The sequence below is a fragment of the Durio zibethinus genome, chromosome 26, assembly GCF_047325235.1.
Source record: "Durio zibethinus cultivar Kanyao isolate XHJ-2024 chromosome 26, ASM4732523v1, whole genome shotgun sequence".
Taxonomy (NCBI): Eukaryota; Viridiplantae; Streptophyta; class Magnoliopsida; order Malvales; family Malvaceae; genus Durio; species Durio zibethinus.
The window spans coordinates 18571365-18801294 of NC_143187.1; the positions used below are offsets into that span (position 1 = coordinate 18571365).

The 229930-nt window shown below is 30.2% G+C and overlaps 21 protein-coding genes and 2 pseudogenes across 31 annotated transcripts; 13 read left to right on the forward strand and 10 right to left on the reverse strand.

Annotated features, from left to right (window-relative positions):
* Positions 1-2241: 2241 nt before the first annotated feature.
* LOC111275384 (chitinase-like protein 1) lies at positions 2242-4542 on the reverse strand. Its single transcript, XM_022860746.2, has 3 exons — positions 4103-4542; positions 3690-3849; positions 2242-2938 (listed from the first exon to the last, which is right to left on the reverse strand). Exons 1-3 carry the CDS (start codon positions 4491-4493, stop codon positions 2518-2520), a joined length of 972 nt encoding a protein of 323 aa, XP_022716481.2. The 5' UTR covers positions 4494-4542; the 3' UTR covers positions 2242-2517.
* A 2840-nt stretch (positions 4543-7382) lies between these two features.
* On the reverse strand, positions 7383-10711 carry HERK2 (hercules receptor kinase 2). The gene has a single exon (XM_022860747.2). The coding sequence runs from the start codon at positions 10126-10128 to the stop codon at positions 7567-7569; it is 2562 nt and encodes an 853-aa protein (XP_022716482.2). The 5' UTR covers positions 10129-10711; the 3' UTR covers positions 7383-7566.
* A 4392-nt stretch (positions 10712-15103) lies between these two features.
* Positions 15104-20823, forward strand: VPS2.2 (SNF7 family protein). Its single transcript, XM_022858901.2, has 10 exons — positions 15104-15345; positions 15481-15525; positions 16064-16149; positions 17051-17155; positions 17245-17316; positions 17557-17628; positions 17959-18039; positions 18149-18184; positions 18294-18361; positions 20615-20823. Exons 1-10 carry the CDS (start codon positions 15309-15311, stop codon positions 20673-20675), a joined length of 663 nt encoding a protein of 220 aa, XP_022714636.2. The 5' UTR covers positions 15104-15308; the 3' UTR covers positions 20676-20823.
* A 3317-nt stretch (positions 20824-24140) lies between these two features.
* LSD1 (LSD1 zinc finger family protein) lies at positions 24141-32193 on the forward strand. 3 transcript variants are annotated; one of them, XM_089754920.1, is made up of 8 exons: positions 24141-24410; positions 24495-24566; positions 25265-25378; positions 29232-29342; positions 30173-30333; positions 31277-31357; positions 31501-31554; positions 31914-32193. In XM_089754920.1, the coding sequence occupies exons 3-8, from the start codon at positions 25267-25269 to the stop codon at positions 31953-31955; spliced, it is 561 nt and encodes a 186-aa protein (XP_089611046.1). In that variant the 5' UTR covers positions 24141-24410; positions 24495-24566; positions 25265-25266; the 3' UTR covers positions 31956-32193. The 3 variants fall into 3 exon arrangements, with proteins under 3 accessions (XP_089611046.1, XP_089611048.1, XP_089611047.1); XM_089754922.1 differs by having other exon boundaries at positions 24156-24410; positions 30221-30333; XM_089754921.1 differs by lacking the exon at positions 24141-24410 and having other exon boundaries at positions 24553-24693.
* Positions 32194-32517: 324 nt separating this feature from the next.
* Positions 32518-34701, forward strand: LOC111274100 (CASP-like protein 1B2). The gene is made up of 3 exons (XM_022858752.2): positions 32518-33226; positions 33314-33437; positions 34248-34701. Exons 1-3 carry the CDS (start codon positions 32997-32999, stop codon positions 34488-34490), a joined length of 597 nt encoding a protein of 198 aa, XP_022714487.1. The 5' UTR covers positions 32518-32996; the 3' UTR covers positions 34491-34701.
* Positions 34702-36891: 2190 nt separating this feature from the next.
* On the forward strand, positions 36892-46023 carry LOC111275386 (lysine-specific demethylase JMJ18-like). 2 transcript variants are annotated; one of them, XM_022860748.2, is made up of 11 exons: positions 36892-37453; positions 38605-38676; positions 39148-39225; positions 39343-39849; positions 39945-40169; positions 41315-41476; positions 42275-42643; positions 42782-43883; positions 43983-44086; positions 44350-44547; positions 45382-46023. In XM_022860748.2, exons 1-11 carry the CDS (start codon positions 37412-37414, stop codon positions 45721-45723), a joined length of 3201 nt encoding a protein of 1066 aa, XP_022716483.2. In that variant the 5' UTR covers positions 36892-37411; the 3' UTR covers positions 45724-46023. The 2 variants fall into 2 exon arrangements, with proteins under 2 accessions (XP_022716483.2, XP_089611880.1); XM_089755754.1 differs by having other exon boundaries at positions 37177-37453; positions 39148-39244.
* Positions 46024-46264: 241 nt separating this feature from the next.
* LOC111275387 (uncharacterized) lies at positions 46265-47080 on the reverse strand (annotated as a pseudogene).
* A 419-nt stretch (positions 47081-47499) lies between these two features.
* On the forward strand, positions 47500-50224 carry LOC111275389 (uncharacterized protein At4g14342). The gene is made up of 4 exons (XM_022860750.2): positions 47500-47641; positions 47746-47831; positions 47937-48060; positions 49810-50224. Exons 1-4 carry the CDS (start codon positions 47636-47638, stop codon positions 49855-49857), a joined length of 264 nt encoding a protein of 87 aa, XP_022716485.1. The 5' UTR covers positions 47500-47635; the 3' UTR covers positions 49858-50224.
* Positions 50225-50237: 13 nt separating this feature from the next.
* Positions 50238-57152, reverse strand: GSNAP (gamma-soluble NSF attachment protein). Of its 3 annotated transcripts, none has more exons than XM_089755756.1 (9): positions 57093-57152; positions 56791-56858; positions 56600-56684; positions 56220-56378; positions 54906-55043; positions 54274-54352; positions 53210-53289; positions 52182-52285; positions 50238-50615 (listed from the first exon to the last, which is right to left on the reverse strand). In XM_089755756.1, the coding sequence occupies exons 1-9, from the start codon at positions 57137-57139 to the stop codon at positions 50581-50583; spliced, it is 795 nt and encodes a 264-aa protein (XP_089611882.1). In that variant the 5' UTR covers positions 57140-57152; the 3' UTR covers positions 50238-50580. The 3 variants fall into 3 exon arrangements, with proteins under 3 accessions (XP_089611882.1, XP_022716484.2, XP_089611881.1); XM_022860749.2 differs by having other exon boundaries at positions 52156-52285; XM_089755755.1 differs by having other exon boundaries at positions 50549-50683; positions 52156-52285.
* Positions 57153-58522: 1370 nt separating this feature from the next.
* LOC111275390 (Tetratricopeptide repeat (TPR)-like superfamily protein) lies at positions 58523-61327 on the reverse strand. Its single transcript, XM_022860751.2, has one exon. The coding sequence runs from the start codon at positions 61240-61242 to the stop codon at positions 59575-59577; it is 1668 nt and encodes a 555-aa protein (XP_022716486.2). The 5' UTR covers positions 61243-61327; the 3' UTR covers positions 58523-59574.
* Positions 61328-66644: 5317 nt separating this feature from the next.
* Positions 66645-72851, reverse strand: ASHH3 (histone-lysine N-methyltransferase ASHH3). The gene is made up of 14 exons (XM_022860754.2): positions 72780-72851; positions 72451-72512; positions 71103-71232; positions 70728-70836; positions 69747-69846; positions 69264-69342; positions 69010-69181; positions 68842-68922; positions 68490-68664; positions 68252-68270; positions 68074-68164; positions 67287-67335; positions 67130-67213; positions 66645-66986 (listed from the first exon to the last, which is right to left on the reverse strand). The coding sequence occupies exons 2-13, from the start codon at positions 72466-72468 to the stop codon at positions 67142-67144; spliced, it is 1095 nt and encodes a 364-aa protein (XP_022716489.2). The 5' UTR covers positions 72469-72512; positions 72780-72851; the 3' UTR covers positions 66645-66986; positions 67130-67141.
* Positions 72852-77294: 4443 nt separating this feature from the next.
* On the forward strand, positions 77295-90599 carry LOC111275393 (uncharacterized). 2 transcript variants are annotated; one of them, XM_022860758.2, is made up of 7 exons: positions 77295-77589; positions 77681-77898; positions 78288-78951; positions 79241-79583; positions 81416-81507; positions 88570-88764; positions 89649-90599. In XM_022860758.2, the coding sequence occupies exons 1-7, from the start codon at positions 77419-77421 to the stop codon at positions 90261-90263; spliced, it is 2298 nt and encodes a 765-aa protein (XP_022716493.2). In that variant the 5' UTR covers positions 77295-77418; the 3' UTR covers positions 90264-90599. The 2 variants fall into 2 exon arrangements, with proteins under 2 accessions (XP_022716493.2, XP_089611967.1); XM_089755841.1 differs by lacking the exons at positions 79241-79583; positions 81416-81507 and having other exon boundaries at positions 77296-77589; positions 89649-90462.
* Positions 90600-91563: 964 nt separating this feature from the next.
* Positions 91564-104262, reverse strand: LOC111275392 (Subtilase family protein). The gene is made up of 10 exons (XM_022860756.2): positions 103698-104262; positions 102881-103034; positions 102183-102580; positions 101089-101184; positions 98012-98084; positions 94456-94738; positions 93251-93582; positions 92747-93017; positions 92379-92660; positions 91564-92186 (listed from the first exon to the last, which is right to left on the reverse strand). The coding sequence occupies exons 1-10, from the start codon at positions 103928-103930 to the stop codon at positions 91759-91761; spliced, it is 2550 nt and encodes an 849-aa protein (XP_022716491.2). The 5' UTR covers positions 103931-104262; the 3' UTR covers positions 91564-91758.
* A 6500-nt stretch (positions 104263-110762) lies between these two features.
* Positions 110763-118248, forward strand: LOC111274101 (NagB/RpiA/CoA transferase-like superfamily protein). Of its 2 annotated transcripts, none has more exons than XM_089755804.1 (9): positions 110763-110998; positions 111078-111205; positions 111757-111826; positions 112197-112275; positions 112541-112593; positions 112704-112760; positions 113927-114044; positions 114125-114191; positions 117852-118248. In XM_089755804.1, the coding sequence occupies exons 1-9, from the start codon at positions 110837-110839 to the stop codon at positions 117928-117930; spliced, it is 813 nt and encodes a 270-aa protein (XP_089611930.1). In that variant the 5' UTR covers positions 110763-110836; the 3' UTR covers positions 117931-118248. The 2 variants fall into 2 exon arrangements, with proteins under 2 accessions (XP_089611930.1, XP_022714488.2); XM_022858753.2 differs by having other exon boundaries at positions 110764-110998; positions 112197-112301; positions 112498-112593.
* A 10795-nt stretch (positions 118249-129043) lies between these two features.
* On the forward strand, positions 129044-130140 carry LOC111274329 (triose phosphate/phosphate translocator, chloroplastic-like). The gene is made up of 5 exons (XM_089755173.1): positions 129044-129202; positions 129369-129444; positions 129557-129669; positions 129819-129917; positions 130024-130140. The coding sequence occupies exons 1-5, from the start codon at positions 129044-129046 to the stop codon at positions 130138-130140; spliced, it is 564 nt and encodes a 187-aa protein (XP_089611299.1).
* A 3110-nt stretch (positions 130141-133250) lies between these two features.
* LOC111274103 (beta-amyrin 28-monooxygenase-like) lies at positions 133251-135440 on the forward strand. Its single transcript, XM_022858754.2, has 3 exons — positions 133251-134496; positions 134608-134795; positions 134881-135440. The coding sequence occupies exons 1-3, from the start codon at positions 133557-133559 to the stop codon at positions 135175-135177; spliced, it is 1425 nt and encodes a 474-aa protein (XP_022714489.2). The 5' UTR covers positions 133251-133556; the 3' UTR covers positions 135178-135440.
* A 3418-nt stretch (positions 135441-138858) lies between these two features.
* Positions 138859-142600, reverse strand: LOC111275394 (uncharacterized). 2 transcript variants are annotated; one of them, XR_002688352.2, is made up of 3 exons: positions 141553-142600; positions 139100-139194; positions 138859-139026 (listed from the first exon to the last, which is right to left on the reverse strand). XR_002688352.2 is itself a non-coding variant. In XM_022860760.2 (2 exons), exon 1 carries the CDS (start codon positions 142394-142396, stop codon positions 141566-141568), a length of 831 nt encoding a protein of 276 aa, XP_022716495.2. In that variant the 5' UTR covers positions 142397-142599; the 3' UTR covers positions 138859-139026; positions 141553-141565. The 2 variants fall into 2 exon arrangements, 1 of the variants encoding a protein (XP_022716495.2); XM_022860760.2 differs by lacking the exon at positions 139100-139194 and having other exon boundaries at positions 141553-142599.
* A 509-nt stretch (positions 142601-143109) lies between these two features.
* LOC111275395 (coatomer subunit epsilon-1-like) lies at positions 143110-148677 on the forward strand. Its single transcript, XM_022860761.2, has 7 exons — positions 143110-143368; positions 143464-143553; positions 143709-143860; positions 145881-146016; positions 146098-146253; positions 146652-146731; positions 148344-148677. Exons 1-7 carry the CDS (start codon positions 143204-143206, stop codon positions 148435-148437), a joined length of 873 nt encoding a protein of 290 aa, XP_022716496.1. The 5' UTR covers positions 143110-143203; the 3' UTR covers positions 148438-148677.
* Positions 148678-149308: 631 nt separating this feature from the next.
* On the reverse strand, positions 149309-155867 carry LOC111275396 (UDP-arabinose 4-epimerase 1-like). 2 transcript variants are annotated; one of them, XM_022860762.2, is made up of 10 exons: positions 155656-155867; positions 154617-154792; positions 154099-154223; positions 153364-153477; positions 153153-153260; positions 152960-153051; positions 151894-152035; positions 151653-151747; positions 150956-151085; positions 149309-149934 (listed from the first exon to the last, which is right to left on the reverse strand). In XM_022860762.2, exons 2-10 carry the CDS (start codon positions 154675-154677, stop codon positions 149560-149562), a joined length of 1242 nt encoding a protein of 413 aa, XP_022716497.2. In that variant the 5' UTR covers positions 154678-154792; positions 155656-155867; the 3' UTR covers positions 149309-149559. The 2 variants fall into 2 exon arrangements, with proteins under 2 accessions (XP_022716497.2, XP_089611098.1); XM_089754972.1 differs by lacking the exon at positions 155656-155867 and adding an exon at positions 155444-155468.
* Positions 155868-179511: 23644 nt separating this feature from the next.
* LOC111274330 (peptidyl-prolyl cis-trans isomerase CYP40-like) lies at positions 179512-180714 on the forward strand (annotated as a pseudogene).
* Positions 180715-194136: 13422 nt separating this feature from the next.
* On the forward strand, positions 194137-199468 carry LOC111274104 (protein CHUP1, chloroplastic-like). Its single transcript, XM_022858755.2, has 7 exons — positions 194137-195282; positions 195606-196541; positions 196845-196976; positions 197292-197473; positions 197579-197690; positions 198242-198385; positions 198782-199468. The coding sequence occupies exons 1-7, from the start codon at positions 194503-194505 to the stop codon at positions 198860-198862; spliced, it is 2367 nt and encodes a 788-aa protein (XP_022714490.2). The 5' UTR covers positions 194137-194502; the 3' UTR covers positions 198863-199468.
* Positions 199469-202129: 2661 nt separating this feature from the next.
* LOC111275398 (protein LIGHT-DEPENDENT SHORT HYPOCOTYLS 5-like) lies at positions 202130-203159 on the forward strand. The gene has a single exon (XM_022860767.2). It carries the CDS (start codon positions 202369-202371, stop codon positions 202984-202986), a length of 618 nt encoding a protein of 205 aa, XP_022716502.1. The 5' UTR covers positions 202130-202368; the 3' UTR covers positions 202987-203159.
* A 2944-nt stretch (positions 203160-206103) lies between these two features.
* LOC111275397 (Tetratricopeptide repeat (TPR)-like superfamily protein) lies at positions 206104-211952 on the reverse strand. Of its 2 annotated transcripts, none has more exons than XM_022860766.2 (3): positions 209224-211952; positions 207324-207365; positions 206104-206480 (listed from the first exon to the last, which is right to left on the reverse strand). In XM_022860766.2, the coding sequence occupies exon 1, from the start codon at positions 211814-211816 to the stop codon at positions 209309-209311; it is 2508 nt and encodes an 835-aa protein (XP_022716501.2). In that variant the 5' UTR covers positions 211817-211952; the 3' UTR covers positions 206104-206480; positions 207324-207365; positions 209224-209308. The 2 variants fall into 2 exon arrangements, with proteins under 2 accessions (XP_022716501.2, XP_022716499.2); XM_022860764.2 differs by having other exon boundaries at positions 207324-207449; positions 209224-211938.
* Positions 211953-229930: the final 17978 nt, after the last annotated feature.

The following is a 229930-nucleotide window of genomic DNA, read 5'->3' on the forward strand; positions in this document are numbered from 1 at the left end:
ATTAGGTCACAGATTTACATATCAACCCTAACCTTGTTACTTTGAGCTGAGACTACTTTGGCCTAATACCTTCACTTTACTAATATAAATAACCCCTCCTAAGTAGTATCATGTTACTTGAAATTTTTATATTTTGCTTTCAATTTATCTGTCCTTCTTACTCTTTTCCCGAACACTAACTTAAATGTGACTTTTGTTATTAACTGACAGATCAATATTAACAAATATCAATATGTAACTTCAATTTTTTATTTATATATATATATTTATAAATAAATAAATTTTCTATTGTTATACACATGAGTACACATGGAATAACCTTTGCCCCCAAGAGAAGTGGCAACCATTTTTTACAGAGGTGAGCTTTTGGCTAAAAAATGGATCGAACCCTTCGCCTAGGGGATCAATTGGGTCAAAAAGAGGATCTATCCTTTCTTTTGGGTGATTGATCCCATCTGTCCCATTTTGCCCAAAATCGTTTTTGTTTCATTTATTAAGTTTTCTTTTGGTTCAAAAGCATTTTAAACAAGACAAAAAGCTAAAAAAATGTTCAATTTCATATTAAAACAACTTGGTTCATGTTAAGCAAATTTTGTTTGTCATTTCAAAATACATTGATCAATTTAAGGCTAATGTTACGAAATATCGAATTACATAAATACGTCAAAACAAAATCCAAGTGTCTTGTATCCTCAGCCTCTATCATTATATAACTTAATCAACACTATTCCATTTTATTTACTTCAAAAATAGATAATATGCAAAAAAAAAAACTATTAGTAAGTATTAATATCTCTAAATAATATTAATGAATAGTTAAAAATAAAAAAAAGGCAACAATGTAAACAAAAAAAAACTAAAATTTAATAATCATTTAAGTTTTTATTTTCATTTTTTGCTATCAATTAATCTTTCAAACATCTGTTTTTACTAATTGAACCACTGTAAGAGGAAAAATGATTAATTGTTTTCATCCAATTCAAAGCTTAATTGAGTGAAAATAGATATTTAAGAATTCAATTGGATGAAAATAAATGTTTAATGATTCAACTGATTTGAAATATAATATTCAATTGAAATAAAACGTCAGTAATTTAAATGATTATTAAATTTTTATTTAAACATTTTTTATCCTTTTGCCAAATAAAAATCACTATCAACATATAAACAAACAACATTAAAAAAAAATTCAACAAAAAAAGTAACATTAAAAAGGAAAAAAAAAAGCACAAAAGTATTAAGTATATAGTAATAGAATCAATTGTAGTACTTCTTATAATAATCACAATTAATGGATTAAAGCAAGTAAAGAATGAATAATGAATTGATAAATTGTCAATATATACAAGCATGGATATTGAGAAACTTTTGAACCGACGGAAATGATCATTATTGTTTACTCTATTTATAATTTTTCATTTTGAATATTATTATAATAATTATCTAATTTAAAAATAAAAAATATATAATTTCATTAAATGACTTTCTTAAAAATGATAATAAATAAATAAATAATTTAAACTTAACATTGAATTGCTTTATCTTTAGAGTTTTAATTTTTCTTTAACTTTAAAATGTAAAAATAATTTATATTTATTTGATATATTTTGCACATGAAACAAAGTTTACATGTTAATACAAATTTCGATTAATATGTATTTTATTAACTTTGATTATTTATACAATATTATTAGGGGTACTGTATAATCCAAGAGACAAAATAAACATTTTGTCTCAAAGTATAAGTCATCGATAATTCTATAAATGCAACCCAAGTCAACGTGTCAAGCAAACCTAAATTCTCAAACTCCATCACCTCAGCCAGCTTGTTACTTTCCAATTGGGTCACAGATTGCCAACTAAGCTTGACGCGACATATCTTGCTACTCGGAGTTGAGACTATTTTGGCCCAAAACCTTTACCGTACTAGTATAAATGACCCCTCCCGAGTACTATCATATTACTTGAAATTTTTATATTTGGCTTTCAATTTAGCTTTCCTTCTTACTCTTTTCCCGAACACTAACTTAAATGTGACTTTTGATATTAACAGACAGAGCAACATCAACAAATATCAATATGTAACTGTAAGTTTTAATTTATATATATATATATATATTTATAAATAAATAAGTTTTCCGCTGAAGTTAGGTTGAATAAATCAGGAGTATTCGAGTGCAAGAAAGGGAAGAATAAAATTCCAAGAAGAAAGAATACAGAATGCAGAATAATTTAAAGACATTGAATAAAACGGTGGTTCAATACATTATATCATTATCATCATGAGTACACAATAACAAATATATCAAATTCCACACAGGACAGCAATGACAAAGAACAGCAACAGCAAATCAACGTATATATAACTATATAATCATGCAGTGGATGGGCCACTTTCACACCGACACAGAAAATGATTTTACAACGGTTTAATTGCCCGACTCTCTTATTAATAATTCTTCCTTGACAAGTGCAGTATAACAATAAGATTGGCTAACTAATAGAATACACAAAAGCTCAAGAAGAAGATGCAGCATTTGGAGCAGGGGTTGGGTTGAATGCAACCTGCTCAGCACAAGTGAGCTCATCATGTGGCCCTGCCTGTTCTCGTGCAATACCAATCAGGTCAAGGTAATACAGGTAATGGGAGACAATCGTGTTCATGGGATCAATATCACCCTGCCCACAAGTAAAATCTCCATAAAGAACGTTCATGGTGGTGCCAAAAGTAGGACCCCGCTTGGCCAAAGTATCATTCTTAGTTGGTTTCCAGTTGCCGACGAAAATGTCATGCGCTGAAGGTTGTGACTTTTTGATTGGGGTCATCCACCTCCAAATGGCAGCCTGGAATGCAATAGTGGCGTTCTGCTCTACATACTCGGGATGGTTCAACAGATCGGCTTTGATACCTTCCCCAGTAGCTCCATAGTTGAAGTTCCTGATGAAACAGCCATCCGTCAAGAGTCAGGACCAATTAATACAGCTATAAATCATCTCCACGACCTAGGGCAAACATGTAACAAGAGCACATTCAACCAGGTGAAAACCAAACGGGACATACCAACCCAATACATGGAATGAAATACCAGTTCTGCATCCATTCTTCTCCCTCTCTTATTTGGAATACATCCCACTTTCTATTGTTCGACAATCAAACATCAAACTATATGAAACAATTAAATTGAACTTTTTTCTTGAAGGGACATACATGTATTCCTCTTATTTGTCTTTCTTGTCCATCGAGATGGATGGCCAAGGAACAATGATGAATAAACTTTGTAGATATGAAATTTTGCCGAGACATACTTATCTCTTTTTGTATTAGGCAAGAGAAAGCACACAAGGAAACTGCAAATTCATTGTTATATATATATATATATATATATATATATATATATAGCCAACATGTGTCCCAGAAAAATGCAGGTAAATATAAAGGCAGTAAGCAGTGGAACAGCAGCACATAGATCATACCAACAACAAAAGGTTCAGATGTACTTGAACAGACACTTTGCTATGAATCATTTAATCAGAATAGTTGCTTGAAGAGACAATTTAAAACTTTATCAGTCACAAAAATAAACAACACAGAAATTCTTTACATTAGCAAATACATGATACATGATAAAGTGCATATGGAAAAGGTCGAATAAATGTTTTAATCATAACTAGAACAGTAGTGTACATACCAGTAAATTGGCAAGGCACCACGGCCATAGTATTGAGCTCCAGGAGCACAGGGAAATATGTATTTGTAGGACTCATCACAGTAATCCTGGCTAGGGCTCATTTCTCTGTTATAGCAAAGGCCCCAAGCCAAGGGTCCTCCTGTTGCCACTCCATATCCACCTGAAATCGTTTGCCACCATTTCAACTACTAATTAACATCTAATTACTACCAAATCTTTAGTCCCATTCAACTAAATCATGTAACACAAACAGACAGATCTAACTAAGGATCCAGCCATAAAACGCACCCTCCAGAGGGGTAGGAGCCCTCCAATCGGGCTCAAAAACGGACCCTTAGCCCAGATAGCACAGCAACAACAAAACCCAGTATCTGAACAATTTAAAAAAAAAAAAAAAAAAACTCAAAACTCACAAGATGTCTTGGCACCGACATGGGCAAGAAAAGCAGCTACCTCCTTCATCTGCATAAGCTTACCACCGGTTGTTCCGAAACCCAGAGGCTCATAAATAGCGGCAGCCAAAATGAAAGACTTGTAATCCCAGAACCCCACGGCATGAGCCACAGGCGAATTCCTCTTAGAAAACAGGTCCTCAAATTGATAAACCTGGAAGACATCTGAAATGGTATGGTTGCAACAATAGATCGACCAGTAACTACATTCCCATCCCTGCATACACATTTTCTTGCCCTTCACAGTCTTCACTTGAATCTTCTTGTCATCATCTGCATCAGCCATTAGAGCAAGATTGGCAACCAAACCCACAGTAAAAATCAAAGAAATGGCCCTGTTTAAGGCAGCCATTATCGCCCTTTGCCCTGGAGATGAGGGTTTTTGCTGATTTTGTTTGTGTGGAAGGCAAAAAGGAGGGTGAGTTCGTTTAAGAGGGGAAGAAATGAAAAGGAAAGCGTTAGATGCAGGGTCTTTTTCAGGGTCGTCTAAACTAGTGGTGTGGAGTGTGCTTAAATGGCGAACATGTTTGGGATGATCCAACGGTGGATGATGGATTGACGGGGAAATAGGTGTTCGAGGTTTACGCAATACCAGGCTGGATTTTAGGGGAAAGCATCTTCACCAAATGTTCCACCGACAAACTACGGGAATAAATAAATAATAAAAATAAAAATATATATAGCTGGAGATTATTTGGAAAATTATCCGTGCTCATCAATGGATGAAATTAAACTGCAAATACACGTGTCGACTTCTTATTGGATACAAACGAAGGTGAGGAACTCGTTTTCATAAAAGTCAGCGATCCCGAATCAACATGATGCATCATCGAGAGAGATGAAAGAAAAAGAAAGAGCAGCAACATCGTTAAAAGCCTAAAGCTGTGTAAATTTTCTATTTTATTTTTTCATTTTAAAATTTAATTTTTCTTTCTTTCTCTATCATTTTAAAATTCATACAATTAAATTAATAAAATGTTAAACATTCGATGCTTCCTTCATAATAATAATAATATCTTGAATAACCTTTGCACTTTTCTTTTGGTTGCTAGGTTAAAATCTTAATAATTATTTTTATCACATTTTTTTAAGATAGAAGACATGTACTCGATTTTGCATTGAACGATCAGTGAGATTATTGATGTCATAAAAAGTGAAAATAATGGTGGAGATACGATTGATTATAATAATGATAAAATTAAAATTAATAATAAAATATATATTTAAACGTAAAATTAATAAAATTAAAAATTGATTCGAAATTATAATATTTAATTTAAATTAAATTAATTTTTTTATTTAATTTAGATCAAATTTAGAATTAAATGTATATATTAAATTTAAATCAAATTTTAAATAAAAATATGAAAAATTGAGAAAAATTAAATTAGATCAAATTAATTATATATTTTTATTAGTTTTTATATATTTTAAATTTTTATAAAATAAAATAATTATTTTATATATAAATTTATTTAAATATATTAAAAATATTATTAAAATAATATATACAAAATTTAAATTTTAAAAAACAGTAAATCAAATTAATAGAATTCGATTCGGATCAAATCGATTTAAAAAAAAATCAATTCAAATTCATATCAAATTTTTAAAATTTATAATACTATACATTAACACCAAAGCAAATCTAATCCAATCTAAATCTTTATCATCCCTAAGCGGTGATAATAAGATAAATTATAGTGATAAGATAAAATGATCGATAATGGTATACGAATAAAAGTAATAAATAATTTAAAATTTATAATAAAATTTATTTATATATTAATTTATTATATAATAAAAAATTGAAATAAAATTCATTTATTTATTATTTTATTGTATAATAATAAAATTTATTTCTTAATTATTATATAATGATAAAAAAATAAAAAATAAGTTAAAACATTTTGGAGTTTTATGCAAGAGTTGAGGGATAAAATTGAAAAAAAAAAAATTTTGATGGTGCCAGCAGCCACTGAACAAAAAGGTCTCATGACCAATGCCACCGACAGCACCTCGCTGGAGATCCATTTAGATCTCAACTGACCAATCGGCAAAAAAATTATTCAAGTCCGATTACATCTAATCAGAGGCTGAATGCCAATATCAAATTCAATTGTAATTACACTGTGGCTTTCTTTCTACTAATCTTAGTTGATTTTAAACACTTTTGTTAATGGGATCGATACCTATTGTCGTATCCAACAATATTGCTTGTTTGTTTAAGTTCTTAATTTTTTCTTTTTTTTTTTTTTGTGGTTTGCTTTTATGAATAGAAATGTTCTAGTTATGTTCTTATTGACCAACATTTGTGTGGATTTTGCAATTTTTATTCCCCTTGACCCTTATGTAGGTACTTCCAATTTTTTTCTCCATCAGCCATGTCATATATATATATATATAAATATATATATATATATATGTATAGAGGTCACTGCTTTTCAATAGTCTTTCATGAACTCATTGCTGCTGTTGTAGTCTTGTTTATATCACCTCCTCCAGTTATATTACATCCTCACCTTTCCATGGTTCTTTATAATTACCATGGTTCGAGTAATTAAATCTTGACTGTAAGTTATGGTGTAATAAAGGGAATGGGTTTACTTTTAGAGTGTCACACCAAATTATAGTTAATTTTGAGCATGATAGGGTAGTGCATGTTGCATGTCTAGCTTGTATGTGGATGTTGTCATTTGTGAAGATGCAAGAAGACAATCTTCTGGTATAATGTTTGTTTATGATGCATGTAACCTTGGTCAAAACAAACTTCATGGCCACAAACTGTAGTAGCCTTCCTGCATACTCTATTGATATCCCACTGGAGGATTTCATTTTCTTGAACATTGATCATGGATTAATTTTTAATCCATCCGACTGGGATCTTTGATTTCAGCCTCACATGATGCAGTTTCAGCTTGGGAATGTTGGGGGGGGGGGGGGGGGTGTTTACTTTTGTTTCAGGAATAGGCATGAATTTGATGAAGTTGCTGAGGACTGAGGATGTCATGCTTAATATACTGAGCAGTTTCTCCATTTGAAGCTGTGAAGCAGCTTTTGATGTAGCATTGCTAACAAATTTGATCCTTGATCTCAAAGCTTTTCAATGCATGTTTGATACCTGCAGCATAGTGATTTAATACCATGTTGAATTGAATTGACCTTTTTGTTATTTGGTTTTTGTTTTTTTACAAAAAAAAATAAATAAAAGGTAAATAGCCATGTGCACATGACAAAAGTATAAGCAATTAAACATTATCATGATTTTCTCATATTACTGCATGGTTAACAGGGATCATACACCAGGAAACTTCAAGTTTGGCCCAGTAGGAAACTTAAAGTTTAATACAACAAAAATAAAAGAATTTTCAGCTAGTATTATAATAAAGGAATACAATTACTAGCTCATTACTCTTCAATGGTCATCAGGCCAGCTCACCATGAGACCCAACAGCTATAGCTTCTGGTTTGGACGCCCCTAAACCAGAATTTCCATCAAACTGCAGCCTATTTTCGGCTTCTCTCTCTTCCAGATCCCCCAAGGCCTGACTGCTTGAAAAGGAATTGTCCATAGTGTTGGCTCGCATCCATGCTTGATGAAGTTGCAAGACGTACTCCAAGTGCCACAAAACTTCCCCCATAGTAGGCCGGTTCTTCCCCTCATCTGCAAGACATTTTTCTGCTATCTCTCCAAACTTCTCCATTGAACCTGGAGAATATTTTCCCCTGAGATGTGGGTCAATAATAGTTTCAAGAGACCTTTGTCTCTGCCACCTCATTGCCCACTCTGCAAGATTTATCTGGTCTTTGGGCAAGCTAGGATTTATTACAGCACGAGCACAAACAACTTCAAACAACACCACTCCAAAAGAGTAGACATCAGACTTCTCAGTCAACTGCTGCCTGCGAAAATACTCGGGGTCAAGATATCCGAAGCTCCCTTTTACTGCTGTACTAACATGGGTATGGTCCAGAGAAGGACCGGTTTTTGACAGCCCAAAATCTGACATTTTTGCCACAAAATTTTCATCCAACAAAATGTTGGTTGTTTTAACATCCCTGTGGATAATTCCCCGCTCGGCTCCTGTGTGCAGGTAGTGCAGTCCCCGGGCAGCACCAATGCATGCTCCTAGTCGCTGCTTCCAAGTCAAAGGTGGGACGTCATTTCCAAATAGATGACTTCTAAGAGTCCCATTTGCCATGTATTCATAGACCAAGATCATCTCATTTTGTTCATCACAGAATCCAATCAAGGAGACCAAGTGCCTATGTCTAAGCTTTGAAAGCATCTCAATCTCAGTATGAAATTCAGCAAGCCCTTGCTCAGATTGTGGATTTGCCCGCTTTATTGCTGCAAGGGTGCCATCTTCAATCTCCCCTTTGAATACCTTACCAAAGCCCCCTACACCAATCACTAAACTTTCATCAAAATTATTCGTTGCTGCTCGAATCTCTGCAAGTGTAAATTGCTTGCCAACTCCAGTGGAGGCCATAGATCCATTTGGATGTTGAAGTCTAGACGATGCCTTGGCATTGGCAGAAATGGATCCATGGAGGAATAATGGTCGCCACCCAGGAGGGTTGCTTTTCATGTCAGCTAATTCTTTTCCTTGGTTTTTGCAGAAACAAAATACAATGGTAACAGCAACAACAAGAATGACAATAGTGGCTACACCTGCACCAATTCCCAACCAAAGAACCCAAGATCTTGAAGTGTGAGATGAACTCCCAGATGAATCATATCTCTGCACGTGGGCAAGATTTCCATTCCGGCTAAGCTTGAAAATCTCCAGTCCGTTCAAGAGAGCATCAGTGCCTGAAGCAACAGCTGCTGTGTCAGGACCGAGTTGAATCCAAAGGATGTTTATTTTGGAAGAAACTGCATCAAAGTAATCCTGATGACAAGCCTTATTCATTCCACCTGCCTTCACGAAAACGTCATAATTATTTGCTGCAGTCCGGTTATTTATGTAGATTCTGAAAATCCTCTGGCTTGGCCTATCATAAACCAGCTCACAGAAGTGTAAGCGGATTAAGTAATCAAAATCAGGATCTACTTCAAACCTCCATGACATATTGAACCTTTTCTCCAAGACTTCGGTGTTGGACATGCTTCGAGCTGTTTCATACACAAGAAGAGGAGCCACTGAAGAAGCATTTGCAGAAGCATAGGTAATATTAGAAGTGTTGTATGTTTCAGAACCTGCATTTGCTGTGATCATATAGCCAGAATCCACATCCCATGTTCTCCAATAATCCGAATCCTTACTGGGATTAATCTCAGGACCCCCAACATTCAACCTATACATAGTTTCAATTCCCCTTCCACTTAGATTCAGATTTACATCATTTCCACCCACTTTACTGACTGAATCTGCAAAAAGCTGATCAGTCATAGGGACCAGCTCTATGGCGTTAATGAAACCAAATGATCCCTTTGAGGGGGTGAACTCAATCACAAGCCTACCCGAATTGATAGCTAAAATATACTCTTTAACCAAGTAGAACAAGCTGGAATTGCTTCCTGAACTTTGGATGTACAAATTCTTGCGTGCTATCTCACCAGCAACATTAAATTGTGCTAATAGTTTCAGACCATTTGCGACAACATCAAAAGAAGATTCATTTACATTGTGATCCTCAAAGGAGAAGGGACAGAAATGAAGCCTCAAGAAATAGTTTCCCTGGACTCCATTAAACGTGTAATTCAATTCATCACTGAAAAGGCTGGCAGATTTATAGAGTGGCTCAAAGATTGAATCACCACTAAATGTAGAAGTAGTGGAAACAACAGCAGCAGAACTGAGGGTGAGATTATTACCAGGAGTGAAGTCACCAACCCATTTTCTACCATCCACATTAACACTAGAATTTGTACCACAATCGATCAGAAAAGACTTTGACTGACCTTCTCCACTTCTGAAAAGAGCAGATAATACAACAAAAAGGAGCAAAGACAAGAACTCCCAGCCTTGAACATTACCCATTATCACACTCCCTCAATAAACTAAAGCCTTTTCAAATAAGATGAATAAACCAATGCTAACAAAGAAGTATATGACAGAAATTAGTTTGAATTTCCAAGAAATGCATCAAAGCTTGTCCCTTTTTCATCAAGCCTTAATACAAGAAGGAATTCATTAATAAAATGGAAAACAAATAGTTGAGATTTATATCTCAGCAACTTCAACAACATGCATTTCCCTTTTGGAGCAAAAACATCAATTTACCTCACTGGATCCAATCTGGGTATTTGAGTTTTCCCCTTGGGAAACCCTACAAAGCATAAAAACCAGCCTGAAACTTTCCCTTGAAACACTTTTTGGCCAACTGCAAAAGAAGTAATCTTGCAGATCTACACTAAGTTGAGCTGAAAGGGTGACAATGGAATGTGATTGGTAGAAGATACAAATCAGGTGAGCAGGAGGACTAAGACAGAATTCCAGGAGAAAAAGAAAAGAAAAGAAAAGAAAAGAAAAATAATGATAAGGTTATCTGAATAAGAAAGTAGAACATGGGGTGTTTGCTGGAAACAGATTGGAAAAGTTCACTTCATCTCACCTTTGTCTGTTGCATGTTTTGAACAGAGCCAAGAATCTGACATAATTAAATCAGCAGTTTTATTATTCTATTAATTAAAAATCAATGACAATCTTTTGTAACTGTTGTTGTAGCAAAAGGTGTCAATGTCCTTTTTTTTTTTTTTTTCACCCTACAAGATTTAAAAAGAAAAATTATTTGATTCATGTGTCAAACACGGCGAGAAATGTCTCACTTTTTTAATTTTATAAAAAAATTAATATAATAATACATATCTTAAATATGGTTAATGATTCAAATAAATAATTCATACAAAAATTTAATTTTTATTTATTTATATTGATTTATTAAGTTTAATAAATGATTATAAATAATATTTTTAAATTTTTAAAAAATTAATATCTAAAAGTTAATTTTTTTAAAAAAATTATTTATTAATAAATTGATATTATATAATTTATTGATAATATATAAAATTTATAAATTAATAATAAATTAAATATAAATTAAAAAATATATAATATTTAATTAAGTTGTTCAATATATGATACTTTGTTCAAAGTTGAGATCGGATTGGAATTTCTCAAATTTTTTTATTATAAAAAAATTGTAGTTGGTTGATTAGAAGTGATAAAATATTTAGAGAAATATTCAGTGAAATTAATAAAATAATACATAAAAGTATAATAAAAAATTAAAAAATAATTTTAAAAAAATATATTGGGTGACAGCAGAGATGGGTGTTAAGATGAGTTAAAAGGAGAGTAGGGCAGTTCACATGCATTTGTCTGCTATGGCCTACGGGGGATGATGACCACTGCAAAGCAAATGCAAACGCAGCAGCGAGCAGTTTATTCGTTTTCAGAATTCCAAATCTGTCCCTCATTTTTCTTCTTGCAAAAGCTGTACGGCTTGTCTTTACCTCCTTCCGTACCTCATTGTATTTGTACTCTCCTTTGCCCTTTCGGCTTGGGTTTTGTACTCTTAAATCATTTTATTAGTTTATAATTCCTACTCACAAATTCACCACAATTCATTTTTCTTATTTTTCCCTATTCACCATACATTAATAAAAATATTTTTAAAATATAAAAATATTTTTAAAATATAAAAATATTTTATTAAGTAAATGACTTAATTAAAAGATAAATCATATTAAATTATTTATCTTATGAAATGGTTTTTTAAAAATACGATATTGGACTTAAAGAAAAGTAGTTGATTGCTATTGATATGAATTAATTGTTTTGACAAATAAAAATTAAGCTTCATTTTTTTTTATGCCTTGTTTTTGTCTTTTTTATTATTTATTTGTTTTATTGGTTATTTTAGTTTTTTTATTTAAATATTTTCAAACAATATCATTATAATTATTTAATAAATCATTTATATAATTACTAAAATAAAAAGATAAAAAAATTTAATTGTAAAACATTATTATTAATTTTTAATAAATTTATTATTTATTATAAAAATTAATTCATAAATATAAAAAATATACTAAAAATTTTATTATATAAATTTTTATCTAATATCCTTAATGATCATTTTTTTTCTTACTAAACTTCACTTCATCACTATCGTTGCATTTGCATCAAAATATATATCACACTATTAATTTTAATTTTATTGTTACAATAACTAATATTACTTTCTATAATTGATTTTAACTTCATCGAAATTAATTTTATTGTTTATTTAAATAGACCCTAAGAGTAACTTTCACCCTTATCACTAAATTTTATCAAAAATCCGGTTTTGGTTACTAAATGTTAATTTGTTTTAATTAGACCACTGAATTTTGTTAGCTACATCAAATTTAGTCATCTTAATAGATTTGATAAAAAAATTAACTAAAAAATGATGCGTCTATCATATACTTGAAGATTGTTTTTAAGTAATAAAGTAAATATTAAGCATTCAAGAACATTGATGTTTTAGAGCTAGATAAGAATCTTTTGTTGAATTTTGTTCTTTTTATTTGTGTTTAAAAAAATATTGATGTGGTATGTATTATTGCAGTAGCTTACGTGACTATCATGTCATTTTTATAGTAATTTTTTAGATGAAATTTGTTGATGTGATTTAATTTGGTATAGTTTACAAAATTCAGTGATTTTATTAAGATAAATTAAAATTTTATGATTCAAATGAAATTTTGATCAAAATTTAATGATTAATGATGAAATTTACTCTGCTCATTAGTAGTATATATTTTTAAATAAAAAAATTTATTAACTAAACGTAATTTTTTTTATATTCCCAAATATTGTATTTTACTATCATGCAATTTATTTTTAAATATACAATAAATAAAATGAAAATTTTAAAATCTTTTTAATATTTTTGTCTAACTTAAAATTTTTAAAATGCCTCAACAGTTAAAATGAGATCATAAAAAATTAATAAAATTATATTATTTAAGTTAAAAACCTTTAAAGAATATATTCACAATATTTTTTTTCAAAAATAATAAAATTGAATTTTTAAGGAATTCAATTTCAAAATTTTATTAAGTTCTAACAATTTTTAATATAAAAATAAAGATAATTGTTAAAAAATCTAAAACTAATACGATATTCAATATGGGTGTTACACTAAAAATATGAAAATACATTTAATTAGTAAAAAACTCACCTACCTGAATATTATAAACAAATAACTCGTAATTTAATTATAAATTATAATATTTTAATCTGTGTTTAAGACTCAAATCGTTCTCTTATCATAAACGCTGAGACAAATTGATCACTTGATTCTTACAAAATTATTGATGGGATTGGGATTGGGAGTCGGGCACATGGTTGCCTGTCGACCAACTGACATGCGAACTGTCTTGAATTAGACTTATAATTGATGAAGGTCCAATTTCAAATCTAAATCCAATCCAACCACTTACGTTTAGCACGTAGGAACTCTCTCAATTTAAAATATATAATATAAGATAAAAATAATATAAAAAAATATTTATGAATTAAATTTTTAATAAAAATAAAAATTATATTTCATATTTTGTATGTTAATATAAATTATAATATATAATTTTTGTATAAAATATAATGCGTATAAATGAATTATAAATATTTTAATATAAATATAAAAATTAACAAATTTTTTTTATAACACTTAATAACATAATTTTATAAAAATCTAATTAATTGAATTTAATAAATTATTTAATATTTCATCATTTTGTTGATACATCTGTTACTATCATTTAAAGTATTCTCCAAATCTATTATCATTCATCAAGAACATCCAATTTGATGACATTTATCATCAATTGATTAAATGTTTAATATTTTTTTTTATTAATTAAAAATAAAAAAAAAAATTCAGAATAAAAAAAAAAGTTAGAAGCTTATAGACAAGAAACTTTGATTCAGTTCTTAAAATAGTTCATCCAATTGCAATTCAACTTAATATAAGATTTTTAATTTTTATATCGGAGTTGACCTAAAACATGTATGTATTATTTATATTTGATCTGAAATTAATTTAATATAATATTTATAAAAAAAATTATTTTAAAATATTTATTATATTTTAATTATGTGCAAGATAATATTTTTATTAAATTAATATATTTAATTAAAATATTAAATAATATTTTAATTTAATATAATATTCATAAGTCGAATTTTATATAAAAGATGAAACTAAATACGTAATGTATTTAGGAGTGGCAAGTAATTGCAACGTGCTTTAGTTGTTTCTAGGATTAAGGTCCATTTTTGTATCGAACTCACAAATTCTTCTAACTTAGAACTTCAAAATGGGCATGTCTACTTGTAAATTTAAAGTCAACTTATGCCAAAAGTTTTTATATTTTAGGGTTTTGTAATTCATGCAAAGTTAATTTTTATATTATTTTAATTTTACAATTTTAACTTAATCATTAAATTTTTATCGTTAAAAATATTGATTTGATAATTAATTTAATGATATAAATATTAATTTTGTTAATATAACATTGATTTATTGATATAATAAATTAGATAAATAAAATTAATTATTAAATTATGTAAATATTTTTGTAAATTTATAAAATTTTTGAAAGCTTTTAAATTCATAAATTACCTCCGATCATATACTTTACGTTTAAATATTAAATCTTAATCAATCATGTTATGTTAATTCTTGTGGCCAACCCATCTAGAGGGATTGAAATAGCAAGATCAGGTTAAGGAAAAGCAATCTCCACCAAGAAACCCAAGTTTTCCCCTTAATGGGTGTACAAGGGCTGCGAAGCAATTTAATAGAAATTAATTAAATAAATTTATTTAAAAATATTTTTGAATAAAAAATATTGTGCAAGTGAAATTTCTTGGGTGCAAATAGAAGCTAAAAAGGGCCTTGTAACGGCTAGTTTGCGGTGCGATGTCACTATAAACCGTACCGTTGAATGAATAAAAGAGCCGCAGCGGTAGCACGCTCCTCGAGGCCGAGGCCCTTTCACGCGCTCACACACTCCCACACTCCCACTCTCTTTTTCTTTCTGCTGCTCTCGATCCAAAGGGTTTTGGGGATTTCCTCAGAAGTAAGAAGAAGAATAAGAAGCTGCCTGTCTTCTGTTTTTTTTTTTTTTTTTTTTTTTTTGTTTCTGAAGGAAAAACCAGTAAGTCTCATGATGAACATCTTCAAGAAGAAAACATCCCCCAAAGGTACATTTCATCGCTTGCACTTTCTATCCAAATTCTGTTTCACTGTTTTTTTCTCTGAATCTATGTTTACACTGAATGCATTGCTTTTGTTTTCTTTTTTTTTTTTAATTTTTAATTTTTTTTTGTATTTTCCAGATGCTTTGCGGACAAGCAAGAGAGAAATGGCCGTTGCAACCCGAGGTGTGTTTGGTTTTTTTTTTCTTCTATACTTCATATTCAAAAATGCTTTGCCAAAAATGAAATGCTTAGATATTATACTAGATAGATCTGGCGATTCGTGTATTGGTATTGTGTAAAATATTGAAATTCGTGTATTTTCACCGTGTTTTACAAGAAAATTGCTAGTCACATTCGTGTTGAAAATCTGAAATACATTTTTTTAGTTTATTAAATCTAAATATAGTTATTGTTAAAAACTTAAGCCGTGTCATCTTTGTATCCTATTTACGTATCGTGTTTGTATTGTGTCACAATGTTGTATTTTAGATTGCCAGGTCTAACACTCAAGCTCGATCATTCTTCCTCCATTGAAACTGAAATTCATTATGTTGTATTGCTAGGGAATTCCAAAATACAATCCTATGTTTATTTTGATGTTTCAAACTGTCATGTCTGGCTTTTCCTTTGTTCTCCTTGTATTCAGCTAGAGTTGAAAATAATGGTCATGTTTGTTTAATCTAGATTGCTGTAATACTTTTTTGTTTCTTTTTTATTTCAGGCATTGAACGTGAGATTTCATCTCTTCAGCTGGAGGAAAAGAAATTGGTGGCAGAGATCAAGAAGACGGCCAAAACTGGCAATGAGGCAAGTTTAATACTGGTTTCAAAGAAATGTGCTTGTGATATTTTTCAAGCCATAAGCTATAATTTAGTTCAAAAATGAAATAAGTTTAAATGGTGAAGTATCGATGACATTAATCAACCTGTGAAGTCTTTTGAACTAGGCCATTTTAATGTTGGTAATTAGGTATTTTTATCGTAAAGCATGACGATTGTTCCTACCTAGAAGATGTGCTGATTGTCAATGTGAGGCATAGTCTCAAGATGACACATTTCAGTTTCTTGGTATGATGGAGTTGCACATGCTACAGTTTGATAAGCAACGCATAAGATCACTGACTTATTCTGGGATTTGAAAATTTAGAGTATTGAGGCTCAAGTTTCGGGCATAAACCCATTTAGTGTGTGCGTGTGTGTGTGTGTGTCTGTGGTGTGTAACTAGTCCAGGTGGCATTATGTTATCAAACTCTGTCATTTGCTATGTAACGGGTGCATGTGTTAATATTAGCATCTTTTGGGGCTGAAACATTTTGCATGAGTTAAGACCACACAAGTTGCATAACCGGGCTTAAAGTTTTTATCTTGGGCCCTTTCTGTTTGAGGAATTGTTATCATCTTTAACCTTTTTGATATAAACAAGTCGTAGATGATTAGATAAAAAGTATGCAGATTTTGAATTGCCTTTCCTCTGTATTTGAGTTGTCTATCTTGACCATTCTGGATGTGGAATAAATGCACACCTCGTCACTACTGGCAGCAGAACTTTAAATCTTACCATTGTGTAATGACAAATCATGAGAGCATCCATAAACACATTGCTGTATTTATCAAGAACTTTGCCACTGGAGTTTGCTGGACTGATTCCATTAATTCTCTAAACTCTCAGTTTCTTTTTTTGTATTTAATTTCGTGTATGCGTTTCTTAGGCTGCTACTAGAATTTTAGCTCGCCAACTTGTACGACTGCGGCAACAAATAACTAATTTGCAGGGGAGTCGTGCGCAAATCAGAGGTGTAGCAACTCATACACAGGTTGAGTTTCAGTAATAAATAATTAGTTGTTGAGATGATTAAACTTTGTATCACTATTAATTCAAATATTTCATTTTATATGTTCACAGGCATTATATGCCAGTACCTCAATATCCACAGGAATGAAAGGTGCAACTAAGGCAATGGTGGCAATGAACAAGGTATGCATTTTAAGCTTTGCACTAGAAAACGTTATACATTGTTGTTATTTATCAACTGTGAAGTCCTTATGGAATTGGAAATAAGGAATCAATGATCTGCTTGGCAAAGAAGATATATACTGGAAACCATTATATTTGCATGTTTCGTTCTAGAATATGGTTCACTGCCGCTGCTTCTTCTTATTCCTCAGAGTTAGATGGTTCTCATATTTGATCATTGCATTTTCTGTCCTTTTGCAGCAAATGGCTCCTGCAAAGCAAGCAAAAGTAATAAGAGAATTCCAAAAGCAGTCAGCACAAATGGACATGACGGTAATACTAGTTTTCTTGGAATATTTATACTTTTAAGTTTAGATTTTCTCCACATACAATCTTCAGCCTTGAGAGTTATAATACCTGGTAATTGTACCTAGAAAGTGATGCAATGTAGACCAAACATAATCAAGTCTCCTGAATACGGCACTGATTTCTAACAATTAGAGCTTGGATGCATGTCTTGTTTCATATTGAAATCTTTGCATGAGAAACTTAGAGCTTGGATCCACTTTTGTGAGAGTGATATTTTCTCTTTGTTGTTGGTGTCTGGTATGTCCTGTAATAAAAGTTCTTGTAATAATGGTTGTTTTCTTGTTCTTTTTGCAGATAGAGATGATGTCAGAAGCTATTGATGAAACTTTAGATAAAGATGAGGCTGAAGAGGAAACAGAGGAGCTCACCAACCAGGTGAGATAATTTATTTTTTGACAGTTTTTTTTTTATTTCATTTTAGTTTTATTGGCATAGTTCCTATTGATTTTCCCCTACAATTCTAATTTTTATAGTTGATTATCAGGTGCTTGATGAGATTGGTGTGGATATTGCTTCTCAGGTTGGATTCTTGAAATTGATCTTTTCAAAAAATTTTGATGATATGTTTCATTTTTCTGATTGCAAGAATATGTGCATAAATGCTTAATCTTATCCCATTCTTTGAACAGTTATCTTCAGCTCCAAAGGGTCGGATTGCATCCAGGAATGCTGCTCCTGCACCCGAGGTTAATGCTAGGTATGTATGACTTTTCTTGAGCAAAATCTTCATAATTCTATTATATTTAAAAATATTTTGTTATGCATTAAAATATGCTATAGTAGATTTGCATCTGTTAACCAAGTGCAAAAAAGTAGCACCGTATATTCCATATTTTAGACTCCCACTAGCACCAAAAAAAAAAAAAAACCTCCCCAATTGCCATCTCTTTCTTTTGATCTCTTCTTGTTTACTTTACCCCTTGCTCTTTTAGGTTCACTACCACTATGAAAGTGTTTATGGTGTTAGATTCTTAAGTAAATGGCATTAATGCCTTTTGGTTGTGCTATTATGCCTGTCAGCGTGTGGAAGCCCTAACCTAACACTAAATGACAAAAACTTCAAAACCATATCACAGAATTAAATGCAAGAACAAAAGGGAATTAGACTGCTAAATGTATTTGCTTATTGTGAAACCCAATACCAAAAATGAAAGTTAGGGCAGATTACTTGAACTGCTAAAGAAGCATTTTCTGAAACTCTTTGTAGAACTGTTTATAAAACTAATCGTAAACAGGAAAGATAGACTGATTTAATTTTAAGCAAAATACAATGAGCCATCATTTGAGGAGCAAGCTATACTTATGAGAAACTTTTGAAGAAAATACAGAATTAATTTCTGTAGATATTCAAATAAAACTCTCATCTTCTTTTGACTACAAAGTATATAGTTATACCAAATTAATACAAACCATACTTGTACACCAATTCATACCCAGGCTATAAACTGAAGGCTTAGTAGAAGGGCAAAAAATTAAAAGCAAGACATCAAACATCTCTCTTGCAAGTTTAAAAACAAGATGTGGGCATACCAATCCAAAACAACCAACAGCCTGTATAATAGAGCCCTGCTCATGTCCCTGGATTAAAAAACATAGCCCATCACTGCAGATGAGTTAGAGCACTTCCTTTTATTATCCTAAGTGACCAATCAAAGAACAAGCACATGCTCACAATCACTAAAATCACTTAGGTAGCTTCAAATCCTCATTTTTGGTAAAATAGATGTGTAGACTACAGGCTCTGGAACATTAAGCACGATTACCATGTTGATTACATGTCAATTGCCAAGAGCATGTGAAAACATTTGCTAAAAATGTAATGCCACAACTCCTTTTAGAATGGCAGCAAATCACAGGAAACAAAAACTGTAAGTGGTGTAAATGTAATTTACCCTTGTTTTTGAATCATTTTTTCTTGCATTTGAGGGCAACATCTTTTTATTGAAATGCGTCTCCTAACTGTTTTATCCACAAACTTGCTGCTGGCCTAACAAATTTGAAGCCAGATTATTTTAACAGATTGTGTCAATTGTAACTTTTCGCTAGTGCTATTAAAATTGTTTTTTATATTATGTGTAATACTCCAAAGGCTGATGATAGTGTACTTCAACATGTATGTTTATTGCATAGAAGTCAGTTGTTGAAAATCAGACATTACATAAACTAAAGTAGTCTGTACCATCAAGATAGCAATTGTGTTGGTGACATGGGGCTACTGTAGCATACTGATGTCACTGGCGGATCCAGAATTTTTGAGTGTCCACTTATAGTACATAAAAAATTGCTTATGGATTTACTAATTTTGTGGATGAAAAGCGTGTCTAGGGAGAAATTTTGGGATGTCTAAGAAAAATTTTCCTTCAAATTTTAATATTTACAATTTTGGGGTGTCCAGGACAAAATTTTGGGGATATCCAGGGAAAATTTCTCTTCGAATTTTCTTATTTTACAATTTTTTTGGGGGTGTTCATGGACACCCTAGTATAAAGGGTGGATTTGCCCGACTGATGTAGTTTGTTTGATTTATTTTCTTAAAAGAAAAATGAATAATGGATAAATTCTAAGAGTAGAGGGTTGTTTGATGAGATTTTCTATCGTATAATTTATATGTTTAATCATCTTATAATAATTGCTATAGGTAGTTGTAGTCCTGTGTCATTGATTAGGCGTTCATTTAGCAGCATAGTGGAGGGACTCACACTGCATCACAGCTGCATTTTATGATTGGACCCAACGACATCACGGCACGACTAGAGAGTCTCTTCCACCACGCTGTCAAATGAACCCTAGGTTTGGTGGAGTAAATAAGAAGTAGATGATTCTCCTCTTGTTCTCCAAAGCGGTGTACGCTGAGAGGAGAGAAATTATAAGCATGCAGTAGGAAGATGAATGCAAAACAAAGATGTCTAACTCTATCAAAGCTTTGACAAATCTACTTTGCTATATGCAGGTCTGAATCGACGGATGTTGATGAACTCGAAAAAAGGTTGGCATCTCTTCGCCGAATTTGATGGAAAAGGCATGGCAATTAAGTTGCTTGAAAAATCAGTTGTCTGTGTAAATTTTATGAAGTACAAAGCAAATCATATCCACGATGAACAGAGCTGGAATAATAAGATTGTTATATCTGTTCTAATCACCTCAATAACTTCCTTTGGATATTTTATGTAAAGTAGTTTAGAAATTGGGAGGCCTCGAGCACACATCCAATGCTAGCAAGCAACAGGGTCTCGAGCACCAACCTTTCAGTAACTCATATGGGGCAAGCAGTCCTGTTTTTGATTAGAATATCTCATTATGACACGGTGAGAACCTAGTACTTTGCACGTATTTATAAATAATTGAAAATTAATAAAACTATTGTTATATCGAATAATAATTTTTTAAAAATTAATAATAATATATTTATACATATAAAATTTAACAAAGTAATATTTTTCTTTTAAGTGTTTGGGGTCTCACTTTTTGTTTGATATAACAAAATATGTATATATTTTCTATTTATGTAATTCTTTTATTTAATAAATAAATTGATTATATATTTTTTATATTTTCCTAATTGATTATATATTTTATTATTTATATTTTTATGTGATTAATTGTAATAAATTAATTTGAAAAACTTTAAAATAAAAAAATAAATACTAAATACATAATGAGGAGGTCAAGTCGAAGCCCTATAAATAAGATATATCCATCAAGTCATTGTAATTGGACAAAAAAAAAGCGAGGAAAAAGAAAAAGCAAGGGCATTATGGAGAAAAAGGGCTGAGATGAGAAAGCAAAATTTTCACGTAAGGGAAGTATCTAAGGCTAAACAGAGCTTCAATACAATTAAAAAGCATCCAATCACCATCGAAATGTATGCCAAAATGCATCACCGACATGTTTGAGAATCTTAATCGCACCTCATGGAGGCCGTTAAATATCTAAATGGGGCTTTAGTAGTGGTATAATTGATTATGTGTGAGTTGATATAATATTAAATTTGAGTTTAAGTTTGATTTTAAATTTGAATTTTAAATTTGATTTGAATTTAATCGAATTTTATTTTTTTAGTTCGAATTCGATTCGAGATAAAAATTAAATAATTTAAATTTATTTAATTATGATTGATTAATATATAAAAATAAATTTAATTTTTACATTCGATAAAAAATTAATTATTTATATTTAAATTTAAATTCAAGATATTTTATCAATTAAAATAATTAAAATATATTAAAATATAAAAATTTAATTAGATTTATGAGTTATTTGAATTAAATATAAAAATATTTAAATTCAATTTAATCGATAAATCGAATTATTCAAGTTTGAATTCAACTTAATAATAATCAAATCAAATTTAAATTTTATTTAAATAAAATTTAAATAATTTATTAATATTAATATATTATTTATACCTCTAAATTTAGGGCACTAACAATTATTCAATAATACCCATACTCTGACCAAATTCCCCTGCCGGCAAACAATCGTTCGACGTTGTTACAATGGCTTGTCTTTTAGTTAGATTTTTTAAATATCCCTATCTCACGCCAAGCGCTACTCCAAAGGAGTAGACAGTATAATTCAATTTCACGTAAGACAGAAAATAAAATATTTTTGAACATATAAGTATCGACATTACACATTTCGATAAATCAATAATATAAAAATAAATAATGATCACGTAATAAATGATGTCCGATCTAACTCTTAACTATCTAAGTCTAAGCCAGATATTCTAATAAGGATAGATAAGATAAATCAATCAATTATTTAATAAGGTATCAAAGTAAAGTATAAGATTAGAGTTTTCCTAAGTCAAAGCTCTTCAAAAAAGAATAAGCAGAATAACAGCTTTGATGAAAATGTTACATCAAACGCTTTAAAAAAATAGATAAAATATTTCAATTTCATATCAGATAAAAAAAAATTATTGAACTTATATGTATTGACATTATACACTTCAATAAACCAATTTACAGCTACACAGGGCCATGTTTTTCTCTTCTAAATGTTTTGTAGTCCAACAAGCATTTTATGTTGAGAAATTTAATTATTTAGTTTTCGTTTAGATTTCATTATATTTTTATGTGATTAAATTGACCGTACTATTAATTAAATTTAAATACGAATTTTAACAAAATTTATTCAATATAAATTTTTTATTAAAATTTTTTAATTTTAATTATAATAATAGCAATTATTATTTTTAATTTTATCGTAATTAAGGTCAAATAGAGCCTTAACCATAAATGAACCACGATTTCGTTTTAGTCTTCGCTGCCATCTGTAGCTTAACCTGAATCCAAGCCATTACCAGGCATGCCCATCTTTTATTGGGTTTATTTCATCACATTAAAGCCGAGACTAGTTGTCTGCTAGCTTAGAAACCAGCAAGGGCCAGCCCAACGGGCATAAATCTAACAGTTTTGGCAACTCTCATTTATAAATACTTTAGTGGATATATTTGATTTTTGTTTATTTATATTTATTTATTAAATTTAATATATAGTTTTAAATAATAATTTAATATTTATTTATTAAATAAATTGAATTTAAATAAAAATTTATTTAATTTATGTTTACGAATAAAGTTATTTAAAATTTATTTGTTTAGAGTTTATTTATTTTTAAATTTATAATTATATATATGTTTAAATTTATTAAATTATAATTTATTTATTATTTATAAATATATTTACTTTTATATATTCATAAATATTCATTTAATATTTATGAATAAATTAATTTAATTTAAACGAATAAAATATAAATATTTTATTTTTGGAACGAATCGATAATAAATGTAACAAATAATTTTTTATCAAAAATTAAATATAAATAAGTTTAAAAATAAATAAATAAATCACAAATATATAGTTATTTAATCATAATCAACTCATTCACACCCTTAAGTTTTAATATCAATTTCATCTCATTTACAGCAAGGATCCATGTCAGCCGTCGTTGCGGACTTTAACCATTCTAAAAATCCTCCCCAACAACAATCTAATCAAATACTCAGATATACAAAGACTTTTGCTTTTCCGTACGGTTGGAACCTAAAAATGTTTTGAGGTTAATTTTGAGAATAAAACAAACAAAAAGACTTTGTCAACAATTAAAAAAAATAGGGTTAAAATAACCACAAAACCTTAAAATTTATCATTTTATTTAAATAAAATCTTATTTTTATTAAATCTAAATAAATTTTTAATTTTTAATTTATATCAAAATAAACTATTAACATAAATTAATCTATCATTTAAAACTAAAACTTATTTAAATATAAATAAAAAATAAAAAAATATAGTTTATTTTAAAAAATAGAAAAATTCGAGAATTTTTTAAATATTTTAATTAAAAGAGGGTAACAATGTAAAATTGTATAAAACAAAAAAGAAGTTTGCGTCATGCACAGGGGGTTTGATTTTGAATGATTCTGAGAAATTAGTTTCCTAATCGGCCAAATGCTAACGACATTTTTTCTCAGAAGCCAAATTTCAACGAAATCTCCTCTCAGCTATCCAAACACCCGTAAACTTTATTTATATATATATATATAAAAAAAACAACCATATTTATTTATAAAAAGAAAAAAAAAAACTCGGTTTTCTGTTTTGACCCAAAGTCCACGTAATCAAAGGATTCGTGATTTACGCAGATCTCATCGTATTTGTAAAATCGCAGCATATAATTTTCCTTTTAATAACATTGTTTTTTTTCTTACACTCAAATTCTCCGCCTTCTTCAAGGTAAAATTAATTTCCTTTTTGTTATTTTTTTAAAAAAAATTTCCTCTTAATTACGGTTAATTTTGTTTGAAATTTGTTTGATAGGAACTTGAAGTCTCAATTCGATTGATCCTCAAAGAGTTGGAATCGGTACCTTGTTGAAGGAGGGGAAATCGGGTACTTATATTGAATCTTTCTTCTATATCTATGTTCGTGAATTGTATTCTTATGTGATAAGAAGATTCATGTCCTCTTTGTGAAGTTGATTTCAAATAACAATTAGGGGATGATCGTCTATCCGTGTGTAAGTTTTCTTATCTAGGGATTTGATTGAAAATAAAGGGATTTTAGAAAAGAGGACCTGTTAATTGTGATGGGTTGTTGCTAAATATCTTATCAGAAGGACAAAATAAAAAAAAAAAGAAAACATTGTTTTAAGGGAAAAAGTGGTTAAAGAAAAGACTTTGCACCAGGTTGTACTATTCCGTTTTAATGATTTTTCTTTCTCAAATTTGGAATTTCGGATTCTTAATTTCGGTTGTTTAATTTTTAATGTTAAAGCAAATGATTTCAGTTTATCTAATTTGTACTTTGACTGAATCTTGCACCTTCTTTCAGTCAGATTTTTATTACTATTAGATTCTTTTTCACTTGTAATTTTGATAAGTTTGAATGTTACGATGGATATTGACCTCTAGAGGACCTGTTGTTTCTTAGAGATTGACTGAATTGGGTTAATGGAGGACATTTTACATTTTACTAACATCTGCTTTGTATTGAATATCAAAACCAGTATTACTGATTGTAAATAGATATTAATGTTATAATGAGGTTTTGGAAAATTATCTTTACATGGTTCTTTTCAATGATTGCAGATATGCAGAGCCAGCTTGTCTGTAGTGGGTGTAGGAGCATTCTTCTTTATCCTAGAGGGTCTACAAATGTTTGCTGTGCATTATGCAATACAATTACACAAGTCCCTCCTCCTGGTACACTACTTTTCTCATTATTATTAATTGCAAATATAAGACCATCCATTAGTTTTCTGTAGTTATGAACGGTTGCTAGTTTTCAGTATCATCAACATGATTATTGTTAGTTGAAGCTTTAAAGATATCTACTTCATACAATTGGTAAATTTTTCATATGTTCTTAGTGGCCTTATCTATGATCTATTAGGGGCATCATAAACTACTTCTTATAAGAAAGTATACCTGGGCCTAGTGTCATCCTTTTTACTGTTTAATCTTTGACCTAATGGATTCCTATGCATTAAGCTTTGCCTTCTTGAACTGCCCCCCCACAAACTACCTGTACTTGCTCTTCTTTCCTTTTTTATATAGATTTTTATTTATTTATATAGGGTATTATTATCCTATAGATATGTAGATTCTTGATTTTGTTATACAGATTTATTATTTTATTATATCGAATAGGCATATAAACAACTTTTGTCAGTAATTCCATTTCATTTCTATTATATGCTATATCATTTATATTCTATATATAAATAAAACAAGGACTCTAAAGAGATATCTCAAATAAAAAAAAAAGAAGAAAGAATATCGCTTTGATTAGGCTCAAAAGGACTTTTTTGTTTCCTGTTTCCACGGACCGGCCTGGGCTCATTTTTTCATTTTCAACTCAAATAAATCATTTTTTCTATGAGTCTGCAATTTGACTTGTTGTAACAAAAGAATCTTGTTATTGGATTGAATCAACAATCAGAAGCAAGAAGAAGTACTATTTCCGTTCCTATGATATAGAATACAAATATCATTTCGATTCTTTCTTTTCTTCCTCTTTCTTTTTATTTACATTTATTTTACTAGAATAACTAGAATAAATAATAATAATAAAAGAAAACTTATCCTGACCATGGATTATCAAATCATCCCAATGTTGAGAGTAACTCAATCACAAAGCATACTTCTTAACCTCAATATTATTCTCAGAAGTCTTCTGATCCTGGTACTCCATGCATTGATGATTCAGTTCTAGAGCCTCAATAGCATGAATCATGGGCACTGCAAGAAAATCCTAGTATTTCAATCCCATTAATGCTCCAAAGAGAGAGCAAAAGGAGCAGACCTTTTCCCCTAGATTTATCTGCCTTAGTCTTTCTTGATTTGGTTTTGCTGCAGTATCATTTCCTGGCTTGCCTAAATATTGATCATTGGTTTTATTAAAAAATGTGAGCCTAAATGCTGAAATGAGCATTGAATTGAGTGGTACAACTGATTGAGCTGGTTTTTTTGTCCTTATGTTGGATTTAGTCTGTCGTTATCTACACATGGCAGATATGTTACAAGTTTGCTTGAATGCTATTTATTAATGTAGTAAACCACAAGCATCATCTTTACTTTTGTGCTGCTTGAGATCATTTTGCCCATCTTGTTAGTTGACATATGTTTGGTATTGTCATCAATCTGTATGTTTGGAAACTGAGAATGCCTCAATACTCTTGTTCACTCTCCCACAGCCTATAAAATTTCAGAGTCCTACAATTCCTGATTTTTCCTTTGTTCATGAACTATTGTACAATTCCTGCCTTGATTTTCCAGGACTTCTTGTATATCTCTTATCACTTAATGTGTTAGGATGCACACATTTAATCAAGATCTTAAATTGTTAAGGTATCGTTTAGCTATTACTTTTGCTTTTCTTTTTTTTTTTTTTTTGAACCAGAGAAAGGAAAAAACATATCTTGAAGAAATAAATACTATGTAATTTTTTAGATAACAAAATGCATGATTATAGATTTATATAGACTAGAAATGTTCAAATGGTGTTACATTTTAGTCTTTTTAAAATTTTGATCAATTATGATTTGGCTTTTAACCTGTTGCTTTTGCTTTACAACAACTTTTTAGAAAGCTAAGCCAAAAGCAAATAGAAGAATGGAAGTTGCAAAAGCAAAGCAATTACCAAAAGATGCATAAGTTTTTCCTTTGCAAAACATTTAATATCTGTGATTGCATTGGCTGCCCAAGTTGCTAACTCATTAGAAATTTCAAATCTCAATACCATATTAAACAACAAGCTAACGTGCAATATACCTCAGCTTGGTATAATTGAGTAATCTGACTTGTTACCTTTTGAAGTGAATTGTTGGCTCAACTAAGCTCAATTAAACTTGATAATAAAACATAGTGAAATCAAACTCATGACAATTTGCTATTGAGAACTTACTGCTATTTGTTTAGAGATTTTGATGTTTTATTCTTTGCTGATTGTTGAATATGTTTTAAAGACACAGGTTGTTTTATTGTAGTTTCTTGCTTTTATGGTTACTTCTTAACTTGAACTTGATTATGTATAAGCTGGATATCATCTGAGTTCATATATATGAGAACTTCAAACAAATCTCAAACAATTTTTATGGTCCCTAAACCATGCTCCATTGGAACTGTTGGAAGTATGACCCCATCTTGGCCAGCTGCTTAAATCTACCATTCAAATTGGCTTGATTGTAGCCTGCCTCTATCAAGGTTGTTACCTACAATCTTTACACATCTTGGCAACATTAACTTTCCTTTTTCTGATACTTGAACATCAATGTGAAACTGAATTTTGGACCATAATATCTAAAGGTTTGGTTATGAGAACTCCTTGACAAGAATAGTGATGGCTTTCATTAATTGCAGGGGGTGATAACCTGCCAATTAGAGTGCTAGTACTCTAGGTACTATTTTTTTTTATTCTTTTAATAGACATCTGATTGCTATGCCGCTACTGTATATTTAGATTAAGTTTCTTTTTTCGTTTTCATTTTTTTGAGAGATTAAAGAGAATTTTATTATAGGATCCAAAATCCATCATTTCAAAGTCAACCAAAACACCTAAATGAACAAATTCCCAAAATGAGCACCCAACAATACAAAGAAGTGAAAAACAGGTGCTGAAACATCAAAGAATATTAAGAAACATTTTGACAAACACCTGTAGAGCAAAGCAAACCAGCCAACTGAAATGAGCATAAGAAATGCAAATTAAAGCCTGAAGTTGACACCACAAGTTCAACCCACAAGTTTAACGCCGAATTATAGTACAAATAACAACATCGAGCTTCCTCCCACCACAATCATCCAGCCAAACATTTAAAGCATTCTCCTGAAACCATCAACATAGCATCAAGCAATAAACTATCAACACCTAGCTACAAAATTTTGAGATCAGGCCCTATTTTGCTAAGATGTCAGCCAAGGAATTAACCTCCCTGGGGATTTTGGAGAATTGCACAAATTTAATTTTCATTGACCTTAATGGTGTTCTAAGCAGGCTTGAGTTGCCAAGGTACTCTATCACCATTCCTTCCCCAAGATAATGCATTTGAGGAGTAACTTTCCACCATCAAAGAAACCGTGCTAGCCCATTGAGAATTGGAGAAAAGCGATCAATCCTCTGCAATAGCTAAGAATTCAGCAGTGTTGGAATCGTAACTCCCCTAGACTTAGAGAATAAACCTTTGATAATACCCTTATCATCTCTAAGAGCTCCACTGATTCCGGCTGATCCTGGTTGCCCTTTAATAAAACCATCAACATTGGATTTGAAGAAACATTAGGTGATCACTCAATAGAATGAGCTTTCTTGTAGTGTTTTTTTGAGAGAAGTAAGACAAGCATTGTTGACTTGTGCTTTGAAACTATTTAGTAATGCTAATAGTGGTGGTGTTGTTATAAAAAATGTTCCATGGAAACAAGAGACTTAATTTAAGGAGAAGGAAACATTAATGTAGGGTGCCAAGTAGCATTCCTCTTATTTAGATATGTAAATATGTTAAGCATATGATAAGAATCTTATGGCTTGATAACCCAAATTTGCAAATTAACCCTGCAGGGATGGAAATGGCTCAACTCATATGTGGAGGTTGTAGAACATTGCTAATGTATACACGTGGAGCTACAAGTGTAAGATGCTCTTGCTGTCACACCATTAACCTTGCACCAGGTATAATATAATTATTTTGTGCATGTGATGTAAATTTGTGGTTATGATGTTTGGAATGCAGAATTTTGTAATTAAAGAAGAATGGAAAATCATTTTTGGGCTTTGAGGAATATTTATTGCTTGTGGATTGAATATTTGTTTCTTAACTGTAAACTGTAAACAAGTTTAAGGAGTGTGGTTCATTTTTCTCAAAATAAAATAAAATAAAATAAAAGATAGTGTGGTTCTGTTTGCTGATTGTATTTTGTTTTCAAGCATCACAATGCCTTCCTCGTGGATGCCTTTTGTTACCAATGTATTCTTCATTTTCATCTTCTGTTAGTAGCAGTCTGAGCTACTTTGAGTCGTTAAAGATATTAGTATTCTTTCTAAACTTTGTCTGCCATGTGGATAATGGCTGTTCTGATCAAATTAAGAACACTTGTTTTTCATTTTCTAGCATGCACTTGCAGTTTTTTGTGACTGTGGATCTTCATTTTTCAAGTTGGAGCATGCACTTTCAGTCTGTGTGTTTGTGGTTGTCAATCAGAACTTTGTTTGCAGCAATTTAAGCAATTTCAGTAACTAATTAAGTCTTGAAGTTTTAAGTATTTGCTCAACCAGTTCTCCTTTGTTGATGAAAATACTAGGTGTTTTTTTTTTTCCTGAAGTTATATACTCTTATATGAAATTTGGGAGTAAGTACGAACCATACAGTATTTTCTTCTTTGGTTCCTCTTTCAACTTTTTAACCCCCTTGCATTTCCAGGTTGCCTCGTAGCACTATTAGTAGTTTATTCTATTTGTTGCTTCATTTTTTCATTCTCTCACTTTCAATTACATGTCACCAGTTTGTTTACTGAATTTTTTCTTTCTTGGATCTCATGATCGTGAAAAAGCATCCAACCAGATTGCTCACATCAATTGCGGGCACTGCCGTACCACATTAATGTATCCATATGGAGCTCCATCAGTCAAATGTGCTGTCTGTCAATATGTTACTAATGTTGGTGTAAGTATGATTGAAGTGATACAACTTTTCCTTAGTGCATCTATCATTAACATTTGAATATATATATATATATATATATATATATATTATATAAGAATTTGCAGAGAATTAGAGATTTACATATATTTTACAAGAGGCTAAAAGAGGGTTATATTAATTCATAATCTGCTTGATAGTAATAGTTCTTTCTCTTTGCATCTTGTGGCTTTTTTTTTTTTCCCTGATTTACAAATTCATATGATACAAGTTTTGGTTTTGTCAAAATCTTTAAATTTTTTAGCAATATTTCTGTATTTGTTTGGTCTATTTCTGAATGTCTCCATTTTTGGGTTTCTGTGCGGTTGCTGCAAGCTCTTTGCTGTACTGAGGTACAAGACATAATCATTTTTTGTTTCATCTGTCTATGCCTTTTCTTTCTCTCTCTCAAAGAATCCAACTTCAGGGCAGTACTTCTCAAACTTGGTCTTACTGTCCATCTCAACTAAGTAGAAATTGGTAGATTCAGGCCAGGACTAGTTTTAGTGGAAATAGGATCAGGTCCCTTTCCTGAAGCTTTGGGCAAGTAAGGGTGTTGAATCTCTTAGGCTGATTCAGGAATGGATAGGGCAATTTTTGTGGGTGCCTTTCATTGCCATCCTATTAATGGCCATTTACTTCTCAAATATGCAAAATTTTTACAAGCAAGATTTTAAACATATTCGTATTTCCATGATATCAAATGCCCCTTATCTACTCTCAGAAAGCTGTCTTTGCTATGTTTTCCCTCTGGAGTGAATTAAAAATATTTAACCAGAAGGATAAATGCTTATTCTCTGCTTCTATCCGTGCAATAAATATTTTTTGAGCTCCAATGTGTGAGATACAGTGTATGGATTTCTGTCTAGAGAAACCCTATTTGGAGATTTACCTATTCCTCGCTCTGTATTTCTCATCTATCTTTCAGATGGGCAATGTTAGGGTTCCACATCCTTTAAACAGACCTAATGGGATGTCTGCCGCAGGGACTATGCCATCTACTTCAACAGTAAGTTCTTGAAGTTTGTTATTGTTTTTTTATTATGAGAAAATGTAGATGGTTTTGAGTTATCAACTGTTTTTTTTTTTTGGCCACCGAGTTATTAATTGTTTATTGAATCTAACCTTTTCAATTCAATGCTGTATTCTCAGAGCCAAACAGTTGTCGTTGAGAACCCCATGTCTGTTGATGAGAGTGGCAAATTGGTAAATATAGTTTTAACTGCATGAAACAGTTACTCTACATCAGTATATGTCTTTTTCATTCAAATCGCATCACGTAATTGCATTAACGAAAAAAGTTAACCATTTATTACAAATCACATGCGTAAATCTATCACAATATATGATCACTATTTAATTATTTCATGTGATTCGTAAAAAATGTTAACTTTTTCCTAATAACATGATTATGTGGCATAATTTGAATGGAAGAAACATATGCTGATATGGAGTAACAGTTTTATACAATCTTTTCGAGTCTTGATTATATGCGTTTTTCATTTTCCTGAGCTTTTACATGTAAAAGTGGAAAAAAGGGTGCTGATAAAATTATGATATTGCAGGTGAGCAATGTCGTGGTTGGCATAACGACCGACAAAAAATGAATGATGCAATGAGAATTTTGGGTTTGATTGCTCTTTTATCTGATAAGAAACATTGCCATGGTTGCCAGGAAATTGGTTGTGTATATTGTGTTGAAAATGGAAACCAGTAACATTTATTCAAGGAACTGTGTGTCCATGTCCATGTCCATGATGAGGCAGTGAAAATGTGTTATGTACATTTTGTGCATGAGAGAGATGGAATTCCGACAGTAAAATAATGCATTTATGTTTGTTCTTATATTATGTCAGGTTTAGTTTTAATTTTATATATATATATATATTTTTTTTTAATTTTAATTAATTATAGCTAGTAAATCTTTTTTTTTTTTTTTTGAAATATATAACTAGGACATCTCCCATTTACCAGAGGTACCAATATTTTATTTTTAAAAATATAAATCAATAAACTTTGTGTTTAATAAAATTTAAAACAATTATTTTAAGTTATAAATATTTACAAAGGTAATAACTATTTTCTTGTTTTTTTTTTCTTTTCCCTTTATAGGTCGTTTTATTTTTTAGGTCGGTAAAAAAACATCTTTCATATTTTATATTCCATTTTTATTACTATAATATAGATTGGTAGGATTAAATTACTTTTGTGGGTCAGTTATTTAACATCTAATACTTTCAAATAATTTAATAATTATTAAAAAATAAAATATTCTTATCAATCAAATCGAGCCAGAGTTCAAAAATTTTATCTAAATTCAAATTCCATTCAAACCTTTAATTAATAAAATGCATAATTATACATCATAATTACCAATTATATTGATCCAATAGCCAACGTCTCTTCAACAAACCATTTATCTTGCCACATAAGGAAGGTTCAAAATTTTCAGAACCACCAACACCTAAATTGTTTAAAATGGTTAAGCGGATGGTTAGACCAGCCAAGGAATTCGTCTGACCTAAATTTGCTTAATTGTTGGACTCAACATCGCACTACTTTTCCTTTATAAATTATGACTGAACCTGGCAATCAACTTCAACAACCTCTAGCTCTTTATCATCTCTTCTCTTGTATCCCATTCCCATATGGCTCTTCAAAGTGGAGAGAAACCCATGTTCACTGGCTACATTTCATCCAAGCCAAACAGTAGTTGGACCTTGCTGGGGCTGAGACTTGTGGCCTTTCTTGCCACAGCTGCTGCAACTCTTGTGATGCTACTCAACAAACAAACCAAAACTTTTGTGGTTGCCACCATTGGAACTACCCCTGTCAATGTTACTCTCACAGCCAAGTTTCACCACACCCCTGCATTTGTGTAAGCGACCTGTTTATCGTTTTCGTTCTATATATATACTGTGTTTTTCTTTTTCCATTTCCATGGCTTATATGCATATATGTACAGGTTTTTTGTTATAGCAAATGGAGTGGCCAGCATCCATAACTTGGTGATGATAATGGTGGATTTGTTGGGAAGCAAGTTGGATTACAAGGATTTACGCTTTGCCATGATTGCTATTTTAGACATGGTACGTATATGTTAACAAATACTATTACTTTTGCTTTATTACTTTTGACCACTTGATGATTTTTGTTTTTTTTTAATCCTACAATGATCTCATTATAAATCAGTAAATAGGTAAGAAACAATAAAAACATTCACATACAAAGGCTTTGCATGTAAAATGCTACAATAATGTACATTTAATCTTAAACTGAACTTTTGATGATCTTAAATTGGGTTATCTTAATAATATATGTTTGCTTATCTTTTTTTAAAAAAATATTTAATTTCATGATTTTATTAAAAGTATTAGTCAAAGATGAGCTATTCTAAAAAAAAAAAAAAGATACAATGGACAAGCATAACGAGACAGAGAAAGTATAAATAAAAGTTCTTGGTCTTCGAAAAATAAAATACAAAAAGATATATAATCGGCAAAAGGATAAAAAAAATATTTTAATTAAAATTTAATAATCATTTAAGTTTTTTTTTTTTGCAATAAATTAAATTCTCAAATATCTATTTTTATCAATTGAACCTTTGTTAGAAGAAAAAAATAATTAATTGTTTCTGTTCCATCAAAGATTTAATTAAGTGAAAATAAATGTATAAGAGTTTAATTGGATAAAAATAAATGTTTAAAGATTCAATTCATTGAAAATACAAAATTTAAAGCTCAATTGGTTGTAATAAAATATGAAAATTTTAAATAAATATTGAATTTTTATTTAAAAACTTTTTAAATTTTTATATAATTTATATGAAAGAAAAAAAAATAAGTAAAAAGGAATATTGTAAACGAAGCTTTAACTAATTTGTGTGATGGGCATGGCAGGTAAACGTGGCATTGGTATCTGGTGGAGCCACTGCGGCGGCATTCATGGCGGAGCTGGGGAAGAATGGTAATTCCCATGCGAGATGGGACAAGATTTGTGATAAATTTGGGAAATTTTGTGACCAGGGCGGTGGAGCTCTCATTGCTTCATTCATTGCTCTTGCTCTCATGCTTCTCATTTCTGTCATGTCCATTATTAAACTTCTCAATTCTCATAAGTCTCACTCTGTTCTTCCTAACTAACCCTAATTCTCAGCCTTTTGCAATATCTTCCTTCCTATTACTACTGTGCCTTCTTTTTTCTTTCAACTGTATGTCCAAGTATTTAGCTTTAATTGTCCTTGTTGAGCCGAGTTGCTTTTTCTTTTTTTGTTATTTAATTTTTCAAAAATTTCTGTTTCCTTATTTAGCTTTGAAAAATATCATTAACCGATGTTTATAACTATTGTTAATGTTTTGATCACTAACATTTTTTTCTCACTTAATCGCCAAAATATAACATATATTTTAATAATTTATCATTTTACACTATTATAATTAAAGATGTAATTATGTCAAATCGAGTTGATATAATAAACTGTTCAAGTTTGATATGGATTCAAAATTTGTTATTTGAAATTTAATTCAAATTCAATCGAATTTTAATTTTTAAATTCAACTCGAGATAAAAATTCAGTTCGATTTTTATATTTAATTTCAAACTTAATTATATATTTAAACTTAAATTTGAATTGAAATATATATATAACAAAAAATGATAATTTTTAATTAAAATAATAAAAATATATTAAAATTTGAAAACTCAATTAGATTTGAAAATTATTTGAATCAAATATTAGGATGTTCAAACTCGATTTATTTAATAAGTTGAGCTGTTCGAGTTCGACTTGACAATGATCAAATTAAATTCGAATTTTATTCGAATCGAACCTGAATAATTTAAAAATATTAATGTATCATTTATACTTTTAACTATAACTAAATCTGTTCATGAATAAGTTATTTTATTTATAAGTTTGACTTGATATTTTTAATTTGATTTTGGGGTATTAAATTATTAATAAAAATACATTAGTTTGAATGCCAATGCATTGAAACTATGATATTAACTATCAATTACTGAATTTAATACAAAACTACCTAAAGCACTTGTTAACAAAATTTATATATAAATACAATCATAATAAGAGATAATATTTTTATTAAAATTATATTTGTGTCGTGACAGTAATTTAGTGGTTCATTTTCAACATCTACTCATGCATTGACAAGAACCATTTTTGTAATTGCCACAATAATTATATGTGATTCAAGGAAGGTAAAACAACTAATAGACAAAACTGATTATAGTAATTACATTTTTGTGTAAAATAATTATTCATTTGCCTTTTGAAACTAGTAAATCAGAAATTCAATTTTTTTTCAATATATATAGAAGACATTCAAAATTTAAAATTAGAATTTATTTGATAATCTAAAAGAAATTTAAATGTTGAAAATGTAAGCACTAAATTCTTTGTTCTAAAAAGATTAAGTAATGAATTTATAGGGTAAAAATAAAATATTAAATAGATTTTTATTATGATTTTCTTAAAATAGATTTATGATTTAATAAGTATTTTACAGCCATAATATACGTTAAAAAGCAAAGATGATATTGTTAAAAAATGGAAGAAAATAAGGCTAATTAATGTAATAAAATTATAGAATTTTTCTTAAATAAGATGACCGAAAGCATTAAAATTTCAATGATAATTTTTTTCAATATGTTTGATAATTTATTTTGAAAAGCACTTATATAAAAGATTTTTACCAAAAAAAAAAAAAGTTATCCGTACATATCTTTCAATCAATATAGTTCAGGAAAAAAATTTGCCATTTCATTACATTAACTTTGGCACATTTATAATTAAGTCCACGGATTTCACGATTTTACATAAAATATGATCATAGATTGAAAATATGAAAAAAATTATAAATATTAAAATTATTAATATACTTTTAAAAAAATAATTACATAAATTAATTACGTTAAATTTCATAATTTCACTTTAATTTTGTCTAAATACTAAAATTTTATCACATCGGTAAAAAAAAAAAAGTAATAAGCAGAAGGTATAGGTGAAAAGACTATTTTTAAAAGATAATAATAATAGTAATAATATTATAAAAAATAGCATTTGTTTGCAGATAACAATAAAGTAATGTAACAATGAAGTGTACGAGACGGCAGGATACTTGTTAGTTGGATTTAATCAGGTTTAGTTTGATTTATTTTTTTTAATGTTATATAATATTATAAAATTTTAAAATTTGATTTGATTTTTAATATGAATCTATTTGAATTGAATTTTATAATTGATTTAATTTTATTTATTAATTTATTATATATTATTTTAATATAAAATGTTAATATAAAATTATTATTTTATTTTATAAAAATTTAAAAAATATAAAAAGTAATAAAAATATATTATTTTATTTTATTTTTAATTAAATATATATTTAAGTTTTAAATTTAATTCGAATTAAATAAAAAAATTTAATCCAAATCAATATGATAATTTTTAATTTTTTTTTTCTTAAAGACTAATTGTTGGTTGGCTGGTTAGTTTAGTTGTTCACCGGTTTCCGTTAATACTGTGTGCGTTTTGCTTTACGCGGTTTTTATTCTACTTTTTACCCTTCTCTCTCTCTCTCTCTCTCTCTCTCTCAATATTTCTTAATAATTTATTAATTTGTCTCGCTTTTTTATGGTAACGAACCCTTTTTATGTGTTATAATATTTAAAATAAATTATCTTCCTTTATTTTCTTTTCCCATAACCTCTTTAAAACGGTTTACTAAGTCAAATATAAAAGAGATTTTTTTACTTAATATTCTAATTGATTCTGGAAATTTAAAGGAAATTGTGTTAGAAAGGGAAACCAACAGAGAAATTATTTTTCTCTGAATATTTTGAAAACCAAAAGAAACCCTTGTTTCTGGAATTGTTTTCAGAGTTGTGGTGGAATTGGGGAAAAGCAATTAATGCTATATATGTTTCATATTTAAATAACCTAAAAAACCACCAACTCTTTCTTCGAATTGCTAGGGTAGAATAATTTTAGAACAGTTTTTTTAATTACTTATTTAATTTTCATAATTTTTTGCTTTCCAATTGAATGGAACAGTTGAAAATAGCAGCAGATTCTCATATGAAACAGGTTAGATTTTCTCTCTGTTTCTTTCTCCATATATTGGATTCCTTGTTTTACAAATGTGCAGATCTGTTTACCACAATATGCATCTTCAGCATGCCAATTGTATCTGATTGTTTCTTTCTCTATATATATTTTTGCTTTTTCCTGATATTGTTGAGGTAATTTTTTGAATGTTTATAGGCATTATGGTGTTCTTGGTTTAGAAAGTTTTGATATTTGATCATCCAATTATGTCATTATGATCAATGTTGGTTAAGGTTTTTTCTTTTTGTTTATGCTGCAAACGGAGGGAATTGATATAACAAAATCTGTTCATATTCCAGAACCCTAGGAAAGCATCACTCTTGAGATTTTACGTTGTCAATTAACTATCGTCTCTGTTTTGATTCTTATTAATTTCTTTGTTAGATGGAATTATGTCTGCCTGGATTTGTGTCTACTATTGTTGTGATTGATATATAATGGATTCGGGTTTCTAATCCTTTGGAGTGTACAGAGTATAAGAGACAGTAGTATAAGTTATTCAGAAAAACCTATTCATGAATGAGCACAGGAATAAATCACAAGTTGCTAGCGACAATGGCTACTACTTCCTATAGTACAAGGAAAGGCCAAAGATCAAAATGTTAGAGAACAGATGGTGGATAGGATACTATGTCCATATCAGGAAACTCTTTAGGGAACTTTTGTCAGAATCCTTCTTAACTTGTTTGAAAGCAACTTTTCGCAACTGTCTGTGATCAACATATTTTCAGTACCTAGTGCTGAGTATGAGAATTAAAGAGGGGTAAAACTGTGTCATTATCCATTTTTCTTTATCTTCTATGTATTGGTTGATGCTGTATGGTTTTTGTATAGACTGAGGGACTTATACTAAGACTGTGCTTGTTCATGTTAATATGTATATCTTCCCTGATTTCAGATAAATGCATGTATATTTGTATGTATATTTGTATTCATTTGAATTTGAATATATATATATATATATATATATAGATATAGATATAGATATAGATATAGATATATTGTTGAAATGGGTCATCTTATGTCAATTGCAGTGCAATATATCATTATTTATGTGCTTAATATCAGAATGCCTGGTTCAGGCTAACAAGCATAAAATATATGAATTTCTAACAAAAGATGATTTGCAGGATTATTCATCACAACTTTCCAAGAAAAAAGATAATAATATTGAGTCCTCAGGCAGTCCTCAAAATCGAATGGTAAGTTAATGCAGTTTTGAGTAGACTCAATGTGATTGATGGGCTACAAATAACTCTTTGTGCAGACGTATACGTTGTACTCCTTGTATTAGCTTGGCCATAAATGACTTTTCTGTTTTTTTTTTTTTTTCCTTGGGTTAAGAGGTAATGTCTCAAAGCAGGCATTTTGAATCCCAGGAGAGTCTAGGTTTTCTGCATGGATTTTGATAGCATTGATTTGAAATTTTAGGTGTCCCTATGTGTAATTCAAAAGCTAGTGGGGGAAATTTTTCTCATGATACCTGAAATAAGCAGTTATAAATGTTCTGGCAGAAGTTTTAAGACTCATTTTGAAACCAGAAACATATTTATCTTATTTACAGTGTTCTACACTGGGCTACATTGTTTAATGTGTAACCATCTGAAAATCATCTAGCTTTATCCTCCTAAATTCTGTTGCTTTATGAATGAGATCATTGTTGGCATGTTTAGGTGTCAGCAAGATGGGATCCAGATGAAGCATGCAGGCCTACCATTGATGATGCTCCAGTGTTTTATCCAACTGTTGAGGTAATCTTCTCTTTTAAGGGTAAAGATCTGATGTCAACTTTTTCTTTTTCTTTTATTGTTTTCTCAATATTTCTTTCTGATAACACTACTTAGAATTCGTGATGTTCCATTTATTAGGAGTTTAAAGACACACTTGCCTACATAGAAACTATTCGTGCAGAAGCTGAATCATTTGGAATATGTCGGATCGTTCCGCCACCTTCTTGGACTCCACCTTGTCCTCTTAAAGAGAAAGATATATGGGAACATGCTAAATTTTTAACACGAATTCAACAAGTTGACTTACTTCAAAATAGGGAGCCAATGAGAAAGAAAAGTAGAAGCCGGAAACGGAAACGGAGGAGGCATTCAAGAATGGGAGCTGCTAGAAGACGTGCCAATTCTAGTTCAGAATCTATTGTTGCTTCTGAGATCGATGAGAAGTTTGGCTTCAATTCAGGACCAGACTTCACTCTTGAAGAATTTCAGAGACTTGCAGATGAATTTAAGGAAATGTACTTTCGAAGGGACTGTGATGAGGATTTAAAGCCTGGTGTTGTTGAATATAGGAAATGGGAACCGTCTTGGGAGGATATTGAAGGTGAGTACTGGAGGATAGTTGAGCAGCCAACAGATGAGGTTGAGGTATGGATCTTGGTCATCTACTTGCTCCTCTATTTATAGATTTCATTCATGGAAGTCTCTGTCTACTTATGCTGGAGTTTGCTTTCTTATTGCAGGTATATTATGGTGCTGACTTAGAAACAGGAAAATTTGGCAGTGGGTTTCCTAAGGCATCATCTATGTTAACTGGAAATGATGCAGATAAATATGCAATGTCAGGTTGGAACCTAAATAATTTCCCGCGCCTACAAGGTTCAGTGTTATCTTTTGAAGGATGTGATATATCTGGAGTTCTAGTTCCATGGCTCTATGTGGGGATGTGCTTCTCATCATTTTGTTGGGTAAGACATAAAAACTGCTCTTAGAGTTCATCTTAGATCACTTGATTAAAATTACTTAGGATATTTTTGTTTTTCAATGATAAATGATATAGGTATACAGCAATGTCCCACACTTCTTTTTAGAAAATGTACAAAATGGTTCTCATACATTCTGCTAGGTTTGAATTTGTCTGGCAGTATGGTGCCCTATGGTTGTAGGATGGTCTATGGTTGCTGAAGTGCAAAGAGCATTAAATTTTTACACCTTTTGCAATGCAATAATATACTGGAAACATGCTTACTACCTTGTGAATTTTATGAAATATTCAACATGAATTATGCTTTCTACCCTTCCCATCTGAGCTAACATAAAATTTACTCGTTGCACCAAAAAGAGCTATGATGTCAAATTTTAAATAAAATGATAAAATTGCCTGCATTATTTTAAATATATTGATCTCAGTTCACCTATAGGAAAAGCGTGTTAGATGAAGATCCTAGCCTTGACTTGATGCTCTTATCTATTCTATACCTTTTGAAGGTAAATACAAGAATAATTTTATCATTTTATTAAAAATCTAATATCATAACCTCCTGTATTAACCTGTGCAAGTTATAGTTAGCTATTTTAAATATTTATTCTTTCAGTAAGTGTTAGATGTCTTTCAATTTCTATATTATTAGTAATTTTGAAGATAGAAGTATTTATAGGACTTGTTTTTACTGTTTGAATGAGAATAGTAATACATACACACTTGCAATGAGGATTCCAATTGTATCTTTTATTTGACAGTTAATAGAACTCCTGTCTTAGTGGCTTAGTGTTGTCTAATCCTCTCAGGATTAGGGACTAAATCTGGGAGGAATGTTTGTAAAGTTTTGAATAAGTATTCTTAGAAGATTTCTTTCTATTTTAAGAAGGTTCATCTAGGCTTTCTTGCTTTTCATAACTCTTTGTGTTTCAGGTCTGAAATTTGGAATATTATTCTGTTGTTATAAACATGCAAATGATAGGTTTTATTGAAGAATTATTGTATATGTAAAAAGAAATGGTAGGAGAAGAGTAAAAAGTGGCTACTTATGTTTGATAAGTTGAATGGTGATGGTGATTCATGCCAAATTTTTTCTTTCCTTTTCTCATTTTTACTGTATTATGGTTCAAGCAGCATGTTGAGGACCACCATCTGTATTCACTAAACTATATGCACTGGGGTGATCCAAAGATATGGTATGGAGTGCCTGGAAACCATGCTACCTCTTTGGAGGCTGCAATGAGAAAGCATCTGCCTGATTTGTTTGAAGAACAACCAGACTTACTTCATGAATTGGTGAGAAATATATTTGTTTTACTTCTTTTCTTTTTTTTTAAAGATTTTGTTGGACTGCAAAATACATTGTCACCCTTTCTTTGGCATATTTAATGCACTTTTTCAATGCTTCTTGGAGCCATGTTTGTTTTCTTATTGGGTAGATGATATAGAACAGGTATTCTTAAATCAAAATTCCAATTCCTCAAACAGCTTCTTTTCATCCTGCATCAGTAGACATTTGTACATTTTACTAAATGAATAATGGTAAAGTTTTAATAGTGTTGGACACCTGAACATGCACTCTGGTGTCTACCAATCTCAATAGGTCATAGATGTAGAAGTATTGGACACCTGGGCTGCAAGGCATCAAGGTATCTAAGAAAGAGGATTGGGATAAAAAGAAGGGCATCTAGGTTGCTTTATCAGCAGGCAGTTTATGTTTTGTATGATTGTTATTCTTATTCATAGCCAAAACTGTTAGTTTCCCTAATGAGATTGTTAAATTGTACCTTTGTATGTAATTCCAGAAGGTCAGGTTGCATTGGTACCTGCTGATATTCATAGATAGTCATCATCCAGTTTGTTTAACCAAAGCATGTACTGAACAGAACCCCATTAAATCATCTCTACTTGAAATTTCTGAACAAATACTTGTGAAACTATATTTTAATATCTTCAACTCTTTTTTTCTTTCGTTTCATTTATTTTTTTCCTAGATTTTGCGTCTGTTCCTTGTCATTCCCTCATCTTACATCTATTTTTTTATGTTTCATCATCGTATAACATGCATGATGTTTATGGTTCATCTTTGGGCAGGTTACTCAACTATCTCCTTCAGTTCTAAAAGCTGAGGGTGTACCAGTCTATCGAGCTGTACAACATTCTGGGGAGTTTGTTCTTACCTTTCCAAGGGCATATCACTCTGGATTCAATTGTGGCTTCAACTGTGCAGAGGCAGTGAATGTTGCTCCTGTTGATTGGCTAGAACATGGTCAACATGCAGTGGAGCTCTATAGTGAGCAACATCGGAAGACATCACTGTCCCATGACAAGCTGCTTTTAGGATCAGCTCGGCAAGCCATCCAAGCTCTCAGGGAGTTATTCATTCTTGGAAGAGAAACTCCAGGAAATTTGAGATGGAAACATGTCTGTGGGAAGGACGGAATGCTTACAAAGGCTGTTAGGGTAGACTTTCTCTCTCTCTCTGATAAAAGAAAGAAATCTTATATTTTAACTTATTTAAATACATATTCGCATGATAAGTGAAAAACTAACTTATGCCCTTATTTGTACTAATATATGTAAAATTATCGCTGTTAACAGATGAGAGTGCAGATGGAGGAGGAAAGAGTAAATTGCCTTCCTCCTCATTTACCCTTACAAAAGATGGAAAAGGACTTTGATTTGGAACGTGAGAGGGAATGTTTCTTTTGTTTCTATGACTTGCATCTTTCTGCCTGCAGCTGCAAATGCTCTCCTGAACGATTTGCATGTCTGAAACATGTAAAGAATTTCTGCTCATGCCAAGATGAAGGCAGATTTGTCCTCCTTCGCTACACCATTGATGAATTGCAAATGCTAATCAAAGCCCTGGAGGGAGGATTAGATGCTGTTAAAGTTTGGGAATCCAAAGATCTTGGATTGGTTTCTGTTAATAATTGTGATGCTCATGGGTCTAAGTTAGTTCTGGACAATGAGCTATTAAAAACTGAGCCTTCTCAACTAAGGGAAAGTTTGTATTGTTCGCCGAGAATGGAAGAAAAGGTGGATATTAATACTTCATCTTGTTCATGTGGTCATGTTTCTTCAGAAGTATTGCCATCAGAGTGCCAGCATGGGACTGAATTAAAAGCTTCTCATGTCACCCTAGATAGTCATAACAATGCCTTAAATGTTGGAGTTCTTGTCATGGAAAACAGAGTGAACTTGGAGCAGGATGCCTACATTGACTTGAATCTTGATATTATATCCAATTATCCTGCAAGCAAGTCACTGTATGCTTCTGATAACCCTAACAACAACAGTGTCACTGATGTTAGGGCGTTTTTACCCTTTTTTAAGCGAGAGAAAATTTGTGGCTTTGATGAAGTAAGAGAACCTTTTCTAAAGAGACTAAGAAGTGATTCTAGCTCCTCAGTTTCTCAAGAATCTCCCAACAAGGATCACCTTTCAATTTCAAGGGTTCATCAGGATTCTGATGGCTTTGATGACAAGAAATTGTTTGGTGCTGAACTTCAGTTTCCATATATCCATTCAGGACAGTCTAATACTTTGTTGAATATAGAAACTATCAACAGCTCAGATATAGATGCATCTATTGCAGACCAAGCTGATCCATTGTTAAATTCTTCTGTTGAACCTTTAAATTTTGGATCGGTCATGTTTGGAAAACTATGGTGCAGCAGGCAGGCCATCTTCCCAAAAGGTACATGATAATGGAATTTGATTCAAGTTTTTACTATTTAATTCACAGTCTCTTTCTTTGCCGGTAGAAGGATTTTGCATTCATGCTTGACTTTTACAGGATTTAAAAGCCGTGTGAAGTACTTTAGTGTGCTCAACCCAGCAGAGATTTCTAGCTACATATCAGAAGTCTTAGATGCTGGGCTCCTTGGACCTCTATTTAAGGTGAGATTACCTCTTGTTTGTCTACTTTGGGGATAAAGATTTAGTTGTAAAACTCCAGTAATCAATCAAGGGGGACAGAAGCCAAAAAGGAAAAAACAAAAAAGGAAAGGCAAATGGACAAAAGAAAAAAAATAAAACCCGAGAGAGAGAGAGCAGAGTAATAGTTGACACAAAAGTTTACAAGACACCAAGATTAGTCAATGAAGATTTCTCACTGAGTTAGCGTGCATGTAGAACCTTACATCTGTTATTGTATATTTCAGGTTACTTTAGAAGGCTGCCCCACTGTAACATTCTCAAATGTGTCAGTGGAGAAATGCTGGGAAATGGTGTTGCAGCAATTAAATCAAGAAATTCTGAGGAGGAGCAACCTAGGGGAAAGGGGGCTGCTTCCTTTGCAGTCTCTGCAGAGCATCAATGGACTTGAAAAGTTTGGATTTCTTTCACCACCCATAATTCAGGTATAGATGCCTTTGTAAGGTTAATCTGATTAGTTTGGCTGGTAGTTTTCATAAAATCAATTGAACAAGTTTTCAGATGCTTTCTGCGTAATACATCTGAAATGGAATCTATCTTGCGGCAGCAGTCTGCAATTGATAATGCATTGGTTGCAAGATAGCTGCCCTATTTCTGTTCTAAGCTACTGACAAAGTTTCTACCACAGTTCAACTTATTGAAATGTTTCAATTTTGTCAGTTAAGCAAACGACCTGATATCCTATTGTGCATATCAGACTAAAATGTCTTAGCTAAAAATATGATCCTGATGGTTCTTATCATGATACTGGAATATGGCTTAGCAAATATGATGATGTGATGAACGGAAATGTCATTTATTAATCCTTAGTAAACATGTATTCTACCACACCACTTCCACATTATTTTTAATTCACAACAATTTATCAAAGCCTTTTGATTTCATTAAACTGTTATTACTTGATGTCAACTGGTAGCTATATTATTTTGGCCAGTGATGCAAAATTCCTTCTGAACCCTAGAATTTAATGTAGCTATAATTATACGCACAACAAACTTGATCAAGTAGCACTAGGAGAGTATTATGGCTTTCTCTCTCAAAAAATAAATAAATAAAACAAGCAATCATTCAAACACAGGAAAGACCAGGGACAGATGGTGGGGAAATTTTGCATAGAGCATACATTCATGCAAGCATCAATTTGTCTAAATAAACAAGCATAATGACACATAACTTTATGTGTCACTGTTTTTCTTGTCAATTTTAGTCCTGATATCTGAATTCAGTTATATATTTCTTAATAAATTGCTCTCCTGCAGGCTATTGAAGCTCTTGATCCAAATCATCAGTGTTTGGAGTACTGGAATCACAAGACTACTAGCGATAACAATGAAGTTAAAAAATCTGCATTTAGATTGAGTTGCTCTGTAGGGGAAGCAAATGCAAAAGTTTTTGGTGTTGATTTGACAAAGCACAACCAGGAGGATCCAAGTTACAGTTCAGTTGAAGAGGTACAGGTAATTCTAAGAAGACTGTTCGAGAAGGCAAGCCCTGAAGAGTTGAAAATAATGCAAAGGATTCTCTGCAGCGATGCACAAAGTGCTGAATGGAGAGTGGCATATGAAATATTGACAGAGGAGATCCGTAAAACATGTAGATAAATTGAACATGGTGGACATGAGCAACCTTTAGAAAATAAGGGTGAAAAAGGAATTGACCAGTTCCGGTAGTTGATTCTTATTGGGACTAGTTTTTTAGCTTGATTTTTGGACTTTCAGGCTGATTCTTTAAACAAATCCATAAGAGGGAGAAACAGGTTCCATATGCCTAAGTCAGGCGCAACCATTGCCATTGGCAATGTCCCCCATTGTTATTGCCACTAACTTATCATAGACAAGGCCTCTTTGTACCTTGCAAAATTTTGCTAACTTTACTGAAATAAATGTTTTTTTAGTTGTAAATCGTATTTAGCTCATCAGTTATTATTATTATTTTTGACTATTATCATATGTGATATGATGATTGATCATGGAGAAGATTGATAAGAGAAACATTGCACAGGATTGAAGAGCTGGAGTCGATGCGTGACTGTGACAGTGACAATAAACAGATTGAATGTCGTGTTGTTTTTTCCTTGTACTCACTGAAATTTTGCTTGTTATTCTGCAATGTTGATTATTATTCATTCACAGGTCACAAAAACCATATCATCTCAATTCCCAGCTGGCAGCACCCCAAAAAGAGACCCAAACCCAAAAGAATGATAAGATCTGAAGCTAAGAGTTGTTTGATATCTAACAGTGATCAAAACTCGGAGGCCAAGAGGATTCCTATGAATCTTGATGGCCCAAACCAACATCACCAAGGTCCACAGTGTAGTTGAGGAGCGGCAACGCCGTGGACAGCAATGGCGGATGTGAGGTAAAGATCATGGTAGGAAAGCTGAGAAGCGTCGAGAGTGAAGTCGGAGAGGCAAGTGTTGGTTATGAGGATGTATTTGAAAGGAAGTAAAGTTGGTAAGCGAGAAAAAGGCTTGAAAAGGGTTGAGTTGTGAGAAAGTGAGGCATTGTGGGACAATGTGGTAAGGCACGAATAAAGGGTCAAAGGCGGCGGTGGCGATGGTGGAGGAAGTTGGGGGTGGGTCTGGAAATGGGAAGAGAGCATGATCGGAAGGGACAGAAAGGGTAGGTGAAAGTGGAAGGATGAGGAGGTCAGAGTTGGAAAGCATGTTTGTCCAGCTGTTGAAGTCCCCAGCTCCAATGAGAGCGTCGATTATGTTTTTAAGTTGATGCAGCGGAGATGGTGGTGGTGGTATTGGCGGAAGAGGCAGGTGATGCTTGGCAGCAATAGAGGAAATGGGAATGAGAAGGAGGAAGATGAGAGAGTATTTAGTCATGACTGATGAGAAAAAATAGAGTTTGGCATTGGGTTTTAGGAGAACATCAGTCGATTAACTAACTCCTTCACTGCTAACAAACTCTTCCCGCCAATGTCTGTGTGGCACTATAGTAGTTTAGAGATAACAAATTAATTAATTTTATTATAAAAAAATTTAAAAAAAATAGGTGTGAAAGAGAAAAAAATGTAAATAAAATTTTTTTAATACAATACAATACAATACATTGTTTTGTTTTATTTTTTGGAATTAGTGTTTATAACGTACATACATTTTCTCTAGTCTAGTATTAATATAACATATTTAGGATACAAAATGATTGGAATAATTTTTGGACTTGAATTATTTAGAGTAGGGATATTTTTTTAAGTTTAAGATGTTAATTTTGAAAGTTATATTGACTTGAATTTGAACAAATTATTGAGATTAAGTAAGATGTTATCAATGGTAATTTAAAATCACATATTTGTTAATTTAATTTCTAAAATCAAGTTTAAGATATATAGATTTTACTTACTCCAGTCGGATCGGGTCGGGTGGTGTAGGGTATCCAATTATTTAAGATAGGAAACTCTTCGCTTTTACTTTCACTCTGGACCGAGCCAAGGCCAAACCAATCCAGGGTAGGAATTCGTCTCTCATATCTTACTTTCTGTTCTCAAGAGCTTTGAGAGAATATGCAGGTAAGTCAAAACCCTAATTTAATTTCTTGCTTCATTTGAATATCCAATCAAAACCCTAATTCCCCAGCCCTAAATCCTAAAATGTTTGTGATAAATGTTTTCAGGCAAGCGATAGGTTTAACATCAATTCCCAGCTCGAACATCTCCAAGCCAAATACGTTGGAACTGGCCATGCTGATCTGAATAGATTGTCAGTTTCTAATCTTTTTTCCTTGTAATTTCTCCTTTTTAACAAAAAAAAAAAAAAGAAATTTTACCGACAAATATATGTTTCCTTCGTTGAATTTGAATGCAGTGAATGGGCGGTGAATATTCAACGCGATAGCTACGCATCTTATATAGGACATTACCCAATGTTAGCTTACTTTGCTGTGGCTGAAAATGAATCCATTGGAAGAGAGCGCTACAACTTCATGCAGGTAAACCATATTCTTTCTTTTTGTTGGGCATTTTTGGGTTTATGAGAGATAACTGTTTATTTCGTTGTCTGGCACTTGTATTTGTGTGGTATTTGGACAAAATTTTCTGGGTTTGGAATTTCACTAAATGGAGTTATGGTTTTTTTTTTTTTTCTTGGGATTTGACTATGCTGTTATTGGTTTTTAAAATGGTAGCTTTGTGTTGCAAAAAAGTCTAGAACTGGCAATCTAAAACATGACATGAACACCATACGAAAATAGGACTCGAAGATGACATGGCTTAAAATTTTAGCAAAAACTATACATAGGTTTAACAAAACCAAAAAGATATATTTTATGTTTTCGTGTTGAAACGTAATTTTTGTGTAGAACATGGTACGATTACACAAATTTGAATGTTTTACATAATACGAATACACGGATCGTTAGATTTACAAAAGACCAATAGCTTTTACTACTTAAAAAAGAGTTATTTGGTTTAATATGTAAGTGCTGCAACAATAGGAGTATCCAAAGGTTTGCCTTACATGGAAATAAATTATAGGACTTCATTTATGTTGTTGCGTGCAAATAGTTGCGATAGTGTTTTGTTTAGCTAGTTCTATTTCTACCCTTTGGGGGTATGATTAGAGGAGATTGCAGACACATCTTGCAATGCAAGTGGACACCACATTGCTCTTCACAAGTTACCCTTACAAACGAACACTATGAGGTACACACTATGCAATAAATGGGGCCCCTTGAAGCATTCTGGACGTCTTAATGGCTGTTATGAGTGGTATGGTATCCACCTTGCATTCATCAAATATGCTGAATGGTCAGTCCCTTTTGGGACATTGGTCCTGGTCTCCTGATCATTTCCTATTAGTTGTGGGAATGCTTCTGATTTATATAGTCTTTTACTAATGATGAACTAAAACTCAACATTTTGGCTGGCTAAAAGAGTTCATTCCATTTCTTATGTTTAGTGGTGTATATCTAAATATTTAGTTTCTTGTGATAAATGTCATTAGTTGGATTCATTTTGTTGCTGTTATTTCTCTCAAATTGCTAAGCATTTTCGAATCCCTGAAGTGAAATAGATCCAGAGTAGCAGAAAGGATAATTAGCTTAAAAAATCCCTCATGTACTCCTCTCTTCTGGAGTTCTCAGCTATTTTTTTCTTCTATTTCCTCTTGCTTTTGTTTTCATTTGCTTTCTAAACCAATTTAGCTGTAGATCTAGTTGTTTATGCTTCTATATGCTTTATTTTTCTCTGTTTCACTGCTTTAAGTGTGTCTGTGTGTGTAATTCTTTTTATCCAGACTGTATACTCCTACGCATATGTGATTTTATCAATATGAAGAAACCCCTGACTTAAGTCTTTAGGAGGAGTTAGAATTTTCTATCAAGCAATCATTGTTATTTAAAAGCCATTGGAGGAGTCAATTTATGGATAGCTGTCTTACAAATGCCACAAAGATTTCAGGAGCATTTGAACAACTAAAACTCAAACATAACAAACAGTATGAGAGTAAAGTTATCTCCCTCTCTATTAATTTGTGTCTGTGTGCAAAGGATCGCTACTTCTCCAATCTCCATAAGAAGTTATTTTAAGATATGAACTTTTTTTTTTTTTTCTTGATGTGATAGATGACTATTGAATTGTTAAGGTCACATGGTGTGGATGTCTTGGCAGTCTTGTTTTTCTTATTCTGATGGCTTAAACTTTTAGTTTAAGGTATAATTGTTTCTGATCTTTATGTACAGAAAATGCTTCTGCCTTGTGGTCTACCACCAGAAAGAGAAGACGATTAAAATCTGCTGGTTGGGCCGTGGAGTGAAATTTTAGGAAGTCCAAGCTCTTCCAAGCTTTTCCTATCAGGCTGGAGAGTTTCTGGGCCTTTTTTCTTTTTCCTTTTTGTTTCCTTCAATTTGATTGCTGTGTCCTAGGTCTGAATTCCTGAGTGGGTGAAGAAATGAAGCTTTTATGTGCGCGTGTGTGCGTGCAGTAATTATTACTGACAAGTCTCTTGTAGCTGTTTACCTGAGTCTTGTATTGCTTATAAAAACACATTTCTCCTTTAACAAACTGGTGTGATGGCCTGTTTTCTACAAGACAAATATGGGACGAGAAGCAACAAGGCATTGCAAAATATTCATCTGATTCCAATTTGGAGTTTAATTGAGTCGGTTCATACAGTCAATTGCAGCTCCTTCCTTTATTTTCGGGCTATAGCCTCATATGAACAAAAGAAATATTCATCTGATTCTTGGATGTGAACTTGTTAGACAAGAATCGATCCGATCATATCAAGCAACTGCTTACAAGATGAACACCATTTAAGTTGGTAAAACACGACGACTTAAGCAAAATAAAACCAAAGATGTTTCTATGTAATTACACAAAAGGATTGTATGTGCACACAAACACCCAATATGCAGACGATGAGACAAACGTTAAGGTAAATTCAAGTGAGATCATTTTCATCCAGTGCTTCTTCCTCATCTTTAGTGGCATCAGCCTTAAACACACTTACATCACCAGTAGGCAACTTCCTTGCAAGCTTTATGATCTGCGGCAACCAATATCATTTCAGTCAAAATTCTGCAATTGAATCAGCTGCAATTCCTGCCTCATTGACTATGTCCACTTTGTAAGATTAACATTAAATGTAAATGGATGATTCAAAAGCAACCAATTTTGTCAAAAGATATGTAGGAATGATACAACTTGAAATTAGAAGTATGGTGATAAATTTGTTTCAAAATTAAAAGTATAGAAATGGCCTCAATCCGGTGCAACACCCAATGCTCTTTCTTTAATGCCTTCTTCCCTCCTAGCCCGTGACCAATTCAATAGAAGATAATATGCAGAATGAAAAACATATTCTCATATCTAGTTTGAAAACCATAAGATAAATGATAAGCAAAGGAGATGCGGCAATTATTAGAGGGTAAGAACGAAGTTTGGAGCATGCCACCATCCTATGCATCCCACCATCCTATGCATCCCACCATCCCATTCCACATTCTAGAAAATGAAATTTGTTGTTGTTTTTTTTTTTTTTTCTAATAATATGCAAAAGTTCCATAGGAAAATGCCAATAGATATGCAACTGGAGTACATGGTTAGGATACAATAGAAGCACCAAGAAAATAGGTGTATGCCAAGCTTGACAGAGGATCTAGCTATCACTTAGCCTTTTTCTGGGGAATAAAGGATTAAAGTGACAGTTTATAACCAAAAAAAAAAAAAACAATTCTTCTAACTTCAATAATATTTTCCATTTTCCTAGCATGCTTCAGTTAATGATCTCAGATTTTCAATCGCTTGTCTAGAGGTTCTACATGCGTGTAATACATATAACTGTGGCCCTGATGTGAGTGCACGTGTTTTAAATTTTGAATTGCTTTATTCCCATCATATTAGTTCTTCAGAACCCTCTTAACCACAATGGAAAGATTTTACTTTGCAAAGAACTCATGGTGGAGGAAAAATGTTCAGCTGGGAGTTTATCCATCTTCCTTGCATAAAAGAACAATTAAAATGCAGACATGTGAGCTGAGACACAAAGACATGTTGAGTCCAATGGCAGACTGCCATGTCTAGGTAAAAGTTAATGCCTATATTCTAGGATAGATATATTGGAAGAATGGGAAAGTCAATCAGAATCTGATAGCATGAGACACATCACGAAGAACCTCTTAGGGTGCATGAAGAACACAATGATGTCAAAAAGAAGAAAAAAAATTGAACGAAAGGAACAACAGGACTGTTTGCAACCGCTTTAACTGCATTGCATTTCTATTGCTAAAAGAGTTGGGCAAAATAAAATCCAACAGTCACCCAAAAGCACATCTAGTTCATTTACAATAATGCCAAAGTTGCAAATGTTACTGAATCTTGGCACCTGAAATTTTAAGTATCACCTACGACTGCACAGAGTTAGGCCTGTTAGAACTAGTCATGGTTGCATAAGTCAAACCTATCTTAGATATGGGATCAACTGTAGCATTCAGGAGATGGAATGTCCTAACAATATCATTCACATTGTTATAAGAGAAGCACATGCATTTCCAAAAACAAAGGTGCAAACAGTCAAAAAGATTTACCACATTGTCAAGATTGGAAATAGTACTTGACTGAGCCACACGTTTGATTTCTTCTACATCACCTTCTGTGTAAGCAGAAAGAAGTTTACTAGCACAGCGGTTCTGATCACTTCTTAAGAAAGCATCAATTCTGAAAAGGTCCAAAGACAATACTAATTTAGATCACCTTTTCTTAACAAAAAAATCAAAAATATACAGTATAAAGATAGACCCCCCAAAAATCACGAAAAGTATTGGTGATTTCTAGATGCCTTCTGCTACAGCATTAATCTTAAGGAATATGTAACAGGTTTTTCATTGCATAGTGGGGGACAAAACATCTGCATTAAAACCATCCGGGTAGAAATATATTATCAAAAAAAAGGGGGGAGAAAAAATTGTTGTGAGTTCACAAATAAAAATCCAACAACAAGTTGACATCTGATTAGAGAAGCATTAGTTTCACTATTGTCGTTCCATTGCTTTACTTCTTTCCCATCCAAACCATACATGAATCAAAACACTGAATGACATCCATGAAGAAAACAAAGAGAGAGAGAATCTGCACCACCACAATTTGGTAATAGTAAATACAAAAGTTTCCTAGGTCATCAGCTTAAAGTTAATTACTACTTGGTTCCAAATGTTTTTTTTCACTTCAGGGGGAAGGAAACAACTGTTTAACAAAAAGGGGCAATTTATAATTCAATTAGGTTGCAGGGCAGAGAATTGATGATAGTGGTAGATGCATTTCATTAACGTATAGGTGAGATACATGTTGAGAAAAATCTGAGATAGAAAACAAATACCCAACATGCTTTTAAGATAATTTTATCTTAGGTGTTGAAGATATTATGGCAAGGTTGTTTTCACTTACTGGGAATCACTTTTACTTGCAACGCCTCATATGATAATGATGAGTGATATATCAATCAAAAGATTGTTGTGCTAATAAGATCAGCTACTTGAGAGCAATTAATCAAATCATAAAATTAGTATATATATGAGTACAGAATACTAAAAATACATTGATACATAGTGGGCCAAAAGGTAGCTGAGAGAGAACTGCACTTACTGAGAACAGTCATTGTAGCACTTTTCTGCTTGCTTTAAGTCATGAGCATAAAGATACACAATAATTGCACTAAGATAGGCCTGAAATTAAATATATATATATATATAAGTTAATATATTGCTATCAACAAAGCTTCCTTTCAAAAGAAAAAAAAAAAAGCCACTGCAAAACAAGTAAAAAGAACAATAGTCACATCTGCATAGAGGATTGAAAGAAAGTGAGATCTATTAAACCACATGGTACCCAGATCTGTAATGCCTCACGGGACTAAGGTTTTTTCACACAAATATGAAGGTACAGTTTTTTTAGAGGAAGCACATTAGAAAGTAACCCAAAAAAATAAAAAGAAAAGGTAAGTGTGCCCTACATACAACTTAATTGAAGAAAGTAGGAAGCACTATGTTAGGTTATGATTTTGCCCCAGGATGTAAGTTTCACAGTACTTAAAATCTGATTAAGAAGTCAGCTCATTGGTGAAACAACTATCACTTTATACAGACAAATAGATGTTATGCCAAATCTTCAAGAATCAACCAAAAATTATTGGGAAATGCGATTTAGAAAGCATTTTCTTAATCGGCATTCCAAGTCAAACATAGACATTCAATTTGAGACAGAGAGTATGTTTTAAATGGTTTAGCTATATAGCATTAAAAAATTTTATTTAATTCTGAATTTCATACAAAGCTGTGGCCCTCCAAACTAAAAATCCTGCCTTTGTCCTTGCAAAGAAGTTAAAAAGGAAAACATAAAAATATTGTTTTATCTCCTATCAGTTACAATACGGAAGAGAGAAATAATTGGGCTCAAGAAATATTCTGAATAAAGTACCAAGATGTGTAATTGAACTAAACTGCAAGTTAATGAAGTCATATAAAGCATTTTAACACTGCAGACTCCTAAAGGCATACATGGATGTAGAGAAGAGTCAGCAAATATTAGGTGCATAATACTTCTTAGGGAAAATTTAACAGCTGAATGCAAAACAAAGAGAAAGGAATGACATATGAAAGGATATCTAGTAATACATGCAAATAATTTGGGTGCAAAATATGAAGTCGCACCTTGCATTGACTATTTCTAGCATTGCACTTGTCAGCTGCTAAGCCCAATCTCAGAAGGAAAGTTGCAGCATCCGTGTACCTGAGTATAAAAAACCATAAGAATATTCGTACAAGGTTTGCTTAGATATACAACAAGGTAATTGCTTATGAACAAATTTTCCAAATTAACAGGCACTCCGACACATATGGTTATGAGTCCAGGGCATGCTGCCAGTGGCAAACACGGACAGTGGCTGGCCAAAACAAAAGACAGAGGAAATCCTGCAATTACACAGGCCAAAAATTGGCTTGACAAATAATAACATCATATTCACAAGCACCAGTCTATTCAACCTGAATTCCCTAGTTCCGGAGGTGGACAAAGCCACATAAATGCATTTAAAAATCCTTTAACAATAAAAATATGTATTTAACTATGAATTAATGACCATAAGCTTGCAAAAACAAAATCTATGGTCCAGTTTTCGTTCTTTTTCCTCTTTTATTTTAAGAAACAGCAGTACTCTAATTTTAAGAATATATTAGAGCATATGATGTACAATAGTCACTTTTATTCGATCAATTGTATAAATAAGGATTTAACATAAGCATTATTTTGTATCTCAATATATTAAGAAGAAACAAAACCTTACTTCTCAAGTTTTACATAGATACTAGTAGCAGCACGATATAGATCAAAGGCCATTTGTTCCTTATCGTCTTCTTCGAGAATAACACAAGCATCAGTATACAGTTGAATGGCATCATCAGGCAAAGCATCCTCCAAAGCACTACAAAAGAACAAATACTAAAAGAATTAAAATATAAATTGTGATTGCCATACGGGATGTGGCAGGTAAGCTATATTGATGCATGAGAAAGAAAGACAAAACAGTAAAAAAGGTTTCATGAAGTAATAATTAATTACAGCAGTTAATTTACAACTATTGAGCAGAAAGGCACTCGGAAATAAATAGACATATAACACAAACAAAAACCATTCACATCCCTGCATGAATGTACATTGGCATTGGGAATCGATCTAATTCAAGTTATTGATAAGAGTAACAAATCTGTGTATCTCCATTCCCTCTCTCCATCTTAACAATAAAGACCAGGTTTTATAAACTTGAAAAGAGAAATAGGAGTGAAACTTAAGTCTTTGCTGGAATCTTTGAATTTGAAAATTCAGAAAATTCCACATCCATGATTTTTCGGCTATGTTTCTTCAAAAGCAAATCTCATAAAGACAATTAAATGATTGGATACAACAATTTGTTTAAATTCTTTGATTTTCAATTGAGACACCCAAAAAGAAATTTTAAAGTTTCCTCTTTGCTTTCTCTTGAACTCTTCTTGTTTGGTGATTTTCAATGTTGAGACTCAAAATGAATGCTACCATTTCCTATTTATTTCCATTTTCAGGGCACTGAGCCCTGTTAATCTTAAAACCCAATTTCTGTCAACATACTCTAGTGCCTATCTTATAAATAGTTTTTTCTTAAAAATAAATTTAAAAAAAAAAAGAACAAATCCAGTTTTGCTGCAGAATTCTCATTAACTTGCTTTTTGGTTCGTAAACCTCAACAATGGCATTAATGCCATAATAACCTAGAAAAAACTAAAGATTCAATTATATTACTTACAATAAGCAAGAAAATATCATGAAATAATCCTTACAAAGTAGTTCTAACTATTAATTACTAGTATTTGACAGCCCATTCAAATCAAATAGCATTTCATATTTTGATAATGTGGCACTAAACGAGATCAAGCAAAAAACTTAATGGAACAATTCAACTTTGATTGAACGTAAAAAACATTATGTAAAGCTCCCATGTACATAACAATCAATGTACCTAAGCAAGAGTACTATTTATAATGGAAAAACCTCAACTGGAAATAGCAAAGTTGAAATGATGTAAAATCAGAATTCCGACAATAAAAGGTTTAAGCAACGTCCTTACCGGGCACCCTTGGCAAGTGAATCAGATGCAGGTTGTGGTCTGTTACATTGCATATACAGTTCAGATGCCCTTCTATAAAAGTCAATAACTTCAGTCCAGTTGCGTAGCTCCTTTGCTAGAGCAGCGGCAGACTCCATGTGCTTAGCAGCATCCCAAGGACTGATTTGCTTATAAAGGACGAGACAAGTGAGAAATATTTACATTTTTTTAGTACATGTGCAGATCCATTAGGGCTTGGGATACAAAAGGGGGCGAAAACCATCTCTTATCCCATTCCCATCCCAAGATTCTAACTTAAAACCTCCAAGATTTGAACCTAAAATAGAAAGAATAGCAAAAAATTGGATAATGAAACAGTTAAGGAAACAAATTAAGGATACGAGGATTGCATCTCTTGTCCTTTGGAAGCTTTTTCGAATGCCAACTTTGCATTTTCGTAATCTCTTGCAACTCGAAACCCATTGGCTACAAGTGGCATGAGCATCAACAAAGAAAGCCCACATAAACATGGCATTTACAGATTGAATTGCACATTTTAGATAAAAATCTTAAGGGGTTGAATGAATAATACCAGCTTGTTCATACAAAAGAGTAGCACTTTTCCAATCAGTACTCCACCTTGTGAGACTTAGCTTTGTTCTACATATAGACAAAGTCAAAAACAGTAACAAACATTTCTCAATTCAAGTCGGGTCATCCTGATTAATTCATTTTGCTTTTTTTTTTTTTCCATCAAATCGATTCGATAAATTAACACTAAAAGGGATTGCATCGGATATATTTTTAAAAAAAAGGGAAAAGTTCAAATCTAAGAATCTTAGGTTGAGTAAATTACAACAGTGAGAAAGAAAGAGAGAGAGAGAGGAGGCTTACAGCTTGTCGGCTTTGGAGATGAGCTTGTTGGGATCGGAAGAAGACATTGCGTCTGTGAATGGGTTTGATTGGACTTGTTTTTACGATTTATGCCGTTGCTGGTGGCGGATCAAATTAAACGGGTAAATTGTAAGGATAGCACTAACCTTTTAATAAATATCATTTGGGTCCTTATCCTTTTACTCACGCCAATTTTATAGTTCTTAGGTCTAGTTTATTTACGTATGCAATAAAAAAACGCTTATTGGTAAGTGAAAAAAGATTCAAACCTTTGCTTTAGAGACCTAACGAATGATAACAACGTCAGGCAAGGGTGTATGGACCACAATGGGAGTATGAGGGAATTTTATTTAATATATATTAAATAAATTTAATTGGCACCAAAACTAAAATTTTTAACTATTTATTATTTTCTTCATCAATCTAATTTTATGTGCTACAATTTAGTAGAAGTTAAAATCTAATTTGTATTTGTTTATTTATTATTATTTATCAATTAATTTTATTATAAACTCTTAAAAATTAAAATCAACAGGCTTCTCGTAGGTGTCAAGTCCAAATTATGTAAATTTAGGGGCATTTGACATTGTTGTCAATTTTGTGTTTTTATGATTTATGTTTTAAAATTTTTTTTTAATTTTTAAGTTATTGAATTTGAAAATATTTTCGGATAAAATATTTTTATTACAAAAATTTGTTGAATTTATGAGAGAAAATTATTAAAAGTTTTAAATTTAAAAATAGCACGGATTTGAATATTTTATTAGAAAATCATTCGATTTTCAAATCTTAAAATTGAGATTGTAACCGACTGGATAACCATTGTCTTTGAAATAACACTGCTAAAAATGTTTTCAAAATGTTGGAGATATTATTTTGGTGTTTTCAATAATTTTTAAAACCTCGTGTAAATGATTGATTTATTTACACGGTTCCAAATTATTTTCATATCCTGGTCGTCTTTGTAACCAAAAATAAATAATAATATCATAAATTTATGAAAATAGATAAATAGTTAAATTATGTCATAAATTATACACAAGTAAAAACTAAAACTTTACATTTTAGTATGAACAAAATTTTCAGATTTTTCCTATAATAATTTTTTAACAAAAGAATTTTTTAAACAATCAAATCATAAATTTGTTTGTAGCACCAACAAATCCAAAATATAAAAATAATAAGCTATTAAATAATGAGCTAAATTCGATTAAAATTTTTATTTATATTGTAATTTTATTATTAATGTAAAAATAATTATATATTAAATGCGTACCTTAATTAAAAATTTAAAATAATTTTTTAAAATCATTAATTTAGATTTTTAAAAAATAAAAAAAAATCCATACATCCCCAAAACTTTTAACTAAATTTAAATAATAAAAATTGAAAACTATTGCATGCTAAATTTTTTGTTTAACATCTATTAGTATAAATCTAACAAGACATTTTCGTATATGTAGGTATCTAATTACATATCAAGTTTATTATTTAAAGAAATTTTACAAAGTAGTATAAGAGTCAGAAGTCAAGACACAAAACTTTGTAATCTGTTATTAGGTTCAAAGTAGAACTCTCGTGCAATAAGTGAACAACAACCATGCTATTGGGCACACTGCACATATGTAAATGGCAACACACTCTTTTTCTTGCCTATAAAAAACCTCATTACTTTTAACTAATTCTACATCTCCAGATTAACACAACAATGGCTTTCTCACGTCATCTCCTCCATATCCTCATCATTCTTTCTCCTTTCCTTCTTCTATGCTCAGCATCTCGCAAATTGCCAAAAGAGCCATCAACAATACAATTTGCACCTGGTTCACCCTCACAATCTTTCCAACCCAGTTTTCCAGGCAACATAAAAACACTGGAAACAGCTGGCGATTCAGTGCTACCAAAATTCCCATTTTTTCAAGACCCAATGCTGCCTCTTCCTGCTCGTCCTATTGGCAGTACTAACTTAACACCAATTTTTCCCTTTCCTAGCTTGCCTTCTCTTCCCGAATTTCCTCCTTTTCCCTTCATCCCCACCACGCCTTTTTCTTCTCCACTAACTCCAACACCTCCAACCATACTCCAAGCTCCCCCAAGAGAGGTTGAGCAGCAGCAGAACCCCTAAATCTCGCATGCAATTATATTAATGTCTCTTTGATCAAATAAATTTCTTTCACATCTGAACATTTAGCTATGTAGGACTACGTGCGTGTATTCTCCTACTAAAGAAGCATACTTTAGTGGAATCTCCTTTCTCTAAAATTGTACTGGCTCAAAAATAAATAAATTTCTTAATTTGTGTTTGAATTAACGGTTGAGCATCCCTATATATTAATCTACAAGTGTGGCAATCATGTATCTATTGCGCTTCCATATATGCCTATATATATAGTTCCATTAAATTAAAAGTTTCTTCAATTTACCTTACAAGTAAGCTGCCATGTTGAATTGATAATAAGAGATTCGACTAGTTATTTAATACTTATGTGTTTCCACTTTCAATCCAGCTAAGCGCTGGAAATTTTCTTACTCTCGTTCCCGCTATATCATCTCTTAACTTCTGTACAGCATCCCACCTGCCATGAACAGCATATATGTTAGAAAGCATGACTCTGTAAGTACTTTTTTTTGGTTCATTTTCCACTAGTTGCTGGGATATAGCTTCTGCCAACTTAGAATTTCCATGAGTGTCACAGCATGATAGCAACGCTCCCCAGATGCCACAGTCAACTGGCTTGGGCAAACACAAGATAAAATTATACGCCTCTTCCAACTCTCCAGCCATACCAAGAAGCTTTACCATGTAAACATAATGCTCTGTTGTAGGTTGAATAGAAAACTCATATATCATCCTCCTGAAAATTTCCCAACCATCATCGAAGAGGCCAGCATGGCAACAAGCAGAAAGGAGGGCAGAGAAGGTCGATTCATCAGGTTCTAGGCTGATCACTAGCATCTCATCAAACATCTTGAATGCCTGGTAAGTAAGTCCATTCAATCCAAGACCCGAAATAAGAGAATTGTAAGATATTATACTTCTTTCCGGCATAATCTCAAAAACTCGGATCCCCAAGCTCACTATTCCACACTTAGAATACATGTCTATCAGAGCAGAAGAAACCATGACATTCGAGTCAAATCCATGTCGAACAACATAACCATGTATCTCACTACCAAACCTTGCATTTGCCGATTGAGCAGTAGCTGCCAGTACAGCAGAGATCAGAATGGGATCAGCTCTTTTACCCTTCTCCATGTTCAGTTTCCTGAAGTAGAACAATGCCTTATCATAATCCCCACATTGAGAATATCCGGTTATCAAAGAAGACCATGCAACTAAATCAGGTTGAAGCAAACTACTAAACACTATATTTGCCGAATCCATGCACTTAAACGTCGAATACAAGCTTACAAGTGAACTTCCCACATGAACAGAACAATCAAAACCACTTTTCAAACAAAAACCATGAATCCCTTGACCAACACTTAACAAGCCCGAATCCACTAACCCTGATATTAGCGCAACCAAAGTATACCCATCTGGCTGCTGACCCATATGCCTCATCCAACTAAACAACATTAACCCTTTATTAGAAAGGCCACGATTTCCATACCCCGAAACCATAGAATTCCACAAAACCAAATCCTTCTCAGGAATCCTATAGAAAAGCTTGCTTGCTTCATCAACAAGGCAGAGCTTTGAATACCCAGTCACAAGTGCACTACCACAGAAGGAATCCAATCCTAACCCAGAGAGAATAACTCTTGTATGTACAATTCTTATCCCATCCAAATCAAAGTTCTCGTAGCAGGCACGTATTACGCAGGCGTACGTGAAGTTATCGGGTTTCGTTTTCGTTCCGAGCATCTTATTGAACAATGACAAGGCGTCGTTGAAGTTGTGGGCTTGAGCATAAGCTCGAATAATGGAATTCCAAAGGAAAACGCTTCTTTGAGGCGTTTCGTCGAACAATTTACGAGCGGAGCAAAGGTCATGATTGAGCGCGTAAAACCTGAGGATTTTGGTGGCGAAAAATGGGTCAAGGGAGAGATGGGTTTTGGAGATTAAAGCGTGGAGTTGTTTGGTCTTAAGAATTGTTTGATGAGGCTTCGAAAGCTCTGATAGAAGTGAATGGACTTGAAAGACCATTGTTTCTTACTTCTTGGCTTTCTATATTTTTCCATGTGGATAAGGTTGCCGCATGCATGGATAAGTAACCCAAAATAAGAGAGAATTACTTCATATTTCCAAATTTTAGAAAGTAATATCTTCATTTATATAAATCTTTTACTTAAAAAAAAAAATTTAATACAACGGTTAAAATAATTTTAAAGAGAAAATTGCAACAAATAATGATAAATATTTTTTATTTGTTTCAGTTATAATAATAAATATTTAATAAAAATAAAATACTAATAATTTTTACAATTATATAAAAAATAAAATTACTTCTTACCCTCAATTTTGTTAGTAAACTACAATGCTACCCCTGCTTCTCCTAGGATTTTTTTTTTAATTTAAAATTTTTTCTTTTTCAATTTTTAGATTTTTACAATTTAAAGAAAAAAATTTTGAAAATCTTATATTTAAAATTTTTTATATGACTGTTTGGGTTAATTGGTTGTAGTTAAAATTTTTTTTAATTTATTAAAAAATCTCAAATCCAATGTCTTTATTTTTTTTTAAGAGACATTTTTTTATAAAATATATAATTAAATTCTAGATATGGTAATTTTTTTAAAAAATTTTGTTATTTTGCAGTGAGTTTTTTAATTGATTTTTGTGTAAGTTATTTTTTCGATTGATTATTGTTTTAATTACATTTTTATTTCCAAATATGGGACTGAGATTTAATGCAATGCTTACTGTTAAGATTTTTTATGCTTATTTTTTTTATTATTTAGGTGTTTGGTTCAATTAATTTTGCAAAACATAAAAAGCTTTGTAATTGCCAATGTCACTTCTTCCCGGCTCTACTTCCCTTCTATTTTTTATTTTGTTTATAATTATAATTAAGTAAATAAAAAATAAATATTTTCAAAAAAAAATTAAATTTTAAAAATACCACATGGCAAATAAAGATTTTTGAAATTTTTTAAAAATAAAATTTAAATTAAAAAATTTTTGACATGTGACAAGCAAAGGGCGTACCACATTCCCTATAGCATGTCATTATACTATATCTCAAGGAATAGTTTTAATATATAATTATAATTATAATTAAATAAATAAAATATTTTAAAAACTTAAAAAAAAAAATTAAAAATGCCATATGGTGGGAAAAAAACTCACATGTCAACATACTAACAATTAACAATGTAAAAGGTTTTTTGAAATTTTTTTGAAAAAATTTTAAATGTTTTTAAAAAATAGCGAATATTTTTTCTTTATTTTTTTAAAATTTCTTTACTTTTTCCATTTTTCATTTATTGTTTATTAATGATCATTTCTGTAAAACAATAAAGAAAATAAAGGTGCTCACGTAATATTTTTATTTTTTTATTTTTTATATTTTTAATTAAATTAATTTTATAATAAAATAAAATATTTAATAAAAATAATAAAATAATTAATATCCGATTGATTTTTATCTACCTCAATTCGATATAAGCATTTTTTATAAAAAATTGATTTCGAATCAATTTGATTAGCTTTTTTAATAAAAATTGAGAACGGATCAAAAAGAATTTTAATCCTCTACTCCAAGTCACCATGAAATATGTATAAAATATATACTTTATTATTTAAACTTAGTATTAAATGGATCCCACATATAAAAATTAAAAAAAAATTATTTTTTATAGTTTATATTTTATGAGAATAAAAGAGCAGTTTAAGTATTGAAGTTCACCTCCATTTTAGTTTTTATTTTTTACTTTTTTTTAAATTAGGTAAAATTAAAATAAAAACGATGAATAAGAATGGCAAAACAAAATTTTTAACTCAAACAAAAAAATAGGACCCACTTTACACCGAATTTTTAAACTTTTTTTAGGGATAAAAATACTATATTTATAAATAATTAAGATGTAATATATACATTAATTCATCTGTCATATAAATTCTGCTTATTTTTATTTTTGTTTCTTCCTCATTGAAGGTGTTAATGTGACATCTTTGTTTTTGCAATTTTTTATATATTTTTTTAAATAAATTTGTTGAAAATTTGATTGAGATGTTCATATGACAACTTAATTTAGTTTCTTTTTTATTTCGTTATTTTATTTTTTTTAATTACATAAATTTTGTAACAAAAAAAATCGAGAGATAAACAAAATAATTTGTATCAATGGGTTTTAATCTAACTCAATCCATAACGAACATTTTTTCTTTTTTTTGTTTTTAAATTTTTTTTCATTTATTATTTTCTTAATTAGACTATTTTTGTTAAATAATATTGTTTTCTTTTTTTCATTTATTATTTTTTAAGTGGATCATTTCTGTAAAACAATCATATTAATAGAAGTACCCACAAAGTATTTTCCTTTTTTTTTAGTATTTATTTATTTATTTATTAGTTAAATTTTATAATAAAATGAGATGATTAATAAAAATGATAAAACAATTAGTTTTGGATAAATTTATATTTGTCTTAAATCAATATGAGCGATTTTATAAAAAAATGATATCAGATCAATTCAAATCTATGTTTTAATAAAAATTTGAGATGAATCAAAAACAGATTTAATCCTCTATTCTAAGCTACTTTGCAGTATATTTAAAGTATATATTTTATTTTTTATTTAATTTTATTTTTATATATATTCATAATTTTTTTATTTAATGCTTGATATTAAGTGAGTCTTCATTAAAAAAAATTAAAAAATTATTTTTGTAATTTATATTTTGTAAAAAAAAAAAAGTTAATTTAAGTATCCAAGTTCACCTCCGTTATGATTTTTTAACTTTTTCTTTCGATCTAGATAAAATTTAAAACAATAATAAATAAAAATAACAAAACAAAAAATTTTGATTTGCGACGACGCACAGACACTTCACCTAATAGTCATGAAATTTCATTTTAATTAGACGAAATTATAATAATTAGGTGCTGTGGTTTCGATTCAGGTGGATTAATTGATTGAATTTGACGTCATTTTTATTGATTTTTAGAATAATTAAAATAAATTATATTATATTCAATTTTAAAACTACCACTGATTAAAGATTTAGATTTAGTTTAACGTTGTTGTTGCAGATAAAAAAATTCAGTTTGAAAAGTATTATAACAAATTGTAAAAAATTATAATTTAAGAATTGATGTAAAAAATTATGATTTGGAATTCCTAAGTATATATTACTATAAAAATGTAAAATATTTAAAAAACATAACCTTGAAAAAAATTAAATTATTTTTATTAAAATAAATAATTAAGTGAATATTTAATATTTTATTTTAAAATTATAAATTTCAAATCTTAACTCGTAAATTAGAGATGTAAATGATATATCAATATTTATAAATTACTTAGATCGATTAAAATAAAATTTAAATTCAGTTCGATTATTATCGAATCGAGCTAGAATTCGAGTAATTTGATTTGTCGATTGAGTCAAATTTAAGTATTTTTATAACTGATTTTAATAGCTCATGAATTTAATCGAATTTTTATATTTTAATTATTTTAATTAATAAAATATCTTGAATTCGATCATAAATAATTATATTTTTATCAAATATAAAAATTAAATTTATTTTTACATATTAATAAAATCTAATTAATCGAACTTGAATAATTCGATTTCTATTTCAAATTAAACTCGAATAAAAAAAATAAAATTTGATTAAATTTAAATCAATTTTTGAATCTCAAATTTAATATTATATGGATTCAAACCCAACCAATTACATCTCTACTCACAACTTTATCTATCTTCCGAATAGCTTTTGTGCAATTATATCTTTCAATTAACTTTGTGTTAGCTCATTAACTTATTAACTCACTTTTAGCTGTAAAAAATGCTTTAAAAATAAACATAATATCTTTAGAAATAGAAATGTAAGTGTAAAATTGCTTTTGCGTCAAAAAATTGCTTTTAACGTGAACATAAATAACGTGTTTAAAATTATTTTGCATTCAAAAGCTTTGTTTTGAAACACAGTTATAATGTTAAACAGGCCTTAATCTCGTAATCGTAGGCCCATGAAGAAGAGACAGGCAGATCCATACATGTCAAGCTGCTAATCCATATTTTGTAGTTTGTAGTCTTAAAACAGCAATGGATTAACATCTGAAACAGCAATTATTGGTAAATTGCAGAATTTTAAAAAAAGAAAAAGGATTGGACTCAAATAAAGATCTAGATTGCATCAACTGCCAACACAACAGTTTGATTCATGTGTTTCACTAGGAAACACTTGATTAAAGAGTTACAAGCCAAGCTAGCAGTCATATATAACTAATCATGGAGGGGGAGGTGTAGCAGAAAGGAAATCAGGGAAGGGAGGAAAACGGAAAGGAGGCAATGGCGGAAGGCTTGGTGTTGGAAATGGGAATGGAGGGAACTGCGGAAGCGGAGGTGCAAATGGCATGTATGGCGGCGATGGAAAGGGAAATGGAAAAGGAAAAGGTGGCAAGTTTTTCATCTCCCCCAAGTTGGTATTTGCTTCTTGTTTCTTTGCCACCACCACTTCCACTTTTCCATTTCCAAGCTGGCGAGGTCGAGCTGCATCACCCTGGATGACCACAATAATCAGAACCAGGCCTAAAAACAACACTCTTCCACAGGTTTTACTGGCCATCTTCACTACTACTGCTACCATGGGAGGCATGCATGCATATATATAGGAAATTGGCAATATTGGATTGAATGAAAGGTGTGGTCCCTCCTCTTGATGGTCGTGCCAGTCAGTCATAAGAAGGGTTATAGGGAGAGCGAAGTTGGCAGTGTTTCAGATTTCGTTTTTTAGTGTGCTTAATTAATTAGTGCAAGAGAATAAATCATCAAAGAAGAAACAAAAAGGAAAAGGATTGAAATGAGTGCCATGATCTGTAAATATGGAATAAAGAGATAAAGTAAACGTAAATGGTGTAAAATTAGACATTTGTGTAACATGCATGGCATGGCAATTGCCACTTCAGTCTAGATATTTGGGGAGCATCATTAGCTTTGCCTGCTGCTTAATCACATTCCAATCCTTTACGCATTCCAACTTGTCAAGAAAAAATTTGAATAAAATTTAATTGATTGTATAATTATTTTAAAAGATATTAAGTATTTCATTTAAAACTAATTAATTATAAATGAAGGAAATTAACTTAAATATATATAAAAGAAGTATGAAATGGTTATGTCATGTTAATATATGTCACTTTAATTCAAATCAGATCATATAATTATATTATTAAAAAAATTAATTATTTATTATAATAAATAATTAATGAATCTATTGAAATAAAGATTTATCATTTAATTTATAGATATTTAAAAAAATATATGATCCCAAACGTAGCAAGGCAAATTCTCCAGTTGATAATTAAAGTAGGGCAAAGGGCATTAATCAGCCAATTAGGGAGACATAATGGCCGTAATTGGTTGACAAATGTCAATGGGTTCATAGTATAATTTCACAAAGGTATTTTATTGACATAGAAAAGAATAGGAAACTACATTTGATACAACATCCATCCTCAACCTTCTCAACCATGTGCAAGTGTCGAGGGCCTAGGCTCAAGCTCTAGCCTGTCCTGACTTGGACTCAAGCATGATAGAACAGTTAAAAGAGCACTGATAGGCTTTTATCCGACTGAATGCAGAAAAAAGAAAGAAAAACAACATAATAGAGAGACCTCTTGCAAGGATGGGCATTGCTCTAAAACACAGCCGCCAAAGCTGGGCATTTTCATGGCCAATTAGGCTTTCCGCCACCATTATCTTCTTAACAATAGTACCTGTGAGACAATCGAGACGCATGAACTGTAAGAGGATGCACCTTTAAGGCTTTAACTTACAACAATTGATGAGGGCTAAAAGAGATATATCCAAGTTTTGATCTTAATTCATGTATATATCATCAATTTGCAAAAGTACTTACCCGTAATTGACCTTACAAAGTTACAAGCTCCCAATCCTCTTTCGACATATCAAGAAATTCAACGACACCATCTTCAAACATGACCTGCAACAATATACAAGCACTTGCATATGATCATGATACTTTAAAAAAACGAGCACGGAAAAGAATTTCTTACCAAGTGCTTCTTCGAATACTTGTCAAATTGTTTAATAATCCCAAAGGACCTGAAAATTTTGAGTCGGAATAATAAAATTTATAACAATGTGTACAAACAGGAGCTATCAGGATCAGGAACTACAACACTTAACAAAAAACAAAAGAAAACAATAAAACGCAACAAAAGTAATTCAGCCAAAATGAATTCATGATACAGTCAAAGAAGCAATTAAAAAAACTTAGCCAACTTAAGAACACTTTCAACGAGTCCTTGTTCCACAACCTTATTACCATCATAGAGGAGCAAAATATAAAGGAAAAGAACAGAACTACTGAATTTTGTTTTTAATCAACATACAACACTAACAAGAGACTATCTCAGAATCATGAAGAACTAGTCCAGGTAATCTAGAACACTGTGAAACACTCTTGTTGCATGTTATGTGGAGAACCATGACAACAAAAAGGTAGGAAATCAAATTGATAATGCACTGAGTAAATAATTAATATAACTAAACGAAAATAAGGGGAAAATGTTAACATTTTACTTTAAAAAAAAAAAGAAAGTGTTATTTCTTAAAAAATAAAAGAAAGCGAGGACAAACACATCCTATAAGAATCAAACAACCAAAATCCTCCAAAAATGAAGTTAAGCATATTTGACTTTCATCATTATATCATCATTTATTCAAAAAAGAAATCTTTCATAAGTAGCTGTCACATAAATAACTACAACAACAACAACATACTAAGCCTTATATCTCATACTCTAAACATTTGATAAAAAAGAGATCTTTAATATGTACCTGTCATTCATTGGACGAGATATTTTTATTACTTCACCAATGCAGCACCGCAAGCATATCTGTCGTCGCTTATGAGCATGCCGAGAAGTTCCTGAAATTAAGTGCCAGCTTCAAACATTTGATTGACTTGAATACAAAGTATTTACTATAAAAACAGGATAAATGACAATTCACTTACCAACCGGTAGACCTCCATTCTGGTTAATCCAATAAAAAATAGAACAATTAGTTCAAATTTTTGCCAAAATCCACAGTATGCAAATGATACACAAATAAGTAAGAAATCAGTGATTTTAACCATCTAGAACCAAAATGCAAATGATAAAATTAAATTATAACCACAAAGTATATAGAAAAGGCATGTTTGAAACATATCTTGCATTCTTGATAGTGTCAAACAGCCTCTTATTACATACATCTTTTCCAAATAACACAGCCTTCAATGTAGGAGAGGATACTGCCACCTGGCATGCTACTAGCTTTAGTGCAGCATCTGATGACATCTTTGGCTTGCTAGGTTTGACCCCCAGTTTTTGCCTGCAGCCAGCCGCACCACAGTGACAATCTTGATCTGCACCAAATTGGACAAACCTGCTAAATTTGTTAGATTGTACTTAGACTACAAGTTTCAAAGGAACCAATGCCAGCGGCTTCAGCATTTAATATGGCAAAGGATCAATTGAGAACATCAGGTTTTATTATCAGTACAGAACACAGGCCACAAACATAATTTTTTGTATATTTGGAGAGTCAAGCAAGTACTCATACTGATAATCATAAGTCAGATGCTCGCCCTTTTTTATATCCCGCATTGCAAATATGCCAATCCTTGTTTCACCATCAATTATCCTAAGAAAGGTAAAATAAACAAAATCTGTAAGATTATAATATCACCTAATATCAACACAAGTCCAGTAACAAGGGTAGGTAGAGAACCATTTTTGCATCTCAGTATTGGGGCAGCAACTATGGTTTATATATCTGGATTTGTTCCCCTTGTATGTGGCATCAATTACCATATCACGATTGATTTCACATAAGTAGAAGTTGGTTTCTCCACGATGCTTCATGTTCCAAAGCCTCTCCTCACATGTCTTGTCATCAATAACTACATTGACAAAAGACTACTCAAAAGGATAATACATAAAATAGGGATAACAACTTCAGTGGAAAGGGCATAAGTTATGTACCTTCCCCCACATATTCTATTACGAACTCTCCATGCTTAATATCTTCATCTGTCACAATGCCCGCCCCACATTTCTCGGTCTACAAGTATTGCCTCGTTTAACTTCACATTTCAAAGTGTAAATACAACTAACAATAATGGAGAGTGACTGGTCTCCAACAAAATGCACAGTTTGTCTTTAGGCACATGGACACAAGATTTTTTACTAAAAGTTTCATGTCAACAAATCTGTCTAATAAATGATTATTTGCAACCTTAGCAATTATTTGCAAGACATCAATGCTAGGCTCACAGTTCCTTTCTACTTTCTTAACTAAATGGTCTCTCATGCATATTTCTACAGATCCTAAAGGGTTTCAATCCTTGCAATAAAGAAAGGAATATTACTTCCTTTTAGACAATGGAAAGAATCCTTGTCCGATAAAAACTTCAACATAACACACAGATTTAATCAAGATAATATAAAAAATTCAAACAACTATACCTGAACTAATTTCAATTTTTTGATAGGTCGGTGTTGGAATGGCTTATTGAGGCATGAACTCCCACAGCTGCAGCCTGAGGAGCAACTAGACAATAGCATCCTGCATGAAGCAATGAAATCACGTACACAACTCCATAATGCTTGTAAAGAGTAAGCAGATATGCCAAAATAAAATGCATAATGCATAATGAATTACCAAACGGCATGTAGTCTTCCCACCTAATATTCTATTTGATTTGGCAAATTCAATTCGTTTATCTAAAGCTCCAATTAGCATATTAATAGTGACCATGATAGTGAAGGTAACCATGACATCATTTTTTCAGAAAATAATAGTTTTAACAGAATTGACTGGGTATTTTCTCAGTTTCTTTTTTTCTTTTTCGCTCTTGATCCTCTCGATCCTTTGCCAATACAGCAGATTAGGTTGATGTCCATAACGACCACAAAGCGAAAAAAGAGTTATCTACATACTACATATTTATAAGAACCATAAAGTTTCAAACTGCTCTCCCATGGAAGCTGTCACCAAAAAAATGTCATCATCACTTCCCAAACTCTATCTAACTGCTGCGAAAAGTTCCTGCAACCTTGACCATAGCCACTGTCCCTAGTTTATACCATAATGATAACCCTAAGCAGAAATTTTCCCCTAACTTAACCTACCAAAAATCCATAAAGCCAGATTTCACAAACCTCACACATGCTATAATGTAAAGAAAGGTATATAAGGAAAAGATAACATCATCTTCTAATGCCAAATTTTTTTCCATAACTTTGTTATGCTGACTTGGGGTTCTAGTCCAACTATAACAAACCATTTAAGGCTCAAAATAAAATTCACTTCAATAAAATTCCGATAAATCAAAGTAACATGTGACCAGCCCAAAAAAGAATGAAACATGTTCTCTAAAATCCAAAAAAATTATCACTTATAATGTAGAGCAACCACGAATTGTGATCAATCAAGACAAATCTTACCCACAGTGGCAATCTCTGCCGCACACAGAAGAACCTGGTGATGAAGTGCAAGAACAAAAAATGCCATCATCCTCAAGACGCCTTTTAATCTTCTTTGTGAGATATATGTCTTAATTTGTTAAACAAACAAAATCAAAAGCATATGGACATTAATACTTGAGAGGCAAATCAAATCTCTTAGTAAACAAAATGGAAAGTACAAGATAAAAGGAATGAGGGTATTCTTAAACCACGAATGGAAAAGCAATTAAATATTATAATGATTGGATTCCTAAGCATATATGAAACTGAATGCCATCTTGGTAAAATAGGCCATTCAATGATCAAACATGAAATATGGATTACAACAATTACAAAGTTATGTGAAAAGGATACTGCGCCTTATTAAGGTGTAGGATGTAGGCTTCCACTTATTAAACCAATCTGGCAGCTCAAAATCAACTGGATTTCCAATTTGCTTCATCAACTTACCGAATGCATAGCCAATGTGACTGCAATCAGAACTCTGATAAACAGGGAAAATCCAATAAGAAACTCATTTCATCTTGAAAAAAAAAATCTAAACAATATAATAGCCGAAAACCAGATCACACACTTTCATGATGTTTTATCAAAAAAAAAAACCCTAAGCTAAAATTAAATTATCATCCAATCCCTTATCCTTTTATTGCAATCAATTAAGCCCTCAAATATCTATTTTCATCTGATAGAGCCCTTGATTGGACAGAACTTGATCAGGTGGGTGACATGCCATTAACCAATTTTTGTCCAATCAAGGGGTCAATTTAGTAAAAATAGATGCTCAAGGCCTAGCTGTGCACTGGTTAGGAGAATTGAGTCTCTAGATCTAGCAGAGATCAAAATATCTAGAGGTAGACCACGAAAGATATTGATGCAAGTAATAAAAAAACGATATGATAGTTAAGGAATTAGATGAAAAGGTGGTTGTTGATAGAAATGAGTGGCGCAAGAGGATTCAAACTACAACCTAATTTGATTATCTTATTTGGTTTTTCATACAGCCGACCCTAGAATATGGGATATAAGGCTTAGTGTGTTGTTGTTATTGTTGTAGATGTTCAAGGGCTCAATTGAGTGGAAATAGATGTTCTAGGGCTCCATTGATTGCAATGAGACAAAAGGGGCTTGGATGATGATTTAATTTTAGTTCAGAGGCCTTTTTAAAGTTAAGTCTTACATAAAGATATGGCCATCCAACCTAAATGTGAAAATTAGTGTTTTAATAGGTATAAGTATAACTTCGCACAACAAAAGGTAAGAGAAAAACCAAATTAAATTACAGTGCTTCGAAATCCAACAGAAAATTAGATATAACAGTAGAAAAGGTACAGAATCACAACATACTGACTATGTTAAACACAAGAAAAGATAAGAATCAAACATCATAACTGTATTATAATACAAACTGGTAAGTTTTTTTTTTTTTCTTTCAACAATACAACCTGATAAGTTATTCTTGAAAATAACAAGAAAAAGCAAAAATTTTCCTGAGAAAGGAAATCCGAAGAAAATGTAAAATGTGAAGATGCTAAAAATCAAAATAAAAATCAGAAACAGAAGAGCGAAAAGACGTAGAGGAAAAATTGAATGAGAAACATGTCAGACATCATAAGAATCTCATATACAAGAATAATAATTTTAAAAAAAAAAAGAAGAAGCAAAAGTAGTAGAATCCATGCGAGCCATAGCAGGTAAGGCAAACCTTTTTTGTAGCAGGCATGGCCTCAAGTATCTTAACCACAAAGGATATCTGACAACAAATGCCTACACAACCAAGATGAGAAGTCAGTACTCAATGGCAGAACAAAGTTGAAAAAACAAATGCTAAGATTTTACAATTCCCAAAACAGTTGGTCTGCAAAAAAAAGAGTAGATGTTTGGGCTTCTAAAAGAACAAATCAAAGTATAACCATAAGGCAATATAAATTGGACTCTCCGCCATAGATAAGATGAAAAGAAACAGGACAGAAGAAGGAAGAAGAAGAGGTAAAGGAAGAGGTGAAATCGGTAGCGAGAGCAGAGAGTACTCACCTGAAGAGAAGGAGAAAAGAAATTACAAAAATGAAGGACGGAGAGACAGATCTTCAGATGATTTAGTATCACAGTTGCTACAGACTCTAAAGCGCCGTCGTTTTGGCTTTTAGGGGCATACAGGAGTAGTATTTGTTAGGATAGCGTGTACATTCGTACTACTGCCGATTATCCCATAAGATTTTAATCTTAGGGACTTTTAAATGCCTTTTTTTTTACATTGCTTTTTATTTTTTATAAACAAAATTATTTACAATATTTTTTATAAAATTTCAAATAATCATTACTTTTAAAAAATTATAATACTTTTTAAAAATACATTTTCGAAAGTCAAAACAGTACTTCTTTTAAAAGTGGATGCGTGAAATTTTATAAAAAATTATAAAAAAAATTTATTAGAATTATTTATAAATAAGTGTAATAAAAAATTATTATTAAAAATCATAAATTTAAAAATTAATAAAAAATTAATTTTATCATTTTGATTTTAAAAAATAAAATTTGATGAGATTTTAATTAAATATTTTATTTCTTAATATTATAAAATATTATTAAATAATTATCAAATTTGATCAATTTATAAATATTGAATCTCCTTAAAATTGTATAAGTAATACTAATGAATACTATATAATTTTATTAAAAATTTAATATGTTAATTATAAAAATTTATCGTGATAAATAGATGAAGAGATTTATTTAAAAAGTTCAATTTAATTAACATTATTATAAAATTTTAATAATGGATAAAAAAATATTTATTAAAAAATGATAAATTTAAAATTTATAAAAAATTATATTTATTATTTTATCTTTAATTTAATTAAGATCTCATAAGATATTATTCTTTTTCTAGGATAAAAATAATAAAAATAACTTTTTTATTAATTTTAAAATTATTATTTTTTAGTAATAAATTTTTATTACACTGATTTATAAATAATTTTAATAATTTTTTTTGTAATTTTTTAATAAAATTTTACTTTTAACACTTTCAAAAATGTTATAACACATCTCAAAAATAAGATATCGAAAAGTGTTATGATTTTTTAAAAATATATTTTTAAAATTTATACTAAAACTTGTGAAAATAAGGAATTTAATTAATTTTACTTATAAAATATATATATATATATAGAGGGTGTATAGATAAAAAATAAAAGTGCATTTAGAAGTCCCTTTAATCTTTATCGTTAAAAACAAGTATTTTCTTATATTAAGTTTAAAATATTTATTTTCAAATTGATATATTTTTAAACGTATTTCGGTAATAAAAATACCTTAAGTCATTTAAGGATCATATCATTTTTTAAAAGAAAAATAATTTCAATATGTTTTTTTTTAATCAACTCTACCCATATTTGAAAAATATAAAAGTTCTTAATAAAATTTTAAGCAAAATCTTGATAAACAATTAAACATTAACGCTAAATCAATATGGCCCTTTTATAACTATATGAAAACCTAAGTAAGAAATGCAAGAAACATGTTTTGCCCATTTACTCATGTCAACATTCCATGGGGCATTCAAACATCCACGTCTAGTTACCACGTTATCTTTACTGAAGGAACTGGTTTGTCTTTGTCGAAGAGAGGACTCGCCTAACATTTCAATGACGTTTCATCAAGTCATCATTACTCGCCTAACATTTCAATGATCAGGTTATCATTTTAAAACTAAATATTTAACTTACAATCAGTGATGACAACGGATCAAATTGATGAATTTTTATTTATTTCGAATTTAATCTGATTTTAAATATATAAAATTTAAATTTAATTTAATCTGATAAATTTTTTATTATTTTTATATTTAAATTCGATTCGATTTGATATTATGTTAAATCGTATCAGATCGATCTGAAATTAATAAAATATTATTTTTAATATAAATATAAAATTAAATATATATATATATAAATAAATAATTAAAAAAATAATTTTTTTATGTATATCGAGTCGAGTTTACCTAAAATCCGACTTCAAATTTTTTTATACCACCCGACTCCATCCGATACTCGATTAAAAAAAAAAAACGATTATAAAAGATCGAATCGAGTCAGAATCCGTCGATTTTAAATTTTTTTTATTTTTTTTACCTTCAATTTATCTAAAATTATTATATGCTATCTATGTATGTTTAAAATTATTAAATATAACTCACAATCACTCATGTGATGTGAATTTTTATTGAACTTTACTTATATTTTTAATCAATTATCAATTATCTTAATTAAAATATTATCTTTTATTTCATACTTAATGCAAGGAAGAAGTTCAAATACTTAAAAGGCAAAACACAATTGAGCGCATATCGAAGAACTCACCCTGACCCCGTGTTTTTTGGCTATAGGTTCAAACCGTCTTACTTTCAATAACATTTCACCAGCTTTTTCTAACTAAGAGACCAAAAATGTTACGAGCAAAACATATTAAAATTCGATTCCAACAACAAGGTGAAAGCTTTCGTTTTCAATCTTAGCCACTTTCTACTTTGATTTGTGTTTTTTTATTGAATTTGTATTCAATAAAACACAAAAAGCTAGTCTTGATTATTACAAAATGTTTTTTATATAAAAAAAAACATTTGTAATAATCAAATGTGGAGGCTGGATAATGAAAAAGAAGAAAAACTCTCATCAGAATCATTCTATATTAAAAAAAAAAAAAGAAAATTGCACATTAGGGAGAGAATCAAGAAAGCAATATATAAATCTAGGAAAAAAAGAAAAAAGCAAAACCGTTGGATCAAGAATTTTGGGGAGGGAGAATGAAGTTGTAGAACAAAATTCAAGAGATTTTTCTTTGTGGAAGACAAATGAGATAAGAGTTGGGTGATATCATATTTTCACTAGCATCCAGGTTATGCTAGTAAAAAAAAAAAAAATTTAAATTAATTGACGTATCATTAAAATTAATATTTAAAAATTCAAAAAAAATTTGATGTATAATTTCTTTTTAACCAAATATGTAATAGGATAAAGCGTTCAAGAGTAAATTAAAAACACAAAAAAATAAAATTTAAAAATATTTTAATTTTGAAAATAAAATTATAAATTACCTTTGCATAGAAAAAAACTCGTTAAAAAACACATTTAATTAGGCAGAAAAATAAATAATTAAATATGTATAAAATTATTTAAGAAAACAAAAGAATCATTTTTAAATATAGAAATGATTTAGGATAATAACGAATGAATACTAATCCAAAAAAAGAATAGTAAAATTTAAAAATAAATTTTTTATTTTATTTTAATTTTTCAGATTTTATAATTTACTATTAAATAATTTACAAGTTTGAAAATAAAAACAATTACGATACTATCTGCATCATTCACAAAATAACAAGTGAAGCAAATTTATTAAATACTAAGTTTAAATATTTTTTATTTTTTAATCTTGTTATTATCACGTTATGTCATATATTCAACAAAAAAGTTATTGCTTTTGAAAAATATTAAAAAAATTATATAAATAATGGAGAATAGTGAGATAAAGAAATTATTTATATTTTTTAAAATAAAAAAATTGATTCCAAACATAGTGAAATCATTTAATAATAATCATTACTTTTTTATTTACTGATTATATTAAAAAAATACACATTTATCAAACATTTAAAAATATTACAAAAGCATCAAGAATATTCTTTAATGATAACAAAAATTATATATTTTTAAATATATAATTTTAGATCTCATCGCATAATGCTATATTTTTTAGTTATATAATAATATTTAGATTATGACGTGAAATAAAAAAAAATGTGAAAAATTAAAAAAATGGTGAAAAAGAAGGTGATAGAAAGAAGTTATCTGAGTATAAAAATGTTGGGAAGCTTTTTTAATTGAATGTATGGATAATTTTAAAAATAAAATTAATTTTAAATTTTAAATTCTCATATTTTTATCTTTTATTTTATATATTTATTATGTTATTTTGCTTAATTGACCATAATAAAAAGTAAGGATGGTAATTTATTTCGTCTCCGGCAAATTTAAATTCAATCTAATCTCTTAAAATTAATTGTTTTTTATTTTTAAATCAAATTTTGAGTCATATCAAATAATAATAAAAAAAATATCAAAATCAAGATTTAGAAAAATTAATTTTGACCCAACTCAAGATATATATATATAATTATTTTTAATTAATTAATTATATATATTTATATAATTTTATATTTATATTAAAAATATTTTATATTTAAAAATAATATTTTATTAATTTTAAATCAGATTAAATATAATTTTATATAATATTAAATCGAATTAAATTTAAATATAAAAAATAAAAAATTATTAAATTAAATTAAATTTAAATATTATAAATATAAAGTTAGGTCAAATTAAAAAAGAATAAAAATTTATCTTGATACGCCTTGATGTTGTCCTGAAAAGTCTATGTCAAGTCTGTTATGTACTTTAATTAAGAATGAAAATAAGAATAAAGTAAGAAATAAAAAAGCAAATTCCTCTTAAAATTATTTTTTATTATTATTATTTTATTATTATATTCTTAAAACCAGTTACCGCGTAAGAAAGAAAGAATAAATAGTGTAGAAGAGTTGAATCAAATCAAAGAAGGATAGATAGTGTGAAGAGAAGAGTTGAATCAAATCAAAGAAGGATAGGATAGGATGTTGAGTGTGTTCGTTGTTGGGTTGATTGTTGGGGTCTTAGCAGTTTTGAGTGTGGAAATGGTTGGACTGTTGTTTGTGTTGAATCGATTGAACCGGAAGATCAAACGAGATTCTCAATCTCATGCAGCTGCCCAGAATCCTCGACTCGATTTTGCTTATAACAAGCAGGTATCTATGCCCCCATCCCATCCCTTGTCTTTGCTATGATTTTTTTTTTTTTTTTGTCTTTGCTGAGATTTTAACTATGACCCTGTCTTAGGGGATTGTTTGGGTTGTTGAATCGGAAAAACTTCCAGCCAGAGAGCAGAAGAGAAAGAAGGACATGCCGTTGGACGTTTATCCTGCTCGAAAACATGCCAAAATCCAAGACAACAAGCTAATTTTGACCACCCATTCTGATGCTTCCCGCGCCACTATCCCCCTCAAGGGCTGCGTCATTGAGGCTGTTTCCGCTACTAACTTACCCTCAAGAAAATGGTAATGTGCCCTTCCCTTTATTAGTGTCCATGTATTTGCACTTCAATCTCAAGGCCTCCATAGGGAGTATTTCAACCTACTTGGACCAACTGAAACCGACTGAATTCAGTTTGGTTTCCATATTTGCTGGTTAAATAAAGCTGTTTGGTCAGTTAATTTGGTCGGTTTTCGGTTTCATGGCTATCCATAATATCCCATCCCATCCTTTTGCTTTAGGTTGCAAGGTCAAGTATTAGGTTTCAAATGGAATTCTTTTCAAAACTTACTGAACCTCATTTCATATACCATACCTGTATGATATGATATTACTTAATCAGTCTATCTAGTTATGCACCTTCAAAATATTTGGCTTTGCTTCATTCCTGTGCCTTGTATTAATGGTTTGACAGGGCCAAGAGATTTCCAATAAAAGTGGAAAGCAAGACTTCACTGATCTACAATGGAAGTAAAATCATTTACCTTTATCTCGAGACTTCCTGGGAGAAGGAGTCATGGTGCAACGCTCTTCGTCTTGCTTCATGTGAGGACAAAGAAAAGCTGAAATGGTTCACCAAGTTGAATGTAGACTTCCAAGCTTACCTGGCTTCTTTAAATACCGGATATCCATCATTTATGAAACCCTCATTAGGTTTTGGTGCTGAGCCAATCGATAAGGGAAGTAGCTTTGACGGATCTTCATCGAAAGTTAGATTATTATGGAAAAAGATTTCCAGAAAGGCTTTAAAGCCTGGTATAGAAAATAAGGGAATTTTAACAAATCAATCTGCCCGTGAAGAGAGAAAAACTTGTGAGAAACGACATCCATTCCAAGATTCAGTGACTAACAAGGTGCCTAACAGTTTGACTGAAGAAAATATGGCATGTCCATTACCACAAGGTTTTCCTCAAACAGCAAGTCAAAGCTGTACTTCTGTTGCTTCTGATGCTGATTCTGAACAAGACAGGCTTAATTTCGATGAAGGAACACTCTGCTGGAACTTGTTAATTTCTCGAATCTTTTTTGATATCAAAGGCAATGCTGGGTTGAAAAATTCCATTAAGACACGAATTCAGGTTGGACAGTTACCAAAATCAGAGTTGGTGTTTTTCTATTTTTTTGTGCATAGTATTGCCTCTTCATGTTTATTGTTGGTTCATTAGTTGCATTTAGTGAGTTACTGTGTACTATTACAAAATTTTGGTTGTCAATGTAGACTACATTTCTCTTGTATGTACTATTACTGCATCAATGTTTTGATTCAGATGCTCAATGGCCATTGTGCATTCTACTTTTTCATGTAATGAGTTCTTCCGAAAAAGTATTTGAAGATAGTTCTGATCATTTTATGATTTGATATAACAGAGAACATTGTCCAATATGAGGACCCCTAGTTACATAGGTGAAGTCATTTGTACTGATGTAGACATTGGGAATCTCCCACCTTATATCCATGCAATGAGGCTTCTTGCCACGGACATGAATGAGGTATGGGCATTCGAAGTTGATGCTGAATATTCTGGTGGAATTCTGTTAGATGTTGAGACAAGACTTGAAGTTCAAGACTTAGATTTTCAAGAAGGCATAGTAGATACAAATTCAGGATCAAATTCTGTTGAGAATATGTCTTCAGACCTTCTTGAAGGCTTTGAGCATTTTGGAAAGCGTTTGAATCTTCCTGAAGAGGATGAGGTCAACCCTAAAGTTGGTTAGTATGATAATGATATTGAATTTTATGCACTTACCCATCAACATGGCTCAAAAGATTTGTGTGATGCATAAATGTGGTTTGTTAATTGTTTATTCTGAAGTAATTGTCAAAAAACGTGGATTTCTATTTGTGTTCAAAGCACCACATTGGTGAAGATCAAAAGTAACACCCTCTGTAGCAACTTATAAATCACAACTTTAAGAAATTCCTGGATGGAAGGCCTTGCTGACTCCAAATCTCTGTCCTGGTGTTGTCATCTGTTGGTGTCTTACCATAAATGAAGCCCCTGAGTATAGGAGGTTTTACATAGAGAAGCAGGTGGTATGTGTATGAGATACCTATTCCCAATTGTTTATGACACATATCTTGAAATCTGTTTGTTTAAGGTTTCCCACATTAGCCTAGTGGTCAGCTTTGTCATTTGAGATCCTGTAAACCATGAAAGAGTTATGCATAGGGGAATTAGCCATAATTAATTGATTTGAGGAATTTTCCCCTAGAAAGATTTATGCCTCAATTCAAAGCTGAGATGAGAATGATATAGGACAGCTTCGAGGGTAGGGAGTAGGAGGCTAGTGTTTGTAATTGTATTAACTCTTGAAATTCTTAAGAAAAACTGGAAAAATTGATAAAATTCTTAAGCTTCATATCTAGGGTTCTTTGATTGCATCACACAAACAATAAGAAAGGAAACCTAAGCATCACATCTGCGGTTCCTTAGGAGTCACCTAAGGTTGATTGCATCATACAGTCAAAATAGCAATAATGCTTAAAAAATCTTCAAAATAATCGATCTTCCAAAAGAAAAGGTCCTATTTATATAGGCTTCCACCCACCCTAATGCTAAATAACTAGAACTCCTATTCCTAGTTGGACTTTAAAGAAGATACTAAGATTCCAAATAGAAAATTAACAAACTTAACTAAAAAACAAAACCCTGTAGGATAAGGCAAACCAAAACTAAACTGTAATATTAATGTAATATAACCCTAGATCTATAAAATACTACAATTAAGTGTCATAAATACAACCAAGGAACAAAATAAAATCAAGCCTCATAAATACCACCAATGAACAAAATAAAATCTTATGTAAGTTAATCCCTAAATTCTTCTTTGCATTTTTTGTCAGAGATTTTTTTTCCGAAGTCTGTCTTTATGGTTCCATTACCGCAGTCTAAAGCTATATTGCACCTCATGGTTTTGATTTTGTTTGATTTAAAATAATGCTTATGGAGTACTTATGGTTGGTACTTGGCTTAAGTCACTATCTCCCTATCTGACATGGAAAGAGAGTTAAAGAAAGAAATAATAGGAGAGAAATGAAGTGATTCTTAGTGGAAATTATCTCGCTCTAATTGTTTGTATTGTACCTGAAGAGAGAAATGAGACGATTTTACAATAATAGAATTTTATACCTTGTTTTGTTGATGAGCTTTAGGGATGTATTTGTAAAATTAAACTAAATTGTATTAGTTAGTTTTCTTTGTCTTCTAATCTATCTATGTTTTATAGATCTAAAAAGTGGGTTCGGAGAGGAATGTATGACTAACATTTTCGCTCCTCTTTTCACTCTTTCCACTCATCAGTTTTCTACCAACCCTAATGATTTAAACATTTCAGTTTGTTTCCCTCCAGTTTTCTTTATTCAAAGATGATACAGTTTTACTATGTGGGCTTCTCTTTCTAATGCACCACTTTCTGTAGCTTCACCTAGTTCGACTAAGTATAATTCTAAATTGATCCTCTGCTTCTCTGTTGCTTTCTGTTAATCTGGCTAGCATAAATGATGCTATTGTATCTTTTGATTTAACTCTCTTCGGGTTTCAGATGGTCTGAAAGGCTCAAAAGCTACATCGACAACAAGTTATGTGTCTCGATGGAAATCTGTTCTAAATTCCATAGCCAAACAGGTTTCCCAGGTTTGTGTATAATCTCTTTATACATATAGGTGTTTCTGCTTATAGGAACTCATAAAAATGGCATTCAAGGGTTATGATGAAATTTATGTAATCAAAGAAGAAACTTTTGAATGCTAATGTAAACTGAACACTCCCATCCCCTCTTTATAGTTTCTCTAAAATTAGATAGTTTAAGATCCTGCAAATTGAAGAATAGGGATTTTATAGCTGCCAATCGAAAATTCTTTCAACTTGGTTTTTGATGATCTAGAGGGAACCCTTATTTTACTTTTGAATTGAATGTAGAATTAGGTAACTATCATTTCTGCATTTAATACTATCTTATTGAAAATAGAGCAAGGCATTTGAATGTTAGTTTGTTCGCAAAGGATACTTTAATAAAAAGAATCCCACAAAAATGAAAATGTTGAAATTCATGTATGCACCATAACAAGTGATAAGAGAAGTGATTCAGTGATAAAAAGGTCCAACTAGCACCACTGATGAAGGTAGTTTTATAATTGCAGAAGAATTACATTAACATCAATTTAAACTGAAACTATTTTACCACCAAATATAGAGTGGTCTAGGAGCCTGCAAGTTGAAAAACTTTATAGTTGTTGCACAAAATGTCTCTTAAACTGGTTGGTATTAGAATATCCTAGAAAACTATAGATACATGTTATGAAGCATAGACATGGCTATTCCTTCCACATATTTGTGTCATATCTATGTCCAACATGGATATGCCCTACATAGCCGTACGTGTTTTTGAAGAAATCTCTAGAATAAAACTATTTTATTCTTCTATATATTTCTTATTACAATGCTAGAATTGCATAAAAAATATATAGGCTAAAGGTTGGATATTCTCAGCCTTAAAACCCAAGATTTTCATGCATTAAAACAACTAATCAAATAAGTAATTATTCTCTACACATAATAGGGAAATATGTAATGGATTTGATGTAATTACCCAAATCACTTCTTATTATAAAAATAACAAACTTAACTAAAATAGATAAAGTCAACTAATCAAGTAATAATGAAAATTAGATTTTCACACTCCCACTCAAGCTGGGTGGTAGATGTCAATCATGTCCAACCTAGACTTCAGATTCTCGAAGTTGTTTCGAGAGAGAGCCTTAGTGAGTATGTCTGTAGTTTGGAGGCATGTGGGAGTATAAACTAATCCAACAATTCCTTGCTCTATCCTCTCTTTGATGAAGTGATGATCAATCTCCACATGTTTAGTCTTATCATGATGAACATGATTCTTTGCTATACTTATGGCAGCTTTGTTGTTGCAGAATATCTTCATGGATTCTTCTGCAAAGACCTTTAACTCCTCTAGCAACCTTTTAAGCCAAATTCCCTCACATATGCCATTAGACATAACTCTAAACTCAGCTTTTGCGCTACTTCTAGCCAGCACAGATTGCTTCTTGCTTCGCCAAGTAACCAAATTTCCCCACACATAAGTACAATATCCTGTAGTAGAGCTTCGGTCGATAATGAATCCAGCCCAATCGGTAGAAGTGTAAATTTCAACATTTCTGCCTAATGTCTTCTTAAAAAATAACCTTTTGTCAGGACTCTTCTTTAGGTACTATAAGATTTGATACACAGCCCTCAAGTGCTCCTCAAATAGGTTGTTCATGAATCTGCTTACCATGCTAGCTGAAAAACCGATATCTGGTCTTGTATGAGAAAGGTAGATGAGTTTCCCAACAAGTCTTTGATATCTGCCTTTATCTGTTGGTGGACTTCTCTGTTGGTGGACTTCCTTCTTCCATTCCTACCTTATTCATTGTGTCCATAGCGGTGTCAACAGGTTTGCATCCAAGCATTCCAGTTTCCTTTAGTAAGTCTAGGACATACTTACGTTGTGAAAGAGATATGCCATTCCTTGAGTGAGCTACCTCCATGCCAAGAAAATATTTAAGGTGTCCTAAATCTTTGATTTCAAATTCTTTGGCTAGGAGGTTTTTTAGGTTGCTAATTTCTTCCACATAGTCTCCAGTAAGAATAATGTCATCCACATAGACAATAAGAGTGGCTATTTTTCCTTCAGGTGAATGTTTGGCAAACATGGTATAATTGGTCTGGCATTGTGAAAAACCATACTTTTTTACCACTTTTGTTAGTCTATCAAACCATGCACATGGGGATTGTTTGAGACTATATAAAGACTTTTGAAGCTTACATACCTTGTCAGAATTATCCTGGTTTTTGAATCCTAGAGGGATTTTCGTGTAAACTTCTTCTTCTAGGTCGCCATTAAGAAATGCATTTTTGACATCTAGTCGGTGGAGTGGCCAATCTAGATTTGCTGCCAATGATAATAACACCCATATTGAATTAAGTTTAGCAACTGGAGCAAATGTTTCCTCATAGTCAACACCATAAGATTGAGTAAATCCTTTTGCAATGAGGCGAGCTTTGAATCTGTTAATACTTCCATTTTCATTGTGCTTGACTAAAAAAATCCATGTGCACCCAATTGGATTTTTCCCTTTGGGTAATTATGAAATCTCCCATGTTTTGTTCTTTTCTAGGGCCTTGATTTCTTCCAAAACAGCCATCTTTCATTTTGGTTGCATGAGTGCTTCATGAATATTATTGGGAATCTGCATATTGTTTAGTGTGGTAACAAAGGTTGATAACTGGGTGATAAACCTTCATAAGAAACCACATTACAAATTGGGTGTTGAGTACATGATCTCACTCCTTTCCTTAGAGCAATCGGTTGATCAATATCATCAAAGATTCAATTGAATCAGATTCAGTAAGAGTGTTACCTGTGTTGGTTTCAAGTATCTTTGGAATCGGTTTAGATTCTTGGTTTTGCGTTGAAGGTGTACATTCTCCTATATCCTTCTGAGTTTTTTGTCTTCTTGAATAGACAATCAATTCTTTGTTCGTTTTCCCTTGTGTGGTCTTCAGGCTTGGAGGATCTGGTTAGATGTTTTGGACTTGAAAGGGAGTTGGAGGATTTGGTTTGATGTTTTGGACGTGAAAGGGAGTTTGGGAAGTGTTTGATGGTCTGGTAATAGAATCTACCCAAAGTTGATATTCCTATGATTGGATTCTCCCCCTGAATGGCAGTTTTGGGAAAGTAAGGTTAATTTTCAAAAAAGGTAACATTAATGGAATGGTAGAATTTCTTTGTTACTAGTGAGTAACACTATATCCTTTTTGATTTGGGGAGTATCCGAGAAATATGCATTTGATGGATTTGGGATCTAATTTGCTTTGGTTTTGTTGGTTGGTAAGAACAAATGTAGTGCATCGAAACACTTTAATGGGAACAGACAAGATGATTTGAAGGTGAGGATAGGAACTAAGAAGGGATTGGTAAGGGCTTTGAAATTTCAAGACTCGAGAAGGCATTCTGTTTATAAGATATGTAGCAATAAGAACAGCCTCACCTTAAAAATGCTTAGGTACATGGGTAGCCATCATGAGGGATCCATCATGAGGGATCTTGCAACTTCCAACAAATGTTGATTTTTTCTTTTAGCAACCCCACTCTGTTGAGTGTCAACACATGAGCGTTGATAAATTATACCATGCTTCATTAGATATGATCCAAGAGTTGAATTGTAGTATTCTCTCCCATTGTCAGTTCTTAACACTTGGATTTGGTTTTGAATTGAGTTTGGATCATATTGTTAAAGTTTTGGAATAACTGGCCCATTTTTTATTTTTCCTTCATAAGGAGTACCCAAGTCACCATAGTGTGATCATCAATAAATGTGACAAACCATCTGGAGCCAATAATATTATCTACTCTGGAAGGACCCCAAATGTCACTGTGCATCATTGAAAAATGATGGGATGGTTTGTAGGGCTGATTAGTATATGTGGTACGAGTATGTTTGGATAGTTGGTAGACTTCACACTGAAAGTTGTTAGGATTTTGATTGAATAATGAGGGAAACAACTTTTTGAGGTACAAAAAATTTGGATAACCTAACTGATAATGCCACAACATAATAGTATTATCTTTATTATTACTGAAGGATGAAGCAACACAAAAGTTCTTTTGATATTGCCTTTCAAAATCATTAGCTCTTAGGATATATGGTCCTGCACACATCTTAGCATTGCTAATCATCTTCTCCGAATCCAAATCCTGAAATTCACACATATTTGGAAGAAATTTAGTAACACTTAAAATCTCTTGTAAGTTTGCTTATAAACATTGCAACTTAGATTTGGGACAAATAGAATAGAATCAAGTGTTATCTCTTTGGAAATAATAACAGAACTTGTACTGGTTACTTTTGAAAGTGACCCATCAGCAATTTGAACTGTGAAGTTTTCATGACATGGGTTGTATTTACTAAATACAGAGGCATCTCCAATCATAAGGTTTGAAGCTTCTAAATCCACAATCCATGAATTTGATTTCTCTAGTTTTACACTCAAGGCACTTAGAAAATTACCTTTTTGTGCTAAAGAACTTGTTCGAATAGGAGTGGTAATGTTTTGCAGTGATTAAAAAACACTAGCTCCAAGGTTAAAGGTAATATCCGACTCTACGCTCTCCTTTTCGCTGGCCATGTTGGACTCCGAGTGAAAATTTTCAGAAATTCAAATTATGCTCTTATACCATGAAGAAATCTCTAAAATAATACTATTTTATTCTTCTATATTTTTCTTATTACAATGCTAGAATTGCATAAAAAATATATAGGCTAAAGATCGAATATTCTTAGCCTTAAAACCCAAGATTTTTATGCATTAAAACAGCTAATCAAATGAGTAATTTAATCTCTACACATAATAGGAAAATATCTAAGAGATTTGTTGTAATTATCCAAATCACTTCTTATTTTAAAAATAAGAGACTTAACTGAAATAGATAAAGTCAACTAATCAAGTAATAATGAAGATTAGATTTTCACAGTTTTATACTTCCCAATACATCGAAAACATTAAAAAAAATAAATTAGTTATTTCAGACACAATGTGGGTACAGCAGTCAAGTCCCAAAATTGAAGGAGAGACAGAAGAAAAGAGGTAGAAAAGAATACAACAATTCAATCTTCCTTTGGGTTGAGTGATGTTGTTCTACATGGCTCAGATTCAAATTAGAGGTGAAAAGCTGGATGGAAGATTATGTGATAGAATGAATGGAAGGAGATGCAGCAGCTGCTGAAGAATACGGATTTGAAGGAGATGCCACTGTTGTTGAAGAAGATGGAGTTGAAGGAGATGCAGCGTTGCTGCTTTGGAGAAGAAGAATAGAAAATGAGTTAATATAGATAGGGCTCAAATGGGCTTTTGGGTGAAAGGTTTTAGAACTTATGGGGTTAAAATTTCAAGCATATAAAACAATTGGGCTAGATGAATTTAAAGTATATCCAACACAATTAATAATTATATTTACATGATGATAAAAGTATCTTAAGAATTTATGATAAAAATGCTATAATCAATATTTTATATGTTTGAGAGATTAAATCATATTGTCTATATTTATATAAAAAATTAATATAAAACCCATCTTAAATATTTTCTAATGAATACTTAATTAAATTATACACATATATTAAATTTATATTTTGTTGTCGTATACTGTTCTGCATGTCCTAATTTTTCAAAAGTTGTAATGTTACTGTATCCATATCATGTCGTACCCATGTCTCATGTCTGTATTTGTATTTCCTAGGTTAAATGTGTTAATTAAGTGTAATATTAGGAAGCATTGACATGGACACTGGACACAAATACTACATGATACGGACAAGGCGACATGTCAAATTTTCAAAGAGTATGATACAACATGACAAGATTTAGCAAGATTCGTCAAAGACCTAAAAGGATACTCTGAATTATCAGGAAGGAAAAAAGAGATCATGAAATGATATAAAACAACCATAAGGTAGTTTAGTTGAACATCATCTGGTTTAGAAATGGGAAAAGGGAATCAAATACTCCCTCTATCCCATAAAAGTTTGTCACATGTTGACTTTGGGATGATCAAATTGTTTCAACTTTGACCTCTATTATGTTAAATACTTTAATTAAATTTATAAAATATATATCTGAAAACTAGATCATTCAAAGTTTTTAGAATTTTATTGCATATTTTTATCATTTGTAAATATAAAAATAAAAATGGGTCAAAGTTTAAAATCTTTTACCAAAGAAAGTTGACATATGACAAGTTTTTTCTGACAGAGGGAGTAAATAGTTAGTTCAGTTTGATTGAGAAATATCAGTAATAAGAAGAATACAATTATAGAATGTGTAATTGTTATATTGTTGGATGGATCAAACATGTTGCTGGATTTGGAGGACAGGGCGGCTGAAATGTTGCTGGCAGCAGTTAGTGTATGTGCTTTTGGATTAGCTTTCAGGCGCCATGATTATTTCCAGCTGATTTTGTAGGAAACCAGCATTTATGATTTGGGAATGGTTAAAAAAATGTAATATTATGGGGCAGTTTATGTTGCTGTGAATTATAATTGTAGGGCAATAGCGGGATTTGATGTGGAAGTTTGTGATTCTAGTGTTTCTGATCAACGACAAGAAGGGTTAATGTCTTGCAATAGTAGTAATTTAAGGTTCTGGTGCTGACTGGTCAGCTGCAGAAAATCATATGAAATAAGAGAAAGAAGATGAGTAAACCATTACAAGATAGCAAACTTAACCAAATACTCATATTTCAATTGGACATTCTTGAATTTGTGGACAAATTTAAAAACTTGGACCATGCAGATCAGGAAGCAAGCAAATGACATTTTCTGGAGTAATAACATGATTCATTTGTTGTTGTAGAGGCCTCTGATTCGGCCCCTTGATCCCAACGGGATGGTTCATATATTATTAATGTGCTGATTTGTCATGCCTTTATGTACTTAACAAACTTAGCTGATACATACACTAACTTAATCACAGGTATGGATTTTTGGATGACTAGTAAAGTATGTAAACAGAAAACTGCTGCTGTATGGATGTTTGATCATGTTATAATGAGTTCTGTATATTATTATTAATGTATCACTATTAAAATTTATTCCATAAATTTTTCTTTTATGTGGTTGAACTAATTGATATTTCAATATGGAGGTGCCTTTGTCTTTGTCGATAAGGGTTGTATCCCTTCGAGGAACACTGCAGTTATTTATAAAGCCACCTCCTTCTGATCAGTTATGGTTTGGCTTCACATCCATGCCTGATATAGAGTTTGACCTTGAGTCTTCTGTTGGGGAACAAAAGATTACTAGTGGACACCTTGCTTTTTTCTTGATCAGTCGGTTTAAGGTATGAATATCATTTCTTACATGGTGATAAATTGATTGACAAGAAACTATTTTTTATTATTTCATTTTATTCCTTAGATTGCTTAACGAAAATTTCCATGTGGAAGAGTAAAAAAGGTGTTTTGGAGGAAAAAAGAAAAAAAAAAAAGTGTTTTGAAAGAGAAGAGGAAGTTATGTGATTATTGATTAAAAAAAGTGGTTATTTTTCTTCCTTTTTTTGCAAGTGCATGTGAAACAAAAAAAAAAAAAAAGGTGAAAAGACAAGTGTCCCCAGTTTTATATTTATTATTGTAGTTTTATTTACTGAGTTGGTGCCAATTAACTTGTAATACCAAACTAAGTAATTGACATTATATATTAGTATAATAAAAATTCCCTCCGCCACCACCCCTACCTTAGCAAGAAAAAAGAAAGGCTTATGATCTCACTGCCTTTACTAATATACCTCGTGTTCCCAAGTGTTTTAAAGAAGAAAAGTTTTAAAACCTTTTTACTGAATTTTATCCAACTTTTTTCTTTCTCCTTTTACCCTGATACAAACTGTGTTCAATAAATAGGAAAATCTTGGAGTATTTTGTTTTACCACATTTCCATTTGTTAGAGTGTTTGCTGCACATTATATCCTTTTGGGACCGCTGGTCATTTTTTATTATTATTATTTACATAGACATTTTGGAATCTTGAGATTGAAGATGTCATGGTTCTTGATTGTGCATATGATTAAATTTGTCAACAGACAAGCCTTTCAATCTCTGGGCATTGCCCCAAGCTATAAAAATCATATAATGAGCTATTTGTAACAATTTTCATTGCTGGACTGATTATTGATGCAATGAAAGAAAACAGCCAAGTAGGCTTTGGCTGATGCTTCCATCATTTGCGCAGGCTGCAATTAGGGAAACTATGGTGCTTCCAAACCGTGAAAGTGCATGCATTCCTTGGATGTTAGCAGAAAAAGATGATTGGGTCCCAAGGAAAGTTGCTCCATTTATATGGCTTAATCAAGAAGCAGTTTCTGATAATAACATTGTGCGTGAAGCTCTAAGTCATCAAGTAAGTGACTCAAAAGCAAAGGAAAATGGTAGGAAATCCTCAAGTTCTCATCAGGAAAGCAAGCATCTAAAGCCGAAGGTGGATTCCTTTCAGCCACCAATCATTGAGTCTGTAGCCATGCCCTCATCAAGCGCTGTGATTTCTTCTTCTATCGGGAGTAAGTCATCGCAAGATCTAAGAACTCCCCTTCTCACAACTGATGAACCACATGACACAAGCCAGCAGAATAGAGAGGAAACTTCAGGCTCTCAGTCATTATCTAGGGCTTTGACAGAGTTTGGAAGGCCGAGTGACGTAGTTGATGAGAATGATCCAAGGCCAAAGAAGATGGGGAGGAGGGCAAGGATGCTTGATTTGGGGAAGAAAATGGGAGAGAAACTTGAAGAGAAGAGGCGTCACATTGAAGAAAAGAGTAGGCATATTGTTGAGAAGATGAGAGGACCTTGAGACAACTGAAACAGAAACTACCAGCTAAAATTCACTAGGTATTCTTGATACTTTCATTCATTTTCTGCCTAAAACGCCCTGAATGTCAACGTGAAAAAAGAATAGTATTACTGGAGGATGGATGAGCTTTATTTGGATATTAGTTAACTCATTCAACTACTTCTGTTCATCAAATACAAAAAACTATATTTGGTTCTGACATGTTATCTCATCATCCACAAGGGTATACATTATTACATATGTAAATGTGTAGAAAATTGAAGGCATCTTTGGCTTCAGCTAGACATATCATCATGTATATCTTTAAACTACGAAATTGTTTATTTTTCCTCGAAATCATAGGAGTCTCCCTGCCTAATCCCCTTGAATATGCTTTGTTTCCAATTTTAGGGAGAGAAATATCAGAAAAGAAAGCAAAGAGACCCATACAATGTTTAGTGAAGTATATTTTGCCATCTTTGGTTAATATAGTTGCTGCATTTATAGAACATTAAGGGGCTGATGTTTAGTAAACTTGGACAGGCTGAGCTTTTGTGTTGCCAGAAATTGTACCAATCTTGGTGCCATTTGAAGTATAGAAAGAAATATACTATTTTTTGTACTAACATTTCCTAGTGTTCAGTTCCCTCTTTGCTTTCTCTTTCTTCTTCAATCAACATTTAAATTTATTTTTATTATTATTATTATTATTTGATTTCTAAATAATAAATAACAATCATGGATCACATCACTTGATAATTTTAAATATAACATGATACAAAAATGATATAAAAAAAGACACAAAAACAATACAAATTAAAATTTTAACAAAAATTATGAATTTGATAAAAATATAAAAATATATTTTTTATTCATTTTATCTGCACAAATTTAATACGATAATTTTATATATTTTATATTCGATTTAATATGACACAATTGGATACAAATACATGAATTGTAGGTAATAAAAAGGCAAAATTGGAGATAAAATTTCAGCCCTTTTTTATTTTCCTTCCAACTCTGTCCTTTTTTTTCCTTTTTCCTTGGTGCAGCATGGATTTTCTGTTCATACAAAGCACAGGCTAAAATCATGGCTTACCCGATTATCTGTTAACGCTAAAACACATGAATCAACTACACTAGAAATGATCATGGAACATGTTATTAACTTCATATTTATATCAATTTGGTACAAAAACATGCTTCCGATTTAATAATCAGCTTTAAAACACACACACAAACACGGTTAATAGAAATGAAACTATGATACAAGTTAAAGAAGTGGTAAAAGGAAAACAGAGAAGCACAAAACGATATGTGATGGGCAAAATGAACCACTACAGTCTAAAAATTATTCAATCAATTGGGGTATGTCATGATTACAAATGATTTGCATTTACAGGAAAATGAATGAATAAATTGGTTAAAAGTATGGAAGCTGAAGAAGAAGAATGCAAAAAGACAGACTATCAAACACAGCAAGAGAAGGAGAAAAGCACTATTTTGTCAATCCTCAGATATTAGTCGTATTGTAGGAAAATTTTACAATGACTGATAATGGAATGTTGAGGTTATGACCTTGGCTTCCAAAAAGTCCAATTCTCCCAAAGCTGGCGTCAGAGTTGTTCATTGTTGCATTAAAGATTATAGTCAACACCTGCTTCTCTCCCATGCCAATAAAGAAGTGAGTTGGAGTGACCTTCACTGAAACCCCATAAGGAGCACTCCAACCCACTCTATATGTTTCTTTGCCAGCAATGTTAGTCACCGATCTTTCAACTGTTTTAGACTGGTTCAGTCTTGCAATGGTGATCGATGGTAGGTTCAGGTTAGCAGCACTAATTGTAGAATTATAGACCCAACAGTTTTGACCAGTGTAATTCAAGACCACAGGAGCGGAACCATTAATGCCACAAAGAAAGGACATATAATCATCATAAGCTGCAACAAGCATGTATATGAGGTTACAATGAGATGCACATGAATATTCATCTAAGAGTAGTGAGACCTTAAACATCCTTCTGTTAGCAATTTGATAATGAAAAATCATCTTTCTTGCAAAAGATGAAACATATACACCTAGTGCAGAATGGCTTATAAAAAGTTTTATATTCTAAAATTAGAATGACTTACTGGAATCCAAGATCAGACCCGGATCAAGAGCTGAAGTTGCATTCACAAAACCACTGCCCATGTCAAATGGTGTTGCTGGAGACTGGTTTAGATCAGGATTAGTATAAGCACGCTGGGCCATTATAGGGCCACCATTCTTGTCATAAAGAGAAGCAGTTGTAGAAAGTGCAGAAGCAATGGCTGCAGGACTGAAATAAGGAAACTTTTGCTTTATCAGTGCAGCAAGCCCAGCAATATGAGGAGCAGCCATGCTTGTTCCAGACATCATCGCAAAGCTTTCACCTAAGAGGTTAAGTTAATTGTTTAAGAACTTTGCAGCTTACATTGAATTGTAATTAAGTTATCTATTATTTCTTTGTCTAATATACCTTGGAATTCAACTGAGTCTGTGCCAAGAGAACTCCAGGCAGCCCATATCAAGTTTCCAGGAGCAACCAAGTTCGGTTTCATTATGTCCGCATCATCTAGAAAACTGTCTTCTGGATCTGGTCCTCTGGCAGAATAATACATAACCTTTGGAGCAGAAATGCTGTAGTTTGCTTTCAGTCCACCTGAAATGCTTGCAACTGCCCCAAATCTAACTATTTTCCTTGAAAGTCCATCTCTCACCAAAGAAGAATTGTAATATTGGAGTAAAATCTGTTTAGCATAATCATAATAAATTAGTAATTTCTCCTTTTGTGTGTGTGTGTATAAGAGAAAGAGAGAGAGAGCATACTCTGAATTCCAATAAAGGTCATAACTTATCAGATGTTTTAGAAAGAACTATATAATTTTCCCACTATATGACATTAAAAACAAAGAAACAAGACATTAAGGAATAACAAAAATAATTCACGTATGCCTTCATGAAAAAATATGCAGAATTGCACCTTGGAATCATCTGGGGATGGAATTATGATGCCAGGCATTTCCAATGGTGTGGGATTAAGCTGAAAACCAATTACAAAAGGATCCATGTAGAACACAACTCCAGCTGCACTAAGGTTTTTTGCAGTTTGTATGGCCTGCTTGATTGTGGAAAGTCCAAGCACAAATCGTATTGAATAGCTACAGATTAACAGGTTTCCTTGGATAAGTTCCTCATTGAAGTTACTGGAGTCTTGGCATTCGCCCACGTACATATCATCAGCAAGTGTTGTGTCATTGCATAGAGCATGAATTGCAGAAATCAGTGTATACATTTTATCTGTCTCTGTCCCCCCTGCTCCCCCCCCACCCCCCACCCAAAACAAAAAAAGAAAAGAAAAGAAAGTATGACGTATCCAATTTAGTAACAATAGAGGTAATTGTATGCATCAATTGTATAGATATAAAGTTTTGGTACATGAGGATCAAACTGCTAATTATAAATTTAAGGAGTGACAACAATCAGTCAATGAGAGAGATTCAATGCAGTCAACAATCAGGCATGTTAACTTTCAAGCTGATCTGATATCTGTGTCACATCAGTCAAGAACACTACAATTTACAGTATATATTTATCTAGTGAAATTTTTATGATATCAACAAAACAGTTTAAGATATTTTCAATTCATTTGGGATCTGGAATGCATTTTCCATATGATTAGGTTATAAATCTTTGACTTGTATTAACAAATATAAATTGTATAACAAGGAATGAAAAGGTGTAAACAAACTGTCAATTTGAACAGCTCAAAAATATTTCCCTAATTTCCTTTCTTCGGTTTCAATTTTGAAAGCAAACACTCTAAATAGCTTACCTTCTAATATTTCTCATTGTTTTATAGTTGTATCTTGCATTGCTCAAGCATGGATTTGTTGTAATCTTTATATTCAGGTTGTGTTTCTCCAACCATTAGCAATAGGTTTTAGGTTCTATATCTCGACAACTATTTCACATACTAATTAGTTGGATAAGGTTGGACCACAATTTTGCTCACTCAAATAGCAGACCCAGCTCATTCAAACTAAAATTTGGTTGAAAATTTTTGATCCAATACTTTTTTCTTTCTTTGCCAATTTGTTAAAGCATGCATAACAAATCAAAAACCTGTAATCCATCACATAATCTCAAATGGATAAAGAAGGCAATAGATTTGAAAGGTAAACTTACGTGCAAGTCCAACTCCAGGGATAGTTGCATTGTTTCCAAGGATAATAGAGTTAGCATATGCTCTGTTATGAGAGGCAGCACCAACAGTGAAGATCCATGGACTGAAAGAAGACATGCTCTTAGGTGATGGTCCGGTGTTGCCAGCAGCTTGCACAACAAAAATACCAGCCTTTACAGCTGATAGCAATGCCATGTCAATGGGATTGAAAAATGTTGCAATACCAGGTGGACGCCTGTTGGGAGTTATTGATAAGCTTATTATGTCAACCCCATCTTGAGCTGCCTGCAAATGTATGATGAACAGGAAACTGATTATAGACACCAAATCAATGGTTGCAAGGAAAGGAACAATGCCATCTCCATGCTTAATTCTTACAAATAAACAAATATATTTCCACATTAGTCAAAAGAAAATCTTGTCCTGGAAGATTTCTTATTTCAAATTGAAGTTATGTGGTCTAAAAAAAGGATACACGGTAACAAAACTAGCAATCATTTTTGCCAAGGGAATTCTCAATAACCAGAGGGTCTAAGAAAATTCTCATGTTTGCCTAGGGATTCATGCAATGCTATAACAATGCCATAGCCAGAAACTTGTTATGGCAATAGTGCTGGAGGAAGTTAAAATGTTAGGAAAATTATATTTTTCACCATAAAAAAGCAAATCCCTTGTATTATCTCTACCAAATATTACTTAAGCAAACTGTATATTAGCAGTTTTACAACATGAATTTTACCACTTTATTGCAAAAAATGTCCCTTAAAATCAATACAACATAGAGTGTTTAAATAGAAAGCTATTACAGTTATTTAAGTATTGAAATAAAAAAAATTTTGAATATTCATTAACCTCCAAAAAGTAGCTCCTGTTTAGTCGAAGGCCCAATAAGTCTTCAAATGTAACAAAAAGAAGAGAGAGAGAGAGAGAGAGAGAGAGAAAAAATAGGAAAGTGAAGTTACCAAGATGGATGAAGATTCAACACATTGGAAAACATGTAAATTACAGACAAAATTATAGTGGCACAAAAGGTAGTTGTTTTTATTGAACAAAAATATGGTGTAAAGAAGCAAAAACTGAATAAGAGAAACTTTCATTTATCCCCTTCATTCATGATAAATAATAACAAAAGGGCTTCTTTCAAAACGAAGCCACGTCAATTTGAGGCAAATGTTAAAAAAAGAGGCCCCTTACTATAACTCAGCAAAGCACTTAATAAGTTAATGCAAATATTATTCAGGTATAAATAAATATATATTTAACATTTATGTTTATGGTTCAATTATTATATTGCATATATCAAAACAAAACCAGCAACCACAACCAATTGTTTAGGATCCCGTCTTTACCCATAGGTAATAAAACAACCATAAACAACATATTTCAGTTATAACCTCCTGAGTCCTGTCAACCATTCCGATTAACATCCCTTGAGCAGACCACCTTAAACCCCTTAACCACCATGTTCTATCATGGTTAATCTGAACTTCTATTTGTTTTGACGGTAAAACTTAAGGTGCCATTGCCAAGGTTAATACCTTAGTTTTCAAAGCCACAACAACTAATTTCAACAAATCCTCTATGCTTATGGAAAAGGGAAAAAAGGCTCACGCATACTTTCACTAGTATTCTTATTACAATCATTGGAATGTTGAATACCATTTGAGTATTTAGTATTATATGTATGCATAGCTAACTTGAATAACCTAGCAATGGAACCAATAACCCAAAAGAAATTTAGTTGCCATTTGGCAATCCAATTTTTTGTTTTATGTTTTCTATTTTTAAAATTTTTGTTTTAAAAATAGTTGAATGCAAAGAAATTTTTGCAAAATTTTAGGTAAAAAAAGGCTATGTGGTTGAAGGCTTGAAGCACAAGAGTAGAGATTAAATTTTAAGTTTTATCATTTTTGTTCCCCAAAAGAAATCCCTCTAAATTTTCATTTTCAAATTAAAAAGGGTTCATGCACGAGTATTTTACACCTAACAGAACCTAAATACAGGAAATGTGTTTCAAAATTAAGACAAACTTTCCCATTTCCATCTATTTGGGAAACTTTGCTTTTGTTTTTGGTTTTTGGAAATAAAGGCACCTTACAAAAACATGTCTTCTATAGTCATTTCAAAGAAAAGAATTGCCAAATGACCCTTAGGTAACTTGGGATAAATGAGAATATCTAATATTGAGGAAATAAATGTTAATCAGAATAATAGTTGAGTTCAAATTATTTTAGGTTCCCCACTAACAAGGCACCATATTGCTTTTTTTTTTAAATGATAGTGGATTGAAAATAGCCCTTTTAGTTCTTTTATTCTAATAAAAGAGCAGATATGCTCCTTTCAATACAACAACTCCTATGTTACACCTATAAAAGAGAAAGATCATCATATATAAGGCTGCAATGTAACAGATTGCGGAAACCCTATTAGTTTATTAGAGGTTGAAGCTGAAAATGAGTTTAAAAAGAAAAAAAATACCCATTCATGATTGCTGACCATATCTGGAGGTTGCATGTATTTTTTTGATCAGGTTTTTGGAAGCGGGAAGAAATGTACAGAACAATTTTTTGAATGCCTCTTCTTACTTTTTTGTTTCCTTTTTGTGACTTAAAATTCACAAGTTCAAGTAAAAAAAAAAAGCCTCATCAAAAGGCAGGGATTTGGCTGCATCTAACTCTCCCCAAGCCCCACAAAGCAAGAGCCTAGTCCAATGGACCTCCAAATTTATAGATTTTTAGTTATATTAATTAAGTAAAATTATCAACTGGAATACCGTTACAGAAATGTGATGCTGCAATTCATAAATGTCTGATTCAAATATAATTTAAACTCCCATCTCTCAATAACCAAAGACCAAGTTCTATTAATGTAAGACGATAATTGATTGGCCTTACTTAGTTTCAGATGGGGATCTCAATTGAAAGGGAACGGGATTATGTTTAACCGAGTTCAATAATTGTGACTTCCCTAGATGAGGGAGTTGGGTTCTTCATGATTTTGGTGGAAGTAGAAGGAGAAAAGGAGAAACAAAACCAAGTGCTCTTCTCTTGGTTGTTTCAGATGAGAGATACGAGTACAAAACTAACATGAAAAAGTCCAGTTGCCAGAAAGCCTTAAATAGAGCTTAAACACTACCTATTGATGTAGTTTTTGACATTTGGCAAAGTCCTGATTAAGGCTCATCTTTCCTTAGAGAAGGTGAGCTGAAAGATTCTGATTATTTTAAAAGGTAAATTTTAAAAGAAAAAAAAAAAGAGGGGGAGCATTAGTGAGCAAAACTTATGCAGGCTACCACTCAACACTTTCCCACTAGTTATAATATTTCTACCGAAACTTTTTTTCCCTCAGAATGTAATATTTAGAGTTCCAAAATAATCAGGGTCCATGGCTCCCAAGGCAAAGCACTTTGCAACTTTGGTTGGTCCAAAGAAGTGAGGGAAGCCTCGATTTTTACTCTTGCCAATAAGTTAGAAGACAGCACCTGGGTAAGTTATTGCCTTGCATGCAGTCATGCGACATGAATTTATTTGAGGAATGGCAACCCAAACTACGACATACCTGGTCTATGGCAGCAACTACATCAGCAGCAAATCCTCCAAAGCTCTTATATAAAGCCTTGTAAACAGCAATACTGGAAAATACGACCACACATTAACATAATCAAATAGAAATGAGTGTCTGTATGGAAAGAGTACATATTATCATATGAATTATATATATGCACGTAGATTTATCTGCATCTGTTGCACATATGCAAGTTAAAATATGCGACATCGTACATGCTAATAGAAACAGGTGTCTATGCATAATAGCATATCTGCATGTACCGGTACATATATTTATACATTTACAGACACACACACAGTAAAATACAGGCATAATTAATAAAGCCAAACAGATAGGTTATTGAGCTTGTTAGCCGTATGTGTATATATCTTTATGTTCACAAAACCACAAGAATGCCCATGCACACACAATAAATATATATATATATATATATGGCCAGAATATGAGCTTCTTACAGATTAATATACCATTTCTTATTCTCTTCCCTACAAATTCTTTGGTAGTTAAGAGTCCTAATGAGAAGTGAGGTTTGACAAATTAACTGTTTTCAGACAAACAATTATATCTATTTTTTAGCATTCCTTAGTCACATAAACTAGAAGAGATATGACTATTAGAAAGACTCAGATATGAGTTAAAGCAGACAAAAAAGAGAGTCCAATGCACCATATAGCAAAATCTGGCTCAGAAAATTCTGCTGGAATCATGTCCAAGACTCATCAGCCAAACTGAATGCATGGTCATAGTGAAATGACAAGGGAATTTATTCAATTTGTTAAATAATAGTTCTATGACAACTGCAAATGAGTCATACTCCGCATGTAACTTTCTAAAAACCTGCACCAAGCCCACAGAAACGAGGAAGCCTTCACAAGATAAAGGGCTACTTTTAACATAACCCTTGCTGAAAATATCAATATGCTCCCAATATAACTATCATTTGCAGACATGAGGACTAAGCCAAATACTTGGGTGGGGGATGCATCAGCAATGAATGTGAAAAAAGTATATTATTAATTTCATTTCTCTTCCACATTCATTTTTTATAACTTTTTTAACATCTTTAAGAATTACATGTCAGTTGTCACACAAACCTCCTGCAAAAAACTTACTACTCGGCATAGGTCAAAAATCACCCCATTATGCAATTTATAGAACAGCTACCCTTGCATTTGGTGCATGAGGCATGCCGCTTAAAAATGTCAAAATAAAAGGTTGATGTTGCGCCAGAAACTTGAGTGGAAGGGCCAAAAGTTTAATGTGAGATATAAATATACTGAATTAATTTCACTTTTCTTCAACATTCCAAATTGTTATTGATCTTTGCTTTATTTTTTAACCATTTTTAACAGTCACATGTCAGTTGTCACACAGGTATCTGCATAAAACTTTCTCCTCACCATAGGTCTAAATCATCCTGTAATGCAATATAGAACAGACACCTTTGCATTTGGTGCATGAGGCATGCCACTTGAAAATATCAAAATAGAAGGTTGGCTGTGCCAGATACTTGGGTGTAAGGCAGCACCAAAAGTTTAATATAAAATATAAATATACATTAACAGATCTCATCATGCTAGGCCCAATACCAGCAATCCAAACAAACATTCCTACCACGTGGACAAACACATAAGGGGCAACAAACATCAAGAATAACAAGCAACATAACTTAACTGGACTCTAATCCATGTCGGAGAGAATCAATAGCAGAAAACTAGAGAACTACCAATGTGGTAGTCTCCTACGGATTTGTATTAAACTATTAAACACAGGCAAACTAAGGAACTTGACGTTGCCCTTAGGCTAACTACCTCTTGGCCAAACACTAACTAGCTAATAATATCATCACCACTTGTAGGATAATAACTATCTTTTTGTTCATTTGTCTTCTTTCATAATAATCAAAGGCTATTTGAATCTCTAAGATAAGACGAAACAGGAGGCTCATTTCACAAAGTTACATAAGACTTCAACTTCAGATATTTCTCATTTACCATTTTAAGTACCACAAGTACCTTATACATCCTCATAGTAGTAGGATTATATCTATATACTTTTCGTTCACCCTTTTTAATAATAACCTAAGCTTAGTTTACCCTATAAAGATTGCTATTTAAGAGAAAGAGGTGGCCCATTTGACAAAATTATATGAGACTCGAACTTCAGAGATTTTTTACATAAGACCCTTGACCACTTAAATTTGAACATTTTCCTTAACATATTCAACACCTAAGAAAACCTCACTCGATTAAGAATTTCACAACTAAAAGTTTAACAGATTTAAACGTGACATGGTAGAAATAGATAATGCTCTTAAAACTGCTTCCACATAATTTGTAACTATCAAAATGTCTATGACCCTAGGCACAAATCTGATAGTGCTGGCCATTCCATAATGCAAACAGTTTTGGAGAAGTGTGTTGCCTGCAACTTTCTCTTATGGCTGTTGAATGTAAACATCTTAAATCATAGTCATTCAGGATAATAGTTAAAACTTCCAAGATATTCAAAGAGGGAAATGAGACTGAAGAGTGCAAAATTACACAGCCTCAAACTGCCTTAGCACAGAGCAATACACACAAGGGCAAGAAAGCATTTAACAACCATTTCAAGGTTTTCCTGGATTGTAAGAAGAAAAGATTTTCAGATTCTCAGAGAGTTAACAGCATCTTGAAATAAGTGTAGGATTCAATATTTGCTGTGATAAGGGTTTATGCTTACAGGGAGCTCTGGATTAGAAAGATACCAGAAAGAACTAGAAGTTAGATTTCTTCACGCTTAAGATGCAGATATACATATGCTCTAGACTAGTCTCATCCTGGAGAGAATTCTTAACTATAATGCTCAATAGCAAGAATCAAGGCGCCTTTGTATAAGTTGTGTGCATAAAACCTTTTTCTTTTCCTAATTGCCACTAGAAGTCATTCTATCAGCTAGTACTTTAGTTTGGTTTAGCATTGGTTAGGATGAAAGTTCAAGATGATAAGCTTTGAGCTACATTTGTTTCTGCAAAGAAGTTTCATAGATATAAAGAGAATAGTAACTAAGATTCAGTTTCAGAAACTTACTGTGAACGGGGAGCCATCCCACTAGCATTTCCGAAGTGGTGCCCTGCTACCACCACTGGAATCCCATGGTTTCCTGCAGCAACAGAAGCTGTGTGCCTGCATTAATATTATTTTCATTAGCAACATTAGAAGATTGAGTCAAGACCAATAAAATCAGGTCACCTCGTAAACAGGTGACCAGAATTATTGCAGATCATTCACCATTGACAATTTTGTGGTGTTTTTCAATAACATAAGCCCACATTTCGAACATCTAGTGAAAAGAAGGTTGTCTATAGTATTCAACAATTATTCAAGAAATTTGACAATCATCTATGAGATTTCAACATTGAGCAATTTGCTTTACAGTATTATATTTTGGAAACAACAAAGAGACTTTATTGCCTCGGAAAAGACAATATGACATTTTTTAAAACCAATGGCACTAAGAAGACAACGTGTGCAAAGTACTACCCTTAAATATCTAGGAAGAAAACAAAAGAGAAACAAATGTCACTATAACACAAATATAGGCTCGTGGGATTACTATCAGCATTGTCCACATGGGAGTAAGGAGCAAAGAAAATCAGGTTTGACCACAGGATACATTCAAAGTTAGCTCCTCCAACACAAAAGAGAAGGATGGTCAAACATGTTTATCAGTAGCATATAGAGCCTACTATGTCTTGAGGCATTGGAGAGAATGTCAGGGAATCACGAGCACAACCACAAGAAACCTCATTAAAAGAGTCAATCTGAAATGTGAGTGCTTGAAAGTTAGAATCAAAAGGGGAAAAAAAAAAAGTAAACTAGCATTATTAAAGTAAAACAGCCATTCAACAAATTCTTTTCTAACTTTTTTCTAATTACTTTCATAATAGCAATCTTTGGCATGGCTGTAAGAAGAATCATTATTTATTCAGATCTATATTTCTAAAATAAATTTTCTCTTAAGTCCATCCCAATGTTAACTTTCTATCTAAGATAAGTAGTTAAACCTTTTACTTATCTCCCTTGCAATCTAAAAGCAATTTGCATTACTCACAAAAGAAAAAAGAACTCGAAGTAATACTAACTCAACAATGATCCATAAAAAATGCAAAATATTCACTCACGTGCCATGGCCATCACCGTCAAATGGTGATGCATAGTCCTGAGACGAATTAAATATTCCTCTTGTTATAGCAGATGCTGCAAAATGGCGTGCTCCAACAAGCTTCCTATTGCAAGAGCCGGAAGGAAAGTCCCGAGTCACCTCACAAATGCCAGAAAAATGGGCTGGAACTGGGTATGAATGCTCTGATACATCATCAGCAAAGCTGGGATGAGTTGGATCAATACCAGTATCAACAAACCCAATTACAATTCCCTCTCCAGCAGTTTCATATCCACCTTCCAAGGACCATGCCCCCTTTGGTAGACCCAAGAACTGTGGAGTATAGGTGGTTGCAGTTCTAACAGAGAAATCCAATACAACATTTGCAACTTCTCCTCTCCTTGAAAGCTTGTCCGCCTTTGAAATAGCAGAATACAACTAATTAAGAGCATTCTTCCTATATTATAAGAAAATTTTCAAAAAAGAAATTAAAAGTTTCTGCGCATTTGAGACACTAACAGCCTAAATGATATGCAAAACTACACAAAAGCCAAAAGAGTAGAAGTCAAACGTAGTTTATGTATTTAGAAAGTATAAATAAAATATTATACTGTAATGATATAAAATCAAAAACGCATTTAGCAGCACAATGATGATGATAACATGACAAAATGATGGATAATTATGAGGAAAGTTTATTGATGTCTGATGATATACCTGTTCAGAGGTGACAAGCACAGCAAAGCCATTAATCAAGTAGTGGTAACTATACAACTTCAGATATTTCTCCCCCCTCAAGGCTATCCTTAACAAAGAATCATGAACTCGAGAAATATAGGAACTAGACATTGAATGAGATCTTGAATTATTCCTAAATATAGAAAGAATACATTCCAAAGAAAGAATTAGTCAACTCTTTAAACTTTACATCAAACAACATAAAAAGGCTTCAAGAAGAACCAAGAGCTACATGGGACATTAGAGAAGTTAAAAAAGGGGACACCAAAAACAATAATAAAAAATTAGCAACCTATGGACAAATTATTGGATATTTATGAATGTCAAGCGTCAACATGGTGAAGCTGAAGCCTTCCCCCATTTTTTTTTTCAGAGAATGTATGTCTGAAAAAGAAATTTTCAAGTACAAATAATAGTCATGAGAGAGGGAAGGTTCCATTTAAACCAAAAGGTATGGAAAATTTTTTCTTTTGCTACTGATAATATGACCCAAAAGTACAAAATTTTGGTATGGGAAAACTAAAGACACTGCATACGTAGCTTTGACAATTCCCCAACAGCCAATTCCACCTTAAGCCCCACAGAAAGAACAGGAGGCCCAATTATTGTTTAAAGAATATTTAAAAATCAACACTCCAGAACAAAAGTTAGGACCCAGATTTACAGTAAATAATTGTTAAAACACCAAGTACCAGAATACAAACAAAAGAATAAATCACAGTTATTTTCAGAAGAAACAAAAAAGTTGCTGGCAACAACGGCTTTGTTCTACTGACTGAAGGGTAAGATTTCATGCCTTGGTTTGTTAAGCCTGTTTAATCTCCCTGAAGTAGAAGCATGATTGAACCCATGATGACTCTGCCTTGTTAGTTCTTCCTCAAAGTAATGAGCAGCAGGAGATTGCTTAAGAGTGACAATGTACACAGCTGTACTTGTATCTGAATCCGAATCCTCCTGACTCAGAGTGTTCACAAACAACCCAAAACAAAGTGGCAGCAGTAAACACACCCAACAAATGTTCCCCATCATTTCTGAAAACAAAACCCAGATTTAAACCAAGCAGACCTTCACTATGCAACAAGAAGCAGAAAGGTCAGTAACCCAAGAACAAGAGGGTCATTTGTGCGGCGGTGGGTGGGCACTAGTTGGGTAAGGAAGGCTTTGTAGTGGAGAAGAAGAGTGAATAAAAGCTACCCTTTTTGAGGAATGTGGTGGGAAGCCATTAATTAAGGAAAAGCAGTGAGTTCCATGTAAGGGTAGTGGAATGAGTGAGTCTGACAGAGCTCTTTTCCTTGTTTTGTATTGAGAAAGAAAAAGAAGGGCTTTGTTTTTGAAGGCCTTTTGAGCTTTGAGGGAGAGATAGTGGAATTATGTTATAAAAATAACATAAGAAGGGATTGGAGTACTGAGAGAATCTGTAACTTTTCTCGGGTGCCGTGCTTTTTCGTTTTTTCGAACGTTTTATTATTATTATTAGATTACAAAAAATATGAACGTTTGTCTTCCTTTGTTTTTCTAAATTTTCGACTCTGCCTTGGGCTTTTTCCTGTCTTTTACTGTTAAATTTTTTTTTTTTTAATTTCATTCTCAGTTCTCTCCTTTTTTTAATCAAACATGTATTAAAAAAATTACTACTATTATGCTGATTCACAGTAACTAAAATTTGACCAATTGACAGCGTCGGCTAAATTGTCATTTGGTCAAATTTCATCCACATTCTCTTAGTTTTTATTTTGATTTCACTTTAATACTTAACTTTTTAATTGTTTTATTGAAGTATTTAATTTTAAAATTATTTAATTTTGATTCTTTTATCAAATAATTTTGTTACCATTCAAGCAATTTTTATGTTCTAACTTATCCTTAGCAATTAGCATGCCATGTTAACATATTTCGCAATTGTTAATGAAAAATGTATGGAAATAATGATAAGCATCATCGATGATAAAAATAAGATCGTAGACCAACTATGCAATATTAGTCTTGAAAATTTTGGATTGTGAGCCAATCTGTCATCCTCTAGGACCATGCATCATCCATACAAGATTTATTACGTCCCAGAATCTATTCTAAGTTTTAAAATTTTTTTAAAATATAATTAAAATAATTAATATTTAATATCATAAATAAAAAATAATCACTTAATATAAATTTATGAATTCACATTAAAAAAATTATTTAATACACTAACAATTAAATTTTTTAACTTTATAAATGATGTTAAGATGATGACATATATTTTATTTTTTTAATTTATTTTTAAAAATATATAAGAGACATGTATTATCATCTTAATTTTATTTGTAAAATTAAAAAATTTTACTGTTAGTGTATCAAATGATTATCCCATTCACATTATTACAATTCATATCAAAATTAAAATTTACAAAGCACAAACCACAAATACCCACATGATTATAAAGAAAAAATCTTCAAGCTAAAATATTATAATGTGCATTGTTTTCACCTGCAATAAGAAAAGATAAATTAATAAAAAAGCAATAGGATTCAATTTTTAAATAATAAGATCATTAAAATGATTATATTTATTTGAACTCTAATTATCAAATTTATATTTCAAATAAATATTATCTTTATCACTTATTATATCCATTTTAAATTTTAAAAAATTAATTTAAAAATTATCTTTTTAATCTTAATTGCCATTAAAGAATTCATTTGCAAATTTAAGACTACAAATGTAATGTGTTATACATCATTTTTTTATTTTTCAATAAAATTTTTCAAGGTATATTCTATTACTTTTTTTTTTATAACTTTTTTTCAAGACATATTTTATTATTATTATAGTTTTATTCTTATGAAAAATAATATTTTTTAATTTATTTTTTCTTCTTTCACATATTTTCTAACATTTTTCATATTTTGTATAATAATTTAATTAAAAATACTAAAGTGAAATTATGTTAATACATTTTTATTATTTAATTAATTATTAAGTAATATGTATTTTTATTTTTTAAAGAAATACATAATTTATTTTTATTTGATGTAATTTTACAGGTATCTAAATATTATTATAAACAAAAATATTAAAAATATATATAATATTTTTTTTTGCTGTTTTCCTAAAGTTTATTTTTAATAACAAGTAAATATATAAATTTTATATATACTATGAGTTTTAAATATTTAAATATAATTTTGAAAATAGACTAATATATATATTTTATATTAAATAAATAAAATTATTTCGTACATCGGACTAATTATAATATAATGATTTTATATTTTTATATGTATTTAGAATTTACATGCTTACATCAATTTAAATAGTGGTCCAATGATCCGATCTTTTGATCCAAAATGGTGTGTGCAACTACTTAGAATTGTGGATTACTCTAATAGTGTCGATTGGATTTAAAAAATTAAAATCATAAATCACCTATTAATCTCTACACCACCTTAAAATCAAATCAAAAACCATTGTTTTAGAGCAATTCACGAGTGATCTTAGATCATTACTCACCTTTATAACAAAAAATATCAATATAAAATTATTTTAAAAGATCAAAAATCCAAAAGGAACAATCAAGAAATTAAGAACTTAAGTAAAAAATAAATTAAAAAAACACTTATGAAATTTATTCCCGAGAGTAATTAATTTTACGTAACATGTTAAATCTTGATTTATGATCAAACTTACAAATGATAGGTTATGAATGATTAAAATAATAATTTTTGCATATTAAGATATAAACCAATATGATCATTTAATCACCTTTTGAAATACTTGTATAATGATTAGGGATTTTAAGTTATATTTTTTTATAAACTTGTGAGGTTTACAAATCATATACGTTTATTGTACACGTCCAAATAAAACTAGGCATTCTTTAAACCTGCTCATAGCTAGTGTTTTTTTTTTAATAAAAATTTTAAATAGTGTCAAAAAAATAAAATAATTGAATTAACTTTGTTAAAATATAATTATATATTACAATTGAATGGTACTTACATTTTTTTATATATAGATAATATTATGATATAAATAATACATTAATATTTATAAGTTATTTGATTTCAATTTAGATAAAATTTGAATTTAGCTCAATTATTATCAAATCGAGTTTGAGCTCCAACTCAAACAGTTCGATTTATTGAATAAGTCGAATTTGAGTATTTTAATTTGAATAATTTACGAATTTAATATAACTTTTAAATTTTAATATATTTATATTATTTTAATTAAAAAATTATTGTTTTACTCTTATATATATTAATTCGAGTTCAAATACAAATTCAAACACATAATTGAGTTTGAAATTAAATGTGAGAATCAAACTCGAAATTAAATACGAGAATCGAGTTCATTTTATTAAACGAGCCTAATCAAACGAGTTTGAGTAATTTTATTTTTATTTTGAGTTGAGCTTAAACTTAAAAATTAAAACTCAATCAAACTCAAATTAAGTTTCAAATAGTAAATTTTTAATTAAACTCGAATTTGAATTTATCACTGTATCGATTTAATTTGACTTGATTATATTTTTAAGTAATACGTAATTAAAAAATTAAATTGTTATAAAATATAGTTATAAAAACATTTATTATGATGGTATTTAGGAAAAGATTATATAATTGACACTCAATAAATTTTTGAATGTGTTAAATAATGATATTATTTTTAATAATAATTTTGAAAAAATTACAAAAAATACTAATAGTAATCTTTACAAGAAATTTATTTTTATCTATAAAATTATTTTGAAAAATAAAATCCTTTGATAATAAAAAAATAATTTTTTTTGGTTGTTTGCCCTTTTTTTTTCTTTTAATTCCTGAATTGACAAGAGAGCAATCATTTAGCATGCCAACCCTAAAAATTAGGGAATCTGATCGAAGCTTTAAAGAGGAAAGAAACAATAATTTGATGGGTAGGTTTTGTCGCTGAAAAAATAAGTAAAGAAACGAGGAGAGAAAATGTTGGCCACCAACAAAAAGAAAAGAAAAAAAAAAAAAAGAAAAGTCAAATCAAATGGGGGCGAGGCATGAATGTGGCATGAAAACGATGGGCATGCCATGGGTCACCACCCACTCAACGCATTTTCCTTGTGCTGTGTCCATTTCTTCCTTTCCTTTCCAACGTTCCAATTTTGTTAGCCCCTTTGTCTTTTACTTTAACCCGTGATCATCATAACGGAAAAAATAATATATATTGAGAGAGAGAAAGTTTTTGTTGGAGTGCGACGATGGGGTTGTCTTCAATCTTTATCTTTAAAGCAACAAAAGTTGCTGCATGCTGCTACATGTTTTATTAGGAATCTAATGTTTCAACTATCATGGATGTCTTCCCATCTCTTTATATACTCGCATCCAATTCATAAAATTAAAAATTTATTTTAATATAAATTAAATGTTAAAAATTTCTTTGGATATAACAAAAATATAAAAATTTATTTAAACAAAATAATAAAATTTAAAAATTTTTAATTATATTAACTTAAAAAATAAATTATTATTGCTAGAAATCAAATTTCGATTTTGAATTATATATGAATTGATTTAAATATATATAAATCGATAAAAATATACGAATTTAAATAAATTATTTGTTGAGATTATTATATTAAGGATTAATTTAATATTGTACTTGTAATTGAAATAAATTTGAGTTAAGGAAATGTGTTTAAAAAAATATGATGAGATAATAAAACTCAATTAATAATTATAAATAGTTGGGATAGTCTTATGAGCTTATTCAATGTAAAATATCAGTCGTTGTACAACATTAATTTTTTGTTTCACAGTCAAACGGCTCCCATAAATGGTATTGACTTTTGAGGTAATAAACTATAAATTCATGAATGTTTATTTCTTATAGTTAGTTGGCCTATCGGCAATTTTACCATTCCGGATCATTCGTTCAAAATTTATTTATTTATTTTTTAATTTGATTTAGGTTATTGATATAAAATCGGTTGAAAATTTATAAATATTAAAATTTAAATTTTAAATTTATTAGGTATCATTTTAAAAGTTATAATTTAAGCCATATTTTTTTGTTGGCTTATTTTTTATTAATATTTTTTTTCTTCTCTCAAGCATCAATCGAATTTATTAATATAGATTCAATTTTTTTTAAAAATTTTTGACCAAAACATGAAAAGAAAAAGGAAATTGATATCATAGATTATATAAAACATATGAAAAATGTTTGGTTAGTTATGATGTAAAGCTTTATGGAAAGAATAAAGGGAGGGGATATGATAATGTTTAGTGAAAAGCAACGGGCGAAAGCATGATAGCACCATTATCCAATGTTGGGACCATTTATGAATATATTATATAGTCGTTGAGACTCGAAAGTTGATAGCATCATATTTTCGGTGTCAAAAGAGGCTGATTCCCATTATCATGATCATCACCACCACTTTCTCTTTCATTCCATTATCCATGTGCGTGCCTTTCTAATCTGTTGACCCTTTTTAACATAACTAGCATTGCCCGGCCCTTTGAACCGGTTGTAGCCAAGGGTTGCTTGTTGTCACGGGCCTTTGATGAAATTGTTTGTACCAAATGTTGGCCTGATGGGTCTTGGAACCTACTGGGCATTATCCAGCACTGTACCAAATGGGCTATGCGGAGCTCAACCTAAGCAGTAATAGGAGATCACACATTATTGAATGGGCTAAATGCATATTGGTCCCTGAACTTTATACTTTCTATCACATTGATACCTAAAGAATTAAAAGAATCACATTGAACATTTTCAATAGGAAGGGATTATCCATATTGTTGGTTTGGTGCATTCTAAAGGTGTATTATCCATAGGATAAAATAGACTTTCTTTTAGAGTGTAAGTCAGTTGTCAATTAAGGATAATTTTATTATTTTGATTAAATTAATATGTTTGATTAATTTAAAATTTTAAATTTTACGTTAGTTTGATTATTTCAATTAATCATTATTTGATACATTAAAATACTAATTTATCACTCTCAATAAAATTGTTAATTATCAATTTAGCTTGAGCCTACATGTCATTTTATAATCCTCTTGTATCGAGCTTGAGCCATTTAGACCTAAAGTATCCCATTACATAAGTATAAGTATCCATTTCTAAGTATCTCTTAACTAAGTGCAACTCTAGCTTCCGTATTTTCCGTCTACATTTTTTTCTTCTTCCTACTTATTGATGGAGCACTTACTTAAGTTTAAAGTACAAGTATCAAAACAATTTTCAAGCTTTGCCTTTTGACTTATCACCCTTTCTTATACTTTCAAAATTCTATCCCATGCAAACAATTGGACACCATTAAATATCAACAAAAAAAATAGGTCCTAACTTAGATTCATAATTCCTCCAACATTTCAAAAATATCCAAATAAGGCCATGTGAAATAGTATCTTTCATGGAGAAAAGCAATTACATTAAATAAGTGAAAAAGTAGGTTAAAAGAAAAACTAAATCTACTTATATGGATTAAAAAATAAATAAATCCAAATATCCAACAAAATATATATATAAAAAAAAAAGAATCCACAAATTTTCTAGTAAAAGGTTATTCATAACTATACTAGTTAACTTTTCATTTCAATTATTGCTAATTTTGTTTGGGACATCTAAAAATAAAAGAGACATATACCAATATTTTGTATAAGTATTAAGTTGTTTTAGGGATGTTCTTTGTCTCGTTAACCTCAATAGCCATGGTGACAATGGGCAATTAAAAGTCATTGGCTTGTCACTTCTTTTATATTTGATGCCAATAACAGAAACATAAAATTATAAGGCAAAATATTCCTTCCATTAAATATAAAATCATATATATTTTTCTAATTATGGAATTTTTTATAAAAAATTCCATAATTTTTTATTTTAAATTTTTATTGGAGAGAGTCTAAGGCAAAGGAAAAAAAAAAGAGGTGCATCCATTTGAAACCAGAAGCATTGAGATAAGAAAGAAAAGAATGGCATCAGCTTCAGCAGCAATTCTTCCTTATTTCCCTTTAACTTTGAAGCCCAATCCGAGACTGTTTACAAGGGAAAGGAAAACCAACTTTCAACCATCAACTGCAACTGCTTGCTCCCTTTCAGAGGCTTCCCCTCTGTTCCGAGCAGCCAAGCTCACTGTACGCTTCATTCATTCTCTTCTTTTTTCTTTCACTTGCATTTCCCTTTTAACATAACTTGCATAACTGGTAATGCTAGGTTGATTCGTTTGTAAAAAGTGGAATGGTTATTGGACTGGGGTCTGGTCAAACTTCAGCCATGGCCATTCAGTATTTGGGTCAGCAACTTCGTGCACGTGCATTCAAACACATTGTAGGGATACCCACGTGAGTTTTCATTTTCTCATCTCACCTCACTGATGGGTTTTCTCTTTTCTCTTCTCTTTACTGTTCTCTCAAAAGGCTCCATGAGATATTGTGCTACTCTTCTTTTCTATTTTCATCGTTTGGTGATTCTCTATGTTCTCACTTGGCCTTGATAATTAGTATCATCGGCTTTTCTGCTCTAATCGTATTTAATTTCGTTTTCAAGAGAACCAAATTTGTATTGCTTGCTCCTCTACTGTTGCAACTACACTCGGTGATTCGTGTATTTGTATCTGTAAAATATTAAAATTCATGTATTAATATTGTACTTTACACGAAAATTACATGTCATAATTCGTGTCCATATGAAAACATGAAATAAATTTTTTTGGTTTTATTAAACCTATATATAGTTATTGCTAAAATGTTAAGCGGTATCACTTTGGTGTCCTCTTTTCGTATCATGTTTGTGTCATGTCACCATGTTGTGTTTTAGATTATCAAGTCTAGTTGCAGCCTCTTTTTTGGTTTGTTATTTGTTAATACGTGTAAGTTGCTCTGGATTTGTGCAGGTCTGAAGTGAGTGCAAGTGAGGCAGCAAAGGCAGGAATTCCATTAGGAGAGTTTGAAAACAGTTCTCAAGTGGGTCATTACTCAACTGATGAATTTACATTAATTGGGTTTTGACTGTTGCTTTTTTTAGTTCTGCTTGAATGCTTTAATTTTGTTGAACCAACAAAAACCCTTGATCAAGCATTTTCTTGTGAATTTATTCAAGCAAAATCTGCACTAGACTGCAAAGTTTCTTCGTTGTTGCTGGATCACTAGGCATTTACAAGTTCAAAAGGAAATAACAAATTGCCATTAGGAACTACCGTAAGATTATTTTTTTCATAACTTCTATAAATTTGCCTCCAGCCTTTAGACTTTCATGGTTCTGAATTCAATAATAGCATGATATGCTTCTAAGTTCAAACTGTAATATGATAAGACAAAGAGTTGTTTTTTGCAGATTGATTTTGCATTTGATGATGTTGACATAATAGAGGAAAGAACACTAATTTCAGTCATTGGACGCCGAAGATTTCAAGGTGAGGAGTCCATAATCCAAGAGAAGGTGAGTCAAGTTTTATTGTCTGTCCTATTTCCATGGCTCTCTAGGCAGAGCCCTAGTGTGGAAGTTTATCCGAAGACATGTAAGAACTCATGATTTTTGATAGAATTATTGCTCTGAATTTATACAATCTAAAATTAATTGAATTCTATTTCAGTTACTTCACTCTGAAACACCTACTGCTAACTTTCACTTGCAGTTGGTACTAAGCATGGCTGATCAGCTTGTATTCATGGTTACAGAAAATCAGTATAAATGTGGTCTGGAGGGTTCTATTCCTGTTCTAGTTGAATCAGTAAGTAAATAAATTCATCTCCTTGCTTCTGTTGAAAATATGTGAAACCACTCTAATAAACCAAGGAAGGAAGAAAAGGATGAACAGATTAACATTTGTATATTTTTCAGCTCAACTGGATGGACACTGCTGAAAAGATTGATGACCTATTTTTAGGTGATGCAGAGGTATGATATATATATATATATATATATATGTTCATGTGGCTTAGTTCCTTGTAAGTACAATATATATATATATATATATGTATATGTTCATGTGGCTTAGTTCTTTGTAAGTACAAGCTACTTTGTTTTTCCTGATCCATGAGGTTTATGCAACTCATCTTCTACCATTTGCTTTGTACTTAATGTGGTTTTGTTATTTTCCTTCGCCAAAAGAAAGAATAGTTCTAAAGACCATGAGAATCTGATGTTCATGAAGAAATTTTGTTATCTCTAAGTTGATTGATATTAGATGCTGGGAAGGATATGCAAGCCTGCTCAATAAGTATAAATGTTCTCAAAATTGTTTATCTTGCTTAAGGTTTTTTCTTTTGTTTAAGAATTGACTTTTTGGAGGCTAGTTCAGATCATGACGGGATTAAGAGGGCTTAGAAGTCATTCACATTCTTGAGTCAGCTTTACTTGGGACTTCCTTTGACCTAGTGATTAAGGATTATTTGCTACAGTTATAGATACACTGTAGTAAGCACGGGCTCCTGAGTCTTTTTTATATTCTATTTTGTGCTGTATGGTAGGTTCTAATGGTCCAAGTTTCTAGGTTAAAGAGATGACGAGTATATATTCATCTTTGTTGTCATTAGTCCTGCTTTCCTGTTTCTGGAAAGGTTTGTATCAAGAATATGATTAATTAGGCAGCCCTCAGCTTTATTCTGTAGGATATCTTTCTATTTTTTCTAATATTTTTTTTGCTTATTTTCCTTGAAAGTATCAGATTGTCATAGACAATATGTTCTTTAATCTGGCATCCTAAGTTTTGCCCTCATTAGAATTTTAAACCTTTCAGAGAACATTCATAATACTGTAACAGTGATAAATTCAAGATCTTTCATCAATAGAGCATCCTATTCCCAATCATTAGCCTCAGTAAAAGAAACAAAATAAAATTTTTTAAAACTATCATCCAATGGCCTTTTAAAATTTTTCCTAATACATACTACTTGCTAGTGTACTACATACTACTTTCTAGTGTACTAAGTAGTTTCCTTAGCATTGTGCTTTTATAATTGTAATTAGGATGCAGGATATCTAATGAGCTATTCATTTGGTAAATTTTATTAAACTGTAAGTCCTTTTCTACTCTAATGATTTGCTTCCTTTGCTTTGTGAAGGTATGGAGGAGACCAACAATAGGACAAGCAGATCCACTTGGAGGTGACTTTCCATTAGTCACTAGAGAAGGTCATAATATTCTTGATGTCATCTTTACATCTCCTATAGCCAGTCTTGGTAGGTTTGAGAGTCATCATGTTTTAACGAAAATAACAACTCGGAAACTCTTTTTATGACCTACATAAATTTACTTGTAGCCGAAGTTGCTGAAAGCCTTGAAAAGATTGATGGGGTTGTAGATCATGGAGTTGTCTCCAAATTTCCGTGAGTTCCATTTTTCCCTTGTGAACTCTCTTTTCTTGCACAGATAGGATTGAGCTGTTGTTTGATTTTTTGGAGAGGAAACATGAATCTCTCACATGACACGCAGAAAGCAAATCTTGATGATTTTATTATTATTATTATTATTATTATTATTATTATTATCTTACAAGTGTTTGAGTTGGAAGATATGTGATTTTGGCATGAATGGATATTGAATCATTTTACTGTTTTATCCCAATTATGTTTATTGCAGCTATTTAGCTAGTTGAATACAATGGAACACACGAGTTGAAATTCTATCCACATGATGGGGTAGTCCAGGAATTTTTCATAGGATCCTCAGTTTATCTATTGGATAATCAAAATATTGTTGAGAGTTCCGATATGGTGGGTTTGGATTTAGACACATGTTAAAGGGAATTATTTGTTAACTTGTACTTGGAATATTTGTTTACCTTCCACATTAATAGAGGTGATAAAGCTAACTCAACCCAATATGCCTTTAAAATAAGTCAATGACCTGAACCTAACAACCCAAATACAAATATGTAAAACTTGAAATGACAAATGGCCAGATCAAACCAAACTCGAAGGAACCCAAAACCTAGAATAACCTCTCTGCCTTTTGAATCAAATATGGACCTGGCCAATGAGAAAGGTATTTTAGTCTTTAATCAAAATTCATAGTTCATTAAACAATTTTTTATGATCTAAAACTGAATCAAACTAGTACAACTTGTTAAACACAATATGAACTTGATGCACCTAGTAATTCAATATTGAGTATTTTTACCCCACTTTAAATTTTAATTAATTATCAGGTGGTAATTATAAATAGCTAATATCATACAAAAAGTAGGTTTGTCTAGCAACTATAAATTTGCATGAATGAGCATAGTCATTTCAATTTGACAGATGTGAATATGTTTATAATTGACATCGGTAGATATGTTGTTTTTGTGAGAGGTGTGGTGGGTACAAGATAGAGAAACAAAATAGAAGGAAATGCCTTCAAGGCTTGCTGCAAATTGCAAATACTACTTTTCTTTGAACTTATTTTGCTCCCACCAACTACAGTATACAAGAGGGTTAGATTGAATAGTCTTGGGATACAATGAATCCTTGTTTGATAACATCTTGCACTTGTGAGATCAAACCACTAAACACTTTTGATGAGAGGCAGAAATATCTTTCCTAGTCCCTGTTTTCTACAATAAACCGTGTCTAAGAGACTTTTTCTTAATTTGAGAATGAGAAGAAAAGAATTAAATAGGTTCTAATATGTTCAAGTCTTTCAGAGTTTACTAAAATAATTTTTTATATCTCTATTTATAAAGATCAAACTCAAGAGTTGTAACTCTTCAGTTGATTGATGAAACCAGATTGTCTTTTCATTGAGTTCATAACTTTGGGAACTCAATAGGTGTGATTTGCAAACTTTTGCAAGTGAAAGAATGCCTTATGAAAAGGTTTGAAATGAAACTAAACATTACAGTAATGCTATCAAAAATTTGTACTATGACATTAGAATGCCCTCTCACACAAGTCTAATTCCTTTTTGTAATTTTTGTCCCAAAGCTCATTTTCAGGCATGGCATTCCAATACCATTGGTTGGGCATCCTAATGCCTCATTTCTAGGCATGGCATTCGAATGCCATTGATTGGTCAATGCCATAGTGTAAAGTTGAAACATAAGCTATTTTTCACATGATATTCTAATCCCCATGCATGGGCATTTGAATGCCTTATATTGGAAGCTTCTCCAATTGATTTTTCATGTCTTAAATCAATTTCCTTGGTTTGGAACTTTTATCAAAGCTATTGTATAGCTTCTCAATAGCTTGTTTCTCATTCTTTTGATTAATACATCATGTTTAATCAATTAACATTCATACTTTCACTATATTTTAAAAATATTCCAACATGTTTACCATAGACAGCTTTCTGAGAGAGGAAAAGATTGTATTGAGTGGAATTTGAAAGTCTCATCCTGTTGTAAAAGAGGGCAGGTGATCATTATAGTGATTTTAAGTGTCATGTCCAGTATCCAATATAATAGGTAAAGCACAGAAGTTGTAATCAAACAAGGTAGCTTGTTCTCTATTCAAGTTATTTAAACTCCCAGTCATTTTTAGTATGAAGTCATTAGGTTTCAGGCTATTGAAATTTCTGTTTTAGTTCAATTATTTTTAGTTTCTAGCAAAATAATCATGGATATGGCTCCAACCCACCTTTATTCGTGTTGTATCCATGTTGGATGCCTATGTGCATTCAACAAGCTGTATGTGTTTAATGGCACCAGATATGCCAGAAAAAGGTAAGAACTGAAATTGTTATTTCACATACAGCACGGATACGTGATGGGTATGGGATTTAGTTTGTGGTGAAGGGCCAAAAATTTCTTGTCACTGGTGGTGAATAGACATAATGTTCTTGTGGCCATTAAGTGTCAGAAGAGAAGAGAGAAACATTGAGAATAACACAATCTTCCCTTGCTTTAGGCATGATCTATGTTGGTGAGACTTGGACTACTACAAGTGAAAATTTGGACGGTAGATGAAGCCATCAAAGGAATAGATGGTGCAGCTGCTGCTTTGCTTAACCAGCCCTGAAGAAAAAGAAAATAAGTTTAAAAGTGGATGGCACTAGGACATACAATTGGGTTGGGTAAAGTGGCCTATGTTTGGATGCTGTTAATGTAATATTTACATTAACAGATGGTTTCAAACCTTATTGGATAAAAACTTTTAAGCATATAAAGATTATATAATATGTACTTCATAGTGAAGTTACCTTTATGACAAAAAAGAAAATTTGCACCTGATTTGTTTATGCAAAATTAAAATTATAATATATATATATATATATATATTCTAATTGTTGTATCCATTTTTAAACATCACCATATGTCCACGACCAAAGCTGACCTCAGATAATGGGATATAAGTCTTAGTTTGTTGTTGTTGTTGTTATTGTTGTTTTGTATCATATGTTCATGACCAACATATCAGATCTTATCCATAATCTGTTGTCTGTATCTGTGCTTCCTAGATGGGGAGCCAACATTAGAGCCACAATCCCAAGAGTGACTAATCCTCCTTCTGCAAAGTCAATCCTATGATTTTAGCCTTAGGGTTGATTAATTCCTTATTTATTTAAAGTTAGACCTCTCTAATTTCTCTTGTACCTGAGTACGTAGATAAATGTTTCTTGCAGCACGTATCAGGGAAAGCCCTTCACTCAAACTGTCTTCATTTTTCATTGAAACTTATTGAACTGAGATAACTTTACTTTGCGTGTTGTCAGTCTAATCAAATTAAGCTAAAGTTAACTACCATAGCACTAAACGAAATTTAAAAGTCAGAGATATGGATGAGAATGAGATAAACCTGGGTGCTCATAATCTCTATTCTTCTTTATGATAAATATGCAGTTGTCTATGCTTTCTACTCAAATCAAGCCACTATTAGTTGTTGTATATCCCCCCATCCAGACAAAACAAATACATGCAAACGCGCACGTGCGCGCGCGCGCACACACACACACACACACACATATATATACACTTACCCAATAATATTTCACTGATTTGGTGTATTTCCCTTATTAATTATTATATCATGTTTAATCTAACCTCTTCCTGATATGATGGACAACAGATGCAAAGCAATTGTTGCTTCTGAAAGTGGATTGTCAATTGTTGATAATATTCCAACAAATGCAGTTGGGGGAGTTTAATCAAGCAAGCTTGCTGCATGTACCATTGCAGCTCTATGGTATACTTCTTTCATGTTGGCTTCAGATTGATATTATAAAATAGGGACATTTCTTAAGATATGAACATTATAAATCGAATGTTGGTATATAAAATTCTCTTACTACTGAGAGAGATCATTGAGGTTTTCACTCAATATCTGTAGCCTTTTGTCTGTCTGTCCATAATCAAACTTGTAACTCAAGTCACGCATTACCATCTTGGGGATGTTATGATGTAAAAACTACCATGTATGCTTGATGTTGTACTTTATATCAGATACTTAATTGTTTCCTTTGTAATTTAAACAGGCTTATTCAGTGCAGGAGTTTTAAATTCTTTCTGTAAGAGATTGATTTGGTACAGTTTGAGCACTTGTACAGTTGTCTGCATGGTCAATGCTTTTTGTTGTATTTTCTTTTTGGTATTTGAAGTTTTTAGTGATTGATCTCTGATTATTGAAATTAAGAGTTCAATATTTTATCAATAGATCATATGACTGTTGCCTGTTGACAGTACTTCTGACTGTATTTTCCTTCCGCAATATCCAAGTATTAGGATTTGAACGTCTTATTTGTTAGGTTTCTGGGAAAGAATCCACTCTATTCCCTAAACAACATTGGTGAATATGCAGTAAACTCTCAGAAAATACATGGATTTTGCTTTTGGGTGAAAAGAAAATTATATTCGAGGAATGAGTCAATGAAGTGCAGCAGGCGCAATCACTTTTAAATGAAGACAATGTCATGTTATATAAGTCATTTATTTTCTATCTCGAAATTTTTCAATCTAAAATTTTCCATAAAATATCACATTTTAAGAATAATTATATGAATTAATTAAGTTAAGTTTTGAATTTAACTCAAAAAAATTTAGAAATAATTAAAGGAGACCAATGAATGAATGACTTTTATTATAGTGCAAAAATCACAAAACTAGGGTTGGTAGCCTAGCCCGTAACTGACGGGTTTCGATCCGATCTGACCTCATAGGATCGGATTTTTATTTTTTGAAAATCGAGTTTCGAGTTGAGTTGGGTCATATATTATTAAGAAAAAGTAAAGTTCGGGTTTTAGGCAAATCGACTTGATCCGACCCGATATTATATAAAAAATTATTTTTTAATTATTTTTTTAATTTTTAATATATATATATATTTAAAAAATAATATTTTATTAATTTCGGATCGAGTTGGATCGGGTACGGGTTATACAATATCGGGTCGGGTTCAGGTATAAAAAAAAAATTTCTTGGGTCAGGTTGGGTTTAGAACGAGCAAAAATCTGTCCCGACCCGACCTATTACCAACCTTACACAAAACACCTTATTTGAATGATTAAAAAACAAACCAAAAAAGTAATGCATAAAATTGGTGAGAATTTTGGAAGAGAAACGACCAAGCTTTTGCCATGCTAAGTGTCTATAAAATCATCTTTCCTTGCACTTTCATGAGATGCTTTTGTGCTTAAATCTTTCATAAAAAATGAAAACGAAATGATCAACAAAAACACGACCAGTTTCTCGTAGTTTAGAAGCAAAAATTAAATTGTTTTTCATAGAAATAATTTTTCAATAAATAATAATAATAATAATAAAATGAAACTGATAATTGTATAAAAAGAATGGTCCTTGTCAATATCTTCTAATGCATATGAGATACTTATAATGCTAATTATCTATAAAAATTCTAAAATTTTTACAACTCTATAATTATCTACAACATTATTTGTAGAGACACTAAAAATTCTAAAATTTTTACGATTCTATAATTATCTACGACACTGTTTGTAGAGATACTTATATTTATTAACCTTTTACATATTCACCTTTCTATTGATCATATTATGTAAATAGAGCTTAATATATAAATTTTATTTAAATTTTTTTCAAATAAAAGTAATTTAAAATTAATGGAAACTAGAGATGTCTTGAATCGAATAACTTTATAAGCTACTATCAAAATACTAATCAGTAGTTTCATAAGAGCTAGAAAACCAAGCTAGAAATGAAAAAATTGGTAGGTTGGAGTGATCCGACATGCTATAATGCCTAGCACCATATTGTAGAGTGTCAGACTAAAGCAGCACGATTAAAATACATATTATGTTGGCATGCCTCAAATTTTCAAAATAGATGGTTTAGCATGGCATAAAGCCTATAAATTTTAAAGTGCTTGATCATGCTGTGTTGGGCCTAACATGATGGGTTATTGCCATTTTTAATGGTGTGGTGTTTGTAGTTTAGAATGTGGTGTATCTTACATTGAGTAGAAATATCATTTATATATGATTTAAAAGAGATTACTTATGTTATTTAAATAATTGAGCTAAGTGTTGGAGTGGACCAAGTCATTTGGACTTGCTAGGAGTTTTTTTAATGGATCAGACAATTTTAAAAGTAAAAAAAAAAAAACACTTGGGCACTTGAGACATTTGCGCTTGTTTGGTAAATAGATTTAATTTTTAATCTTTTGACTTTTTTTATTTCAAAATATTACTAATTCTAAATAAACATGTTTGAACAGAAAAAACATGATTGTTTAAATAAAGTTTATTTAAATAAGAAAACATTACTATGCAGAATGTCATGACTTTTTGAATTTGTTTAATTGGTGACTGTTCATTTGTTATAAATAGATCTTTCTACCGGATCAATTTCACTACTTCTAATTTAAAGAGTTTTTGAGGCTTTGTTGTATCCTATAAGTATAATTGCCTTTAACATAGTATTTTTCATGCCTCAAAGCCATATTTTCTTCTTTCATATTATTTTTGTTTTCTTATATTTTTTAATAATTTAAAGGCCATTATGGATACTACATCTATTGTTATCCTTACTGCTACTATGAATTTGGAATCAAGTATGAAGGTTCATTTTCAAAATCAAGATGTAATTAGACTTGATCGTTTTAATTGATCAAACTACACTAGGTGGAAAGACCAAATGGTTTTTCTGTTGAGTGTATTAAAGATGTTTTATGTACTTGATCCAAATTTGGAACCAATTCCAAAACCAACTTCTAAAGATTCTGACGATGTTAAGGCAATAAAAAGCAAACATTAAGAAGATGAACTAGTCTGTTAAGGTTATATTTTGAATTCATTATCTGATCGTCTATATAACCTATACAAAAATATGAAAACACCAAAAGAGATATGGACTACTCTTGAACACAAATACATGAACGAAAAAAAAGATACAAATAAGTTTCTGGCTTTGAAATACTTTGAATTTTCAATAACTGATGACAAACCAATCATGAATCAAGTGCACAAGTTGCAAATTCTGGTTTCTAAGTTAAGTGAGCTAAAAATTAAAGTTCTTAATTCACTTCAAGTTAGAGCTATTTTGTTAAAACTTCTTCCTTCTTGGAATGGATATAAAAAGAAAGTTTTACATTTAATAGATACTTTCACTACTGAAGAATTTTAGACTCACATACAGATTGAAACGAAAAATTATGCAAGAGATGCACTCTTTTTTAACAGTTCCAATGTGAATTTTATAAGTGGACAAAATTTTAAAAAAACTCACAAGTCTTCTAGTAAATTTCAAAATAATTTTAAAGTCAAGAAAAATGGATTTAAGAAATCCAAATTTAACAAGAATAAAATGTATTTCTATTATGGAAAGAAAGAACATTTGATTAAAGATTGCATATTTAAAAATGCTGAGATTAAGATTGGTTATAGTTTTGAAAACAAGGCAAATCTAGTTGAGCAAGAAATTAATGAACTTATTGCAATGGTGACTGACATGCAAATTGGAATGATCATCAAGGTTCATATGGCTATTGTAAATAAATCATTTGATTGGTGGCTAGATTCTGGTGCAACAATTCATCTTTGCAAAAACAAAGAGTAGTTCAAAACCTATGAGGAATGCAAGAGACTAGAAAACATCCTTATAGGAAATCATGTTCCTACCAAAGTGATTGGAAAAGGAACAGTTGAATTGAAATTCACCTTAAGACATAAACTAACTTTACTTAATATTCATGTTCTTGAGATTAGAAAGAACCTTGTATTTGTAAATCTATTATGTAAGAAAGGCTTTAAGATTATACTAACGTCTGATAAAGTTATAGTGTTCAAAAATGGTGTATTCATTGAAAAAAGATATTCCAATGATGGTATGTTTAAACTAAATATGGATGAAATAAATAATGTTTCTATTTATGTTGTTGAGCATTCTTCTTCTTTATGGCATGCTAGATTAGGACATTTAAATTATCAATATATGAATCATATGACTAAGCATTGTTATATAACATATTAGAAAAATCATGACATTAAATGTGAAATCTATGTCAAAGCAAAAATGACTAAAAAACCTTTTCCTAAAGCTGAAAGAAATACATGATTGTTAGAACTTGTACATTTTGGTATTTGTGACTTAAATGGTTTATTGATAAGGGAAGGAAAAATGTATTTTATAACATTTATAGATGATAGTTCTAGTTATACTTTTGTATATCTAATGAGAACAAAAAATGAAGCTTTTGATAAATTTAAATAATATAAATAAATTGTTGAAAATCAAAAGGAAAAGAAAATCAAAATTCTTCTAACTGATCGGGGTGACAAATATTTTTCAGATTCATTTCTCTTTTTTGTAAAGATAATGAAAATTTTGATCAAAAGATAGCCCTTTATGCACTTTAACAAAATAGTTGAGCCGAAAGGAAAAATAGAACCTTAGTTGATATGGTAAATAGTATATTATTAAATACTAAATTACCTCTAAATCTTTGATGAGAAGCACTTTTAATAGCATACCATACGAATAATAGAATTCTTTCAAAGAAATTCTTGAAGACACCACATGAACTTCAGAATCATTGCAGAAAACCAAATTTAGATTATTTTAAAGTGTGGGGTTATATTACCTTTTATAAAATACATAATCCTCATAAAATAAAATTAAGATCTAGAGGTATTAAAAGTATTTTTGTCGGTTATGCATAGAATTCAAAAGCATATAGACTTTTTGGTTTAAATACTAATGTTATTGTGGAATCTATTCATATAGAATTTTTTGAAAGTAAATTTATATGTGATACTAAAATTGATATGGAGAAACAAATTAAAATGATTTCTATGACTAGAAATAAAAAAAAAAAAAAGAAAGTAATGACTCTATTGAACTTATAAGGAGAAAAGAACTAGAAAAGAGAACATTTTACCTTTTGATTTTATTTCTCCAAATTTTATAGTTTCATAGTAAAAGGAAATAAAACCAAAGTGCTTAATAAAACACCAATTATACTAAATATAGATGAAGACCTTAAAATATTTAATGAAGCTATGACTTCAAGAGATGTTACTTTTTGGAAAGAGGCTATTAATGATGAAATAGACTCACTTATGTCCAATAATACATGGGTCTTGATCGATTTACCTTCAAGTTCTAAACCTATAGAATGTAAATGGGTGTTTAGAAAGAAATATAATACAGATGGTTTTGTACAAACCTTTAAAATAAGATTAGTTGCAAAAGGTTTTAAACAAAAAGAAGGCATAGATTATTTTGATACATATGCTCTAGTTGCTAGAATAACATCCATTTGAGTTCTTATAGCTTTGACTTCCATTTATAAATTATATGTGCATCAAATGGATGTTAAGATAATCTTTTTAAATGGTAACTTAAAGGAAAAAGTATACATGAAACAATCAGAAGGTTTTATTCTTCCACGTAATGAGAATAAAGTTTGTAAATTAATTAAGTCATTTTATGGGCTAAAGCAAGCTTCTAACAATGGCATGAAAAGTTTGTTTCAACCATAGTAGCCAATGATTTTAAACATAATGGAATGAATAAGTGTTTTTACTCAAAATTTACTAAAGAATATAGAGTTATAATATGTCTCTATATGAATGATATGCTAATTTTTAGTCCTGATATGATTGGCATAAATGAAACCAAAAGGTATCTGATTTCTAATTTCAAAATGAAAGATTTGAATGAAGTTGATACCATTTTAGGAATTAAAGTTAAGAGATATAACAAGGGTTTCATACTTAATCAAAGTTATTATATTGAGAAACTACTTAATAAATTTAAATATCTTAATATAAAAGAAGCTAATACTCCATATGATACAAGTATAAAACTAACAAAAAATCAAGGTTATGTAATTGCACAACTTGAATATGCTAGTGCTATTGGAAGTGCTATGTATGCTATGCATTATACTAGGTCAGACATAACTTTTACTATTTGTAAGTTATCAAGATATACAAGTAAGCCTAGTATAAGTAATTGGAAAGCCATAGGAAGAGTTTTAGGTTATCTTAAAAGAACTAAAGATTTAGGCTTATTTTATTTCAAATTTTTAACTATTTTGGAAGGCTATTCAGATGCAAGTTAGATCACTAGTATAAGTTGCATTTCAAATTTACTTCAGGATGGATGTTTACCTTTGGAGGTGGTGTAATTAATTGGGCATCCAAGAAACAAACTTGCATTTCACATTTAACTATAGAATCTAAATTTATGGCTTTAACTACGGCAAGCAAGAAAGCTGAATGGGTAAGAAATTTATTAATGGATATAGAGTTGTGGCCATAACTAATGACAACTATTTCCTTGTATTGTGATAGTGATGCTACTATGTCTAGAGCTTACAGTGAAATTCATAATGAAAAATCTAAACATATTAGTCTAAGACATGATTATATCAAAGAATTGATAAAAAATGTGATGATTATCATAATATATGTTAAATTTGCTAACAACTTAGCAGATTCGCTTACCAAGGTGCTACCTAAAAATTTGATAAAAAGTACGAATGGGTTTAAAATTCCTTTTAGACACCAATAATAAGAACCTAACTTTGAATTAGTAACCTCTAATTGCAAAGTTTAGTAGGTAACAAGAAGTTATTGTTATGTGTCTGTAAACACTAGTCAACCTATTCTAAATATTTGAAATACTAGTGTAAGCCGTTACATAAATAGATGATGAAATTGAACTCTTAATAGAGTTTATAATTAAATGTCTATAGCAATAGAGACATAAACAAGAAACTCCATCTATATAAATATAGAAGCGGTGCCGCTTCAACAAGAAAATTAAAAACTTTCTTGCTAATGTTTATGAATGGCCATAATAGTATTAAAGCGATTATAAACCTCTGACATAATAGTAAATAAATATTATGTGTATTATATCTTCAATTTTAATACTAAGAGTTGAGGTTCAATCTGTGGACACTATCAACTTAGTTAAAATTCTAAGGTATATATGCTAATTGAAGGTTTAAATCGAAATATATTTTATTGTATTCATAATATTTATTTGTGTAAAATATCAAAGATTAAGCACCAATATTCCAAACTAGTAGAGGATTATTGGTAGTTTAGAATGTGGTGTATCTCACATTGAGTAGAAATATCATTTATATGTGGTTTAAAAGAGATTACTTATGTTATTTAAGTAATTGAGTTAAGTGTTAGAGTGGGTCAAGTCTTTTGGGCTTGCTAGGAGTTTTCTTACTAGGTCAGATAATTTTAAAAGTCAAAAGATAAGCATTTAGACACTTGGATAGGCTCGTTTGACAAATGGATTTAATTTTTAAATATTTAATTTTTTTTATTTTAGAATATTGTTAATTATGAATAAACATATTTGAATAGAGAAAACATGACTGTTAAATAAAGCTTATTTAAACAAGAAAACATGACTATACAAAATGTCATGACTTTTTAAATTGGCTTGATTGGTAATTGTTCATTTGTTATAAATAGATTTTTTTGCCTGATCAATTTTGTTACTTCTGATTTAGAGAGTTTTTAAGGTTTTGTTGTATCATGTAGGTATAATTGTCTTTAAGATAGTGTTCTTCAGGCCTTAAAGCCATATTTTCTTCTTGTATATTATTTTTGTTTTCTTAAATTTTCTAACATGTGGACTATTGAGGTGAGTAAGAAGGATAATATTGGATAGTAAATAAATATATATTTGTTATTATTTGATTCGTTTACATCGGATTCAAATAGTTACAAATGAATAATTAGTAGATTCAAATAGAAGATTTACTGTTTGTGATAAATTCAGATTGAATATGGGTAGTATTTTTAGTATCCAATATTTAATCCATTTAAGCTTTAATAAATAATCCAACCTCATATACTGAAAATTTCAACAATTTATACATCATACTTCACTAATGTAACTGTGGTTCAATGTTGACTATTTGCAACGTACTATTTACGATAGTAACTCAAACACAAACAAAAATAAAGTAAACAATATATTCATGTCTTCATGTGTCTTATATTAGAATATTGCTATCATTTCAGACTATATAATTCAGCACGTTTTAGTGCCTAAACGACATTGATTTCTTAACTTTTCTCTGATACAATTAAGCAACCACCATGGAGCTTTCTTTAGTCATTTTACTTGCTCATATTATTCTTATACTTGTTGTTGCCATCTTTGCAGTCAAACTTAGACCCAGATTAAATGGTGCAAAAGACCTTCTACTAGAGAGCTTGGGAAGGCCTATAATGGGTGAAACCCTTGAATTCCTAGGAGCTTGGGATGACCTTCCATTAAAATAATGCTTGATGTTATACTTTATATCAAATACTTTATTGTTTTCTTTGTAATTTAAACATGTTTATTTAGTGTAGGAGTTTTAAATTCTTTCTATAAGAGATTGATTTGGTACAATTGAGCACTTCTTGTACAATTATTTGCATGGTCCCTACTTTTTGTTATATATATTTTTTTGGTATTTGAAGTTTTTAGTGATTGATTTTTGATTATTGAAATTAAGAATCTAATACTTTATCAATAGATTATATGATTGTTGCCTGTTGGTAATGCTTCTTGTTGTATTTTCCTTCAACAATATCCAAGTATTAGGATTTGAACGTCTTGTTTGTTAGGCTTTTAGGAAAGAATATGCTTATCCATGTAAACAACATTGGTGAATATACAGTAAACTCTAAATATATATATATATATATATATATATAGATTTTGCTCTAAATCACCTTTTAAAAGTAACTATATGAACTAATTAAATTAAATTTTGAATTTGATTAAAGAAAATTTAGAAATAGTTAACGTAGATCGATAAATAAATGACTTTTATTATAGTGCAAAAATCACAAAACGTCTTATTTGAATGATTAAAAGACAAACCAAAAGACTAATGCATAAAATTGGTAAGAATTTTGGAAGAGAGATGACCAAACTTTTGCCATACTAAGTGTCTATAGAATCATCTTTCCTCACACTTTTATGAAAATGCTTCTGTACTTAAATCCTTAATAAAAAATGAAAACAAAAAGATCAACAAAAACATGGCTAGTTTTGCATAGTTTAAAAGCAAAAATTAAATTGTTTTTCATAGAACTAATTTTTCAGTAAATAATCTATAATCTATAACTATATATTAAAGCTGTCCCCTTAAGATGAGATGGGACAACTAAGCAATGTAATTTAATTCAATTGAGGGTTAGATTTTGGAAAGAACTTATGAAATTAAGGGTTAATTTGGGAAAAAGCTTTTTTAGAAGCTTTTCTATTGAAGCATACAAAGCAATGGTATCTCTTTTGTTGAATGAATCACCAGCAGTAATTGTAAATTTTAAAACTTATCAATTACCCTCATCAATCTGCCATTATTAATTTCTTCAATCTTTATTTAGGAGTGATGATTTTTTTTTATTTTTTTATTTTTTTTTCATTGAATTTTCAAACTAAAACATATTAATTGTTTTTTTGTTTATTATTTGTTGGGAAGTAGTCACCAAAAAGCTAATGATTCTATAAGAAGCACTATATTTTTTTTCAATGAAAATTTTAGAGGTTTAACTAATTGCTTTTTTTTTTTTCAATGGATTTGCATAGTTTTTGTTTTCCTATTTTTTGTGGTGTTTTATCTAATGTTTTTACCTGGTTCAGTAATGTACAAATCTCAAGATTCCTTTTCGGATGATAAAGATTTTGTATTTGGAGAATTAAAGTACTTGAAAAGATGGGTGGGTTGGATTTTGGTGAAGATATTAGATTGGAATGGAAATCAATCCATGTTTTGGGTATAAAAGTGATTTTTTGGCTCTTTGAGTTGTGTTTGCTTTGTTTGCTTTCATTTTCTCTTATTTTTTCACAAAAAAAAAAGATAGAAACTTAGATGTACAAAACTTTGGCTTTGACAATCGTATTTTATCTTTCTTCTTTGTTAAATTCATCTTCATATAATAAGTTTTATGATATTTTCTCCCTTTGCAGCAATGATTGCACCTATAATTGTAGCTTTGATAGTAGGTCTCTTAGGATAGGCTTATTAGACTACAAAGCCACTCCCTTCAAATATATGTGGCTTACTTGATGGGTCTCTTATAACTTTCCCTAGAGTTAAGCTCAGTGATGGGAATCATTTGGCTTATAGAAAAGTAATAGTTTTTAAGAAAAAGGTAAAGTACAAAATTGTTGTCAATTATGACTTTGACAACTCTAAAGATTTGAATTTACCTGCACCGCAAGTATGAACTTTTGATTATTTATAATTTTACACACTTTATCATTTATTTATCTAAATTCGAATTAATATGGAGGGATGAATGCAAGTTTGCAATATTGAGACAAGTTAGAAAATATGTTTATGAGCACTTCTATCCATTCTTTGTAAATTGCTTATGCTAGGAACATAAATGTTTTGATTGATTTTGGTTGGCATTTTATTCGCATTCTGGATAACAGTATATGCCAAAAATTTCAGCATGTTGTATGAATAAGTTACATGGGATTAAATAGATATTGATAGAAAAAAAAGAGTGAACAAGATTTTACTCAAGGCCAGAGTTAGCAAAATGTTATGCCTATCAATAAGATTGCTAAACCATTATGTAGAGCATGGCTTATGATCAAGATAATGATGTTCAATATGAAAAAAAAAGAGTAAATGGAACATCACTTTAGTTGCTAATTTTTTCTTTGTTTGTTGTTTTGATAACCTAATTACACAAATTAGTTCAAGTGTAAAATACATTCTTGTAATAGGCTCTATTTCTAATTGTGTAGATAAACAACCTTTATATTCTATTACTATAATAGTATATTGCACTTAAATTATTAATGTACCACCATGTTTGGGTATCATTTAATTGCAAATTGAATGTAGATGTATCTATGGCATCATTGACTAAGTTGTTATTCAACTCGACAGGTTTTATTAGCGTAATGATTTTCAACATCTCAGTCAGTTACAAGAATATCTATTCCAAAAAAGTCATGGTGACTTTTTTTAAAACTCTTAGCCTTTTTTTTAAAAAGAATCAAACAGAATTCTTTCATTCCTTCTATTTTACACATCCTTTTATTTTTTCAGTTTGTGTAGGACTTAGAATTTTTATTTTAACTAATAAATTTTTTATAGTAATTGTTATTTTTTCATATGCAGATCGATATGGATAGTACAAATGACTATGCTTATATTTCAATCATTTCTTTCTTAGTCTATATTTCTCCAGCCATCAGTGTAAGTAAAAATTATTTAAGGGCAGTTGGATATTTTTAAAAAATTAAAACATGAAGCACTAGTCTTTTAAAGCATTCCATGTTTTCCCACCTACCTATTGCAATTCGAAGGTCTTCAACTAATAAAGTATGAGTTCAATGATGCTATTACTCAAGTGGGTATGACTAAATTCATCTTTGATCTCTTTTGGGTGGGAATATTTTACCATATCTATAATCAAATACCATTGTTTTTACATTTTTTTACAAGTTTTATTGTTTTCAAGTAATTTCATTCTTATTGTTGCCTTATACGAACCTGTTTGACATGGTACATCTTAACATTATTATACTAAGTAGATGAAGATTTTTTTTTTTTTTTGCTATGCAGTAGGCTACCAACACGTTGAAATGGGTGGCAGCACTTACCCATGTAGTTGGCAATGTGCTGAAACATGTGTTTGTTATTGGCTTTTCAATCCCGATCTTTGATAGGTTTATATCTTACATATTTACACTTATTTGAAGAATTATTTTGTTTCTTTGTGTCTGGACTTAAAATTTTGGAGCTAATATCTAACAATTTACTTTTTACAGAAAATAAGATTTCAACACAGACAAGCAAAGAAAAAACCATAGCAATTGCTGGAGTAGCAATGTATTCTTTCATCAATACCAAGATGGAAGAAGAGAAACGAGTGAGTAAAACATTTTAACAAAAACACACATAATAATAAAACTGATTACTATAATTAACCTTTAATTTAGAATTGAATTGATCCAACTATCCAAATTCTTAAGTCAACATAGATTTTTGAATAAAAGCCATAAAAATACATGAAGTTGAAAAAATTATAAAAGGAAAATAATGTCCATAATAAAAAAATATAAGGATACAATATTGTTTGTCATTTTTGTCACCATATAATTAGAGAATAACATCTCATGTATGAAGAACTATGAATCTCCCTTTAAGTGGTATTGCATCAACTGTTTAAGTGATTAAAATAATTTAGGTGAAATGCCACTATTTAAGGCTGTAGAATTTAGTAAAACTGCAATGAAAAAGTATTTAGTGTAACAAGTTGAAGAAGTTGGAAATCTACGTGATCATTATAGAAGAGATGATGGGATCACAATTCTTTATACTGTTGTAATTGGTCAAAACTTTGGTATCTCTTTTTGTTTTCACCATTTACCAATGTAATTATGATTATTAATGGTTTTGTTTAACTCAACGTTTTTCTCGACTTTCAATGTAGACAAAGCTATTTGGTTACTAAACAAGGATCCAATGCTTGTAACTTATAAAACAAGAATGGCGAGATAATTTTCCACCTATTAACTAGGATGCAAACTAGATTTAAGAGTACTTCTCATATGAACAAATTGGAGGAGTTCATTTACTATTGTAAGTATTATAACTACAATTCTAGTAGGATAAAAAAATTATTTTTGTTTATGGCCCATTTCTTTGAATTGAATCTTTATGTTATATTTAAGAAATTTTCACTATTTGAAAATTTTTGTTCTATTTACAAGCTTTTTTAGCCATTCAGATGATGATAATGAAGTAGGTCAGTGTTGCTCAAGTCAGATGGATGATTTAGAGTGTCGCAAGTTGAGCAAAAGCCACTATATGTCAAAAAGCTATATAGGTAATGGCTAATTACTCATTTTTTAGAATCTATTTAGTTGGGTAAACATAGATTTTTTGCTTCCAATCAAGTCAAATATAAATTTATTATTTTATATATACATGTCTAAAGAGAACAAAATTGGATATGTTTTTGGTAATGTTTAAATAATTAATTTGAATCTTGATTTAAAGTAGACCTTATTGTTTTTATATGTGGGATGTTTATGTTGATTTTTATGTTTGTTACCTTACTGTAATGCAGGTTACTTATGCCTTAGGTCATTTGCAAAATAAAGCTACTTTAGCTGCACTTAGCAATATATTTAGGGTTGTGAGTGAACACCCAATGGTTAGGCATAAAACTTCTAAAGTTATCAGTCCCATTACAGGTAAAGATTATGTGATGTTAATAATCTTACATAAAATTTCATATTTATGAGGGTTAATAATAAGCCTATTTTAAGCTCTTCTTTTATTGTTCTTATAAGGGGTAGACAATAAGTGTTGTTGAGCCAAGATATCTGATCACTCTCTTTCGCACAAATTCTTGGATGATTACTATGACTTATGAATGTTGCTTCTTTATTGTCTGACCTTTTGGGTTAGTCTAATTGAATTCCACATTATGTCTATGCTAAAGATAATCAAAGTAAATTTGAGTTATTTTCTTATATATTTTAAAATTTTAATTATGCTAAATAAAAAAAACTATAGTAAAGCATGGGCATCGTTCTAGTAATAATAATAATAATAATAATAATAATAATAATAATAGTAATAAAGAAATGCAATATGGTGATGAATCATTCAAATAAGCTAGTGAAACCAAGAATATCATCCTTTTTTAACAAAAAGGTACAATAAGGTTTTGATGGTTTTAGTTGTTAAGCCAAGTGATAGAGCCTCGTCATTAATAGCCACAAATAAATGCAACTTTTACGAACTATATATATAGTTTCTTAATTGTCATATAATATTATTCTCGTAAGTGAGATAAAAAATTAATAAAAGAAAGACTAAATGATAATTTTTAAGAAAAAAATAAAATATAATTAAATAAGATTGATCATTGTATAATAAAGGAGACCTTTGTTTGTCCCTTCTAATGACTATGAGATATTTATAATTCTAATTATCCATGAAAATTCTAAAATTTTTATGACTTTATAATTATCCATGAAATTGTTTGTAAAGATACTTATATTTATTAACCTTTTACATATTCACCTTTCTATTGATCACATTATGTAAATAAAGCTTGATATATAAACTTTATCTAAATTCTTTTCAAATAAAAGTAATTTAAAATTAATGGGAACTAGAGATGTCTTGAATCGAATAACTTTACGAGCTACCATTAGAATAGTAATCAATAGTTTCATAAAAGTTAAAAAATTGAACTAGAAGTGAAAAAATAGGTAGGTTGGAGTGATCCGACATGCTATAATGCCTAGCACGATGTTGTAAAATGTCGTACTGGTACAACATGATTAAAATACATATTATGTTGGCATGCTTCAAAATTTCAAAATAGATGGCTTAACATGGCATATAGCCTATAGACCTTAAAGTGCTTGATAATGTTGTGCTGAGCCTAACACGGTGGGTCTTTGGATGGCAACGGGTTAGGTCGGGGCGGGTTTTTGCTCACCCCAAACTCGACTCGATTTTTTTAATCTTTTTCATACTCAAACTCGACCTGACATTATATAAAATCGTATTTGACTTGAAATTAATAAAATATTTTTTAAATATAAAATATTATTTTTAATAAAATATAAAATTAAATAAATATAAATTTATATAAATATAAAATTAATTAAAAAATAATTTTTTATATATATTAGGTTGAATAAAGTCAGGTTTGTCTAAAACTTGATCTCAAATTTTTTTTATCACTCGACCCGACCTGATATCTAATTTTAAAAAAAAAATCAACTTTAAGAAATCGGGTCGGATCGGGTCAAAACCCATTAGATACGGGTCAAAACGCTTCCCCTAAATGAGCCATTGTCATTTTTAATGGTGTGAATTATGAAAGGTGAGTAAGAGGGATGGTATTGGATAGTAAATAAATATTATTATTTTATTCATTTATATTGAATTTAAATAGTTATAAATGGATAATTAATAAATTTAAATAAAAAATTTATTATTCGTGATGAATTTAAATAAAATACGGATAATATTTTTTGGATATCTAATATTCTAATCATTTAAGATTTAATAAAAAATTAAACCTCATAGTGAAAATTTCATCAATTTGTCTATCATACTTCGCTAATGTAGCTGTGGTTCAATATTTACGACTTGCATCGTCCTATTTACGATAGTAACTCAAACACAAAAAAAAAAAAAAAAACAATATATTCATGTCATCCTGTGTCTCACACTAGAATAATGCTATCATTTCAGACTATATAATTCAGCACGTTTCAGCACCTAAACGACTTTGATTTCCCCACTTTTCTCCAATAGAATTAAGCAACCACCATGGAGCTCTCTCTAGTCGTTTTACTTGCTCCTATTGTTCTTACACTTGTTGCCATCTTTGCAGTCAGACTTAGACCCAGATCAGTTGAGGCTAAAGACCTTCCACCGGGGAGCTTGGGATGGCCTATCATGGGTGAAACCCTTGAATTCCTGTTTGGGAAGCCGGAAAAGTTTGTGTTTGATAGGATGAATAAGTATTCTCCTGATATTTTCAAGACAAAGATTCTTGGGGAGGAAACCGCGGTCATATGTGGTCCTGATGGCCACAAGTTTCTGTTCTCCAATGAGCAAAAGCTGTTCACAGCTTTCCGACCTCATTCAATGCAAAAACTATTCCGATCTTACCAGGCTGCTGCGCCAGTTCAAATTGCCCGGGATGCTGAGGCCAAAATTTTGCGTTCTCCAGGATTCTTGAAGCCTGAAGCACTAGTGAGGTATATGGGGAAAATGGACTCTATCACTCAGCAACAGATGCAGAAATATTGGGAAGGCAAAGATGAAGTAAAGGCCTTCCCTCTTGCTAAGGCCCTGACCTTGACTCTCGCATGTCATTTCTTCTTGGGCACAGATGACCCTGAGCGTATCTCTAGTCTCGTTAGCAACTTCGATCATATTACTTTGGGAATGCATTCTGTTCCTGTAAATTTTCCAGGGACAGTTTTTTACAGAGCAAACAGAGCGGCAGCTGCAATCCGGAGGGAGCTAAGACAAGTTATAAAGGAGAAGAAAACTGCCTTGGCAACAGGAGCGCCTATGCAGGACATACTTTGTCATATGATCGTCGCCACTGACCCGTCTGGAAAATACATGCCGGAGGCTGAGATTGCTGATAAGATAATGGGGTTGCTGGTTGCTGGATACAGCACTGTGGCTACTGCTATGTCTTTCTTCATGAAATACGTTGGAGAAAGGCCTGACATCTACGCCAAAATTCTAGCAGGTAAAACAGCTTTCATCCTTCTTTACTCGCATTAAAAATGAAGTGATAGCTCGCTCTTTTAAATTGTAATTGAACTTGAGTTGATTGATATGTTTGAGTTTTTGAACCCAGAGCAATCAGAAATTGAGGCTGGCAAAAAGCCAATGGAGCCGTTGGAATGGGATGATATACAGAAGATGAAGTACTCCTGGAATGTAATGTATGAAGTGATGAGACTCACACCTCCACTTCAGGGAACTTTCAGAGAGGCCCTCACAGATTTTACTTACGCTGGTTACACTGTTCCAAAGGGGTGGAAGGTATGTGTTTAGCAGATGATAGCCATGGAAACCAAACTAATTAAACTTCCCCTAATAATCTCCAGTCTCATCTAATTGTCTGCAGATATATTGGACGGTTAGCACAACAAACATGAACCCAGAATACTTTTTAGAACCGGACAAATTTGAGCCTTCAAGATATGATGAAGGAAATAGTTTTCCTCCGTTTACGTTCGTTCCATTTGGAGGTGGGCCTCGAATGTGCCCTGGAAAAGAGTACGCTCGACTGGCTATACTCACATTTGTATACAACGTTGTGAAAAGGTTCAAGTGGGAATTGGTGCATCCAAAGGAAAAGATTATTGGAGATATGATGCCAACACCAGAAAAAGGCCTTCCCACTGGTCTTACTCCCCACTAGGCTGGCCTCTCAATGCTCTTATTCGCACCGACTTTCCCTGTGTTGGAATATCTTCAGAGCCATTAGTTTTTTATTTTCACTGACACTTTCATCTTATTTAATAAACTTTTAGACTCTTCTAATTTTATATTTGATATATATTATACATTATTAATAAATCATAGTAAAAAAAATTAAATTTAAATATATTTAATTGTAAACTAATTTTTTATAAATTATATTATTATATAATTTACTAATAATGTATAATATTTATTCAACAACAGTAAATCCTATAGTAACTTACATGTATCTTAAGCCTTGGACTACAACCAAATGGCTTTTTACCTTTTGTTGAAATCGTAATCTACCTGTCTTTCTTTTGGTTACAATGGTTGAGCCACAAGATCTGGCAGTATCTTTGCTGTCTTAAGCCACTTTTAGCTTTATGAAAAGTCAGAATTCAGCCCTTTCACATTCACTTTCTTATATATTAGAAACTAGTTTTTTTAACCTGTGCATGCGTTTTTTTTTTTATTATATTTTTCATAATTTAAAATTTTAATTTATATTAATTTTTATATTATATATAAATAAATAAAAATATTCATTATCATCTATAATTTATAGTTTAAAATTATAAAATCTGTCTATATATAAATTATTACGAAAGAATCTAAATAAGTATTAAAAAAGTTTTAAATTATAAAAATAAAATTATATACAAATCTCAACGAGAAAATTAATCTTTTATTCACAATTACATATACTCTTAAAAATATATATTATTTTAGTATAAAAATTAAGATTTACACATATAATATATAATGAAAAACTTTTTTATCTTTAATTTTGAAACTTTATCATGTCAAATTTTTGTGACGAAAATTTGATTATTTTATTTTTTATAACAAAAAAAATATTGATTGTGAAAAGAAATTATAAATATATATTTGATAATTATTTAATTTAAAAAATTTTAAATTTTAAAAAATGTAGTTTATACAAGTTGAATATTAAATTAAAATAAAAGAGATTAATATAATTTTAAATTTAGATATGTATAACTTTAAATTGAGATAAAATATCTTTCTTTCTTATTTTAAATTATAGGAAATAAAGGTTTAAAAATTGATAAATAAACTGTAGTTCAACTACAAATTTTATTTATTTAAATTTATATGAATATTGATCTAAAAAGTGTATAATTTTTTATGATTTTTAAGATTTAGAGATTTAATCTTTAAAAATTATTTAAATTTTATATTTCATATACATGAATAAGAGTGAGATATGAGATATGTTTTATTATGTTTAAATTAAGATAAATCTTATATATTTTGAAAGACTTTGATAAATATAAATTTTGAAACTTTAAAATTTTTAAAAATTAAATAACTGATTGAATAAAATTATTTAAAATTATTTTATGTGTCAATAATATAAGTTTTTTATTTAAGCGTTCACAAAAACAAATCTTATTAGGTTTCTATGTATATTATAACATAATATTATAAATGATATATCCACGAATTATCATAGTTCAAATTTTTTTGGTTTTATCATTTTATTTATTAGATTTAAAAAAAATTATCTAACTAAAAAATTTTTTAAAAAATAAATGAGAATAATACGCGAATATTTTAATTGGCTTTGTTTACTCATAAATTTATTTAATTAAAAAAAATAAAAATTTAGAATCCAAAAGATAAAAAAAATATAAAAACTAAAAAGTAAGAAAAATAAAATAAAGCTTATAAAGGGTGCTAAATTGACTTTTTATACTGAGCTTAAAATATTAATTTAATTTCTTAAATTAAAGTTAAAGAATAATTTTATTAATATAACATTTATGTATAAAATTAAATAAATTAGAAAATATATACATTAATATTTATTTCAGATTTAATTGAAACAAAGTACCATAAACATACTTCAATGCTTAGCTCAATTCAGTATTTTTTTCATATACAATTTTTTAATTGTTATTTCTTCTTATGCTATCACTATTTTAATGCCATAATTATGAAAGAAGGGTAAAAATGAAAATTAATTTTTAGATAATAAAAAAAATTAAACATATAATTTCCGTGTTAACCAAAAAAGACGCATGTTTTATGCAATTTAGCTTAAAATACTTACATCCACGGGAAAAGAAAATATTTTAGTATGAATAAATAAATTTTACAATTACTAATTAACTCAAAAGACAATAAATTTTACCAGCAATATCAATGAATATATCATACAAAATATATATATATATATATATGTATATATTACTCATTACTTATTAGTCACTTTAAACGAATTAAGAATGCGATGTTCATTAGAGATGTAAATGATATATTAATACTTGTAAGCTATTCAGATTTAATTAAAAAAAAATTCAAATTCGACTCGATTATTATAAAGTCGAGTTCGAGCTTGAATAAATCGACTCATCGATAGAGTCGAATTCGAGTATTCTTATACTCAACTCGAATAACTTGCAAGCCTAATGAGTTTTTATATTTAAATATATTTTTATTATTTTAATTAATAAAATATCTCGAATTCAAGCTCAAACTCGAGTATAAATAATCGAATTTTTGTTGAATATAAAAATCGAGCTTATTTTTATATGTTAATCAAGTCTAATCGAGTGAACTCGAATAGCTCGATTTTTATCTCAAATTAAACTCAAACTAAAAAAATAAAATTCAATCGAATTTGAATCAAGTTTCAAGTCTCGAACTTCGAATTGAACTCGAGCTCAAGCTTAATATTATATTAGCTCGAACTCAATCTATTATACCTCTAATGTTCATTGCTCTTTAATCAATTTAACAAATTAAGAATGCAAATGAGTGGAGGCCAAATAGAAAAATAATAATAATCATTCCTTAATTAAAAATGAAAATAATATATCAATATTTACAAATTAATTAATTTTAGTTTAAATAAAATTCGAATTCCATAAGATTATTATCAAATCAAACTCAAATATCTCAACTTATCAAACAAATCAAATTCAAATATCCAATTAGAAGATATTGCGAACTTAATCAAGTTTTTAAATTTTAACATATTTGTATTGTTTAATTAAAAATTATTATTTTACTTTTATATATTAATTTGACTTCGAACTCGAGTATGAACATATAATCTAACTTAAAATCAAACTCATTTTTGTTAAATAATTTTAATCAAACAAACTCAAATAACTTGATTTTTATTTCAAATTAAACTTTAACTAAAAATTTTAAACTTGATCAAAATCAAACCAAATTTAAAGTCGAATCAACTCAACTTAATCCAATTATATTCTATATTGAACCATACCACATAACCCATGGTCCGTCATTTAGCCATGCCGGGCCAATCTGTTACTGTAATAATATGGGCTGTGCCCACCCATTCTGCCTGCCATATCTCGTTGATGTGTCATTATTTTAATGCCAAAAAGGAATAAAAATATGAAAAACATTTTCAAAATATAAAAGAAATAGTAAGAATATTACACGTTCATAAAAAAACAACAAAGACGACATTGCAAAGACTTGCGATTAAATCTTAAAGGGTAATGAAAACTTCACAAAAGATAAAAGTAATTTCAGATTCAATGTAATGTCAGTTCCTCAGTTAATGCAAAACATACTATGCTCTACTAAAACATCAATCAAATATATATATATATATATATATTTTTTTGGGGGGGGGGGGGGGGTGGGGGTACTTAAAACATCAAATGTGTTAATTAACTACAATAGGAGAAATTTTCATTCATCCACTCAAGAACCTGTGCTCTAATGCCATTGTTGCAAAAAACACTCTGCTATCAAATTCCAGACATGAATCATCACAGCACTCCCTCTATTAAAGCCCTCCCTGTAATAAAAGCAAGCTCAGCATAAACAATCTTTCACCAAAGACTGCACTATAAAAAAAAATCACATATTACCTCAAAAATACATCAAAGTTGCCATGCCAGAAGTTAAAACATCTAGCGCAATGACAATATTTGGCACAAATCAAACCACAGCTCATTCGCTTAACCTAGGTTGAAGTACTTAGTGAGTACTGACTTCGTAAAACTAATGTAAATTAATCATAGAACATAAAATTAAAACTAGATATTCAGAAACGAACTGAAATTCAAGATTCTAATAATAATGGAAAGATCCAAATAAGCATGTAAACCAACTATAGTATCTGGATATTAATCATACAACAAGGGGAGATAAAAACTTTTCAGCTCAAGTTTTACTTCAGTTACATTTCAAAATAAGTGATCTTAGGTTTAGCAGTAAATAAAATAACAGATGAATGAAGAACTAATATTTTGTACACCCTACCATTAATGACTTTGCTACTATGCTAAGATAGCCATGAAACCAAACTGCAGCCAAGAAACAACAAAACCCAAAGAAATAGCATCTCCAATGGATATCATGGATGACATGTCAATCCTTGTATATGGACTGCAATTAACAGACTGCACAACTAGTTCCAGAGCAAGACAGAACAATTATATTCTTCAGAGAAACTAGAGTCATGCCATAGAATTAACATACTGCTGTTACTGTCTCGCACAGAAAACTAAAGGTCTAAAAGATACGAAATATCACTAGATGCTCATATTTAGGGAGGTCTACTTTGTAATTTTAAAGCACCAAAAATCATAAAATAATGTGGAATTAAGATCTGAAAATTTCTAGCTTGTCAAGATTTCCTTTTTAGAATTTTGTAATTTTTCTGTAATTGTCCCTCTGTTTTGGTTAATTTTACCTTGATTAGAAAAATAGCTTGAAGCTATAGAAATATAAGAGTACTGTAAACAATGGATACAGAGATGCTTTGACAGCTTGAATAATTTGCAATTTGACCGATAAATCAAAACTAAATGAAATTATGCACTTTTTAAGAAATATTCTGTGTCTCCACTACTAACATCTATAATGCTCTTTGTATTGTCCTTTTTATGTGATCATCGTCTTTCTTTTTTGTGAATCATTAAGTTCTTCATCCAACTTTCATTTTCTGTAACAAATCACTAACTTCATAGAATGCTAAGTTGCCTAGATCAAGTTTTGGTGATTATTTGTTGAAGTTCTTATGTAAATGCTATATCTTATCTGTAGGCCTTGCTGATTATTTCAAGTACCATTGGCCATTGCTACCCAGATATCATCATGTCTTGTTTTAGCATCAAGTAATTGGTGACATTATTTTAGCATTTTGCTGGTATTCAAAAATCAGTCTTCCCATTTCTATGTAAATATGATTCTAATTCTGTTTTCCTACAGTGAGCATTAGCTTCTGATGATCTTGTGTCTGAACCTTTTTGTAAAGAATTAGTTTCTGGGAGATTAAATCCATCTTTTCTTAGGTAAGTATTTATTTTAGTATCAAACATGGCTATTTGGTCAGCTGCTACCAAGTGCTAGCAGCCCCTAGTTGTAGCAAGAATAGCAACTCGCGTCGCCTGCATGATTATTGTTATCCAATATTTTCTTAATATTACTGAAGGATGTTGATTACTAATTAAAATTGGTCTTGATTTCAGAGGTTTTGTTATAAATTTTAAATGTTTAAGGAACTATTCTCTGGCGTTATTATGTGCTAATTTTCACTTGGTGGAGCCATTTCTTATTTAGTTGAGTTTGTGGGTTTACTTGCGTATTACTTTTCACTTTAATTATTTTGCTTGGTGGCACCCTCATGGCTGCTGCACAGAGCAGCAAGCAAGCAATCAGAGTCCACTGCTACCAAATGTGGGCAGCCTTCAGCTACTTCATGCAGCAGCTGGCCTTTCTTGCATGCTGCAAAGTTATGGGCAGTCTCATGGCTACTGCAGAGGGCAACACGCAAGAAGATCCCGCATGCTTTTCCATTTGAAAAGCCATTAGAAGAATGATTTAATGTATTTCAAAAATTGAATGATAATTAGTTCATTTCCATATGGTCATGTCATTTGATACTTATTGTACTCATAATCTGTTTAATAATTAAAAAAATAACATTCACTTTTCCTCTTTAACACAGATTTCTATCACCTAACAACAAAATACTTGAAAGAAAAGTCCGCATAGAGAAATTCAAACATTGAATTAAAACCACCAAAACTCTAAAAAATGTTACTACAAAGTTGAATACAAAGTAACATGCAAACCAAACATAATAAACACTCAAAATTGAACTTTTCTCTTGAGGACTCAAATCAGGCAACAAAAGTTTAAACAAACATATCAAATGAAGAAAACCTGCATTTTTAATCTTTTAAGAAGACTCACTTCATAAATGACTTAGATATTACACATTATCTATTACCAGCAAATGTTATCAATCATTCTAGCACAATAGATTCCAGCATAATAGACAATAGAAACCATTGGATGCTGAAATATGCCATACCGAATAAAAATGACTACTGCTGCTGGTTTTGAGGGTTTGGTGGAGGCGGCATTCCTGGACGTGGTGGTCCAAAAACAGGAACAGCACCAGGCGGAGGAGGCATTCCAGGCCTTGGAGGTGGTGGAGCCGGAGGTCCTCTCATCATTGGTCCCGGAGGTGGGACCATGGGCCTCTGAACAAATTGTGGTGGTGGGATTGGGAATTGGTGAGGTGGCCTTAATCCTAAAGCAGGTGGTGGAACCTGAGGAGGTGGACCACGTGGCATTTGAGGTGCTTGTGGCTGTCCCGAGTAAGCACCAAGTGGCATTTGCCCAGGTGGACGGATCACAGGTGGAGCTCCACCAGCAGCAGGAGGGTAAGCCATTGGAGGAGCCGAGAGCTGAGGAACAGGTGGGCGAGAAATCTGGGGCTGCATCATCCCAGGAGCCGGTCCTCCAACACCGCGGACAGGGCCAGCAAGACCGGGCTGAGCCTGAACGAAAGGCCCAGTGGGGATCCCACGCCCAGCAGCACGGCCAATCCCAGGGCCAGGGACAGCATTAGCAGAGCCAGCTTTGGAACGAGACTCTTCAGGAGGAGGAGGACCTTCAACGGTCATGGAGATAACCTCTTCGCCACGGAGGAGAACAAGGCCAAGGGTTCGACGATCTTCGCGTTCCTCGTTGGTGTTTTTCTTTCCTTTTGCAGGAGGGAGCTTCCGGAACTCCTCGCAGTCACCGATCACCAGATTCATGTGTCGATCGAAGGCCATGAATTTGCCCACCAACTGGCGTCCGTCTTGGATGGTGACTCGCATCCGGTAGTTGATGAATTGAAGCATTTTGGAACTCTTTGACATCGACATTGTTGCGATTCGGATTGTAGAAGAGAGAATCAGCAGAGCAGACGATGAAAGAGGAAGAGAAAGAAATAACACTAAAACCCTAGCTAGGGTTTTGATTTGATTTCTAAAGCGGGAGAGGGAGCGAGAGACAGACGGACTCTAGTTTTTGACCCGTGCCCTGCCCATGGTCCGCCTTTTTATCGACGTCTACTTGAAAGAAGGGGGCTTCTATTTGCACTATTTTTTTATATCTTTTTAATGATTTTATTATTATAGTTTTCTGTTATCCATTATAACTTTTTTAAAATTAAAATAAAAAAATTTCTTAAAATAATAAATAATTTTGGAATTACGTAGTACTTACTCTACATTTCTATCATTTTCTTTATTAATGACTAAAATTTAAATTTTAACAACTTCAAGTATAAAAAAATATAATATATGTAAATTATGTTTTTTTTTAAGTAAAAAAATAATAAATTTAAATCTTATAATTTTAGATAAAATATAAAAAATATATTAAAATAATATAATTTTAAATTAATAAAAAAATATTTTATATTTAACATTGGATAAAATAATTTCTATATTTTATAAAAAAATAAGTACGATATAAATATACTAATAATGAAAGGCAAAATCTTTTGAGTAGAAAATAAAAACTTATAAGGCTAAACGGTGTCGTTGTCCTCGGCATCGATTATACAAGATAGAAATGAAAAAAAGAAACAAACAGTGGGAGTTAGACGTGAAAACTGAAAGAGAAAAATCATATTTGTGATTCTGATAAACTGTTTTGAGATCTATAGGGAAGAAAGAAAGAAAGAAATGGCAGCAGCTCCAGATCACTTGTTCAACTTGAGGAACAATTTCTATTTGGGTTCTTACCAGGCTGCCATCAACAACAGCGATCTTCCCAATCTCTCCCCCGACGACGCCGTCGAGCGCGACTGTCTCGTCTACCGCTCTTACATCGCTCTAGGCAGCTACCAAGTACCCCGCCCCCTTTTTTATTGCATTCATTTAATTTCCTCTTTCTAAACAATTTCCGATTCTAATACTCATTGTTTTTGTTTCTCGAATCTCAGCTTGTCATCAATGAGATCGACTCCTCCGCTCCCACTCCTCTCCAAGCTGTTAAATTGCTCGCCCTCTATCTCTCCAACCCTCATGATAAGGTCAAATTTCTTTTAGATCTGCCCTCTTTCTTTATTATTGTTGTTGTTGTTGTTATTGTTATTGTTATTATAGAAGGGATCTGCTAAAAAATATAGGAAAAGGTGTTGGATTGATTGTGGGTTATGGGTGGGTGTGACTGATTTATCGTATTTAGGAATCAACGATTTCGAGTTTGAAAGAGTGGTTGGCAGATCCAGCAATTGGCAACAATGCCATCTTAAGGTTGATTGCTGGAATCATTTTCATGCATGAGGAAGATTATAACGAGGCTCTTAAACACACCAATGCTGGTGGCACCATGGAACTGTGAGTTTTCCTATTCAACTTCATTTTTGGTTCTTTATTAATGATGTCTGATTCTACTTCATTTTCTTTTTGTTCTTTGTTCTTGATATGTTCAAATTTGAAAACATTTGTTTTATGCTGTTGCTTCATCTACCCTGCTTAACCGATGATCCAATCATTTCATCTTTAGGCTTTTCGGTCCGTAGAAGTTGGGTTTATCAGATAGGGTGAAGATTACCCTCCATTATCTAGCCTCATGCTAGTAAGGGAAAATAAAAACAAAGTGGAGAAGGAATGATTGAGGGTGGTTTGAAATTAATAACCAACAGAATTCCATGTGAATCAGAACAACTAACCATTATACAGCCTTGCTGACGTTTAAATGTTCTGCTATTTCATATCGATCCAAAATTGCTGGTTGCCCTAACAGAAACATGCCACTTTTTGTTTATGTTTTTTTCATAACATGAAAATGCACTGAAATTGTTGAAATTGTAAAGCACATTATAACCTGTCTTCTTGTGACAAAAGAAAGCCCTTGGAGCTTGTGTAAATCCAAGGGTTAGGCTTTAGATGGTTCCTGAACTTTTATTCCTTGTGGCCCTGGGTGGTAATCCATTAAATAGAGAAACTTGCATCAAAATAAACAAAGAATGTCCTTTCCTAACAAAAAGATGATCCCTAACTGGTTTATTACACAAATATCAATGTTGCTCCACTTCCCAGGTCATTGAAGATACTTGAGCATATAGCCTAAGTGATGAATTTTATTTCGTAATCCCTGTGCCAAGAGAAATATAAGTGACTCACCCAGATTTAATGGATCAAAATAGGTGTGGTTGCTGCAAATTAAGTTACCAATTTATTTTTCTTTATACCACCCACACATTAAAAATTCTATTTTCATGGAAAACACATATCAGAAAAGATTTTAGATCAAAATAAAAGGATTTTATCAATAAAAAAAACGTTAGGAATATATCTCTTCAAACTACAATATACCAGAAGAATGGGTTAACTAAGAACCACAGTGAACTAGTTAGGCTCTTGTATGTTGCAGCTGACTTCTACTTGCTTACTATATGTATTTAGCAGTACAATTATTCTCTAATTTGTTGCTTACTATATATATTTAGCAGTACGATTATTCTCTAATTTGTGTTTGGTTGGTTGAAAATAACAACATGGATTGTTTATGGTTTCAAGCTTTTGACACCCGATGCTGAAGAAGGAAAATCTTTGTAAATAAGCCTACTTATAAGTAAAAGGCAAAATTCATGGTAAAAGCCCTCCAATGGTGGTTCTTCATACCTGACCATCACCATCCTTTAAATATTTAACAAAGTGCTGACTTTTAGGTGCACATTGTTCACTCTTCATCATCACAAGTTTTGCTCTAATTGCTTCAGCATTTTCTTTTGCAAGTTGTAGTTTATTCAGTTACCCTGATACTCTTAGAGATCTAATTGGCTGAGATGCTGCATTGTCTAGACTCACAGTGCCCTTTTTTCGATTAATCTTAAAAGATATTTTGCTGCAAGATAAATAGTAATTAATTCATTCATAGGCTAGTGACAATACAATATATGTTGCCTTTAAATGCTTATGTGCCTACCATGTCCATCATATTCTCTCCAGTAGATAGTATTGTCTCCATTTAGCCTGCTTCTGACTCATCTATGCTGTTTGTCTCATCTTCTCCACAATTGAATGGAATTTACATGCACAAATTTGTATTGCGTGTTACCTTTATACTGGACTTCTATTAGAAGAAGTTTTTCTTGCTTGAAAGTTGTTGAATCATTCTGTAAAATCTTTGTAGCAAATATACTTACAGATTTGAGCTAGGAGTTGGTGGCCTATTCCTTTAGAAAATGATTATGTTCCTTCTAGTGATTCCTCCAAAACACCCTTCAGTTACATCTAGTGACTTTGACTTGCCCTTAGACTGCTTAAGCAAAAATCTGAGTAACTTGTATATGTACAAGCGAATTGGAAGCTCTGATGCATCTGGTGAAGTCATTTTGTTCTGTGCTTTCAGGCATGCATTGAATGTGCAAATATTCATTAAGATGCACCGGTCAGATTATGCAGAGAAACAGCTGAGGGTCATGCAGCAGGTTGATGAAGACCATACATTGACTCAACTTGCAAATGCATGGTTTAATCTGGCAGTGGTATGGAATATCTTTCATTTTAAAAACACTGTAAGTGAGCAATCATGAATGGTGTAATGACATGTTATTCTACCAAATCAGGGTGGTTCCAAGATACAGGAAGCATATCTGATCTTCCAAGATTTCTCTGAGAAATATCCAATGACTGGATTGATCCTGAATGGAAAGGCTGTCTGCTGTATGCACATGGGAAACTTTGATGAAGCTGAAACACTGTTGCTTGAAGCACTTAATAAGGCAAGTTTAAATAGTGGACACTTTGTTTTCTCAAGATTTAAGCTTATGATTTGGCAATTCTTTTGGTGTTTATTTATAACCCCAGGAACAGGATTAACTACAGTCAATGTGTTTCATGATCATAAATTAGTCTTTTCTTTCAGACTTTATATGCATTAAGTTTCAGTTGGTGTAAATAAAACATCTGAGTGGCATCAAATGATATTGAATTTGACTCTTTGATTTTCCTGTAGTCCCTTATGTTCCTGTCAATTTTAAAATTTTGTATTCATCATGACACTGACTATTTCACTCCCAAGTTTCTCCAAGAACTCCCAAGTTTCATTGCTTCTTAGCAATTGGTTGGTTCATATCTATATCATTGTATGTGATAGGGGGTTTTTTGTCAATGGATATAGGATGCAAAGGATCCTGAAACTCTTGCCAACCTGGTTGTATGCAGTCTTCACCTTGGTAAATCATCTTCACGTTACCTAAGGTAAACTAGCTATTCATTTCCTGTCGTTTTGTTTTTTTTTCTGGCTTTTCTTTTATTGAACTCTCCCATATGAGTTTTACAGTTGATAAGTTTCTATAACCTTTTTTTATTCAAACTGCTCTATAAAAGATTGCAAAAATGGCTAGTTTAGCTGATTGGAAAAGAGTCCATCAAGTTCAAGAGTTATACATGGCAGCTAGATTAATGGGGACCCAATACCCTAAGAGGAGTTTCCATTTTTTTCATGTTAGCATACTTTATTTTGTCTTGGTTTCTATGAGATATTGTAAAGCACTACAAAAAGAGCATATCACTGCATCCTAACTGCTAAGTTCCTAGTCTGGACTGCCTAGTTGGAAACAAATGTTTGGCATATCTTCAAACTGAGATTCGACCATCCTTTTAATCAATTAATATTCATTGAAGTTTTCTGAGGATATATTTGTTTTTGCGTATTTTATTTTTTGAAATCTAAGTATAGTCATTGAAGTTTTCTGAGGATATATATATTTTTTTTGTATTTTATTTTTTGAAATCTAAGTTAAGGCTTGAAAATCTTACAATTGTGTGGCTTTAGTACAAAATGGTGTTTGCTGGTGCTGAGCAGAACTTTGCTTATCAATCTACTGTAAAAATCAGATTTTCCTCTTGGCTTAGTTGCCTGTTTTGAATTTCCCTGGCTCCTAATTATGCATAATGAAGATGGCAGACAGTCCTACTTTAAATCATATGAAAAGGATCACATATACTCTTTTAATATTTATTTAGGTTGGGCAAAATAGGATTCAAATTTGACCTTGTTTTGGGAGAGAGGTATTGCTAGCATCATGGCAATTCCTTAGCCACCAATTAGTGGACTTTTAAGTCTTTAATTTGCATATAACTCTTTAGTTTGCATTTGCCCTCTTGCTTTTAATAACTTATTGAGTCAACATGCAAATTTCACACGGTGCAATATGCATTCTGCAGAGTCGTGATTGTTTACACTATAGGATTAGCATGACCATAAATAGTCAGAATGATCATGTAGTCTACCATCAACAAAATATAAGGGAGTTTTGTTGAGTCACTGATTATTGAATACTGAGTTGTAGTAGTTTTAATTTAAATCAAGAAAGACGAATTTTATTGTAGCTTGTTGAATATGGAAGTCCTATTATTGTAACTGGAAAGGACCAGAGTGGGATTCTTCAACACTCACTATGCATGCAATGTTAAGAGTATCTTCTTTTGTTATTTGGTGCATATTCATGCATGCTTACCATGCAAAGCTTCTTATTTCAACTTATATAAGTTGAAGCAGCATTGCTGTTTGAAGAAGAGAGCTTGCTGGATGTTTTCTTGATCTAAATGTAGCTTGCATCATATCTTTGCTCCTTTGGTGCTTCAGAATATGACTTAACCTTAATTCTACCTCAATGGCTTAAAATTTCAAGGCCTTACTGCTAGGCCCTTCAAGTCGTCTATTCAGCTACAGAGTAGACTAATGGAATGTATTGTTGTCACATCTTATATTCTCTGCTATGCTGTTGTACATCTTAATTGAGGTGCTACATTGTTGATTATTTGGGCAAATGCTCCCAATCCTGACCTTGTGATGGTTACTTTGCAGCCAATTGAAACTGACACATCCAGAACACATTCTTGTTAAACGAGCATCATCTGCAGAGGATAGCTTCGAAAGAGCAGTGCAATCAGTTGCTTGAAGATGTGGTCAATGGCACAATTGTTTCGGTAATTCTTTTGGTTTTGTAACCTAGCAAGCAGAATATATGATGAATATGGACGTCTGGATTGGTTTATTTTTGCATGAGGTACATGATATACTAAATGTGTCTATTTGGTTTGGCCCGGTACTTGGAAACATTGGGATTATATTGTATGATTTTTGGCTTATTGTGTATTAATGTTGAATTCATCAATCATCATCTATATCATTGCGATCAGCTGTTTTCAAAAGAATTTTCCTTTTCAAGTATACCTCAATAAATGGCAAAACATGTAATCATCGGCATGCCATGGATGATTACATAACTATTGTTATTCACGTCTTCTAATTTCTATTTTTTTAATTTTAATAATCGACATTTAATCTTTGACAGTTTAAAATATATATTAAAAAAAAAAACAAATTTTATAAGATGGAAACAATATCAAAGTGTTGAGTGACTAAAATATATTGAATAAAATAGGAAGTAGTGACATTTCTTTTATAAATATATATATGTATTTTATGGATTGCCAGCGATTGGAAATTTAGATTAGTTAAATATTAATTTTTTAAAAATAATTATATGATTAAAATTTAAATTTGTTAAATATTATTTTTTAAAGATAATTGTATATATGAATTAATGAGAGAATAATAGAAAATTTTTTATTTAATTCTCTTTTATCTTCTATTCTTTTCTTCCATTCTTCTTCAGAGAGAATTGGAACAAAGTACCCAGCTTTTTAAGAAGACTATTACCACGACTTGTTAAGCTCCATTTAGCAGGGATTTTAAGCGGCCACAAAGCCAGAATTGTTGAATCTATTAGCAATGAAACCGGGAAGAAAAAACATGAGCAAAAAGAATCAAGAAAAGCTATATCTGAGCCTTGGCATCATATTATTAAACTATCATTATCTTTTCCAATACACATATAATGAATTGGCTGCTCCCTATAACTAACCAAATAATGTAATAGCAATGGAAGAATTTAATCTCAAATTTTCCTCCCATCTTCTATGTGAGAGATAGAAGAAACGCAGCCGGAATCAAGCCGTCTGGGGTCTGCGTTAGCCTTTTGCTATAAAATGCAGTGAACTACTCAAGAAACAATCACCTAAGAGGCAGCTGCGTATCCATCACGATGCACCTTTTGCCATCTCCATGCAATCTGTAAACTCTCCTGGAGATCAGTAAATTGAGCAGTCCAGTTCAACTCACGCCTGATCTTAGTTGGGTCACTAAACACTTCCGCATAATCTCCAGGTCGGCGGGGAAGATAGTCAACTTTTATCTCCACCCCTGTGGCTCTCTTACATGCCTCCACAAACTCCTTCACTGATCTACCTCTTCCAGTGCCAACATTGTAAATTCCAACTTTACCCGGCTTTGCCTTTTGAAGAGCTTTAACATGAGCATCAACCAGGTCAGTAACATCAATATAATCACGTATGCAAGTGCCATCATGTGTTTTGTAGTCTGTTCCCTTGACCTGCAGGAAAGCCCAAAAACCAGATAGACAAAATCAGAATTTAATATTAGCATATGAACACCAAATGCCACCTGGTGTAGCTTAAATGGTTCATAGAAATTTTAGGTGATATAGCAAAACAAAGTTACCCAAAAGCTAGAAGACTTTTATCTTACCATTGTGCATTGCAATCAGTTTGAATCAAAAGGCAAAACCACAGACATGTGGAATGACAGGTGTGATGACATTATAATAGTTATATGTATAAAACAAACAAGAAAACAGCACACATACCATATTCAATTGAAAAATACAGTTGTAATAAATAATACACAGTTTATTTTATCATACATTAGATGACCTTTTTCACCTGAAAAAGAAAGCATTATTATTAAACATGTGAAATGACAGATAATTCTTCACTCAGTCCAGGTCTTTCAAATCTTTCGTGAGCTCAAAATTTTGCCTAAAGTATTAAGCAAATGCTTGGAAAGGTGATGTCAGCAGAAAAGAATAAAATTATATGCTCAAAGAATTCAGTTCTGCAAATAATCATCTACATCAAACTTGTTTCAAGGAAAAGATGAAATGCAGACATTATAAATGTTTATTGAAATTTCATAGCAGCTGTCAAACCACAGAATTAGTCATATTTACTTTTAACTAAATGCATGGAGACCATCATCAATTTGATTGAGACCATATTAGATCATGGCTTTAGTAGCCTTCTTTGCACTTCCTCACGGGCAGGAGGAGAACAACGTTCTCAAAATTATCCAATTTTTACATCAGCAATAGATTGCTCAGGCCTTCAGAAGAGGCTGCTGCTGCTACTTTCAGGTTTAAAAATTAACAGCAAAACTGTCAATAAGATCTGCACCTTATGAACTCTCAAAGTTCATCATCTTCCTAACATCGGTCAAACTGTTTTCTTAAGTTGCAGTATATAACTAGTTATTCACTTCCTGATCCCATGTTTAGCTAGAACTACAAAACAATTACTTAAGATTAGCAAAGTCAAGGGGTAAAAGGAATAGCATACCTTTAGACCAGGAATGATACCACGAGCTGCATCAAAACAAGCACCTGAAATTCGTCCATGCTCACGCAACTCAGGTCTGGGAGCCTCACCTAATCTTCCTTCAGGATCAGACCCGATCACATTGAAGTATCTGAAAGATATTCACCAAAAAATAGTCATAACCACGGGAAAATATTTTGTAATTGACATTTTTAATCTGCAGAAAAAAAAACTTAAAAAAAGTGCATATTGTAGTACTATCAGTAATTGTGGTCACAACCCTACACATTGAATATCATACGAGGGATTGCACAGTCTGAAAATTTCACCGATCATAAATTTGTATGCTATGAAATAAGCAACCTTCTACGCTTCATTTTGCCTATGATCTAGAACTACAAAAAGCCTGTGTTAGAAACAGGATTCGGTAGCCTAATATGTCCTATATTTGCAGCTGTTAGCTGGCAGAACAATCATAACTAAATGAATTAACTACCTCAGATTACCAAAAAAAAAAAAAAAAGAGTATGAAAAATCTACAAGCGTACACAAATACTTAGTTTTGGTTTAAGGCATGGCAGACTTATGGGATATTGTTAAGTTACTAAAATTATGCAATTGAGATAAAAGAAAACAGATTGCAAATAAGAAAATCAAGAAAAGGTAAAAAGCATTATCAAGATTCTTGAAACTTCTAAAAATAAACTAAAATACAAACCTTAGGATCATAACAGCCATGTCTGAATTCTTAGAGAAATCCAGGATGATATCTTCCGCCATCTTCTTAGCTTTTCCATACGGATTGATTGGAACCTGAGTTGTTGCAAAACAAAGGTCAGTTGTGTTGTATTATAACTGTTTATGCATCGATAAGTTGATAAAGGTCGATCCTTGAAATCCTTGGCCTCAAACAAAACATTTAGAAAATAATTAAGCAAAATACCAAGTTTGTAACTTGCCTGTGGGGTTTCTTCAGTGATTGGCATCTTTTCAGGCTCCCCATATGTGGCACATGTACTAGAATATATCAAAGTCCTAACACCATGAGCAGCCATTGACTCTAAGACCACCAAGGTGTTTGAAGTAATGTTGTGATAATACCTGTACATCATTGCCACATTGTAGAGTACATCAATTGGGCGATTAGTTTAAATATTATGTGATCAGATATTTCAAATAATAATAGGTAACCAACAGTGCAAAAATATTTCTCAACCACATCCAGGATCGAATCTTAATAGATGCTGATGGTTTTCCCCAGAACATCAGTGTCAAAATAAAGTAATTTCCAATGGCAGAGTTAATGTAAATAATAAGAGGACATTTGAATGGTGATGGCATCAGTAACAGAGCCAGTAGTTTAGTGAATAGCAGCAGCAAAGGTTGTGGCTGAATAGCATAGTTGGTTAGATGAAGGCACTCAGAAAGAAAACAGCAAGAAGCAAGCCCCACGTTCCAGGGTAATTTCTTTTTCATTTCGAACCCTTAGGTTAAGAGAAAGAAAGTGCACCAGACAATTCTAAAGGCTTTATACATGGAAGTCAGGATGTTATCAAGCATGCTTGGTAGAACAATATATCTACAGATCCAAAATAACAAAATGAATCCAATTTAAATTTCCATCTGAAATCTAGTGACCTAGAATAGCTCTAAACGGCCTTTATTGTGATGGAAAATTTTTATCTTCATTTCTGGTGCTCTCTTAAATCATGGAAAGTGCAGTTACAAAAACTTAAATAATTAGTGAAATTGAATTTATCTTATTAAATGGTATCTCTGCCATGTAATTTATAAACAAGAGCACAAACTTAGTTAGGCACAAAGGGTTGCCAACAGCAGCACCAATGAAGCATACACTCCTTACACTCATTTCATAGCACTATAGCACACAGTTAATTTCTTCAACTAAACAAGCTCTTGTCAAAAAATCAATTTTTTAGCATAAACAGCCAAATGAGCAATCTACTTCACAGGTCATCCGACCTATACTAACTCTGCCAATCATAAATCATAAAGGAAACTTACTTGAGAGGATCAAGTGTGCTCTCCCCAACATATGCAACAGCTGCAAAGTGCATTACAGCATCAAATGCATTTTCTGAAAATATTTTATTTACCTAAAATATAAAATCAAGGAAATAGTACACCACATTCATGTTTAAATGCCTAAAATTGATAATTAAAAAAATAGTCACAGTAAATTTCACAAAAAGGATACAGCTTTTGCATCCCCCAGATCAGCATAAATGAACTGAAGCCATCCAGGTTCTGGAAATAATTCTTGTAGAACCTTCACAGAACCTATGTTTCCACGTGAAAGATTGTCCTGCAAAAGAGGCAACTTCTTCCTTAAAACCCACACTAATCACTATCCACAAGCTGGAAAGATTAGAAAGGAGATTGTTACATATCCTAAAATAAAAATATACCACAACAGTTACACGGTATGACTCCTTCAGAAGTCGTAAAGCAGCATGTGAACCAATATAGCCAGCACCACCAGTTACAAGAACATGGGTTACCCCTTCTTCATGTTGGGAGAACTGGAAAGATAGAAGTCAAGAAATGGAAAAAAAAACCAGAAGTAGAAATATTATATAACTTAAAAACAGCCCTACTACAGAAAGAACTGGACTGATTCCAAGTTCTCATACAAAGTAGCAGCAATTACAATTTTCCTTATGTGGAAGTGAAGATGATATTAACCACATGCAAAGGGCAAAGGATATATCCATAATCAAGTGAACAGTTTGATTAAACTAAGCCATCAGGCAATGACAACATGCAAGAATGAATTCTTAAGGAAAATATCATAGGGTCCTGATATAATCACAGATGGAATCCCAGAAAAATATATCATATCCATACATAAGAAGTATCTTAACAAGTTTATTAAAAATCAACTAAAAGCAATAACTGTTTAGCAATAGTAGTGAACAATGATTGCTATTTTTTTTTCAATTATCAAACTAATCAAGATATCCACATGAAAAACATGAGGCACGATCTTTTGATAGAATGAACTAGATCACTGTGCCCCATATTTGTATGTAAGACAGAGAACAAATATTGCCTCCATTATCAACTGCCCTTGTAAATTTTAACTTCAGTATAGCAGAGTAGAGAGAAAAGTAGAAGAACTAGAGAGAGAACCAACTAGGTACCCGACTTGGAGTATTGAACGTTGGGGATTGCTTGAGCATGATAATGCATAAGGCTGTAAGAGTTGCAGCCATAAGGATTTTTCCTACAAGATTGTTCTTCCTTTTGGGATCAGGATATTCCATGCCTACATGCAAAACACCAACAACAACAACAACAAAATTAGAAAACAATTTCATCCACTTTTATATCATCAGGAGCACATTAAAACATTAGCAAGTCATATTCCAAATAACAAATAGCTGAAGCATAAACTAACTTGTAAAGATAACAAAATGCATTTTTTCAACACTCAGTAACAAATTGTAACTAAATTTTTGGGAAAAAAGGGTAAATAATATAAATAATATCAATAAGTTTCTCAGAACAAGATGATTGATTATTACTTTTCCAAATTTCACAGGAATTTGGAAATTTTGAACTTTCAAAATGAAAATGGCAACAAGAAAGAATGGCCATCAAAATCATGAAACTAAAATAAGCAGACTTGAGTTAGATTGAATTTGAGAGAAAATCTTACCTACAAACGGCATAGGTCTAGTAGGCCTTGGCTGGCTTCTTCCTCTTGCAAAATTTAGCATTTGGAAAAAAGCTTCTTATGAATTGTGTTAAGCTGCAAGAACCAGAATTTATGTGTCAATTTCAGTGATCAAGCAACAAACACCCTTCCTTGGAAATGCTTCTGTGACAAATGTGCTGAAAAAAGAAAAGGAACACTGATTAGCACATTTCTGAAATATTAAGAACACAAGAGAGCCATATCAGAATCATAAAGAAAAAAGGGTAAAACAAAAAACAAAATTCCATTATAAATGGGCCCTCCATTGAATTTCAGAAAAGAAAAAAAAGACACCACAAAGGTTGAATTCCAAAAGTATTAACTTTTATTTAAAAATAGAAAAACCCATGAATTTTGTCACATCCCAATTCAAAACTCTATAACCACAGACAAAAGAGAGCCAGAAATTCACGATCCAACAAAACCAAATAGAAAGTAAAAAGAATGAAGAAAAAAAATGAAAGCGTTGAAAATAAAAATAAAAAACTCATTTACAATTCTTTGTCAGAGCATGTCTGGGAAAGTATTATAATCAAAATAAATAAAAAATTAAAATTAATCCATAAAAAAGATAATTTGATAAACAAACAATTTATTTTATTTTTATGAATCAGAAACAAACCCAGTTAAGGAAAGCTAGAAATCTAAATCACCCAGGAAAACAAAAAAAAAAAAAAAACCCAAGATTTAATCATTCTCAAAAAAGTATGGGAATTCAAAGAAAAACACAAAACAAGAACCAGGCTTTAAAGGCAGAGGCACCAAAGGAAATGAAAAAAAAAAATTACCTGAAAATAAAAAGAAAAAAGAACATTAATGAGGGTTTGAAGGTGGCCAAAAAAGACAAAAGGAAAAAACAAAGTGAAAATGCAGAAGAATGGGTTCAACTTGGCATCAACAAAACGATCTAAACAACAAATTCATAATACATGCATATATGCAATGCAAGAAAATGTTGAATAAAATAAAGAAAACGCAAAATTAAAAAGAAAAAACGCACCCACGATGATTGAAACATGAGCGAGAGAAAGGGAAAGAGAGGAAACGTAGAAAGGAGAAGGAGAGGAGAGGAGAGGAAAAGAGCAGGTCCGAGGTCCCGGTCTTTATGGGTACGTTTGAACATAAAAGAAGAGCTCAACATCAAAAAGAATAAGAAAACGAAGAGAGAGAAAAAGAGTTGTTACTATAATAGGCGGATTGTTCCCCGTGTCCACAGTGTCAGCCGGTGAGCTTAAAATAATATTCGTTAATTTGTATATTCATATAATATAAAATATTAAAATTTATATATTTATATTATATAAATAATATATATTATAATTATGTTAATATCAAAATAAAAAATATATTTTTAAATTTTAATAAATTTAAAATATAATAATTATTAAAATTTTAAATTATATTATTTTTATATATTGTATTATATTGTATTATATAATTATATCGTATTTTAAAATGATTGTATCAAAATAATTATACAAAATGACAAATTTGGAATAGGGATAGGGTGCAACAACTACATTTGCGGAGGAGCGACAAATGCGGGGAGGGTTGGACTCGAATTGCGTGCCAACATACATGTCATTGTCAGAGCTTATGTGATTTGCGTCCCACATGTTCCACTGCTCTTTTCTTTTACCATATTTTGGTAAATTTTATAAATGATTCCTAACTTTTTACATCATTACATTTTGGTCTCAAGGCTTTAAATTTTATCCTTTCGTCCATTTGGCATATCATCATCTATCTCTTTTTTTTTTCTTTTTTTCTTTTTTTTTTCACTTTTTATAGTGTTTCTTTTTATTTTTCCTGCCAATTGCGATCTTTTTCACCCTTATTGATAAGGAATTCAACATAAACATTGGGATGACTCCAGTGTTAGTGATACTTAGTTGCTATAGTTCTCAATGATAGCTACTTTAGGGCTATAATTTCTCTGGTTAAGAAGTTGTAGGAAAGATTTTCAAAATAATATAAAATTTTCTGCTAATTTAATCTGTAAATTAACCAAATAATTAGTTGCAAAAGTAGACTATCTTTCAAAGAAAATGCTTTGAAAACTCATTTTCAATATGAATTGGTTTTTTATTCTTTTTCAAAAAGATTTAGGAATGGTTTTTTTTTTTTTTTGGCTGAAGATTTAGGCATTATTATTATTATTTTTGGTTTCTTTTCTTCTCTGAAAATAATGCATAAATGGAGCGATTTTCATTGATAAAAAAAATTAATAGCTAAATATAACTTAATGACACGTGAACTTAAGGGTCATTATGGAATCCTTTTTTGAGAGAACTAAATTTTTTTTAATTTTTAATTAAATTAAATTTAAAATAATAGTATTAACTTTAAAAAAGCATAAATATTAAATTTTAAATTGAGTATTTAATTATTATTAAAATTAATGACTCAATTGATAAAATTTAAAGGCGAGAATCAAAATAAAATTTAATTTTAAAAAAAATTAGGACTAATTAATTGGTTCATGATTTATTTGTTCAAAGAGTAGAATTTGAATTTCCCTTCCTTAAATAAATAAAAAAAAGATGTTGATATTAATAATAAAATTGACTAATTCGCATAAAAATAAAAGATAAAATAAAATAACATACAAAAAAATTAGAGGAGAGGATAAGTACAAAGTGTTGAAAATTTAATAGAATCAAAAGTTTTATTCGATTCAAAATTTTAAAATTTTAAATTTAATTTAATTTCAATCAAATTTTATTTTTTTACTTAAGTTTGACTTATGATTTATTTTAACAGTTTGAATTCAATGTGATTAGATTCGATGAATTATAAATATAAAAATTAAATATATTATTATTTATATATTTAAATATAAATATTTATTAAATTAAAATATATTTAAAAATAAAAAATTTAATTAGACTTCTAAAAATTTCAAATTAAATATTAAAATATTTTAACTTAATTTATTTTATTTCTCGAAAAATATAAATTAAATTCGATAATAAATTAATCAACTTTAAATATTCACCTATTAAAATTTTAAATAATAATTTACTGGTTTAAATGTCAAACGTCATAACAACCTGACATAAATATGTGTGGTACCCATGGGCATGGGCGGTTGCCACGTTTTACTTTTAACTTTTTTTGACCACGACCAACAAAATAAAATTCACCCACTTTTAGATCCACTCGCGGGCCCGTACCAATATGTTGTTGTCGGTAGAGATTGCCAACCTTGACAAAGTTCAGAGCTTCTATTATAAACAATTGGATGTCAAAAAAACAACAGGTTTAAATTGACACTAGAATTTGGTATGACTGATTATTAGAGCTAAGGAAAAATAGAAAATACTGAAAATTAATTTAAATTATAATATTTTATTCAATTTGGATTGAATTTTTTATTTGATTCGATATAAATTTGGATATTAAATATTTTTATTAAATTTGAATCTTGTTTTGAGTCAAAACATTAAAAAATTAAAAATATTTTGATAAAATTAAATTATATATTTTTATTTTTTTTATATATTTTAAAATTTTATAAAATAAAATAATTATTTTATGTTTAAATCTAATTAAATATATTAAAAATTATATTAAAACAATATCAAAAAATTAAATGTCAAAAATCAATTAATAAAATTAAACTGATAAAATTCGATTTGAATCAAATTAGTTTTAAAGAAAATCAGTTTGAACTTAGATTGAATTTTGAAAATCTATAATATTATATATTATTAAAAAAAATTGAACCAAATTTTATTTTATCTGAATCGTTATCACTCTTGCCAATCACAATTTAACTTTTTGTTCTTTTAATTTTTTTGACCAGAGTACTTATTTAAGTATTTTTATGTAATAATGGGTTTTTTTATAATTCGTTGAATGAAAAATATGCTTTATAAAAAATTTATAAAGTTATAAATGTTTCTTATTTCATATTTATAATGAATAATCTATACCATATCTCTATTATTATAAAAGCTCTAATTAAATTAGTGTCATGAGTCAAGTAACACCAATTTAGCTAAAGAATTAATTAAAAATAAAAATACATAAAGGTGGAATAATAATTCGTTTTCCTTAAAATAAAGAAATAATTCAAATTTTAAAACTCCTTTCTTATTTCTTCTCTATTTTAAAATTTGAATGATAAAGTGATAAATTAGGATTCAAATCTTAATAACTTTAAATATAAAAAATATATAAATAGTTATTTCATCTTTTTCTCATTATTATATCTTAAGATAACTATAAATTTAATTTAAAAAAGAAAACTATAATTTTTTTATTTATTCTTTTAATATTTATTTAAATAATCAATCTTTTTATTTATTTCACTCACATAAAAAGTGTGCATATGATTTGTGTTCTTAAAGCCCTTAAGTGAATTGGTTATTAAATTTGTGTCGTGGGTAAAATGACATCAATTTAGTTTTTTTCTTCATAAAACACCAATTCAATTGAAAATAAAAAAAATCAAATAATTTATTTTATCAAATATAAAATTAAATATATTTGTGTCTTTTCACTTTAAAAAGTAATTACCTATTAAAAAATTACATTTTTTTAACATTACTTCTTTTAAAGCATAATTTTTTCACTTATAGTAGATGTGTCAAATCCATACTATTATATATAAAAAGTATCCTAAATGATTCTGAGGCTGCCATGTGTATGATTTTTTTATTAGTTTCTCATGGTTTTTTTTCCCTTTTTGAAGACTTTTCCTTTTGATTTTTGGAGTTTGATTGTGAAGATATCAAAGGGTCACATGATAGTTATGAAAGATATCAAAAGGTTAGGTGACACTTATGGAGGATATCAAAAGGTCATATGGCATTTATAGGAGATATCACACTTCAAAATTCACATAAACCCAAAAATCCCACATACTCAAAACCCTTTGTTTTACTTACTCTTTTTTTTTTTTGCACTTTTTTCTTGACGGAGTTTGTTAGGCCTTTCAAGTTTGGGATTTCTGGTTGGAAAAATGTCTTTTTGTCAAGAATAGTGGTGGAAAATGAGTTTTAGGTGGTGGTGAAATTGGCGGTAGATAGTGGGTTTAGTGGGGGTTTTGGTTGGTGACAGTTATAATGTTGAGACTTTGGAATGCAGATGATTCATATGTGGCGTTGATGGTGTGTTATTTGGAGAGGTAAAAAGTTGTAAGATATTCAAGTCTTGGTAGACGGATGGGTTTCTACAGGGTTGTGATGATGGTTTACAGTAATTGTGGCTTTGTGGTCTCGAGTTGGGTGATTTTGTGGTTTTGGTAAAGGTAGCCTTCTTTTTCCCCCCACCATTAAAATAGTATAATCAGTTTGAAAACAAATTTTGTAACGTGTTTATACTTTTATTTTGTAAATCTATTTATTGTATATTTACAATAACTATATTTTATTTTGTTATACTTTTACTTTGAATTAATAAAATACAAGTTTTCTATGAATTTACTCGGTTTATTTGTACTAATAAATTGATAGAAAATAAACTAGCACATAATTTATTCTGTACTAAACTTTGATTTTTCTTGGATGCTTCATTTTTTCTTGATTTCTCAAAAGAAATTAAATGGTGTAATAGATCAAGCTATGGCTATAATGAAGAACATTAACCAATAGCAAAAAATAAGATGGAGGAAGACTAAAAAGGTATTATAGGTAACCTTAGTGTTGGCATTAAGGAGCTTCAAAAATTTTCTTCATTTGACAATGGGTTTAAACCTAAAAAAATGTTTTCGAGGATGAAAAAGAGGACCCAGGTAATGAATTCTTCTAAGTTCCCTCTCTTTTTTCTTTTTATTCTTCTTCATGGTAAAGAAATAAGAAATGTAATTGTTTTATTTTTGTACAATTTTACAATAAAATGAGAGCTTTAAAGAATATGTTATTTACATGGTCGACACTTCTTTTAAAATGTTCAACACTACATGTCCTGGTGTGAGTTTTCTATTTTATTAAATAAAACCTATTATATTAATGTCTTTTATTTTTTTCTTTTTCCTATTGTGCTAATGTCTGGGTTGTAAGCATCAATAAATCAATTGGTTTTTCTTTCTTATTTTTTTTGTAAGGTTTAATATGGTAATTAAGTTATCTCTTTATGGTTATTCTTTGATTAAAATGTTATTACCTTTTGCTATTTGTAGATAGTGCAATTTGACTAGCAATTATTGATTTTTTTTAAATTTTTTAATATTGACAGAAAGAACAAAATGATGAACCTCATTTCTATGTTGTCATCAGCTGTATTGTAGAATCACTTAAGACTTAAATTATTAGTAGATCACATGATGAAGTTGCAATTTGCTTCTTTAATACTGTAATATGCAATTCTAACAAACTAGGCTGTTTATGTTGATATTAATTGTTTGATTTGTTGATTTAATTTTATACATTTGTGTTTAATCTTTTTTCTCTTCAATTTATGTTGTATAATTGTAGCAAATTTTGGATCAACAATAAGAAATGGAATTATTTATGTTCATATTTACTTTGAATACTTTTCATAACAAGCAATGTACAAAATTGAATTTTTGATAGTGACAATTCTAAAAAAAAATTATGTTTAATTTTATCAAATAATATAGTCATTTTTATACAACATTCAATTCATATTTCCTAATTGCCTCATGATTCAGGATTTGAGTTCTTCATGGACTATAATGCTAGCCAGATCTTTGCAATTTGAATTGTTTATGCATTTGTTTTCATTTTATTATAATGTGATGTTGCATTATGAAAAGTCTATTTGTATTTGATTCTCAACATTTGCCTCGCCTGTGCCTTATTAGTTTGCATTTGATTATAAAACATGGAATGCACTTTTAGCAATTTTGTACATGCTATATCATAGAAATATACATTTCTAATTATTATATAATTGTTGCATTGTGATCTACAGCTATAATATTCTAAAATCTGCTGGTGTTTTTCTGGATTGTTTTAGTGTTTTACTAAGCTGCCAAGAAAATATAAAAGTAAGCATAAGTGTAACCTTTATTGTTCATGTAATCTAAAATAAATCTATATTGTTGCTCATTGAATATTAAGTACAAATATCTTTTTTATGTAATTTTGGTTGCCAAGTACTCCTTAGCTTGGCTGTTTTGAAATTGACAAAATTGATTAGAGTAAAAAATTTTAGGTGTGTTTCTTGGATGTTGCAGTTGTTGAAAAAAAGCTTTAAAGATGTTTATCTAGTAGCTAAAATGGTGGTTTTCTTTTGTTCCAAATGGGTTTATTGCAGAATCTAAAGTGCTTGATCAATTGGAAGCCAAAAAGATTTTTGTAAATTTTATCAAAGACAGGATATTCGTTCCAATTGTCAAAGGATGCAAACATGATCCTCTTAAGGACATTATTCTATTCAAGAGTAATTTAGTTAACTCATTGCTTTCATTATTCTTTATCATGTTTGATCAATTTGCTTATAATTTATTGTAATTTTTTATTTTTTCATAACGAAAGAAAGTTTCTCACAATTCATGGATATTAATAGAGTTATGATTAGGCTTGCCCAAAATTTGATTCTATTTTCATTGTTGAAATAATGATTTTTGATCAGGATTGTCCTGATTTGGCATTGAACGGGTCATGATAGAAAGGTTTAATCATAAAAAGTGGGACATAAAGAGGAAGCCACATAAAATTAGGGTCAAAACTTTTTAAATCCTATTTTTTATTTTAGGTAGCTCATAAATGTCCTTTAAGAGAGCTAAACTTGTAGCCTCTTAAGTTTAATATTTTATATTTACAGATAAACTTTATGAATTATTAATAAATTACAAGATACTAAAATGAAGCTTGTTCAAGATTCTATTTACATGTTATGTTTTGTCTTTTATTGCAAGCAAGTTTCTTTTTATCTTTTTTATGTTACAAAATCTTTTTCTTTACATATTTCTAAAACCTTTTTGTTAAAGCAGGCTTTTAATTGTTGACAATCTGTTCAAGCATACATCAACTATTTTTATCTTAGTAATACTTGAGAATTAAAATAAAGGTTGGAATTTTAAGGTCTATAATGAACAAAATTTGAAATTAAATGTCAGAGTAACATTTGACTTTATAAATATATTGGTCTTCAATTTTTTAGGAATAAAAGATTTAACAAAGTTGTACATATGGCTCTACCACTAATTGTTTAGTAACGAGTATGAGAGCTTATAGATAGTATTATATAGTTGCTGTGGTGAATGTATGACTTCATAAAATGACATGTTTATTTCCTAGCATTTGCCCTTTCTATTATTAAATGTGTTATTATGACTTTCTTTGCTTATTGGGAGCAAATATCTCTTCTGACTTTATGTGATGTACTAAGCCTACTTTACATGGTAACACACATTACCTTTATGCCAATGACTATTAGTACCAAAATGGTAGAATTGTTTGAAATTGGTTATCTCTCATTACATGCTCATAATAAGAGCCAATTTGTTTTGATAAACTTTGTCTATCTCTTTATGTAGAGTTCGGGATTTATCTACAAGACAAAACCATAGCAAGGTAAAACTTTGTTTTATACATAAAGAATGTTTTTGCAATAAAAACACCTAAAAAAAAGAAAATTGTTTTGAAATGCAAGCTTAAAGACTCATATTTTCATATGTATTTGATGTTTCTTATTTGCTTTATTCTAATATTTTTAACTAGGTGAGTTGTACCTATTCAGCTTCGTGAAAGGAAGAGAAATAGGAAATGACAAGTTAATTGGCATTCTCGATTTTTAACAAATTACATACAAAAATATTGATGCATGTGGATTAGTAACCAAATTTCAGTTCTTACAAGTAATGTATGTTTTCTAAGCTATGTTCAAAAAAACAATACCTTATGTCATATTATTCTCTCTAGATTATAAGCTTTTGGAACCAGAGTTTTGTTTTAGTGGAAAACTTGGTTAAAATTTCCACCCTAATGACTTGAACATCCCCTTGGGTTTTATTAAAAACTTCATCCTAATTTAAACCCTCTACTACTCTAGCTTTTTTTTTTCACTTCATAGACCTTAAGGTTCTTCACATGCTAAATGTATGGAAGCGTTTCCATGTCTTCTAATTTTGCTTTTACTTTTGGTTCTTTTGAGTCTTGATCTCTTTCTTCTCTTAGATGTCTTTTATGTTTCCCTCTGTAAAAAAAAAAGTTAATTTTATATTGGACAGTTTTCTGAAACAAATTTGTTAATGACAAGCACTTGAAAAAAGGTGACTATTGTCTCTTTGAAATGATCACCCATAACACTTTCTATGTTATCATCACCGTGACTATAAATAAACTTATTCATACCTGCACTACAAGAAATCTGACATATATTGATGCTAAAAAAAGTATCGGTAAATTCCCAAAATACATCAATATAGCACCATAAACTTTATATCGACTGTCAAATTTGATGAATTTTTAATCGTCAGTATATCCTTTATTGGTACAGACCTATAATCACAGTTTTTAAAGTGTTAAAATAGCTTTCAGAGGTATACCTATGGTTCAAAATCGTTAATAAATGTATATCTATTGGTATAACATCTGTTGTGTGTTCTACCGTTATATCTTTTATCGATAGTTAACACTTGTCAGTATAGACTTATATGTTTTAATTTTTTTTGCCTATACCAACGGTTAATGGTCATCGGTATAGATTTGTAATTTTTTTACTTATACTGATGCTTAAAGCAGATTTGAAGTTTTTAATTTTCTCACCTATACTGACGGTTAGTGCCCGTCAGTATAGATTTATATGTTTTATTTTTTTTTTTACCTATATCGATAGTTAACGCCTTTCAGTATGGACTTTTAATTTTTCTTACCTATATCGATGCTTAGTATCTGTCAGTATAGACTTGTATTTTTTAATTTTCTTACCTATATTGACAGTTAGAGATTGTCAGTATAGAATTATATGCTTTAATTTTTTTTACCTTTATCGACGATTAGAGAGTGTCAGTATAGACTTATATGTTTTAATATTTTTATTATATTTTGGTGACTGTTAGTATCGCCTAAAATATTCCAACGATCAAGTGCGTTAGTATAAATGTTAAGATGTTGGTAAAATTTTTTAAAAACTTATATTTTTAATTATTACTATTAATTTATTTATAATCATAATATGATATGTTTCGTATAAATAAAAAAAATACAATAAAGTAAAAGATATTTAATACCATTAAAACTACAAGTAAATTATTTATAATCCATAAACTTAGTATAAGAGAAAAACTAAAGTCATTGTACCAAGTCTGATAAAACAAATATAGATAAAGAGTTACACCACCTCACCCTAAAAAACACAATCATAAGTTTGCACCACCAGACACCTAAAGAACTTTTGATCACTTTAAAACTTCAATAGAACTCTGATAATCTTAAAAAATCTGTAAATAAACAAATAATTACCAAACCACCTTAATAAGAAAAAACATACATGCACCTATTACAAGCTCTTTCCAAAACCAAAATATTTTAATTCATACAAAATATCATAAGTCTTGAAAAAGTCAACAAATGTAGTAACATCATATAACTAATAGTATTCAATATACCAATCAAGCATCACAAAACATAACAACCTTATTTCAATAAAGTGCATTACATCCAAAACAAAACCAAATCCCCTTACAAACATAATGTTCCAAGTAAATAAATAACTTCCTAAAATAAATGATCCCATCATAGATTTCTAAAAAGAAGTATCTACATAGCATAAAAAAATTCAATTAGAATTCTTGTAAATTATCTTATATATATAGAAGGTAAGAAGGTAATCATCCATTCATATACCAGTAGAAATAATTTTATAAACATTTTATTCATTCATATATATAGAAGGTAATCATCCATTTATATACCAATAAAAATAATTTTATAAACATCATATTCATTAATGTAATGCATGAATGAACAAGAAATAACCTAATTTGCATGCGTAATCTCCTCATTCTTTTAGTTTAATTTCAAATAATAACTTAATGAAATCAACCTAAGATTATTTTAGTCAACAAAACTATCATTAAATAAATATTTTCACTATAACATTCAAGTATATAACTACAAAGCAAGTTTTCATCATAAGGAAGCTTTTTTAAAGGAAAAAAAAAAAAGGCAAGAATGCCTTCTTAAGAAAAAAAGAGCAAGCTTTAAATCATAGTGTAATTTAATGATTATGGCAAAGACGATGGGTAATGTTTTAAGATCACAATTAAATGATTCAAAACCTAAATTCAAAATTAATTTTGGCATTCTATCTAAGAAACAAGTATCAAGCAAAGCATTTACACATATATATAATGTGATGACAAGTTTACCATTTTCATTTTCATTAGGTTGATTACTTGAATTTGAAGAACGATTATTTTCACGTATGATTTCTGGAGCACTACTAGCATCAAGAACCTAAAATTAATTCAAAAGAAATTTCAATAAAGTTCAAGATTCATGAGTAAGATGATAATTTACATATATATAAACTAAAATAGATATTATATATACACCTCTCTATTCACTATATGAGTAACAATATTCAAGATATCCATATTCTCATTAAAAAATTATTTTTTAAGTACGGATAAGACAGTACTTAAAGTTTCTTTCAAGTCTTTAATTTTAACCTTTAACTCTTGTACATTTTCCTTATGCTGAACTAATTCAGAAGATGAAGGACCACATTGTTTAGATGAAGTAGATACTATACCCATAATTAACATGCCATTTTCTCTCCGATCCTTTAACTTTTGAATAAACATCATCTTTTCATAAACTCCCTTTAGAATTCTAAGTACTAGTTTCGTTTAAACCTTATTTCATGAGTTCCTAAATTGTAAACAAACATTTTAGTATAAAAAAACTAAACATAAGTAAAAGCAAGTAATAACTAAATTAAATACCACAATTTCAGCTGCCTTGTCATTCAAAACACTTTCATCTTTACGTGTATGAGAAAAAATATATACCTCAGCACGTGATTGTGGAATTTCATTAGCTTCTTGTTTATACAAAGGTACAATATTAATTATTGTAATGATAAAATTGCACATAAAAAAATAAACTTCATATTCATTTAACTAAATGCAACAAGAAAAATTGATATATGTACCAAAGTTTGAATGATTATTGAGAATGATTTTGTTTTTGTGCAATAAGGCTCATCTAATTTTGAGTAGTTTATTTTGTTTGTCTCACTTTGTTCCTTTAACAAATGAATAAGAAAATATATATTATAATAACGTCGTAATTATTATCATAGTGTTCAAACAAAGTAAATAGTATATTTTGTAAACATTTACATTCACTTTATTAATCAACCAATGTGTAGCAAGAAACAGGAATTGACTTTTGTCTACTCGAGAATCATCAACCTTTGCAACCATTTCCTCCGATGTCTTGTGTTCATCATAAAATTTAGACTTCAATTTGTTCTTCCATTATCTTCACTTAGTACCCATGTTTCTTAGTGCCCAAAACTTAATTTTTTGAAATATTTCATTATCAACGAGCTCATCAGAATCAGATTTGTAAAATTCAAACTTTGACTACAATTTGAAAGAGGTAATTGGAAAGAAAATGTCAATATATATTATATGAATTGCTACTATTAACTAGAAACTAAAAGATTATTGTCATGGCATTAGCTAGTAACTAAAACATTATCGTATTGATACGACTAATGCTTTTCACATTTCTTCCTTCTTATCATTCGACATTTCATGCCAATCTGTATAATTAATTGGTGTAAAGCTAGGAATTCTCACTATGCTACCAAGGAATCAAGTTAAAGAGCAAGACTCATCACTGATAGAAATAGCATCATCATTGACCTTAACAACAACATGTTTCCATTCTTCCAAATCCTAAATATTAGCCATACGTGTAGGACCTCAAGCTTTTTTATGTTGAATATTTCCTACATAAAAAAATTACATGTAAAGAAAGTAATTAAATTCATTAAAATTTGTAATTGTATAGCATTATAACACATAAAGAATTGTACTAATAGAATATAATATTTTTATACCTGAATTATATTCAACTTGTTCATCTTAATCTTCGTTATTTGTAGATTGAGAAATTGGTTCTTAAGATTCTTGCAGAGACTCATGTTGTGAAGCTTCTAGATCTATAAGCACATGTTCTTCAGATTGTGTTTGCAGTTGAGAACTAGAAACACGATTTGCCTTAATGATATTAAATCATCTATACTTTGCCATCTCAAGTCTAATAATACATAAAATATACTAAGTACAATATAACAGAGAACTTGATAGTGGCAAACCATATAAAGCATAAAATACAATTTAATATATTACATGATCACATAAATTTAAGTAATTCAAGCTAGTAACACAAAAATAAAATATTAGTGAACTATGTCTTACATTGTAAAACCTTAACAACAATTTAAACTATTATATAAAATTAAAAAATGTTCTCCCCATTATGTTCATCTATGGGATCTTATTCTACATGCTCATTTTTCATCTTTGGTGTGACCTTCATTCCTTTATCATCAACTTTACTTCTGACCCAATTTGAAGTACCATGTGTGTCATCAAATTCAATATGGATTTTTTCATTTTCTTGCTCTCTATATAATGATGATTCATCACCCATATCAAATACATCTCTAAGTTTTACACACTTGACAAGAACCTAACCATTATGTCTTTCATCCTTTACATAAAAAATTTTCTTAGCTTGTGATGCCAAGATAAAAGGATCATGAACCAAATTAGTTCCACTATGAGCTAGATGTGAAAAATTCACAAGAGTAAAATCAAATTTATCTTTCTTGCAATCTCTATTTATATCAATCTAATCATATTTAAATAACACAACTTTCATTTTACCAGTATAATTCAACTTAATGATATTTTTTAAAACCCCATAATAGTTAACTTCCCCCTTAATAGGTTATGCATCTCTTGTATTTGCATAACTTATCATATTGGTTGTTACAATAACCCCACTATTTTGAGTTTTTAAGTATCTTTCATATGCCTTGGTATGAATCTAAAATCATTAATGATATAACTAGAGTATTTTCTAACAGTATTAGTTAGACCACGAGCAAGCCATTTAAGTTGATCTGTGATGTTTGCATCTCCTTGTCGATCTAAATTGGTAACCTATCCAATTTTATATTTGGCTAAAATAGTAATCTAACTATAAAAACTTTATTTCTATATTCCAAACCATGATGTGTGACTTACATGATCATGAAACCAATCATGAAAAGTTTCACTTTGTAACTTTTGTATCTCATATGCCATAAGTCGAAGAGATTGATTACGCCTCTTAATAAATTGTTCATACTTTCTACATGAAAAAAATTGTTAGAAGACTATACAATATATTACAAAAGAAAATTATCAAGTAAAATATGCATGTAGATAAGTTATCTTACTTTATAAAAAGAGCAACCTCAATAGAATTAAATAGCATATGTCGATGTACTTGAATCAAAGTTATAGCAGCATGTACAATTCATGAGACCCTTTTATACTTATTAATATTAAAACCTTTACATTTTAATATTTCCAATGGTCTTCTTATAGTATAAAGAATGGATATTTCTTCCTCTATAAAGAGATTTTTATCTTCATTTCAGATAGGTCAATTAAAAATAGTTTCAATCCCATCAAATTATCTTGAACAAAAAGTTATGATTCATTTGCTAAGTACCTTTCTACAATTTAACCTTTAGGACAAGTTCTATTGTGCATATATGATTTAAGAGAAAGAAAAAACCTATATAAATGGAAGTTCAATAGAAAAGATTACTAGCAAACATCCTAGTTGAAATTTAAGTAAAAAAATCTATAACTTTTTAAAATATACCTCTCAATAGGATACATCTATCAATAAATGACTAGACTGACAATTTTTGCTTCATTTGCCAAATGGATAACTAAATATTCCATTATTGTGAAAAAACATGAAGAAAAAATCTTCTCCATTTAACATAAAATTGATGCAGCCTGAGACTCAAGTAATTTAAGCTTATGTTTTTTGAGAACTTTAGAACAAAGTTCTTTAAAAAAGGTACACAAATCAATAAGAAACAAGCACACCTTATCAGGTAAAGACCATCGTATTGCTATAAGAAGAAACTCTTACATTAAGAGATAACAATAATAACTTTTGAGCTTTATTAGCTTCTGTTATTTAAGTTGCATATAACATGAGATATTTGAAGAGTATTCATCTAGAGTTTTCATTTTCTTAAGAATTTCTAAAAAAAAACTTTTTCAATTAAGCTCATTTGATATAAAGCTTGAAGCAAGTATTAAGTGTTAGTGCTAAGATAAGTCTTTGGATGAAGAACACTTATTATACCTATTTTTATAAGGTCAAGTCGCACTTTATAGTTATTCTTTGACTTTTCTTCTTGCCCAATCAATGTACCAATAATGTTATCACAAACATTATTTTTTATATGCATCACATCAAGATTGTGATGTAATAGAAGATGTACCCAATAAGGTAATATGAACAAAATGCTATTTTTCTTTCATAGCCAATCTTCATTACCATTTCATTGTTTAAATTGTCTCAACATTTCACTCCTAGATGGTGGTGAATGAGTACTTCTAAATTTTTGAGTCTTATTAAATGAGTTTTTATCATTTCAAAACCTATTATTAAGTTACAACCACCTACGATGGCACATGTAATAATACTTTCTACCATGTTGTAATCATTTAGATGTAGTATCAAATTCACAACAAGGACATGTATACTCTCCTTTAGTACTTCACCTAGACAAATTGGCATATGCAAGAAAGTCGTTAATGATCCAAATTAATGCTGCATTTACTTGAAAGTTTTAATTTTTGAGGCATTAAAAGTCTGAATACCAACTTTCTAAAGTTTTTGCAACTCTTCTACCAAAAGTTGTAGGTATATATCTATATTGTTTTTAGGACCTTTTGACCAAGAATAAGTAGGAAAAGAATAAAGTTTGGCTATTTCATGCACATCCATAGAGGGTATGAATATAACAGGCCAAGTGCTATGTGTCACACTTATAGTTTTGAAAGGGTTAAAGCCATCAAAAGCTAATCCCAAACGAATATTACTAGGGTCAAAAGAAAACTCAGGATATCGAGAATCTTATTCTTTCCAAACTAGAGAATCTGCAGGATGTCTTACATGTCTATTCTTAGTATGCTCATATTCATGCCCAGTCATCAAGTGAACAATTTTTGAAAATATGAATAACCTTTATAGTTTTAGAATTAAAAGAAACCAATGCAAAATCTTAACAATTTTTTTTTGACACTATATCTTAGGGATAATTTTCTACATCATTCAAACTTTCTTTCCATCTAGAAGCATCACATTTTGAATATTTTTCTTCATTTGCCTTATCATTCCAAAATAACATGTAATTATTGGGACAAGCATGGATTTTTTCATATCCTAAACTTAAGGCAGAAATCATCTTTTTCAATTCTTGATAAGACCTTAGCAATGTATTACTCTCTAGCAGAGCAAGTTTCAAAACCTCTAACAATGTATTAAAAGATTTATTTGTCCAACCATTAAAACACTTAGTGTGGAACAAATAGATTACAAAGGAAAACTTTGTAAAGTTTTTACAATTTAGATATAGTTTCTTATTTGCATATTTAAGTAAAATGTAAAACTTGTCACTATCAATTCTAAGACCATGGTGTTGCTATCCACTAGTATCTCCAGCTTGTATGTTACCCACATCAACACTAATAGCTATTTCAGCTATCATATCATTTAATAAATTATGAATGTTAGGACCTAGCCCTCTTTCTTTGTCATTAGTTGTTCTAATAAGTAAACATGCATCCAAGACCTTTCTGTGAAATACCCATCGAACATATCTTTTAAGAAAACCATTACATATTATATGATCAAATGCATCTCTCCTACAAACTCTAAATGTGTTGACACATTTAACACAAAGACACCAAATTTTTTCATTTTTAGATAATATTGCAAAGGTAAAGTCTAAAAAACTAGTGACTCATTTTATGTATTCTTCACTAGCTCTTGATGTGAGATTTATCCATACCTTATCTATAAAATGTAAGATAATTTACTCTAATAATAAAATTATATTTAATTTAAAAACTTAAATTAAAACAATAGCATTTAATTTTAGCATTAAATAAAATTTGACTAGGTAAGCATAATGTCACATTTTCATTAAGAATAATATTTCAGATGTACTTTTATAATTAAACTTATATATTTTCAGGAGAAGCACAACGAAGATAAGTTTTGGTTAAATAAGCAAGAGAAATGCAAATGATAGAAGGAAAGTAGCTCAAAACAAAAACAAGAATATTTGAAATAACTCACAATTGCAAAAGATCAAAGTTTTAAAGCTTGAAAATTTAAACAAGGATTTTAGCTTAAAAGTTAAAAAGATCAAAGGCGAGAGAGAGTGAGATGAGATAAGCTTCAAGCGAGGTAAGGACTGAAAGTAAGGTAAGGATGGTAGGAACAAAATTTTTACTACTTTTATTTTAATAAGTTTAGATTTTTTTAAAAGGTTTTCATTCCCAAGACGTGGGAACATAAAGTAAGGACAATAGATTATTGAAGGCATTTTTTACTAAAAAACACCTTAAATAATCTCTAAAAAATCTTGACATCTAGTTAATCATGATATTTGTGACAAAAAATACCTTGAATAATCCTAAAAAAATTTTTATAAGGGATTATTGAAGGTGTTTTATGCCAAAAACACCTTCAATAATCCCTTTCATTTTTTATGAGGGAATTAATCAAGGCAGTTTAGCTCGAAAAATGCCTTGAATAATCCCTTACAAAAAAATTGAATGGGATTATTGAAGGCTTTTCTAGCCAGAAATATCTTGAATAATCCACTTATATTTTTTTTGAATGGATTAGTCAATGCATTTTTGGCTCCCCTCTAATTTTTTTAGAAGGGATTATTTGAGACATTTTTTGTAAAAATATCTTAAATAATCCCCTTTTTTTTTTTTATCATTCTAGGGTTTTTATGATAAAATGCCTTGAATAATCTCCTTTAGGCATTTATGATAAGACTATTAGAGGTGTTTTTGCCTAGAAAACGCCTTGAATAATCCCTAATAATATATTGAATAGAGTTATTAAATGAATTTTTAGTAAAAAAATACCTTCAATAAATCATGGATTATTAAAGGTATTTTTTACTAAAAACGTCTTTAATAATCTCTTCCAATTTTTTAGAGGAGATTATTCGAGCCGTTTTTTGCCAATAACGCCTTCAATAATCTCTTTCCATTTTTTTTAAGATCATTCATGGTGTTTTTGTGATAAAATACCTTGAATAATCCCTTAATGTTTTAGTCAAAGCGTTTATGACAAAAAATGCCTTTAATAATGCCTTTCAAGCATTTATGAAAATATTATTGAAAGTGTTTTTTCTCAAAAAATACCTTGAATAATTCCTAACAAAATATTGAATGGGGTTATTGAAAGCATTTCTGGCAAAAAATGCCTTGAATAAATCATGGATTACTGAAAGCGTTTTTGACCAAAAATGCTTTTAATAATCCCTTTTAATTTTTTGGAGGGGATTATTTGAGGTGTTTTCTGTAGAAGAACGCGTTTAATAATCCCTTCCCTTTTTTTTTGAAATCATTCAAGGTATTTTTGTGATAAAATACCTTGAATAATCCCCTTCAGGCATTTATGAGAAGATTATTAAATGTATTTTTGTCTAAAAAAGCCTTGAATAATCCCTAAAAAAATTGAATAGCATTATTAAAAGTATTTTCGACCAAAAATGCCTTGAATAAATTTTGGATTATTGAAGGTATTTTTGATAAAAAAATGCCTTCAATAATCTCCTCTCATTTTTTTGGGATCATTCAAAACGTTTTTATGATAAAATGCTTTGAATAATCCCTTGGGATTAGTCAAGGTATTTATGGCAGAAAACGCCTTGAATAATCCCCTCAAAGCGTTTATGAGGAGATTATTGAAATCATTTTTGCCCAAAAAATACCTTGAATAATCCCTAACAAAATATTAAATGAGGTTATTTAAGACGTTTCTGACCAAAAATACCTTGAATAAATCTTAGATTATTGAAGGTATTTTTGGCTAAAAATACATTTAATAATCCTATCTAGTTTTTTAAAAGAGATTATTCTATGTGTTTTCTGCTAAAAACATCTTTAATAATCTCCTCTTATTTTTTTAGGATCATTCAAGGCGTTTTTGTGATAAAACACCTTGAATAATTTTCTTCAGGCATTTATGAGGAGATTATTGAAGGCATTTTTGCTCAAAAAATACCTTGAATAATCTCTAACAAAATATTGAATGGAGTTATTGAAGGCGTTTTTGGTCAAAAATGCATTGAATAAATCCTGGATTATTGAAAGCATTTTTTGCCAAAAACACATTTAATAATCCCCTCTAATTTTTTGAAGGGGATTATTCAATGCGTTTTTGGTCAAAAAAGCCTTCAAAAATTTTCTCCCATTTTTTAGGGATAATTCAAGGTGTTTTTTTGATAAAATACCTTGAATAATCCCTTCAGGCATTTATGAAAAGATTATTGAAGGCATTTTTGCCAAGAAAATGCCTTGAATAATCCATAACAACATATTGAATGGGTTATTAAAAGCGTTTCTGACCAAAAACACCTTGAATAATTTTTGAATTATTGAAGGTATTTTTTATCAAAAACGCCTTTAATAATCCCCTTCAAATTTTTAGATAGGCTTATTCAAGGTGTTTTTTGCTAAAAATACCTTTAATAATCTTGGTTCTTTTTATTAGGATTATTTAAGGCGCTTTTGCCTAAAAAATGCCTTAAATATTTCCTTACAAAAAATTGAAGGCTTTTTTTTTTTTTGTAAAATACCTTTACTAATCATTTTTAAAATTCATTCCTCTGTATTGAACTTTGGAATCCCAAACTGCTATTACAGAGAATAATTAAAAGCTGCATTGCAACCAAACCAAAACCCCTAAACCCATTTAGTTTGCCTTTTAGTTTCTTCATCTCTCTCATCGCTACCAACTTTCAACAACTAAATGCTATCGTACCTTTTTTTTACCGTTATGTCCTTATTTTATTTATTTTTTGTATTATTTATATTATTTGATATAGGTATTTTTTTTGTTCCTTACTATATATATTTTTTATTTATTCCACCGTCACCTTAGTCGTCCAATATCCTTTCATTGCATGTATGGTATTTATTTGTGGTTTGGTTTAAATATTGTGGTTTGCTGAATGGTATTGTGAAAATTATGTGTATTTTTTTACTCATCATTTCTTTTGTATGGAACTTTTATTTAAGGTAAGAATCACAGTATGGCTTGTTCTCGTAAAATATTATTGGTTTGAGGATGTTTTACGTATATTGGTATAGTAACTGTAGTATGATTATTTCATACTATGTGAGATTTATAGAGACAATTTGGTTTATTTCGTACAATTATGATCAAAATCAAAAGTATTATAAAATTTGAATAACATATTTCTCCTACTACTGAACATGAAAAAAATACACATGTAGTGAAAAAAAGAAAAGCAAAGGGATAAAATAAACAAATTCAAGTGACTGACACAAAAATTAACGTTAACTTCAATCCAAATAGGCAGCTTATGTCTGATAGAGCTGCCAAGTTGACTAGTCATATTGGAGTGATCATTCGTAGTAGCATTTCTGTTACATATCATAATTGGCCACGAGTCCCTGATAATCTAAAAGATCATATATGGGAGTCGATTATGGTATGTTTATTCAACTATTTCATAAAATTTGTTAAATAATTGTTTAATTGAAATTCAATATGTTCATACTAATTATGTTAAATTTATTAGGAACAGTTTGTCATCCCAATTGAGTTTAAAAAGCTTGTGTTGCAATCGACTAGAAAAGTATTTAGAGATTTTAAAAGTAGATTGATAACCCAATATATTTTACTGTTCACTGATCATGGTGATGTCTTGGCTGTTTCACCTTTGTCATATGCAGATGTTATAAGTTATCAAGATTGGATGAATTTTGTTCAAGATTGGTCATCAAAAGAATTCTTGGCATGCATACCCATTATAAAAAATTATTTATAAAATTTTATGTAATATATTTGATATATTAATATATGATTTACGTAATTTCTTTCTTTCTAGAAGATCAAAGAACAACAAAAGAACATTCGAGCCAAACAAATATATCACCATCGAACATCGAGAAAGGGTTATGCAAATGTCAAGTATGAGCTTGTAAGTATTCATACACTTATTTTATACTTAATAATGAATATTTTTGAACATTTGTTTAATAGATTCTGATTCTTATATAGCGTTAATTTATTAGGAATCTTCTAGCTTTGACACTGAAGTTTCTAGATGGGATGTGTAGAAACAAGGACATATGTGAAAAGATAGATCATTTGCAAATAAAGCAATCGAAGAAATAGCTAAAAAGATTGTATATATAACTATTCATTATATCACATATGATTGGTTTTGTGCTTGTATGCATGACTCTATACTTGTATAGATTGTTGTTACAACTCATCTTATTATTCTTTTTCAAGATGATTTTGCTACTAAAATTAAATCTGATGAACTGGTAGCCCACTATGGCAAATATCCTTTGTCTCTGACATTATGAGCAAAAGAAAGACATGGTCGAGTTTGTGGGATTGGTAGATTTGTGTTGCCATCAAAGTTCTTTAGTAATCAACCTAAAATCCCTCAAATGATGAATGAACAATATGAAAAAATCATTAAGTAACAACAATAAAGACTTGATGACCAAGAGTAACGCCTGAATGATCAATAACAACAACTTACAGCTTTGGAAGTGATGTTGGCAACAATGTAGCCTAGTATGCCTGTAGGCCAATCAAATAGTATCATCCAGCTAGGACAAGTTTCTGTTGCAAATTAGGTAGGAAACCCAACCTTCGATACTAGCCATGAAGTATGATTTTTTTTATTCACTTAATTTTTATTTCTTTATTATATTTATTAATTTGGTTTTAATATTTATATTTCATTATATATTGTAGTAAGATGTTGGGACTCAGAGGATAACCCTTGTTCAAGCTGCCATTGATGTGTTATCTAATATGCACTTAATCATTTATCTAGAGGAAACTATATTACCGTTAAGTCTGAAGATGGGTTATTTGATCATCCATCAGTTTCTTACATTGAAAAGTTTGAGATTAAAAAATTTTGTATCCTAGATAAAATATCAGCTGCTAATATTATTGTCTATACGAGGTTAGCTTATAAATTTAAATATGAAAAGTCAATATGTATTAATCTATATTACAATGTATTACTAACTAGTATTATTGATTGTTATCATACAGCTTCCTATATAGAGAGATCAAAGCGAGATAAATGATCCATAGATTCAGATTTATTTACCAAAATTTCATTAGTAAATAGAGTGGTGCTATCATTTTTTGTAGTCACCATGTGGGTCAATGCTTGTAAAAACGGGTCGATTATTTTTGGGTATCGTATAATACTGCGTAAGTTATATTCATACAAATAATTATTTCAACCTTACCCGAATCTAAGATGATGCCTAAACTGACTATATCATTCTTATTATTTTGCAATTGTCATTGCCAGTTTATTGTGATTGATACCAATTCCTTAATACCATACTTGTTTAAGTTTGCTCAACCAACGATGAAGCCTAACCTTGATATTCTGAATTTTATAAAGAGGTATTACATGTTATTATATTATCTTATGTTTTTCATAATTACTTTTATTTTTGTATTAAGTACTTTTTTATTTAATTTAAGGGAATATTTGCAGTTGATAAGAAAGCAAAGATAAATTGGGTGTCATTACAGGTAAATGTGAAATTTATTTTTTTATGCTAAGTTTGTTTAGATAAATATTTATTAAACTCACTAAATTTATTTTTTAGGTACTTCGTCAACTAGAATATACTGAATGTGGATATTATGCTTTTCGTTTTACGAGAGAGATAGTTTTATATGATTTTATGATCACACCATCAATGTTAGTATTAATTTCATACAATCGTAATATCTTAAAAAAAAAAAGATAAATTATATTCTCTTTTATTAACATTTACTTTTGATTTTTTTTATAGTGGGGAATAAAGGAAGCTTTATGATAGATAAACTAGATGAAGTCCATAAAGAGTGGGCTGAGTATGTATTATCGTTCGCTACACCTTGAGGTTGAAAATTGTTGGTTGGGTGTAAATATCTACATTTCATTTTGTATAATGTTTTTAACATCCCATGTTGAATGGATAATTTAAGTTTCTAGATTAGGGTATTGGTTTAATATTATTGGTATATATTTGTTTTATATCAATTGGCTGCTTATATGAATACGCGTATATTGAGTACGATTATTTAAAAAAAATATATTTATATGACAATGTTATCAGTTATAAATTTGGATATGTGGTCAATTTATTGAAATACTGTAATGTTCATAATGTAAATCTCAAAATGTAATTATTAGTATCACATATATAAACCAAATGTTTTCTAAGCATAAACCTACAAATAACTTGCATTCATTTACAGATATGCTTTTCAAAATGGTAACGACTATTTCTCTATTTTTCTAGTTAGGTCAAATGGCTTAAATTGAAAGCGTTTTTGGCCAAAAATGCATTGAATAATTCTATTAAACTTCTATGAGTGGGTTATTGAAGGTGTTTTTTGCCAAAGACCCCTTGAATAATTTTCTGTAATTTTTTAGATGAGATTATTAAAGGTAATTTTTGCCAAAAATGCCTTTAATAATCCCCTCTCATTTTTTTTGGATTATTCAAGGTGTTTTGTGTAAAACTGCCTTAAATAATCCCTTAAAAAAAATTGAATGGAGTTAATCAAGGCATTTGTGATAAAAAATACCTTTAACAATTCTCTTAAATTTTTGTGATGGGATTATTGAAGGCATTTTTAGCTAGAAAACGCCTTGAATAATCTCTTATAAAATATTGAATGAGATGCTTTAAATATTCTCTTACAAAAAATTGAAAGCATTTTTTTTGTTAAATGTCTTGTAATCATTTTTAAAATTTATTCTCCTTTCTTAAACTTTAGAATCCCAAACTACTAATACAGTGAACAATAAATATTATTTTATAAAAAAACTTTTACAAATAACATAAAAAAATATTTATATGAATATAAATACTACTATATGTGTAGATTATTTATAATTTGACTTTCAATCTAGAATGATTTTAAATTTTATGATACCATATTAAAATTGAAATATTGATTGAAACCAAATTAATATAATACTAAATTTAAAAAAAATTTAGTCTAATATTTAATTATAAATTTATTAATTAATATAATACTTACAAATTTTATTTAAAACTTATTATCATTTAAAATTAATAAGTTACAAATTTTATTTATTAATAATTATAGCTTTTATTAAATTATAGTTTTTGAAAATTTTTATTAGAGGGAAATATGATAAATTAATATTTTTAAAAAAGAAATTAAGAATAAATATTTTTTTTAGCTAATAACTGTTAGTATATAACATATTTATACTAACAGATATTTATATACCGTAAAAAAAGTTTACTTATACCGACGGATTTACAAGGTGTTAGTATAGGCACTCTGTCTATACTGACAGTAACAAAAATCTGTTAGTATAGATATTTTTTACTTACATAATTTGACCGTCAATATAAATAAGTATCAATATATAGCATACTTATACTGATAGATAGTTATATATTGTCAAAAAAAGTTTATTTATACCGACAGTTATATAAAGTATTGGTGAAGGTATGATATATTTTGACGATATTAAAAATTTGTTAGTAAAAATCTTTTTTAATGACGCAATTTGACCGTCAGTATATGAAAATTTTTTTGTAATGTTATGTTGTAACTATGAATTTAACCTAACTATTACAAAATTATTATATAATATTATAAAAGGATTTATGGTACAAGGTGGAGATATATCTACTGAAGATGGTACTAAAAGAGAGTTAATTTATGGTTTGAAATTTGAATATGAAAAATTTCAACTAAAACATAAAAGGAAAGGAATGTTATTTATTACAAATGTTGTTCCTAACACAAACGGGTCTCATTTCTTTATCACTACAACTTGCACTTTTCATTTAGATGGGAAACATTTTGTATTTGGGAAGGTTGTCAAAGGAATGAGAGTTGTTCACTCAATCAAATAGGTAAAAACTGGTGAAGCTAATTGTCTTATTGTTAATGTTATAATTGCTGATTGTGGAGAAATTCTATAAGGGGTAGATGATAGGATATCCAATTTTTTCAATGATGGTGATATTTATGTTGATTTGCTAGTTGACCTTGATAAGAGTCCTAATGAACTCTCTTGGTGGATGACTGTTGTGCCTTCTATTAAGGCTTTTGGAAATGAACATTATAAGGTAATAGGTTTATGCATGTTTATTAATACAATAATGGGTTCATTGCCAAATGGGATTGTGTTTATACAACCTTCTTGCTAAACTTGATATTTCAATATGGTATTTCTTGGATTTATGACTTATTCTTTCTCTTTTTTTTTTCTTATTCCTTTGTAGTTTTCCCTTTGAGGTCTCATTTGTGCTAATGAATTTTCTTAATAGAAGCAAGACTATAAGATGACTCTTAAAAAGTATGAGAAAACTCTACATTATTTAGATATCTGCTAGGAGAAATAAGGGATTGATAAAGGTGACAACATTTATTTTCTATACATGGTATCATCTTTCACTTATAAGTAAAGTAGTATGATTCTTAATTTAGCATGGTTGGTTTGCATATGCTATGTTTTGGCTTTGTAGAGAAAAGTTCAAGTTTGAGAAAGACAAAATCCCATATATTCACAAATAGCTCTGTAAGCTTCATTCTTCACTTTTTGACTAACTATCAATTCTTGACACTTTAGGTTTGAATAATTTAACAACTTAGGTAGCACTAATTTACTGTGTAGATACCATGTCAAGTCAAGAAATCACTTTTACTCTTTGTATCCTAGAGGTGATTAAAAATTGAATGTTATTGTTTTATGGTAACTTACTTTTTGTTTATAACAGCTTTGTGTTAACTAAAGTAGTTATAGAAGTTTAACTTTCTAATAGGGTTGTATTACTATCCAACTCTTCTAAAATTAGCAATTAATAATATTATCTTTCTTTTAAATTATTAGTTTATATTAACTGCACATATCACTTTAATTTTTAATTCAAACAAATACCAATTCAATAAAATACTAAAAATTATTATAATAGATCGAGTGAAGCCGAGCCCCCAGCACTAGTTTTAATATTTATAAAATCTTTGATTACGTTTGGTGGCACGTGTAAAGTAACACTAACTCAATTGAGGAGAGAAAAAAACCAAATAAACCATAATGTCAAATAACAAAATAAGGATATTCGTGACTTTTTAATTTTTATATAATATATATATTTTAAAATTACCTACTTCTTCCTTAAAAATTACTCATACATAGCTTCTCTTTCAAAATATAATTGTTTTACATATATTTTTCTCTTTCACCTACATAGTGTGTGTGTATATTTCTAGTTTATTTTAACCTATACTATTATATAAAAATAATCCCTTTAAGGAATTTCATTCCTCTATGTTCATTTTTATCTTTGATTTAATTTTTTAGCTTAATAACATTAAAAACAATAGAGAGAAGTCTTGAATTAATTACAAAATAGCTGACACATGATAGTTACAGATTAGATTTTTGAAATTATTAATGATAGAACATAAAAACAAAAGAAAATAAATTTTGAGTGATAAGTTGCTAGAATGAAGGTAGGAATAGAGAAAGAAAATTCATAGAATGGAAAGGAAAAATAAAGGAAAAGGATAAAGAGATTTGAAAGGCAAATATAGAAAGAAATTAGAGAGTGGGAGTATAGATTGATTTCGAGTATCAACTTAATTATATAATGTCCATTAAGTTTCATTCGACTCATAAAAACTTTTACTTATTATTATTCAAAATGTAAGCATGTTTATTGTGATTGATTTCATCTTAAATTATTTTACTGTTTTTTCTCTCTCTTCTTTTCTTTAGGAGTACTTTTTTTTAAAATTAATTTTAGCTTGCCATTGACAACCACTTAGATTCTAGTCTTTCTAGATGAATATGCATTGAATATTAGATCTATATCTTTCAAATGGTTAGTAAAGGGACCAAAATGATGCTTTGCATGTTCATGTACACAAATAAATATATTTTGATATGATAATATGTGTATTAATATACACATTTAGGTAGACCACCCAATTCTCATACTTATATTATAGCTTGTTTGAATGTCTTAAGACTTATCATCAAAATTACTCAACTTGCACTTCATAACTTCTTTTTTATTTTTTAACAGTTGAAAAAACTATATTATTATATTATAAACAAATGATTAGTAAAAAAAATCATATTACATTGATTCATTGATAAATGTATATATTATTTATCTAAGAAATTGAATTCTAATATTTTTCATATCAAAAAGAAAAAAATCATATAACAATTATCTAATATAGAAGTATCACATTAAAATTAGTTTTTGTCATTTTATATATTTTTTTTAATTTTCATTTTATGTACTTAATTTATAATAAAAAAATAAATTAGTGCCAAACTAAGACTTAACTTTTAAACCACTTGAAACATTAAGTATGACTTTTAAAACATTTGAAACATTAAGTATGCGTTTGGTTCAGGAGAATCCAAAAATTTTTTCTTGAAATCTTGATTATAGGTATTTGATTCCCACACTTTGTTAAAGGTTATTCGATTTAAGGGGAATATGTCAAATTTTCAATAGTATCCAAAGTTCCAAAATCAAAAACTTACTTCTTCATGTGATATTTTAGGATTATGGGAGAAAGTTGCTTCAGTTTCAAATTTGACCAGAATAAAAAATTTTTTTTGTCTATGTTACTCTTTTTAAAAACAAGTTCGAAACTAAAATTAAATTTAATTTTAAGTCAATTATAGCATTTGTTTTGAACAAAACATCATAATTGGTACAATTTTGGAGGTTTTCAATATATTATATAAGTGGCTATTACAATGTTTTTCTTAAAATACACCATATTTGGTGAAGGAAGCGTTTGTATATAAATATGGCATTACAACGTTTTATTGAAGAAATAACTTAATTAAGTAACAATTACGGCATTTCTACGAAGAAATGCTGTAATAGCCTCATATTAAAATTTTTTTCCTCTAAAAAATTGTGTTTCTGACATTATGATCGTTGTAATATCTAATCAAATTTAGAAGAATATCTTTTTAATACATCAATTACAACATTTCTACATATGAAACGCCGTAATTGATGTCTTCATCATGTTTCAATAACCAAGACAACGTTTTGTTTTTTATTTCAACATAGCAAAGCTCAAAGGAAAAGCTTTTTTATTTCAACCAATTTTAGCTTCAACCTTCATCATTTAATCTTAATCTCGTTAAGTTTATCTGTATTTTTTTAATCAATGATATGTTTACTATTTTTTTATCTAATTATCTATTTTGCATTATCAATTGCATTCAAATGTTTTCTTTTTTTATCTTTTCAGATCTCATTTAGATTTTGATTGAAAATATGTTGATATATCAAATGTGTTATTCATTTTGATTTTAACTCTTCATCTATAAATATTTTGTTGTTGGTTTATATTTTGTTTTTAGATGTTTGATAAATTCTATCTACTATATGCAAAGATTTTTTTTCAGTTATGTTTTTAACATTAATGAGATTCTATTTCTAAATAGTTATGTCTCTTTTATCACTAAGAAAAAAGATGTAATTGGTTACAATGCTTATGTTACATTTGAATCAGATAGAGACTTTGTTACATGTGATAGTTATTGTTACTATGACTTTAATTGCAATTAATCTTAAAAAATGATGTAGAGTATCTTACAGTAGAACATCTTATGAAAAGCTACATACTAGAGAGTTAAACTTAAATTCTATTATTTTTTAGAACGATAAATAATGTGTAGATAATACTAGAATGGATATGAGAGCTTTTACAAAATTATATTGTTTACTTCAAACAAAAAGAGGATTATAAGCATATAGACATATGTCAATAGAAGAATCGATTATTAGCTTCCTCCACATCATTGCACATTATACAAAAAATAAGATTATAAAGTGTCAATTAGCTAGATCTAAAGAGATAATTAATAGGCAATTCGATTCTGTGTTGAATCTTGTTTTAAGACTACATAAGCTATTGTTTAAAAAATTCAAATTGGTATTAGAGAATTCCACATATAATAAATGAAAATGGTTCAAGGATTATTTGGGTGCCTTAGATAGGACATACATCAAGGTCAATGTAAACATAGTTGACAAGCCTACATACAAGATTAGGAAAAATAAAATTACTACTAATGTCTTTGGTGTTTGCACTCCAGATATGCAATTAATATATGTTATACCAGGATGAAAATGTTCTGCAGTAGGTGAAAAAGTGTTAAGGGATGCCATTATACGTAGAAAAAGATCTCACAAGGTATTAGCCTAAATATCTTGGTTTTGTTTATAATGGAACACTTTTTTGTGTATTAATATTATTCCACTGTAATAAGTAATTACTATTTGTGTGATATCAGATACATAAATGAAAAAGATTTTTTAACACCTTATAAAGGTCAAAGATATTATCTTAATGATTTGAGGGTAGGATTTTAACTGGCAATCTCACATAAATACTTCAATATGAAACACTTTTAAGTAAAAAATTATATCGAGAGATATTTTGGTATATTGAAGTTAGATTGGCAATTTTAAGGGATAAGTCATTTTATTTGATAAAAATACAGTGTAGAATCATTTATGTTTCCTACCTTCTTCATAATTTTATTAAGTTTGAGATGGTAATTGATCTTATTAAAGGTGATGTTGCTAAGAAAGTAGTAACCGACCTGATGGATTTGAACATCAAAATTTTATTATACATGTTGAGCCATTTGATTTTTAGACTCAGTTTAGAGACAATCAGCACATGAGATGTTCACCCATTGGTTGAATCTCGAAGATAAGGACATTATAAAATTTTTTTCTTATAATGTTTACTCATTTTAATTGATTTATATACCATATGGTTGAGTGTATAATTTGGTTTATAACGCTATTGAAAATATATTTATCTAATTTTCTTCTCTTATTGAATGTCGAATGTATATGATAATTGTTTATAATAATCTTTATTTTCTTTCCATTTCTATTGGTTTACCTTATGCCCTAATACAGACATTTGACTCTTCTTTGGTTTTTGATTTACTATATTTATATTATTGCATGATGTCTAAACATGTGATTAGGAAATTAGCATGTTTTTATCTCGTGCCAATATTTCTTAATATGTATGAGGCCTACCTAGAAAAAGAATAGAAAGCTGGGGTAGGTAACCATTCTTGGAATAGGAAAAAGGATTCTTATCAGGTTCAATACCTACATGCTTTGGCAGATGATCCTAAATAAAAAGTAGATAATGAAACATTTAGCATTGGATATTTAGGGTATCTTAAACATATGCTGAAGCAACTTATTCCCTCTTCCTAACTTAAAGTCACCCTTCACATTAAGTTAAGTGTTAAGCTACTCAAAAGACAATAGCAAGCTATTTGTGATATGAAAAATACAAGTGAATTTGGGTGGAATGATCAAGACAAATGTATCATAGTTGAGAAAGAAGTTTTTGATGAGTGGGTCTAGGTAAGTTATTTAAGATACTTATTTATTTTATATTTTTTTCTATTCTTTTTACTTGGTTCGTATTTACTTTAACTTATGTGTAGACTCATCTACATGTTAAAGGGTTAAAGAACAAACATTTTCATTTTTTTGATGATTTTAAAATGATTTTCAAATCCGACAGAGCAACAAGTCAATGAGCCAAAACAATAACTAATGCCATTGAATTAATAAATGCTACTGAGGATGCTTACTTCTCTTCAAAGTTTGATCTCTATTATGAAGAAAATATAAAGAGAGTAGAAAAAGAAAAAGAAATTAGTTCAACTACTTCGAGCAATACTTGGACATTGTTAGGCAATAAGCGTTTTATGAGCAAAGATGAACTAATTGCTGAATTGATTGATCACGTAGGCAAACTTAGAGCTATATATGATAAGGTTGTGAGCCAAATGAAGGACATTTAAGCTTTTTTCAAGAAGTCGAGAGTAGCGATATAAAAATATCATTTTTCAATGAAATTATGTAACTCAATGATTTCTTGACTGATGAAATGCTTATTACTGGCGAGTATATGTTAAAAGAAAATCACAAATTATAATTTTTCTTGGCACTATCACCTGTATTTAAAAGTTACTATATACAAAAATAGTTAAACGAATGTAATGCTAGTCGCTCATCCTTTGACTTTCCTCCTTTTAGACATATGTAGAACGTAGTACATATTATCATAATTCATATTTTATGTATTGTTGATATTCATTTAATTAGTATAAATAGGTTTTTTTATTACAAATAGATTGGCAGGTAATAACTTCATTTTTTAAAATTCAATTTAATATTTAATCTTGTATATATGACTATTTTGATTTTTCTATTTCTAAAAAAAAAATCGTACTTGTGTAAATTATACAATTTCATATTGAATAATTGTATAATCGAAAAAATAAAATGGTCGTGATAATATTTAATTGAAACACTTGAGAATATAGATGGCAGCTTAGCCTGAACCCATCAGCTTCCAACTCGTCTCAACCTTATAGGGTTGTTTTTTCTTTTTTTGACAATTGAGTTTTTGGTAAGGTCGGGTTAGCTTGGGTAATTAAAAAAAAAGTTAGGATCGGGTTTTAGGTAAACTCGCCCCATCCCGACCCAGTATATATATAAATATTTTTTATTATTTATTTAATCTTATGTTTATATATATATTTATTATATTTATTTAAGTTTATATTTTATATTTAAAATAATATTTTATTAATTTCAAGTCGAGTTGATTTTATATAATGTCAAGTTAGGTTCAGGTATAAAAAAATAAAAAAAATTTGTTGAGTCATGTCAATTTCAAGTATTATGGATATAAAGTCGAGTTAGATTTGTGATGAGCAAAAATCGTGCGAACCTAACCCATTACCATCCCTAATTTGGATTGGTATTAATTGAATCAATTATGAATTTTATAATTAACAACTATACATTCATGTGAAGTACAAAAAATTTGGATATATTGTATCTAGATACAATTGATTGGTTATCCTAAATCTTTTAGTAGGCAAATGTGGATACTTAATCATACCATTATTCACATACTTTATCAATTTTGTCTTTTGCCTGAATTGTTCCCTTTTCGCCCACTATTAACAAAATATAAGGAATCAATATCAATCACTTGGCATTTTATATATATGTTTAATCAAAGCAAATTAGTTAGTAAATGGTTTTTATACTAACCTTGTATAATATTCTCATTAGATCATACACAACAATCTCTCTCATGAAATGGAGTACATTAAATCCACATTCTACTTGTTTTGGTTGACAAAGAACCTGAAAATAAAATTGAGTCAGTATTGAAAGTGATTTTAAATAAATTCAGTATAAAAGAATATATTTTACACTTACTAGCAATGTTATCCATTTGAACTTTTCGTTTTTATGAACTACACCCATTCCTCTAAATCAACACAAATGAAATCATAAACATAAATACTAGTCATTACAAACAAATACAATTTAATAAAATGATCACTTATATGAAAATGTAATACCTCTTTATTATAGTGGCCAGCTCAGGTTTAGGCATTGATGCTTATTCTCTGGAGTTTAATAAATAAGGAGTAAATTGCTTCATATCAATGACAACAAATTGCCAATAACCCTTGTAAAAAAAATGTATGATAATGTTAAAATGTATTACATGTAAAAAATATAAAAGCTTGATATCATACATTATTCAAATATTACTACGAACTGAACTTACCCGAAATTATAAGGCGCTATAAAAAATTCATACTGTTTTTGTAATGTTTGACCTACATGATGAACACAACTAGTGAGAGAGTCACAACCATGACTAATAAGATTTAGGTCAATGAATCTGTATGTATCAACTCTCATTCACCCCTTTGTACATGAAACTGTATGACAAAAATTAACAATATTGTATAATTATACACAATATAAGAAAATAGTTTTTATATAATATATTTAAATTAAATTATAAACTAATTTCATATACACAACAATTTCAACAATCAATATCTCTTTCATATCACAAAATGCGTAAATCTCTAGTTGCCCTATAAATGTTGTCAAGGGATAATAAAAAAATCCATACTCAACCTCTATAGAAATGCATTTTTCGTCTAATAAATGGTCACACATATATATGAAAAGCTTATTAATGGTAAACTGCACAGATGTGATGATGTGAGGTTGAACATCTTATTATAAACAAATGCCAAATATTATTGTAACAAAATCAAAAACATAAATCAAGAAAAAAAATTCAATTCATAAAAAAAATTAGAATGATGATTATCGAAGAAGAGGTTGTTGTAATACTTGATCTATGAATTCATTTTCGAGCTAAATATTGGTAACAGACTGACCTCGAGCCATGTTAGGTTGCATTGTTGCCAACTTTACCTTTAATGCTACAAGTCATTACTGTTGGTCATTGAGCCTTTACTCTTGCTCATTAAGTAGTTACTATTGTTACTCTACTATGGCTTTATATCCAACACTCTTCTTTATGTGAGGTTTCAATTGATCCTTGAAATACTGTGTTGGAAAGACAAATCTCCCAATCCTTCAAATACAATCAGGTCTGTCTTTTGATCCTAAAGCTAAGAATAAAAGATTTTCGACATAACCAATTCGTAATCCACTAGATTCAAATCTCGTAGCAAATTGATCTTACAAACATAACATGATGGTAAGTAACTACATACACTATTTATTCATGCATTAAAGCTCATTCAACATATATGATATAAAAACAAACTAAACTTACAATCTTCTTAGCCATTTCTTCAGTTGCTTTATTCCCAAATGTTCCATCATTACACATGTCTTTTTTTTTTCAAATATCTCATCTTGGTATTTCAGTGCTCGAGCTAGATGTTTCCTAAAAACATAAATTAATATAAGTTTATAATGTTCATTAAATGAAGTTCATAGAGGTAAAATAATAAAAGCATTTGACTATTTACAAAATCATACTTCACATTTGCATAACTTTTTTTTAATATTTAATGATGATACACTTGTTAGACTCGTAAGTTCTTTTGTTGTTCTTTAAAATTTTGCAAAAAAAAAAATAACATAAAAAATATATTAACAAATAAATAGGATTAAACAATATATTAAAAAAATTTTGATTTAGGTATGCATACTTTGAATTCAGCTGAAAGACGATCTCGTACAAACTATGACCGCTATACTTCATTGATAACATTTGAATATGCCATTAGAGAATGACACAACATTTCAAGATTGTCAACAAACAGCAAAATATATTTGGTTATCAATATGTTCTTAAAGTCCTTGAATTTAAACCCAATAAATTACAACATAATCTTTTTATATTTGGATGGGATGTCAAACAGTTCTTGTAAAAAAAAAATTAAATTAACTAACACATTGTTTTTGCATTCTATAAACAATGATTTAGTTTGGATTTCATTGAAAATACTTACCATAACCGAATCACTTATACTTTCCTTTTGATCATCTAGAACCTTCATCCAACTAAGGTAGTTAATAGAAATAATTTGCAGAACAACAACTCTAATGTGGTTAGCCAACTTTGCACCTCCACTTAACATAAGTTGCCCATCTCAATTGAACTCAACATGAATTTTTGTCCAGTAGCAATAAGCAATTTACCACATTTTTTTAATTTTTTTTTCAAGGCAGATGTGTCAATTGAGACTTCTTTTTTATTTTCAATAGATGGAGACATGTTTTTCTGAAGCCATACTATACTGCAAATTTGAAACCACATATAATCAACAAATGCATTCAACCACATATAATCAACAAATGTATTAAAGCTTCTATCCATAAAACCATGAATAAAATAAAATAAAAATTATTTATATACAAATGCATGAAACCACAAACATATTCTGAACCATCTAACCACATATAATCAACAAAAGCATAAAAACTTCCAACCATGAAACCATAAATAAAACAAAAAAAATTGTTTATATACAAATGTATGAAACCACGAATAAATGTTTATATATAAATGCATAAAACCACCAACATCTTCTCAAGCATCCAACCACATATAATTAGCAAATGCATAAAAGCTTCAAACCATGAAACAATGAATAAAACAGACAAAAATTGTTTATATACTTACACATGAAATCACGAATAAATATTTATATACATACACATGAAACCACCAATATGTTCTCAAGCTTCCAATAAATGTTTATATACAAACGCATAAAACTACGAGAAAAAAATGCTTACCAAAGATACAAAATCACAACAATGGTAATGGCAAAGGAGACAATGAGGTAACACGATGTGAATGGTGGTTGTCTTAAACAAGCGGTTCATATATTGTTTTAGGGTTTAAGATTTAAATAAATAGAATAGAGAAATGAAAAGGCTTTAAACATTAAAAAAACACTCAATTGCGGTATTTAAGTCAAAGAAACACAGTAATTGAGTTTATTTAAAATTTTTAAACACTCAATTACGATGTTTTTTTTCATTAAATGCCGTATTAAGTATATTGTATAATTGTTAAATTTAGGTCAATTATGGCGTTTATTGTATATAAACACCGTAATTAAGTTTGCCTATCTTTTTAAATTTTCAACTAAATTGCAGCATTTTTGTACATAATAGTTGTAATTGAGTTTACCTGCCTTTAAAAATTCCAAGTCAATTGCTAGAATTTTCTATATAAATGACTTAATTGAGTTTGCCCATCTTTTATAAAAATATATAAAATCCCTATATCAAGGTCGTGTTTAATTTTTGTAATACGAAATGAAAGGTTTTTTTTCAAAGTTGTCAAGGATATTATGATAAAAATACATAATTTAACCAATGCATATTTCCCCTAACCAAACACAAGAATCTAAAAATGAAATATCTTGAAAATCACACTTTCTTAGGTATCACACTTTCACCTGAAATTCAAGATTTCACGAATCAAACACCCCATAAAAATTACCGCTAATTCATAGTTTTGTACATTACAAAACTACTTATAGACTTTAGAGTCAACATAATTGATTGATTAAATGGACATTACTTATTGTAGACACATTTTCTAGTAGAATCAGTTAACTCTTTTGTCTTTCAATTTTAGAAAAAAAAAAACAAAAAAAAAGAATTTCAATACAAAATAAAGTGGTTTCTCCAATTTATAATAGCTAATAATTAAGTAGAGAAATTATTTGATATATTGTTAGTAGATTTTTATTTTATTTTATAAGTGAAGTTAAGAAATTGACATATTATCCACTTTTTTCATTGATTTTTTTAATATAACATAAGGGATACGTGGTACCCTATATATTAACCTTATTTGTGGAATCTAAAAACTTCGTTATTAGTATATTTGATAATTTTTCAATAACTAATATTAAACATACCACTATTTGCTTAAGTGTTAAAATCATAAAGTCGAAGTTTAAATTAATTGATTCACGACGTTTCTTTTAAAGCTGGCATCCAACAAATTTAAAATTTAAATATCACAATAAGTAATTCATTTTCCTATTTCAAATTACAATATCTTTTATAAAAACTTTACTAAAATCACAATAATTGACACAAACATTGAAAACTTCTAACCTACATTTTTTCTAAATACCTATAGCTTTCTTAATTAACTTATTGGCATTAAGTCAGTGCCATCTATCAATACCTTTTATCTATACATATATATATATATATATATAGTTGTTAGGCAACAAGTTTCTAATTAATTTAGCATTTACATAAGTGAAAACATAATTAAATTATAAAATCATTTACATAAAAGATAAAAATTTAACATAATTTAACATCTTAGTTGTCTACATCTGTGAATAAGAAAAAAAATTCATTAATTATAGATAATTGTTAACAAATAATCAATACTAGCTCACAATCAATCTCAATCCAATTTAAACATTCACACGTACCAATAGATCCTCTTTAAATATGCACACCCATATAAATCCTCTCAATTTTTTTTAGTCTTCAAATATAAACACTCATATAAATCTTCTCCTATAATTTTATATATGAGATATCTACCTCGTAAATTCATATATCTCTTGTTATATTTGTTTCATACTTGACTCTCACTATTTATAAGTTTTGCTCGTAAAGAAATCTCTTCATACTTAGATTTCTTGCCTTAGTCTATTAAATAGTATTTATATCCAATCAATTTTGAAAAAATTTTAAACTAATTTTTTAAAACTTGAATTAATATTCCCAGACATATATATGATGTAATTTTATTTAATTTTTATAATTTATAAATTAGAATTCATTATTTTTTACAATATTATTTGAGATAAGTTAGCTTTTCTTTCTTATTTTATTATTTTTTTAACTAATTAATATATATTTTATACCATATGAGTAGTAGTGTGATTCACAAAAAATATATATATATATATATATAATAATAATAATAATACTGTCTAATTAGCTACATATGACGAGTGGATGAAATGACATCCTACCATTTAATAACTCAATTTTATTGTTATCGTCCAATATTTTTAGAGAGTTAAGATATTTATAATTATTTATAGTGAAAGAAAAAAAAATTCAAACTCGGTTGAAAGCAAAAATTTATGCAAAAGAGGAATTTGTTTTTTTAATATTAAAAAAAAGAGGGATTTGAAGCCACCCATAATATAAGCTAATTAAGTAAGTTGAGAAAGAGTCAAACAGAAAGCTGGTGGAGCTAATGTCATTATCAAATTAATGAAGTCTCTTCCGTACATACATGCCTCTCACACCGACACAATCGTACCTTTTATGTATTATATTTTACGTAAATTTAATTATTTGTGTATTTATATTATATAAGATATTAAAATTTATATATTTATTTTTAAATAAAAATTATGGATTTTAATTTATATCTATATAAAAATATAAAATATTTTTTAATTTTAAATTAATTATATATAATTATTATTAAAATTTTAAATTATATATTTTTTTATATTTTTATATGTTAAATTTAAATTATTAATTATATTTTAAATTATCAAATTTAATTTTATGAAACAAATGTGAGTAGAAACAAATCAAAACAACCAATTAATTAATTAATTAATATACATAGCCTTACTGTTTTAACATGATTTTCATTGTTTATTTCTATACATATATATTTGTAAGAAAAAATTTAAGGATAGATAAGTTATTCAATCTCTCAAGTTAAAGTAAAATATGTTATACTTGATAGTGTAAGACAGATGATTATAAATCATGTATTCGTATTTAAGATAATCTCAATAAATAATCACCGATAAGATTCGAATTAAAAATTTTTTTATTGATAAAAATAAACTTTAACTAATTGAATCAATAACTTATTGAATATTATTTATTTCTATAAAAAATTAGGGAATGGCTACTTATCCTAATCTTTGATTAATAGCTCATTTGTTATATTCATTCATCTTAATTTCATTTTTCAATTCTTTTAAGCGTCTCTCTTTTAGGGTATTTAGTGGTAGTATCAATAAACTAATCACTTTTCTTTTGTTTTACTAACTTTATATGTGTTCCAAATATTCTCAAAATATAATAATAAAATAAATATTAATTATGATGCATTAATTAGTGAAACAAAATTGAGCAACGACTGCTGCTCGGCCCAATTGAAACTTCTATGCCCCAAACATGTATTCTAACAGTGATTTGTTATCAAGATCAAAGGTTGACAATCTCTGTCACTTGGCTAGAAGGTTACAATGTTAGCAACAGTCAGCTATTTTTGTAAAATTTGACACTATCAAGGGCAAAGTTGGAATAAAGAAAAATAAGTTAGGAGAGAAGATGTAGTACGGTGGGCTGGTTGAACCTTCAACTACCCCCTGGTACGATTGAAGGCTCTAGAGGCCTTACCTGAGAGCCCATAATTATACACACCACAAGTTAGCTTTGATTTATCTTATGATAAATGGAATATTAATTTATATAATTATTTTAAAAAAATAAATTTAAAATTCAAATCTCAACATCATTAAATTTAAATATCGAAATAAAAAAAAATTATGATAAACCGAGCTTCTAGGCCTCCTTTGGCTGCCGTTTAATTCCATGCATGTGATATAAGCTGAGCTCATTCCCATACAAACTGATGTGGGCCACAACTCACACCCACGCCACTAAAAATGGACCGTTGCACTCCGCCCTTCATGCACATAAACTCGTGTAATGTAGTGCCAATTCAAATTTCAAAAGTTTAAAATCCAAATAACAGAAAAAGAAACAAAGCTGCCACTTTTCTCTCTTGAAATCGGAGCTCTCCTTTCATCCTACAATCTCTTTCTATTTTAATCAACAAGAATCCCATTCCCAGCTCCCCCTACTCTTCAAATTTCAAATCCTCACTTCCCTTTTCTTCTCTCCATAAAACATTTTTGCGTTAAAATCTTTCAACTTTCAGCTTCTTTTTTTCCTTTTTTAGCTGCCTGCTTACCAATTGATTCAATTGAGCCTGTTTTGAGCTGATACTTGAAAAGTTTTAGCACATGAAATTGAAAGGTTACATTTTTTTCTTTGGGGTTTTGTCTGAGAAAAAGCCAAATGTGTTTTGAGTTGTTTCAACTGTAACTCTTACTTTGACGATTGAAACATCTTTCTGTCCTTTCTTCGATCTTCGCAATGAGAGAAGAAAACCCTTCAGAAAACAGAGCCAAAGCATCAAAATTCGCTGATCAAAATCAAGCACCAAAATCTCTATACGCAAAAACCATTAGCAATCAATCCAAGCCAAAGTCGTCATGGGGTTCACACATTGTGAAGGGCTTCACAGCTGACAAGAAAACTAAGGTTCAAACTATCACAGTCCAAACCAAGAAACTCCCTTTATCAAATTCCGATGTGCCATACGCAAACCAAAAGAACCCATCTCTGCCTTCTCATTCTAGAGTTAAAAGGTCGCTCATAACTGATTTGTCTTGCTCTGTTAATGCAAGCCAGGTTCACCCTCAAGTCCCTCAGACTCACCGGAGACAGTCCTCGGGTTCTCGCGATTTATTCATTGAATTAGACCATGTTAGGAGCCTTCTTCAGGAATCAAAAGAAAGGGAGTATAAGCTACAAGCTGAGCTTACAGAATGGAAAACAAACGCTAAAGTTTTGGACCTCGAAAGGCAGCTTGAAACAAGGAACATTGAGGTGGATGATCTTTCACACAGGGTTGGGTTATTGGAGTCTGAAAAGACCAGCTTATCCGATCAAGTGGCAACTTTGAGTTCCATTTTGGAAAGGAATGAGGAAATTTTGGAAATTTCAAAGGAACCACAATCAATTAGGAATCTCGAAATGGAAGTTGTGGAGTTGAGGAGGTTGAACAAGGAGTTACAGCTGCAAAAGAGGAATCTTGCTTGCAAGGTTTCTTCTTTGGAGTCCCAGTTGGCTTCTCTTGCCAGAGCTAATGAGGTAGTTTCATTAACTTTTAATGATGAATTGTTGCAATATAAAATAATATCGAAAAGATGATTTGTTTTGGCATTGTCTTCATTTCCACTACAATTCGAGGCAAATTAAGCATAGGATTATTCAGTTTTATATTACTGCAACCTGGTCACTTGGTTCCCCTAATATCAGTCTGTTTAGATAATTTTCATTAACCTTTCTCAATTACTACTAAAATTTTGCAAGTATTTTGGTTTGTCTTGAGTGCTTTTGATTGTTTTTCTTTCTTCTGGAGCATTAACTTGGTTTTGGTATTTTCTTGCTGTTCTTCATCTTGGGTTTATCAGAGTGATGTTGTTGCGAAAATTAGAGCCGAGGCATCCATTTTAAGACATACCAATGAAAACCTGAGTAAACAAGTAGAAGGTCTACAAATGAGCCGCTTGAATGAAGTTGAGGAGCTTGCATACTTGAGGTGGGTTAATTCGTGTCTACGAGATGAATTACGAAATTCATGCGCAACAATGAATTCTTATAAAACATTAAGTCCAGTTCAAAGCAAGGGTGAATATGTTGGCTCACCCAATTCAGTAAGCAGTAAGAGCTCAGAATACAGTAGTGTAAAGAGATTAAATTTAATTAGAAAGATAAAGAAATGGCCTATTACTAGTCAGGATTTTTCAAGCATAGATTATGCAGCTAATCTTGCGGATAAGGATCGGGTGCATATAGAGGAGATGAGAAGTCCTGGAAGAAGACATTCTATAAGCGGATCGAAATGTTACATGGAAGAGTTGATACCAAATAAAAGAAGACAATCTGATGTTTTTATGTGTACAAAAGAAATGGAAAAGGAAGCAGAGCCACTAAGTTCTCAAAAGAATAGTACAGTTCAAAGAATGCAGTTCTTTGGAAATTGCCAAGAAGCTAATAAGCCTGCAGCTTCCTTAGATGTTGAGAGGAGGACTTTGCGGATTCCAAATCCTCCTCCCAGACCTTCCTGTTCAATTTCAAATGGACCTAAAGAGGGAACTTCTAATCAAATTCCACCTCCTCCTCCTCCTCCACCTCCACCACCACCTCCGCCTCCAAAGTTTTCAGTGAGAAGTAGCACAGGAGTCGTGCAGCGAGCCCCACAAGTAGTTGAGTTTTATCATTCACTCATGAAGAGGGATTCTAGAAGGGATTCTACAAATGGAGGAATATGTGATGTGCCGGATGTTGCAAATGTTCGTAGCAGCATGATTGATGAAATTGAGAACAGATCATCACATTTGCTTGCTGTAAGTGCTTTCGTATTAACCATAACTTTTATCCTTTCTATAAATGAGCTTGGATTTTCTTTACATAAATGATTTCAGCTTCCGAGTTGCATTTCTATTTTTTACCTGCTACATGGAAAATATAGGGACCAAAGTAAAACGTGAAATTCATGTAGTAACATATGTTTGAGTTGACGTTCTAGGTACTCAAATTTGTTTAAACATCTTCTTAATATAGAATTATATTTAAATTGTTTAGAGTATCAAACCTGATTGTTAGCTAGTCCAGGTTCTAAGCATGATTAAACATCATACTTTGTGCAGATAAAGGTAGATGTTGAAACTCAAGGAGAATTTGTGAATTCATTGATAAGAGAAGTCAATAATGCTGTTTATCAGAACATTGAAGATGTAGTGGCATTTGTGAAGTGGCTTGATGATGAACTTTGCTACCTGGTAAGTTGCTAATTATTGAGAAGAAAAGAATTTAGTAATATTACAATTTGTTTTCAATATCAAGTTCTTTAAAGTTTTACTAATATGCAAATAATCAGGAGGAAACCTAATTTTACAGAATATATGCACTTGCTAGTTAGACAAGTTTTGAATGAGATGATCCCCCTTCCAAATCATTCTTTCTGATTTGCTTAAAGAGATCTACTGAATGAACATCAATGAAACGATGGAAAGATATCTCTATGTCTTAAAATTAATTGGCATGCATGCAGTATGCTTGTGACTAAAATATATATTTATATATATATTTTGAAGGTTGATGAAAGGGCAGTATTAAAGCACTTTGCTTGGCCAGAGAAAAAAGCTGACACATTGCGAGAAGCAGCATTTGGGTATCAAGATCTCAAAAAATTGGAGTCCGAGGTTTTATACTACAAGGATGATTCCAGAATGCCTTGTGATATTGCCTTAAAGAAAATGGTTGCTTTGTCTGAGAAGTAAGAATCTAAAAAACTGGTTTTTGAGCATTTTGGTTATTTTTCTTTTAAAAGATCCAATTTCTGCAAGTTGAAAACCTTTGAAATTTTCTTTTAAATTGCCAGGATGGAGCGTACTGTTTATAACCTCCTCCGGACAAGAGAGTCATTGATGCGTAACTGCAAGGAATTCCAAATTCCCACGGACTGGATGCATGACAATGGTATTATAAGCAAGGTACTTGGAGTTGTCATTTCCCATATAATTAAGATGTTCCAACTTGTGCTAAGAACAATTTCCTGCATGACTACCATATCTACACTACAAATAGAATAATGAAATTGCATATGAACTGGTTTCTAGCTTTGACCTTGCTGTCTGCTTTATTTCTGCCTCTAGTTTTATTCAGTATATAGAAGCAGAAAAGCAAAGCGCACATGCGTACTTCTATCTATGCATGAATGTATATATTTCTTGAAATTGTAAACTAAGCGGACTGCCTTCATATGCTTTTATAATATTGAATATTATTTTTGAGGTACTTATGTTTGACGAAAGAGGGAAAATTTCGGAATAATAATTATATATAAACATCATCTCATGTAATGCTTCAATAGGATTCTTTGTGAATATTGCTTGAGGCAATGCTATAAGTCACATATTTGGCATTTATCCTAAATATGATGTAACCGTCTCGTGTTACTTCTGAAAAATTCTATTGTTCTGTCTTGTTCCATCTTCTTTCTACTTGGCTTGCTGTAATAGAGGGCTCAATGACTTCATTTCAGATTAAGCTCGGATCAGTGAAATTGGCAAAGAAGTACATGAAAAGAGTAGCCATTGAACTGCAGTTAAAGGCAACTATGGAAAAGGATCCTTCAATGGACTATATGCTTCTTCAAGGAGTGAGATTTGCGTTCAGAATACATCAGGTTTGTTATGCAAGTAAATTTGTAATTTCTTATCGACTATGGTTTGGTTTGCTTAAACATAGGAGATGGAGGGCAATACACACACATGACAAAAACACATGAAGCTAGCTTGAAATGAGTTGTTTAGCCTGTCTTGTGCAATATACTGTGTATATACTCTATTTTTGGCTCTTACAATATATATTATTCCTGAAAGGAAAAAGGCGATGTGTGTGCTATGGTAGAATAGCTAATATGGTTGATTGATATCAAATGCATTGTTATTACATTTTACACATTTGCTTTGCATTGTAAGCTTCTGTTACATAAGCTTTTAAAAAGCAAGAATAACAATAAAATGAAATCAATGGTTTTCTTTTTTCTTTCCTTTCATGATTTCTTTCATGGTATGTGCAGTTTGCAGGAGGATTTGATTCTGAAACAATGCATGCATTTGAGGAACTCCGAGACCTTGCCAACCTCCTTAACAACAAGTAATGGGAGTTTTTTTTTTTTTTATGATTCTCTGGGGCAGGGCATGGGCATGGAGGTTGTTGTTGTTGGAACACGTATATGTGGTTACCATCTCAGTAAGGTTTGGCAGAGAGCAAATACTATTGTGCCATGTAGTTGGGTACATTGAGCTTGTATACAAGTTTGGTGTGGAAATGAAAGAGTTTTGTTTTGGAGTGGAGTTCATGCACGCAGTGAGTAAATTCTCAAAATAACCCCATTGGGGTAAAAGGCATGGCAGCCATGGGTGTTGATGCAATTTCAAAGTCATGTTGTAGCTGAGTATAAAATAAAATAATAATATATTGAGTTAGGTCGGGTGAGGGTAAGCAGAGCCATGTGCGGAGGCAATGCCATATGAGGCAATCAAATGAACAGTCTTCTCTCTATTCTTATCCTGTTTGTGTGACTCAGTGATTGAATCTCAGCCACAGGCAAAGGCAGAGGCAGAGGCAGAGGCAAAAGACAGAGACAGTAGGCAAACACAATTGAAAGAAAATGCAAAGGAGAAAGAAGATTTGACATTTTGACAAGATGTAACAATTACTTCATCATTTCAACTGCACTGCACCTCTCCTATTCTATTTCAAACATCACTTTCTTTCTTCTTGTCCTTTCCTTCCTTTCATTTCACCTCTCATTTAGCCCTAGTTTTGGGGTGAAAAAAAAAAAAAATAATATTATAATATTTAATTTGATTAGGTTCAATTCAAATATTATATGTATATATTAAATTAAAATTAAAAATTAAAAAAATTAAATTTAAGTAAATTATATATTTTCATTAATTTATATATATTTTAAATTTTTATAAAACAAAAATAATTATATTATTTTAAAATATTAAAATTTATATTAAAAATAATATATAAAAAAATAAAAAAATTTAAATTTAAATTTAAAAAATCAATAAACAAAATTAAATCGAATAGTTGAATTCAGATCAAATGAAAATTAAATTTTAATTTTTATTCAAATTTTAAATATTTATAATTATTTTTATTTGAGATTTTTGATGTTATATAATTATTTTAAATTTCGATTAATTTGAAATTAAATCCGATCAAATGAATTAACTTTTTTAAGTTTATTTTTTTTATTTACAAGATTCAGAATTGAAATCTTATTTTTAAAAAAATTAAATTTTTTATCATTCGAACTAATAAATATTAATAATATTTATAATTTTATACATTATTTAAAAAAATTAAACTAAATTAAATCTTATACGTTATTAACCCTACTTAACCTTAGGACATACCTCCCAATTATTTCAACCATCACTTTCTTTCTGCTTTCGTCCCATTCCTTTCCTGTCCTTTGATTTCACCTCTCACTTAGCCCTACTTTTGACTGAAATTTTAAAAAAAAAAAAATCAAAAATTAATTTAAAATTACAATATTTAATTTAATTGAGATTAAATTTAAATATTATATATATCAAAAAGAAAATTAATTTAAGATCAAAAAATTAAATAATAAAAAAATTAAATGTAAGCAAATTATATATTTTTATTAATTTATATATTTATTAAATTTTTTAAAAATAAAAATTATTATATTATAGTTAAATTTATTTAAATATATAAAAAATTTAAATTTAAATTTAAAAAATTAATAAACTAAATCGAACCAGTAATTCATTTTAGATCGAATCATATAAAAATTTAATTTAAATTCAATTTAAATTTTAAAATTTTATATGTTATCCAAAAAAATAAAATAAAATTCAATCAGTTATAAATCCTCCTTTACCTTAGGCCATACCTCCCAATTATTGCCCCCCTTAATTAATTTTCTTTTTCTTTTTAACATTTCCAAGCCAATATTCTCTAGCGTTTTTTTTATCGCTTTATTTTTATTTTGAAATATCTTAAAATTATATATTTTTTAATTTAAAATTTCCATATTTTATATTAAAAATTATTTTAATGATTTTTTGTATAAAAATCATGAAATGCCATTTTTATATCAAAATTTCTTTTGAATCTTTTTTTTTTTTTTTTATCTTAGTAAAAACCAAAGGAAAAAAAAAACAATTGGAGATGAAAAGAGTATCAAACTCCCAAGAGAACTGATTTAATTAATAAGAAGAGCACTATGTAGTATTCAATTAATGGATAATTCTAGATTTTTTTACTTAATTTCTTTCTAATGCATGTAAACAAAATGTTTATAACAAAATTAAAAAAAAAAAGGCTTAGTGAGAGAGAATGATGAATGGCTTCTTTTTTCTTTAATCTTTATCTCTGTTTCTTGTTCATTTAGTCATTCATAATATTGAGATACCAAATCAAAACAAACAAAGATCACTTCAATAGTGTTTCAGCTTTGATCATAGAATTAACTAAAAGCCTATCCAAAAAAATAGCATAAATTAAATAAAAAAAATATATACAAGGATTAAAAGAAAATTGTAAAAAATTTATAAAAATGAAATAAATATTTTGAGAAATTGGAGGGGGTGAAGTAAAGATTAAAATAAAAAGTGGGTAGGCAAAGGTTGGAAAATAAAAAAAGGAATAATATTACTCTTTTAGACTCCTAGCCTTGCCATTATACTAGAAAAAGAATAATAGTGAAAATCAAGTAATAAATAGAAAAATTGTAAGATTAAGAAGACGTAGTAACTTAAAATATGATATAACGATGTTATTAGAATATAATATAAAAATAAAATTTAAAATTATAATAATAATTATATGTATTTAATAAAATAAAAAAAATTATATTTATATTTTTATATAAATTATAATATATAATTTTTATATAAAATATAATTTAAATATATGAATAATTAAATCTAAAATTAAAAAAAAATTTAAAATATGTATCAAAGTATTGATTGAGAAGACGTTTTTTGAAATGATATATTCAAACTATCTATCACTGATCTGACCATACGTGGTTTTCTTTGCAAGGACCCGCTCCTGTCTCCACGACCTTTCTCTCTCTCTCTTACCTTTTTCATTCCTTCGTTCATATACAAAGACTGAAGCATAACCCTACTTTCATTCACCATCAAGGGTTTTGCTTATCTGATAGGGATCATTTATTTCGATGTACTTGGATTCGAGCATAGTTAATAATTTTTTATAAAGATTATATCAAATATATTACTTTTAATTACTATTTTTAAATTTTCGTATATAAAAATTTATTTATTCTTAGATTTTATTAATAAAAAAAAAACACTTTCATTTCTTCATAAATAATTATATATATTCTCATTCTCATGGATGTTATGTACTCCCTTTCTCTCTTTGCTATTCATTTGGAGTAATTAATTTGTTCCATAAATCAAGCTTTGGATTTGAAAACCTACAAAGCTTTACCATTTCTGCTCTCTTATTACTACTACTTCCCAATCCTCTCTCATACATACATCACTATATTATTTGCAAGTGTTCCAAGTTCCCTTGTTTTTCTGCTCGTCAAATCATCCAACGTGAATTTGATCAGTTTGAAGTAGGCAAATTAATTACTTTAATATGTCAGCCGCTGTTGCCGCTGCAGCTGCTGCCGCATGCGTGTCCTCGAATAGCAGTTCTCATCATCAAAGTGATCGTTCAGTGTCACTCACGCTACCACCACCCCAGCCATTATCGTCGCTCCCAGCTTTAAGCCGCTATGAATCTCAGAAGCGACGTGACTGGAACACGTTTGGGCAGTATCTGAAGAACCATCGTCCCCCCTTGGCTCTCTCACGCTGCAGTGGTGCACACGTCCTTGAATTCCTGAAATACCTGGATCAGTTTGGGAAAACCAAAGTACACACCCAAAACTGTGCCTTCTTTGGACACTCTCACCCACCAGCGCCTTGTCCTTGCCCTCTGAAGCAAGCCTGGGGCAGCTTGGATGCACTCATAGGCCGCCTCCGTGCAGCCTTTGAGGAGAACGGTGGGCAATCAGAGATGAACCCGTTTGGTGCGCGTGCCGTGAGGCTGTACCTAAGGGAAGTAAGGGACACTCAAGCTAAGGCTAGAGGCATAGTTTATGAGAAGAAGAAGAGAAAGAAACCACAGCAGCTGCCGCAACACTTAACAGCCACTGATGGCAACCATTTTGATCAGCAAGGTGGCTCAGGTTCAGGTTCAGGTTCAGGTTGAGTCAAGGGGGGCTATATATGGTGTAGGAAACAATGTCAGTGCTCAAGTAGCAAGATCAGCTTCAGGAGAAAATGGAGGATATGTAGTACTGTAGTAATTTAGTAGTATAAGTGCATGCAGTAATTTGGAGCTTTTCAGTGTAACTAATGAAAGCAGCCTATTTTATTATTGAATTTCTAGTTTTGTGTAAACAGAAATTTAGCTGCTTTGCCTTTGCTTGCCAGGTACTGTTAGTTTCAATTTGATGTGATCTTAAAATTTTATGTTAAAAAGTTTTAATCAGTTTATGATATGCATTGCATTTGCATATTGAGAGCTAATTAATTTCTTTGGTGAATATTAATGCATAAGTTGAAGCTAGTAAGATCCTTAATTTTCAATAGTAACAATTACTACTACCTTTTTTCCCATATTTTTGTATTTAACTCCTTAAATATAAAGTCATAGACATAGTATAAAGTTAACTTTGTTTAATAATTGTTGAGTTTTATAATATTTTTACATTAGGTTAGTATTTGTCAATTTTCAATTTAACTAATAATAGATGCTATTTTGTCCAAATTAACTTTTTAGCTTTATCAATTATAGTAAGTTTCAATCAAATGTTAAACATATATATTTTTTGTCAAAAATTGAATTTTATTGATTAAAATTAGAAATCCTATACTCAATTAGTAAGTCCAACGATGTTATTTTTTCATTTTTTTTTAGTTAATTACAAATTTTCTTTGAGTATTATATTTTATTTTTTTATAATATTTTTTCAATAGAAAAATTCATATTAGAATCATTTGAAAAAGTTAGAAAATACCATGGATTTTTATCTCAAAATTTTTATCTTCACTTTTCTTAAAAAATGTATATTTTTATTGTTTGGATAAAAAATATATTTTTTTAACTATCAGTGCTTATAAAAATATTGATTTGTTATTTTTTATTTCAATTTTAAACTATCAAAAGAATCAAGAAATATCAAATGCTTATTTAAAGATTGTATAATTAATAATATTACCATTAATTTAAAATTTATATTATTCTTTATCGTTTAATGTTATCATAGCAATATTTTTTCCTTTATAATTTTATAAACTTGTTATTTTTATTAATATATTTTTACATAGTTATATATTTTTGTATATTAATAAGGATCATAAAATATGTTGTATGAAAAAATGTTAAAATATAATACTAATAGGACCCTTAAAGTCAAATGTCAAAATCTGCTATTATTTGTTAGTTTATATTTAATGCATAAATAATGTATAAAGTCTATGAATTACCAATAAATCACATATTACCATATCATTAATGAGTAAATTTAGAATTTTAGAAAACTTCAAAATAAATTGAATTCAATTTTTTATTTACGTTTTAAGACTTTTAATTTTTTAAATTTATTCATTAATATCATGTTAATCTATGTTTTAATAACCATATATAAAATTTATAAACTATTAATACATCAAATATTAACCCAAAAAATATAACTATTAGACAAACAGTTAAAATTTAAAAAGTTGGCAACCATATCTTGAAAAGCAGAACAACTGCTTTATGTACAATGCAATAATCTTATTGTTGCAGTTTCTCACTACAAGATGAAAATCTTGTTTTTCTCTGCATGACACATTGAAATCAGACATTTTCATATCAAATCAAAATAGCATGGAACTACATTTTTATGTTTCATATTAGAGAAATTAAATTTAAAATTTTGATAAAGTACAAAAACTATAATATTAATTTGACCTTTTTAGAAGTATATATGCATATTCTAATTAGGATTTTTTTTTTTTGAAAGGATCCTAATTAGGAGTTAAATATGTATATAAGTGAAAATACATCCATATTCTAAAAATTAGAAACCAAGAAATTTACCTAATTTTCTTCCTTTGCTCCATTTTTTTTTTGTTAAAAATATTTTTCACTAAATCTTTTTTTTTTTTTGGCCAAGAAATCTCTATGTTTTGGTTTTGAAAAATTTTATGCAAAATCAACCTCTTTTTGTTTCATGAAAAAAGACTAAAGGAAGTACGTACAGGGAAACAAAGGAAAAAAAAAAAAGAAGCCATTGAATACTTAAACCAAAAAGCGGAAATCCATTAGATCAATTATTAGATTACTGTCAGGAAATAAAATCTATGATGAAATTTTCTAACTCTCTATATATTTCTTCAACTTTCTCTCCAATTTCCAAGCCTACTTTCACCTAACCATCTCCAAGAATAGTGCAACTGTTTTTCCGACGTTTTTCATGTCTTTCAAAGAGGGGCACCACCACAAGTAATTTTATTTTTAGCTTCAAAAACGAATTTCTTTACCGACGAATTTGTTTACTATGGCAAATGATATATCCTCTTCGGGAATTTCTTCATGTTGATGTTGATTGGCATGGAAAAGCTAGAGAAAAAAATAAAGGTGAATTTAAGATGAGATATAACTTTATTCCAATATCCCAGTGATGTCAGTCACTTATTGTAATTTAAAAACATCATTTACATCCACAAACATATAATATTGTATTAATATTATTATGGGTTGGAAGACAGACTTCTTTTAGACATGTCCTATCTTTAATTAAAGTAGCGGTGGACAAAGATCCTTCTTTATGTGGTCACATATTTTTTTCACCCAATTTATCTTTCAGAAATTGTCATCATTACCAAATTAGTGGTAAACATTACATTCCACTCTTAACCTCTTTTTCTTTTTATTTCTTGTTTTTTAGCCTTCATTTGATTGTTATTACTACTATTTTATCTTTAAAAATTATAAAAAAATAAAAAAAAATACAATGATACTTGGACTCGGTAGAAAAAAAATCCACATCATCAATCGCATAGTTTCATTTTTTAAAATATATCAATGAAAATTAAAATATTATTAAAATCGATACTTAAGAATTATGAATTCAAAAAAATTTAAACCCATAATATCTTTTTTAACTAAATATATAATAAAGTAAAAAGATTTAAATGTAAATTAAAAATTCAATATACATATATATATATGTATGTATGTATTACTCTCAACACCAATGTCTACTTTACAAAACCAACATTCCATATGCATGTCATCCATACATGTGTGAAAAATTGGTTGTCAATACTCGTGTCCATGACTATAGCAAATGTTACTTTATCAAGAAAATGAACCTGCACCAATCAATGATTCAATCAATGATTCAACTATTTGTTCCTGTAGCGAAGCAGAGTTTTATGCCTGGCCTTTAAGCAAATTATTAATTACATATGGTAACAGTGCAGCTTTCAACTGTTCAACCTAACAGTAAACCTAAATTCATATCTACCTGGCATCTGATTCCAGGCATGAATATCTATTAGCAGTAAGGAAAAGTTCGGCCCGCCAATTCCTTATTCCACATTAACGCTCTAATTCGACCAATAATGCAAGAAGGACGTATTTACTGCCTTCAAACATGTCTTTCTTTCAGGTCTGCATACATACCCCCTTCTATATATTGCTTGTATTGCCTAGAACATTGCTAGAAATTGTTAGACAATAGGCATATTGATCTATGATTTCAATCAGTAAAGTATTAAAGGGCAGGAAGCTATTATAATTTTGAAATGATAATGTGCATGAAACAGGGTTAGTAGTCATCACTTTAGGTAACAAAGCTTGGTGGTATTTGGATTACTTTATATCGACACCATATATGTATGTCTCTATATACACACACATCTGCATCAAAAGGTAAGCAAGATGAAATATGTCATATGGATGTACCAAAATTCTCCAAGGAATATGCCGTGATGGTAGAATTTATAGACAAAGTGTGATGGTACGTGGGTCAAGTTCTAGACAGATGATCAAAAAACTATTTGCATTTGTATCGCTAAAGAAAATCTACTTGCCTCAAGTGAAAATCTAGTGATTGTTTATTATGAAACAAGCTTAAAAACATTTAATAAGTCTGAGGTATAAATAATATTATCATGCCAATCATATAATAAGGAAACCAAATAACAAAATTTATGTTTTTCAAACTTTATTTTTGCATAATTATACAGTATTTTTATCTTTTTTGTTTTATTTTGCTAAGATGTTATATCTATATAGCCTCCAACTATATTCACTTACAATCCTAACTTTATTCAATCCCAACCATGACTTTCTGAAGATACACTTGGGATTTATGTGGAACTCGTGTGGACTCCATACTCATGAATGGTTGAGATTTTATAATTCTAAACAACTAATTGTAGGTGAAATCAACTCTTATCTAGCTAGGCCAGTGCCTGTCTATATCAATTAACAACATTAGATGCATTAGACCATTGAATGAGCTACAAATTTCAAATAAGATGTCTTACCTAGCCTTAGCTTTTTCAGCAGCCTTGCAGGGTTACCTGTGCCTGAAACACCAAATAAGTGAGCTACTCAGGAGGAATGGGCTAAGGCAGAGGAGAGGACATGATCAGAAATGGTTTCGGCAACTCCTGAGATTCAATAAAAAGCAGCACATTTTGTATATTAGACAGTTTGTAAATTATTAGTTGTCACCTCTTTACAATGCTGATTCCCTAGAATGACAAATTCAGAAAGATCACAAAGAAAATTTGAAATTTAAGCAAAAAATTTTAAAAAGTCAATTCATGAGACTAAAAGATGTTGATCTAATGCATAAATTGCAAACAAGCATTTAAATACTATATGATTACAATCATATCTCCATGTATATATAACACGTTTCCCAAGTTAACAGAAGTCACTTGTCTTCATTGAGAAGTATTACGTTAAGATCAACAGTTACAAGTTGCATTGGAATCAAATTTATAGACCTAAATCCGCTTAGATTCTGATTTTAACTATATGTCAATCATTCCCTCTTCCCACTACACAACATGGTAATCTTAAAATAACCAGACTTATCCTAATAAGAACAACTTGAAAGTTGAAATAAATAATAAAAATAAGGTTGAAGTTTGAATTAGGTCCCATTACGATCTCAATTATGCTTTTTTAGCCCCTTTACTTCAATTTTAATGAATTTAGTCTCTATACTTTTACTATGTTAAGATATTGCCTTTAATTTGAATAAAATGGCATTTTGGTGATTACTTGACAAGCTAAGGTGGATTAATATTTTGCTACACGACCCATATTAGTAAAAAAAAAAAAATCTTATCTTAATTAAATAAATAATTAATATTTTTAAGAATTACAAACAACAATTTTAGATTTTTTGGAAAAAAAGTTCAAGTTAACATGTCATGTCATCAACATAAGAGTCAGTCAAATTTACTTGAAAATGTTTAAAAATGTTACCAAATGTCCTTAAATCAACCTTTTATAAAAGTATTGGGATTAAATTCATTAAAATTAAAGTACACTACAGGGACCAAAACTGCAGAATTGAGATAGTACAGAGCTAAAGTTCAGACTCTGAACTAAAATTGGCAAAAGTAAATCCATGTAAGAAGTTTTGGTCCATAAACCTTGTTCACTTGATGCCTAGCATTGCAAGTTATTTGCAACAACCCACATGACAGTAACACAAGGAAAACGGATATGCTAGGATATAGAAGACTGCCTGGAAGCCCAAATTAGAAAGTACAATGGAAATTCAATCCTCATCTAATAGAAGTATAAAATAGAGTTACGAGAAAATCTGAACAATCGGCAGCACTGCGCTGAAAATGAGATGGCACATGTATCAGCACTTTCCTGTAAGAAGGGGTTATATGGGAATTAAAATTTCTGGCAGGGGTCAATGTTCATTAAGGAGATCTCAGCTTTCTAAAAGAGTTTTTCAGGATGCTCCATCTTCACCTATTTGCTCCAACAACATGTGGACAATTTCTGGTGGTTACCAGTAATTCAATACTTATGTTTAACAAGTTAAATAAATCACTTCAAGCAGGAATCACATTGCTGCCAGCTTAACCCGTAACTTTTATAAATACCTCTTCTAAGTACAAATTCAGGAACTTTTTTCTTCATTTACTATCATCAACACTCTGTATTTTATTTTATTTTTTTCTAGACTATAGGTCTTGCTTTTTCCTGATCCTCCAAATCATTAGTTTATGTCAATGATGTTCCAATCTTTGCCTGCATACCAAGATGCTTTCATTTTACCTAACATTCTTCTAGACACAACAGATTGACCTCTTACTTTCTCACATGCTTAATGTTATCACACACATTGTCTTTGAGCTCTCCATCCATTAATAGAAAAAAAAGTTATTTAAGCATATTGCAAGAACTTACATTTCTGATGCTCTGTTGCAGTCCATGGTTCACAGGCAAGATTTTATCTGTTATCCGGCTGACAGCACAAAGGTGGAAATGACAGTCATGACACTAAACCCTGTGGGTGCATTGGAAGATAAAGATTAGTAACATATCCTTCTCTTTTCAGCTCTAGAAGAAGAATCTTCAGCAATGAATATATATGCTTAGAATGTGGGTGACTCCCATCTGCAGCAGCAAACATGTGGGTGGTGTTGTTGACCTCTATCCAACTGTATCCAGGTACTTTCTGAACTCCTCTTTCCTTCATCAGACTTCGTACCTTCAGCACACTCCCCCAATGTCCAGCATTTGCATGTAAATTTGATAGCAGTACATAGTAACCAGAATTTTGTGGGTCCAAATCAAAAAGATGTCTTGAAGCCACTTCAGCAAGCTCAACATTTCCATGGTTTCGACAGGCTCCAAGCAATGTACCCCACACACCAGCATCAGGAGGGAATGGCATGCTCTTTATAATTTTAAAAGCTTCATTCAAGCGACCGGCACGTCCAAACAAATCTACCATACAAGCATAATGTTCCATCCTAGCTGGGATTCCATATTCCTCAGTCATGCTCTGGAAGTAGTGAATTCCATCATTAACTTTACCAGCATGACCACAAGCAGATATTATAGCTAGGAAGGTGACATGATCAGGCTGAATTTTATTTTTCAACATCTCATGGAACAGGGCAAGACAATCTTTAAGGTGGCCATGGTTTCCATAAGCAGCAATGATACTATTCCATGAAACTTCATTCTTATCTTCCATCATGTCAAATACACACTGAGCAAAACTCAAGTTTCCACATTTTGCATACATATCTATGAGTGCGCTCCTAGCAAAAAGATCAAAGCAGAGAGAACCTTTTATCATAAACCCATGGATCTCTTTTCCATAATGCAGTGCAGGTAGATTGGCACAAGCAGAAAGAGCAGCTGATACACTCACACAGTCATACTTGGTTCCAGTCCTCCCCATCCAACGAAAAAGATCAATGGCCTCCTCTGGCTTCCCATTCTGGGAACAGCTTGTGATCATTGAGTTCCAACAAACAGAGTCTCTTTCGGACAATCTTCCAAAAACATGATGAGCAAGATCCAGTCTTCCGCACTTTGCATACATGTCTATGATAGCACTTCCCACATGACACCTATCAGCAAGCCCGTTCTTTATGATATTACCATGCAATTCCTTCCCTACTTTTAATGCAGCTAAATCTGCACAAGCAGGTAGAACACTTGCCAGCGTTACAGCATTCGGCCTGATTTTCTCTTGAAGTAGCCACCTGAAAATCTCTAAAGCATCATTGTTCATCCCATTAAGCACATATCCTGAAATCATAGCTGTGCAAATGACAACATCAACCTTGGTGCTTTGGTTATAAACATTGCGCGCCATCTCCACATCCTTGCACTTTAAGTATACATCAATAAGTGCACTCTTCAAGAACACATCGAAAGGCAGACCATGTCTTAATATATATCCATGGATTTCCTTACCTTTTATGAAACTTCCCAACCCAGTAACAGCGGGAAGAAAACTTGAGAAGGTGATTGAGTCAGGTTTCACACCAGAAGATATCATCTCCTTAAACAAACATGAAGCATCTTCCATAAACCCATTCTGTACATATCCCGAAATCATTCCATTCCAAGACACTAAATCAGTATTAGGGATCGTATCAAACAATTTATGAGCATCAGACAACCACCCACATTTTGAATACATGGACAAAAGCGTGTTTGCCACCATAGAATTTGATTCCAACCCACAACTAACAACAAGGCCATGAAGCTGAGTACCAAAATCCACCATTCCTTCCGAAGCACACACAGAGCAAATAGCAGCAAATGTCACCTCATTTGGCTTTGATTCACCTTTCCTCATTTCCTCAAAAATCTCTATAACTTTATCTAATTCCCCACATTTAAGATATCCATTAAGCATCACATTCCACAAAACACAATCTCTCACTGGCATTTTATCAAACAAAGTACGAGCGCGATTAATATAACGGTTCTCTACATACAAGTTGATCAAAGAACTAGCGATAAACACATTCAGTTCAAAACCCATCAACATAATCACCTCATGAATCAAAGCACCAAATCTTACATTATTCAAAGCACTACAAGCCTTGACTACAGAAGGGAAAGTAAAATTATCAGGAGAAACCCCACAACCCAGCATCTTAAAATAAAACAACATGGCAAAATGAAACCAACCCATTTTAACAAACCCTCTGATCATCAAATTCCAACGCTTTACACATCCTAAATCAATCTGATAAAACAGGTTCTTGGCATCGTCAAAGCTACCGCAACGAAGATACATAGCCAGAAGAAGGGGATTGGCGGTAGTAATTCCATTGAGGATGAGCTGGGCGTGAAATTGTTTGCCATGTTGAAGATTTGAAGGGAAAGAAGAAGATTGCCAGAATGAACCAAGTTGGCATGTTGAAAATTGCGAAGGTTGTGGAATGTGTTGGGAGCTTGTATGAATACATTCGAGTGGTGTAATGAGTCGGTAAAGTTTACAGATTGAAAATCGATTTCTGTGGAACATTTCTCCCGTTAGCAAACAGCATCTTGGTTCACTGATTACGCTACCGACTCAAGTTAGCAAGGCGGTATTTGATTTCCTCTACTGGAGGGAAATTACGGGCTCGATTTTGTTCTTGTTTTTGTAATTTGTTTAATTTGACCCAATTTTTTTACGTAATCTAATATATATGGGTAAAATAAACAAATGGTCACTCAACTTTAGAGATCTTTTTAAAATGATCCCTTAAATGTTAATTTTTTTAATTTAACCATTTAAGTTTGAGTCCATTACTTTTTCGTCAGTTAGTCAATAATGACTAACAGCATACTGACGTGACACTACCACTTCAATTTCAGGTGTCATGTGGTATTACTACCTCATCTAACAAGTTACGTGGTATTATAAAACTTAGAAAAAAAAAAAAATTTTAGTTAGTTAACTTTTAAGAAAATTTTATTTTATTTACTCAATTTTAAAAATTTATAATTTAATCAATAACAAATAAGTTCTCAATTTTTATAAAAAAATAAAAATAAGTATTAATATTTTATTTTATGGAATTAAATTATATTTTTTTATTTTATTGTAATTATATTATTTAAATTTGAAAAATGGATGACTATTATCCAATACCATAATTAAAAAAGTTAATGATTGAGTAACCAAAAAAGTTTTGAAATTATGAAATATGAAATTATTAATATTTTAATTTTCATTGTCAACATGAATTTATAATAAGTTGATCACTATCGTTTATGTAATTTAATATAATAAATTATTTTATTATTTGTGTTACCTATTGAAATATATTAAGATAAGATTCAAGTGTTAGGGTTTAAGTGGTTTAAGGTTAGGATATAAGTGGTTTAAAGTTAGAGTTTAGGTAGATTAAAGTTTCGATTTTAGTTTAGAGTTAGGATTTTCTTACTAGGTTTTGGTTAGGTTAGGGTTTTTGGATAGGGTTAGGGTATATCTAATGTAAAAATGTATGAAATTATGACTTAATCTAATTTTTAAATAAGTCATTGAATTTTATAAAAAAATAAAAAATTTTAATATTTCTATTGTTATTTTACTATAATTATACCATTTAAATATTTTAAAAAATAAGAATATTAATCAATTTTTGAATTTACCAAATATTATTATTTCAAATATTTATCATTTAGTTAATCTAAATAAATTTAAGTAACTATTTTAAATTTTTACATTTTGGTCACCATTGTATGTGAAATTATTAATATTTAGAAGTTATCCACAATGTAACTTTATAACGATTTAATCACTAATGGTTTGTAAAATTTGATATAATAAATTATTTTTATTTATTTTTTATCTATATTTCCTTTAATATTTTATTACATGAAATCAAAATTAAATCTGAACATTATGAAATATGAAATACTTAATTGAGTTTATTTAGATGAATTAAATGACAAAAATGTGAAATAACATTTTTTTAGTAATTTTTACAAGTGGATAATATTATTTCATTTTTCAAATTTAAATGGTATAATTATAATAAAATTAAAATTTTATAATTTAATTCTATGTGATAAAAATATCAAATATTTATTTCTATTTTTTTATAAAATTTGAATACTTATTTGTAATTTTTAAAGTTGATTGACTAGAATAGAAATTCTTGAAAAATTAAGTGACTAAAATTTATTTATTTTTAAAGTTTTATAATGCCACAATAACAATGTCATGTGGCTTGTCAAATGAGGTGGCAGTGCCATGTGGCACCTGAAACTAATGTGCTAGTGCCATGTCAGCATACTGTTAGTCATTAACGGTTGAGTGACCCAAAATTTAACGAATTCAAACTTAAGTGATTAAAATTTATTTATTTTTTAAAGTTTTATAATGCCACATTAGCAATGTTATGTGGCTTGTCAAATGAGGTGGCAGTGCCATGTGGCACCTGAAACTAATGTGGTAGTGCCACATCAGCACACTGTTAGTCATTAATAGTTGAGTGACCCAAAATTTAACGAATTCAAACTTAAGTAACTAAATTGAAAAAATTAATACTTAAGTGATTATTTTAAAAAGACTTTTAAAGTTGAGTGACCATTTATATATTTTACCTAATATATATGTAGACACTCATTTTCCTCTAGGATACGATTGATTTGTCAATTTGGATCTCTTTCAGATAATCAGATCTCGAAAGAGTTCGTATTTAGGTTTCTGGCTTATTTCGTTTGGGCTTTGAGCCCAGTATTTGTTGATCATATGTAGGTTTAGGCCCAACTCACATTGTATTTACTATTATTATTATTATTATTATTATTATTTACTTCTAATTTAATTTCCATTTTTCTTTTCATTTTTTATTTTATTCATGAGTTGACAATGACAGAATTGAAAAAGGAAAGGAATAAATTGGCTGTTTAGGAATTTTGAGCGAAAATTAGGTAGAAAGGGATTTGGGACTAATCAATTGTGATAAGATCTTAAGATTTAAGCTTGGATTAACCTTATTTAAACTCACTTAAAAATTTCTACTAGAACAAGTTATAAATTGAGTGCGAAAATTACATAGAGGAACAAAGAAAAATGGATGATAGTCTGGGATCTGGGTTGATACTGTTTGGTGGATTTTGTTTTAGGTTAGTTAGCATTTGGGTTTTGAGTTTGAAAAAACAAAATTGTTAGGAATCTTTGATAAATTTGAAAGAAGGGAATTTTATGAAAAATTTTGAGAAATTTCTGGAAAAATCTAAAAAATTCAGAAACAATATGGGTTTTGGGTTTAAAGTTTGAATTTTTTAGTTAAATTTTTCAGTGAACTTTGAAGTTTTCAGTTGAATTCTAGTCAATTTTCAGAAACCAATAATCAAACCCAATTTTCAATTGCTTATTCCAGGGTTTTGAGAGAGAAGGCAGAGCAAAAAATTCTAAAAAAAGCAAGGGCTAAAAGATTTTGAAAAAAATATGAAAACCTTGATTGTTATACTAATGCCAAACAACACCGTTTTATTTAGTAGAACCTGCATCCTAATCTGTGAGGAGCCATGTGTGACCCGTTCTGGACTCGACTCGATCATAGGTTTTCTTTTTTTTTTTTCATTTTATTTTTCAATTGCATTTTTATTTATTTTATTTTTATATATTTTCTTATTTATTTTCTATTTCATTTTACTTGTTTTATTTTTTAGATTTTTTTATTCTACTTATTTTTAAATTAAATGATTTATTTTAAATACTTTCGTAAATTTAAAAAAAAAGACTAAAAAATAAAATATATATATAAATGTTTCTAAAAATGAATTCATAAATTCTACCAAACTATTAAAGGTTTCTTCATGAATTTAAATTTTTATGAATTTTATTAAACTATTGAAGAATTTCATAAGTTAATTGTACCAAAAAAATTATTATTAAAATATTTTATACTTTATCTTATCAAACTATTGAAGGATTTACATTTTACATCTTACCAAACTATTGAAAGATTTAATATATTTTTTAAAAAATAATTTTATAATAAAATATCACCAAACTATTTGAAAATCAGCATCAAAGTAAATCTTACCAAATTATTGAAAGATTTTATTAATTTTTTTAACTAAAATTTAAATGAATCTAACAATGGAACCTCTTGAGGGTGTGACCCTAATCTCTATGAATATACCTGAGATGAGAGAATTATTTTAAATTGCTACCAAACTATTAGAGTAATTTTAAGATTAATTTTTAATATTAAATATTTTGGTAAATCATAAATATGGTTAAGGCTTGGATAATTTAAAATCAAACTGGTATCATTTTTTAGATGGGTGCTGTGAGGATGCTATAACCTTTCTCATATATAACCATGCTCCCAAATCTAAAATCTGATTTCGTTAACTAAAATTTACTATTTAAAGATACCTAAGTCAATTTTGAGATTCCTTTTTAAATAGCACAGATTCGATTAGGTGACCAATCATACCTAAACAAAAAAGATTAGTGGCAACTCCTTTAATCCATGTTTAGTAGTAGGTCTACGGCTCTATATGTTATGATAGTTTGATGACTCCACTGAGGATGTCCAGAGTCAGGCCAGCAAATGATTTCTTGTTATCCAAGCCTAGCCTAATAAATTTGAGATTTTTTTTTCTTTCTTTTTCCTTGTTTATATTTTATTTAGCTATTTAGTTATTCATTTCATATATATGTCATTCATTTGCATATGCATAACATGAGCTCTACACCCTAGTTCTATCTCTTAAGAGGAAGTAAAGTACTTATGCCTTCATGAGATTTCATATCTTTACATGGACTAACGAAATACTCTCAGTCATATTGAACTTTTTTAGCTTATAACCTATAATGAACAAGGATTGGGGTGCCTTACTAGTCTGTAATGGACAATGATGTTAGGAACAATTTGAGAACCTTTTAAAAATCCAAGCTACATAGTTAACCTTAAGAGCTTAACCTATAGGTAGAGCCATGTCCCTTTACTCTTTATAGTTAATCCGAAATTTAAAGTTATGTTGTTATTTTACTTGCTTTACAGTGTTTATTCTTTATTTTATATTAAAGTGACTAACCAATTTTCTTGTTTATTTTTCTTCTTGTGTATATTCATAAACATACATACAGATTGCATATTATTCCTGCCCTAAAGATATTTTCAACAAAAGCTCTTATGAAACCCATAGAACGTCAAGTTTACGCCTCGTTTATATTCTTTAAATATGATTCACTTATGGATGTAAAGATATAGTTAGAAAGGAGATAGCAAGAAAAAATGGATTGTTTACCACTTGGTTATGTCTCTACTTTACCGAAAGAAGTTCGATTGCTCCTTAAACAAAATTACCTAAAATACCTATTAGATATATGGAATAACATGGATCCTTTTAGGTAGTAAGCTTTTTATCAAAAGTTTAGGCATGTTGCATATCTCTTGTCACTAAAAGTTGAAAACTCAATCACTAAGGTGATGGTATAATTTTAGGACCCTTATTATCATTGTTTCATTTTTAATGAAGTTGATTTGATGCCAACTATAGAAAAGTATTCAATTCTGGTAGGTATGTATCTCTAGCATCCAGATAGAATATATGTGAAGAAATAAAAGTCAAGGTATCCCAAAATATTGGCTCATATTTTAAAGGTAGGAAATGATCTCATAGATTCACATGTTTAGGAAAAATGAGGGCATAAAGGTATTCTGTAGGAGTTTCTTTGAGATTTCATCTTTAAATATCTTGATGAGGACCAAGGAATGAATGTGTTTGTTTTAGCAATATATGGGATGGCAATCTTTCCAAAAGACTTAGGCCATATTGAGATAGAAATGGTTGATCTATTCGAGTAAATTGAGAGAAGATGTAATCCTTTACCTGCGATTTTGGCAGAAACTATTAGATTATTGAGTTTTGCTAATAAAATGATAAAGCACATTTTTTGGGTTGCATGTAATTATTGCATTTGTAGATGAATAGCCATTTTAAATGTAGGAAGAGTACATTTTTTAAACTTTATTTTCGCAATCAAAATCCTACTAAAGAGTTTTGTAAAAGTGAATAGCCAGAAGCAAAGATTAAGAATGAGAATATTTACTACAGAGACTTACGGCTTGTCAGGTGAAATGGCTAGTCCCATGGATAAGTTGAGAACCCATGTTATATTAATGTGGGATGAAATAAGGGTTCCATTTTTAGGCTTATGGAGGTCAACAGTTTATGCACCGTTGATGGTAAGGATATAGTATGAAGTTGAACAATTTATCCTTGTGACATACAGACTCAGCCAATTTAACTATTTGTATGGGGAACCTAAAACATTTCAAAAATTTGACAGTATGATCAGGGCCTAAAAGAAGCCCAAGAGAGTGAGCCCTAGATCTGATAAAGTCACTCAAAGATATTTGGTATGGAGAGCCAAGAAAGGCAATGAGGTTGTATTCACAAATCATATCCAGACAGTGAATCAGAAGTTGGACAAGACGACCTTAAAATCAAAACTTACAACGAAAGAATATGAAGTTGAGAAAGAGAAATTGAAACAAGAAATTCTAAGGCTTCAAGAAAAAAAAAAGGTAATGGAAAGATAAAGCAAAAAAGCTAAAAGTTTTAGTCTAGAAGATTTCCAAAAAGTGTGATACGATAGTTAAGGATTTGCCTAAACTTCATCAGTGACACAAAAGATTAGAGGTTGAAAGCAATACTCAAAGGGCTATTAGAAAGCATTACGATGCCTCTCATAATTGATGGAGCTACAGTAAAAGCACAAAAGATTACGTATACAAGTGAAGGCCAAAGAAATAAATATTGCTGATTTGACTTGTGACAATGAAAAATTGAGAAGAGAATGTTTCCAAATGAAAAATGATTATATGGAAGCCCAACAAGAAAATGAAATGCTTAAAAGGCATATCCAGACACTAAAACAAAAATTAAGTGAACAGAGGAATCATATCATGGCATTTATGAAAAAAGCATAGGGAGTTGTTTTATCTAGTATGGTTTGGCAAGATGAAAAGGCAAAGATATATCGAACATCTTGTAACCTAGATAAGTAAGGCGATAATTAAGGGTAGAGAAATAGCAAAAGAGGTAGAGACATTGAGAATTCTGGTCACACCAATAGAAGAGCATAGGTAGCAACTGTTGAATTTCATTGAGGAGGCTAAAAACTAGTGTGAACAAATCAAGCATTTTTACAAGTGGAGAGTATTAGACTTGATGTAAAACAAACTTTTGTGAAATAAATGAAAGCTTCTTTTTGTTAAAGTCTTTAATAAGGGTAAATATTTTTCTTACCCATGCATTGATTACATTCATTCATAATCATTTCTTAGTTAGCTCATAATAGGATCACTAATTTTAGATTATGGTAAGTAAGGTTCAAATATATCTCAACATCCGTATAACACCTGAGCTTAATTTAGAAAAATAGAGTAAGATAATGTGAGCTGCATTGAGAAGTTGGAAAAAGCTCAGGAAAAAATTAAAGGGGAATTGAACAGGATCTTTGAGGCTTTGAAAAAGATAAACAAAGGAAAAATAGTAGAAGAAAATGTTCTGCATGAAGTCACAGAACCACTATATCCTCTAGGTTATGGTCTACATTACACCAAATTCACTTAAAACTTCCCACCATAACAATCAACAATCTAAAGCTACAATTATCCAAGAATGCCTTATGCACCTAATCAAAGAAATGTCTAAAGTTACATTAATCCCATTTCATGGAGAAGATGGTTGAGCTAACCCAAGTCTTTAATCCGATGAAGCAAAGGAAAAATTAAAGACTGAGTCTTTGAGCACTCTAAAATTGATTACACGATGAATATGATTAAGGAGAGATTACAAGCCATAAAAGGCATTGACTTTTATGGTTCTATACATGCCATAGTACTTTGTCTAGTACTAGATGTCGTGATCCCCAAAAAGTTTAAAGTTTAAGAGTTTAAGAAGTATGATGATATCAAGTGCCTTATCATACATGTCACAATGTATTGTCGTAAGATGGTAGCATAGTTAATAATGAGAAATTGCTCATACATGTGTTTTAAGATAGTTTAATTAGGTTTACTGTGAGATGGTATGTCTAGTTGGACAGGGTTCGCATATAATCTAGAAAGGATTTAACTCGGTTATTCATCAATTATTATTGCCATGTTATAGATATGGCTCCTGATCACTTTTCATTGTAAGGTATAGAAGAAAAAGTAACTGAGTTTTTTAAAGAGTATGCCCAAAAGTGACTTGATATAGCTGCTCAAGTGCAACCATAATTAACAAAAAAAAAAATAACAGTATTGGTTGTAAGTACTCTAAAGTTGTTTTACTATAAAAAAAATGATTGGAAATACGATCAAAAATTTTACTGACATAGTGATCTCTACAAAAATCATTGAAAATGTTATAAAAAATGGTAAACTTGAGTGAGAGAGCCTTCTACTGCTAAGAAGATACCCAAAAAGAAGAAAAGTGAGACTCAAGTTGTAAATTACGAAGGACAACAATACAGAAACTACCCTTAACCAGTTTATCCCATAAATTATCTTGTCATAAATCATGCTTTAATTTTCTTTATCAACTAACTCTATGACCTTCCTATCCACTTGCTTATTAACCTACCTTTAGACCACCTACCTACAATCCAAACACATCGATTATAACAAGACCTTCTATCCGTCTAACCAACCCAACAAGTGGTACACGAAATCCATGAAATAACCCAAAAAAACCCACCTTCAATCCTATTCCCATGAGTTATAACAAATTGTATCAAGAACTCTATAAAAATCACTTGATTGCTCTCATCTTTGTAAAAACACCTAAACCTATTTACCCTAAGTGGTACAATCTTACTACTCACTGTGACTATCATTATGGGGTTACTAACCATTTCGTCGAAGATTGCACCTCTTTGAAGTACAAAGTGTAAAGTCTAATCATAGAAAGGCTGATAAATTTTGATACCAGTGGAAAATAACACCCAATGTCAGTAATAACCCGTTGCTCAATCTTGCAATTAATGCTATGAATGAAAGATAAGGGGCAAATAAAAAAAAGTATAAGAGATCAAAATGCCATTCAATCAGCGGAATAAAACTTTATATGAGGCTAGGATGATACAATTGATAGACTCATGTACCTATCGTGAAAGATGTATCCCGAATCAAGATGTAAATATCACAATAGAACTCCGGGGCATTCAATTGAAATGTTTAAATAGTTTTATGATGAGGTATAGAGGCTAATAAATTTCCACCAGGTCGAGTTGTATGAAGAAACAGAAGCTTCAAAAGGTGTTAAAGTAGCAATGACTAATAAGTGGGTATCAAAACTAATTACCATACATTATGGTGAGAAGCTAAGATCGATCATGGACAAGTTTATTCCTAAGTCTGTGACTTTCAAAATCCCAAGTCCATTCCCTTACAAGGATGAAAAGGCCGTGCTATAAAAGTAAGGTTGTAAGGTAACGGTCTAAGGACAAGAAGAAATCATGCCTAAGTCTAATATTGCTAATATAACTGGTGTAAACGGCATAATCAACAGTGAAAGATGCTATACTCCAGAGGTATTAGAAAAAGCAAAGAAAGAGAGAATGATGAAAAAATAGACTAGACTGAAATCAATTTCGGGGAAAGATATCCCAAAATCTATACCTAAAAAAGAAGCTTATGAGTTCTAAAAGTTAGTAAAGCATAGTAAATACTCTGTAATAGAGCAATTAAACAAGATGCCAGCCATAATCTCCTTGTTACCATTATTGTTATATTCATAACCACATCATAGCATTTTGTTGAAGGTGTTAAATCAAGCTTATGTGGCATATAATATGTCAATGAAATATATTAATCTTCTGGTAGAGAATTTAGTGGTACCACATTATATAGCCTTCAATGATGATGAGATTCCACCTGAAGGCATAAAAAGTATAAAGATTTTGCATATCACTGTTAAATGCAAAAGTCACATCATAACCGAAATTTTTATGATAATGGTTCAGCCATTAATATTATGCCCATGTCTATTTTAGCAAGGTTGCCTATTGATATGTCATACATCAAAAATAGTTATATGATGGTCTGAGCATTTGATAGAACTAGGCATGAAGTATTAGGAGATATTGAATTACTTATGCAAGGACATTGTGTCTTCAACATAAAGTTCAAGGTTATGGACATTTCTCCATTGTATAGTTGTTTGATGGGAATACCATGGATTCACATGGCTGATGCTATTACTTTCTCTCTACATCAAAAGGTTAAATTTAATATGAAAGATCAATTGATGATTGTGGCCAAAGAATAAAACTTGTTGATGACTTAGCTCGTAAATGCTCCATACGTAAAAGTTGCAAAAGAGTCATTAAAATGCTCTTATCGATTCTTCAAACTTGTTAATGCTGTGACTGGAGGTCTTATGTTCAGTAAGATTGTGATCAATCAGATGATTAATAAAAGTTGAAATATTAGAGTTGGACTAGGCCAAACTTTATAGGGGATAAAAAAAACCATAAAAAATTATATATAATAATGGAAGACTGGGTTTTAGATATGAAGTACGAGATGATAGGAGAGGAAAAAAGATGGCAAGAAATATGCCAATGGTTGTTCCCCACTTGTATGAAACATTTAGTCTTAAGGGATACATGTACCCAGATGTTAAAAAAAATATCGAAAAAGCTTTTGCTGAATTGTCCATCTAGATAATAGGTGAAAATATTCGAAGGGAAGAAATGTGGGTTTATCCATGCTTACCAAATTTTGAATTGAAAAATTAAAGTGTCATCCAAATGTCTACTGCCCTGGATACTTTCTCAATGTAATTACAACTCTCAATCGCTTATGCTTAAAAGCATTAGGATGATCTCTTATGTATAAGCCTCTTATTATCCATTATTTCAATAAAAAATAAAAGCATGCATTTTATTCATTTCTTCTATTCAATCCACTTTCTCATCAAAGCATTTTGCCAATACTTTCTATTTCATTCAATTTCAAGTCCTTAAATGAATATAACGATAATCATGATAACAATTAGGGATTTAATTTTGAAATTCAATTAACACTGATGAACTCGACACTAAAGGAGACTCTGAAGAATACATTTTGCCTTTAGATTTGATGAGATTAATTAAACAAGAAAATAAATCTATTGAGCCTCATCAAGAAATTACTAAGATGATCAATTTAGGTGATGCTACGAACAAAAAAAAAAAAGTCATGATCGGTAACTCACTTCTAATAGTTTATAGACAACGATTAGAGGATTTGTTATGAGAATTCATAGATATGTTCTTTTGGTCCTACCAAGATATACCTAAGCTCAGCATTGAGATAATAAAACATAAGTTACCCTTAAAGCCTGAATGTAAGCCAGTTCAACAAAAACTAAGAATAATGAAATCGAAAATATTATTGAAAATTAAAAAAAAGATAAAAAAGTAGTTTGATGCAAGCTTTCTACAAGTGATCAAATATCCTGAATGGGTGGCCAATATAGTACTTGTCTCCAAAAAAGATGAAAAGGTATGAATGTGTATGGATTATCATGATCTGAATAGGGCTAGCCCGAATGATAACTTTTTATTACCATATATTGATACACTGGTAGATAATATAGCCTGACATATTATTTTCTTTTTTATAGGTGGATTTTTCAACTATAATCAAATAAAGATAGATTAGGATGACATGGAAAAGATTATCTTTATAACTATATGAGGAACGTTTTGTTATAAGTTTATGTCTTTTGGATTGAAAAACGTTTGGGCAACCTATTAAAGGCTTATGGCTACACTCTTTCATAATATGATACACAAAGAGGTCAAAGTATATGTAGATGACATGATCACAAAATCTTGAGAAAATAAGGACCATGTAGTTAACCTTAAAAAATTGTTTGAAAGGTTGAAAAAGTTTTAACTTAAGTTAAATCCATCCAAATGTACTTTTGGAGTCAAGTCGAGAAATTGTTGGGTTTTATGGTTAATAAAAAGAAAATTAAAGTTGATCCAGACAAGATACCAGCCATTAAAATTTATTCCCACCTAGTACACCAAAAAAAGTCTAAGGTTTTTTAGGCAAATTAAATTACATTTCTTAGTTTATCTTTCAGCTTGCCTTCAAATGTGATTCCATCTTTAGACTTTTCCAAAAGAACAACCCTGGTGAATGGAATAAAGAATGTCAAAAAGCTTTTGATAAGATTAAGTAATACTTGTCAAATCTTTTAATATTAGAACCACTCATTTTAAGAAGACCATTAATTTTGTATATAGTGGTACACAAGAAGTTGATGGGATGTGTACTAGGATAGTAGGATAAATCAAGTAAAAAGAAAGGGCTATTTATTACTTAGCAAGAAATCTATGAAGTATGAGTCTAAGTACTCATCGTTGGAGAAAATGTATTATGCTTTGGCTTGGACAACTAAAAGACTTAGGCAATATATGTTTTTTCACATTACTTGGCTTATGGGAAAACTTGATCCAATCAAGTACATCTTTGAGAAACCATCATTATCAGAGAGAATCAGAAGATGGCAAGTAATGTTTTTCGAGTATGATATAGTATAAGTGAGCCAAAAGGCGATTAAAAGAAATGTCATTATCGAATTCCTTACAGACCATACCACTGAAACTATGAGCCCATGAAACTCAATTTTTTAGATGAAGAATTAATGGCCATTTTAGTATTAAAAGAAGATAATGATAATGGAAAGTCATGGAGAATATATTTTAATAGAGCCGCTAATGCCATGAGACCTAGAATTAGGGCAGTTCTACTATATCAAATTAGGCATTATTACCCTATTACAGCAAGATTGAATTTTTTTTACACTAATAATGTGGTTAAATATAAGGCTTGTGTTATGGGATTGTAAATTGCTTTGGACAGAAATATCAAAGTATTAAAGGTATTTGGAGATTCCACTTTGGTTATCTATCAATTAAAGGTTGAAAAAGAAACGAGAGACTCAAAACTTATCCCATACCATAAATACATTTCAAAATTATGAGAGCGATTTAAGATTGTCCAGTTTGAACATTTACTTTATGAAAAAAATCAAATTATAGATGCATTAGCCATTTTGGCTGCAATGATACGAATTGGGAATAATGCTGACATACAGCCCATCAAGTTAGATGTCAAGTATATGCTAGTATATTATGCCAATATGGAAGAGGAAAGAGATGGAAATCCTTGGTAGTATGACATTTTATATTACCTAATCAGTTAACAATACTTGGATCAGGCAATGGAGAATGATAAAAGAGTCTTAAAGAGATTCGCTATAGGATTATTCTTAAATAGTGAGGTTTTGTATAAGAAGATTAGAAATCAGATGTTATTACGCTATGTAAATGTCTTCGAAGTAAGAAAAATTATTAAAAATGTGCATGATAATGTATGTAGAGCACATAGAAATAGACACATGATGGTAAGATAAATTATAAGAACCGAATCCTATTGGTTAATAATGAAGAGTGATTATATAGATTATGCTCAAAAGTATCATAAATTCTAACTTTATGCTGATAGGATCCATACTCTGTCTACTGTGTTGCATGTTTTGGCACCACTTTGGTCATTATCTATGTGAAGAATGGATGTCATTGGTCTTATCACTCTAAAAGCATTAAATGGCAATAGATTCATTTTTGTGATGATTGATTACTTCAATAAATGGGTCAAAGTAGCTTTTTTTTACAAATATAACTTGATCAGTAGTCTGTAAGTTCATCAAGAGAGAAATAATCTACAAATACAAACTCTTAAAAAGGATCATTTCAAATGGTGCAAAGAATTTGAACAACAAGATGATGTAAGAAATATATGCTTAATTCAAGATTAAATACCATAATTCAGCTCCATATCGTCCAAAAATGAATGAGGCAGTGAAAGCTACAAATAAGAATGTCAAAAAGATTCTGAAAAGGATAATTGAAATATATAAAGATTGGTATAAGAAATTACTTTTCGCTTTGCATGCTTATCAAATATCAGTACGTACCTCTATCAGGACAACTCTATTCTTCTTAGTTTGTGAGATGGAGATTGTATTACTAGTAGAAGTAAAAGTATCATATTTGACAGTCTTAAGAGAAACGAGATTAAAAGAAGCTAAATGGGTTTAAGAGCGTTATCAAACCTCATTGAAGAAAAGAGGTTAGTGATGCTCTATTATAGCCTACTATACCAACAAAAGATGATGAGGGCTCACGATAAAAAGGTTTGTCTTTATCAATTTTGAGAAAGAGAGTTGGTGTTGAAAAGAATCTTTCCAAGTTAACATAATGATAGAGAAAAGTGGACTCCAAATTAAGAAAGGTAGTATGTCATGAAAAGGGCTTTTTAGAAAAAGCTCTAATTTTGTTAGAGATGGATGAAGATGACTTTTCTAATCTCATAAATTTTGATGCCATGAAGAGATACTTTGTTTTAAAAAAGTTCAAGTTGAAAAATCGAAAGGATGACTTCAACTAAAAAAAAAATGAAAGTTAAAGTTGGAAACTCGAAAGAACGACTTGAACTAAAGGTAGATTTATCTAAGTTGAAAACCTATAAAGGTGACTTAGATAAGAAGTATACGGCATCATTTTTTAAATGTATCAAAGTCAATATCAATGAATTTTTTTAGAGTTTTAAAATGTTGAGTGTATCATATGGTTGAATTTTTAAAAAAATCTGAGATATATTGTCATGGTTATCTAATTATTTGTCTGGAGGCATTATTACCCTAAATAGCCATCCTTATATACCTTTATTTTATCCCATTGCCATTAATTGTCATCTACTTCTTCAAATAAATGATGTTTATTTCATTCTAATTATGTCTTACTTTTAATCCTTGCCTTTTTCTTTCTATTTAGAGGCTTCACCATGAATAAAAAAAAATATAATTCATATCTTATATTTTGAAATTGGGATAATGACTAATAATTGAATAATATCATGAGAAATTATGCATTTACTTTAGGAAAATTGATAAAGATAGAGGCAAAAGATGAAACCTTCAAGGTGCGGTAAAAATAATAGTTTTAAAAATTCTCTTAAAAAAAAGATGAGTACCTATTTTGATTGATGAAAAGCATATTTGATTTCCTTCACGAGAAGTATACAGAGATTGGAATGCAAAGGAAAGAGTCTGAAGAACTTTAATACCACGATCAAAACTTTCATGCATTTGCATCTCAAATAAGACATGCATTTGTTCACATTACCATGTTTTGATCTTGACTTAGTTTAGATCATTTTTTTTTACTTACAGCTTAATCCCAATCACCTGTTTTGATCTTGCTTCAATCTATATCATTTTATTTTTTTGACTCTTGGTTCAATTTGATCACTTGTTTTGATCGCGGCTTAGTTCAAATCATTTTATTTTTTTGACTTGTGGTTCAATCCTAGTCACCTGTTTTGATCTCGACTCAGTCTAGATCATTTTACTTTTTTAACTCATGGTTTAATCTCGATCACATGTTTGATCTCTACTTAGTCTAGATCATTGTACTTTTCTAACTCGCGATTCAATCTCGATCACCTGTTTGATCTCGACTTGTCTAAATCATTTTATTTCTTGTTTCGTAATACTTCGATTACTTTCTTTAAATTTTAATTTTCAGGCCTAAAAGCAATGGCTGTTGATGTTTTTGCATCATTCTTGTTTCACAAGAGTGTATAAGAGAGGCAACTATAGACAACCATTTTTGTTTGAGGTACGATTGATCTGTCAATTCGAATCTCTTTCGGATCGTCGGATCTTAGAGGTGTTTGTATTTGGGTTTCTGGCTTATTTCATTTGGGCTTTGAGCCTAGTATTTGTTGATCAGATACAGACTCTAGCCCAACCCACATTATATTTACTATTATTATTATTATTATTATTATTATTATTATTATTATTATTATTATTATTTATTTTCAATTTTATTTCCATTTTCTTTTTGTTCCTTCTTTTATTCATGAGTTGACATTGACATAATAGAAAAAGGAAAGGAATAAATTAGCTGTTTAGGGATTTTGAGCTAAAGTAAGGCAGAAAAGGATTTGGGACTAATCAATTATGATGAGATCCCAAGATTTGAGCTTGGATTAACCCTATTCAATCTCTAAAATTTCTACTAAAATAAGCTATATATTGAGTGCGAAAATTACATAGAGGAATAAGGAAAAAAGAAAGGAGAGTCTGGGTTCTGGGTTGATATTGTTTGGTTGATTTTGTTTAGGGTTAGTTAGCATTAGGTTTTTTAGTTTGAAAAAACAAAATTGTTAGGAATCTTTGAAAAATATAAAAAAAGGAAATTTTCTAGAAAATTTGAGAAATTCCTAAAAAAATTTGAAAAATTCTTGAAAAATCAGGGTTTTGGGTTGAAAATTTGAATTTTTCAGTTAAATTTTGTAATGAACTTTGAAGTTTTCAACCAAATTTTGGCCAGTTTTTCAAAAACAAATTATCAAAATCCACTTTCTAATGATTTATTTTGGGATTTCTAGAGAAAAAGCATAATACAAAATCCTAGAGAGAGAAAAGGCTAAAGAATTCTGAAAAAAAAAAGTTAAAAATCTTGACTTTGATACTAGCATCGAACAACACCGTTTCATTCAACATAACCCGTGTCCCAACCCGCAAGGATCCACGTGTGACTTGCTTTAGACCCAACCTGATTGTAAGTTTTTTTTTTTTCATTTTATTTTTAATTACATTTTTAATTATTTTATTTTTATATATTTTCTTATTTATTTTTTATTTCATTTTACTTATTTTTTTTGGATTTTTTTATTCTTCTTGTTTTAAAATTAAACGATTTATTTTAAAATACTTTCAAAATTTAAAAAAAAAAACATAAAAATATATAAAAAAAATGTTTCTAAAAATGGATTCATGAATCTTACCAAACTATTGAAGGTTTTTTCATAAATTTAAATTTTTATGAATTCTACCAGACTATTGGAGAATTTTATAAATTAATTGTACAAAAAAGTTATTATTAAAATCCTTTGTACTTTATCTTACCAAACTATTGAAAGATTTGCATCTTAAATCTTATCAAATTATTAAAAGATTTAATATATTTTGTAAAAAATAATCATATAATAAAATCTAACCAAACTATTGAAAGATCTGTATCAAAGTAAATCTTACCAAATTATTGAAAGATTTTACTCATTATTTTTTTAATTAAAACTTAAATGAATCCAACGATGGAGCCTCTTCAAGGTAGGACCCTATTCTCTATGGATATTCTTAGGGTGAGAAAACTATCTTAAATTGCTACTAAACTATTGAAGTAATTTTAAGATTAATTTTCAATATTAAATATTTTGGTAAATTATAAATATGGTTAAGACTTAGATAATTTGAAATTAAACTGGTACTATCATTTGGATGGGTGCTGTGATAATGCTATAACATTTCTCACACGTAACCACGCTCTCGAATTTAAAATATGATTTTGTGGACTAAAATTTATTATTTAAAAATACCTAAATCAATCTTGGGATTCCTTTTTAAATAGAACAGATTCGATCAAATGGCACATTATATCTAAACAAAAAATATTTGCGGTGACTCATTTAATTCATGTATAGTGGTAAGTTTACGAACCTATATATTATAACAATATATTTTTTTATTTTTTTATTTATTACATGATACAAAGTTATTGGATAAGATGTATTGATACAGATGTTTATGTTGATAGTCTATCTTTATGACATGTAGTATAATATTTATATTATATTATATGTCAAGTAACTCTATTTAATAAATTATTTAAATTTAGTTTGTGTGAATAAAATTCAAATCAAAATCTATAAAATATTAAAATTTTTGCATAAATTTTAAATTAAAATATATTAAATTATAATTTACCTTTCTTTAAATTTAATCATAATTTCACCTATATATTCTTAATAAACTGTTATCTACTATCATATAATTTTATTTAATAAATTATTTAAATTTAATATTTTTTATAGTTATTTAAATTCAAATCAAATTCTATCAAAAATTAAAAGTTTTACATAAATTTTAAATTTAATATATTAAATCATAATTTATCTTTTCTTTTCAATTTTAATCATAGCTTTACACACATGTAAGGTTAACAAAATTTTATTTGCTAAAATCAAATTTTCAAAATAAAAATAAAGAGCTTATAAAGTGAGATGTCATTTTTTAACCAATGTTATTTTATTGTTATTATTAGAATTAGAAATTAAAGAATACAATGTTTTTATTTGACGGTTATGGTTTATGGGTTTTAAGTTTTGAGTTTTGGCAGGAATGAACAAAAAAAAAAAAAAAAGTAACTACATCATATTCATGAACATGTGATGGTGTTGGATTTTTTTTATAGTATTGATTTTTGTTCTTTTTAAATTTTAATAAGGAAAGGAAAATAAGCGCACATTTGGATTAATTTCAACTAGGTAATAGTTATAATTCATTACATTTTTTCATATTTTGACTTTTTTATTTTTTATTTTCTCTATTTGTTTGTTTCTTCAAACATTTCATTTAGTTTTATTTGTGTTATATTGTAAACACTATATTTTGTTTCTGAGTTGTTCTCAAATCTCGACTTAGCTTAAATTGGGTTTTAGACTTAATCCATTTGCTTTTAGATTTATCATATGAGTTTTGGGCTCAAGTTATATTT

What these genes read in the sequence shown, in the direction of transcription:
- LOC111274103 (XM_022858754.2), top strand. Translation starts at nt 133,557, where the DNA reads ATGGAGCTCTCTCTAGTCGTTTTACTTGCTCCTATTGTTCTTACACTT. An exon ending in CTACGCCAAAATTCTAGCAG is followed by an intron (nt 134,497 to 134,607) that starts GTAAAACAGCTT and finishes TTTTGAACCCAG; the next exon opens with AGCAATCAGAAATTGAGGCT. An exon ending in CTGTTCCAAAGGGGTGGAAG is followed by an intron (nt 134,796 to 134,880) that starts GTATGTGTTTAG and finishes AATTGTCTGCAG; the next exon opens with ATATATTGGACGGTTAGCAC.
- LOC111275396 (XM_022860762.2), bottom strand. Translation starts at nt 154,677, where the DNA reads ATGCTAAATTTTGCAAGAGGAAGAAGCCAGCCAAGGCCTACTAGACCT. An exon ending in TAGACCTATGCCGTTTGTAG is followed by an intron (nt 154,224 to 154,616) that starts GTAAGATTTTCT and finishes TTTTGCATGTAG; the next exon opens with GCATGGAATATCCTGATCCC. An exon ending in TCACTGAAGAAACCCCACAG is followed by an intron (nt 151,748 to 151,893) that starts GCAAGTTACAAA and finishes GCAACAACTCAG; the next exon opens with GTTCCAATCAATCCGTATGG.
- LOC111275393 (XM_022860758.2), top strand. Translation starts at nt 77,419, where the DNA reads ATGTTGAGTGTGTTCGTTGTTGGGTTGATTGTTGGGGTCTTAGCAGTT. An exon ending in ATTTTGCTTATAACAAGCAG is followed by an intron (nt 77,590 to 77,680) that starts GTATCTATGCCC and finishes ACCCTGTCTTAG; the next exon opens with GGGATTGTTTGGGTTGTTGA. An exon ending in CCATTAAGACACGAATTCAG is followed by an intron (nt 78,952 to 79,240) that starts GTTGGACAGTTA and finishes TTGATATAACAG; the next exon opens with AGAACATTGTCCAATATGAG.
- LOC111275392 (XM_022860756.2), bottom strand. Translation starts at nt 103,930, where the DNA reads ATGATGGGGAACATTTGTTGGGTGTGTTTACTGCTGCCACTTTGTTTT. An exon ending in GACGGTGATGGCCATGGCAC is followed by an intron (nt 101,185 to 102,182) that starts GTGAGTGAATAT and finishes ATATTAATGCAG; the next exon opens with GCACACAGCTTCTGTTGCTG. An exon ending in AGACTCAGTTGAATTCCAAG is followed by an intron (nt 92,661 to 92,746) that starts GTATATTAGACA and finishes TTAACCTCTTAG; the next exon opens with GTGAAAGCTTTGCGATGATG.
- LOC111274104 (XM_022858755.2), top strand. Translation starts at nt 194,503, where the DNA reads ATGAGAGAAGAAAACCCTTCAGAAAACAGAGCCAAAGCATCAAAATTC. An exon ending in ATGGTTGCTTTGTCTGAGAA is followed by an intron (nt 197,474 to 197,578) that starts GTAAGAATCTAA and finishes TTAAATTGCCAG; the next exon opens with GATGGAGCGTACTGTTTATA. An exon ending in ACAATGGTATTATAAGCAAG is followed by an intron (nt 197,691 to 198,241) that starts GTACTTGGAGTT and finishes ACTTCATTTCAG; the next exon opens with ATTAAGCTCGGATCAGTGAA.
- LOC111275390 (XM_022860751.2), bottom strand. Translation starts at nt 61,242, where the DNA reads ATGGTCTTTCAAGTCCATTCACTTCTATCAGAGCTTTCGAAGCCTCAT.
- LOC111275389 (XM_022860750.2), top strand. An exon ending in CATGCTGATCTGAATAGATT is followed by an intron (nt 47,832 to 47,936) that starts GTCAGTTTCTAA and finishes ATTTGAATGCAG; the next exon opens with TGAATGGGCGGTGAATATTC. An exon ending in AGCGCTACAACTTCATGCAG is followed by an intron (nt 48,061 to 49,809) that starts GTAAACCATATT and finishes CTTTATGTACAG; the next exon opens with AAAATGCTTCTGCCTTGTGG.
- GSNAP (XM_022860749.2), bottom strand. Translation starts at nt 57,139, where the DNA reads ATGTCTTCTTCCGATCCCAACAAGCTCATCTCCAAAGCCGACAAGCT. An exon ending in ATCTCCAAAGCCGACAAGCT is followed by an intron (nt 56,859 to 57,092) that starts GTAAGCCTCCTC and finishes GTCTATATGTAG; the next exon opens with AACAAAGCTAAGTCTCACAA. An exon ending in GGACAAGAGATGCAATCCTC is followed by an intron (nt 56,379 to 56,599) that starts GTATCCTTAATT and finishes TAAGCAAATCAG; the next exon opens with TCCTTGGGATGCTGCTAAGC.
- ASHH3 (XM_022860754.2), bottom strand. An exon ending in AATAGAATATGTGGGGGAAG is followed by an intron (nt 69,182 to 69,263) that starts GTACATAACTTA and finishes TTGTCAATGTAG; the next exon opens with TTATTGATGACAAGACATGT. An exon ending in AATACTGAGATGCAAAAATG is followed by an intron (nt 68,923 to 69,009) that starts GTTCTCTACCTA and finishes TACCTTTCTTAG; the next exon opens with GATAATTGATGGTGAAACAA.
- HERK2 (XM_022860747.2), bottom strand. Translation starts at nt 10,128, where the DNA reads ATGGGTAATGTTCAAGGCTGGGAGTTCTTGTCTTTGCTCCTTTTTGTT.
- LOC111275397 (XM_022860766.2), bottom strand. Translation starts at nt 211,816, where the DNA reads ATGTTCCACAGAAATCGATTTTCAATCTGTAAACTTTACCGACTCATT.
- LOC111275394 (XM_022860760.2), bottom strand. Translation starts at nt 142,396, where the DNA reads ATGTCGATGTCAAAGAGTTCCAAAATGCTTCAATTCATCAACTACCGG.
- VPS2.2 (XM_022858901.2), top strand. Translation starts at nt 15,309, where the DNA reads ATGATGAACATCTTCAAGAAGAAAACATCCCCCAAAG. An exon ending in GTGTAGCAACTCATACACAG is followed by an intron (nt 17,156 to 17,244) that starts GTTGAGTTTCAG and finishes ATATGTTCACAG; the next exon opens with GCATTATATGCCAGTACCTC. An exon ending in GCACCCGAGGTTAATGCTAG is followed by an intron (nt 18,362 to 20,614) that starts GTATGTATGACT and finishes TGCTATATGCAG; the next exon opens with GTCTGAATCGACGGATGTTG.
- LOC111274100 (XM_022858752.2), top strand. Translation starts at nt 32,997, where the DNA reads ATGGCTCTTCAAAGTGGAGAGAAACCCATGTTCACTGGCTACATTTCA. An exon ending in CACCACACCCCTGCATTTGT is followed by an intron (nt 33,227 to 33,313) that starts GTAAGCGACCTG and finishes ATATATGTACAG; the next exon opens with GTTTTTTGTTATAGCAAATG. An exon ending in TGATTGCTATTTTAGACATG is followed by an intron (nt 33,438 to 34,247) that starts GTACGTATATGT and finishes TGGGCATGGCAG; the next exon opens with GTAAACGTGGCATTGGTATC.
- LOC111274101 (XM_022858753.2), top strand. Translation starts at nt 110,837, where the DNA reads ATGGCATCAGCTTCAGCAGCAATTCTTCCTTATTTCCCTTTAACTTTG. An exon ending in AGTTTGAAAACAGTTCTCAA is followed by an intron (nt 111,827 to 112,196) that starts GTGGGTCATTAC and finishes TGTTTTTTGCAG; the next exon opens with ATTGATTTTGCATTTGATGA. An exon ending in ATCTCCTATAGCCAGTCTTG is followed by an intron (nt 114,045 to 114,124) that starts GTAGGTTTGAGA and finishes ATTTACTTGTAG; the next exon opens with CCGAAGTTGCTGAAAGCCTT.
- LOC111275384 (XM_022860746.2), bottom strand. Translation starts at nt 4,493, where the DNA reads ATGGCTGCCTTAAACAGGGCCATTTCTTTGATTTTTACTGTGGGTTTG. An exon ending in TGTCGGTGCCAAGACATCTT is followed by an intron (nt 3,850 to 4,102) that starts GTGAGTTTTGAG and finishes AAACGATTTCAG; the next exon opens with GTGGATATGGAGTGGCAACA. An exon ending in GGTGCCTTGCCAATTTACTG is followed by an intron (nt 2,939 to 3,689) that starts GTATGTACACTA and finishes CTGTTTCATCAG; the next exon opens with GAACTTCAACTATGGAGCTA.
- LOC111275395 (XM_022860761.2), top strand. Translation starts at nt 143,204, where the DNA reads ATGGCAGCAGCTCCAGATCACTTGTTCAACTTGAGGAACAATTTCTAT. An exon ending in TCTCCAACCCTCATGATAAG is followed by an intron (nt 143,554 to 143,708) that starts GTCAAATTTCTT and finishes TATCGTATTTAG; the next exon opens with GAATCAACGATTTCGAGTTT. An exon ending in CATGGTTTAATCTGGCAGTG is followed by an intron (nt 146,017 to 146,097) that starts GTATGGAATATC and finishes CTACCAAATCAG; the next exon opens with GGTGGTTCCAAGATACAGGA.
- LOC111274329 (XM_089755173.1), top strand. Translation starts at nt 129,044, where the DNA reads ATGTACCACCATGTTTGGGTATCATTTAATTGCAAATTGAATGTAGAT. An exon ending in CTATATTTCTCCAGCCATCA is followed by an intron (nt 129,445 to 129,556) that starts GTGTAAGTAAAA and finishes TGCAATTCGAAG; the next exon opens with GTCTTCAACTAATAAAGTAT. An exon ending in TTTCAATCCCGATCTTTGAT is followed by an intron (nt 129,918 to 130,023) that starts AGGTTTATATCT and finishes CTTTTTACAGAA; the next exon opens with AATAAGATTTCAACACAGAC.
- LOC111275386 (XM_022860748.2), top strand. Translation starts at nt 37,412, where the DNA reads ATGGAACAGTTGAAAATAGCAGCAGATTCTCATATGAAACAG. An exon ending in GCAGTCCTCAAAATCGAATG is followed by an intron (nt 38,677 to 39,147) that starts GTAAGTTAATGC and finishes TGGCATGTTTAG; the next exon opens with GTGTCAGCAAGATGGGATCC. An exon ending in TTTCACCACCCATAATTCAG is followed by an intron (nt 44,548 to 45,381) that starts GTATAGATGCCT and finishes GCTCTCCTGCAG; the next exon opens with GCTATTGAAGCTCTTGATCC.
- LOC111275398 (XM_022860767.2), top strand. Translation starts at nt 202,369, where the DNA reads ATGTCAGCCGCTGTTGCCGCTGCAGCTGCTGCCGCATGCGTGTCCTCG.
- LSD1 (XM_089754920.1), top strand. Translation starts at nt 25,267, where the DNA reads ATGCAGAGCCAGCTTGTCTGTAGTGGGTGTAGGAGCATTCTTCTTTAT. An exon ending in CACCATTAACCTTGCACCAG is followed by an intron (nt 29,343 to 30,172) that starts GTATAATATAAT and finishes ACATGTCACCAG; the next exon opens with TTTGTTTACTGAATTTTTTC. An exon ending in CTATGCCATCTACTTCAACA is followed by an intron (nt 31,358 to 31,500) that starts GTAAGTTCTTGA and finishes CTGTATTCTCAG; the next exon opens with AGCCAAACAGTTGTCGTTGA.